General features: G+C 44.1%; 2 protein-coding genes across 7 annotated transcripts in view; both read left to right on the forward strand.

The window, feature by feature from the left end:
- Window positions 1-33,661: 33,661 nt before the first annotated feature.
- Window positions 33,662-156,848, forward strand: UBE4B (ubiquitination factor E4B). Of its 2 annotated transcripts, XM_044237125.1 has the most exons (28): window positions 33,662-34,394; window positions 72,301-72,487; window positions 90,852-90,987; window positions 97,373-97,460; window positions 98,476-98,620; window positions 100,447-100,675; window positions 101,140-101,553; window positions 109,083-109,224; window positions 110,093-110,193; window positions 111,362-111,476; window positions 115,403-115,486; window positions 118,785-118,841; window positions 119,413-119,529; window positions 119,629-119,727; window positions 120,303-120,416; window positions 122,067-122,265; window positions 124,890-125,028; window positions 129,099-129,198; window positions 130,427-130,554; window positions 131,418-131,516; window positions 132,427-132,662; window positions 140,765-140,891; window positions 142,618-142,762; window positions 146,609-146,743; window positions 148,329-148,520; window positions 154,262-154,436; window positions 154,988-155,134; window positions 155,462-156,848. In XM_044237125.1, exons 1-28 carry the CDS (start codon window positions 34,371-34,373, stop codon window positions 155,521-155,523), a joined length of 3,936 nt encoding a protein of 1,311 aa, XP_044093060.1. In that variant the 5' UTR covers window positions 33,662-34,370; the 3' UTR covers window positions 155,524-156,848. The 2 variants fall into 2 exon arrangements, with proteins under 2 accessions (XP_044093060.1, XP_044093059.1); XM_044237124.1 differs by lacking the exon at window positions 101,140-101,553.
- A 24,223-nt stretch (window positions 156,849-181,071) lies between these two features.
- KIF1B (kinesin family member 1B) overlaps window positions 181,072-287,751 on the forward strand; it is a 145,957-nt gene continuing 39,277 nt past the window's right edge. Inside the window, exons 1-27 of one of the 5 annotated variants that reach the window (XM_044237126.1) lie at window positions 181,077-181,347; window positions 197,566-197,758; window positions 222,015-222,091; window positions 222,837-223,016; window positions 225,976-226,041; window positions 230,853-231,031; window positions 231,582-231,693; window positions 233,952-234,029; window positions 234,733-234,798; window positions 235,485-235,502; window positions 239,479-239,554; window positions 240,234-240,312; window positions 241,368-241,510; window positions 242,437-242,478; window positions 245,274-245,485; window positions 252,483-252,562; window positions 253,843-253,918; window positions 257,385-257,464; window positions 257,968-258,074; window positions 258,856-258,939; window positions 259,617-259,797; window positions 259,924-259,996; window positions 280,443-280,536; window positions 281,561-281,709; window positions 283,554-283,732; window positions 284,401-284,538; window positions 285,696-285,944. In XM_044237126.1, the coding sequence (XP_044093061.1) occupies window positions 197,653-197,758; window positions 222,015-222,091; window positions 222,837-223,016; window positions 225,976-226,041; window positions 230,853-231,031; window positions 231,582-231,693; window positions 233,952-234,029; window positions 234,733-234,798; window positions 235,485-235,502; window positions 239,479-239,554; window positions 240,234-240,312; window positions 241,368-241,510; window positions 242,437-242,478; window positions 245,274-245,485; window positions 252,483-252,562; window positions 253,843-253,918; window positions 257,385-257,464; window positions 257,968-258,074; window positions 258,856-258,939; window positions 259,617-259,797; window positions 259,924-259,996; window positions 280,443-280,536; window positions 281,561-281,709; window positions 283,554-283,732; window positions 284,401-284,538; window positions 285,696-285,944 (2,924 nt within the window). In that variant the 5' untranslated portion in view covers window positions 181,077-181,347; window positions 197,566-197,652. Of the gene's footprint in view, window positions 181,348-197,565; window positions 197,759-222,014; window positions 222,092-222,836; window positions 223,017-225,975; window positions 226,042-230,852; window positions 231,032-231,581; window positions 231,694-233,951; window positions 234,030-234,732; window positions 234,799-235,484; window positions 235,503-239,478; window positions 239,555-240,233; window positions 240,313-241,367; window positions 241,511-242,436; window positions 242,479-245,273; window positions 245,486-252,482; window positions 252,563-253,842; window positions 253,919-257,384; window positions 257,465-257,967; window positions 258,075-258,855; window positions 258,940-259,616; window positions 259,798-259,923; window positions 259,997-265,549; window positions 270,907-280,442; window positions 280,537-281,560; window positions 281,710-283,553; window positions 283,733-284,400; window positions 284,539-285,695; window positions 285,945-287,751 lie in introns of those variants that run through there. The other 4 variants (XM_044237128.1, XM_044237129.1, XM_044237130.1 and 1 more) reach the window with 4 other exon arrangements.

Genomic DNA, 287,751 nt, shown 5'->3' on the forward strand with positions numbered 1-287,751 from the left:
TGTTCATTTGCATAAAATATGCCAGTGAGTTCATAGGAACCATAACCCGTCGCCAGGGTGGCAAAACCAAGCAGGCTGATGCCCGTTGTCAATTCAGAGCATTACCGCTAAGCACAGGGTAAAAAAACTTGAAATGCCCTGAAATCTTAGTTCATCTCTGAAGCTTCATAGAGATATCCACAAATTTCAAACAGTCCTAAAAATGTATGTCCTTACCAATAATGAAGGGCTATTTATTTATTTATTTTCGTTTATTTTAAAAAGATGTTTGTTTTGAGAGACAGAGCATGAACAGGGGGAGGGGGAGCGAGAGAGGGGGAAGCAGTCTCCCCACTGAGCAGGGATTCCTGATGTGGGGCTCAATCCCAGGACCCCGGGATCATGACCTGAGCCCAAGGCAGATGCTTAACCCTCTGAGCCACCCAGGTGCCCCATTTTTTGTTTTTTTAAGTAATCTCTACACCCAATGTGGGGATTGAACTTACCACCCTGAGATCAAGAGTCACACACCATACCGACTGAGCCAGCCAAACGCCCCACCAATAGTGAGTTTTGGAGCTAAAAGATGCTTTCTGGAAGCTATCAGTAATAACAAATAAGTTTTGCTCAACCATGCTAGCAGAAAGATTTTGGAACCTAAAAATTATCTTATGAAATTGTCATGTGGAGAGGCAAAACTGCAGAAAGAATTATTATAGAGGCAGACAAACCATAAAAGACCCAATCTCAAAAAACAGACTGAGGGTTGCTGGGGGGAGGGGGTGAGGGAGAGGGGGTGGGGATATGGACACTGGGGAGGGTATGTACTATGGTGAGTGCTGTGAAGTGTGTAAACCTGGCGATTCACAGACCTGTACCCCTGGGGATAAAAATATATGTTTATTAAAAAATTTTTAAAATTAATAAAAAATTTTTTAAAAAAGAATTATTATAGAGGCAGTTATGGGACATCTGGATGACTCGGTCGTTAAAGTGTCTCCCTCTGCCACTCCCCCTGCTTGTGTTCCCTCTCTCACTGTGTCTCTCTCTGTCAAATAAACAAATAAAATCTTTTAAAAATTTATTATAGGGGTGCCTGGGTGGCTCAGTGGGTTAAAGGCTCTGCCTTCAGCTCAGGTCATGATCCCAGGGTCCTGGGATCGAGCCCCACATCAGGCTCTCTGCTCAGCAGGGAGCCTGCTTCCCCCTCTCTCTCTGCCTGCCTCTCTGCCTGCTTGTGATCTCTGTCTGTCAAATAAATAAATAATAAAATCTTTAAAAAATTATTATAGAGGCAGTTAATAAAATTGTCCTTCTGAATTTTTAAGTTTATTTTTTCATTCTAAATATTCATATTTGAAACTAATCTTGTGCTCATTTTTAAAAGATTTTATTTATATACGTGTGTGTGTGTGTATGTGTGTGTATTTTTTTTTTATTGATTTGACAGAGAGAGAGCACAAGTAGGCAGAGAGGCAGGTAGAGAGAGAAGGAGAAGCAAGCTCCCTGCTGAGCAGGCAACCTGATGTGGGGCTTGATCCCAGGACCCTGGAATCATGACCCGAGCCAAAGGCATATCCTTAACCAACAGAGCCACCCAGGCACCCCTTGTATTCATTTTCTTAAAGGAAACTGCTACTCCCAATTCATGCCTTAGATGCTACAAAACCCAGGTCCATCCCTGTACTGGTACCATCTAAAATAGCATCTTACTAACACTATTTGTTTAGCAACTTATTTCTCAGGCAAAGCTGTCTAGAAACCACTGAGGCGGATGATGGGACTTTCTTCTGGTAGGAAGGTATGTACTTGGTTCTGCTGAAGTTAACTCTACCTGAGCTCCAGATGTGAAATCTGTGACATGTGACCAAGACTAAGTCCCATGGTGCTTCTTGTTGTTGTCACAAGTGGTCCAAGGTGATCTAATCTGAGTGGATTTTAGGATTCCAGCTGGGAATGATGGGAAAAGATGATTGCTCTTCCTTGCAAGGCTTGAATATGTCCTGGCCTGGGGGCCATTTGAACACCCTGAAGGAAGCCAGCCAGGAGAAGCAACAGATATGGCAGAAAACAGAAAGAGGGAACCAAGGAGAAACTTCGATCCACTGTTCAGCTTCCAGAGCAAACCCAACCTGAAAGTCTACTTCTGGATTCGAGTTCCGTAAATCAGTAAGAGTCACTTATTGTTGAAGGCAGTTAGAGGTATGCTTTCTTTTCTTTTTAAGATTGTATTTATTTAGATACAATCTAAATAAATTTAGAGATTTATTTAGAGAAAGAGAGAGACAGAGAAGTGTGCACACAGGCCAGGGGAAGAGCAGAATGGGAGGGAGAAGGAGCATCTCAAGAAGACTCTGTGCTGAGTACGGAGCCCAACAGGGGCTCAACCCCACACTCTGAGATCATGACCTGAGCCAAAACCAACAGTCAGATGCTCAACTGACTGAGCCACCCAGGTGCCCCATAGGTGTGCTTTCCTTTTCCTTGCACAGAAGGTGTCCTAAAAATGAAACACAGTGTGGTTACAGAGAAGCACCTGGAAATTCCTAAGCATTATTGAATATAAATGGTGAGAAATAGGCAGGAACTGATTCTTGTTTTTCCCAGCCTCTTTGTATGACCCAGATATTGATAGGGGTAATGATCATGATAAAAATACAGATATGTTCTCAATACTGGAACTTGAACATCCTTCAAGCCAGAGTTTCCACTCTGCATGTCATGCTTTGTTTGTTGGACTGGTAGATACCTGGGAGTTGGTCCATATTCTTTTTTTTTTAAGATTTTATTTATTTATTTGACAGACAGAGATCACAAGTAGGCAGAGAGACAGGCAGAGAGAGAGAGGAGGAAGCAGGCTCCCTGCTGAGCAGAGAGCCTGATGCCGGATTCGATCCCAGGACCCTGAGATCATGACCTGAGCCGAAGGCAGCGGCTTAACCCGCTGAGCCATCCAGGCACTCCAGTTGGTCCATATTCTTTGCACATTTTTGTTTATCTAAACTATTTCATAAGTAACTAGAATATATTTTGGTTTAAACAATTATGTTTGGCCAATGGGAGGAGACTCAAAATCCTGTGAAGTGTTCATGGGAAGTGTTAACCCTGTTTTACAGATGAGGGACACTGAGTCACAGAAAGGGTAAGTGGTTTCCTAGGAGGGTCACAAAGTGGGTTAGTGACAGAGCTGAGAGCAGAATTATAGGCTTTAACTTCTGTACTAAACAGGCCCTGGACTGGCTTAATGTTCTCATCATGGCAGTCGGTATTAATGTCCTTTGCTGTAGATCATCAGATCTTTCCACTGTAGATAGTAGGAATCTGCAAGATTGGATAAGAGTCAGGCATGACTTACATTCAGAAGTGAGCATCTCAGCTACGTACACATATCTTTGGTAGTGAAGGGTGGGTCTAAGTGGGGAAGGGTATGGCGTACAAAGAAAGGCTAAAAAGTTGAAAAAGTAGGCAATGACAATAAAACACTTCTATAATGGGTGCTTATGATGGGTCTAGCAGTTTTCAAGGAACTTTACAGAGATCAACTCATTTAATTTTCACAATATATGAAATAGTTACTATTCTTTTTTTTTTTAAGATTTTATTTATTTATTTGACAGACAGAGATCAGAAGTAGGCAGAGAGGCAGGCAGAGAGAGAGGAGGAAGCAGGCTCCCTGCCGAGCAGAGAGCCCGATGCGGGACTCGATCCCAGGATCCCGGGATCATGACCTGAGCCGAAGGCAGGGGCTTTAACCCACTGAGCCACCCAGGCGCCCCGAAATAGTTACTATTCTTACTCTCATCTTATAGATAAGCAATTGAGACCTTGGGTATTATGATTTATAAGAAATATATATCCGGTCACTCAGATGACCAAAATAGATTTATTGTATGTACTTTGTCTTCATTCACAGTTCTGATGCATAGCTCCCCAAACCCTTGGAACTTCCTAAGTGTTGAGTGTGATGAATGTGTCTTTTGTAGCATTAATGAAGGTGATGTTTGGATCTCACCTAAGGTTGGGGACTGGTTACCAGGGTGACCAACCAAGTGATAGGAGGGTTGGAAATTTCAGTCCTGCGTCCCAACCTCCAAGGAGGGAAGAGAGACTGGAGGTTGAATGGGTCAATTAGTCAATCCCGACTTTGCAATGAAGCCTCCATAAAAACCCCAAAGGACTGGGTTTGGAGAGCTCCTGGGTTGGTGAACACATGGAGAGTGGAAAGAAGGGTGCTTCTGGAGGGGGCATGGAAGCTCTGTGCCCTTTCCCCAGATGTCACCCTGTGCGTCTCTTTGTCTGGCTGTTGATTCGTATCCTTTAATAAACAGGTAAACATGTTTCCCTGAGTTCTGTGAGCTGCTCTGGTAAATTAAAAGAATCCAAGGAAGGGATTGTTAGAATGTCCTATCTGTAGCTGGTTGAGTCAGAGGCACAGGCAACAGCCTGAGGCTCACATCTGGCATCTGAAGAGTTGGGGCAAGGGTGTGGGGTGGGTCGGGGGGAGTCTTGAAGGACTGAGCCCTTAACCTGTGGAATCTGATGCTTTCTCTGGCGAATGGTGTAAAAATGGTCTTGAGTTGTCAGACACCCTACTGGTATCTGAGAGTACCTTGGATTGTATGCATGGGAACACTCCTCTTACCTCAGAATTGAGTCCAGGACCCAAAAAAGGACACAGATTTTCTTATGTTAAGTAACTTGTCCAGGGCACCTGGGTGGCTCAGTGGGTTAAGCCGCTGCCTTCGGCTCAGGTCATGATCTCAGGGTCCTGGGATCGAGTCCCGCATCGGGCTTTCTGCTCAGCAGGGAGCCTGCTTCCCTCTCTCTCTCTCTCTCTGCCTGCCTCTCTGTCTACTGTGATCTCTCTCTGTCAAATAAATAAATAAATAAAAATCTTAAAAAAAAAAAAAAAGGTAACTTGTCCAAGGTCCCAGTTAGTAAAATGGGGAAGTCAGTTTGAAATCAGGTAATCTGGCTCTGGAGTATGCATTTATAGTCCTTTGCTGAACATGAATCATGAATCATGTACATGTCATGAATCATTTCATCTTCGGTCAACACTGGTGCTTCATAAAATGTTGCATCTTTGTTCCTCATAGATGTTTCTCTTCTGCTATTTGGGCCACCAGAACACCAGAAAACCATTTCTTTTTTTTTTTTTTTTTTAAGATTTTATTTATTTATTTGATAGAGATCACAAGCAGGCAGAGAAAGAGGAGGAAGCAGGCTCGCTGCTGAGCAGAGAACCTGATGTGGGGCTCGATCCCAGGACCCTGGGACCACCACCTGAGCCGAAAGCAGAGGCTTTAACCCACTGAGCCACCCAGGCGCCCCCAGGAAACCATTTCTATGGAGGAAACTTTTCTCTTTCTCTCTTTCTTTCCTTCTTTCTTTCTTTATTTCTTTCGTAGGTTCCATGCCCAGCGTGGGGCTTGAACTCACCACTGTGACATCAAGAGTTGCGTGCTCTACCGACTGACCCAGCCGGGTGCCCTAAGAAAACCTTTCAATTATTAATTTCTTCATTCCTTCAGTAGAGCCTGTCTACTATGTGCTCAGGTGTGCTGTTTGGAGCCTAGGGACACTGAACGTTTCTAGGGAGTTATGCTTTGCAAATTCCAAAGCTCCCTGACTATGGCAATCTCATCCGCCTATTCCAGGTCACTGCTCCCAAATTCAGAGGCGGTGGTTCTGACTATAGAAGTGATGTAAGGAAAGAACTTGACAGCAAGGAAGTTGAAAGCACAACTCCCCATCTTCGGATACCGTGAGTTCCACGTTCTTTCTCGAGGCTTCACGTGGTAGCTTCACCCCATCATCTCCCAGACTAGGGCCTGACAGATGTACCAGAATCTGGTTGGTTGGTTGAAGATTTATTTATTTTTTTGAGAAAGAGAGTGTGTGTGAGGACAAGTGCGGGGGAGGAGCAGAGGGAGGGACAGAATCCACAAGCAGATTCCCCACTGAGAGTGTATCTTCATCAGGGGTCCATCTCATGACCCTGAGAGCATGACCTGAGCCAAAACCAAGAGTGGGCTGCTTAACTGACTGAACCATCACCACGCCCCCAGATTCTGGTTTTGATCTGCCAACCACACAGGTCAAATCAATAACATGATTAAAGTTACTGTTACAGAGGTCCCTTATCCCTCAGTAAGGTTGAAGTTAAAAAAAAAAAAAGCCCATCCCCCAAAATAGCCCTGGTTCAGAAATGTACAAGCTCGGTGCTTCTGCTGTTCGTAAAGAAGCTTCACAGACTTTGACCCTGTCTAGGTCTCTCGTGTTTTGGCTCCGAAAAGCACTGATGAAAGATCTTCCTACAAAATCACTACCAGATGTTGGCCCCTTCAGAAAACTAGCTGGATAGGCTCATCTTTAGCAAAGGAATGTCTCCATTATCTATCCCTTCCGAATGCACTTAAAAGAAAAACAAACAAACAAAAATTAAAAACAAAAGAAAGAGTAGAAGATGGGTAGAAGGAGGAAAAACAGCATTTAATTTTGCTGGTAATAAAAATGTAATTTCTTGGAATGTGACTCTTGTGTTTCTGAACATTTTAACAGCCTTATTGAATTATAATTTACATACCATAAAATCCACCCATTATAATTTGATAATTCTTAGTAAATTTATACAGATGTGCAACCATCCCCACATACCCTGACATTCCAGAGAACGTCCATCATTCCAGAAAGTTCCTTCCAGCTTGTTTGCCGACTATTTTTATTTTATAACCTCTTTGTTTGGAGTCTCAGACAGTGAACTCAGTGAATATACTTATAATGAATGCTTTTTATATTCATTTTGTTTCTGCCCAGGGCAAGAATCCCTACTTTATTTCCCCTGAGATCTGTTGTAGGATACTATTTCCCCTAATTTTCTTACCCTGCCTTCCTTTGAAAGGTTCTTAGTTCTCCACAGATGACAGCTTTACTTGCAGTATTTACTCCTTGTGCTCATTAGCATTTCATTATATCTTTGGGATCCAACATTTTGGGCCTTTTTCAGAATAGTCTTCTAATTGGTAACAACAAACCAGCTTTTGGTTGTGTGTTTAAAGAATAGATACATTCCTAGTCCTCTTCACGCTATGAAAATGTTTTCTGCAAATATAAGAATCACCAGTCATGAAACCACAGGATAACCCTTTTCCCCCCATGAGGACATGTACATTTATCTTACCACTTTAAAAAGTCCTTTAATATTGAGACTAGCATGGCAGAGTGGGTGTTGGCAGCTCCTAGAACAATGAGTGCTGACAGAGCGCATGGAGCCCCAAGCCTTAGACTGAGCCCTCCCTCTTGTTATTCCTGAACCTGGTGAGTGGACATTGTGATTGCCTCCCTAATATCCATTTTGCCCTTTTCCCATTATGTCGCAGCCACAGGCTTAGAACGGGATTGGCCACCTAGGTCTGAGAGAGGGCCGCGCTTGGTTTGATTGTGGTTGCCATTTTCCACGTCCCTAGTGATTGGTTCAGGGTTGGGTAACGGGAGCACAGTTGACCCATTCAAAGTGAAAGATGTTTATTTATTGATGGTAGGAAGAAATTTCATTCTCCCTCTACGCCCCATTCCCTGCTTTCCACTCTTTCTTCAAGACAGGTGGGTCAATGAAGTCCTTTGGTATCTAACGTGGTTTGGGTTGGACTTGCTACTTGCATTGTAAGGAGACCTTGTGGACCTGCCTTACAATAACAGTGTAAGTATTAGTATCCAAATTTCATAGATTAAAACACTGAAGATTGGTGAAACTTAATTTGCCTAAAATTTGCTTTAAAAATTGACGTGATTCTAGAGCCCACATTATTTACCACTGTGCTTTAGTAGTTCTCCCGACCTGTTTAAGTGCTGCTGTTTTCTGCACATTGAATGATGCTGGATACCATCCCCAGATCGAACAAATAAGATATATCTATTTCATATATTAAATATGTAACTTGGAGTGCAAGCACATGAACATAAATAAATAAAGAAACTTCCTATCCAAGCACATGAATATAAAAAAAACTAAGAAATACATGAGAAATTGCCAGGAAAAAAAATCATTCCATTATAATGAAGAGACTGTTGTTTTCAAGTCAAGAAAAAAGGGATGCATATGCTCAGGTGTGCCAGGATACAAAACCAAAAATATTCATAGCAACATTGTTTATAATTGCCAAAATCTGGAAATGATAAAACGGTTCTTTTCCACTTGGCTGCCTAAGGATAGATAGCCTGCCATCACCAATGATGCAGTCGATATCCAGATGGAAGTTCATGACCATCCACTATTTCAGTAGAAACAATCCGTCATCAACATCCCTCATCCTGCAAAAGTGACAGTACCTAAAAGAGAAATTCAGGGGAAGCCAGCCAAAACGTACAAGACCAGATGTCATCTTTGTACTGGGACTCAGCACCCATTTTGGTGAGTTGCAGGGACAGCTGGCTTCAGCATGATTTACAATTTCTTGGACTAGGTGAAACATAACATGAACCTAACCCTGATTTGCAAGACTTGGGCTTCATGAGAAGGAAAAGATATCAAGAAAATTGTGGATTTTTACACTAAAACAGAAGGAAGAAAGTCAAGGGCACTACAAAGGCCAATGTTGGTGCTTGCAACAAGCAGGGACAATTCTGCAATGACTGTGCCGTGTTTCACGGAGCAGATTAACAAGCTAAGAAAATGTAAAAAGGGTGAATAAGTGAATAAATTGTGGCGTACTATTCGTGCCATAGACTACTTAATAGCAATAAACGTGAATGGACTACGCAGGCCAAATAAAATAACATGGATGGATTTTATAATGTTGAACAACAAAGAGATTATAGAAAAGTACTATAGTATAATTTCATTTATGGACACTTCAAAAATGGGCAAAACATATAGTTTATTGTTTGGGGATGCACACATCAATGGTAAAATTATGAAGAAAAGCAAGGAAATAATCACTGTGGAAGTTAGGATGGTGACCCTCTAGACTCAAGGGACAGGGTTGTGAAGGTGAGTGGATTACTGTGGTCTGGCAATGTTATTTCTTTGATCAAGGTGGTGAATACACAGGTTTTACTTTATGATCACTTTTGTGCCATATCTGTATGTGTTTTGTATTTCACTAGGAAAGGTTTTTTTCAAAGTGAGAAAAGATATCCTTAGAGAAATAGGCAAGAAATAGGCAAGAGTGCCCCTGTGAGGGCACCTGGGTGGCTCAGTCAGTTATTTAAGCATCTGCCATTGGCTCAGGTCATGATCTCAGTGTCCCAGGATCGAGCCCCACGCTGAGCCCCTGCTCAGCTGGGAGCCTGCTTCTCCCTCTTCTCCCCACATGTGCTCTCTCTCACTATCTCTGTCTCTCTCTCTCTCAAATAAATAAATAAATAAAGTATTTTTAAAAATCTTCCTGTGATTATTTGCTCTGCTATTTTACTGTTGGTATAATTTTTCAGAAACAAGGACATATCTCTGTGATGAAGTTCAGTTGAACAGAAATGTACCAGAATATCATTTGGAAATACATTTCTCAGAATAGTGCAGACTAGAACTGCATTCTGGAACCTTATTTTAAATATGTTGTCAATGTCAGCTGTACTCAAATTTAAAAAAAAAGGAAAAAAAACATGTCAGCTAGAGATAAAAGAAGACAGGTACTAAATATAGCAATGGTTAGCGATGTTCAAATAACATAGGTTAATTTTTAAGTTTTTTTAATGGCTCTTTATACATATATAAAACATTGATAAAAACTTGGGATTTTTTTTATTGGGGGGGAGGGGCAGAAGGAGAGGGTTAAAATCTCAAGAAGACTCTGTGCTGAGCGTGGAGCCTGATGTGGACCCCAATCTCACAACCCTGAGATCATGACCTGAGCTGAAACCAAGACTTGGATGCTTAACCAAATGAGACACCCAGGTACCCCAAGAAAGAGATAATTTTTTAAAAAAGATTTTTATTTATTTGTTTGTTTGACAGACAGAGATCACAAGTAGGCAGAGAGGCAGGCAGAGAGAGAGGGGGAAGCAGACTACCTGCTGAGCAGAAAGCCCAAATCAGGGCTCAATCCCAGGACCCTGGGATCATGACCTGAGCTGAAGGCAGAGGCTTTAACCGACTGAGCCACCCAGGCTCCCAGAGAGAGAGAATCTTAAGCTGGCTTTACACCCAGCATGGAGCCCGACAAGGGCTCAATCTCACAACCCTGAGATCATGACCCAAGCCCAAATCAAGAATTAGATGCTCAACCAACTGAGCCACCCAGGTGCTCCAAAACTTGCGATTTCTATGTGGTTGCATAAAATAGAAGAGTACCTTAAGTTTTGGAGTTTACATGATTGACTCACTGTCTTCTAAACCATTGTATCACCTCTCCAGTTCTTTTTTTTTTTCCAGTTATTCTCATACACACACACACACACACACACACACACACAATGCTGAAAGCTGGGGGTGCCAGGAATATGCTCTTTGTCCTTTTGCTCACATCCAACTTATAACCTTCTAAAATGAAACAAGACCCCTTTCTTTCTCCAGACCCCTCGAATCTGATGTAATGGATTTACTTCCACGTGAGGGGGTGACCTTCCTCCGTGTCCCTTTCTTATGCTAGCCGACACATTTATCATTTTTAAGCGAAAAGAGAAAGGAAGGTAGGTGACCCATGAAAATATAGCAAGAGGTCGAGTTTCCTTCAGGTAACATTTTCTTTTCAGTTAATCAGGAAATAAATATAACAAGTTGGTGAGTGGGTTCACCTGATTAAAAACATTCAATCTTATTTTTATTAAATTGCAACTACTCATTAGGTTTTTAAAAATCAACAAAACTCTTCTAATATTAAATTTTAAATATAATATTAATGGGAAGATGTTATCAGAAAGAGGTGGAATCAGTCCATTTGGCTGTAAAATGAAAGTGAGGTGGGGGGCAGCTGGGTGGTTCATTCGGTTTAAGCGTCTACTTCAGCTCAAGTCATGAACCCACGGTCCTGGGATCAAGGCCCACATTGGGCTCTCTGCTCAGCGGGGATCCTGCTTTTTCCTTTCCCCCTGCTCCTTCTCCAGCTCGTGTTCTCTCTCTCTCCCTGTCTCTCTCTCAAATAAATAAAATCTTTTAAAAAATGAATCATCATGTTTTAAAATGTGGGTACATATCAATACAAGTTGAGATCATTGTAAGGAGGGCCAATGGGTAGGTTTCCTTCAGAATCCCAGCCTGCTTCAGTGAGTCAGAGCTCCATCCTCCAAACCAGAAGGAATAATCTCTCCTTTCTTTTGTACTTTTAGTGCTTCCCTTAAATGTCTTTTATGGCGCTTACCACGTTCTACAGTATGTTATGGTTCTGTATGTATTTTCTCTGACTCCCTGACTGTAAGTATCTAATGGGCCGGGTAAGACCCAGGGTAACCTGATTCTCCAGTCCGTCTTTGTGTCTGGCACAATGCTTTGCCCAGTTAGTGGTTACTGGACAGGAGAATAGATGAGAGACTGAGTCAGTGGCGTTTTCCCCCCTGGCTTTGGCGACCACATCTGCTGAGTGTATCTAACAACCCCAGACAAGAGGCATGGCTGAGTAATCCCATGGAGATCAAATCCTGTGCCAAGTAAGAGGAAATCTGAATCCGAAACCCAAGTGAGAGTCAGAATAGACAGATTTAGAATAGTTAACTTCTAGACGCATTCAGCCAGTCATAGGCACTCCTATGTGATTATAGCCAGAAAGGACAGAGAGCTGCCAACGAACAGGAAGAAAAAAAGACACGCTGCAGCATTTTATGCAAGAAGAAAGTTAGACACCCAGAAAATTGCTAACATCAAGTCAGCAGCAATAGCAAACAAGATCTAGTACTTAAAGGCTTTGTATTAAAAAAATTGCTACTATTTTCCTTTTAAGAGGAAATAGCCTTTTCCAATTTATAAGGTAAGGATATGCTTCTTCAGAGGTAAAGAATTCAAAGACACCAATAATGCACAGAATCTAGCAGTGCTCCGTTTTCTCTCTACTTTTTCCTAAATCTTCATATTTTTCCCCTCTCTACTAATAATTCTTGATAACATACAAGATATGTTATTATTTCTCCCAATCTTAAAAACAAAATACCTTTACCCACTTCCTTCTAATGTCTCATGTTTTTGTTTTGTTTGCCCAAATCTTCTTGAGAGAGTGGTCTATCCTTGTTGTTGTTATTATTATTATATTATTATTATTTTTAGGTAGGCTCTATACCCAACATGGGGCTTGAACTCACAACCCTGAGATCAAGAGTCACATGTTCTACCAACTAAGCCAGACAGGTGCCTCCCTATCACATTCTTTCTTCCTTTTTTTATTTTTTAAATTTTACTTAAATTCAATTAATCAACATACAGCATATTATTAGCTTCAGAGGCAATGTTTAATGATTCATCAGCTGCATATAATACCCAGTTCTCATTACATCATGTGCCCTCCTTAAGGGCCCATCACCCAGTTACCTCATGCCCCCTCCTCACCAGCAACACTATTTGTTTCCTATAGATAAGACTCTCTTGTGGTTTGCCTCCCTCTCTGATTTTGTCTTATTTTATTTTCCCTCCCTTCCCTGAAGATCCTCTGTTTTGTTTCTTAAATTCCACATACAAGTGAAATTGACTGATTGACTTATTTGCTTAGCGTTAATAATACCCTCTAGTTGGGACAGCTGGATGGCTCAGTCAGCTAAGAATTTTGCCTTCAGCTCAGGTCATGATCCCAGGGTTCTGGGATCAGGCCTGTATTGGGGTCCTTGCTCAGCAGAAAGCCTGGTTCTCCCTCTGCCTGCTGCTCCCCCTGCTTCTGCTCTCTCTCTCTTTCTCTCTCTGACAAATAAATAAATAAAATCCTAAAAACAAAACAAAACAAAACAAAACAAAAAACCCTCTAGTTCCATCCACCTTGGTGCAAGTGGTAAGATTTCTTCTTCTCCTCCTCCCCCTCCTTCCTTTTTTGATGGCTGAGTAATATTCTATTGTATATACAGGACCACATCTTCTTTATCCATTCATCTGTTGATGGACATCTGGGCTCTTTCCATAGTTTGGCTATTGTGGACATTGCTGCTATAAACATTGGAATGCAAGAGTCCCTTTGGGTCACTGCATTTGTATCTCTGTGTGCAATTGCTGGGTCACAGAGTAGCTCTTTTTTAAAAAAAAACTTTTTGACGTATTTTCATACTGTTTTCCAGAGTGGCTGTACCAGCTTGCATTCCCATCAGCAATGTAAGAGGGTTCTCCTTTCTCCGAATCTTCACCAACATTTGTTGTTTCCTGACTTGTTAATTTTAGCCATTCTGACTGGTGTGAGGTGTTATCTCACTTGGTTTGACCTGTATTTCCCTGATGCCGAGTGATGTGAAGCACATTTTCATGTGTCTTTTGACCATCTGGATGTCTTCTTTGGAGAAATGTCTGTTCATGTTTTCTGTCCATTTCTTGACTGGATTATTTGTTTTTTGGGTGTTGAGTTTGATAAGTTCTTTGTAGATCTTGGATACTAACCCTTTATCTGATAAGACATTGGCAAATATATTCTCTCCTTCTCTCAGTTGTCTTTTGGTTTTGTTGACTGTTTCCTTTGCTGTGCAAAAGCTTTTTGATCTTGATGAAGTCCCTATAGTTCATTTTTGCTTTTGTTTCCCTTGCCTCTGGCGACATGTCTAACAAAAAGTTGTTGCCACACAGGTCACAGAGATTGCTGTCTATGTTCTCCTCTAGGATTTTGATGGAGTCCTGTCTTACATTTAGGTCTTTAATCCATTTCTTTTTTTTTTTAATTTTTAATTTTTTTATTGACGTATAATGTATTATTAGCCCCAGGGGTACAGGTCTGTGAATCGCCAGGTTTACATACTTCACAGCACTCACCAAAGCACATACCTTTCCCAATTTCCATAACCCAACCACCCTCCTCCTACCCCCCTACCCCTGGCCACCCTCAGTTTGTTTTGTGAGATTAAGAGTCAGTTATGGTTTGTCTCCCTCCCGATCTCATCTTGTTTCATTTATTCCTTTCCTACCCCCCAAACCCTCCACGTTGCCTCTCAACTTCCTCATATCAGGGAGATCATATGATAACTGTCTTTCTCTGATTGACTTATTTCGCTCAGCATAATACCCTCTAGTTCCATCTACGTTGTCACAAATGGCAAGATTTCATTTCTTTTGATGGCTGCGTAGTATTCCATTTATGTGTATACCACATCTTCTTTATTCATTCTTCTGTTGATGGACATCTAGGTTCTTTCCATAGTTTGGCTATTGTGGCCTTTGCTGCTATAAACATTCGGGTGCACGAAACATTCGGGTGCACGTGCCCCTTCGGATCGCTACATTTGTATCTTTAGGGTAAATACCCAGTAGTGCAATTCCTGGGTCGTAGGGTAGCTCTATTTTCAACTTTTGGAGGAACATTTGGGTCTTTCATCCATTTCAAGTTTATTTTTGTGTGTGGTGTAAGGAAATGGTCCAGTTTCATTTTTCTGCGTGTGGCTGTCCAATTGTCCCAACACCATTTGTTGAAGAGACTGTCTTTTTTCCATTGGACATTTTTTCCCGCTTTATTGAAGATTAGTCGACCATAGAGTTGAGGGTCCATTTCTGGGCTCTCTATTCTGTTCCACTGATCTATGTGTCCATTTTTGTGCCAGTACCACACTGTCTTGATGATCACAGCTTTGTAATAGAGCTTGAAGTCTGGAATTGTGATGCCTCCAGCTTTGGTTTTCTTTTTTAGCTTTCCTCTGGCTATAAGAGTTTTTCTGGTTCCATACAAATTTTAGGATTCTTTGTTCCAGCTCTGTGAAAAATGTTGATGGCATTTTGATAGGGATTGCACTGATGTGTAGATTGCTCTAGGTAGCATAGACATTTAAACAATATTTGTTCCTCCAATCCATGAGCATGGAATGTCTCTCCAATTCTTTGTGTCTTCCTCAATATCTTTCATAAGTGTTCCATAGTTTTCAGAGTACAGATCCTTTACTTCTTTGGTTGGGCTTATTCCTAGGTATCTTATGGTTTCTGGTGCAATTGCAAATGGGATCAATTCCAATTTCTCTTTCCTCTGTCTCATTGTTAGTGTACAGAAATGCAACTGATTTCTGTGTATCCTCACATTCTTTCTTGAGCGCACTCCAATTCAGGTTCCTGCCCATCATTCCACCAACCTGCACTGTAGGTCACCAAAGAACTGCTTGTTGCTAAATTCAGTAGACAGTCTCTGTCTTCATCTCACGGGATCAGCAGCATTTGAAACACTCCTTCTTTCTTTAAATCTTTGCTCACTGAACTTAACAATGCAGTCCCCTGGTTTTCCTCCTAGTCAAGGCCAGTCCTTCGCAGTCTCCTTTGCTGCACGCTTAACCTTGGCTTCTTTAATGTTGAAGGTCCCAGGGCTCAGGTCAGACTTCCTCTCTTGCTGTAATCACCCCTGTGGTGACTGAATCCCATTTCATGACTTTAAATTTATGCACCAAGACAAACAACTGATGTCCCTGGTGCGGACCCCACCTCCCCCAAAATTCCACGTCTGTTACACCCAGCTACTTACCTGACACCCTTGCTTCACATTTTCATACATAGTCTAGATTTAGTACAGCCAAAACTGCGCCCATTATCTTCTCAATTCTACTCTACCCACAGTCCTCCCGATCTCAATGAATGGCAACATCATCCCATAGTTGTGGGCATCCTTGACCTCTCTCTCTTCTATTTCATTCTCACATCCACTCCCAAATTCTGTTGGCCCTTCCTTCATAATATATCCAGAACCCAACCACCTCTCCCCACCTTCATTGCTGCCACCTTGGTTTGAGCCCCAGCATCTCTTCCTTGGACCATTGCTCTCACCTGGATCATTGCGCCTTTTGTATAACTGGTCTCTGTGCTCTTTCTCTTGCTCCTCTCCTGTCTATTTTCCACCTGGCAGAGTGGTCCTTCTAAAACCTAAGGGGATCATGGGGCACCTGGGTGGCTCAGTGGGTTAAGCTTTTGCCTTCTGCTCAGGTTGTGATCTCAGGGTCCTGGGATCGAGCCCCGCACTGGGCTCTCTGCTCAGCAGGAAACCTGCTTCCCTCACCCCCTCTGCCTGCCTCTCTGCCTCACTTGTGATCTCTCTCTCTCTCTCTCTGAGTCAAATAAATAAATAAATTCTTAAAAAAAAAACAAAACCAAAAACCTAAGGGGATCAGTTCACTCCTCTATTCAAAGCTCTCCAGCAGCTCCCATTTTAAGAGTCAAAAGCCCCAGATATCATCTTCTACTTGCCCTAACACTCATTCTGCTTTGGCCATACTGGCCCTGCCAAGCTTATTCCTGACTCAGGGCCTTCCGTTCCCTCTGCTCTGAATGCTCTCCCACCGGTACCCACTTGGCTCACTTCTTCACTCCCTTCAAGTCCTTCAAATGTTACTTGCTCTAACCATGCTACTTAAAACGGAAACACCCAGCTCCAGAATTATCCCCCCTTTCGCATCTATTTTAACCTAGGACACGTATCACCTTTTAAGAGACTGTGCAATTTTAAAAAATATACTATACAATTTATTTACTTACCGTCTGTCTCGCCACTATAGGATGTTAGCTCCACATGGGCAGGAATGTTTTGTTTTGTTTTGTTTTCCCACGGACATACCTCTGTACCTCATCAGTGATCAATGAACACTTGTTGAAGAGTCATGTACTTCTCTAGGTACTGGAATTTTAGCAATAAACAAGGCAGGCCAGGTCTCTGACCTCCAAGGATTTTCATTCTCTTGGTGGAAGGTAGTGTGGGGAGGAGGGAAGGCTATAAATAAGTAAGCAAGCAAATGAAATGTTTTTCAGATTTTGATTAAGTGCCATGAAAGAACTAAGTGGGATATAGTAAAGGCCTGAGGGAGAAAAGAAGCGGACTGAGGAGTGGCTGGTCGGGAGGGCTCACTCATTCATCCTTAGACCGTAAGCCCCATAAATAGTCCCACCTTGCCTGTCTCGTTTAGAGTGGTGATGGGATTTTCCAGGATGGGTGGAGCTTCTCAATTTGGACCCTGATGAAATATAGGACCTAGGTGTTGGAAAAGTAGAGATTTTTAAAATCATCTTTAAAAAAAAAAAAAAACATTTATTTATTTGACAGACCGAGATCACAAGTAGGCAGAGAGGCAGACAGAGAGAGAGAGGGAAGCAGGCTCCCGGCTGAGCAGAGCCCGATGCGGGGCTTGATCCCAGGAAACTGGGACTATGAGCCGAAGGCAGAGGCTTTAACCCATTGAGCCACCCAGGCGCCCCTAAAATCATCTTTATCAGGAGCCATGGTGGCTCAGTCAGTTATGCATCTGACTCTTGATTTCATTTCAGGACTTGATCTCCAGGTGGTGACTTCAAGCCCCGCATTGGGCTCCATGCCGAGTCTGGAGCCTACTTAAAAAAAAAAAAATCATTATTACTAATAAGATAAGGTAAAACTTTACCTCTAAATAAGAAACGCTAATGTTAAATGAGTCAGTGGCGCACCTGGCCAACCACAGGCGTCCCTAGAGGGACAGCGCCTGCCCCAGTGTGCTTATCTCCTGACGGAGAGCAGACCAGCATTTCCACTCCAGGCAGGCAGGCGAGCACTAGGGTATTGGAGCAAGAGCCACGTGGCACTGAGTCTAGCATCTGCAGTTGTCACTCCAAATTCAACAAGCAGCTGACTTCTTCCTGCCCTGGGCAAGAGGGACTTGAGACGATGGAGTGCAGCTGGAAAGGGCACTCACATTCTGTCTTCCATGGAAACGCGTTTCCTGCTAGCATGCTGTGGCAACAGGGAAACTCAGATTCCCTGCTGAGGGGAGGGAAGTGGAACAGAGGACTCCAGCTGTTGCCCTCTGGATTCACAGCCCTGTTTGTGAGAGGCCAAGCTTCCCAGGACTCCTCCCACCTGCGGGGGGGGGCAATGCTCCTTCAGGCCCATTCCTGCAAGAGGTGGGGTTTTTCCAACGGACAACTTTGGCCCGTCAGCTTGGCCAAATTCTCTCAAAACTGCTCTGCAGAGTGAGCCTTTCTACTCTACTTGATGCTATTTCCTTTCTGATGAGGGAGCAGAAGGCTAGCTGAAGACAAAGCACACGCTGAACCCCTGCCACCTCCCCCATCCCCCCACTCCTGGGAGGGACACGTGTGACATTCTTCCAGGGATGTCCCAACTACATGTTACCAGCCTTAACTTGACAATGCCAAGACCTCTGGTATCATTTTTTTTAAATTATTATTTTTTTATTTTTTAATGTTTTTAAAAGATTTTTATTTATTTATTTGACAGAGAGATCACAAGTAGGCAGAGAGGCAGGCAGAGACAGAGGAGGAAGCAGGCTCCCTGCTGAACAGAGAGCCCAATGCAGGGCTCCATCCCAGGACCCTGAGATCAGGGCCTGAGCCAAAGGCAGAGGCTTAACCCACTGAGCCACCCAGGTGCCCCAGAAGACCTCTGATATCTTGTAGTATCTTGTAGGTCGGTCCTCTTTAGCATATGAAAATTCTTTGGAAACCTCCCTTTTCTTTACTCCCCCCTCCCCCCCAGTATATAATCAGCATCCTCAAGACCTCGGTGCAGCAGCTACTTCTGCCCACGGTTCCTGTCCCTGTGCTTTAATAAACCACTATTTTGCACCAAAGACATCTAAAGAATTCTTTCTTGGTCATGGGCTCCGGACCTCAGCCCACTGAACCTCACCTATATTCCCAAACCTCATCCCTCTCCTCTCCCCTTTCCACTGCAGCGGACCCGTATGCAGTCTGAAAGCTCTCCTCACCTCCTTTACCCCTACCCCGTACCTGCACTTCCCCAAATAAACCTCTTACACATCTCATTCTATCCAGGGGTCTGCTTCTCAGAAGATCCACACAAACATGCATGGTGTATGTACGATGCAAGGTGCTCAGTAAATATTTGTTAAATGAATTAATGCATAAATGAGATGACCTTTGAGCTAAGACCCGAAGAATGAGAAGGAACCAGCCATGCAGGGGAGGAGTTTTTCAGGCAAACAAGATGCGGAGTACAAAGTCCTCTAGGAAAGAAAGAGCTCATCTTAGTGAAGAGCAAAAGCCAGTGGGGTTGAAAAAAAAGGGAAAAGTGGGGGCGCCTGGGTGGCTCAGTGGGTTAAGCCTCTGCCTTCGGCTCAGGTCATGATCCCAGGGTCCTGGAATCGAGCCCCACGTCGGGCTCTCTGCTCAGCAGGGAGCCTGCTTCCCTTCCTCTCTCTCTCTGCCTGCCTCTCTGCCTACTTGTGATCTCTGTCAAAAAAATAAAATCTTAAAAAAAAAAAAAAAAAGGGGAAAGGGAATGTGGTATAAGATGAGGCAAGCAAAGCAGAGGTGACCAAATGCTGTAGGACCTTACAGGTCATGACAAGGAGCTTGGGTTTCATTCAATGAACAATGGGAATCGCTGAAGGATTTTGAGTGAGTTAAAGGACAGGATCTAGGACTTAAGAAGGTCATACTGCTTTCTGACGTGCAGGTTGAAAAGGGACATGAGCAAAATAGGACCAGTGAAATCGCCAGACAAGACATGATGGTAGCTTGGGTTCTAGAGTCACAGGGGAGTTGGAGAGAAGAGAACGGTTAAGTTCCCGAGCCTCTGGAGTACGACCAACTCGAATCTGCTGACACACTGTGTGAGGAAAAGGAGTCAAGGATGATGCCAAGGTTTTGGGCTCGGGGCTCTGGATGGCTAATGATGACATTTGTTCTGGGGAAAGAGGAGAGGACAGGTCTGTGGAGACCATCTACTAGGCAGCCCAATACGAATATCAATATGCAGCTGGACATGGACCTGGGATTCGGGGAAGAGGTTTTGGCTATAGGTGTATACTTGGTACTTAGCATTGGTACATGCTCTTTAGAGCCGTGGCCCTGAGACTTAGGGAAGGGGCGTCAACAGAGAGGAGGGGGCTCAGCACTACACCTTATGGCCCTACAACATCTATTTATTTATTTTCCTAGTTTTCCTATTTATTTATTTATTTATATTTTTATTTATTTATTTTTGTGCCTTTGTGGGTTGTTTTGTTTTTAGATTTTAAGCAATCTCTAGACCCATGTGGGCCTCAAACTTACAACCCCAAGATTAAGAGTCATACGCTCTACTGACTGAGCCAGCCAGGTGATCCTCTCTAGTATTTAAAAGTCTGGGGAGACGAGGCAGCAAATGAACCTGAGGAAGAGCTTCTGGGGGAAAACCAGAGTGTGTGGCTCTGTGTGTTGAGCAAACCAAGTGCTCACCTGTGTTGGGAAGGCCAGTGAGTATCAGACATAGAAATGGAACTAGTTTTGGCCTCATGGAGGTCGTTGGTGCTTCTGACAAGAGAATTTTCTCAGAACGGTATAGGAGTAAGGGAGGCAGTGGGAGTAATAAAGGATATCTTTTTTGAGATGTTTTATTGTCAAGGAGGCAAAGAAAGAAGGCATAGTTCCAAGGAGGCGTAGAGCCAAGGTAGGTTTTTTTGTTTGTCTATTTGTGTGTGAGAGAGAGAGAGTGTATGTGTGTGTGTGTCGCTCTCACCATCAAGAACGACCCGGGGGCACACAGGGTGGCAAGCTTCTTTATTGCGCTCTCCTGCGCCGCGATCTGGGGGCAGCCCTGTCCCTGGGATGCCCCGCTGGAAGCAGCCCCGTCCGGGGCCCCGGGGGTCTCCGCCAGGCGCACCACGCCGCAGCGCCGGGAACCCGTGCTGGTCCACCGCTCCTGGGGCCCCGCAGCTCCTCCCCTACACGGAAGTTCATGCACATATATACGGTTTGTAATAGCCAATGAGCAGCCCTATCATGCAGCGCACGCATGATCATTCCCTTCCACCACCTAAGGGTCCCGCAGTGTTCATTCACCTCTTACATAAGCTGTCAGCCAATCACATCTTGTTCCTCAAAAGCGCATGCGCCATTTTGCTCTTAATCTGCCAGCGTGGCTCCCGACAGCTCCCCCTTTTTTATTTTATTTATATGTGATGGCTGAGACCGTGCCTGTCTTAGGTTGCCGATCCTCACTACCCATGCTTACCCGTCATCGGGTACTCCTCCTGGTCGAGGGGCCCCTGTCTTAGGTTGCTATGGTGTGGGATCAGTCTTACCCGTCTTTGACTACCGGTCTAGCATGCCTAGCCATACTTGGGGGGAGGTACCAGCCTCGAGAGCCATCATGGCCTGGGCCATGAGTTGTTGCTGTCGACGTTGTCGACGACGGAGGCTACAAAACCAGCGTATCATAAATACATTGGCTATCACTAGCAGGATGGCCAAGGCTCCCAGGTCGGCCCATTGTTTGAGGAACGAGACTGATTGCTGCAGCATGTTAAGCCAATCTTGGACTGAGGCAATGGGCCCCTTAGTGGCATTTAGGGTGACAATTTGGGCTCTCAACTGTCGGGTTAAATTCTGGAACTTGAGATTCCAGGTACCATAAGTTACTGGGGTAACACAGAGTCCTGGCATGTTCCTTATGCATCCAATAGCCAATAATGACCCCAGGATATCAACCTGTTCTTGTACTAGATCTACTCTCTGATTTACAATGAGAATCCCTGCATGTAAATGTCCATTGATTTGGTCTTGTGTTGCGAGAGCCTCGGCCACCAGTCCTGTGACGTTGTTGAGAGTTGCAGCAGTTTGTACTGATGTTGTTAGCGCCATTGCTGCGGCGGCCGTAGATGCTGCAATGGCTGCAATTACGGCTGCGGTGATCCCAAAGTCTCGTTTGTGGCGAAGCAACACCGGCAACTTGTTCGAGTCCACTTGTAGAATATCTGATTCATTTGTCAGGGGCAGTGGGAACGGCCACGCTTTCACGAGAGCCCACAGCTGAACTGGCTCCGCCGTTGTCTTGGTGTTGGGATGTAGATTTATCATCATCGTCATCCACAGGGTCCACAGGCTCCATGACCACCATCCTCGTGAGCCTCTCTGGCACCCAGATTGGAGTTGGTGCATCCTGAGGAAAAACACAGAGAGATCCTCGGTGCCATCGGAGCACCGGGTCCGGGCCTCTCCAGAGGCCTGTAAGTATATCTTTCCATTTGACCATCATTTGCATCTTTTTTTGCTGGCCCCAATGTCGCTCTGCAGCGGAAAGGCCATCTTTGTCCAGGGTTAGAAAATTTAAAATGAAGGTTACTAGGTTAGTGAGATCCTTAGGTGTGTTGTAGTCCTCCCCTATTCCCCCTTTTTTAATTTTTTGTAGGGTTGTTTTAAATGTTAGGTGGGCTCTCTCCACCACTCCTTGACCTTGTGGATTATATGGTATTCCAGTGCTATGTTGAATATTGTAGCATGCTAAAAAACTCTTAAGAGTTTTGGAGGTGTAAGCAGGTGCGTTATCTGTTTTTAGGTTTTTAGGTACTCCCCAGCATGCAAAACTGCGCAAGCAATGGGTCATCACATTCTTTGCATTTTCACCCCTTAGGGGGGTTGCACTGATTATTCCAGAGCAGGTGTCAACACTTAAGTGTAAATATTGTTGCTGACCAAAGGATGGTATGTGAGTTACATCCATCTGCCAAAGATGATTAGGCAACAAGCCTTTTGGGTTTACTCCTAAGGAGGGTGTAGGAAGGTGCACAGTGCAATTACCACATCCTTTCACTATATCACGTGCATCTGCTCTTGAAATATTAAATCGTGTTTTTAGGGTTAGGGAGTTCACATGCCATTTTTTATGATATTCTCTAGCCTCTTCTATTGTCCCACAGAAATCAAATTTTGCATTAGCATCGGCTATTTTATTTCCTTCTGCCATAGACCCTGGCATTTCTGAATGAGCTCTAATATGTCCAATGTAGAAGGGTGCGTGCCTAGCCAACACTGCCTCCTGTAAACTTGTCAGCAAAGAAGAGATAGGTGATTGATTGGTGGAGATAATGGCTGTTTCTATCAGCCGAGTGGCGGCAACTGCATATTTACTGTCTGAGATTATATTGATGGGTTGATCACCAAATCTTTGTAAGACTATGATGACCATTAGCAATTCAGTTCGTTGGGCTGAGTTTGCAGGCACCACCACAGATGTAACTTGTCCATTAATGACGTAAGCACCCGTTCCTTGCTTACTGCCGTCAGTGAATATTGTGGTGGCACCAGCTAAGGGTTCTAGCCTGCATGTCTTTGGCCAAATGAGTTGGGTATCCTTACAGAAATCAATTAATGGGTGTGATGGGTAATGGTTATCAAATATGACAGGATAGGAGGTTGTTACAATGGCCCAATCATCGACAGTGTTTGTAAGAATGTCTAGCTGGTTCTTGTCATAAGGGACTACACATATGTCAGGCAGCCTTCCGAGAATTCGTATGCTTGCCTTAAGGACTTTGTTAGCTACAGTAGCCACCGCAGTGGTGTAAGGGGTAATGACCCGGGTAAGGTTATGTGGTAAATAAATCCACTGTAGGGGTCCTCCTTGCCATAGCACTCCCGTAGGTGATCCCAAGGATGGGATGACTATGGCATATACAGGTTTTTCTAGATCACATCTGTCTGCTGTCGTTAGGGCTAACCTATTTTCAACTAACTGTAAAGCTTTGATGGCATTCGGGGTGAGTGCTCTTGGAGAATCCAATTTAGGGTCCCCAGGCAGGATTTCAAATAATGGCTTCAATTCTGATGTAGTTATTTTTAAGTATGGTTGTATCCAGTTAATATCTCCTAGAAGTTTTTGAAAATCATTTAATGTTTTGAGCTGGTCTTTACGGATATGCATTCTCTGTGGTGTTACTATAGAATTGGAGACTTCTAAGCCTAGGTATTCCTTTAAATTTCCCATTTGAATTTTTTCTGGGGAGATTGTTAACCCCCATATAGCCAATTGTTGCTGTAAATAGGTCAGCGCAGCTGGGAGAGTCTGCGCATCATTGCCACAAATTAGAATATCATCCATATAGTGATAACAGTAAACATTTGGGAACGCATTTCGGAATGGCTTTAGAGCCCTGCTGACATATATCTGACACATGGTCGGACTATTGGCCATACCTTGAGGGAGCACTGTCCACTCATATCTGCGATCAGGCTCAGTATGATTGATGGCCGGCAAGGTAAAAGCAAATCTTTTTGTGTCATCTTGATGTAGGGGTATGGAAAAGAAACAATCCTTAATATCAATTACTATAGAAGGCCAATCTTTAGGCAAGGCAGTGACAACTGGGAGACCTAGTTGGATGGGTCCCATTATTTGCATCTGGCTATTTATTCGTCTTAAATCATGTAATAATCTCCATTTTCCTGATTTTTTCTTTATAACAAATATGGGGGTATTCCAGGGAGATATTGATTCACGTAAGTGCCCAGCTTTAAGCTGTTCCTCAACCAAATGTTCTGCAGCTGTTAATTTTTCTCTTGTCAATGGCCACTGAGGCACCCATCGCGGTGTGTCATCCTTCCATTCAATCTTTATTGCCTCAGTGGCCACTGGGAAAAACCCTGGCCTCCCATGGGTGTTGGTTCAGGAGTCCCTTGCCCTTTTGGGCCCAGGCCGTGACCAGGTTTATAGCCCATGGCTTTCATCATATTTCTAGCATTGTCACTATAAATTCTTTCTGTGGTTAATACAACATCCATTTGTCCAAGTACATCTCGTCCCCAGAGGGTTATTGGGAGAGAACATACATAGGGCTGAAAAACTCCCTTATGGCCTTCCTCATCCTCCCAATCTAGTGAGGAGGCACTGATATCTGGGCTGGTAGCTACTCCTAACCCTCTCAGAGTTTGGTTGGCCTTAACGAGTGCCCATTGTTTTGGCCAATCTGCTAGATTTATTATACTCTTATCTGCTCCTGTATCCAATAGTCCCCAGAATTGTTTTCCTCTTATTTTTAGAAATGTCATAGGCCTATCTTTCATGTCCATTGTTAAACAGGCTAGAGAAGTCCCTGTTGATCCGAACCCTCCACTCCTTTGCCTGCCTGTAGATTCATAATTGTCATGTTTACTAGGCAGTATCAAAAGTTGAGCAATTCTATCCCCTGGATGGATAACTGAGATGCCCTTTGGGGATGACACTAGGATTTTTACCTCCCCTGTAAAATCTGGATCGATCACCCCAGGGTGGACAATAAGGCCTCGCAGGGTGGAAGAGCTTCTGCCTAGAAGTAGTCCTACTGTGCCCTCCGGTGGGCCCCCGTGAAAGTCGGAGGGCAGTGCCTGCACTCCCATTTCTGGGGTTAAGACCAATCTGGTGGCGGCACAGATGTCAAGTCCTGCTGAGCCTGAGGTGGCTCTTCTGGGCCTGTCGGTGGGTACAATTGTCTCGGCACTTGTGGCAGCGTCATAACCGCCCCGTACATTTGATTCGGGCCCCGGGGGGACGGGCCCTGCTTCCCGTTTTTTGCATTTCCCCAATTATTTGTGGGAAGGATGTTTCCTTCAATATCAGCCACAGAGCGACATTCGCTAGCCCAGTGATTTCCTTTTCTGCACCTCGGGCAAAGTTGCGGTTTAGGGCCTCCCTGCAATTTAGCCAAGGGTGCTCCTTCTGGCCTTACAAACTTAACTGGCTGCGGCTGTTTCTGTCCCCCCGCTTGGGTCCCTCGTTTTGGGCAATCCCTTTTCAGATGGCCTTCCTGGCCACACAGGAAGCACCCTTTGGGACGAGTCCCCCCAGCGCCTTGTAAGGCCTGTGCGAAGGCGGCGGCCATAACTTGACCTTGGACCATTGGTCCCGAGATGTCTCTGCAGACTTTAATATACGCTGACGAATCCTTCGCCCTCCAAGGCCTAATGGCTTCCCTGCACCATTTATTAGCATTCTCAAAGGCTAGCTGCTTGACCAATGGCATAGCTGCGTCCGCGTCCCCGAACATTCTGCCTGCTGTTTGCATTAATCTGTCCACAAAGTCTGCATAAGGTTCATTTGGTCCTTGTATCACCTTGGACAGTTGCCCCTGTAAGTCTCCTGCCCCCCGCAGAGTCTTCCAAGCCCTTAAAGCTGCAGTTGCTACCTGCTGATACACTCCAGGTGGATAATTGCTCTGTGCATGGGATCCGAGGTATTGTCCTGTGCCTGTTAACATGTCTATGTTCCATTGAGGATTATCTGCGGCTGTATTTCTCCGCGCTGTGTCCTGACAGTTATCCTGATTTTGGATCTTCCACTCCAAATATTGACCTCCGGTCAAAACCGCTTTAGCTAGGTTGCCCCAGTCCTCAGGAGTGAGGAAAAGGCTCCCTATAGTTTCTACCAGGGACACAGTAAAGGCAGCCTGGGGCCCATAAGACATGACTGCCTCCTTTAATTGCTTTACTAGTTTAAAGTCCAGAGGTTGGTGATATCTCTGTTGATTCTGATCCTCCATAACGGGGAAAAACCCCCTTTCTGGACCAAGAACCTCCCTCCAGTTTTGAGCAATGCAAGTTGGACAATGGCAAGTTCTGGAACAGCTAGATCTATAAGGTGGAGGCCACTCATAAGGTGGAGCGGTTGGGCCGGGATGCGGAAGAGTAGGGTCCACCATCGCTGTAGCTTCCACTTTTAATTTTAACTGTGCCACAGCTTTCTCTTGCAATTTTAACTCCGCCATGGCCTTCCTTAGTGCTTCCTCTTTTTTCTCAAGCTGTTTTTTAAGCTCCTCTAAGGCCTGTAGACCTTGTGATTCCTCCCTTCTATTTTCCTCCCTTTCTCCTATGTCATTTAGCTCACTCTCTGAGAGCCCTTCTGAGCTTTCACTTTCGGAATCGGAGTCTCGTGAGGACCCTTTACGGGACTCCTCCTTCACCTGCTCAAAAACTTCCTCTCCCTGTTGCACTGCTTGCCTTAAGGGCTCTCGTGTAGATTGTAAGCAGACCCTCACCAAAGACCACACGGCAAGAATTCCAGGTGCGATATTTGGACTGCGCCTGAGATCTTCCCCTAAATGCTCCCATTGCGGAATATTCAGCAGCCCCTCCTCTAGGAACCAGGGAGCTACCTCCTCCACCTCTCTTAAAAATGAGCGGGCTGTTTTTGCTTTTAAGGGTGTGCCATTTGCCTTAAGAAGGTCCCTTAACGGCTCCTCCATTCTATACCTAGCCATCTCGTTTCCCATTCCGGAAACCTTTACTCTTCTCGTCCCTAAGGAACTTCCCTGTCACAAGACAGAAATGGGTGCACTCTTACCTTATCATTGCCTAGCTCCCGTGTGTCCTCCCGCCACGTAAGCGTTCCCGGGTTTCGGCACCACGTGTCGCTCTCACCATCAAGAACGACCCGGGGGCACACAGGGTGGCAAGCTTCTTTATTGCGCTCTCCTGCGCCGCGATCTGGGGGCAGCCCTGTCCCTGGGATGCCCCGCTGGAAGCAGCCCCGTCCGGGGCCCCGGGGGTCTCCGCCAGGCGCACCACGCCGCAGCGCCGGGAACCCGTGCTGGTCCACCGCTCCCGGGGCCCCGCAGCTCCTCCCCTACACGGAAGTTCATGCACATATATACGGTTTGTAATAGCCAATGAGCAGCCCTATCATGCAGCGCGCGCATGATCATTCCCTTCCACCACCTAAGGGTCCCGCAGTGTTCATTCACCTCTTACATAAGCTGTCAGCCAATCACATCTTGTTCCTCAAAAGCTCATGCGCCATTTTGCTCTTAATCTGCCAGCGTGGCTCCCGACATGTGTGTGTGTGTGTGTATAATGGGAAGGGGTAGAAGGAGGCAGAGAGAAAATCCCAAGCAGGCTCCTGCAACCGAAGTGGAACTCGATCTCACTCCCCTGAGATCATGACCTGAGCTGAAATCAAGAGCCCGTCGCTCAACAGACTGAGCACCCAGGTTCCCCAATTCTGGTTTATTTAAAGTTCATCTTCCTATGGCAGATAATGTGTCCAGCAGAGAGGGAGAAAGTGATGGTGCAGAACAAAGGGAATAAATCCTGGACCAAAGTCCTTAAGAAGGTGGAAGGGGAAGGAATCCAGAGTCCAGGTGAAGGGGTTGGTCTTTGATGGCAGCAGGGAAAGTGGAATACACTGACAGACGTAGGTAGCTTTGCAGATACAAAGGGAGATCACCTTGGAGCATATCTAGCTTTGCAGATCATTAGGGAGCTACGTTTTGATCCAGAGAATAGTCTATGTCCTGGCATTTGAATAAATGCTCACTAAAAGATTATAAGTTCCAGGAAAAGTAAAATAAAACCCTTACACAAACCCTCTCCCTTTACAAAATAACAAAATCTGCCCACAGTATACCTTTATTCTGTTTCATGTTTCAGTATGTCCTACGGTCTCTTCCTTTATCTGTTACTGGCATTAAAAAGTATTTTTGCGGGGCGTCTGGGTGGCTCAGTTGGTTAGGTATTGGACTTGATCTCAGCTTAGGTCTTGATCTCAGGGTTGTGAGTTCAAGCCCCACACTGTGCTCCACATTGGGCATGGAGTCTATTTAAAAACAACAAGTATTAGGGCGCCTGGGTGGCTCAGTGGGTTAAAGCCTCTGCCTTTGGCTCAGGTCATGATCCCACAGTCCTGGGATCGAGTCCCACATCGGGCTCTCTGCTCAATGGGGAGCCTGCTTCCCCCTCTCTCTCTGCCTGCCTCTCTGCCTACTTGTGATCTCTCTCTCTATGTGAAATAAATAAAAAATCTTAACAACAACAACAAAAAACCAAACAACAGGTATTTTTGCTTACTTCCAGGTAATTCTAAGAACTAATTTGTCTTGGGCCTGATGCTTGGTAGTTCCCAAGGGAGGGAGACATTATTTTGCCTGATCCAAAGGGGCTGATGTAATCCTCAAATGAAAGACACTGAAAAGGGGACGCCTGGGTGGCTCAGTTGGTTGGACGACTGCCTTCGGCTCAGGGTGTGATCCTGGAGTCCCGGGATCGAGTCCCACATCGGGCTCCCAGCTCCATGGGGAGTCTGCTTCGCTCTCTGACCTTCTCCTCACTCATGCTCTCTCTCACTGTCTCTCTCTCTCAAATAAATAAATAAAATCTTTAAAAAAAAAAAAAAAGACACTGAAAAAAACAATGAAAATATGGGGTAAGTATCAGGGACACCTCTGGGACCCTGTCATTTATGCTACAGTGGGAAAGCGAGGCGCCCCTACTGTAGTCTTATGATAAAGTGAGCTAGAGAAATGAGGTTATTAAGAAAATCATAAGGAAGAGAAAATACACTTAACAGTGCTTTCATTGAAAAAAATCTCCGTAAAAGGGGACCGGCACAGTTTGAACACTTGTTCAAAGGTCAGATGTACTTCTGGGAGGTAATTCGCATTAGATAAGGTCATAAAGGTGAAGCATTCATGAATGAGGTTAGTGCCCTCATAAGAGTCACTAGAGAACTTGTTCCCTCTTTCTGCTCTCAGTCACATGAGGACACCATAAGTCAGCAGCCTACACCAGACCCGATCATGCTGGCACCCTGACCTTGGATTTCCAGCCTCCAGAACTGAGAAAGACATTTCTGTTGTTTCTAAAGCCACCCAGTCTGTGGTGTCCCATTACAGCAGCCCATACTGGCTAAGACAACATTAAATGATTAAACATGCCTTGTAAAAGTGAATGTTATATCAAAAGTGAAAACAAGAGAAAAAAACAGATAAACTGGACTACATCAAAATAAAAACTTTTGTGCTGCAAATGACACCAGCAAGAAAGTGAAAAGACCACCCACAGAATGGGAAAACATGTTTGCAAATTGCAATCAGACCTGTAGGTAGGGCAAGGGGGATGAGGGGATGGGCCAAGTGGATGAAGGGGAGTTGGAGATACAGGCCTTCAGCTATGGAGTGAGTCACAGCAACAAAACGTACAGCATTGGGAATACAGTCAGTCCTGTAATGGCATTGCACGGTGACAGGCAGCAGTCACACGGGTGAGCACAGCATCACGTTCCGAGCAGTCGAATCGCTGCACTGTATACCTGAAATCAAGTACCACTGTGTCAGCTGTACTCAAAAAAGATTTGCAAATTGCACATCTGATAAGGGACTGGGATCTAGAATATGTAAAGCACTCTTGACAACTGAAAACAGGAAAAACACAAGTGACTCAATGAAAAGTGAGCTCTGTTTAGCCAAAGAACTTAGACGAATGCTTACTCAACACACAAAAAGAGGCTCAAGTTCATCAGCCCTTAGAGAGCTGAAAAGCAGAACCACAATGAGACACCAGTTCACACCTACAAGCGTGGTTGTAATAAAAAGACAGACAGTAACAAGTGCTGGAGAGGAGGTTGATAAATGCGATGTTCATACATCGCTGGTAGAAATGCAAAATGGGGGGCACCTGGGTGGCTCAGTGGGTTAAGCGGCTGCCTTCAGCTCAGGTCATGATCCCAGGGTCCTGGGATTGAGTCCCACATCGGGCTCCCTGCTCAGAGGGGAGCCTACTTCTTCCTTTCCCTCTGCCTGCCTCTCCTCTTGCTTGTGCTCTCTCTGTCAAATAACTAAATAAAATCTAGAAGAGAAATCAAAACAGAAAGCAGATTGCTGGTTCCCCACAGGGAGGAGAGGAGACCTTAGGGAGTGACTGCTAATAGGTATGTAGTCTTTTTGGCGGTAGGGGCAGTGATAAAATTGTTCTAGAATTAGTGATGGCCGAACAACTGTGAATGTACTGATCTTTGTATACTTTAAATGAGCGAATTGCATGATATGTGAATTATATTACAATAAGGATGTTTAAAAAAAGAAGTGAGACATGAACGTATTAACATCAATGTCACTGGGAGTTCAAATTCTGGCTTACATAGAATTCCTTTCCTGGAGAGCAGATAATATGCAAAGCCAGCAGTGGTCTCATTTTACTCACAAATTCCTTGCATATCTAGCTGTCAGGTTACTATTCTAAGCAAGTACCAAAGGGGGTAAAAAAAAAAAAATCATTTAATTCTATAATACAATCGTTAAGATTACGGTTTAGTAAATCCAATATAGTATATTCTTCAGGATGTGGCAAAATCTAGAATTTCATGATACTGCTATGCGGACCGCTCAGTTTAGACTTTTATATTACAAAATATTTGTATTCTTCAGAGAACAGATTGGTGATTGTCAGAGAGGGGTAGAGGTGGGCCAAATGGGTAGGGGGTCAAAAGGTACAAATTTCCAGTTATAAATCCTGGGGATGTTATGTTCTGCGTGGGGACTATAGTTAACAATATTGTATCACTGGGGCGCTTTGGTAGCCAATCTTTAGGCACGTGCCTTTGTCTCAGGTCATGATCCCAGGGATCGAGCCCTGCATCAGGCTCCCTGCTCAGGGGGAAGCCTGCTTCTCCTTCTCCCACTCCCCCAGCTTGTGTTCCCCTCTTGCTGTGTCTCTGTCAAATAAATAAATAAAATCTTTAAAAAAAACCTGTATCGGGACGCCTGGGTGGCTCAGCTGGTTAAGCGGCTGCCTTCGGCTCGGGTCATGATCCCAGCGTCCTGGGATCGAGTCCCACTACGGGCTCCTTGCTCGGCGGGGAGCCTGCTTCTCCCTCTGCCTCTGCCTATCACTCTGTCTGCTTGTGCTCACTCTCGCTCCTCTCTCTCTCTGACAAATAAATAAATAAAAATAAAATCTTTAAAAAAAATAATAAAAAAACCTGTATCATAGATTTGCTATATGTATACAATATTGCATTGTATATTGTATTGAAAATTGCTAAGACAATATTTAAAAGTTCTCATCACAAGGAAAAACATGGTAATTATATATGGTGACAGATGTTAACTAAACAATTTTGGTAATCATTTTGCAATATATGGATACACGTGCCAAATCATTGCGTTGTAATGCAAATCGAAACTACAATGCGGTTGGTATCATCTCATACCTGTCAGAACAGCTAAAATCTACAACACAAAGAAACAACAGGTGTGGGTGAGGATGCGGACAAAGGGGAAGGAACCCTCTTGCACTGTCGGGAATGCAAACTGGTGCAGCCACCCGAAAATAGCATGGAGGTTCCACAAAAGGTTAAAAATAGGACTACCCTAGGATCCAGCACTTGCACTAACGGTGTTTACCCAAGAATACGAAATACTAACTCAAAGGGATACCTGATGTTTATAGCAGCACTATTTACAATGGCCAAATTATGGAAACAGCCCAAGAATCCATCTACTGATGAACTGATAAAGAGATGGTATATAGGGACGCTCGGGTGGCTCAGTGAGTTAAAGCCTCTGCCTTAGGCTCAGGTCATGATCTCAGGATCCTGGGATCATCAGGCTCTCTGCTCAGCAGGAAGCCTGCTTCCTTTCCTCTCTCTCTGCCTGCTTGTGATCTCTGTCTGTCAAATAAATAAATAAAATCTTTTTTAAAAAGTTAAAAAAAAAAAAGAGATGGTATATCTTTACACACACACACACACACACAGGACTAGTACTCAGCCATAAAAAAGAATGTTATGGGGCGCCCTGCTGTCTCAGTGGGTTAAAGCCTCTGCCTTCTGGTCCAGGATCCTGGGATCCCATCCCTTGCATCAGGCTCTCTGCTCAGCGGGGAGCCTGCTTCCTCCTCTCTCTCTGCCTACTTGTGATCTCTGTCTGTCAAATAAATAAATAAAATCTTAAAAAAAAATGTTATCTTGCCATTTGCAACAACATGGAGCTAGAGAGTATTATATTAAGTGAAGTAAGTGGGTTAGAGAAACAAATATCATACAATTTCACTCATGTGTTGAATTTTAGATAAAAAACCAGATGAGCAAAGTTTAAAAAAAAAAAGAGAGAGAAAGGCAAAGATAGAACCAGACTTTTTTTTTTTTTGCCAGACTCTTACCTCCATGGTTATCAGAGGAGACGTGGGTTGGGGGGGATGGGCGCATGGGTGATGGGGATGGAGTGCGCCCCCGACTGGGTGTTACATGGAAGTGTTGAATCACTATATTGTACACCCGAAACTAACATTACACTGTATATCAAGTAACTGGGATTTATTTATTTATTTTTACTAACTGGAATTTAAATACTTAAAAAAACAAAAGAAAGAAAAAAATCCCAAACCTCACGAATCATTATGCTGTACATCTAAAATGAACAGGAAGTTCCATGTCAATTATATCTCAATTAGAAACTTGAGCAGGTAAGGATGGTTTCTCTCCATTGGCTCGAAAAGCCTTTCTTGTACGTGCGCAGATACGCCAACATTTTTTAGGTCTCCCGGTCATTTGCGCTTTCAAATTTCACCATCATTCTGGAACACGTTTAAAAAAGAAAAAAAAAAAAGGCAGCCAAAGCAGGATCTCTCGAAAAGCCGAAAGGCAAATAAAATGAAGTTGTACCCGTCTTAGTTTTCTTCCAAACGGGCTTTCTCTGCGGACGTGGACAAGTGTCCAAGGGTTTCTCAGGCCGTGAGCGGACAACGTCAGAGAACCTTGGCTCCGGAAGCAAGACGTCCTCCCTTTTCCTTTACTGGGTCTGCATCGTGGAGTCGCCAAAAAGCAAGCTCCCGAGAACAACGGAGGCGCTGCGGGGTCCCCTCGTCGCCCAGCTTCCCGCCCCGCCAGGCTCTCCCGGGAGCCTACCTGGACCCGCCTGCCGCGCCCGCCACCCCCGGGCCGTCGCCATGGCACCGCGCCGCCCCGCCCCCCCGCCCGCCCGCAGCCGCGCTCGCCCCTCCCCCGCGCGGCGCTGCTGCGGGGGAGGGGGTGGGGCGGGGGCGGGAGGAGACGCAGGCGAGAGGAAATCGGCGGCGCGACGCCCGCGGCCCATTGGCTGCTTCGTCCTGGGGCCAGGAGCCCCGCCTCTGTGGCGGGGTCACGTGATCCCTTTCAAAGATGGCCGCCCTGTTGTTTTGATGAATAATACTTGGTGGGGCGAGGGGGTAAGAGTAGGGGTGGAGGGGTAGGAGGATTTACTCTTCCATCCAGAGCATCGCGAGTCCCGTCCTCCCCCTCCCCCCTGCCCGGGCTCCGGCGTGGAGGCGGGGCGTGGCCGGCCTGCTTTGGGAGGGGAGGGGCTTCCCTCTTCAGTGCTGGGCTCTGCCTTGGCGGTTCTGGGGTCGCCTTACCTCGGGGCATCCACTCTGCAGTCGAACAGTTCCCGCCTGGGGCAAAGGGTAGGAAGGAGAGCAGGATCTGCTGGAGGAAGCGCACCTGCCGCGTCACCACCACGAAGACACAGCAGGCTCAGGGCACGAGACGTGCTGGAGACCCGAGTCCCTGGTCTGGGTAACCTGGGAAGCAGAGGGCAAGAGTGGCGCCTTAAGATAACCCTGTAGAGCAGCAGCGGTGGTGGCCAAAGGAGGCTCCCCGGGGCACAAGCAGCTGTAGGAGTCTGTGGGGCGATTGGAGTGACCGACGCCAAGGCGGTTCAGTGCCTCTCGTGTTCTTATTTTTTAACCTCTGACTATGCAATTCTGAAACCTCCCCCATTCGGGGGACCAGACAGCCCGATAGACACCTTCCACTCTCCTCCCGCCCTGGTCTCAAGAACAGAAGGATCTCTCCCTAACGCCTTTCACCATTAAGAGGAAAGCGATGGAGGAGCTGAGCGCTGATGAGGTGAGGAGGTTGGGGGACACCTTGGGAGATTAGTTGGCAACTCTTTGGCGCTTTGGACAGGGATGGTATTGCGCCAGTGGTGCCTGGCCTTTGGGTTTGGGGAAAGAATGGAGATGACATTTTCCAAGAAAAAAATGAGCCCCCGAGCTGGTCTCCAGTTGTATTCTCCTGTATTACCTTGCCTTCTTTCTTCGTTTTGAACTCCATTTGCTTCTTTTCGAGTCTTTTAGGGTCTGAAGAAGAGGAGAGCATATTGAGGCGTTCATTCTTTTCCTCAGGATGTTTAAGCAAGAAGGGCTAGATTTACATCAAGTTAAGTGTGTGTGTGCGTGCACGCGCGCCTTACTGCAGAGATTTAAAGAATAATTTTGGGTGGGATTACAGTGTGTGGGTGTATGTTTTAAAAGGTAGTTTTTGAAATCCCCAGTATGTGTGGCTGTTGCCTTGTGTAAGTTGATTAAACATATGTGTTTGGGGGTGGCCTACAGACAGATTCTTTGATATGTAACAAAATATATTTTTTCCCAAAAGCCTAGTGAATTCCATTTAAAATCTGTAACATAACAAGAACTGATGACCCCTGGCATACTTCTCTTTCATTCAGCCTTTTTTCTAGTTTTTGGCCCTTTCAAACTTGTCTTTTGCTGTAGCAGACACTGAACAGGAAGCAAATGGTAGCAAATGACTTTGTAAACTTCCCCTGTTATCATTTCTGAAAGGAGTTTTACAGATCTCTTTCTTGATATTTTAAAGATTGTTTATTAAGGTTGTCATGAAAACAGTGGCAATTAGGGTACAAGGAATTGATTCTGTGATTCTACTCACTTTTCCCTTCCTTTTTCCAGATGAGGAGCTTCCCTTTCAGGACCCCTGCTGGCTTCCCTCTCTTCAATCTACCTCCTCATTTCTTTCACTAGTTCTTAAAAAACTTCCCTAGAGTACTGAGAAAGTAGCCATCCATCAGGTCGGCTAAACTGCAAGACTTACATGCTTCAGATTTAGCTAGAGTAGTTAAATATATTTACTTAGGGACTAAATACATCCAGATATGGGACTTGCAAGTGGTGAGTTCAGATATAACGTGGGAGGGGAAACAAATAATTTTGTGGGTTGTGATGCTTGGCTATTTGGAGAGTCAGGAGTGCTCATTCTGTGTTATGGACTTTGTTTTCTCAAATACATCAGGAATATAATCTAACTAAAATTAGAAGAATATTGAACAGTTTCTTTCATTCCGGTAGGAATTCTCAAGAGATCTCCTTAAAGGCACTTTGTTTTAGGTAATTTTTAAAAATCTGCTCTCCCCTTCTTCAGTAGTAATTCTAATGGGTAAATTAAGGCAAAGAGCTTCTGTTTTTTAGTAGCCCTTTGCTTCCAGAAACTATTTATTTTTCTCAACGTGCTGCTGGTTCAGAGGTTTCTCATACCAAGAAATCGTCAGACAAACAAAGCGTAGAGACCAGTTAAAGATACTGCATAGTCTACACTGTGGCACTTCACTTTAACCAGTCTTGGAGTTGTAACTTTTTTGTGACTGTATAGGAACAAATGTAATCATTGTGGAGGAGATTTTCAAGGCCAACGGAATAGTGAAATCAATGTGAAAAATTAAATTCACTAGTATTAGATCAACATAAAATTACTTTCAACTATTACGTGGCCTGAACAAAGAGGAACAGTTCAATAATTGGTAATTCAGCCTCAGCTGAACCTAGAACAAATTGTTTGTTTTTGCTTTTGTTTTTAAGTCATTTCCTTAATTCTGGAATTGAGTGAACGGTTCTCAACAAAGACATTTCCAGAGGTTTTGCCTTTGTATTGTGCATCTCTTGGTGGAAACTGTGTCACAGATATGGTAGGTGGCATTCATTTGGTTAGAAAATAAGACATTTCTCTTGCTGGAAATTCAAAAATACATCTCAGGATGAAAACAGGTAAGACAGTGATCTTCGATCTAAATTAGGCAATTAGGTAAGGGAGAGTTTTATATTCAAACAAAATGAAAATGTCTGCAGATACACTCCCTGCAAAACAGAGATGGGTCCAAACCAGACTGGTAGCTTTAGAGGATTTTAGATTATGGGCCTCTCATAGATCACCTGAAATTCTTACACTTCTCTAATCTTGTGTAGAGTAGTTCTTTAAGTTCCTTGGTGCTTGTTATTTATGTGGCACTTTACAGTGAATTCATTGCTCTGGGGAGCAGATCCATGACTAAGTTCATTCTCTTCAGGAACCCACATTCCAAGGCTTCATTATGTACATGACATTCCGTCTGTGGCCTACTCATGTGTTCTCCCTACCGAAATGATGCCATGAGGAGGGCAGGACAGGTATTTTAAACTGTTTTTCAGCTGTGGTGATGAAATTGCATGGAAATGATTTGCTTTTTCCTCTTTCCTCTTCTTTCTTTCTTTTTCCCTTTTTTTATTTTTTGGGCTAAATCTTCTTTATGACCTAGTTCATCTTCAAGATGGCTGGCTGGGATAGTTAGGGTGTGGTCAAGGTTTTAGAAGAGTGGTAAGTCTTCCTTCCCAAGTGCAGAATATGTGACCTTGCACTTTTTAGCTGTGTTCTTTAAGTGGAATAGGAGCGGCATTTCTTAACAGCCTCAGAAACCTGCTCAGGGCCAGCCACTCTACAATCATTGTCTCATTCCATACAACAGTGTGACCAAGAAGATCTTTGAATTTTCCTTGTTTTGTAGATGAGGCAAGTGAGATTTAGGTTAACTGACTTGTCCATAGTGATTTGGCATAGAAGTGGTTGAGTTGGAATTCAAACCTCATCTAAAAATTAGATCTTGTGCCTGATCTAAAAACTCTTTTTGCTACATTTTATTGCTTAACAACTGCCAGTAAATTCACTGCAGCTTCCATGTACATGTCCTACTAACGTGCTTGATCTACATAGTTTTTCTGTAGGAGTGTTGTTTCTTGTGAATACATTCATGATGTGATCGAGTTTATAGTCTTTTCGGTATTAACCCTTCACCAGCCCCCCTCCAAAATTGTTCACTCAACAAACTTTTTTTTTTTCCTAAGGATGTTGTGTATCCCCAGTGATGTGTTAGGTAGGTGAGGAGAAAGTCCTTTTTCTTTTTTTCTTTTTTCTTTTTTTTTAATTTTTATTATTTATTTATTTGACAGACAGAGATCACAAGTAGACAGAGAGGCAGGCAGAGAGAGAGGGGAAGCAGGCTCCCCGCCTAGCAGAGAACCCAATGTGGGACTCGATCCCAGGACCCTGGGATCGTGACCTGAGCTGAAGGCAGAGGCTTAACCCACGGAGCCACCCAGGCGCCCGAAAGTCCTTTTTCTTACGGAAATTGTAGTTTAACCAGGAGGTGTGGTAGAGGTCGAGATAGGTAGGAAGTCCACCAGTTACGTTGTAGGGTACTAAGTGCTTTTGTGGAGGGATGCACAAGACAGTAAGAAAAACAGGAAGAGACCCCTGGTGGGGCAGTGCTGGCTGTAGTGGAAACTTTCAAGAAAAAGTAATGCTGAGCAGTCGCCAGGCCAGGCGACAGGTTCTTGGAAGTGGCTGTGAGAGGGGGCAGCCCAGGAAAACGAATGAGAGCCTGGAGGCAGGATTTTGCTAGGGGAGTGGCTGCAGGTAGGCAGGCACCAGATCTCAGAGGGTCTCAGAAGTACTTAGGAGTTTGCACTTTGTCAGTAGGACTGTAAGAAGCCTCTGAGGAATGTGAAGGGGTTAGAAAGGTGACTAGCAAGGTGTAAACGTGGGTCGTGGGTCGGAAGAAGGTTGGAAGAAAGCGGCTGCAGGCCGGGAGACAGATGAGGGGCTTGTGTTGTCCTCTAAAGTGAGCAGTAGAGTCAAAGGAAGGCATTGGCGGTGGGGATGGAGGAAGGCAGACAGCAGAAATGCTGAGGATCTGAGTTAACCCACTTCTTGATGAAAAGGAGGTGGGGCTGGGGGAGGAGGGAAAAAGATGATTCCTTGGTTTCTAGCTTGAGAGAAGAACGGATGGAGGGAGAATGAGGAAATCCAGACAAAGAACAAGCAGATTTTTAGAACATTGAAAGAGGAGCCAACATAGAGACCCCCACCCCTGGCCTTTCCACTCTGACCTCTCCATCTCTGAGACCTTTTCTTTTTTTGTAACAGGCCTCAGAACCTAAGCTCACTTTTTTCGCAGTAGGTAATTGCTGCCACTCTGTAACTAGGTTTCTTCCCATAGCCTGGTAGGAAAGTGGGATGTAGCCCCCACGTCCATTCTTCACCCTTTCTGTCTGCCTTAGCCAAGAGACAGAGAATGATTATGATACCAGCTAACATTCACTGAGCGTTCAATATGTGCTAAGCATTTAACTTGCTCAGCAGGGTTGGTAATATCACCCCCATTTTACAGATAAGAAAATTAAGGCTGGTAGAAATTAACTAACTTGCTAAAAGATGCACAACTAGGAAGTGGATTGTGGATTCTAATCCAGAGTTTGATTCCAGAGTTTTCTTTCTTTTTTTTTTTTTCATCAATTTATTTGAGAGAAAGCAAGAGCAAGAGGGATCACAGAGGGAGAGGGAGGAGCAGACTCCCTGCTGAGCGGGGAGCCGATAGGGGACTCGATCCCAGGACCCTGAGATCATGACCTGAGCTGAAGGCAGATGCTTAGCCGACTGAGCTGCCCGGGCACCTTTGATTCCAGATTTCTTAATCCCTTCACTAAACTACCTGAAAACAAATAATCTAAGCAAGTTTATGATGTTTATAGTATTTTAACTGTTCCTTTTGAGATGGGAAGTGGAAGCCCCAGTTATTGCTAAAAACGGAGCTCATCATATGGCCTCCTATCTTGTAGGGGAAGAAGACGGAAAGACTTGTGACGAGAGGCCCTTGGGTCTCAGACCTTTGCTTGGTGCAGACTGTGTTTGTTCACATGGTGTTTAGACTACGTGTAAGTGGACGTGTCTTCCCATAAGCAGCTCATTGAACTGCATTTGCTGTTTACTTGCTGCGTGTCAGCTGCTGCAGGAGCCTGTTCACATGGCGCTTCGTTTCGGTGGGAGGAAACATAAACAAACATGTACCCTTAGAATGTCATGTGGCGGTAAGACTACCAAGAAAAACCAGATTAGCAAAAGGGGTGGAGAGTAATGCGGACGTGAAGCACGTACAGTTTGAGGAGGTGGCTTTTTTTTTTTTTTCAAGGTTGTATTTATATATTGGAGAGAGAGAGGGGGAGAGGGAACATGAGCAGGGGGAGGGGCAAAGGGAGGGAGAGAATCCCAAGCAGATTCTGAGCGTGGAACCCAGCGCAGGGCTCCATCCCAGGATGGGATCATGACCTGAGCTGAAATCAAGAGTCAGATGCTGAACCAACTGAGCCACCCAGGTGCCCCAGGAGGTGGCTTTTGAATAGCAAATGCAGGGATAACAGGGAGCCATCTGAGGGGAGGAGTGTTCCCAGGTACAAGGAACAGCAGGAGACCTGGCGCATCCTTGGTCTGCTCAGGGAACAGCAAGGAGGCACGGTGTGCTTGGAGGCCGCTGAGCCAGGACACAGGAGCAGGAGGAGTCAGTCAGTCATTCATTGGGCAAAAATCAGAGTTCTTCTAACTGGGGTTCAGTTGTGAGATGCCCTTCCCCACCCCTTTTTTTCCTTCGCGTTTTAACACCTGTTGACATCGGGGTGCTTGTTACAATGGTATCATCACTGTTGGCCAGGCGGCAGGTCTGACACACTTGTCATTTCCTGTTTGTGTTCACACCTGGTTCTACCTGTTTATACTACTGCCCCTTCAGTCCAGTGGCGGTGCCGGGGGTGTTAAACTTAGTTGCCATTGCAATTGCCTTCCCCCAGATCACACCTTGATCAGCAGTAATGAAAAAGCAAATGTTACTTTGTATGCAGGAGGATCGTTGGCCGCAGTGCGTTGTCAGTATGATACTAGTAAAGAAAATGTTTGTGATTGGAGGAATGACCATGATTCCATCTTTTATTGCAAAGCACGAACGAAATGTATTAGGGAGCTTTAGAAAGGCAGCAGTCTGTACCTTTATGAAGCTGGGCGACATTTTGAAATTGAACATACAGCTGGAAGGATTGCCTTTCCTACCTCGGCACCGCGGCTCAAGATCACAGACACTCCACGTTCCTCAGAGAGAAATCTCAGAGCAACCGGAGACTGGTGTAGCTGTTTACAACTCTGTCCTGATCTGTTGCTAGGCCATTTCGTTGTGGTTTAATGGGCAGCACTTTTTTTCCTTGGCAGTGCAAAAAATAACAGTGCAGCTTATTATAATCACTGACATCTTTTTTTTTTTTTTTAAGATTTTATTTATTTATTTGACAGAGAGAGAGATCACAAGTAGGCAGAGAAGCAGGCAGAGATGAGGAAGCAGGCTCCCTGCCTAGCAGAGAGCCCGATTCAGGGCTCGATCCCAGGACCTTGGGATCATGACCTGAGCCGAAGGCAGAGGCTTAACCCACTGAGCCACCCAGGCGCCCCAAACACTGACATCTTAAATTTGGTGAAATATATGTCCAGTCTTATTCTAGACTGTGAGGGTACCAATGAAAAGTTCAGGCAGAAACCCTGCCTTCATGAGTCTTAAGTTCTGATTGATGTTTTTTTTTTACTGTATTTATTTAAATTTTTAAAACTAAATCCCTATGTCCAGTGTGGGGCTTGAATTCCAGACCATAAGATCAAGAGTCATATGCTCCACTGACTGTTCTAGCCCGGCGCCCCATTCTGATTTATGTTTTAAAAGGATCATATGTTGTGCAGTGCGTAGACAAAAGGGGAAAGAGTGAAAGCAGAAAGGAGGCGGTCCCAGGGCAGGGTTCTCGTGAAGAAGTAACAAAGGGTCAGAGAACGGCTGGTCAGGTAGTGGCGGGAACCCGTCGCACCGGGGGATGGTGGGGGACGTGGCATGTAAGAGTGGAGGGGAGAATGGCAATAGCAGTAGTCGGGATGTCACTGGGCGGGCCTGCAGTCGCGGCTGCTTATGCCAGATCGAGGTTTATTTCTCCCTAAATAGGAGGCTGGGGCTGCTGAGGCCGCTTTGTGTTCATTAGGGGCCCAGGTGCCTTCTGTCTCATTGTTCCAACTTGCCTAACATAGGGCTTCCATCTTTTGGGCTATCCATGTCCTCATTCTAGCAGGAGGGAAGAGAGGAGAGGGGAAGGAGACATCATATTCCTTCGCTTGAATGGCACAACTTGGAAGCTCCATGATCATTTCTGCTCGCCACCCATTGGCTAATGAAAAATACAGGCAGAACCCAAGGCATGTGGCCATAGCTCCTTGCTGAGACGCTGAAAAGTACAGGTTCTCCTGGGTAGCCATATGTTCACCAAAAAGTTCTTTTATGTTAGAAAGGGAGGACAGTCTAGGCCTTTCTTTCCAGACCTTTCTTCCCAAATCTAGAACACACTGTGCACCTTTCCAAAGGAGACAGCTTCAGAGCCCGGAATCTCTGGCTGATTGATACACAGCCTAGGAAGCTTTAGACTGAAATACAAGGTACCTACTGGTTCCCCCTGACACTGCCCCCTGCCTCCTGTACTGTGATTCGGTAGGAAAGGATAATGGAACTAGAACTCTGGTTTGGGCTAGGGAAGAATGGGGAGGACAGACCCTTCACTGGTCCTTAGTCACCATTAGCTCCTGCCAGGCCATGTTGTGGGGACTTCCTGCCTTGGCAGTGGTAGGAATTCCTGACTGCTCATTTAGCAGTCCTTGGTCTGCTGCTCTCTTGGAGGAACTCCCTTGGCCCCTGCCCTTTGTGGTGGTTTTTCAGTATGTTTTCCTCTGGGGACGTGTCATTGGAGAATATCCCCTTCCGGGGATGAACAGTTTTGCTAGCTTCTTTCTTGCTGGATATGGAAGGAGTTGGCTTTATCAACCCTTTTTAGCCCCCAAATTTTCAGATTCTGAGTTGGTTTGGACTGTAGGCAATGGACATGCCTTAGGCAGACCTGTATTCCCTTTTATCTCTGCATGCAAATCGGCAGGTTGTAGCTTGAATCTGTCTCACTCTCATGGGACTTCTTGCTTCAAAAAGTGGCAGGAAGCCAGTTAGCTCCCAAATTCTGAATTGTTCAACCAGTTCCCCTAGAATTACAGGCCATGTTGGCATGCAGCCAATTTTGGAAGATGTCACGGGTTTTACCAAATATTTTGTTGTGGCCTAACGAGGGTCACCAACCTTCTGTCCTGCAATATCTGTGCCCATGCTGACCCCCACGCCATTGCCACATAATTGTAGTCTATTTAGGTTGTCTACTTCCAGATTCCAAATTCTGTGCATTTGTTAAGATACGGGCTCGGCTGCTGCAGCCTAGGGATCCAACACAGTAATGGCTCAAACAAGGTAGAAGCTTATTTTTCTTTCAAGTAAAAATCTGAGTAGGTGGTTGAGAGTTGGTTTAGTAATTTCACGATTCCTAGGGAGCCAGACTCATTCCGTTTTGTGCTCTCATCCCCAGTGTGAGGTGTGTAGCTTGTAGTCCAACATGGCAGCTCCAGCACCTGCTCACGCATCTGTGTTCCAGTATTCGGGGACTAAAGGGGAGGGGAGGACATGTTCCTGTCCCTTAAGGACATGATCAGAAAGTGTCACACATCATTGCTTACACCTTCTTGGCCAGAACTTAGTCACATGGCCCCAACCAAATGGTGGCTGACTAGGTAACAAGGAGGCAACTGGCAGGCTCTACCACAGTCATATCAAGAGTTTAAGCCTACACAGCTTGAAGAATGGAGTTGTCACCTACTGCAGTGAGGAATATTGAAAGAAGACTGGAAGAAGAAACTAAGTTATGTTTCAGTCGTATGATGACTAGATTGCTTAGCAGTTCTCCGCATGGAGATGTTAAGTAGGTTGTTGATAGGTGTTGGGTTTGCAGCTCAAGGAGGAGGTTGGGGCTGGGATACCGATCGGGATGTGTCAGTATATGTAAAATCATGAGAATGGGGGCATCTGGGTGGGGTAGTCGGTTAAGTTGCTGACTCTTGGTTTCGTCTCAGGTCATGATCTCGGGGTCGTGAGATGGAGCCCCACATTGGGCTCCACACTGGGCAGGGAGATCTCTCTTAGATTAGATTCTCTCTCCCTTTCCTTCTTCCTCTTCTGCTTGTACTCTCTCTCTCCCAAATACAGAAATAAATCTTCAAAAAAAATTTTAAAAAATCAGGAGAATGGTCCGATTGCATAGGAAGTGAGCGTAAAGAGCGAAGAGAGGAAGTAAGATGACTGAGTCTTGAGCCGCGGCAGCGGTGAGAGGTGGGGGGAGATACACCGGACCCAGAGGAGGACTGCTGACGGACAGCCACTAAGGTAGGAGGAAGGTCAAGAGTTCATGGAGTCTGGGCATCTAGAAGAAAGTGTTTCCTGCCAGAGGGGAATGTTCAACTCTGTTTAATGGTCAGTGAAATAAGTTAGAGGAGGACTAGGCCTTGATGCTAGGGCTTGGTGATGGCGGAGGTGCTTGATGACGTCGACAAGGCCAGTTGCACGGCTGACCAGCAGTGGTTAAGGGAGAATGGGAGGGGGATAGGAACCGAGGAGCGAGGGACAGGCTCCAGGCAGAGGCCGAGGAATCCTCAGAAAATGGTAGAAGCATGGATTTAAGAAGTGGGGAGGGGGCGTCTGGGTGGCTCAGTGGGTTGAGCCACTGCCTTTGGCTCAGGTCATGGTCTTGAGGTCCTGGGATCGAGTCCCATGTCGGGCTTTCTGCTAGGCAGGGAGCCTGCTTCCCTCTCTCTCTCTCTCTCTGCCTGTCTCTCTGCCTACTTGTGATCTCTCTCTCTGTCAAATAAATAAAATAAAATCTTAAAAAAAAATAAAAGAAGTGGGGAGAGAGTACTTGGTGAGCACAGCACATCTTTCAAAATTTGCCTTTTACCATTCTCTGTTACAATCACCAGTGCCTTTCCTCAGTCAGTAGATACTTACTCAGTGTTTCCCCTGCTCCCTTCTTCCTGAAGTAGGACGGAAAGGCATAAAGATACATTTTGTATATTGTTCCTAGCAGGGTGTTTGGGGCCTGAAGAATGTTGCAAAGAAATTTTGAACTATAATCAGAAGAACACTAGATCATATTATAGTTAATTTTAAAAAACTTTAATAAAAAAAGAAGTGGTAAATATGTAGATGGCAGATATTACCAATTCTGTTTACTTTGAACAAGTATAGGTAGGATGTGTACTCTGTGCTGGGTACTGAGGGGCACACAGCTGGAGATACCATCCCTACTACGAGTAAGACCTGGGGGCGCCTGGGTGGCTCAGTGGGTTAAAGCCTCTGCCTTCAGCTCAGGTCATGATCCTGGGGTCCTGGGATCGAACCCCGCATCGGGCTCTCTGCTCAGTGGGGAGCCTGCTTCCCCCTCTCTCTCTGCCTGCCTCTCTGCTTACTTGTGATTTCTGACTGTCAAATAAATGGGTAAAATCTTAAAAAAGAAAAAAAAAAAAGACCTGGTCTTTGCCTTCAGTGAACTCATAGTCCAGTGGAGAGACCAGGCACAGGCAGCTGGAGTGCAGGTGCTGCCCCAGATGGTTAAGTAAAGGGACTTAGTTCTGGGGGGGGGGGGCAGGTCATGCTGACTGTTTCCTCCAGGAGGATTGAGTTAGTCCTTAAAGATGCTCAGGAGTTTGGACATTGAGAAAAGTCTGTGGTGAGGGTCAGTGTTTCAGTTATCTCTTACTCTGAGCAAACTCAGTTAACATTCATTCTTTTGAAGTTAATTGTGGAAATTACTGGAACCACTGAGGAAAAATTGGAGATGGTGAAAAAATCTGATAGGGTCAGTATTTGCTGATCTCAGAGGTTTTAGGGTGTATCAGGCCCAGACAGAGAGGTCCCCTAAACCACCACAGTATGGGCGGAAGCTGAAAGATGGGTGGCTGGGGAGAAGTAGAGAAAATGCAAAAGGTGTTTCGTTAAATGGCCTCTCCTGTCCTGATGCCAGTCACTCTGCACTGGAATTGTCTGTGCGTGTAATGTACCAGCTGGTATGACATAAGCTCCTGACCGTCCTCCTTCACTGTTTCTTACCCAGCTTGTAACACAGGGCTTGGTGCATAGTGGCCCCAGTAAGTATTTGTTGAGGGGCTCCTGGGTGGCTCAGTCGGTTAAGTGTCTGACTTCGGCTCCTGGGTCAGGTCTGGATCTCAGGATCCTGGGATCCAAGCCTGGCATCGGGTTCCCTGCTCAGCGGGGGGAAGTCTGCTTTTTCTCTCCCCCTGCCCCTCCTCCTGCTCATGCGTGCTCTCTGTCTCTCTCTCTCAAATAAATAAGTAAAATCTTTAAATAGAAAATATTTGCTGAATGCATGAATTGAATACAGGGTGCCTTTTTGAGAGTCCCAGTTCTTGTGTTGTAGGGGTTTTTTTGTTTTGTTTTAAGATTTATTTATTTATTTTGAGAGAGAGAGCGCGTGCGAGCATGAGCTGGAGAGGCAGAGAGAAAGGGAGAGAGAATCCCACACAGAGCAGGGAGCTTGGCCTGGGGCTCGATCTCACGACCCTGAGATGATGACTTGAGCCAAAACCAATAGTTGGCTGCTTAACCAACTGAGAGACCCAGGCGAGATTGTTTTTTGTTGTTAGTACATTAAGGGATATCATTTAGGTAAAGGTAGGCAATTGTAACTAGAGTCAGATAAATGTGAGTTTTAAGCAAACCAGCCATTTGGAGGACCCCCGAGCAAAGTACTTTCTGAGCCTCAGTTTCTTCAGCTTGTAAAACTGGGGGTAGGAACACCTGTCTCGTGACATTGTTCTTCAGAACACTTGCAGCGACATGTAAATTTCCCAGCACAGTGCCCTGGCAGGCTGGATTCCTGGGACATACGTAAGTTTGAATTGTACAAAATTAGAATTTTAGTGGCTGCCCGTACAATATCTAGAAACTTCCTTGCATGCACAGCACACCTTGGAGATAATGCAGTTTTTATTCCAGACTACTGCAGTGTAAGCGATACTGAACAGAGCGCGTTATCAGAATAAAGCCAGTCAAACAGATTTGTTTCCCAGTGCATGTAAAAGCGTGTATACGCTACACTGTAGTCCGTTAAGTGTGCAGTAGCATTAAAAGTATGTGTATTTTTATAAAAATATGTATATCTATAGGCATATAAATATAGCATAAAATATATATACCTTAATTTAAAACTATTGCTAAAACACGCAAACCATCATTTGAGCTTTCAATGAGTCGTAATCCCTGGTCACAGATCACCATAGCAAATATAATAACGATGAGAAAGTTTGAACTATTGTACGAACTACCAGAATGTGACGCAGAGACACAAAGTGAGCAAATGCTGTTGGAAAAACGGCGCCAGTAGACTTGTTCGATGGACGGTTGCCACAGACGCTCAATTTGAAAAACATAGTATCTACAGAGTGCAGGAAAGCAGGGTGCAGTAAAATGAGGTTTGCCTATAATAATGCCAAGAGTGTAAAAGGCCGAATCTTCCAGGTTACGGTAACGAACAGGCCCTGGCTTGTATGGAAGGCTGATTCGGAATTTTCGCTCTCCATTCCTTAAACTTCTCTTCTCACTCAGTATTAAGCCATACTGGGCTCTCCCCCCACTTTTTAAATAGATTATTTATTTATTTGACAGAGAGGGGGCACAAGCAGGCAGAGTGGCAGCAGAGGGAGAGGGAGAAGCAGGCTCCCCACTGAGCAGAGAGCCTGATGTGGGGCTCAGTCCTAGGACCCCGGGATCATGACCTGAGATGAAGGCAGACGCTTAACTGACTGAGCCACCCAGGCACGCCGCCTCCCCTCTGCCTTTTTCTAAAATCAGGAGCGATCAGGTGGCCTAAAGGAACTAGGGAGTAAGAATGGAGCCAGGAGGTTTGAAAGCGGGGAGAGCCGTGCAGACAGGACCTGAGGAGTCCCAGAAGCGATGTCACATATCGGACCTAAAAAATAATACCCAGAGTGACCCAGTCTCCCTAAACCAGAGGACTTACTGAGTCTTCTGAAGGGCCTGCTGGTCCTGCAGTGCCGGGAAGGGGGGTGTGGATCTCTGCACTGGAGGTCGTGGGGTTAACTGCTCACCAGCCGCTCCATCCTGAGCATCTTGTCCTGTTCTTTGAAGACAAGAATCCGGCTGGGATGAGAGGTATCTTTTGGGGGTGTAGTATTAAGAAGTGCTGGGCCTTGACTTAATTAGCTTTCTAATTAAACATTGTGAAATGTATTTAGTGCACACTGTTTCTTTGTTCCCTGTCAGTGTTTGGTATAAACTCTAGATGTGTACTAGTGTTGTAATTTAATTAGTCCAATTTTCTGAGCAGATAAAGTAGTACTTTGCTTTTATGGGTCTTTTGGGGAGCTGAGTTCCTGGCTTCCAAGCAGAGCACAGTGAACACCTGTCACCTACCAGGCGTTCTTCTAGAAGCATATCAGGTCAGGGTCTTCTGTTAGACCCGTGTCTATACTTGTCACCAGGGCTGGTGTTCCAGGCATGTGACCTGCAGTCGGATGGTTTAATGCACACGTGGTTCAGTACCCTGTTGTTGATGTCTTGGAATTCTTAATAAATCTTTAGCAGGAGACCCTGCATTTTCATCTGGTGCTAGGTCCCGCCAGTTCTGTAGCCGGGCCTGCTTTGTCTCTTGACTTTCTCTGTGCAGGTGGATAAACGTCAGAGAAGAGTTTGCCCAGATTCCAAGATTATAGGAAACCATACGAAAATTGACCGAAGAGAGATGTTCATGTTCTTATGCAGAAAATGTTAGTGTATGTCTGACTGTGATGTCATGTCATTAATAGAGTTTCTTGAGATCTTTAAAAATTTTCTACTTCTGTGTGATACGGCATCTTTGGATAACTTATTTCACTTCAACCAGTGGATTCATTTTTTTTTTTTAATGAGGGTTTTTGACACAGAGGCATTTACTTTCGTGTTATCTTTTTCATGTTCTACATTTTATCTCTCTAATCTCAGTAGGACTTCTTTTGTATTTTACCCAGTGCAGTATGTATCTTGATCATGCTTTCACAGTAAAACACTTCCTTCTTTTTGTGAAATATGGATTGTTGGATTTATTTATTTATTTATTTTTGATTGTTGTATTTAAAGCTATTACTCATGTGGGGTACCTGGCTGGCTCAGTCAGAAAAGCGTGGGCCTCTTGGTCTCAGGGTCGTGAGTTCAAGCCCCATATTTCCTGTGGAGCCTACTTAAAGAGAAAAGGAAAAAAAGTAAAACTGTCACTCCTATTGGTTTTAACATTTAAAAAATTTTTAAATTAAAAAATGTCCTCCAAAGACTGGTTTTTTAAAGTATTAGTGTTTCTCTGTAAATATTTATCTGTGTTGGCCGATCAGGTATTAAGACTGACCAAAAATAATCATGTACTGGTGCCCAGTTTTCAAAAGGAATGAAGTACATTTAATATTCAAGCTGTACAATTTTGTATATATGTATGTCCTAGTAGGGGAAACTTATTTCTAAGAAAGAAATTAGAATTAATGGAAAATTTAAAAGTACCTGGCAACCTTTATAATTTACTCAGTAGAACTTTCTGTTTATGATTTGATTTACTCATTAAATTATCATGTTTAGGGTATTGAGAGATATGAAAAACCAGAAAAAAAATAAATTTTTTTGAGGTGAGATCAAGGGAAAATATGCTAAAAACAAAAACAAAAACAAAAACACCCCAACTGCTTATTCCATATTGTATATCTGCCAGAGGAATTTAACACTTTGGTTTTGACAGTCATTATTTCGTGGGCCAGTTAAAAAAATTGTAGCCCTGTTGCATTTCAGAGGCCAATTATGTCAAGTAGATGTTCTGTTGTTTTCCGTGTGTTGTTTTAGGGTGCCGGCAGTTGACAGCACACATTCCTTTGTGTTTGATGAATATTAATGAATGAATGAACCTTTTACTTTTGTATTAGTTCATCTTCTACTTAGGATAGGTACAGACCTGATACCATTTCTGTGGAGTTTCATTGGAAGAAGGGCCCCATTTTTTTTCCCTCAAGGACAGTTTGGGGCAGTGGAGGTAGTCATCTGCGAGGGCTGTGCTTGTTCATTCATGTTTACTTTGTTCAGACGTCCTCACGCTCAAGTTTGTGGATTTACGGCTTAGGGAAATGGGAGTAAAGCAGTCTTTTGCCTTGAGATGGTGTGACTATAATGGCTTGTGAGTGGGAGAACTTTAGTGAATGCCGAGTGGAAGAAGTGCTTGTGGAGTGTGCCCAGTGGACACCTCTTCATCCTTTCCTCTGTTATCGCCTACGGTAAGCACATTCACCCATCCTGGAATGAGATGGTTGTGTAAAAATGTGGCCATTGCTGATTTTATTTACTTATGTAAAAACATTTTAAAAACATCTTTTTAAAGATTATTTTTTTAAAGATTAGAATGAGAGAGTGTGTGCAGTTGCAGAGGAGAGGGGCACAGGGAGAGGGAGAAGCAGACTCCCCACTGAGCAGGGAGCCCTACGTGGGGCTCAATCCCAGGACCCTGGGATCATGACCTGAGCCGAAAGCAGACGCTTAACCGACTGAGCCACCCAGGTGCCCCTAAAAAAAATTTTTTTAAGTAGGCTCTGCACCCAATGTAGGGCTTGAACTCATGACCCTGAGATTAAGAGTTGCATGTTCCAGACTGAGCCAGCCAGGCGCCCGCCATTTCTGATTTTTAGAAGGGCCTGTTGGCATTGGCCGAGTGATGATGCAGAACCTGCAGGAGGAAGTTAACCTTGACAGTTCACACTAGGAAGGAAACCTGTATTCACACCAAGAACTTGATGGGCACGCGGCGCCCAGAGGGGAATTCTCTCTCCCTGAAAGAGCGCACTGCACACTGTTGACTAGATCTGCTAGAATATTGGCTTTGAGTGTTCAGACTAGGTGGGAATGCAGAGCTTTGGTGTAGTGATCACAGGAAATGAGTGAACCTTCCTGCAGAAGAGTGTACCCTTGGGTCTCAGCAATAATTATTTTGTGGGTGGATTTAAGACACTTTCCATATACCTGGGTTTAAAAAAATTCTTTAGAAATATTTAATGCTGTCAGTTCCACTTGGTTCCTTTTAAGTGACCAGAATCCATTTTATGGAATGTGCCAGAAGTAGCCGCTACTTGGGCTTATTATCTTGTCTCTTTAACCAGTTGGGATCAAAGATGAGAATGGGGTTACCCACATCATCTCTACCACTTGGGATATTTTTGGTGAGGACATAAAATTGTAGTTGCAAGAATCATTTTTTCAAAAACCGGGTATAATGAAAATAGTTCTCCTTTCAGGATGCATCTCTGCGGACTTAGGATGTTGGCGGACTTGGGTTCCTGCTTCTAGTAGTTTCTCCTGCCAGTTTCGTAGTCAGTCAACAGGTCCGATGCTAATTTTTAGTGGCTGTGCTCCATATTCCTACTGCTTGGATGAGACAGAGCCCTGAGCCTAAGGAAAACAATGTCTGGGCTTAAAGACAGAAAAGAGCAAAAGAATGAGAAAACATGTAGGCTGAAGTTACGAAGAAAAGTAATGACTATTTATTGTGTGTCAGGTAGACATTTAACCATTTGTCCAACAAATATTTACTGTGGCCGTCTGCACTGGGCATCGTATTAGTTAATGGGGAGATAACTAAGTTATAACTAAGTGGGGAGATGGCCATGAATGTAGTACATCAGGCCTCTGACCTCTTGGAGCTTACATTGTGCTTGGGGAGACAGACTGTAGGCAGATAAAAATTCAGGTAGTAGGTTCTGTTCCCTTTATCTCTGACGACTCTTGCTAGATAAGGGATGTTTATGCCATCGCCTTCCAAATGGGGAAGGCTCAGAGAGGTAACACAGCGAGAAAGGGGTACAGCTGGGGTTGTGACCCGAGCTGGCCCCATGAGAGCGTGTCGTGTAGAAGACTTTGTGAAGATGGTGCCACGCGGTGACAATTCACGCGTCCGCTGCTTGGCCCCTGGTCTCACCTGTAATCAGAATGCTTTTTTAAAAAAGGTTGCTCTAATGGCAGATGTTGATGAAGAGTCTAGAATAAGTATTCTTATAAGCTATTTATTATTCTAATTTGAACTAATTAGAATAACTAAGCATTACAGGTGACTCAAGAAAGCACCTTTGGTGACTAGGCGGGTTATGCCTTTGGTTCTTCGCCATTGCCCACCGGCAGAGTGTGGTTGGACCCACTTAACGTTTTCCATGTTACTGATGAGGCAGAAAGTATTGGGGTGAGTAATTGTTGCAGTTTATAAAACTCCTTGTAATGGAAAAAATAGAATCACTGGATTACATGGGGGAATTCTAAGGACCACAGCCTTGTTGGCTCTCTAAGAAAATAGCAGTTCACAGTCTTGTTTCTGATGACAATAGAACCATTTCTTCGGTTCTGTTGCAGCCAAGGCAGTAGGAGTTCAAAAGATGACAAGTTTGAAAGTTGTGTAGTTGGCTAGTAATTGCTAGAACTTGGCCTTTGTAAGAATTTTTTATTTTATTTTTGAGAGATTTAGTCAACTAGAATAGGGCTTGTGGAGGAAGTAAGGTAACCTCTCCTTTCTCAGGGAAGGGAAGCATGGCCAGCAGCTGAGGGCATGGGGATAGAGAGAGGTACTGGAGGAGAGGGGGACTAACAGATGGATATAGGGTGACCGTGAAATGGTCACATCCAAACTAGAACTCTTCTGAGAGGGAGAATGAGACAGGAGCCTCCGGAGCCCCCCTGTCTTCTGTGACATTTTGGGGGTGATGGGAAGCGTTTGGGTCAAAGCATTAGTTGCTTTATAAATGTTGTGACTTGGGGGTCAGGCCTGGACATGGTCATAATATCCTTTGGAGAAGAAATCAGGCTCTTTGTCACTTCGAGTCAGCGTTGTTTTGAGCTGGGTGAGTAATCTGGAAAGGGAGGCAGATGATTGGAAAATGAGGGTTGCAGAGGGGACAGTGCTCCTGTGTTCTTCTCTTTCCACTGTGTCCTGATGTGCCCCGTGGCAGTTCTCAGCTGACTGGAGGGCTTGGTCCTTCATTTGTCAGTGAGGGCAAGGGGGTCGAGGCTGTGGGATTCATGTGTGTCAACACTCACAGTGCACGGTTACGCGATGACAACCAGTAGCCGGTTCTTCTGTTCTGATGTCTCCCTTTCATGCCGGTGGAGGTAGGGTTAGAGTACTCTGCATTCTACCAGGAAATGTCCTTTAGGTTCATCGTATTAGGAGGCAAAATTAAAAAGGAAAATAGGAAGCAGAAGGTAAAAAGAAAATCTTTGTTCCAAATCACACTTTCCAAGAATACCAGTTCTTTTTCTAGGTTAGGATTTCTTTTTTTCCAAGCTAAATCTTCTAACGTCCTTTCTTACTCTTAGAATCATGGAGTTTTAGAACTTGAAAAGATTTTAGAAATCTTTGTAGCCTACCTTCTTCATTCAGATTGATTTTTTTTATTACAAATTTGGTAACATAGATACACTGAATTCTATATGATTCTTCATAAGAAGATTTCCAAATCAAGAATTAAGGCAAATCCTTGTTATCCAGAGATAATCATTGTTAGTTTTTTTAGGCTTTTATTTTTTGGCGTTCCATTATTTTGTCTGTGTTGTTAAAAAACAAAATTCAGTGGAGTAAGTTTAAAGATAGGTTGGCATTATTCAATGAATCATGAATGGGACAGCGTGCCGTCTAGCAAATGGAAAGGAGTTCCTAAGAGCCAAACAAAGTGGCAAACTTTTATGGGCAGAAGGGGTTTAGGAACAAGGAAAGAATAGAGCACCTCATCCTTTTGTGGGGGCCAGAAAGGGTCTGTCAGGCAGGTCACCTCCCTAGTGCTGTCAGGAAATTCCAGATTGACTGGTTTGAGTTACGCTCCCAGCAGAGGTTGAAACTGTTAGGTGAGGTGGTAAGTCTTGGTTTGCTGATACGGGGCTTAGCACAAGTGACTCCAAAAGTAGGGGCCTCTTGTCTCTCTTTTGTCCCTGTGTATATATGAGGTACCCTACTCTTCCTTACTCCTGTATCTCTGCTCTTCCTGAAGCCCTCCCTCCCTGAGCATGACAAGCCCGCCCTCTTGTAAGACTCAGCTGCCTTGTCACCTTCCCCTGGAGCCTTTCCCTCAACACCCCACATTCCTGCAGACCCCCACTCTGGTTTGGCTTCTGCTCTTACCATATTGCATTAGAGCAGTCTGCTTTTGTGTCTGTTTCCCCTGCTAGATTGACAGCACAGAACAAGTCACATTCATTTTTAATTTTCAAAGCCCATTTATTTCTGCCGGAAACACTGGGACTTGGTGAAAGTTTGTGGAATCAATGAATAAATCATAGGAATCATATTATATATGGCTATGTATATTGCATTTTAACTTAACCTCGTGTTACAAGCATTTCCTTGCATCCTTACGAATTAAAACACCAATTTTAATGGCTACAGGTTTTTCCATCACTAAGTGTAGTGATTAAGCTTTTCCCCAAATGTAGGAAATTCAGGTAGTTGTCAGGACTGGCTGGCTTTCTTTCTTTCTTTCAAGATTTTATTTGGGGCACCTGAGTGGCTCAGTCAATTAAGCGTCTGCCTTTGGCTCAGGTTATGATCCCAGGGGTGTGGGATCGAGTCCCACATCGGGCAGGCTCCCTGCTCAGCGGGGAACCTGCTTCTCCCCCTCTCCCTCCCTCTGCCCCTGCTCCTGCACGATCTCTCTCTCTCTCGTGTTCTCTCTAATAAATGAAAGAGAGCGTACAAGAGAGCATGAGCGGGGAGGAGAGGGGCAGAGGGAGAGGGTAGAAGCAGGTTCCCCAGTGAGCAGGAGGCCCTACTCGGGGCTCAATCCCATGGCCCTGGGATCATGACCTGAGCTGAAGGGAGATGCTTAACCAACTGAACCACCCACGTGCCCCAGTTTTTTCCTTTTTAATATATATATGTTTTTAAATGTTATTTCTTTAGTTTTGAATTTTTTAAAAAATTATTTTTATTTTTTAAAGTAAACTCTACTCCCAGCGTGGAGCTCAAACTCACCACCCTGAGATCGGAGTTACTTGCTCTACCAGCTGAGCCAGCCAGAGCCCCCCTTTTTAAATATATCTGACGGTGATGAAGCTTTGTGTATGAGTCTTTGTCTGACTTTTTTTCTTTTTTAAGTCTATTTATTCTTAGAGAAGGTGCCCACGTGCGAGAGCGCGCGTTGTGGGGAGAGGCGGGGGCGAGGGAGAGAATCTCAAGCAGCCTCCCCGCTGAGCGTGCGGGGCTCCGTCCCAGGACCCTGATCATGACCTGAGCCAAAACCAGGAGTCCGCTGCTCAGCGGATGGAGCCCCCCAGCTGCCTCTGATTTTCTGATAAGTTCCCTAAGGTTTCTAGAATCCCTAAGTCTAGAAACCCTAAGGTTTCTGGATCAGAGGGTGGGGTCATCTTTAAGGATTTTCTAGAATGTAGCCAGATTACCTTCTAGAAGATCAGTAGGGCTACTACGTCAGTGTCAAGAGGGATCCAGCGTCCTTTTCTGAAGCTGCCGCGACGTGGGCCTCGTGCCGCACGTGAGGGGGCTCCGTCTGAGTCTCGGTCAGGGTTAGGGTAAGAAATAGCTGTGAGGACATGTGAAGAAAAATAACGGGAAGGGAAGTGTAGCGTCAGTGGGCACAGGTGTCAGTGGGCTACTTTTCTTTGTACGGTAATTGCAGAATGACAGACTTTGCTCTGTCACTTGTTTTCTTTTTCCTTCTTTTAAACCATTTTACTAATCTTTTCTAATCAAACACTTACTATAACAAATTACCTTTTTCTTTTCTTGGTCTTTTCTTGAAAAACATGTTTTGGCTTTTTTGGCATGCCAGAAATGATGATAATGACCGCAGTAATAGCTGAGGTGTCCAGCACTTCGGATGTGCTAAACACTTCACATGGGTGACAACTGTGTGACCCCAGGAAGGGACGGTATGGTCAGGGTTCTCACTTTATATGTGCACAGGGAGGGCAATGCTCAGTCACAGGCCCAGGGCCGGTGAGCTCTCCCTGCCTGCCCAATGTCCAGAAAACAGGGGTCTTGCTTGAGCAAAACGCAGTCCTAAGCAGCCAGAGTTACCTAGGAAGACACAAGGGATGTGTCTTTGCCCTTCCACTGCCCTCCAGACTGGTCTACTGCCCTCCAGAAGTATTAAAAATACCCACCTCCCCCGTCCCCCACTTTGCTGAAGGGACAGCCCCTCCACATTCCCACTAGGTGACATTGTCTTCTGCTTTCCAAAGAAATCGTAGTAGTCAGGCACTTTTCCCTGTTCCTTTTACCTCCCTCCTTCATTCCCACTAACTTCTTTCCATGCTCAGGTCATGAAACCTGCCTCTTACTGATAAAAATAATAACTGTGGTAGTGGTAAAGGGGAAGTATTTATGGGGTGCCAACCCCTGTTCTAAGTGCTGGATTTTTTTTCAAAAGATTTTATTTATTTGACACAGAGAAATCACAAGTAGGCAGGCAGAGAGAGAAAGGGGGAAGCAGGCTCCCCGATGAGCAGAGAGCCTGATGAGGGGCTCGATCCTAGGACTCTGAGATCATGACCTGAGCCGAAGGCAGAGGCTTGACCCACTGAGCCATCCAGGCACCCCTGAGTGCTGGATTTTTGTGTTTTCTGTGTAGCACAGCGTCTTCATCGGTGTTCTTTTCTGTCCTGTTTTGCCGTGTGCCTGGCTTTCTGGGTAATCATTCAGTCTTCTGTCTTCCTGCTCTATCCCTTTTGATTCAGAAGCTCTCCAGCTCGCACTGGTGGTAAAAACAGCAGGATGCCCCGTCTGGTCCTGTCCTCTTCTCTCACTATTGCTTTATCCCTGTCCTCCCCTTTCACAGATCAGACCCTTACAGGAGTGGGTCTCCCAGCCCCCCTCATTTTCCAGAGCCTTTCCTCCATGTGCTTGTTTGCACAGTTTCCCCTTCATTGCTACATCCATACTGCCCTCGCTAAGATTGCCAGACCCTGGGCACTTCTCAAAACATATCCTTTAACCTCACTTTGGCCTGGTGATCTCTTTGACCCTGGTGATCATGTTTTTTTGGCAAGCATCTTCTGGATGCCATGGGTATATGGCTTTCTTACTTTCCTGTGTCCATTGCAGACTGCTCTTTCCCAGTACACCCTAAAGGATGTTTCTCAGGACTCTGTTCTTGGTTCTCCTTTTGTTTCCTACCTTCCAGGTGCATTTGTTGAATGAATGAATGAATGAATGACTATCCTGTTTGGGGGCATTCGTTTTATTTATTCTCTGGGCTCTGTGGTCCATGCTTAGTTTTGAGTGTTCAGGAGGTAGCCAAGTTCTGCCCTCTTGGTACCTAGAGTTTCTGCCAGTACCTACTGTACTGAGTACCTGCTGAGTACTTACTGATGACCCTCCGGTCCCCTTGCCGGTCCTGTCCCCTGCTTGAGATGTGCACACAGATCTCTAGCTTCCCCAGCGTGGTGGACAGAACATGGCTTTTCAGCCTGCCGTGCTTCCTTGCATGGCTCTTCTTGCGGGGTGGGGGGTGGGGTCACTGGAAAGCCACTAAACCTCCCCGCGGCTCAGTGCTTATGGAGAGTAATGCTGGGGGCATGTTTTAACAGTGGATTGAATGAAGACTATGCAGCCCATGCACGCCCTGAGAGAGTAGTTTTTAATCTTTTCTAGAAAGGGACTCCTTTGAAAAGCTAATGAAAACCGGAGGCCCTCCTGACCCTCCGGTTTTGAACCTGCCCTTGGTACTCTATCTTAAAATCAGTCCACAGCAGCAAGGGTGATGTGTGGGTCTCCTCATGGGGCCCCCTCTAAAATTGCTTTCTCTGAATTGTCCTGCGGCAGGAAGCCTCTGCGGGTATGTGGTTTGTGTTGTCAGTCACACACTGTGTTGATACATGCGTGTAACGTGCACGAATCTCTCTCTGGCTTAGTGTTATTTTTTGTGTCCTCATTTTACTTCTGACCTAATGTCCTTGTCTGTTTGATTTTAAGATAAGTTGAAAATATGTCTTATGTGTTGTTAATCCTGAATCTAGTTGCTGGAACAAGGAAACGGAAACCATATCCATACCCATCACCGTCTGTCCATCCTTACATACCTGTGTCAGCTGCCCGTAGGGCAGTATTCTGTCTGGGCGTTTTTCCAGGCACCTCAGCGCAGAGTGCAGTCAGAACTCACCTTCTCTTCTCAAAATGTCCTTTTGTAGTCTCAGTTTTAGGGAATGGTACCATCTGTTAAGGCCTGAAATCTAGACTCTCATTCTTCCTCACATGTCACTTGCAAATAATGACCAAGTTCTGCTGATTGAACACATGAAACATCCCTGGAACTGTCCCTTCCACGGTCCCCATCACCCAGGCTTGCTTTGTCCCACTCCAATCCGTTCTCCACGTAGTAGACAGTGTGATGTGTTTTTAAAAGACAAATCTGACCCAGTTACTCCCCTGCTTGAATCCATCAACATCTCTTCCTCGCCTTTGTGGAAGAGTCAGTCTGAGGATAGCATCAGACCTCACCGCGGGCTTGTCTCAGCCTGCCTTGTATCGTGACGTGGCCGCACACACTCACCCCTAAACAGCTCAGGATTCCCAGAAACGCCGTGTGTTCTCATCGAGCCTCAGCCTTCGACAGTGCTCCTCTGTCAGTGCTCCTCTGTCCCGTCACCTGACCAGCTCCTCCGACCTGTCTTGAAACTCCAGTCCGGTGACGTGCTGCATAGCGTGCGAGTTCGTATGTTGCTCGATTTTCCGAATTACTGCCTCGGATGATGGGCCATGCTGTTAACATACAGTCGGTGTAACTGAATTTGAATCCTGAAAACCCACTCGGGAGAAAAGCGAGGTGATGCTCCCCGCAGAGGCGGATGATGGAGAGCACCCCGGGGAGCTGAAGTAGTCACACGCGTACGCGCAGGAAGTCACAGAATGACTCATTTGATTTATGAGATTTATTTTAAGGGTGCGGGGGTCTTCTTTCTGAGCCCAAGCACAGAAGGACGGCTGGGCCACGGGAAGAGACCGGAACCTGGAATCCAGGTGCCGCCTTTGCCTTGGCTTCTGCTTGATGATACTCAGTGCCTCGTGTACACGGTCTGTGACCTTCCCCGTCCTCACTCAGCAGCCCGGGAGACTCCGGCCCGCGCCTGCTCTCTGCAGCTGAGCCCCAGCTAGAGAAAGCACGAGCCGTGCTGGTGGATCTCATTTTCTTCTCAGCTTCTTACTCCCGGAATTTTCAGATCCGCAGAAAGGTTGACCGAGTCACCCAGATGCATCAGTTTTTGGTGTTGCCTTTTTGCCATGTTCACTTCAGTGCTGTCAGTACGAACATGTGTGCACACACCCGGACCTGTCTATGTGTGTTCATGTGTATGTATGTACGTACACATACCAGTTGGTTTTGGTTGGACTGTTTGAAAGCGTGGAGAACCATAAAGCGGAGATAGGAGGTGGTAAGGGAAGGACTCACTGGGAAGTAGCATTTGAGCCAAGAGCTGAAGAGGGGATGCTGGGCAGTTACTTGGGGGGCGTGTGCGGTAAGTGACCCGTAACGTCACATATGCGGTGAATTAAAAAGACTCTACTATACCAGACGGTGTTCTTGTTGGGATATTCACTGCCCCTTCCTGGGAGAGGGCTCTCTGTCTCCACCCAGCTGCCTTAAGTGCCCCTGTGACTTGTTCTGGCCAATGAAATGTGAGCAGAAGTGACCGGGTCCCTTCTGGCCAGTCCAGCCTGTGGCCCGTGGAGGCTCCGCTGTCATCCTGGCTGTCGGAGCGAGGGTGATCTGGAGCAGAGCTGCACTTCCACCGGAATGTTTTCCAGTTTTATAGGCATGGCAGGAAATAATGATGATTTCATTTTCTTCTTCAGAAATTGTGGGAAAGGAGAAGAGGGGAAAAAATAGAAACTTATTATGTATCCTTGCCATTTTCGTTTATGTGTAATTTGCACTTAATAATAATATCCATTGTGATGTAAATATGCCCAAATGGAATTATTGTGTGTGTCCTTTTGCAACCTGCGTTTCCAACTTAATTTTAAAAAGTACTGTGGTAAAACAGCATATAAAAATAGTTCCCCTTGGTCGCCTGGCTGGCTCAGTGGGTGGAGCCTGCGATTTTTGATCTCGGGATGTGAGTTTGAGCCTCACATTGGGTGTGGAGATTGCTTAAAAATAAAATCTTTAAAAAAGAAAATCCTCCTTTTAAGAGCAGGAGATCGTGAAGTAAATAGAAAACACGTTGGGGGTGCCCGGGCGGTTCCGTTGGTTGAGCATCTGCCTTTGACTTGGGTCATGATCTTGGGGTCCTGGGATCCATTCCCTGCATTGGGTTCCCTGCAGGGAGTGCAGGGTGGAGTCTGCTTCTCCCTCTCCCTCAGCCTGCCGCTCCCTGTTTGTGCTCACTATAAATAAAATCTTTAAAAAAAGAAAACATTGTTTTCTTTTAAAGATACAGCATTATTGAGCTCCCCTTACATACATTTGTATGTATGCATGTGCGTGTGCATGCATATGTACGTGGGTATGCACGTGTGTATGTATGCACTGTGTGTGTGCACATGTGTGTGTACGTATCTGTAACGTCCCCATGAAGTGATAACAGATACCCCAGCTTGAGCTGGGGTCTGAGTTGCCCTCCTTTGTGTCTTTTCTACTCTCATTGGGTCTCGTGCAGACCTTACCGTGCTGTATCCCAGTTGATGGTTTTTGTCCATGTCTTTTCCCGCGTGGATCTGGAAATCCTTGAGGGTGGGGCTTACTCCTCGGGCGTGGTCCGCTCTTGAGCACCTGATACAGTGACTTCAGAGCGCCTAATCAGCCAATAAGGGACTGAATCTGGGAGGAGCAAGATTATGTTCACAAAGTGTCATTTTTGTTTGTTTTATTTGCTGGTAATCTGTATACTTTGGACCAGAAAATAGAAATGTTCTTTATTTCAGTGTGGGCGCTTATCAAAGAGGGAGCTTACAAATAGTCCAGTGTTCATAGAGTTGGATACAGTATCTGAAATAGTAACGTTAATGTATACGCTCATTAACTCATAACTGATAATGAACAAGTACTGGGTCTTCAGTGGAATGAGGCCGCCTCTGTGTGCAGGTCCCTGCAACTTCAGAAGGGATTTTTTGCTGTAAAGCTCAGTGGGGTGTGGTTCATATGGGGCACTCCAGAGTTAGACTGTCCCAGCTCTTTTTTTTTTTTTAAAGATTTTATTTGTTTATTTGACAGAGATCACAAGTAGACAGAGAAGCAGGCAGAGAGAGAGAGGGAGAAGCAGGCTCCCTGCTGAGCAGAGAGCCCGATGCGGGGCTTGATTCCAGGACCCTGAGATCATGATCTGAGCCAAAGGCAGAGGCTTAACCCACTGAGCCACCCAGCCCCCCCCCCCCCCCCCCCCCCCCCCCCCCGCCTCCGCCAACTGTCCCGGCTCTTATCTCCTTTTTCATTTTCTAGCTATGTCACCTTGAGCAAGTCACCTTATCTCTTTGAGGTTAGTTTCCTCATCTGTAAAATGGAAAGATAAATAAATGGACTGATCTCTTTGGGTTATTAACTAGGTTTATCAACTGTGAAGCCCTTAGAATAGCATCTGGTGCATGGTTTAAGGGCCGAGTAAGTGTTAGTCATATTATTAAAAATTACTGTTTTGTCTTTGAGTTTCCAGCACCCTTCTGGAAGTTGTTGTCAGTGACTAACCTTGAAAACTTTATTATCTGAGTGCTCAGTTAGCTTCCTGTCCTCAGGAGAGCTGATGGGATTGTATTGAGAAATAAGAAGAGATTTACTTGTGTTCATTTGAAATCTTTGAAGGAGAATTTAAGTCACTTCTTGCCAAGTGTTAAGATTGAAGCAAAAAGAATTTTTGCAGGGGTGCCTGGCTGGTTCAGTCTTGTAGAGCATGGGACCCCTTAATCTCAGGGTCCTGAATTCAAGATCCACATGGGGTATGGAGCCTATTTAAAAAGAAAGGATTTTTCTGTATTTTTGGCCTAATGTATATAGGGTGACAGCAGATTGAACTTGATATATTTTTTCAAATGGAGGGAGGGATTTAGATGGCAAGAGTCTTGGAGCTTTTGAGTGAAGATTAATTTAAAATAGTGAATTTTTAAAAGGCAGCTGGTGAATTTTGGGTCACAGAGGTTGTGATGTTCACTTTTTTTTTTTTTTAAAGATTTTAAATTTTTATTTATTTATTTGACAGAGAGACAGTGAGAGAGGGAACATAAGCAGGGGAAGTGGGAGAGGGAGAAGCAGGCTCCCTGCTGAGGAGTTTGATCCTGATGCTGGGCTCGATCCCAGAAACCTGGGATTATGACCTGAGCCGAAGGCAGATGCTTAATGACTGAGCCACCCAGGCGCCCCTGATGTTGAGATTTGAATGCATTTACTTTGAGATACAAAATCAGCAATAATCAAAATAAGTGGTATCTCCAGGACACCATTCTAAGGAGTAAATATTCAAATGTGTTTATGTTGGAATTTAATTTTTTAAGAGTATTAAAAGATGCTTCTGTGGAATGACTGTTTACTAAATTTAAAGCAATGTTTTTTGGATTCACACCCCCCCCCAAAGAAGACCCCACTAAAAATGAGAGGAAGAATTGGGCCATCCTCTCAGAGCCTCTGCCCCATGTCACTGCAGAGGCCCTTCCTAGTTTGAACAGTAGCTGTTTTGAATCTATTTTTAGTTGATCAGGAACATGAGAGTAGGAAATGCATCAGAATCGAACAATTCTGGGGAAAGCCCTATTTTAATGCCACTTGTGAAATGAGAACTCACATGGTCAAGACCAGAAAAACTCTAGAAATGAGATTTCATGATCTGTATGTTTGGGTTTGAATTGTGGCTCAGGACGTAGGTTGCAGAATTGAAGCTCCTTTTTTATGCGTTTGCTGTTTTCTCTTTGTGACATCTGGGAAAACTGAATTCTTGTTTGAGAGAGGTTATACCAATCTTACATGCTTAGTTTGCTAAAAAGTAGACTAAGCAAGGAGAAAAAAGTTCAATAATATTTTGATGTGCCGAGCTATTTTTAGTTTGTGTCTCACATGTTGTGATGTTCTGTTTGTGATAAAAGTGAGGTCACATCTCTTAATAGTCAAATTAATGAGATGAGCCCTCATACCTTCAGATGCTCACAGCCATCTTCTAGCAGTCTCCTGTCTAGATATTCCCTGGTCTTCCGGCTGCTAAACCAGTTCATGGCCAGCCCTGTCTTAGAAAGTGGTCCGTCTCCCGAAGGGCATGGTCCTCCGTGGAGTACGGTGCAGGCAGCCCAGAGCGCTGGCCCTTCTGTGGCTCCTTCTCCTCTTCCCAGTAGGTCTTTAAGAAGGGGGTGGGTGAGGACAGGTTTTATCAGTCATCTCCGACCTGTTCGTGTCATGCACGGACCTGCCTATATGTCCCTCACTGCCCTCCTCTGTCTCTGTTAATAGTCCACACTGTATTTCGCAAAGTCCTGATGCTTCACTCTCCTTTTTCTCTCTCTCTCTCTTTCTTTCTGACCTGTGTTTTGCAGAGTGCTGGGGATAGGGTTTGGGGAATGCCAGCGCAGTGGAAATCTTTCTTGGAAAACTTCCTTCCTTCAAGCTCGTATATTGCCATGAGCCAGGACATTTATTCTCTGTTCATCCTGAAGAACCATTTAAATATAACATCTCAGGGACGCCTGGGTGGCTCAGTTGGTTAAGCAGCTGCCTTCGGCTCAGGTCATGATCCCAGCGTCCTGGGATCGAGTCCCACATCGGGCTCCTTGCTCGGCAGGGAGCCTGCTTCTCCCTCTGCCTCTGCCTGCCTCTCTGTCTGCCTGTGCTCGCTCTCTCAACCTCTCTCTCTGACAAATAAATAAATAAAATCTTTTAAAAAATAAATAAATAAATAAATAAATAAATAAATAAATATAACATCTCAGGCTGAACTTGACACCAGATTGAAAAATATATATATATATATTTTTTTTTTCTAAAACACCATGTATGCTTTTTCAAAGTAATGAAAATATTAATTCCTGAACATTAAATTTTATGTGCAAGACATTTTCTAGCACTTTTTATCTATTCTTTCATTAATTCAGCAGCTGCTCAGAGAGCATCTTCTGTGTACCCGGTACTCTTCTAGGCACTGGTAAGGTATCAGAGAGGAAACTGAGAGAAGTCCTTGCTTCGAGAAGCCTAGAATCGGGGAACAGTGAATAAGCAGTGCATAAAGAACATCACGTGTGTAGAAGGTCAGATACAAGCCATAGAGATAAGTAAAGTAGGGCGCAGGGCTTGGATGCTGGTTTTCCCACTACTCTGTGGAGGCTACAGTTTTTACCCCCATTGTACAGACGTGGACACTGAAGCCCAGAGAGGGTTAAGTGACTTATCTTGATTCTACCTAGGTAGTAAGTGGTAAAAGTTGAACTTGAATTTGAAATCAAGCATGGGCTCCTAAGTTAGCTGCCTTTAAGGTACTGAAACTCAGCTTCAGGCAGATCTGCCCAAATGCTGGTTTCTGTGAAACTTTTAGTCTCCCTTCATCAGGCCTTCCGTTGTATGGGTGTGTATAGATAAGCACATTTTAAAGATTTTATTTGTTTTGGAGAGAGAGAGCAGGAGGAGGAGCAGAGGGGGAGGGAGGGGAAAAGAATTCCAAGCAGACTGTGCACTGAGTGGGGAGCCTCACGTGGGATTCAGTCCCATGACCCCGAGATCTTGACCCGAGTCGAAACCAAGTCAGACACTTGAACCAACTGATCCACCCAGGGGCCCCTAGATAAACACATTTTAAAAATTAAAGTACTGGGTGCCTAGGTGGCTCAGTTGGTTGGGTGACTGCCTTCAGCTCAGGTCATGATGCTGGAGTCCTTGATCGAGTCCTGCATCCGGCTCCCTGCTTGGTGGGGAGTCTGCTTCTCCCTCTGATCCTTCTTCTCATGCTCACTCTCTCTCAAATAAAATCTTAAAAAAAAAAAAAAAAGTTAAAAAAATTAAAGTACTACTTTGAGTATCAGATAGGTAAGATATTTTAATTATTATTTATTTATTCTTTTATGCTAAATGAAAAAAATATAGGATCCACACACAAAAAAGTAGCACTTGTAGGCCGTGAAGGACAAGTACGATTAATTTTTTAAAAAATTGAACCACATTTGGGACACCTGGGTGGCTCATCCAGTTAAGCATCTGCCTTTGGTTCAGGGCATGAGCCTGGGGTCCTGGGATCGAGCCCCACATGAGGCTTCCTGCTCCGCGGGGAGCCTGCTTCTCCCTCGGTGTGCCCTTCCCCTTGCTTGTACTCTCTCTCTCTCTCTGACAAATAAATAAATAAAATCTTTAAAAACAATTGTATCATGTTTGAGGGGCACTAGGGTGGCTCAGTCAGTTAAGCGTCTACCTTCGGCTCAGGTCTTGGTCTCCGGGTCCTGGGATTGAGCCCCACATCGGGCTCCCTGCTCAGAGGGGAGCCCGTTTCTCCCTCTGCCCCGCCTCCGTCTCTCTCGCTTGCTCTGTCTCTTCTCTAGTAAATAAATAAAATCTTTTTAAACATTATTTATTTGTTTATTTTTGAAGATGTTATTTGTTTATTTGTGAGAGAGGGAGAGCACAGAGGGAGAAGCAGACTCTCTGCTGAGCAGGGAGCCCAACATGAGCTTCGGTCTCAGGACCCCAAGATCATTCCCTGAGCCAAAGGTAGACTTCTCACCGACTGAGTTGCCCAGGCGCCCCAATAAATAATGTCTTTAAAAAAAGGAAATTACGTCACGGTCAAAACATAGAGAAGACTCCATTCCACGTTGAGGTGGTGAGGAACCAGGTACATACCTGGCAGCCACGGCCCACACGGCAGGCTTGCGGCCCAGGGCATTGCCCCCCGCGCGCACCTGCGAAACTGGCGTCACTTACAGAACCAGACCGACGGCGGCAGCCTGGGCGCCTGCCCACGCCTCCTCTCTGTCGGTGAACCTGATACGGATGGAATCACGCGCTCTGTGCTGGTTTACCTCCAGCTGCTTCTGCTCCATACTGTCGCGCGCGGCACCCGGACGGCCGTGTGGACCCGAGCTCCCTCACCGGCTCGCCCCCGGGTTCCAGAGTGGGACACACCGCCCTGACTTTGTCCTCACCTGGGGTTGTCAGGGCGCTTCTACAAACACACGCCACCCCGTCTAATCCTGACAGCTGCCTGGGCACGCTCTGTAGGGGGACTTTATTATCCCCGCTTCCCCTCTGGGAAGGAGTTAAGTATGTTACCCAACACGACAGCGAGCACGGCCAGTCTGGGGGGACACCGGCACGCAGGCGTCCTGCCGGATTGCCGGTTCCCGTCCCTCCGCCGCAGCCACCTTTCCTGTCGTGTCGTGTATGTGACACCACTGGGGTCTGCATCCACCTGTGTTCAGACACTTGCATCTTTCCTGCTCTCCTCAGCAGGGTGCACTCACTCCCCGCCCCTACCCACGTTTGCTCTTCTGTTTGTTTTTGTTTTTGTTTTTTTTTTCTTACGGTAGAAGGTCTCCAAAATCGGTGCTCGCAGTCTCCCAGGCTTGGTTGGAGCTGCTGCAGTCAAGCTTTCCACCCCTGCATTCCTCCAAACAGGCCTTGACAAGGCCTTCAGCTCCCACCTCTTTGCCAGTTCCGACCTCACCTGTCCATCTTCGTGTGGCTCGCCTGTCCACGGCATGACGTTACTCGCCATGGCAAGTCTCTGACTGGCTTCTAGGAAGGCAGGGTCAGTCCTCCCGGTGAACCTCGAGGCCTCCCGACACCATTCTCAGTCTCCTCTTTGGTGTCACCTCCCCTCCCTTCCCCCACGCCAGTTGTTGGTGTGTTGGCGGGCTCTGTCCTCGGACTCCTGAATTACTGCCTGCACGCGCTGCCTCGGTGACCTCATCCCTGCTCACGGCTCTCCGTGCTGTCTGGAAGCCAGCAGCTCTACAAGGGGCGTCCTAACCTGCCTTCTGTCCCGCACATCGGATCCTGTTTTCATTTTAATTGCTGTTTATTTAATCACTATTTAGTTCTTTATTTTTAAAAGATTGTATTTCTTTGAGAGAGAGAGTGCACAAGCAGGGGAGAGGCAGAGGGAGCAGGAGAACCAGGGACTTGATCCCAGGACCCTGTGATCATGACCTGAGCTGATGGCAGACGCCTCACCGGCCGGGGGCCACCCAGCCACCCCCTAATTACTATCTTATACTCAATTAAAAGTCATAGAATTCACATGAAGATAACGTCATCTGCGTGTTTAATAATCATGTGTCTAAAATAACTTTTATCTCCTCCCTCCCTCCATGTTTCCTACCATCGTCTTTGTCTCCGTAAACCGATTTGGTGAGTTGCTCAGGCCCAAGACATCGGTGTCAGCCTTATTACCTCCGTTGGTTCTGTCCCGCTTCCACCCGGTCCATCCGCAAATCCCATGAGCTTGTGCTCTGCCTTCAAAGCGTATCGCAGCTGATCACCCACCACGGTCCTCACGGCCACCCATCCAAGTTCAGGGTGTCGGCGTCCTCCTAAGTGCCCTCACTGCCTATTCCCTTTCTCCCCTAGCAGCCACAATAATACTTCAAAATGTAATTATGTCACTCTTTTATTCTCCATAGCAGCCAAAATAATAATTCAGAAATTTATGTTGAATTATGTCACTTTTCTGGTCAAAACCCCCTGGCGGCTTCCCAGTGTTTTCGCCACGGCCTACGAGGCCCCTTCATGCCCCTGATCTCATCATCTGCTCTTTCTCTCTTACTCATCTTGCTCCAGCCACACAAGGCTTGCTGACCTTGAACATGAGGCCCCCCCCCATACTTCCCAGGTACCCACCTGGTTGCCTTCCTCTATTCCTTCGTGTTTGCTGATGCCCCCATTAGCAGAGATGCCTTTCCGTCCACCTTACGTAAAAATCGCAGCACCCTCTCCTTAGGTGCCCTGCTGTCCCTCCCGCCCCTACTTTATTTCTCTCTGGTGGTGTTCATAACCCGCTGGCATTCTTTTCGTCCGTTTGGCTCTGGTCCTTTTGGCCTCTGCTAAAATCTGAGCGCCACGAGAGCAGAAACTCTTAGTTTACTCTCCCGTACTTGATGAGTGTTCTATTTGTTGAATGAGCGGCTGTCTGAAGAGGAGTCACTGTCAGATGTCGGAAACTCTGTCTGAGCTTTGACTGTTCAGTTAAACATTCTTCTGTGTGGCTTGAATACTTCGTCTGTCTTGATTCGATGTATTCCTTTTTCCATTGTTTAGTACGTGCAGACCTGTTACGTGCCTGGCACTACACTCAGTGCTGAAGATAACACCCATGAAAACAACACAGACGTGCTTTTCTCTTGGCGCTTCCATTCTAATAGGGAAACAGATAGTAAGCAAGACAGTAAGAGATAGATAATGTAATGAAGGGGCCCCTCGATGGCTCGGTTGTTAAGCATCCAGCTCGGTTTCAGTTCAGGTCATGATCTCAGGGTCGTGGGATCAAGCCCCACATGGGGCTTCACGCTCAGCATGGAGTCTGCTTGTCCCTCTCCCTCTGCCCCCCACCGCAGGTGCATGGGCATGCATGCCCTCCCTCTCAAATAAATAAATCTTAGAAAAACCAAAAGAAATCGATAATGTAATTAATAGACCTTGCAGAGTGCTTGGAGCATGTGATCAGAGGCTACAGCATTAGTGCTTGTGGAGGGAAGGATCATGCTAGGTAAGTGATCAGGGAAGTCCTCTAGGAGGAGGTGATACTTAAGCTGAGAATAGCAGGAAGAGAAAGAACCAGCCATGCCAAGAATTAGAAAATTGTGTCTAGGCTTAAGGAATTGCAAGTGGCTGAAGGGAAACGAGGGCTAACGATGGGGCCGGTGTGGCTGGCGCCTCGTGTGGTTTACCGTGAGCCTGGAGAGACCTCCAGGGGCTCCACAGGACACGGTGACGACTTGGTTTTTATTCCAAGTGCAGTGGGAAGCCGTTGAATGGTTTGAGCAGGGGTGGGTGGTGTGTGTTTTTAAAGAATTACTGTGATGGCTGCGTGGAGAAGAGATTGTAGGGAAAAGTTGGAGGACATGCTTTCTTATCACTTAGGATTTTATTCTATACTTAGATTTTGAAAATCGCCCCAGCCCTTGGCAACCGCTATTTTACTTTGTCTCTGGATTTGACTACTCTGGGTACCGTGTCAGTGGAATCATACCGTGTTTGCCTTTTCGTCACTAGCCGGTCCCACATAGCCTCATGTCCTCCAGGTGCATCCGTGTTGCCGCACGTGTCGGAACATCCGTTTTAAGGCTGAGCACTGTCCGTGGTCCCCGTGTGCCACATTTGTTGACCCGCGGAGGGACACTGCGGTGCTCTTACTGACAGTGCTGCTGTGAACGTGGGGGACTAGCTCCTTGTTTGAGTCCCTGCTTTTAGTTTCCTTGGGTACTTCCTAGGAGTGGAATTACCGGCTCCTATGGTAATTCTGGCTTCATTTTTTGAAGACCCACCCAACTGTTTAAAAAGTGGCTGCACCACTTGACATTCCCGCCACTGGTGCACGAGGGCTCCCGTTTCTTCACGTCCTCATGAACACTTGTTATTTTCTGGTTTTTTCCATGGCAGCCGTCTTCATGGGTATGAGGTGTTGTTATCTTCATTGTGGTTTGATTTGCATTCATTTCCGAAATCTGAAACTTTGAAAGTCTTTAAAGAAAGGAATGTGGAGCCTTTGCTTTGACCAGGCCAGAGCGGACACGGATTCCTTGGGCCCTTTGGCAGAGGGCCTGGTGAGAAAGGGGGTGACCTAGGTAGGGTGGTGGCCGAGGAGCTGAGGGGAGACCGTGGACCCAGGTCGAAGGAGCAGAGCTTGGTGACAGACTGGGTGTTTGAGGAGACGAAGGGAAGCGAGGAAGCAATGAACACAAATCCTGGGTCTGTGGCTTGAGTAATTGCATCGGAAATTTCTAGGCCATGTCCCCACCCTCTACCCCAGGTAAGTGTTCATGAGAGAAACACTCCAGGAATTTCTTTCATCTGTGAATAGAGCAGGTGTGGGGCTTGACAGTAGGGAGATAAGGATGAAGACTAGAGGGCCTCCTAATTCTCAGAGATTTGGTCTCAGGACTCCTTTACACTTCAGGAAACCGTGAAGATCTCAAGGAGCTTTTGTTCAGGCGGGTTCTATCCATTGAATTTGCCATAATAGAAATAAAAAGTGAGAAACCTAAAAAATAATAATAAAAACATTGTATGTTAATGTAAATAATGTATCTCTAATGAAAAGACCACATTTTCCAAAACAAGCATATTATTTTTAAATGATTTTATTTATTTATTTGAGAGAGAGAGAGAGAGCATGAGAGGGGAGAAGGTCAGAGGGAGAAGCAGACTCCCCACGGAGCTGGGAGCCCGATGTGGGACTCGGTCTGGGGACTCCAGGATCATGACCTGAGCTGAAGCCAGTCACTTAGCCAACTGAGCCACCCAGGCACCCCCAAACGAACATACCTAGTGAGAAAAGTTGATGTTATCCTCACTTCTGCAAGTCTTTTAAATGTCCCATTTACTAGAATTCAGCTGAATTCTCATATTAAATTCCGTATTTAAGTTGTTGCAACATGACATGTCACATGGTCTCTGGAAAACTCCACTGGACCATTAAGAAGGAGAGCAAAAGAGGCAGATGTCTTAGTGATATTATAAAAATAGCTTTGGCTTCACCATGCCCTCTTGTAAGGGTCTCGGAGATCCCCAGAGATCCCCAGACTGTTGGAGTAGTGGTGAGGGCATAGGCTGTGCAGCCAGATGGTGTGGGCTCACGTTCCAGCTCTGCCGCTTACTAATTAAGCAAGGATGTAACCTCTGTGCCTCAGTTTGCCCATATGTAAAATGGGCGTAAGTGCACACAAAAGCTCATTATAAGGATTAATGAGTTTGGATTTATAAAGTGTTGAGAACATTGCCAGAAGACAAAGTGCTGCATCAGTGTTTATTTTAATTTTATTTTTTCAGTTTATTTTTAATTTTTTATTAATTTTTCTTAAAGATTTTATTTATTTAATTGACAGAGAGAGAGGTCACAAGTAAGCAGAGAGGCAGACAGAGAAAGTGGGGGAAGCAGGCTCCCCGCAGAGCAGAGGGGATGTGGGGCTCAATCCCAGGACCCTGAGACCATGACCTGAGCCGAAGGCAGAGGCTTAACCCACTGAGCCACCCAGATGGCCTGATTATTTATTTATTTTTTTGATTTGTAATCTCTGCCCCCAGCATGGGGCTTGAACTCCCAACTCTGAGATCGAGTCGCATGCCTAACCAGCGGAGCCATCCGGGTGCCCCTCAGTGTTTATTTTTAAGCAGTAAGACCCAATCTTTCCTTCAGGGTATTTAATCTAGTGAAGTAGATAGATGAACAACCAGACAACTTCAGGATTTTGTGGAAGTTCGTTGATAGGTGTATTTGCAGCTGAGGCATAGGAATGGGCTCCTCAACTTTGGGGTCAAGAATCAGAACGTCTGGGGCGCCTGGGTGGCTCAGCAGGTTAAGCCTCTGCCTTCAGCTCAGGTCATGATCTCAGGGTCCTGGGATTGAGCCCCGCATTGGGCTGTCTGCTCAGCAGGGAACCTGCTTCCCCCTCTCTCTCTGCCTGCCTCTCTGCCTACTTGTGCTGTCTGTCAAATAAATAAATAAAATCTAAAAAAAAAAAAAAAAAAAGAATCAGGATGTCCTTGGTTGTCTGAACAAAAGAAGGAACAGGTTGTCTGCAGTGTCAGGATGACAGATGCTTAGTTCAGATGCGGTCCGTCCCGGTCAGCACTGTCGTGGGTTGACTTTTTCATCTTCCTTATTAGTGATGAAATGAGTGTAGCAGCCTAGTTGGTTTGCTTCTTGAATGGCTGTGTAGAGCCAGAAGCTTATCACAGTGGTTAGATGTCCTCACTGCATGGGACAGCAGGTGGTCAGTGAGTTGATTGTCTGGTTGTAAATTAATGATTATCAAAATGTGAGGGAAGCATTTTCGGAATCCACTGGGATTTTGTGGCAGATATTTTAATCGCTGGATAACTCTGGGGTATTATTATAGGGAAGAAGTAGCGGATTATATTTTTATTGCAATTAAGTAAGAAAAATTGAATTGTTTTGCTCCTGAAAGTGAGGACAAAATTTGTGTCTTAGTGTAATGTTTGTTACTTTTGCTTTAGTAAATTAAATTGGGTATTTATGAGGCGCCTGGGTGGTTCAGTCATTGAAGCGTCTGCCTTTGGATCAGGGCCTGCTTCCATAGTCCAGGGATCGAGCCCCGCATTGGGCTCCCTGCTCCGCGGGAAGCCTGCTTCTTCCTCTCCTGGTTCCCCTGCTTCTGTTCCCTCTGTCACTGTGTCTCTCTCTCTCAAAAAAAAAAATAATAATAATAATACATAAATTGGGTATTTGTTTAAAAATCTCACCTGTTTAGGGGAGCCTGGGTGGCTCAGTTGGTTGAGTATCTGACACTTGACTTCTCAGGTCATGATCTCAAGGGCCATGAAATCGAGCCCTGCATTGGCCTCTGCATTGGTGTGGCACTTTTTTAGAATTCTGTCTCCTTCTCCCTTTGCCCTATCCCCCTCCCCCTTCTCTTTCTCTCCCTCTCTTAAAAAACAAAAAAACAAAACAAAAACAAACCCAAAAAACTTCCCCCAAAACAACTGACCTATTTTGAAATAACTGAGTTACATGGTTTTATTAAAATAACAAGCTCCGGTGTGTTTAAAAGTGTAGCGTGCTTGTGGTAGATTCACGCTATCACTTAAGAAAGTGTGATAAACAGGGATCATAAGGCAATGAGATGCAGTTTTTAAAAAGCGAGGTGGTAGTCCGTGAAGGTGCTGGTATGCCAAGTTATTACATGTTTTGAATGAGCCCTTTTTTCTCAAGACCTGTTTGGCCATTAAGCGCCAGTGTGGTTTTCGATGCTTACTGACAACCTTAACGTTGTTCTTGGGCAGAATCACATTTCTGCGGTTGAGTTACAGAATGTCTTTTTCCCTCTTGTAGATCCGACGGAGGCGCCTTGCACGACTTGCCGGTGGACAGACCTCCCAGCCGACCACCCCGCTCACCTCGCCCCAGAGGGAGAACCCTCTGGGGCCTCCCGTAGCAGCATCAGCCCCAGGCCCCTCCCAGAGCCTTGGTCTCAGTGTCCACAGCATGACCCCAGCTACCTCCCCAATAGGTGCATCAGGTAAGCCTTCCTCTCATACCTGGGCCACGTTTCTAATCGCCGTCATAGCTTTCTAGGAAGCTCGCGATGGTGACATTTTCACAGCAGGGTGAAATGAATTGAGGACGACAACTTTTTCATATCCTTCAAGCAAAAAAGCAAAACAAAACAAAAATTCTGCAAGGAGTAGTTTAAAAGATTAAGATCATCATATCGTGTTTCATTCATCTCTGTTCATTTTGATGGTCATCTGTTAAAAGGAATTGTTTCCCTTTCCATAACTTGGTCATTTGTTTCATACAGGCGGCTCAGGTCTTAATCTCTGATGGCAAAGCCAGTAAGGCTTAATTTGGCTCAGCTGATTTTATGAGTTTGGATGGTGCTTTTCTTTTATGATAAAATCATCTGAAAATGCAAGATTAGAATAATGGCCAAAATAACAACCTCAAAATATTAATTTCCTTATTTACTTTGTCTTCATTTTACATTTCATTACTTTGGCTCCATTTTACATTGTCTTATAACTTTCTCTGAACTTTAGGTATAAAAGTTTACATGACGGGATGTTTTAGAGCTATCTCATTGACAGTTAATTAATGTGAAAACTTCTTTCTTTATAATTAATGGGCTCACAGTTGATATCCACGACTGCCTTTGTTGGAAAACAGTGATATTGATGCATACTGTATATTTGAAAATATCTGTCTTTTATCAAGTGAACTTTTCTACTGAGCCTAAGAATTATTACCATTATAATGAGTATTATAATTGGGATTCTAATTTTGAAAAAGCAGGTGCGTTCAGATCTGCATTCATCACCATGTCATTGAATAATTTAATATGATTGTTCGTTCTTACAGTCCTGTAATGCTCTCCCTTCGTTGCCTTTCACATAATCTGTCTTTCTGAACCGGGTAACTCGTCAGTTAAAAGCGTTTGCCGAGTTTCTGTTGCCATAGCTCTTGTTAGGCTTCACTGTGGACCGTTCTGCCATGTAAATATAAATGCTTATACATCCTTCTGTTGATTGTAAAAGTGAGAGATGCTTAGGCCACATCATCAGTTAGTAATTAAAAAATGCCTTTGCCTGAAGGGTCTTCCTGTCCACCTCTGAGAAGCTGTGATGGTCTTCTGGGATGGGCTCGAGATTCCGCTTGGGTTTTTACCTTTTCCTTAGAAACAGCGCTTCCAACAGTGTCGTTTGTCTCACCATGGCCAGGTCCCCCCTGGAATGCTGGGGATTGTTGGGGGAGACCTAGTGGGATGGGGAGGGGCCTAGATCGCACTGCATCAGTGCTGGGCAGACCGGAGAGCCCAGCTCGAGTGTGTCTTGCTCACTGCATCTGCTCACAGCACCGTGCCCCTTTGGGACTATCAGGAATCATCACGGCCTGTGCCCTGTCCTGCTTGTCAGCCATCAAGACTCCCAGGTCCTCAGCCCGTACTTCTCGGTCTCTCCTTTCTGTATGGCTTGCTATATACACCTGTCTTCCCCCACCTCCAGCTCTGAAATGCTCACGGTCAGTCCCTGGCAGGTTCCTTCTCTGTGGACAGTCCTTCCCCTTGGGGCTCTCCTGAATTTATACCCCTCCTCTGTTGCTTTCTCGTTTCTTCTTCTAGACCAGTCTTCCTCCCACTCTAAGAACGCACTGATTTGAACCTTGTGTCGTCACACTGTCGCCCCCACTCCTGTCCTGTTGCAGCTGCCCCCGGACCCCACTCTCCCTACCTGTGTGGTCCATGCTTTCCTCAGCATTGCCTGTGACGTGGTTCCTGGTGACTTTAGTAGCCATGTGGATGACCTTCCAGGACTCTGCCCTCTCACTTTTTTGCACTGCTTTCCCTTAGTGACATTGTTTTCCATCTGACACCAGCCACGTACGGCCATGATCGTGCTCTAGACCTTCCATCTCAGCGACTTCCTGAGCACCACCTTCAGCTTTTTGGCTCCCCCCTCTATGCCACTTTTTTCACTTCTTCCTCCCCTGGGGTCCCCACTTCCCTCCTTGCCCCATTTAAATTCCACGGTCACTCATTGTCACTCCTCTCTCTTGCCCCCCTCTCGGTTTGTCTTATTTCCCTGGTTAAACCATGCTCCTACTTGGTTGGTTTGCTCTGTAAAGATTTTATTCATTAATTCATCCATTTATTTATAAGATTTATTTATTTATTTGAGAGAGAGACTGCAGGTGCATACATAGGCAGAGGGAGGGGTGGCGGGAGAGAGAGAGAGAATCCCAAGTAGATTCCTCGTTGAGTGCGGAGCCCAATGCAGGGCTCCACCTCACGACCTTGAGACCATGACCTGAGCTGAAATCAAGAATCAGATGCTCAACTGACTGAGGAACCCAGGTGCCTGTAAAGATACTATTTTTAATCAAACTCTGTACCCAGTGTGGGGCTTGAACTCACAACCCTGAGATCAAGAGTTCCATGCTCCACTGACTGAGCCAGCCAGGCGCCCCGGTCTGTGCTCCTGGTTTCAGATCCCATTTCCTGGCTTCTTGCTGTCTCATGCTGTGGAACAAGATTAGAGAAAAATCCAGAACCGTGCTGTTTGTCTCATTTCAGATTTGTGGTCAGGCTCTCTCACAGGGAGTTAGAGTGTATTTCCAGTTTACTCTCCCCCTCCCAGGTCTGTTTCAAAGCTCCTTCTTTGGTGGGCAGCACCTCGTTCTCTGTGCAGCTCTGGGCTCAGGGCCTGCCTTCCTGTTTCATGGAGAAACAGACACAGGCGAACGGGAATCTCCGTAAGGTCCCCATCGTCGCATCCTCCTGCCTGCCTGTATGTGTGGCCAGTTCTTGTTAAGCTTGAACTGTCCCCCCCCTTACTGAATTCTGTCCCCAGCTCCCACCTCCCCTGTCCTACTCAGAGCCGTTGCCCCAGCACTTCCCATCTTCCCTGCTTCGTCAGGTTTTCTACCTCAAGTGGAAAACTTTTATTTTATTTTATTTTTTTTAGCAGTCATTATACATGCTGTTCCTTTTCCCATCATGGGAATACATAAAAAGGAACTCTTCCTCATTTCCCCGCCAGCTTCCACCCCACTGGCTCTGCATCACAACAGAACTTCCGGAGCGACTTGTCTAGCCTCTCTCTCCTTCGTCTGTCCTTGTCTGGCCTGGCACCCACCGCTGATTCCAGTCCAGCCGAGTGAGGCCTCCCGCGGGCTGCTCCCGCGGGCTGCTCTGAGTCAGCGTCTCAGCCTCAGTGGATGGGGCTTTGGCCCTCTTCTTTTTTTTTTTTTTTAAAGATTTTATTTATTTATTTGACAGAGAGATCACAAGTAGGCAGAGAGGCAGGCAGAGAGAGAGAGAGAGGGAAGCAGGCTCCCTGCTGAGCAGAGAGCCTGATGTGGGACTCGATCCCAGGACCCTGGGATCATGACCTGAGCCGAAGGCAGCGGCTTAACCCACTGAGCCACCCAGGCGCCCCTTTGGCCCTCTTCTTGAAACACTTTCTTCTCTTGGCTTCCAGAGCTCTGCATTCTCATGGCTTTCATCCTGGCTCTGTTTCTTCTTGCTGCTCGTTAAGGTTCTGTTTCATTTCTCTGACGTGTAAGTGTCAGGGGTCTAGGGCTCAGTATTTCACGCTGTTGCCCCCTCCATCTGTGTTAATTCCCTTACTGATTTTATCTGGTTTCCCAGCTTTAATTACTGTCTCTATGCTGCTGGTTCCACGGTTGATTTCTCCAGCCCAGAACCATTCCTTGAGCCTCAGACTCCTGCATCGTCTGAGAAGCATCTCACAGTACCACGTCCGAAATTGAGCATCTGGTATTTTCTCTCATCTGATCTCCTAGAATCCCATCTCGATAAATGGCACATCATTTCATTCTAGTTGCTTAAGCCTACAACAGTACCTCTTTTGATCTCATCTTCCAGATCAGGGGTCAGTAAATGTTCTGTAAAGGGCCGGGTAGTAAATATTTCTGGTTTTGCAGGCCGTATAGTCTCTGTCAACAACTCTTCATTTCAGCCCCTGTAGCACAAAAGCAGCCGTAGACAATATATAATGAGCATGGCTGTGTTTCAATAAAACTTTATTTGCAAAAACAGAGGGCCAAATGCGGGGCCCAGGGCACCAACACAGCTCACCTGGATTATTGAAATGGCCTCCTGACTGTTGTCTCCGTGTCTACCCTCGCTTCACTTCAGTCTCTTAGGGCAGCACCAGACTGGGACCCCTGAAGTGCAAGTACAACGTTGTGTTCCAGCAGGGTTGTTTGTCACAGCGAGTTCATGATGTTGCCGGAAGACTTAGACAGCTCCAGATGGGTAGTTCCGGCAGCGCACCTCTGTGCTGTGAAGTCCTCGTGTTTCTCACATAATCACCATTATTCATAATCACAGTGAGGTAGATATGCTTAGCTGTGTGCCTGGCAGGTTGGATAAACAAATTTTTACGAATTTATTAAAGAAACAGTTTAAATGAAACCAAAAACAAGCACCTCATAAGGTAGGCCACATCTGTCTTTTGTTGGCTCCCTCAGTTGGCTGCCTGCCTCATCAAGGATGAAAGTCACGGTCCTCACACTGACTGGGGCTCTGTGTGACATGGCCATGTTTTGTCTCTGACCTCCTTTCCCATTGCGAGCCTCCTCCTTGTTGCCTTGGCTCCAGCCATACTGGCTTCCTTGCTCTTTCTGGAACATTCCAGCCATGAGACCTGTTGGAACCTGCCTTTTTGCTATCTCTGCCTGGAAGGCCCGGACCCTAAAAATCCACATGGCTTTTTCGTTCAACTCTTCAGATGTTTATGCAAGGGGCACCTTCTTTGGCCACGGTCTGTGAAGGTGCCACCTTTGTCTGACGTGGATGCTACTACTTTGAGCTCTGTCACCAGCAGATGCAGGACCTACACGACTTGTAGATCCCTTCTTCTCCACTTGCCCTTAACATGTGTGAGCCACAGGGCAGGGACTTGGATCCATTTTACCAACTGCTGTATCCCTGTGCCTTTAACAGTGCCGGGCATGTTAAATCTGTGCATCTAGTGAATTAGTAAGTGACTCACAAGAGAAAATGTCAAAACAACATAAGCATACATAACTTAAAAGAAAATCTCAAGAAGACTTAATAGCTTTCCATTAAAAAAAATGCAAAGTGGGGTGCCTGGATGGCTCAGTGGGTTAAGCCTCTGCCTTTGGCTCCAGTCATGATCTCAGGGTCCTGGGATCGAGCCCCACATCGGGCTCTCTGCTCAGTGAGGAGCCTGGTCCCCCTCCCGCACCTGCCTCTCTGGCTACTTATGATCTCTCTCTCTTTGTCAAATAAATAAGTGAAATCTTTTAAGGGCCACCTGGGTGGCTTGGTCATTGAGCATCTGTCTTCAGCTCAGGTCATGATCCTGGGGCCCTGGGATTGAGCCCCGTATCGGGCTCCCTGCTCAGTGGGAAGCCGCTTCTTCTTCTCCCACTCCCCCTGCCTGTGTTCCCTCTTTTACTGTCTCTCTCTCTCAAATAAACAAATAAAATCTTAAAAAAAAAAAAATGCAAGAAGTTGCCATGAAGATGAAGGCTAGTGCTTGTTTTCTGTGGTCCTTGCTGGTAGATGGAGGGCCAGTGGGTAGATTTATTGTCTGCTGAATATGAAGGAGAGACTTCTGTTCCAGAATCAAGAAGTGCTTTCCGCAGACACAAATCCTGGGTAGACTGGCACCATGTTGAGGAGTTCTGGCCCAGGAGTGATGTGGCGGCCCCCTCCTTAGTTAAGCTGCTTGACGCTACAAGTAACTGGAGCAAGGGTTAGGGAGCAGCAGCGTGTTCTTCTAGTTGCTTCTCCCATCGGGCTGTCCCAGCTTCTTGCAACAGCCCCTTTCCTAGGGCCACCATAGCAAAGTATTGCAGACCTGGAGGCTTGGAACAAGAATTGTATTCTCTCACAATTCCGGGGGGTCGAAGTCCAAAGTCAAGGTGTAGGCAGGGCTGTGCTTCTTCCGAAGGCTTCAGTGAAAACTCCTTGCCTCGTTCTGTTGGTTGCAGGCTGTCCTTCTTGTTTTCTGGCTTGTGGCCACACCACTCCTATGTCCTCTCTCTTTTTATGGCCTTCCCTCTGTGTGTGTCTGTGCTCAAGTTTCCCTCTTCTTGCTAGGACACCGGTTCCTGGACTAGGCACCACTCTAAGCTAGCGTGACCCCATGTTAACTTCATGACGTCTGCAAAGACCCTGCTTCCCAGTGGAAATATCATTTATGGAATCCTCCCCCCCCCCCAATCACCATCCCTTCCTCCCTTTAAAACATAAGGTCAGAACAGGGACCTCATCAGTGCTGTTCATTCCCTTATCCCCAGAACCATGCTGGTAGGTAGTAGGTACTAGTTAATGCCACTAGTTAAACGACTGAATGGGTGAAAAAATATTTTGTGTCGGGAATGTCAGATGCAAAATAAAACTCCAGTTCTATTGGTTGATTGATTGGTTTACTTTTAGCTAATCTCTGTACCCAATGTGAGGCTCGAACTTAAAACCCCGAAATCAAGAGGGGAATGCTTCTTTGACAGAGCCAGTGTGGCGCCCCTTGAGTTCTAGAGAACATTTACTATAACATTACTCTTTCACCATAACCAGCTCTAGCTGTCTCTTTGCTTCTCCTGGCACCCTGAGTAAAATTTTAAAAATCCCTAAGCCTATTTTTTTTACTAAAATTTTACCAAGAAGTTTTTATAGAACATTCTGGACATACATGATCGATAACATCCACAAGACATAGTATCACCTGTGAACCCCTATAGGATCTCTGGCTCTCTACACCTCTTTTCCATACCAGCAGGCCATCGCTGTTCTGAATTTTGCATTTATTATCCTCAGATATTTCTTAATTTTTTTTTTTTTTTGGTGCACTGTTAATATGACGTTGCTTTTGCCTGCCTGAAAACGTTGTAAGTATGAGTAATTTCCTCCAGCTGATTGCCTCTTTTTTAACAGTCGTCATTGATTACGTTGCTTTTAAGTGTCAGTTCAGCCTGTGTTTATTTAGGGCCTGTGGCAGGCTGGGCCCAGTGCTAGGTCATGGAAATGCAAAGACGAGCGAGTGAGGCTCAGTTTCTTTCTTGGAAGAGCTTACCATCCAGTACTGGAGAAGGTGTTCTTCCATTTTCTTTTAAGAATCTCTGCTCATTTAATTCCCGGGAGGACAAACGAGTTTTTAGTTCCTTCCCACGCCCCGCCCCCCCCCCAACCTTAGATTGGTTCATGATTGCCCAGCCTTCGGAAATTCTTAACCCCCTTGGATGATTTTTATTTTACAGTCTTCTTTTGAAATTATACTTCTCTTCCTTCTGTTCCCTTTGATGTCCACCCCTCTGACAGCGTGCATATAGCCTTCCTGGATGTCCTGACCTCTTCAAAGATGTGGCCAATCTTGCACAAGAGTTCTTCAGTGAATCCTTTATCAGCTGGTTTTATCTTAACAGAGTTCTTAGATCTAGTGGAGGGAGTTCTTTGGATGCCTTTTTTACCCTCTGGAGCTGGCGTTCCCATTTTTTTTTTTTTTTTAAGATTTTTATTTATTTATTTGACAGAGAGAGCAGGAGCACACAAGCAGGGGAAGTGGCAGACAGAGAGGGAGAAGCAGGCTTCCTGCTGAGCAGGGAGCCTGATGCAGGGCTTGATCCCAAGATCCTGGGATCATGACCTGAGCCGAAGGCAGATGCTTAACTATCTGAGCCACTCAGGCGCCCTCGAGCTGGAGTTCTTAAGACTGTTGTCTTTTGTTTTTCTTTTTTTAAATTAATGTATAATTGTTTGTTTCAGGGGTGCAGGGCTGTGACTCATCAGTCTTACACAATTCACAGCACTCAGCATAGCATGTAGCCTCCGCAGTGTCCATCACCAGCCCTCCCGCCTCCCCTCCAGCAAACCTCAGTTTATTCCCTGAGATTAAAAGTCTCTTACGCTTTGTCTCCCTCCCTGGTCTTTTCATGAGCTCTTCTGGCAAACCGGTGAAGCCTTGGGTCGGCACCTCAAAGTATATTTTTAAATGCAGATAATAAAACACAAGATTACAGAGGAAACTAGTTATATAGAAATATAGTGATCACAATATTTTTAAAGATTGTGACATAGTAATTTATGTGCTTCTGTGTTAAATGCTTTAAATAAAAGATCTAGCAGCTAATCAAACAGCTACTATAATTTTGACCCCCTGAATTCTGTTTCCATCTGCTGTGACGAGCCTCTGCTCTGGGAGCAGAAGTGAACGGAGGGGCCTGTGGAATGAGACAGAAGCCAAATGATATGTTTGGCCTCTGGGCTGGTTCCAGGGTTTGGATTAGAAACACAGAGGCCATTTCCTCCGTCTGCCTGCTAGTCTTTAATATACTTAATAATAATTTAACCTAATTCTTGTGTTTGAAAATGGTCTTTGTCCTGCTTCCATTTATGCATTTGGACACTTGTTTAATGCCTTCTGTGTGCTAGGCACTGGGTTAGGAGCCAGGACTGCCAGCCAAGATGGGGACGTGTCAGAGGGCCCCTCGTCCGACAGGAGGGGATGTCCTCACGGAGGCTCGCACACCACCCCTGACACTGCCCGCCCTCAGTCATCTCTGTCTGCCCCAGACTCCCGCCTGTGGTGGTCAACTCTTTGGGAGAATTTTCCCCCAAGGATTTATCTGATTGAAAATTCTGCCTTAAAAACAACAACACCAACACAGGATTATTACTTCTGAAAGTAGGGAACTTCCTTCCATATCCCATTACAATTATTATTCTAACCCCCCCAGATTGGTTCGAGGTGCTTTATGATCTGTTTTACATTTCGTTTTTTATCAGTTGTTATCAGTGATCTACTGAACCTGTAAATTCATGCAGCCTTCATTTACTACCTGTTTATTTAAACCCTCTCATGTGTCTGTTTGGTTCTGTGCTAGGTCACATCGCTTCTGGTCTAGTGAGAGAAGACAGACGATTTTTAAGAACTATAAAATCTGTCAGGTGGTGAGAATTATTGTGGAGAAACTAGAGAGTTATGTTGCCAAGGGAGGAAGGCGTTGCTATTTTCAGTTAGAGAGTTGACGGTAGGCCTCATTAAGAAGATGACATTCGAAAGAAGCCTGAATGAAGCTGGGGAGCAGACCAAGTGGTTATCTATTGAGCGTTCTTTCCCGACAGAAGGAACAACAAATGCAAAGGTCCTGGGGCAGAAATGGGCTTGGTGGTGATTGATGTAAGGCTTGGGATGGCACAGTCATCTTCAGTTCCTTTCAACTTCCTCCTCCAGTTCTGATACAGAACATATTATTAAATAACAGTACATTGGTAGAAATTCCAACAAAATCACACTTTTATAGTTAATTGTCTTTGGCAAAGAATGCTGTTAGCAATGATAGAACCTTTCATCCTATCCTTGATTGTCAGTCTGGTATTTAAATCGTTTTTTTTTTCTCCTTCTTCAGAAAGAAGCTCTATTGTTTCTGTTCAGTCTGCAGCTTGGAGAGGGCAGGGAAGAGGGCTTGAGGGTGAGTCAGAAGCAAACTGGAGGCAGAGGCTCAGGCAGAAGTTCAAGGCCAGTAGGCTGCCGTGAGACCCCTGCAGACTGCCTGGCTCAGGAGGCTCCTGGTGGTGGTTGAAATCCTTTTCGCTTTTGTTGTAACAGGTATATCCTTTACTGGCATGGATAGCTCATCTCACTGGAGCGACTTTTTGGTCACCCAAGGGGGGATATTTTAGATGTAATTTGGCCACTGATGGGGGCAGAATGTTCTCTGCATTGGGCTGGCTTTGTTATTATAATGGGCTGCATTATGTAGCATTATTCCTAGGGTCGTGATCCTTACTTTGTGAATCTGGAAAAAGTGCTGCCAGCTTGTCAGTGAGAGATAACGTAGCACTGGGAAACAACTTCCTGTTTCAGCCTGGGATCGGTTCCTCTCTTCTCCTTCTCTGTCCCCATTTAGGCTAACCTGGTCCTTGAACTTCTGTTGCATCAGACTCCAAACTACCCACTAGCCCTCCGCCCACACGGTGGGACACGAACATTATGGCACTCCTGCTTTCCCTGCTTAAGTCAGGTTTGCAAGTCTAGGGAGGGCACAGAGGTCAATCGTGTGAGAGTGGGTTCCATAAAATGTGCTTCCTGTCTCGGGGAATTTCTGGCCTAGTTGGAGAGATCAGACACGTCACCTGCTCAGAAGTCTTGTCTCCATGTTTGCAACTACAGTGTAGTCCAGGAGCTTTCAGGGTCCTCTGTGATCAAGCCCCCCTTCATTTAACTCCATGTTCTGTTTTCAGAGCATTGCTGCTCCTATTCTCGTCATCATCACAGTGGAGACACGGAGAACCCTTAGGAATTATGCTGCACAAGCCATTCTTAGTTTCATGTGCATTTATCTTGTTTTCCTGACTAGATGGAGCTGTCTTCTATTTTCCCTTCTCTCTGTTGAGCTCATAGTAGGTATGTGTCCAGGAAGTCATTCTCTGGTTTTGGTTTGGGAATATGCTGGCACTTTTTCTCACCATCTGTCTCCAGTCCCCCAACTGGAGTCTGAGGGAGCGTGTTTAAGAAAAATTAATGTTTTGACATACACCCTTCTAAGACTGAACCATGAAAAAAATAGAAAATCTGAATAGACTGATTACTAGAGATTGAATCATTAATCAAAAATCTCCAACAAACAGAAGTCCAGAACCAGACGGCTTCACTGGTGAATTCAAAGAATTAATACTGATCCATCTCAAAGTCTCCCCCAAGCACAAAAAAAAGAGGGGCACCTGGGTGGCTCAGTCGGTTAAGCCTTCGGCTCAGGTCATGATCCCAGGGTGCTGGGATCGAGTCCTGCATCAGGCTCCTTGCTCCTTGCCTGCTTCTCTTTCTGCCTCTGCCTGCCATTCTGCATACTTGTGCGTTCTCGCTCTCTCTCTCTGACAAATAAAGAAATAAATAAAATCTTTAATTTAAAAAAAAAAAAAAGGAGGAGGGAACATTTCCAAACTCAGTTTTATGAAGCCAGTCACTACCCTGGTTCCAAAATCAGAAAAGGACACCACAGGAAAAGAAAATTGTAGACCATGCACCTGGGTGGCTCAGTAGGTTAAGATACTGCTGCCTTCGGTTCAGGTCATGATCCTGGAGTCCCGGGATCGAGTCCCAAATTGGGCTCCCAGCTCCGCAGGGAGTCTGCTTCTCCCGCTGACCTTCTCTTTTGTGCTCTCTCGCACTCTCTCTCCCTCTCAAATAAATAAAATCTTTAATAAAAGAAAAGAAAATTTTAGACCAGTATCCCCAGTGAATATAGGTGCAAAAATCCTTGACAAAATATTAGCTGACCAAAATCAACGGTACATTAAAGGAACATGCGTACTCTGCCATCACGTGGGGGTTTATTTCAGGGAACCAGTGAAGGCTCACTGTCGGCACACCAGTCAGCGTGATGGACCACTTAGCAAAACGAAGGATAAAAATCATGAGCTTTTAGAATAAGTGCTCAATGTCCATGTATGAGAAAAACTCCCAACGGAAGTGGGTATAGAGGAAATGGACTTCAATATAATAAAAGCTGTGTACAGTAAGTCCACGGCTAATGTTCCATCCACTGGTGAAAAGCCAAAAGCTTCTTCTCCAAGATTATGAACAAAAGAAGGTCCCCACTGTTGCTGCTTTTATTCAGTATAGTTTTGGAAGTCTGTCCTACAAGAGCAATTAGGCACCAAAAAAAAAAAAAATCCAAATTGGAAAGAAAGAAGTAGAACTGTCACTATTTTCAGATTTGAAGATGACTTGATACTGTATGTATAAAACCCTAATGACTCCACTAAAATACTGTTAAAACTGATAAATGAATTCAGGAAGGTTGTAGGATATAAAATTAATATACAAAAATTTCTTGATTTGGGGGTGCCTCGCTGGCTTAGTGGGTTAAGCCTCTGCTTCTGGCTCAGGTCATGATCTCAGGGTCCTGGGATTGAGCCTTGCATTGGGCTCTCTGCTCAGGGAGCCTGCTTCCCCCTGCCCCCCCACCGCTTGCCTCGCTGCCTACTTGTAATCTCTTTTTCTATCAAATAAATAAAATCTTTAAAAAAAATTCTTGTTTTGGTTTTTTTTTTTGAGATTTTATTTATTTGTTTTTGAGAAAGAGCACACAAGCAGGGGGGAGGGGCAAAAGGAGAGGGAGAAGTAGCCCTGCTAAGCGGGGAGCCCAACATGGGGATTGATTCCAGAACCCCGGGATCATGACCTGAGCTGAAGGCAGATGCTTAACGGAGTGAGCCACCCAGGCGCTCCAACAAAAATCTCTTGTGTTTCTATACAGTTATAACAAACTGTGGGAAAAAGGAATAAAATAATCCCATTTACAGTTGTATCAAAAAGAAGAAAATACCGAGGAATAAATTTAACCAAGGAGGTGGGAGATATGTACACGGAAAACTACAAGATATTGATGAAAGAATTTAAAGAAGACATAAATAAATGGGACGATCTGTGGTCATGGATTAGAAGAATCAATACTGATAAAATATCCATATTAAGCTAAAGCAATCTAGATTCAATGCAGTCCCTGTGAAAATTTCAATGTCATTTTTCACAGGACAAAGAATCCTAAAATTTGTAGGGAATCACAGAAGGCCAGAACAATCCTGAGGAGGAAGAACAAAGCTGGAGGCATCACATTCCCTGGTTTCAAACTCTTATAAAGCCATAGTTATCAAAGTCATATGGCCTGGCATAAGGACATTCACATAGATCAGTGGAACAGAACAGAGAGCCCAGAAATAGACCTGTCTGTATATGGTCAGTTAATCTACAGTAAAGGAGCCAAGAATGTACAATGGGGAAAGGACTGTCTCTTCAGTAAACCGTGCTGGGAAAACCGGACACCCACATGTGAAAGAATGAGACTGAACTATCTTACACCATACATGAAAACGCAAAATGGATAAAGACTTGACTGTAAGATGAGAAACCGTGAAACTCCAAGCAGAAAACATAGGCGTTAAGTTTGTTGATGTCAGTCCTGGTGATGGTTTTTTGGATTTGACTCCAAAAACAAGCAACAAAGGCAAAAAATGAACACGTGGGACCACATCAAAGTAAAAAGCTTTTGCAGAGCAAAGGAAATCATTAACAAAATGAAAAGACAGCCTAGAGAATGAGAGAAAATATTTGTGAATTATGTATCTCATAAGCAGTTAATATTTAAAATATATGAAGAATTAGACCTAACTGTGAGACCTGAAACCATAAAAATCTTTGGGGTTTGGGGCGCCTGGGTGGCTCAGTTGTTAAGTGGCTGCCTTCAGCTCAAGTCATGATCCCAGGGTTCTGGGATCGAGCCCTGAATCGGGCTCCCTGCTCAGCAGGAAGCCTGCTTCTCCTCCTTCTCCCACTCCCTCTGCTGTGTTCCTCTCTCGCTGTGTCTCCCTCTGTCAAATAAATAAATAAAATCATTTAAAAAAAAAATCATTGGGGTACTTCTGTTAACTAAAGAGGCGCCTCCTTTGGTGTCTGACAGTTTGTTAGTCTTTCCGTGCTTTTCATTATTTTGACAACTTTGAAGAGCTTCATAGAATTTTCTCTTAATTTGGCTTTGTCTGATGTTTTTCTCATGATTAGACTGGGGTTTGGGGTTTTGAGGGAGAAAAATCACACATGCCAAGGGCCCTCTCATCACTTCCTCTCTGCGTGCCCACTGTCCATACCGCACCCCTGGTGGTGGTCACCTTTACCACCCGGTTAAGCTGGTGATTTTGAGGTCTCTCCGCCGTGAAGTTAATGACTTTTTTTCCCTTTCCAGACTCAATTCTTTGAAATCGAGTTCTTTTTTTTTTTTTTTAATTTTATTTATTTATTTGACAGAGAGAAATCACAAGTAGATGGAGAGGCAGGCAGAGAGAGAGAGGGAAGCAGGCTCCCTGCTGAGCAGAGAGCCCGATGCGGGACTCGATCCCAGGACCCTGAGATCACGACCTGAGCCAAAGGCAGCGGCTTAACCCACTGAGCCACCCAGGCGCCCCTGAAATCAAGTTCTTAAATCCAACCCACCCCACTCAGGCAGTAAGAATTAAGCTTTACCTTTTGGAATGGGGAATGTCTACATGGAGATGTGTTAGGTGGAATTCTTCTGTAAGAGACATCTGTCTCTTCTCCTTACTGACAGCAGTAAGAACTCATGTGTGTTTATTTTGTATTTTGAGTTTTAATTCAAATTTCCGTATTTTCTTTTTGCATTATTATTTTACACAAATTGTTCTAGTATTGGCCATTGGGAGCTCTTTTGGGTTGACTCCTCTGTCTGACATACTTCTCTTTTCATTTTTTTAAGTTTTTTTAAGTTTTTTGAGTTTTTTTTAAGTTTTTTTGAAAACTTATCTTTTCATTTCTTCAGCGCTGTAAGATGCTACAGGCTCTACCTGTTTTTTCTTGCACTAGCCCTCCACTCAACCAGTTCTCTAAGGAGCGGTCAAGGTCTTTTGATTCTTTGCATGATTCTTTGCATGATTCACCCTTTTGATATGAAGGAAGGGAGACTGTCTCATAAATAAGAAGATTAGGGGCACCTGGGTGGCTCAGTGGGTTAAAGCCTCTGCTTTCGGCTCAGGTCATGATCCCAGGGTCCTGGGATCGAGCCCCGAATTGGGCTCTCCGCGGAGCAGAGAGCCTGCTTCCTCCTCTCTCCCTGCCTCTCTTGCCTACTTGTGACCTCTGTCTATCAAATAAATAAATAAAATATTTTAAAAAAATAAGATTAAATCATTTTTCTAATTTGTGTCATTGGTTTTCTTCTCTTAATATTTTAGGTACCACTGTATTTCTTTGCAGGTTTGAAATGTTCTTCTATTTGTGTTAATTCACAAGAACAAAATGTGTTCACTAGGAAGTGAGCTGCTGACTGAATGTATCCGTCGGCTTTATGGAGTAGGATATGCTCATTAGAAGCACTTCTGAGGGCTCACGTTTGGTATTGGCCAGATAAACTACGAGCGTACTTTGTGTTTTCTGGGAATGTTAGTTAACCCTTCAGCTTAGTTCGTTGTCAAGATCTGTGTAAATTAGCCTTACAATTTTAATTAGTAGTAGAAAGATGGGTCTTTTTATAACACTAATATCTTTTTAAGGTTTTGCTTTTATAATTGTAGAATACATGAGACATATAGCTTTGGTGTAAAATAGCTGTGATCACAGAAGTGTTGTTCCGCAGTTTGGGATGGCGGAAATAGCAGCATTTTCTTTGGAGGCAAGAGACATGTATTTTAATCTTGCCTCTGTTTTTAACTTGCTAATAAGGGAAATTCTTAGATTTCATAGATCTCAGTATTCTCATTTGTAAAGGAGAAGAGAATTGACCAAGACCTTTAAAGTCACCCCCCACCACACACATAACTTTTTAACAGCTTTATTGGGGTTTTAAGGTTCCATTTGGCAATTCTGTTTCTTTTTATACTAGAATTTAGCAAGCTACTTGTGTGTGTGTGTGTAAAATACTGGACTAGATCTAGTGTTACAGCTTAAATAGGCATTTGGTTTGGTTTATACCTGAAAGGGAATAGCATTCAGGAAAATACTGTGGTACTGGGAGGAAAATCTTAGAGATTTCAAACCCTCCTTATTATTTCCTTTAAAATTACGGCCTTCCCACACAGAATGTATAATTTTCCTTTAACAAGCTCTTATTAGTGATAAAAGTTTGGACAGCGGCCATCTTTAAAGTTCGTCTTCTATTAAGCAGACGTGGCTTTCTCCATTCTTTGTTACATACACCCTCACTTTTTGAAGACTTGTTTTTATTTTATCTTTTTTAGATTTTATTTATTTATTTATTTGACAGAGAGAAACAGCAAGAGAGGGAACACAAGCAGGGGGAGTGGGAGAGGGAGAAGCAGGGCTCTGCTGAGCAGGGAGCCCAACGCAGGGCTCGATCCCAGAACCCTGGGATCATGATCTGAGCCAAAGGCAGGCACTTAATGACTGAGCCACCCAGGCACCCCGAAGACTCATTTTTAAATTGGTAATGTACAGCATTTCTCTCATCTTGTAAAGGGGGATTGGAGGAGATTATGTCTGTTTTAATTCTTTAATACCTGCCTTTATGGAGATGATGTGGGAGAAAATCTCTGTTCCTTGAAATTTGGCTTCTTGACAACAGTCTCCCAAGTTAGGAGCTGGAGAGAGGGTGCACTTTGGAAACAGTGATATTTTATGCTGTTGCTTTGATTAGGTTTTAGCCACAATATTTAATTTTTATTGATTCTAAATAAACTCAAAGACACTATCCATTTTTTTAAGTTTAAGAAAGCAGAGGGGTCACTCCAGATTCTAGATGGGATTGAGGAAGGCTGTGATACATACTAAATTCCAGGGAGAATTGCCCCACTAAAGATCACATGGAGGGTTCAGGAAAAAAAGAATTTGGATGATATCCTTGATGTTTTATTAAAATATTACAAACACAGGGGCGCCTGAGTGGCTCAGTGGGTTAAAGCCTCTGCCTTCGGCTCAGGTCATGATCCCAGGGTCCTGGGATCTAGCCCTGCATCCGGCCCTCTGCTCAGCAGGGAGCCTACTTCCTCCTCTCTCTGCCTGTCTCTCTGCCTACTTGTGATCTCTGTCTGTCAAATAAATAAATAAATAATCTTTTTAAAAAATATTACAACCACAGTATTCTGTACTGTCTGGTGTACTCTGGGATTGTATTACTGCAGGACCATTGTATTTGTAGTGTAGTTTAGTATGCTGTGTTACAAATACAGGTTTTTTTAAACAACTTACTCTAATTTTAAAACTGGTTTTACAAGGTAGAAGTTTTAAAGTTGCTTAATTGCTATTCCATAAAAATTGTTGAACTTTATTATTATTGACTAATTTTATTTACAGCTGGGTGGGACTCAGTTGGTTAAGCGTCCAATCCTTGGTTTCAGGTCAGGTTATGAGCTCAAGGTTGTGAGATGGAGTCCCACGTTGGGTTCAGTGTGGAGTCAACTTGAGCTTCTCTCTCTCTTTCTCCCTCTGCCCCCTCACCCCCCACCCCTGCTCACGCTCGCTCACTCATGTGCACACTCTCTCTCTGTAAAGGAATAAATTCTTTAAAAAAACTGTTAGACCTTTCATCGTACTAGGTAAAATAATATTCTCCTAAGGACCTTACTGAGGCTGTATTATTTATTCCTTCAGTAAATAGTTATTGAGAACTTACTTTGGGTTACATTCTTGAATTTGGGAATTGAAAGTTTTTCTGTCTTCTCCAGGTTTATTTCTGAGTTTCTGCCACGTTAGGTACTTTCTGTATTCTCCTTGAATCTATTTCAGAATAGAGGATATAGTTTCTCTTTTCTCGCATGAGTCCTGCAGAGGCTTTAACAAACAGAAACATGTTAAAACTCACTATCAGGAATGGATGAGTGTTTTCTGATACTCTTCAATGAGAGACGGAAAAGGGCGGCAAGTCTACTTTCTTGTAATTCTGGGAGTGTTCAAGTTTATCCGCTGGGTTCTTGTTTCAGCTACAAATGGTAATTCAAGTTGCTGTTGTTGTGTTTTTGTTTTTGTTTTTAATGTCTCATTTTAAAATTTAAATTCAGTTAATTAACATATAATGTGTTATTAGTGTCAATCTCATTTTCTTTTCCGCAACGTAAGTATATATTTTTTAAAGTACTTAACAAGTGCCTGGGTAAAACATTGTTTTTTCGTGGAAAGGTATTTGTGGAGTTGGAGTATTTTTTTAATTCTATGAGAAAAACATTGTTTCAAAGACATGGGTAAGAAATAATCTGCCCTGTACTCACGGCTGTTATTCTCTATACTCTAGGCTCTGCGAAGGCAAGGACAGTGTCAGGGCTTTTATTTTCCCCAAACCATCATCTGATGAGATGTTCAGTCAACAAATGAGTTGATCTGTATTTAAGGACATTGCTTAGATTGGCTCTGTTGGCATATTTTCAACATTTTGTTGTAAAAATCTTAAGCCTAAACCAAAGGTGAAAGAATTTTGCAATGAATACCTGTATATACACCAGAGATCCTACCATGAACATTTTGGTGTATTTGCTGTGGCACACATCTATCCATCTGTGTATTTCTACAGCCATTTATTAATTTTCCTTATTTTTGGTGCATCTCAAGGATTTTTCTGGACCGTCACAGAAGCTAATTTGTATCAGGGGCCGTGTTTGAATTGGTGAAAGAGAAAGTGATGAGCAGTCGGGTTTGGCTCTCAGATGTAGCTGTGTCACTGACCTCGTATGACATGCATGGATAAAACTGTGATTTCTTGCTAATGTTTCCGTGATTTTAATATTAAACATTGAGCATGATCTCCCGATGGAGATTCCTTATCTGCTGACCGTCGTGATGGTAGGCGTGCTGATTGTGTTTGTTTACTGGCGCCATTACAGATGGCTCTAATGTTACTTCGCGGGAAACTTAACTTTTCTTGTCTTTTCCGGCCAGGAGTAGCGCATCGAAGCCAGAGCAGTGAAGGAGTCAGTTCTCTCAGCAGCTCGCCCTCCAATAGCCTTGAAACCCAGTCTCAGTCTCTCTCACGTTCCCAGAGCATGGATATCGATGGCGTCTCTTGTGAAAAAAGGTAAAGTAAGCCATTTTCCAATAAGCTGTTGGGTTGACGGAATGGGAGAGATTCAGTCACTTTGGTCTCTAGTCCGCTAGTCCCAAGTGCCAGCCCAGAGATTCTGCCAGTCCTCAGCAAATTAGTGCGAGATCTGTGAGGTTTATAGGTCTTTGTATTATTCTGAAATAGTCTGTAGGGAAGTGTTTCTGGTTTTGGCATTGAAATGTCTTTTATGAAATAATGGTATAAGTGGTAAAAAAAAATTATTTTAAATTTTTTCTAATGTCCATATTTTGTACACACTGTGTTGGCAGGCGTATGTCAGTCTCTAAAAATTTCTTCAAAGTTTACTGACTAGTGAAATTTTTAAGTTTCGAAGGGTACAGACAGGTAAGCCACATGCCTTAGGAGCTCCATAAGGGTCAGGATGTCCTAGAATAGGGTCTGTCTCTGCTGTCACAGTGCCACGAGTGGGTGACAGAGTGGCTGGGTACTGAGTCCTTTATTGCTCGGGAAGGCCAGAGCCCCCCACCTCCCACCCCAGGACCCAGCTCCTCTGCCCTGAAGCAGCTGCCACAGTTCATGTCAGTGGACCCACAAATACTGTTTACTATGTGTGTTATGACGTGAAAAAGGTTAAGAAGCAGTGGCATAGAGCTTTGGCACTTGGTAAGCTTGAGTTGAGGAACCAAATCAGAGACCATCTTACATTAGGTAAGAATTCAGAAAGGACTGCATTCCCAGGAAAAAGATCAAGTAGGAAAAAATCCAAACCCACAGAGTAAAAACAATTGTGTTCTTATTACCGTAGCTCTGAGTTGATAAATTGTTAAAAAGCCGAGTCATCTCTGCAGTTTCATGGCCAGTGGGTGACTTCACTGGGTTGAGCACCTAGATTTATGCTCTTGCTATAGTCTGAAAAGCCTCAAGCTGAGAACTACTGTCATATACAGTGGAGCCAGGCCTATGCTGTCTGAAAGGCACCTAGCAGAAGCAAACATAAATCATCCATGTCTTCAGAGAATTTCCTTAGAAAAATTGCCAAGAAGTGTGAGCTCATGGTCAGAAATCACAGAATGCGCCAGATAAAAGCCAGCATGAGTAAGGGACCCAGAGCAGAAATGACAGAAGTATTCACCTGGAGATTTGGGGGGTTTGGAATTACTAGGTGTGGAATACAAAACACACATGTTTAAATAAATTACAGAGGGAATTGAAAACATGAATAAGGGGAAAGCAACCATAAAAACAACCAAGCACAGCTGAAAAAGAATCATGTCGAATCTCTAGAAATGAAAAGATCACTCAGATTGAAAACCTGATGCAAGAGTTAGACATAGCTAGATTAGACATAGCTAGAGAATTAATGTACCGACTGGTAGAGCTGAAGAAATTACCCAGAGTGTGCCACAAAGAGAAAATGATGAAACCTGTGCAGTGTATTTAGAGACATAATGGACACACAGCCAAGATAGACCTCATGGAAATTCAGAAGGAGAGAGTAGGGAGACTTAGAGCAGCTCCCCACACCCCGCTTTATTCGATGCTTGTTTCCCTCTCTGGGTTGGGAAGCCATTTTCAAAAAGATAAATGGCTACGAATTTTTCTAGAGTTGATAAATGATATGACTTCTCTGATTCAAAAAGCCCAGAAACTCCCATGCTGATTAAACCAAGGGAAGCTCATATCTGAACATTTTGTAGTAAAATTTTCCAAACATTGAAGACAAAAGAGCTTTAAAGCAGTCAGAGCAAAGAGTTGAGCGACCAAGGAATGATAGATGTCTGAACGACGGAGGTCACATGGAGGCATAATAGTGTCCAAATGCTGAAAAGTCAATCAGCTGCCCGCTGGGACTTGTCTTGCACCTGTCTTTCAGGCGCAAGGGTGAAATAAGACATTTATCGATTCCAAATAAAAACAAGTGCACAAACAAAAACAACCTGATAGTCTGCCCCCAGAAGAGCCCAGCTTTTAGCAGGTGTAGCTGAAGAGGAAGGAGAGTGGTCCCTGGTCTGATGTCTGCGATGCAAGCTGGAATGACAAATGAGGAAAATAAATGTGAATCTAAACAAAGACTGGCGGCGTAGAACAGCAGTCACAGTGCAGAGAACAACACTGGGGGAGAGAAGGACAACGGTGAGTTAGATGGAACTTGCTGCACAGCATAGCTGGGAAGCCACCAGGAGCGGGGTGGTTAGAACAAGCTGTGAGGTCCCCGGGCACTTAGGAGAGGGGTGAAGATACTTGGCCAACTTTTACATTTGATGAAAGGATACTTGGTAAAACTTCAAGGGTAGCCACTAAAAGAATGGGAATGGAGTGGTTCTTCCAAACCAGTCAAGGGAAAATATGGAATGGAGTTGGGAGCTCGGGAGAATTTAAGTCAATTCAAAAGGACACAAGTTTTAAAAACACAAGTTTTTAAAAAGGGACAAATAGGGCGCCTGGGTGGCTCAGTGGGTTAAGCCGCTGCCTTCGGCTCAGGTCATGATCTCAGGGTCCTGGGATCGAGTCTCACATCGGGCTCTCTGCTCAGCAGGGAGCCTGCTTCCTCCTCTCTCTCTCTGTCTGCCTGCTTATGATCTCTCTCTGTCAAATAAATAAATAAAATTTTTAAAAAAAATAAAAATAAAAAAATAAATAAAAAGGGACAAATAAATAGAAGATCGAAAGAAATGAAAATTGGTCAGTCATCATAATGCATCACAGTGAAAAGGCTTAGATTGGGGTAAAAACAAAACAGAACTCAGCTGTATCCTTGTTTACAGAAGGCACACTTGAAACATTAGGTTAGATCTTCAACCTTTCACTGAAAGGGAAAGAAAGGGAAAAGCCAATCCCACACAGATACTAAACAAGAGAAGACTGGGGTAAACATACTCATAGATTATATTTTAAGGCACAAAGTATATTAGAAATAAGCACTGTGTACTGTTTAACAGTTTCCAAAATATATGCACTTGGTAAGAGGACAGCCACAGCAGTAAAGCACACAACAGTAAAACTAGGAGAAAGCAACACATAATCATAATGGGAGATGTTAACATTCCTTTCATCCATCAATAAATCAGAAAGAATGAGCATCAGTAAGCATATGAACAAATTAAACCGCACAGCTAAAAGCTTGATGTAATTGACAGATACAGAACTTGGCACTGTACAGTTGAGAACACACATTCTTCCCTAATCCCCAACGACTGGAGAGTTTCTGTGGGATGCGTCACATAGATCATGTTTTCTGACGAGGACATTAAATTAGGTAATTAATAGAAGGAAAAATCCTAAAAATTTCCTCATACAGTTGGCAGTTTTTAAAACAGAGCATGCTTCTAAATTCAGATCAAAGAAGAAATCATAATGGGAATTTGAAAGGATCTAGAACTGAACAGGAAGAGATATTCCGTGTTATGGACTGTATGTCGCAGCTAACGTCCTCGGAAGAAAATAGAAAGCTGTAATATATTATAAATGAAACGGAGAAAAAGAGAATATAAGTAAGTCTCAGAAATAAAAACCCTTTTCTGGGAAGACTCTTTCCTTGCATATGTGCATGGCCGAGCCCTCTCTGGTCTGTATTCATGCGGCATTTCTCCGGGAGGCTCACCCCATTTAAAATGGAAAGGCCTGCACCCTCAGTTGCCCTTTCCTTAATTTTTCCATAGCAGTTATCGTTGTACGATATGTTTCACTTATTATGTTCATTGGTGTCTTTCTTCCTCTAACTAGAAGGTAAGCTCCATGACACAGGGGTCATTTTGTCCCTTTTGTTGGTCCCTCGACCTCTCTGACAGCTAGAACAATGCCTGCATAGAAGGGGGATCTCGGTCATGTTCGTTATTAAAAAAAGAGAATTCTGTGAAAAAAATAGTAATGTGCAACATGCAAATAAACATGAAAATCTGGATGAAAATCAAATTCCTGGAAAAATGTTCTCCTAAAATTGACTCAAGAGGAAAGAGAAAACCTGAATGATCAAAAACCAATGAAATAAATTGAATCAGTATTTTTAAATTTTCCAAAGTAAGCCCCTTGCTCCTATAATTTTATGGTCAGATTCTGCCATTCTAGTTATACACAAAATTTTCCTGATAATCTTTAAAAATAGGGAATAGTTACCAACCCAATTTACAAAGCTTGTAGGACCTTAATATCAAAACCAGACAAGGATAATATACAAGAAAAAATATCATGCTAATCATGTTCATGAACGTACTTGCAAAAATCTTGAAATACTGACAAATCAAATATTACAACACATAAATAGCAGACAAAGCTTCTGTGGGGCTGGATGCCAGGATAGCGGTTACTGTGGGCTTACTTGGTTGTGGAAGGGTCATCGGGTGCTCTTGGAGTGCTGGTAATGCTCTGTTTCTTGATGCGGGTGCTGATTACATCAGTATGTTTCTTTTGCCAAGCTTTATTCAGCCAAACACGCAATGTCATCTATGGTTAGGTCCGTACGGATATTTCAGTTATAAGTTTAAAGTAATAATAATAATAATAATGAGCAGCTTGGGTTTATCTCAAGCATGCAGGGGTATAGCATTAGTGAATCTATGAATATCATTCTGCATGTTGTATATGGAAGAGAAAAGCCGTATAATCTTGGTAGTTGGAAAAGTTTTATAAAAGCCTCAGTCCGTGATAAGAATCTTCGCAAACAGGAAACAGAAAGGTGCCTCCTGAATTAGCTATATGGCGGAGACAGAGTTCAGCGAGTAGACGGGGACCAAGTGACTAGTTTTGTCCGGTAGACTGGGAGTGGAAGTGACATGTGTCACTTTCAGGTGAAGGCAGTTGAGCCGATTCCTCCTCCATCCCTCTCTTCTCTTGCTCCAGTGACCTTGGAGGCTGTGTATTGCAGATGGCATAGATTAAAGATGGAGTAAGGATGCTTCACTCTCACCAGACTTTGCGTAAGCAAGAAACAACCATTATAGTGTTAAGCCTCTAAGATTTCCAAGTGTGTGTGTGTAACCACAGCATAGCCTACCGTATTCTGACTAATACAAAGGACGTCTCTCAAGAAACTACAGCAACTCTCATAGTCTGGGGTGAGAAATTAGAAACACTCCCTTTAAAATCAGGAAAAAGAACAAAGGTGGCTGCTCGCTCTTTTTATGTCTGATCAACACGGGGATCCTACCCAGTGCGATCAAATAAGGGTTAGAGTGGAAGAAACAAAGTAGTTACTATTTGGAGAAGAAATGGTTTTCTACCTAGTAAATCCTACGTGTAAGTAAATAAGTTGTTTCTCAGAGGCCTCAGAGTTGTATTACTATGGACTAGCAACAAGAAATTAGAAAACTTAATTTTTAAGAGGTACCATTCCCAATTTCATTTAAAAACATATGGTACCTAGGTATAAATTTAGCAAAAGAAGTGAAAGACTTGGAGAGAAAACAGTGAAAGTTTATTGAAAGACCAGGGGTGCCTGGGTGGCTCAGTCAGTTGAATGGCTGGCTCTTGATCTCTGCTCCGGTCTTGATCTGAGCGTTGTGAGTTCAAGCCCTGCACTGGGCTCCGTGCTAGGTGTGGACCCTGCTTAAGAGAAAAGATTTATTGAAAGACCTTGAAGAAGATCTAAAAACTTGGAGAGAGATGCTTATTATGGACTCAAAAATGTAATGAAATCCTTTCTCCCAGTTTGATCTCAAGAGTCCGTAAAATTCTAGCGAAAATACCAACAGGATTTTTAAGAAATCTGTAAAGCTGATTCTTAAGTATGTGGGGATGAGCCAGAGGCCAAAAATGGCTTAGACGCTCCTGAAGTAGGAGAGTAAGGTGGAGACATTGACCCAGCAGATAGCAAGATTGACTGTGAAGTATTAGAAGTAAGATAGAGTAGTTTTTGTTCGGGGACAGGCAGATTATCTAATGGAACAGAAATGAATATCCAGAAAAAGACCCGTACTTGTCTACATGGCTACTGGACCTGTGAGAGGTGATTTCATATTAGCATAAAAAGGATGCTCTTTTCAATAAATGGTGCTGGGAAAATTATTTATTTAATGTGGGAAAAATTAATATATATGCTTGACCAGATTTTTGTGATCAGGCTCTGATTGTATATGTGCCATTTCAAAATGATATGTACAGAAAATAACCTCTAATTTGCTTTCGAAAGTGAGCCTCAGAAAATGCCAACCTAGGAAAAATATCTCCAGCAAGTGTAAAGACAGAATGTTTACATCTTAGTATATGAAGAGCTCTTAAAAGTCAATCAGAGAAAATATTTATTATTATTTTGCCTTCTTGACTGATTTGACTTCTTTGCTTTATTATTTTTGTCTTCTTGACTAATTTTGACTGATAGTTAAGAACTTCTCCTCAACCAGGAGCTATGACATTGGGTGGATTTATAAAAGGTAAAAGCCTTATTTGTCTTTTATACTTAAAGCATGTCCCAGGTGGATGTGGATTCAGGAATTGAAAATATGGAGGTTGATGAAAACGATCGAAGAGAAAAGAGGAGCCTCAGCGATAAGGTTGGTAAGAAATGAAGCCCTTGCTTCTGTTTGTAGAACAGGTAATATAAATGCCCTTTGGTTCTCCCATCTGCACGGTTGATCCGAGTGAGCTGCCCCAGGTCAGCAAATTCTGTTGAGGTGACTTTTTTTTTTCTTTTTGGGAGGAGAAATGGGTAGCTAAGATTGCTCTAATGGAAGGAGAGCTCACTTCTTTCATCCGGGCAGATCCTGCAGTTAACTTGGTTTCAGATCCATATTTTTGTCAGTAGATGGAGTTGGTAATGAGAAGGAATTTAGTGCTAATTTGAACTTTTTCTGTTGGTCTTTTGCTTATGCAAGTAGGTCATCAGATCTTCCGTAGTATTCAGAGGAAAATGACTGGGAATTGAAGCAAGAATACGTGAAGTCCAGTAGCACTTAGAAGCTCATGTAAAATACGAGGTCTTTATATTTTGTTACCATCTGAGCTTAGTTCCCTATAGTTAGCCAAAAAGACCTGTTCTGTTTTGGCGGGTGTCCTGGGGGTAGACCTGGCAGAGACCGTTGCGTCACTTCCGGTGTGGTGATCAGGAGTGTTCCGCAGCACGGGGTGGTCACCTGTTGGGCTGTGGCCTTCTAGTGGCGCGATGCTTTATTTTGTAGAGCAACGTGTTTCCAGAATTCTTTTATATACATGATATTTTATCTGTGACAGAAACCAGTGAGTAACATTAAATTCTGCAAAAGTTTTTGGATGAAAATGAGTTCTGTGCTGATGTTATCCTGGTTCTTTGGCGTTCGGGAAAGGAAACAAACAGGATGTATATGCATCCTTTATCTAATTCCTCCCTTGGTGATTGCAGTAATGTCCCTGCTCCTTTGTCCACCCCTGTAGATAGTTGTAAGCGGATGAAACCTCCATGTGGTGCTGAAGTCAGAGTAACAAGCTTATTTTCCCCTTAGTCAGTGGGTGAACAGTCGTATGCATTTCTAAAATATCCCGATTAATAAATGAGTGACTTGAACTTAACCCGCAAATCTTCTCCCTCACAAGGAGCCTTCCTCGGGTTCAGAAGTGTCCGAAGAGCAGGCCTTGCAGCTGGTCTGTAAGATCTTCCGCGTCTCCTGGAAGGACCGGGACAGAGATGTCATCTTTCTTTCTTCTCTTTCTGCACAATTTAAGCAGAACCCAAAAGAAGGTAGGAATCTAGCGTCACTGTTAAGAGAAAACAAGAGTGTTATATCTTAGCCCTTCTGTTACCCACACTCACTTTCTCTTGCTTTGGGGTTAAATGTTTTGACTACAGATAGAGTTCTTGATGAGGACACTGCTGTTTGGCCACTGTCCACGGATCTTACTGATAAACCATTTTTTTTTCAACTTTCATGATTTCTCTAGCAGAAAACTATATAAATAAGTTAACGTTCTCCATTATTTCAGAGTTGAAGTTAATGTCTCTAATAAATAGGAGTCCACTGGACGGTCTCCAGGGGTGCCGGGAGAGGTGCTCGGATGACCTGTGCTTGCTTGAAGTGCCGATCAGGTCATGTGCAGACCGTGGAGTAAATCTCGATCAAATTGCTTAGCAGGCTAAAACATTGATATTTTGCTGTGTTTCCCGGATTCTATTTTAAGAGGCTACCCTAAACCGCACTTCTATAACAAAGCAGTAAAACTTCTAGCAAGATCGCAGCATTTTGGGCACTGACACTCTTCTTTTTACAGAAGTCATTTGGAATGCGCAAGAGACGGGGTGGTGTGCTGTGTGTTCCTTTCATGTCACTCGACCATGACCCTGCTCCCTGATGTATTCCTGGTGCCTAGAAGTGTGCCTTGCACTTAATAATCCCTCTATAGAGGTACTTTAAATGAGTGAAATGCAAAGAAGATTGTCTTCCCCTTTTTTGTGCTGCCCGTGTTCCCTGGCACGAAAAGTCCCCCTTGTTCCTGGCAGATGGGTAGTTCCCTTCTGATTTTACTGGGATCTTATTGTTATTATGGTTAAAGATGTGAGCCTGGCACCTGTGTGTTTCAAAAGCCTGCCACCACTTCTTCTTCGTCATCTTTTTTTTTTTTTTTTTTTAAGTAATAGCTACTTTTTAACGAAATGTTTAGTACAGAGAGAGAAAGAGAGGGAGCAAGAGGGACGGAGGGAGAGCAAGACTCTGTACCAGACTCCCCGCTGAGCCAGGAGCCTGACGATCTCACAACCCTGAGATCATGACCTGAGCCAAATTCAAGAGCGGGTGCTTAGCCGGCTGAGCCACCCAGGCACCCCCTTGTTATTTTTCTTATTGTAAACCTTAGAATTCTTAAATCCGTCCTTTACATATATAAGTGACTATTTTTAATAGCCAGATCAGATAAGGTTTACAGTGTTACAGCTCTCGTGTATTTAGTGATATTTAAAATGTATCTGAAGACCTGCGGTAAAGCATTTGGGAGCTTCGAAGAATAAGGAAGGAGTTAGAAAATAGAATTTGTTCCAGAAGGCCAGATGGTGACTAAATATTAGAACCTTTGTTAAAGATTTTGAACCTGGCATTTAGTGGTTTTACTGTGCATACTACATTGGTAGGTGAAGAAATGTGAACCCAGCTTTGTTTCTAGTATGATAAACAAATCTCTGTAGTTACACAGATAATGTATATGAGCAGTGATTCTCTTTGGGTGCGCTCCAATTTTCTTTTCTTTTCTTTTTTTAAGTATGTTTTGTATTTCGGCATGGTTTTTGGATTTGCAGAAGAGTTTTGGAGATCGCGGCAGCAGTTCCCACACACCATTCACCCAGTTTCCCTAATGTTTCCATCTTCTGTAACCGTAGTCTGTTTGTCAGAACTAAGTAATTACTGTTATCTGAACTCAGACTTCGTTTGGATTTCACCGGTTTTCCCGCAGTGTCCTCTTACTGTTCCAGAATCCAGTCCGGACGCCACACTGACCCTCTGGTTCCCTTTGGCTGATTCAAGGACTGTGTATATGAAGAAGCATTGTAACCTCTTCTTTATTCTGCCTTTCCAACAGTGTTCTCTGATTTTAAGGACTTGATTGGCCAGATTTTAATGGAAGTGCTAATGATGTCTGCTCAGACCAGAGATGAAAATCCTTTTGCCAGTCTGACGGCCACGTCACAGCCAATTGCAGCGGCAGCTCGGTCACCAGACAGAAATCTCATGCTCGCTACCGGCTCCAACCCAGGAACTAGCCCCATGTTCTGCGGCGTGGGTTCCTTCGGTGCCAGCTCTTTCTCTAGGTCAGTGCGGCTCCTTGTGCAGAGCGAGCTCGGTAGTAGAACAGCCAGGAAGTGTGTGAGGGCAGGGACCGCTCCCTCCAGGGCCTTTGCCAGTCAGAGGCCGGCATGTGTTGTATTCGGGTGGGGGCACTCCGCCGTGGCTGGAGAGCTTGCCTTTTCCAGATAGGGTTGTCTGGCTTCCCGTGGTGAGGCTGTCGGTAAAGTTTAGAAGCAAATGGCTGGATATAGTACATTATTCTCTGGAAAGGAGGCTTTAGCTACTGTAAATGTAGCCTCAAGATGGGCACGGTAGTCGGATTATAACCATTTAGATGAGTATCCGAGAGATTCGTACACCTGAATGTTTAGAGAGACGAAGTGTCATCATACTGTTCTTTAAAAGCGTGAATGGCTTCCGTCTTAGTGATTTACCTCAAGTGTGTCTTCAATTTTCTCTTCTTTCCTCTCTTTCTCAACTGATTCAGCCTCTATGAAACTAGCCCGGCTCCCAGTTCAAGTTTCTGGAGCTCGGCGCCAGTGACGAGTCCGTCCTTTGCCTCCTCCCCTGCCCGGGCAGCCGGCCCGATGGCCGGGCCTGCCACTTCCCTCAGCCCGCACGCCGCGGCTCCTGGCTCTGCCGCAGGAAGCCAGCCCTCATCTCCACGGTATCGCCCCTACACCGTCACCCACCCGTGGGGGTCTTCAACTTCTCCTACCCCACGGTCCCCGGGCATCTCCATTCTGTCCAGCTCGCCCAGCCTCCCCGCCCTCGCTAGTAGCCTTCAAGCGGTGCCCGCCAGCTCTCCCAGACAGAGACCCAGCAGCCTAGGGCCACCTTCCCTGGCCGCCTCGCCCAGTGCCGCAAGCAGACGTCCCTCAGCCCTAAGGATCTCTCCTAGGTATTTATTCAGCAGGAGAGCTGGGTGCGTGTTTGCAGGGCAGGGAGAGGCGATCAACTCGCTTTGGAAGGACTGGTGTGTGACGCTGACCTCAGTTACGTGTGTCCCTGTTTGGGGTTATTAACCTGTGTGTGTAACCAGTCTGGTGGGCTCGCGCCCACGCCCGTGCTTCTGCCAGGCTTTGATAACCGTAGAAGTTGTGGGTGTCCATTGTGCGTCCCGTAGTCTGTTCTTACCCCTCACTCTCCCTCCTTCCTGTCCCAAAAAAAAAAAAAAAAAAAAAGGAGTCACTTTCCGTTTTTTGAAATCCAGTTCATGTGTCATTGCTCTTTACAGATGAGGTCCAGAGGCTGTGGGCAGTTCGACTTGAGAGTTGGGGCTCACAGAGCACTTTTTAGCCGTCCGTACTGTGGTCGATCATAGTTGGAATACAGTTAGCCCCCGGGGTGGCGGGAGCAAGTCTGGGCCTGTGTCCCTTACCTCTGACCACTGGTCTGGGCCCGTGCTTGTGCCTTGACCCTTTGATTTGAGCCCGTTGGAAAGGAGCCCTAACAGAATGCCACTAATCCAATGTGCCCGTCCCCCCACCATGTACTGCGTGTTTCTGTCATTGAGATGAATTGTTTTTCTGCATGTCCGTAACCAGAACTTTTAGCATAACATTTAATTAAAAAGCGATAGTAGTTACAAAAGATTTCCACTTCTTGTTTTTTCCTTTGTTCCCTGATGACCTTTTTTGCTTCTGTTGTGGTAGTATATACGGCAGTCCTCTCTCCTTCCTCTTCCTCGCGCTTTCTGGCGACAGTAGTGATGAAGATGAAGAAGAAGATGGTGATGGTGATGATGAAGGTGGTGGTGGTGGTGATGAGTTTTCTTGTGTCCAGTTTGGGTCCAGGTATCGGAGGGATGGAGTCTCACCCCTGCATGTGCACAGGTGCTTAGGAACTAACTGTTATAAGCCCTCACTAGGGGCGTGCTTCGAATCTTAAACAGGGCAGGTCAAATGAGACAGCCTGGAGAGGCAGGATGTGGGAGCTTGCATGGAGTGAGGCGTTAGGACCTTATCCTGGGGTAAAGTGGCACCTAGGAAAGTCTTCCTCGTTGTTGCCTGGTAAGTTTGGAGGAAAACTTACATGTAATCATTTATCAGAGACACAAACAGCAGATTAAAGACGAGTCATCAAGCCTGAGGTCTGAAATGAGGGACCCTTCGTTCATCTATGGCGGGTTTTCTTTTAAGCTGCCAGATGTGAGCAAACCGTACACAGTGGGGGCATGTTTCCTTACGTGCGGTTGCATGGGCGCGGCTACTTAGGAATGGCAACGGGGCTGTGTGTGTGTGTGTGTGTGTGTGTGTTTCCCCCTCTCCTGCCCCAGCCCGGTGTGGCAATGTGTTTAAGAGTGTGTGGGGCCATCCCGTCTGGTATAACTGATTCTGCTTCCACTTCTAACCTTAAATTTCACTGATCACCTCCTTGACTGCAGTGAAGCTAGACCCTTGTTTAGACAGCCTCTGGAATGACAGTCAAGGCTGACACTTAGTTCGCGATGCTGCTGAATGATCCCCACACCCCTGGAAGCCGTGTGAAAAAAGACTGCTTGGGTTCTCTAGGTGACTTTGGGCAAGAAAATATAATAGCACCTTCCTTCTGAACCTCTGACTCATTGTCTTACGATTTTGCTCTTAAATTGAAGTTTCCACTGGACTGATTTGGTATTTGTGCTCAGCACTATTCAAAAATAACTCCGGGTTATAAATAGAGCCAGCACTAGGCCTTAGGTACACTTCATTCAATTTGACAGCGTTCAGAAGACTCGTTAGAGAGAGTACATAAAGAGAGAAAGGAATGCCGGTGCAGGCTGGGATGTCGATGCAGGAAGGTTGATATTTGTATTGGGTTGAACGTTGTGTTACTGTTGCTCAGGTAAATTTCCCGAAGGTGGAAGTGTCTTGATTTTTCACATGGATAAAATCCTGCTGCGTGATTACAGTGATGCATCCTTTTTAGGAGTCTGTTTCCGTACATGATGGAAGTGCTTTGTTAATCGGTTTTACTGTAAATGGTGAGAGAAATGCTCGCTCTCCCTGGCCTATTTATCTCCAGCTTGCGCTCATGAAGGTACCAGATTGTGTGCTGCTTTCACTAGCTCTGGGCTCCTAGCATCCCAGCCTCGTCTCTGATCTAGATTCGGCAGCTACAACGGGAGATAACCGTGTAATGAGGGCTCTGAAAACAGCATCGCGGGCCAGACCCCGTGCCAGCTCTCTGCACACATCATCCCTCTGTCCTCACAGCGGCCCTCCCAGCTACCATAAGGAACCCGGGGGACAGGGAGGTCAGTCGCGTAACTAAATACGCGGCAAGGCCCGAGCCCAGAGCTCAGCTGCCGCACACCACGCTGTGCTCGCGGTAACGCGTGCGGTTCTCGTCCCGCACTGGCTGCCTCGCTCCTGAGTGTTTATGCTTTTACTCCGTTCTTGGCAAGGAAGTGCCAGCCTTTTACTCGGTAATTACAAAATTCCATTCAGTTGGCAGGTCCTTTGCTGGCTGTTAAAATGGAATCTGATCTCTCCAGATTTTGGCAACTTCTTAACTTTCTGAATCGCTTTCAAGCAGAATGTGAGAGGATGTAGAAAAATACATAACTGATTAAGCAAATAGGCACTCAAGAGTGCACGTAGGGCCAAAACCAAGAGGAGGTCACAAAAAACCTTGTTAATTTGAGTGATCGGGAAGTACCAGGTATTTTCTTGCCAGGCCATCTTCCCCGAATTTCATTTACATTCAGGTGAGCCGTTTCTGCACCTGCGCCGTGCCCGGTGAGATGAGGGTTGTAGAAGGAGCAACAGGGGCCACGTCTGTCCCCCTCCGGCCCCCCGTCCTGCTCGCCTGGTGGCGCTGACAGGTTACAGGTGTTTTGGGAAGTAGTTGGGACACACGTTCCAGTGTTAATTATCTATGGTGGGGACGAGGAGGATTAACTTAAGAAAGGCAGAGCATGGCTCCCGGGACGTCCTGTAGCCCTCTGTGAGAGGAACTTTCTGAATTCTGAGGATTGACCTGCTGCAGCAGCGGAACAAGCAGAGTGGGAGAAGCGTCTTGTGCTGAAGATACCGTCGCCTTTGCTCTGAGGAAAGTTTTTCCAAGTGTTTGCTGGGAAAGAAATCTATTTGTTACTGCTCTGATATTTCAGCGGAGGAGGCAGAATCTTCAGGGTCGGGAACCGGTGTGAATAGAGAAAGGGACAATTAGCAAATGGTAAAAGATGGTCACTTTACCCTCTCGTTTCTGCTGCCCGTCACTGCTTGGAGATGAAACATGGACACACTCCCACCATGTGTGTCTCCAAACCCTCCAGTGACGTCCCTGCTCACACAGAGTAAAATGTAGAGCCTTGCCCTGACCCACGAGACCCTTGGTCTCACGTACACACATGTGCACACGCCACACTCACGTGTGCATTCCCCCTTTCCGACCTCACGTGCCTCCCCTTGCCTACACCTTCTGCTGCTTGCCACCCTGTTCTTTTTTTTTTTTTTTTAAAGATCTTATTTATTTATTAGAGAGAGTGAGAGAGAGAGCATGAGAGGGGAGAAGGTCAGAGGGAGAAGCAGACTCCCCACGGAGCTGGGAGCCCGATGTGGGACTCAGTCCTGGGATTCTGGGATAGTGACCTGAGCCAAAGGCAGTTGCCCAACCAACTGAGCCACCCAGGTGCCCCTTGCCACCCTGTTCTTGACCTCACTTGGCGTCGTCACTGATGCCTTAGGCTTTCGCGCTTACTTCCTCTCTTTCGACAGCTGTCCCCAAGATGGCTGCATGGCTTTGGCCCTGACGCCCTCAGGTCCCCGTCTACAGACCACCTTCCCAGAGGGTCAGAGTACACGTGATATAAAGCACACACGCATACTCACTGCCCGTCTCTGTCACCATGCTCCGCTTTCGTTGTTCTTCATAGCATTCCTGTATTGTTTTGGACTGTCCCCCGCTCTAGAGTGTAATCGCCGTACCAGCAGGCTCTGTTCCATTCCATGTGCTGCCCCCAGAGCCTACAACAGCGCCTGGGATACATGGCACGCTGTGAACATTTGTTAAGTGAATTCACACTGTTCGAACCCCACTGCTCTGACTTTGCCTTGCACTGAGAAAACACAGCATTTTCAAGTCTGCATTCAAAAAACTGGTTTACATAGGAGAGAGATTATTCATGCCATTATAGAAGAAATTACCAAGGAACATGTTTTCTCGGTGCATTTCAAATGGGATTCGGCTTGCACAGATCTCATGCACATTGGCTCCCCAGAAGGATTCGGGTCTATTTCTGTTATGGGAAGTAATCACTTTGTTAAATTGGACTGTTGATGTAGTTACCAGAAAATGGCTCACACATTCTCCCAGAAGGAGGTATAAGTTTGTAGATACTCACAGGACTGGAATGTGACATATTTCCAATGTGGTATTCCATGTGTCACAGTTGTTAAAAGTGTCATGACTTTCAGAATAACTTGTTTAGGGGAAAATGAAATGTTATTTTAAAACTCTAAAGATGTTTATTGCTAGCATGAACACATGCACACAAACACTACACCACTGCCTCCTTCAGTGGCATTCAAAATTGGAGTCCGGTGCTCTCACCCTGAACCTGAAGATTGTTGTGCGTTTTGATCATTGAGACCTGTGTGAAGCATTGTTGAGACCGGCCACTGTTCATGCTAGGGGATCGTGGTTTACTTCCCCACCTTTAGGGCCAATCTTAAAATCCGTAATCTACGGACAAATGCTGGAGTTTATTCTGCATTTCCTATTTGGTTAAATTTTATTTCATTTTTTTAGTCGTCTTCTGTTCTTGAGAGTTAGCTGAAGTGTTTTTTGGTGTCTGACAGATGATCACCAAAATATACCAACTTCTTTTAGCTATGAAGATTCTCTAATATATTCTGGGTGCCTTTCATTGCATTGCCTGGCACGAGACAATCTTCTACATACATTGTCACTTTTCATGTCTCAGTGAAACAGCTGTGAAGATACCTCAGTTGGCTTTGAGGTGTTTTAAGTTAAAATTCAGTGGAATGTGTCAGCTGAGGATGGACCCTAGTTTTGGTGGCCACTGCGTAAGCCCACTGACTTCACGCAGGTGTTTGCATGCTGGCTGTGGGTACTGACCCCTTGCAGCTGGCAAGGACTTACCGGCATCAGATGTAAGATGCTTTTCATCAGAAGTGTAAAAATGTGAAAAATTTGGGTCTTATTATCAAGGAGATGTATAGTTGAAATTTTCATTTTAAACATGAGGCAGATCGGTTTTCATTGTTTTCTTCGAGAGGCACTCAAAGGAAAATTAACCTTAGTTGGGTCTGGGGAAAGCCTGTGTTGGTCAAGTTCATCTTTGGAAGTGCAGTGAATAATGGGATGACATCAGACAGAAGAGGAAAGAATCACAGAGAGCTTGAAACTGAGATGTTGCAGTAAGAAAATATCTCCCTTTCCCACCTCCCTTTCCCCTTTCTACTTTTGGGGATTCACCACACTTCTCATATTTGTAGGTGAGTTTTGCTGTTTCTTTCTGATGGTTGCTTTTTGTCCTCCCCCCGCTCCCCGCGACAGTGCTTTCTTCTCTCTTCTGTTCTGTCAGACCTGTAGAGCAGATTGTAGGAATTCAGATTTACTAGACTCTGGCCTGAAGGCCTTGGATTTAAAACTGGCATTGTTTTCATCTTTGTAATTTTAATACCATACTTTCATTCCAAGGTCAAACCTCTGAGCACCAGGGGTTTGAGCTGCACAGATCCACATATATGTGGATTTTTTTTTCCAATAAATATGGTGCAGTACTGTAAATGTATTTTCTCGCCTTTATGGTTTTCTTTTTTTTTTTTTAAGATTTTTTATTTTATTTATTTGACAGAGAGAGATCACAAGCAGGCAGAGAGGCAGGCAGAGAGAGAGGGGGAAGGAGGCTCCTCATGGAGCAGAGAACCTAACGTGGGGCTTGATCCCAGGACCCCAGGATCATGACCTGAGCCAAAGGCAGAGGCTTTAACTCCCTGAGCCTCCCAGGCGTCCCTCCTTTATGGTTTTCTTAACAGTATTTTGTTTTTTTTAGCTTAAGAATAATATTTAAGAATATACTGTAAGAATACAGTATATAATACATATACAAAATACATGGTAATCGACTGTTATGTTATTAGTAAAACAAAGTAGGCTGTTAGTCATTAAGTTTTTGGGGAATCATAAGTTAAATGCAATTTTCAGTTGCATGGAGTTGGCACTCCTAAACCCTGTGTTGTTCAAGGGTCCGCTGTATTTTTCTAAAATTCTGAGGTCAGTTAATGCATATATTCCAGAATTAGTCATGTATATCTATGCATCTACCTGCATAATGTGTTGTTAATACCTCAATCCCTATTAGTCCTGTCAGTTTCTAGCCTTTAATTGTCTGTCCCAGTCGAAGTAGGCATGGGTGGGTCTTTCAGGGTCATGCTGTTCTTCCCATCCTTTGTCATCTTTCATAGGTAATTTTTTTGCTAAGTTTATGCTTTCTCATTTCCTTTTCATTTCAAAATTCCTAGCCTCTCTGGTGCCATGATTACTCTTTTTGTATCTTTCGTGTGTATCGAATAAATTTGTGAGCTAAACATCAGATTTGGTCTGTGACTTGTTGATGGCTGATCTCCACTTTAATTTCCTCACACCTAGCCCTTGAGAGAACGTTTGGATTTGGTCTCGGTGAATAGTTAATTGCTAATCATAACAGTGCATCGTGCTGTGTCCTGCTTCTGTTTTACAAAGCACTTCGGTTTGGTTTCCTTTAAGCCTCACGGCAGAGGAGAAGAGAAGATTCTAGGGTCAGGTGACAGGCAAGCAGCACAGCCGGAATAGAACCCGAGTTGGGATAACCCTACACAGGATTTTTGTTTTGTGTTTACTGTACAACTTTGACTTTTTCATGGAAAGTTTTGGAAATTTTTACGTTAATACAAGTAGGTTTATGTTTCTTTCTGTAACTGGACAGTTCTCCTCCTCTGGTCCTATTGCCAAAGGCTGGCTGAAGGCTTTTGAGGTTATGCCAGAAGTCGTGAGAAGGGGTCTTCTTGTTCGCCTTCGTTACTTTACTCGTGCTGAGTTCAGTGACGGCAGTAGCGTCGTCTGGTCTCCGCCTCCGAGTCAGCTTGAGTGAAGCTGGCCGGTTTGATTTAAATCCATGTGCTAGCCCTTCTAATGCGCAGCCCAGTAACAGTTCCTAGTCCTCCTGGCTTTGTCAGCGGCCATTCCCAGTAAGATAAGGTGTTGGGTCTCTGATCCAACTCTCTTCTTAGGTCAGCACGGTGTTCAGCAGGAGTTCCTGTTGCTGGACTTGGAGCAGGCGCAGTGAGCATCCGCTCCGGCCTCAGCTGCATGGGTGTCTGTGCTTTGTCATGGGTGCAGGGATCCTAACGGGCTTTCTGCTGCAGAAATGCAAACTCTGTCAAAATGATTCGTTGAGCAGAGGTAAGAATCACCAATTTTCTGTTCTCTTCTCCGAAGTTTGGGAGCCTCTGGTGGGGCAAGTACCTGGGATTCCTACAGTGACCATTTCACCATTGAGACCTGCAAGGAGACAGACATGCTGAACTACCTCATCGAGTGTTTTGACCGAGTTGGAATAGAGGAAAAAAAAGCACCAAAGGTAATACGAAACAGATCCAGTTAAAAAACCCATCAGAACCTGGTTATTTTTATGATAAATCATCATTTGCCCCCTTGGGGAACATTTCTTCCCTTATTCAGTGAGGAAAGTGGTTCTCCGGCATGTGTTATGTGCCAGGCGCCGTGCTGGGAGCTCAGGGCGTTAGCAGTGAGTGAAACACACAAAGAACTCACAGAATGCACGTCCTCGTGGCAGGAAGAAGTGATGGTGCCAAGTGCCATTGCCACCAGGGTCTTCCATGGCCTTCACAGTTTCCGATAGACTGTGACAAGTGCGGTAAAACCGCTCACGGAGGGACCACCAGCCCTGGGCTCCGTCTGTAGGAGCTCAGATCTCACGGTTGTTCTGTTGACCTAGTGTAGGCAGAACTGTTTTTACTGTACGCAGAGGCAAATGCACCTCAGAGACACTGAGTGATTGTCTACAATCACATAAAAGTCATAAAAACGGGATTTAAACTCCAGAAGCTGTGCTTTTTCTCCTGTTTCATGCCAACTTTATTATTTCATTCCGTATTCGTTGTCCACTTCTAGTTTCCCAGACTAGTCCACTTGTCCACCTGTTAGTTACATATTTGTGACGGGCCTCTCCGGGGTTTGTCGCACTGAACCTTAGCGGAAGCAGAACATGGGCGCCTCACTCTCCCGCTCTCTCTGCTCTGACTGTGGAGTTGGGCGGAGGCAGCACACGGGGACGATGTAGTTACTCGAGTTTGTTTGTCACGAGTCAAGCAAGAGAAAAGTGTGCCGTGTCCTGGGGATAGACGTCTCCTGATTCTTGTCCATTTTCAACAGCGCAAGCGTATTCTGTTGGTTTTTGCGGTCCTGACCTTGGCCTTCTCTTTCAGACGTGCAGCCAGCCGGCAGTCAGCCAGCTTCTGAGCAACATCCGCTCGCAGTGCATATCCCATACTGCGCTAGTCCTGCAGGGTTCCCTCACGCAGCCAAGGTAGGAGGAACCGGGTGCGCCCGGGGTAGCAGGGAGAGGACTCTGTCTGTCAGCAGACGTCGGGCTGTCCGGCCAACTTGCCTCACCGTGGATAACGCACTTTCTCACCTGCAAGATGAAAGGGGTTGACTGGATGACCCAGGAGGTCCCGTTCCTTCTCTGTAACACTAGGAAAATGAAACACTCTCTGTCCGCTTTACTTCTAGACCGCTGTTGACCTAGGTCAGCGTCAAGGCTCCTTGAAATCAGGGGAGAGCTTTGAAAAAAATGTGCAGGTTCTCACTTTCCATGTATCCTACAGTCAGTTTCTGTTACTCGGTGATAAATAATAGCGGGAGAGCAGTTCGTTCGGGAATCCCCCTGAAGTACAGACTACGTTATTGATTGTTTCGGAGGGTCCCATCAAGGTTTCGAGTTCAATGAAAAGAGTATTTATGTATTTCACTTCTTTTACTTAAATATCTGAAGGAATAGAAGGAAGGAAAAGTGATGCGAAAACACCTAAGGAAGAAATGGCAAAGTCTCAACATTTATTTGTTCTGGTTCTCTTCTGTTACTCTCCGTTCCAGAACCATCTGGGTTTGAAACTTGTCAAAAAGAAGGAAAAGGTGGGGGCACCTGGCTGGCTCAGTCAGGGGAGCGGGGAACTCTTGATCTCCCCAGGTCATGAGTTTGAGTCCCACATTGGGTATAGAGATTACATAAATAAATAAACCTTAAAAAGGAAAAAAAAGAAGAAGAAGAAGAAAGAAAGGATAAACATGGATCAAAACCTCAGGAAATATTCTGTGGTTAAAATTAACAAGAGTTTTATTTAAGAGTCCTCATCCATCGCTGATCTTTTTCCTTTCAGTTGGCTGCGTCATAAACAAATAAGTAAAAGAGACCTATAATGCTTCATTTTGGGGGTAATGCTTTATTTTTTAAGGGCTTGACTGTAGGAAAAGATGGCTTCTTTGAAACTTTCTATAGTCTCTTCATTCAAAAGACCAAAAAGCGATGATGAACAATTTAAGAAGGTTGGTCTTTTGCCAAAATTGTTGTGTAAAATTTTTGAGAGATTTAGAGTTTGACGTTTGGACACTTCTGCCGGCGTGACAGCCCGTGCGCCGTATTGTCGCACACTGATGAGCCGAGCCGTCGCGGTTTGCCTCTTGTGGGTTCACAGGTCCATGCAGCAGCCGTCCTTCCTGGTGCCGTATATGCTGTGCAGGAATCTCCCGTATGGCTTCATGCAGGAGCTGGTGCGGACCACTCACCAGGATGAAGAAGTGTTCAAGCAGGTGAGGCTTTGTGAATTTGCCGCCGGCACGTTCAGCCTAGGAGCTTCTGGGCCAAGGCTGATTTCTCAAGACACCCTCTACTGAAAACTTCGGTTTCAGAATTTGAACACACTTGTGTTCATTGCTCAGAGAGATCTACCTGAGATTTCTCTCTCGAGATAACCAGATTGACAGCCGCATGGGTCAGATCGTTTGTCCATTTCGAGCCGTCAGGCAGCGAGTGTTGCAAGCAGTGCTGAGTGCCTTGAGAGGTAAGAAGTCACTTGAGGCTCTGTCCCTGATGTCAAGGTGCTTTCAACACAGGCATACTAAGAGATGGCACACGACATGACGTGCATTGGCCAGTTGAGTCATGTCGAAAATTCGTTCTCCAAGTTTGCAAAAAGGAGATTAGTAAACCAGCGACCAAATTAGCCCAGTGCAGTCTGCGTACCCCACAGGATCTTTTGTCTTCTCGCCACTCAGCTGGGAACGATGTCTCCTATCTTGCTAATTACTTCTTTCATTAAGTATTCATGCGGTTTTTATATCTCACTGTGTGAAGTCAAGTGAAAATGCAGATTTGGGATATTTAGGAATAAAGCTATTTATTTAGTCAGAAAGGTTTCTTCTGAGGTGAAACTTTGGCATCATGCTTGCTCGCTGTGTTTGGCCTGTGTCGTGACATGAACACTTTGCCACGGCAGCTCTCACACGAGCCGTTTCTGGTGGTGGAAGGATTTTTATGACACTTTCCTATAATTTACCATATGATTGTTCTTTCTACACAGAACAGAAGCAATAGCTCTAAGTGATATGATTAATTTTTTATACCTAATATTATTTGTAACTATTAATTTGAAATCTCAGGAATTGTGTTTTTAGCAGTTTCTAAAATGTTAGTCAAAGAAGAATCCAGAATCAAAACTCCTAGTTAAGTGTCGTGACTATGTTAGGAATTCATCGACTACGTTTCTTAGATGATGGTCTTCTTGACTTGCAGGAATACTCAAGGCAGCATAGTGAGTTTTTCCTCTCTGGAGAAAGAAAAATGAATTCTGATGAAAATAAACAACTGTTAGGCTCCTGAGTGGCTTAGTCCCAGTTAAGCGTCTGACTCAGTCTAACTCAGGTCTTGCTCTCAGAGTTATGGGATCAAGCCCCAGTCTGGCTTCACTCTGGCATGGAGCCTGCTTTTAAAAAAAAAGAAAAGAAAACAGAATAGGGGCGCCTGGGTGGCTCAGTGGGTTAAGCCTCTGCCTTCAGCTCAGGTCATGATCTCAGGGTCCTGGGATTGAGCCCCACATCGGGCTCTCTGCTCAGTGGGGAGCCTGCTTCCTCCTCTTTCTCAGCCTGCCTCTCTGCCTACTTGTGATCTCTCTCTCTCTGTCAAATAAATAAATAAAATCTTTTAAAAAAAAAGAAAAAGAAAAGAAAACAGAATAAATAACCATCTTGGAAGGTTTAAAGGGAGCCATCTGTTGTGTATGTGATATGCATTAATTAGAGTACTTTTCTGCGGCACCCGGCTGGCTCAGTCAGTGGAGTGTACAACTCTTGATCTTTGGTTGTGAGTTCGACCCCCACATTGGGTGGGAAATAACTTAAAAAATAATCCTTAAAAAAAAAAAATGAGAACACTCTCCCTGTTGTACAAGACATCATTTGAGGAACCCAGAGTAGCTTTAGCTGTCTAAAACTGGCCCAGTGATCAGCTGAAAGGGCTGTGTTATGCTTATCTTTTTCATAAAGAAATTTACACAAACGTTGTGAAGTGACTGCTTTTTTTTCAATTGAGATGAAATGCACATAACATAAAACGAAACCAATCCAGTGGCTTTTAGTGCATTCACAGTGTTGTGTACCGTTTGTTTTTATTTTCCTCCGGGGGCTGGGGCAGACGGGGGTCAGGGCAAAGAGAATCTTAAGCAGGCCCCACGGGGAGTGTGGAGCCGGGTGTGGGGCTTGATCGCACAACCCTGAGATCGTGCCCTGAGCCAAAATCGATGAGTCGGACGCTTAACCAACTGAGCCACCCAGGTGCCCCCCACTGTTTCTTCTTAATCATAGCATTCTGATGCCTCTTCTGCCACTCCGTCCTGAACACTCCTTGTCTGTCTTTGCATTATCATGTGCTTTTTTCTTAGAGAGAAATGATGAGTGAGTGGAAAACAGCACTTCGCTTTTTTGTCTGAAGAGTTTGGCAAATTTGAACTATTAAATCTTTGAAACTTCGGTCTCCTTTTAATGTTTGAGATGTTCACAGATAAATAAACAGTAGTTAGAATTTAGGATTGGAGATGAATACTTGTATTTTTTTGTCATTGCTCGAAGGTGTTTATTTGAAAACAAGAGAATTGTTTAAAATACATAAGTCAGGGGTGTCTGGGTGGCTCAGGTGGTTAAGCATCTGCCTTCAGCTCATGTCATGATCTTGGGGTCCTGGGATCAAGCCCCACATCAGGCTCTCTGCTCAGCGGGGAGTCTGCTTCTTCCTCTCCTTCTGCCCCTTCCTCTGCTCGTGTTCTGTCTCAAATAAATAAAAATCTTTAAAAAAAATTAAGTCACATAAATATTATAAATTAGCTTGACTGTTTGAAAAATATTACAGCTAGTCTTGTCTATTATAAATTAAATCCTACCTGCAAAAGAGGGTAAGTCTACTAGAAAACACTAAGATGTTTTCTTTATAGCATTCTGGAAAAAAGTTTTGACATTTTTCTAGGTGACCAATTGTGAAATTTATTTTGGTGATTTGGGAACTTCAGTTTTGTGTTTCTTATTATAATATTGTCACCCACCCATCACCACACCTAAGCTTTACCTGTCCATTTTTAGTCAGCTTCTGACAGCATATTACTTCTATCCTGATGGTTTTGAGTTGCAAAAACTGGGATGATCTCTTCCAGAGCTATCTTTTTATCTCAAGACACTCCACAGACACTTTGTAATCCAGGGAACCTTTTTTTTTTTTTAATCCTGGACTCCTTAAATGACCAGGCTACACAGTACAATGGGATGAAATTAGTAGGAAAGGGAATTTTTCAGATTTCCTAGGGGCTTTATAGAGCACTCCCATGTCAACTTGTTGACATTTGGGGTTTCAGCTGCTGTTTGTACCATCTTCTCCTTAATGTTACTGGTCTGGAATCCCAACCAACTCCCTAAGTGAGGCGGTCAGTGAGTGCATGGTGACATTTGTAGATGAGCTGTGCTGAGCAAATTGTGCATGGTGACAGCGTGCTCTAGTGTTGATGGTAAACTTGGGAAAATAAATCCGGGTGCCCTCGAGCTCTGGCTTCATGCCCGTGCATGCATTTTACAAACAGAGGTAAGTCATTCTAGTCAAGTTTTCTTTTGCATACTCCACATTTACCAGCTACCTCTTTGCTCTGTGTAATTAAAGTTAACGAAATGATGATAATATCCATTACTGGCGTGTTTTTCTTGTTCTCTTCAAAATAGGGAACGATGGAAAGAATCAGAAGGAAGTGGGAGAGTATTTTTAAATACTGATAGAGTTGAGAAGATACTGGAACATTTAGTCCAGTTTCTTTATAGATTTTAGGTGCTTGGTTATCAGAAACATAGTCATTGTCGAGATGTGGAGAATTTAGTAGACTAGAGTGAGGACCCTTGGGGACTTCTATAGCAGCCTCAAAAGTTGTGAGTTTCTGTTGAGTCACTCGGAGTCCTGCCAGAGAATTGGGGCTCGCCAGATCCTGTTACCTCCGGAAAATTTAGCTATATATATTACTTTATGGTTAGCCTCGTGGAAGGACAGAGCCACACTCCGTGGCTGGATTCCAGACTCCTTTCTAAACAAAACAGCTTTTCCTTGGGGAAGGTGGAAATGCTTAGACATTCAGACTCAGCACTTTATTTTAGCACGCCTCCTGTTCTTACGTTTTCCTAAACTTACATTTCTGATTTTTTTTTCCTTACAGATCTTTATCCCCATTTTACAAGGCCTGGCCCTCGCTGCCAAAGAGTGCTCCCTCGACAGTGACTACTTCAAGTACCCCCTCATGGTAAACCTTTGTTCTTTTTCTTTAAGCCGTTCAGTAAACGCTTTCTCCCAGATGATTTTAACATGCACTTTTCCTTCAAGTTATCAGCCTTGTTTTCACACTTAAAACCATAAAGCACTGTGCTGGCCGCACAGTATTTGGTGTGCAGGGATGCGTCAGTGAAGACGGGGAGGTAGCAGCCCACGACATATTCCGCGCATGCGAGCCTTAGGCAGGAGTCAATGACGCAAGCGCCGGAATGCTCTTGGCCTGATGTTGTAGCTTAGGAAAAAGACGATTCTTGCTGGATCCTTCTGCTCCTCCTGGCAACCGGCATAACGTAATCAGGATGAAATTTTGTTATTTAGAACAAAAACAAAAAAAAACCTATTACAAATACAAGGAGAAGGACAGAGTCATACTAGGAAGAGTAACCCAGCTTTATGAAGTAACTTTCTTTTTTTTTATCTTTTTTTAAAATATCCAGTCTTCCTTTCTTCTTTTATTTTTTTATTTTTTTAAAGATTTGACAGAGAGATCACAAGTAGGCATGGCAGGGAGGGGGGGAAATCAGGCTCCCCGCTGAGCAGAGATCCCGATGTGGGGCTCGATCCCAGGACCCTGGGATCACGACCTGAGCTGAAGGCAGAGGCTTTAACCCACTGAGCCACGCAGGCACCCCATGAAGTGACTTTCTATAGAAAAATCTGAGTAGTTTTCTTGTTTGCCTTCCCAATTTCCTTCAGGCTTCCTGTGGGAAACTGCTTAGCTCATTCACGTACCTACAGCAAGCGTAAATTGTGGACAGACCTTTCCCTTTAGACTCTCATGGAGGGCCTTGACTGCTGTGAATACAGTGGAACCAGAAAGAAAAGAAAAGGCCCCTTTCTTTCTGAATTGGCTCCTTGGAAATTTGGAGAGAAAAATACTCGGACATATGACTAAATATTTTTCAGTCTAAGATGTGAAGGAAAAAAATAACAAAATACGAAATTGGCTAACTCAGTAAATGAATACAATCTTGTATAAATTGAGGCCCTGATTAAATCGATCTTTTTACTGACTTGATTCCGTCTTACATTAAGTCAGAGCTCACTGAGGACCTCTTCTGTGCAGGTACTTGGGCTAATTAGACAAGGCACCTCTCTACTAATTGCCCCTGACCCACTGCAGAACTCAAGTCCACAGCAGTGCAGATGACCACACCGTGATAAATGCTAACACGGGTGAACATGAAGGCGGCCTGTCTCTCTTTTAATCAATCAAAATGGAGCTAAGAGGCGAAGATCGTATCGGGAAATTAGAAAGCGAAATGGGATTCCTTTAAAAAAACAGCTTTGAATGGGTTTATGTCAGGGCTCTTTCTGCTGCCCCTGCCGTTCGGGTTTCTAATAAAATTCTCTTAATCCTTCGGCGCATTATTCTGTCTGTGCCAGATAAGAGGAAGTGAAACCATCTGATTGTTTGAGTCCAGTGATGAAATATTCGAGTGCACATTCGTTCTCAACGAATGATGTAAATGTTCCTTCGCGGTACTGTCAGCTTTTCTGTTGCGGTCTGAACGGCTCGATGTTTCAGTAAGGAGCTTTCAGTGTCAGATATCAACAGAATGTTCTCCTCGGTCAAAAGACAAAGACCTCCATTATGGCAGACAATAGCTTTATTTTATACCATCACTGGTGCTTGTCCAGCGGAGAGAGTGCAGTGCGAGGAAAGATCGTGGGGGCAGGAAGAGGAAGACCAACCAGAAACAGTCGTGATCGTTCTCTGGCCCAGTGCCTCCCCACGTTGCCATACCCTCGAATCACCTGGGGATCTTTAAAATTAAACACCTGTGCCTGCCTCCCACGCACTGTGGTTCCACTGGTCGAGGGTATGGTGAGGATGGGGCCTGGAATTGGGTTTTTCCAGCTCCCCCAGTGATCCTGGTGTGCAGCACTGGTTGGGAACCCCTGCGCTGTGCGGTGAGAACTTTTCCTTCTCGGTGCACCCCAGAGACCTGTCGGGGCCTCCCTGCATGACTCACAAGCAGCTTCCGCTGGCTGGCTCGGGAACTCGGGTAGCTATGTTCAAATCACAGAAAACGGAGCTCACTGTTCAAACAGTGTTTGATTGGAACACGGCGGCTGTGTTAAACTGTGTTTATGTCCCTAAAACCTACTTTTCCTGATTCTCTAATATGAGAATGATTGCAGCTCCAAAGGAGAAAACCCTGGAGTTCTCAGAAATATCCAAGATCTTGAAGCCAAGTAAGGCTTTTAAATACGTTCTGAATGTGGTAGCTTACTAGATTGCAATGATACATAGTCCTGTTTCAGCACTGGCAAGATGAGCCGTCCCAAGTTTATGAAACATATCTTTTTTGACATGGAAAGATGTTAAGTGAAAAAAGCACTTTTTGTAAAACTAAACACATTTCTTTCAGTGTGGATCGGCACAAAAATATGGCTGGAAAGCTGTTAACTAAAAGCAGAGGTCATCTCTTCGGGTGAAGTTTATGAGTGTTTCTTAGTTTCATTTTATATTTCTGTTTCATCTGAGTTTTTTTTACAACATGCAGGTACATCCGAAGAATAGTGAGGCTCTTAGTGTTTTGGAAGGAATGCACGTATACTTACGGCAGCATCAGAGCTTCTTCTTGGCATTACATGTGGCAGTCAGTTCAAGATGGAATACATTTAGGGGCGCCTGGGGGGCTCATTGGGTTAAAACCTCTGCCTTGGGCTCAGGTCATGGTCTCAGGGTCCTGGAATCGGGCCCCACGTTGGTCTCTCTGCTCAGCAGGGAGCCTGCTTCCCCCTCTCTCTCTGCCTGCCTCTCTGCCTACTTGTGATCTTTGTCAAATGAATAAATAAAGTCTTAAAAAAAAAAAAAAACAGATGGAATACATTTAAATGCCACTTTCTGCAGGGTGCCTGGGGGGCTCAGTTGGTGAAGCATCTGCCTTCGGCTCAGGTCATGATCCCAGGGTCCTGGGATCGAGCCCTGTATCAGGCTTCTTGCTCAGCGAGGGGTCTGCTTCTCCCTCTCCCTCTGCCCCTGTCTCAAATAAATAAATAAAATCTTTTTTTAAAAATGTCACTTTTCGGGGCACCTGGATGGCTCAGTCCGTTGGGCGGCCACCTTCAGCTCAGGTCATGATCCCCGAGTCCTGGGATTGAACCCAGCATTGACTCCCTGCTCGGCGGAGAGCCTGCTTCTCCCTCTCCCTCCGCTGGCCTCTCTCTGTACCTGTGCTTTCTTTGTATCTTTCTGTCAGATAAATAAATAAAATATTTAAAAATAAATTAAAAATGACACTTTCTGATCTTATTGCTAGGCTTTAGGTGAGCTTTGTGAAACCAAGTTTGGGAAGACCCACCCCGTGTGCAATTTGGTGAGTGACTCCCTGATGTACTCGCACCCGTTCTAGGGATGTGTAACTCCCAAGATACCCCTTAAGTAACATTGTGTGAAAAAAACATCTCCTAGAGGACATTTAGGTTAGATGCAGGTAGCACGTCTGGGTGACTCTCAGTAGTGAAATTGCTTAACCCTACCCGTGATTGCCTGGGATGAACTTGTTACGTCCTTCCATGATCTTTGTATAAATACTGTGCAAGGAGGAAAACAAGTCCCGTGGGAAAATGTACTTGAGTCCTTTGACAGGGTAAAAATGGTTGGTCCGAGTGCTATCAAAGAGCTTCTCGAAACATAAAAAATCAAAAGACCGTCCTGTGAAAACGTAGAGGAGTCCGGAGGGTTTTCCGCCTCCATCCGAGATAAGAAAAGGCAACAGGGGTCCTTATATGTTCGTGAGCTTTGGGGTTTTGTGTGTGAACTGTCTGCCCAGTCCTGGGGGCTGAGACCCCGCTGAGAACAGGTTGGCTGTCCAGAACTCTGCTCATCACGCATCCCCCCACTTGCCGGCATAGCAGCCTGACCTACCTCTGCCGTTTCTTGCCCAGGTGGCTTCTTTGCCATTGTGGTTGCCTAAATCCTTAAGCCCCGGCTCTGGGCGGGAGCTGCAGAGACTGTCCTACCTGGGGGCTTTCTTCAGCTTCTCGGTCTTCGCGGAAGACGATGTAAGTACAGTGGCCATTTGTACTTCGCTGCTCTGACATTCAGATTCCTTCCTTAAATGTACATTGTATATCGATGGAATTTTCCCCTTCTCTTCCCAGGCTAAGGTAGTTGAAAAATATTTCTCAGGGCCCGCCATTACCCTGGAGAACACTCGCGTGGTCAGCCAGTCACTGCAGCATTACCTGGAGCTGGGAAGGGTAGGTGTTTGGGGAGTGAGCTCAGAGGACGCGTAGTGGAGAGGCTGGGTATGAGTAACCGGTGTCTTGAGTAACAGCTGCCGTAACAGTAGTATGTGGCCTCCCTGAGAACTGGTTCTGCCTGGAAGCTACTGTTCCAGCCCACTCGTAGGCCTTTAAAACCTGAGAGTGAGCGAGCGCCGTTCATTTGCACATACTCCTCGGTCACTCTTGCCTCTCAAGGGTGGATTGGTATGCCCTCCCTTCTGAGGCTTCTCGGGAGCAAAATTAGAGGCTAATGGTAGCATAATGAAGGTAATTTTGATCCTGTCCCAAAAAGGGAATAGAAAAGGTTATCTTATTAAAACTGTAGTAACTGCTTGCCTCCCCCACCCCTGCCATCTGCTTGTGTGCAAATGGTCTTGACACAGTTGAATGTGGACACCCCTGTTCCTCTGGTAGTCGGGCTCTCTTCACACAAGTGGAAGGAGGAGAGTAGAGGAAGGGAGAAAAAGCCCTGTTCTTGAAGTCAAAAGGAATCATTTTTAAAGTCAAGTCTTAATTTTTTTCTTCTCCCTTTCTAAAATCAATTCCAGCAAGAGCTTTTCAAGATTCTGCACAGTATTCTGTTGAACGGCGAGACCCGTGAGGCTGCTCTCAGTTACATGGCAGCCGTCGTCAACGCCAACATGAAGAAAGCACAGATGCAGGTAGGGTTCGAGAAGCCTGCGTCACGGATTGGCTAAAGTTACTCATCTGGCTTGTCTTCACTCGGCACCTGCCAGGCATTGTTCTAGGAAATGGAGACATGGTGTTGAGCAGGAGAGAATCTTCTACCGCTTTGCAGCTATGTTCCACAGGCTAGATGAATCAGCATTTAAGTACATTACTACAGGCGCTGGTAGCATCTGTGACGCAAATAAAGCACGTAGAGGACCTGGAAGTAGCCGTGGAGGTACCCAGAGGAGGGAATGGGAGTGAGTTTCGATCACGTGGTGGGGAAGACACCTTTAAGGAGGTGACGTTTGATCAGAGACCGGACTGATGTGAAAGTCAGCCATGACAAGGCTGGGAAAAGAATTTTCTAGATTCTTGTAAGGCCCCAAAGTGGGAATGATCTAGCTTTGGAACAAGCCCCATGTGCAGAGTTCAGTGGTTCGAAAATAGTGTGCAGAAGGAGGATGGCGGGTTGGGGACTCCCATCAGGCTACGGCTGACATGGTGAGAACTAGAATGGGATGCCCCTGGGGGGGTTGCAGCTAGGAAACCGCCAGATGTGCTGTGTGGAAAAAAAATGTGATGTGGGCTAAGTTGGGAGGAGCGACAGAAGCAGACCCGAGGAGATCTGGTGGGGAGCCTGGTGGCCTGGACTACCTTGCAAGGGAAGAGAAGTTAAAAGGGCATCTTTCCTATATTACTAATAAGTAATGAATGAATGATGTGATCTTTCTATTGAGAAGAAGAAAAGTGTGTAGGGAAAAGTGTGGCCCTGCATCCGACTGCCTGGGTTTCCTTCTCTGGTCCCACCATTTACTAACAGTGCGACCTTTGCTGTTTATTTCTTTGTGCCTCAGTTTCCTAAGTGCTAAATGGGGGTAATAATATGTAACTATGGGGTTACTATCCATAAAGCTATTAGAGCAGTGCCTGGTGCGGTGCGGACACACAATTGATGTGAACTACCGTTATTATAATTGTTATGTCATTAACACAGGACTTCCGTAGTGATGTCAGCCAGAGAAACTTAGTCAGGGGCGCCTGGGTGGCTCATTCGGTAAAGTGTCTGCCTTAGGCTCAGGTCGTGATCCCAGGGTCCTGGGATCGAGTCCCACATCGGGCTCTCTGCTCAGCGGGGAGCCTGCTTCTCCCTCTGCCTGCCGCTCCCCCTGCTTGTGCTCGCTCGCTCTCTCACTCTCGTCCTCTCTCTGACAAATAAATAAACAAAATCTTTTTAAAAAAATGGCTGATAGTCAAACAGTGCTGAGTGAAACTAGGGTTTGATGCTCTTGAGGGGAAATAAAGAAGAGAAAGGAAGCAACATTAATTGTGTTTCTACTTAATTCATTTTGAGGATCTTAGGCAAGTCGTTTAGCTCTCTGAGCCTCAGTTTCCCCCTTTGTAAAAAGCGAATAGCAGTATCACTGACTTCCAAGGGCTCTTCTGAAGATTCCGGGAATGTATAAAATGCTTCACATAGGATTAAGACTCCGTAAAGAGCCGCCTCTGATAGAATGACAATGGGGATGATATATTTCCTCTCGTTGACTCTGGGGTGAATGTCTGTAAGCCTTTCTTACACAGTTGTGCCAAAATTTCTTTTTGAATCATTATTTTAAATACCTTTTTTCCGTATTCCACAGACAGATGATAGATTGGTATCTACAGATGGATTCATGCTGAATTTCCTCTGGGTGCTGCAGCAGCTAAGTACAAAGATCAAGTTAGAGACGGTGGACCCCACGTATATATTCCACCCGAGGTGTCGGCTTATCCTCCCTAATGATGAGACGAGAGTGAACGCGACGATGGAGGACGTGAACGACCGGCTGGCTGAGCTGTGTGAGTGATGTGGCTCCTTGCGAGAGCATTAAAACGCTGCCCTTCTATTTAAACACGTCTCATAGATTTATTTTATTTGGATGCTAGTGATTGTTCACAAATTGTTGTTTTCTCTCCAGAAAATTAGTTTAAGAGCCAGAGATACACACAAAAAATTAACGCATTAAAAACTTCTTATTTGGGCGCCTGGGTGGCTCAGTGGGTTGAGCCTCTGCGTTCAGCTCAGGTCATGATCCCAGGGTCCTGGAACTGAGCCCAGCGTCGGGCTCTCTGCTCAGCAGGGAGCCTGCTTCACCCCCTCTGCCTCTGCCTGCCTCTCTGCCTACTTGTGCTCTCTTTCTTGCTGTCAAATAAATAAATAAAATCTTTAAAAAACAAGCAAACAAACAAAAAAAACTTCTTACTTGGCTTAGCCAAAGTCAAATAGATATATAGAACAAGTGGAAGGAAATACACTATTCAGACTAAAACAAAAAAAAAAAGAGAGAAGAAGAAGAAGAAAAGAAAAAGAAAGTAATAGGGATGCGTGGGTGTCTCAATTGGTTAAGCAGCTGCCTTCGGCTCGGGTCATGATCCCAGGGTCCTGGGATGAGTCCTACTTTGAGCTCCTTGCTCAGCAGAGAACCTGCTTCTTCCTCTCCCTCTGCCTGCTGCTTCCCTGCTTGAGCTCTCTCTCTCTCTGTCAAATAAATAAATAAATCTTTAAAATATATATATATAATAAAAATGGTAACAGAGACTTAATTATGATATAGATTTTATATATACCAATTGAAGTTCTCTTGAAATATTTCATAGATCTTGATGCATTGATGGTATTAAAATACGAATATTTTAAAGGTATTACGTTTTTTATCTTTTTCCTTTCTATGTGATAAGACATATTAATGACGCATATCAGAGCCCTATGGTATTTAATTTTTAAATATTATAAAATCATTCACAGAATAGGATAGGGGTTCCCTGCCTACCTGGCAGCATTGTGATCAGATGGGTGCACGCGTTCTAGAGAAACATGGAAACTATAATAAAAACTAGTATCTGATGAGCAATAAAGTTCGTGTTTGATTAGTATCACTTGGATGAGTAGTAACTAGTATCATCTTGGAATCATATCGTGGACTAGTAAATTCCAGAAGAATCAAGAGGTTAAACATTTAAAAATATATACATATATGTATTTATATTCTTTATATATATCTTTTATTTTTTTTATTTTTATATTTTATATGTATAATATAAAAATAAAACATGAAAAAACTGAACAGAGGATTTGACCCAGCCTTGAAGGAAACAAATTTATAATGATTTAATAAATGAAACATATCATCAGAGACGATATGTATATACAGTATCTTAGATAAATATGCTTTTTGTAGAGTGAGATAAAATGAGTATGCAGAATTAAAGAATGGAGCAAAATATGTCTTATGTTTGATAGAATCATGCCTTTCAAAATGTAAACCTGTTATAAATATATAAGGCCCAAACTGAATTCTACCAAGAGATAGTTTTATTTTGGGGGACAAAAATGTAAGCAGTATATATCATAGAAAATAAAAGATACTTGCTGGAAAAAATTTACTAATAGGAATTAGATACAAATTGAAAGAAATTCAGGTTATTGTTGTATATCTGTAAATTATTAAAAAACAGGGGCGTCTGGCTGGCTCAGTCGGTGAAGCTTGGGGCTCTTGATCTCAGAGTTGAGAATTGGAGCCCCTACATTGTTGAGTGTAGAGATTACTTAAAAATAAAGTCTTTAAAAATAAATAGCTAGAGGGGCGCCTGGGTGGCTCAGTGGGTTAAGCATCTGCCTTCAGCTCAGGTCATGGTCTCAAGGTCCTGGGATCGAGCCCCGCAACAGGCTCTCTGCTTGGTAGGGAGCCTGCTTCTCTCTCTCTCTCCCTGCCTCTCTGCCTACTTGTGATCTCTCTCTCTGTCAAATAAATAAAATCTTTAAAAAAAAAAAGAATAGGATGAAAAAAAATCTTAATTTAAAAAAAAAATAAATAGCTAGATAGATAATCCACAAACAAAGTGATAAGATAGAATGTAAGTTTGTGAAGAAGTAGATGGAATTTAATCAATTTATTTAATGAATTCTAATTTATACCAAAAATTTTAACACTGTCATTCTCAATAATTTTACGTTTTAGAATATACTCCCAGTTCTGGGAGTGGGGTGAAGGAGGGATTTTTCATACAGATCTTCCAAACACTATTTATAATAGAGAAGAATTAGAAGCGGCAGACGTGCCCACGGTACAGAAATGGCTTTGGAATCTGTAGATTAACATAGTCTATCAGTATTTTGAGATTCAAGGTGATGTTTCATGGCCTGTGTTGAATTATAGGAATGGTTATATGAAATACATCAGGAAGACTTGTAACGACAGATTGTTGATGTACGTCTATGCAAACATTTAATCAGATGAGGCAAAATACCTAATCATTCAATGGAGCTCGTAGGAATTCTGTGCTGCTTATAACTTAGTCTATATTTTTTAAAAAGCATCCTTAAGCTTCTTGAAAATTCAAGTGTAATTTTGTCTTAATTGTGCTTTTCGCCTGATTTAATCTTGTTAAAGCCTTTATTTAGGGAATCATGTTATTTTTCCTAGATGGAGATCAGCCTCCATTTTCTGAGCCGAAATTCCCTACAGAATGCTTTTTTCTTACCCTGCACGCCCACCACCTCTCCATTCTGCCAAGCTGCCGTCGCTACATCCGCAGACTCCGGGCCATCCGGGAGCTCAATAGGTACGTACATGACCCCATGTCCTGGGATTGCCTGAGATAGGAAGAAAGCAGTTCTGTTGTGACCAGTAGATTTGAATGCCAGGAGTGAATATGTTGCAGTGAACCATCTGCTTCTGGTTCCCTGTCCATAGTCCTCAGTCCACCAGAGTTCTTTATGTGGCAGAGTGACCCAGCCTTGGTTTCAGAGAGATCTCAATACTCAGTATGTGGTTTCAGACTTCCCTTAACTTTTTTTACTGAGTGTGGTGTTGACCAGGAGGCCCTTTAAAGGATCTCCTGGGTTCCAGTCATTCTCCTCCTTCTCTGGACTCTGAAACAGTAACTCTAGTTTCTCTTGATAAAAAAGTTCATTGATTCCTGCCATCATGGAATTCCCTTTTTAGCATGTTGGCCTATGGCATAAGGAACCCAGAATGGCCAGGTAGTAGCCATCAGTTTGCCATTCATTAGCACCATTGCTGTGTTTCTTGACCTAAACATTTTTCCCCATGTGCCAATGCCTCCAAATAAACAAATCACAGAAATAAGAACCAAACACGTTTCAAACAGGTCCTCTGGAATAATAATAGTGTGGCCACTGCATTTGGTCCAGGACCTATGTACATGTCTGGCTATGAGAAAAAGTATGTTATATCTCCATCTGTAACTCTGTATCTCTGTGTATCTATCTTGCTAATCACCTGTTAATGCTCATGGTTACTCTGTAGATGCTTTAAGATTTTCTTTCTACACTTGTTTGTGTCGTTGGTAAATGGTATCAGTTTTCTTCCCTACACTTTTTTTTCTGTGTCTTAGCATACTGGCTATAATTTCTAACAAAATCTTGACTAGAGGCAACTTTCTTCAAATTTTTCTATTCTAATTCAAGAGGGAAGAGGGTTTCTTTGTATGTCCTCTGTTATCAGATGAAGTACATTTCCCATTATTTCTAGTATTTTAAAAGTTTTTTATTCCTAACAGAAGTTGAATTTTACTAAATGCTTTTTCCAAAGTTATTGAAGAGAAGAGATCAGAAATTTTTTTCTCCTCTATTCGGTTAATGTGGTTGAATTATATCAACTAGTTTTCTGATGCTAAACTAGTCTTTCATTCCTGGAATAAACTCAGTTTTTATATTATTGCTTTTATAACTCATTGGATATTCAGTTTGTTAATACTCTGTTTAGGATTTTTGAGTCTATGTTCAAAAGAAAGATGGGCCTACCATTTTCATTTCTTGGTACGTCTTCCTCAGGTTTTGGTATCATGCTTGCCAATATTGAGTTGGGAGTATTCTTTCTCTTTATGTTCTTTGGAAGAGTTTATTAGGGGCACCTGAGTGGCTCAGTTGTTAAGCATCTGCCTTCTGCTCAGGTCATGATCCCAGGGTCCTGGGATGGAGCCCTGTGTTGGGCTCCCTTCCACCCCCCCTGCTTGTCTTTCTTTCTCTCTCAAACAGATAAAATCTTAAAAAAAGAGTTTATAAGTTATTTCTTTCTTAAATATTTGGAAGCATTCATTGATAAAGCTATCTGGGCTTAGAGTTTACTTTATGGGAAAGTTTTTGATTATGTGTTTTATTCTGTTATTAGATATATGACTATTTACACTTTTATTTCATCTTGTGTCAGTATTTCTGTGACATCTAAAGCTTCAAAATTTCTAGGCTTGAAGTTGTTCATAACATCTTTTTATCGTTTTAATGTCTGCAGGTTCTTCATTATTTCCTTCTATATACTTTTAGTTTAAATTTGCTTTTTGTTGATATTTCTGTTGCCTCTTAAGATTGGTACGTATATCATCCATTTTCAGCCCTTATACGTGTATTTAAGGCTGTTCCTTTCCCTCCAAGCCTGGTTCTAGCTGCGGTTCTCAGTTTTGGTATGTCACATTTTACTGATCAGTTCAAAATTTCTAATTTTTATTATTTCTAGTTCTAATTTTTATTATTTCTTATTTGACCAGTGGGTTATTGAAAAATACATTGTTGAAATTCCAGATTCTTGGGGGATTTGTCTGTTTATCATTTGTTATTGATTCCTAGTTCAATTTCACGGTGGTCAGAGGACATGCTCTTATTTGTGTCCTTCGAACTTCATTGAAATTTGCTTTATAGCCCAACAGGACATGAGTAAATGCTCCGTGGAGACCTGAAAAAAATGTGCTTTCTGTGTCGCTTATTGCACGGTGCATTTGTTGGTTAGGTCAGGCTTGTTCATCTTTTATTCAAATTTTCCTCCTATCTGCTGATTTTATCAGCTTATAATATCAGTTATTGGGAAAGGCTTATGCAGTTGCAAGCTGTGATTGTGGATTTGTCTGTTTCTTCATCTTGGAGCCCTGGGATCCCATCTCTTTTACTGACTTTGGTTGATCCATTTCAATGGTACCATCGACTGCGTTCATGCCCAGGCGACTGTGGATGGTCACTCTTGTGTTCAAAGATGTTCCCCTCACCTGTGTGCTTTCCAACACTGTGATAGGAGAGATGTCCTCTAGGATATGGGGGGAGAGAGAGGCAGGTTTGGGAGGAGGGGTTGTCTGAGCCAGTCATCCGTGGTGTATCTATCTGAATATTCTCAGCTTCTTAAACTTTAGATTCCTTCCTCTGAATTCTGTCAAGGGATACCAGCTAGCCCAGCTTCACTCAGCATAGGTCCCTGTCAATGCCAAGTTTGAGTCCACTAGCTGGGTGCACATTTCAGACCCCTCCCAGCTACTCACGACCATCTTGAATCCAGGGTCTCTGGTGGATGTAATGGTGTCCGTGAATTTAGTCCTACACAGAAGGGTGTTCGCATGGTTCACTCTTGTGGATCAGGCAACTCCAGGATCCGTTCCACACATACTCCCGCGTTCTCTCCCCACAAATGTGGTAGGTAGAACAACGGTGTCCCAGAGATGTTCACGTCCCAGCCCGTTAAACCTGTAGATCTGTCACCTTCCATGGTAAGGAGCCAAGGGTACGAAAGGGGAGTATTAAGTCCAAGTGCTTTGAAATCTATAGTGGCTTGTTTGAAAAAACAGATTTGTCTCCACAGTGGTTGTCATTACCACCCTCTTGGAAGCTAAACAAGGCTTCCTTGCACTTTTCACAAGCCTGTCCCGTGCGGCTCCCTAGAGGCGGGCTGCCAGGCCAGTCAGCCATCCCACGGGGCTTCTGAGCGTCTTCCAGCCCCACCTCCCTCACCCCAAGCTGCAGAGATGGCTGCCATGTGGCAGTTTCCGTGACTGCAGTAGGTCTGTCAGATCGTCATCAGTTCTGGGGAGGGCTCAGGTATGTACCCAGAGTTCGCCTTCGAACCTGACCTGGCAGGAAGCTGCTCCACGGTTCATCCTGACCGTAGAGCCTCTGTCACTGCCTCAGGCAGAACTCCACCACTGTGCTTCCAGAAACGCTGTGTGGCTGCCACCCTCAACATGCTCTTCTGCCTCCAAGCGAGGGGTCACTTCTCGATGGAAGCTTAGGTCGTGGGCAGATTCACTGGCAGCAAGGGAGTCGGGGAAGGTGTAGTTCCAAAAAAATTTGCCAACCTCCAGTTTTCTATAATTGTCTTGACAGAGAGGGGTTGATAGAGCATTAGGTGAGCCAGTCTCTAAAATATGCCGCATATGGCCTGACCGGCAGCTGGTATTTGGGCGGGCACAGGAAGGAGTAAAGGAGCGTGCCGCAAAGATCATCTCAGAGAAGAGCATTCCGCGTGGAGGGAACGGTCGCAGAAGAGGGAAGGGCACTGGCATTGTCGAGCCAGCCTTTGGTTTGGGGTAACTGGCCAAGGCCTAGTAACCGTGAACCTTCAGGCGGGACTTCTTTTTCTCCCTCCTAGGAAAATAGGGAATGATGTAAATAATGTATTTCTTTCCAAAAGAAATGACTAAATGTCATTAAATGTAAAGTAGCACCAATTTTAAGACATTCGTTAGATCAGGAACCCTAAGAAAGGTTCTGCCAAAGAATGACAGGAAATACTCTGACTTTCAAGGTGCTGAAGGGGGGAGGAGACGTCTGACGGTCCTCGACAGGGTCGGAACAAGTAAATAAGAAGGATCCGCGTGTCTTCTTGGGTTTGACCTTTAGTCCTTGGTTTCAGAACCGTGGAAGATCTGAAAAACAATGAAAGCCAATGGAAAGATTCCCCGCTGGCAACTAGACACCGCGAGATGCTGAAGCGCTGCAAAACTCAGCTTAAGGTTTGTACGGCTGATCGGAATCGTCATAGCCCAGCCGCGAGGCAGCTGTTGTCCTACCAGAATGTGTGCCTGGGCTGAGCCACGTAGTGTCCTTTTGCCTCTGTCGTTCTTTCCCCTGAAGATAAAACACAGGACTTTCAAACCAGTTGATGATCTCACCCCGGTCTCCCTGCAGGATTTAAATCAGGACAGAATCTGCAGGTGCTTTGCCAGTGGCAGTGTGAATTCTTCCTGGTTTTATCGTCCTCGGTTGGCCTTCACCTGCCTCACTTAACCCTTCTGCGAGGTTCTCCCCCTCCACTGCCCCCCAGCTCTGTGACCCAGTGTGCCAGCCATGCATTTTCACAGTGTGTAACCGAGTGGATTTGTGGCCGTGGGAAGACCCCCCCCCACCTTGTCCCTCCTTCATTTGTCATTAAAAACGATCCACTGCACAGAACCTAACTGTGGACAGGAAGATTTCTGCTGGTGAGACGGATGCTGAGCAAAGGCTGTACAAGGGAGTGTAGACCGCTTACTTACGCATTTATCTTGTGTTTTTGTTCAAATTCTAGAACTGAGTATTAGCGGATTCTGGTTTCTGTTGATTAGTAGGAAGGTATATGGACATTTTAACTTCGATTTCTGGTGCAAGTTAAGTAGATTTTGCTTTATTTACTAATAGACAATACCTGCTGAGGTGCAGAATACACCAGGAGCCCTTTTCTGGTGTCTGTAGACCCCCGTGAGCTCCCCACAGACCTGTCAGAAGGAGCCTGGAAACTGTTCAGATGGACACGCCGATGCGCATGCGTGCCCGGGTTTCCTTCTCACAACTGTCTTCTGAGGCAGGTGCGGGACCATCAGTGGACAAGCATTTTGTGCAAGGGCAGAAGTGGTGACCTGGAACTCAGATGCAGATCTGTCTGGCTTCTGTCCACTCACCGTCTCTGTCTGACGCCCATCAACCCTGTCCTCCAGTCAAGCTATTTCAATTTGACGGGAAGAACTCCTTTTTGAACCCGAACTATGTGCTCAGCCTTCCGTCCAGTGGTTTGCATGGTGTACTTCCGTATCTCTCAGAACAAGGAAAGCTTTGGGGACGTGACCAGCATATTGTAGTTAGTTAGAGATGAAGCTCGCGAAAACCCTAAAACCTCGAATCTCCTGGCCTGGTCCCTGGCCAGTCGAACCTGCCGGCACTTGGCCACCGACTAATCTCTGGGTGGGGGCGTACCTCCTTCCGCAGAAACTGGTACGGTGCAAGGCCTGTGCTGACGCTGGTTTACTTGATGAGAGCTTTCTGAGAAGATGTTTGAATTTTTATGGCCTTCTCATCCAGCTGCTGCTCCGCATCCTGGACCCCGCCTATCCCGAGTGAGTGTGCCCCTCCCTCCTCCCCTCTGCCCTCCTTGTCTTGGCTGTGTTGTCTTCACTGTCCCTCAGTCGTTAGCTGAAACCCAAACCCTTACTTTATCAAGAATCTGTTCTTCAGTTTCTAGGTTGTACCTGTACAGACTACAAAATCCGTAATATTAATAAGTGTTTTCCCAGTGATTACAGTTAAGAAGGGAATGTCAGCACCTCCTGGTTTAATTCTGACCTGGTCCTTTTTTTACAAATCGGCTAGATTGATAGAAAAGGAAATCTATACGTTGGAAACTAAAACCTGGAGATAACAGAGTATTAGGTCCTTTCAGGGACTGGGCGCAGGAAGATACCCAGCCAGTTTTACTAGTTTATTGTTTTACTAGTTTATTATATGAAGTCTCTGGATCTACTGATGTTGTTAAGTTTGGCCCAGCGCCCTCTGCAGGAGCCGAAAATGTTGTGCAGCTCAGTTGTCTCAAAACAGATTGAATCACATAAAATGACCAAATATGACCCTTCTGTTTCCTTCCTATTTTACTATATTAACCTTAACGGAAAATCAGTAAGAGGAGAAACGTCTCCTGCACACCCTAATCCGTCCACTGTCTTCATGCTTCCCTGTTCATTTCAGGCTCTGGTCTCCTGGCTTGTGTACCTTCTCCGTATTTGTGTTCTAGGAGGCTTTTCCCCCCTTTAAAATATTTAACTTGTAATGGCCATGTCATAGTCCTTAGGGTTTCAGGTGCCAGGATTTTGTGTTTTTTGGTTGGTCGGTTGGTTAGTTGGGGTTTTCTGCGGGGGGGGTTAGGGGGTGGTTTCCAGGTGCCATGGTTTTGTTCTGTAACTTGTGATTTTATTCTCTTTGACAGTATAACACTGCCTTTAAACTCAGATGTCCCCAAGGTATTTGCAGCATTGCCTGAGTTTTATGTAGAAGATGTTGCTGAATTTTTATTTTTTATTGTACAGTAAGTACCTTTGACATACTACATGGTTCTAATTTGTTTTTGTATGTGGCGTGTACATTGTATTACGAACTACATTGCAGCCCTCCATTTTATGCCTGAAATTTTGTGTAACTGCTGTAAGCGAATGCTGCCTGGAGACTGGAAAAATAAATCCAACTCTGGCACTAAGCCAGTTCCAATAATATCTTCAAGACAGAAGCAGGATTAACAATGCCGATAAGAATGTACTCTCTGAAAATTGAGTTGAATTTCTAATAATTGAGTATGTGTTTCTGAGAAACAGAAGGAGCAAATAGTTTATAAATATCTAAGTGAACATTCAGAAGCCAGAAATACCCACATCTATATTTTGTACTGAAATTTTTCTCAATTATAACACTGGAGAAAGCTTACAAGGAAATGGCTTGAGTTTATAACTGGCATTTCAAGTTTGTTTGTTTGTTTGTTTGCTTGCTTAATTAAAACAACTGCCAGAAAAAATTTTAGGGGCCCTTGGCAAGCGCAGTCAGTGGAGCGTGCGATCTTGATCTCAAGGTCGTGAGTCTGAGCTCCACACTGAGTATAGAGAGTACTTAAAAATAAAATCTTTTTTTAAAAATTTTTTTAAAGTTTTTTTTGTTGTTGTTAAAAAAAACTCTTTTATGAACCTTACCCCATAATTTAATCATGGTGGCTTTGGTTTATTTCCGAAAATAATGTAAGTTACTGTAACATGCTTTAGCCAGTAGACACAGTAGATTTAAAGTCTGTCTAGTTGTAAAGTCAATAGTCATTTGAAACTCAGTAAGGTCAAGGGAATTCAGCGTCTTGGCTTGTAGACCTTTTGGCCCTTCCCTGCTCGATGACCCCAGCGTCCACACAGCTAGAGCTTCTGGGAGCTTCATTTCTTACTTTTTTTGCCTTTCTCCAGATACTCTCCTCAGGTGCTTTATGAACCCTGTACTCAGGACATTGTGACGTTCCTTGTTGTGATGTTGTGTAACCAGAACTACATCCGAAATCCGTATCTGGTGGCCAAACTGGTAGAAGTCATGTTTATGACCAACCCTGCTGTTCAGCCACGAACCCAGAAGTTTTTTGAAATGATCGAAAACCATCCTCTCTCCACCAAATTGTTGGTCCCTTCACTGATGAAGTTTTATACAGGTAGGTTCCGGGTATTTGGGTAGGCAAGTGGATGGGAGTTGCTCTAAATCTGGTAGCTAATATCCTGATGGCCTCTTCCAACTGTAACCTGCTTAACCCCGCCACTGGCAAAGCAAGTTCCTGTTGCTTAGTTTAGATCAGTGGACGTATCCATGGACCATTCTACGAGCTGGTCCCTGATGATGGGGCAGGATCCACTGTAAGTCAGATGCACTTGCAGCTACTTTTAGAAATCTGTCGTATAACTCAGAGTTTCTAGAGCATGAGTAAAACGAGAAGCTTGTTAAAAATGTTTATTTTTGAGCCCCACTCAGATCTGTGGAATCAGGATATCAGGGAGTCTTCCCTCGTTCACTAAATCTATGAAGGTTTATTGAGCACCTGCTGCCTGCCAGGCACTGGGTCCCACTGGCGAGCAGACAGAGCACGCATCAGACTCTCTGCAGGGAGATCCTCCACTGCCGGATGAATTGGATTCCGAGTTGTTATGTTCATTTGGCTTTTGAACTAACAGTGTGTTTTCATCAAGCTGATGACCTCGAGACTCCTTAATCTGTCTGCCAGCAGAGGCATAGGATCGTACGAATGGCACATTTTCCTTCCAGCTGGTACATGTTGCAGGAAAGGAAGTGCATCTTGTCTGTCCTCTGTCGAACCTAGCACATTCTGGGCACTCGGTGTCTTCAGCATTTAGTAGAGTGTACTTGCTGCACTCGGGAGAAGCACTGGCTGTCCGTGAGTGCGGTTGCTTGCTGTCCCTGCAGCCGCAGAAGTTTGAGGATTCCACTGTGTCGTGACAGCCCTCAGTGGTAACCATCCTTTCCCTGTTGACCAAGACCTGCTCCTGCTCCTTTGGAGCTGGTGCCATCCCCTCTCTCTGCGCTACTGAGGGTTCCAGCGGTCCATCTGCCTCCTTTGTCCGTTTGTCACCACTGCTTTGTAACATCTAGTAAGAGTTCGGCTGGCTGGCTGGCTCCATTGGGAGATCGTGTGACCCTTAATCTGTAGGTTCTGAGTTCAGGCCCCACGTTCAGTATAGAAATTACTTAAAAAAATGAAAAAAAAAAGGTTTTTTTTCTTCCCAACCTACTGATTCCTCTTAAAGCTAAAAAGCAAGTAGACAAGCTCTTGAAGTTTCGTTAACATCCTTGCTTTGGCAACAGCAGGGGACACTCCGGGGTAAAAAACCTCTTCTTCGCTCCCCTTAGTCCTGGTAGGGAGGCCCTCCCTCCCTGGTAGAGAGGGCCATTCAGGTACAAATGATGAGTCATGTATGTATGGGACACGACCTCATTCAGTGTCTTGCACATATCAGGCTTAGTCGAAGATAATTCTGCATTTCTTTAAATAACAGTAAGGTATCTCTTTTTACCCATTTCTTTCTTTCTTTTTTAAGATTTTATTTATTTATTTGTCAGGGGGAGAGAAGAGCGCACAAGCAGGTGGAGTGCCAGGCAGAGGCAAAGAGAAAGAAGCAGGCTCCCCGCCAAGCAAGGAGCCTGATGCGGGGTTCGATCCCAGGACCCTGGGATCATGACCTGAGCCGAAGGCAGCGGCTTAACCGACTGAGCCACCCAGGCGTCCTGTGTCTTTCTTTTTAAACTTATGATGAGAATACCTTATAACATAGTTGTAGCAAACTACACTAACCTACAAATACTGTTTCATCTCCCCATTAGCTGGTTTGCAGAATTAGCGCTATGAAATTCTCTGAGAATGTAAATTGGTAAAACTTTTTTTTTTAAAGGCTTTATTTATTATTTGACAGACAAAGACAGGAAGAAAGGGAACACAAGCAGGGGGAGTGGGAGAGGGAGAAGCAGGCCTCCCACCTAGCAGGGAGCCTCGATCCCAGGACCCTGGGATCACCTGAGCTGAAGGCTGATGCCCAACAACTGAACCACCCAGGCGTCCGGTAAAACCCTTGCGAAGGGCAGTTTGGCAGTCCACACCAAAAGCCCTGAAAATATATATATCCTATGTATCAATCAAGGTCCAGTAAGGAAAATAGACAGTTGACCCTTGAGCAACGTAGGAGTTAGAGACCCCTCCCCCCCACCATGCAGCCAAAAATCCACTTTCACCTTTTAACTCCCCCAGATTTAATAACAGCCTGCTCTTGACCAGAATGTTAGATTTACTGTGTAGCACCTTATCGGTAACATCAGCCGTCAGTTAACACATCCCTTGTACATTATGTGTATTACACGCTATATTCTTAAAGTAAGCTAGAGGAAGGAAAACGTTATGAAGAAAATCTTAAGAGGGACACCTGGGTGGCTCAGTCAGTTAAGCATCTGCCTTCAGCTCAGGTCATGATTCCAGGGTCTTGGGATCAAGCCCCACATCAGGCTCTCTGCTCAGCGGGGGACCTGCTTCTCTCTCTCCCTCTGCCCCTACTCATGCTCACTCGCTCGCTCTCAAATAAATAAAAATAAAATCATAAAAAAAAAATAAGGAAGAGTAAATACATTTATGGTCCCGTGTATATATTTATTGAAAAAAAATGTGTGAGTGGCCCCGTGGAGTTCAAGCCTGTGTTGTTCAGGGAGCAGCCGTATAAAGAACTAGTCAAGTAGATATTGGAGGACAGAAAGGCAAATGAGAGCTTTGGCATAAGGCAGGTTACGAGTTCAGGAAGCAGCCATCATCTGTCTCCAGAGCTGTGGGAACCCAAGGAAGAGGCTGGAGTGAGTAAACTAGCTCGAATGAGGACCAGGACAGAATGGGGACCTAGGTCTCCGTGGAAGGGCGCTGGCCAGCTGGTGTCTCCGAGGAGCGCAGGCTTACTAGTTCTGCCACGGTGGACCTGAGCTGGAAACTGGAAGCCGCTGGTGCAGGTGGAAGAACCAGTGTTGCTGACAGGAGCAGCCAGCCTGTGGCCAGGGACCAGGTCCCTGCTCGCCTGCAGCGCCCCCTATTGGCGAACCCAACGGAGGGCCAGCTGGCAAGGGGAAGCCTGCAGAGCCCCAGCCCCAGCCTGGGGAAGCCGAGTATAAAGGGCGGATTGGGGGCCCAGTGACAGCAGCTAAATAAATAGCTCACCCTTTTGCATGCAAACTTAATTTCTAGTCATCTGTTCCGTGGGGGTAATTACGAATGTGTGTGCATGTTTACAGTGATACTGCAGCATCGTTTATAATGCAGTGCAGGGAAAATGCTAAAAACAGCCTAAATTTCTTCCAGCTGTGGATGAATTAAGTAAATTACAGTTTATCCATAAAGTGGGTCTATATGAGCTGTGAAGAATAATGTTATTTACATTAAATGGTTAAGTCATCAGAAGTAAAGAAAATGCCAAGTAATGAGGCAGTATATACAGTAGGAGCTCGTGTTGGTAGACATCTGTACGATAGAACGTATACCACAGTAGTAACAGAGGGATGGTTCATTTTGAATGGTAGAACTGTGAATGGGTTTATTTCTTTTCCTTTTTAAAAAATTATCTAACTGGGGCACCTGGGTGGCTCAGTCAGTTGAGTGTCTGTCTCTGGCTCAGGTCACAATCCCAGGGTCCTGGGATGAGTCCCGTCTCAGAGGACTGGGGAGCCTGCTTTTCCCTCTGTCTCTGTCTCTCATGAATAAATAACTAAAAGCTAAAAAAAAAAAAAAAAAAAAAAAAAAAATTATCTGAACTTACTCTGCAGTAAACATGTATTGTTAGTACTAAAACTAAAAAGTGTTTAGTTAAATGTGTTTTTTTTTAAGTTTTTATTTATTTATTTATCAGACAGAGATCACAAGTAGGCAAAGAGGCTGGTGGCGGGTGGGGGAGAAACAGGCTTCCTGCTGAGCGGAGAACCCAATGTGGGGCTCAATCCCACGACCCTGGGATCATGACCTGAGCTGAAAGCAGAGGCTTTAACCCACTGAGCCACCAGGCGCCCCTAGTTAAATGTATTTTATACTCAGTAAGTGCCCTGGGCCTGTCACTGTGGCTTTCGAATAAAGCAGGGAGGTCAGGGGGGTGGGCCTCTTTTGGGAGATGCGTGCTGGGTCTGGCAGAGCTCCCCTAGTAAGATCCAAGAAGCTCCTTTTCCCTTTTGCCACTAAGCAGTGTACCTTCTGGCCCTGGACCACGTCTGCAGTCCTAGAGAGATGATACCCTTACTAATAATAGCCAGCACTTATTGAATCCTCACTAATCCTTTCACTTAATCGGCACAGCCATCATCAAGATGGGTGCTATAAATATCTCCCGTTTTCCAAATGAGGAGCCTGAAGCTTAGAAAGGTCCAGAAGCTTGCTGAAGGTCAACAGCTAGTGCATGGCAGCAACTTCAGCAGGTGGGCCTTAGCACAGGTGCTCCTGACTGACGCACTGTTACTACTGTGGTAGCAGGGGACCAGTCCCCAGAGAACCCTCCAGTGGGACACCACAGACAGCCCCCCATTCATGCATCAACCCCATAATAAGTCCTGCTGAGGGGCGCCTGGATGGCTCGGTTAAGCCTCTGACTTCGGCTCCAGTCATGATCTCATGGTCCTGGGATGGAGCCCCACGTCAGGCTCTCCGCTCAGAAGGGAGCCTGCTTCCCCCTCTCTGCCTCTCTCTCTGCCTGCTTGTGATCTCTGTCAAATAAATAAATAAAATCTTAAAAAAAAAAAAAATCCTTCTGATTGAGGTCCAGAGTCTCAGACGTGAACTAGAGATGGGCATATGGACCGGGCTCCTCTTTTCTACCCCCAGAGAATATCCTAGCTTTGGAAATACTTAAGATCCAATTTTTGTTTCGAAAATAAAATTAAGTTCCAAAATCAGAGTACTTTATTTATACCAGCAGTCAGTTCCTTAAGGAACAGCTTTCCCAACCTGGCTACTCAGAACTTAGAAGAACACTGAGCTCTGAATCAACAAAGCCAGCATTAACCCAAGTCGATTGAGTCTCTGACTCTGCAAATACTTACTACGCTCCTACTGTGTGTCAGCCCTGGTTTTGATGCTAAGGTGGTGCAGATGGCTGGTGAGCCCCGTGTTCTCGTTGAGAAATAGACATGGAACCAATAAATAAGATACATTCAGACGGTGGGTGTGGGAGGGGCCCGATGCTGCTTTAAGGAGCGCAGTCGGGGAAGGTCTCTGAGACGGTGACTCTGGATTAACCTGAGACGGAAGAGTGAACCATATGCAGATCTGAGTCACGGCGCGGGGACAGCAAGTGTAAAGGCCTTGAGGCGTGGGCAGCTTAGCGAGATGGAACGAGAAGACCTACAGGATGGAGCACGGCGAGGAGCAGAGCACAGGGCCCCCAGGATCTAGTTCATTTCAGGCCTCCTGGAACTCAGACTTGGGAAGCCGAACTTGGGCTGCCACAGTTTCGAGGGAGCATGAGGAGTGAAGTTTTTTTTTTGTTTTTTTGTTTTGTTTTGTTTTTGTTTTTGTTTTTTTTTAAGAGTGAAGTTTTTTAAATATTGGCAGTACTTGGCTTCTGCTGTGCCCAGGAAGTGGTAGAGGTATTATGGGCGATATTGAGGGCACGAGAGGCTCCGTATCAGCCCCCCAGCGTCTTTCTCAAGTCGACTCCGTTTGCATCGGCTCTCCACACTTCAGTTCACACTATTTTTAATTAAAGATTGATTTATTTGAGAGAGTGAAAGAGCACATCCGAGCAGGGAGAGAATCTTCAAGCAGACTCCCCACTGAGCGCAGAGCCTGATGAAGGGCTCAGTCTCGCCACCCGTGAGACCACGACCTGAGCCGAAACCGAGAGTCAGACGCTGAACTGACTGGGCCTCCCAGACGCCCCAGTTCACGCTTTTTCCTGCAGTTTAACAAAATGACACTTAGTTCATTGTAAAGAAAGCTTGACCTAATGAATATGCATGTGTGCTTTTAGGTCTTTGTATGATAGGTGTTAATTATCTTATGCCTCTCATTTTTAAATAACCTTTCTTTTCACAAAAAAATATGTTCATTGCAAAATACAGAAAATAACAAGAAGAAAAAAGAAGTTATTGATAGTCTCTGCACTCAGAATCTCTGTTAACATTTTGGTCTGTGTTTTTTCCAGCCAGTATGTATGTGTAGGTATGTATGTATATGGGGTGTGTGTGTGTGTGTGTCGTTTTAAATATGATTGGCCCCATTCAGTAACCTGTGTTTTTTACTTCCTGTATGACAAATACTTTTTCATGTTCTCCATTGGACATTTGGATTTGTTTTTTCTCTAATACAAATAGTAGTGTAGAGATTATCCTGGGAGATCAGTCTTCGAACCTGCCTGCATGTGTTTTCTGGAATAGAATTGGTGGGTCAGAGAGACGGGCTCTTTGGTGGTTTGTGATCCAAATTGTCACATTGCCTTCAAGAGGTTGTGTCCATGTTCATTCTCATGAGCAGTCAGAAGGTACCTCTCACCCAGATTCTCACAGGCAGTTTGGTCATTTTTGTAATACCTGCGAAGTAAAAATGGTATCTTATTTTAATTTACATTTTTATCTTTTTCTTTTTTAAAGATTTATTTTATTTATTTGACAGAGAGAAATCACAAGTAGATGGAGAGGCAGGCAGAGAGTGAGAGAGGGAAGCAGGCTCCCTGCTGAGCAGAGAGCCCGATGCGGGACTCGATCCCAGGACCCTGAGATCATGACCTGAGCCGAAGGCAGCGGCTTAACCCACTGAGCCACCCAGGCGCCCATTTTTATCTTTTTCTTGAGCCTTATTGTCTTTATTTGACAACTTTCTCCCTTTTTATTTTTAATTTTTTATATTTTTTTAAAGATCTTATTTGACAGAGAGAGATCACAAGTAGGCAGAGAGGCAGGCAGAGAGAGAGGAAGGGAAGCACGATGCGGGGCTCAATCCCAGAACCCTGAGACTATGACCTGGGCTGAAGGCAGAGGCTTTAACCCACTGTGCCGCCCAGGCGCCCCTCCCTCTTTTTAAAACTTGTCATAAACTCAGGAACTTCTCGCACTTCAGCCCTTTGTCTTTCGGATACCTAAGCCTAGCCTTTGTTCCATTTTAATTAGCAGGACATGAATGTCGGTGATCGGTAAATTAGTGATGAACACATGGGATTTTACTGAGCTTGTCTCTATTTTGGTACATGTTCAGAAATGTTAATTAAACAAAAGTATTTAAAATAATACAGGCATATTTCAGAGATATTGCAGATGCAGACCCAGACCTCTATAATAAAGCAAATATAAGAATAAAGGAAGTCAGATGGATTCTTCTCTTTCCCAGTGCGTATGAAAGTGACACTTACACTGCACTGTGGTCTGTTAAGCGTACATTATCATTCTGTCCAAAATAACGATGTATATATATCTTATTTTGAAAGTATTTTATTGGGACACCTGGGTGGCTCAGTCAGTTAAGCATCTGCCCTCGGCTCAGGTCATGTCCCATGGTCCCGGGATGGAGCCCCTCGTCAGGCTCCCCGCTCCACAGGGAGGCTGCTTCTCCCTCTCCCTCTGCCCCTCCCGTTGCTCATGCTCGCTCACTTGCTCACTCTCAAATAAATAAAATCTTTTAAATAAGTATTTTATTGCTGCATCATCTGAGCTTTTAGCGAGTCATCATCACTGATCACCGATCACCGTAACAGATACAGTGATAATGAGCAAGTTTGAGATCTTGCGGGGATTACCAAGATGTGACCCAGAGACACGAAGTGAGCAAGCGCTGTTGGAAAAATGGGGCAAATAGACTTGCTTGAAGCAAGGTTGCCACAAACCTTCAATTCGTTAAAAAAAAAAAAAGAAAGAAAAAACAACTTACAAAACTGCAGTAAAATGAGGTAGGCCGGTAGTCACATTTAATAGGTATGTGACCCTTAAGAAAATTCCACTCGGTTTTGTTTTGTTTCTTTCCTGGTCATTGATGAGTGGACGCTGTGCCAGGGGTGTAAGCCGCTTCGTGAACCCAATTCATTTGGTGTCGTGTCATTGCCAGACCTTCACTGTGAAGCCTGTTTCTCCAGAACTGCCGCCTCGTTTCTGTCCTGCCTTACGTGTGAGAGATAGGGGCACAGTCTTGTCACATCCTGTATTTACAGATTTGCATGCACTCGGTAACATCCTGGGCACAGCGACTGCTTTTAGAAAGGTAGATGGTCCCCATGCCTCTCCCCATGTCTCTGTCTCTCTCTTCTCTAGACGTTGAGCACACCGGAGCCACCAGTGAGTTCTACGACAAGTTCACCATCCGCTATCACATCAGCACCATTTTTAAAAGCCTTTGGCAAAACATAGCTCACCATGGCACCTTCATGGAAGAGTTCAAGTGAGTATTGGGCGCCCGATGTCCCCACTTGTGGCTTGCAAATCACGGGTAGGGTGACCGCTTAAATCTTTCCGAGCTGGTTCTTCTGGACCGTTGGCTTGGTCTCAGCCTCCTTTAAGTTTTCTAGATCATTCTGCTGCATGTGAGCGGGGTTAACTAAATGTCTGTGCTTGCAAGATATTGCCAAACTTTAGAGCTGTCAAGACACTTTGGGGATGGTACGTATACATAAAGAATCTATAAATATTCTGAGATGGTCCATGAAGTGTTTTTTGGTGTTTCTGCGATTACAGTGTTAAGTGAAGTTGTCAGAGGACTGGAATGAGATTGTAGAGTGTTCTAGAATATGAAGTCAAGTTTTAGATGTGAAATGTTAGGAAGACTTTAGATTCGGAAAGAAGGTTGGGGTTATTTCAAATGTCATTCTTTGTAATAAGGCCCTAAACCTTGATTAAGGATTTTTTATTTCCTACCTGAAATTTTAGTGGCTCCTTAAATCTGGACATGAGTCATTTCATCTAAGTCACCGTAAAAAGAAAGATGCTTTTAAAAAGAAGGGAGATGAAAATGTTGAACTCTTGAATTGTTCTTCAGGAGAAGTTTTATCCTGTCTGGTTGGATCTTTTGCAGTCCCTGCTAGATGAGTGAGCAAGTCTCCCTGTCACTTGTTAGCTGAGTTACTAGTCAGTATGATTTCCTATTACCAGGGGAGAACCATTTGTTAGGTAGGTTTCTGTAAAGTAAGCCCTTCAAGCTAATTCTCTTTCTGAGAATTTCTCTTATGGTCAGAATTACGTTCCCACAAACCCTGGCACCAGCTTAGACCACACAGGCCCATGGCTCAGTCTGCGTGGTGCCGAGTGGGAATGCTTGCCCTGAACTTTGCTTGTTCCTGAAACCCAAGCTTCCCACCCTTGTTCGCAGGAACTTCTCCTCCCCAGGCACGGACTGCCCCCCCCCCCACCGATTACACAGCAGTAGATCCTAAAGTGTATGGAGCTCCTGTTTGCTCTACTAATCTTACAGTTACAAAGCCTCATGGTGCGCCAGTATCTGAGTGTGCCAGCGAGCCCTCCACTGTGACAGGAGATGCAGGACAGTTTTATAGGCTGGAAGCTTCAAGTTCTAGAAAGTGAGTTAATATTCTCCTGTATCAATATTGCAGCTTCTAGCTTTCTTCACTGCGACTTTATAATAAGGAATCACTGTATTGGTAATTCTCTTGTCTCTTATATGTAGGTAATTGTGCTTTCTTGGTGAGTTTAAACCTATTTTCTAGTCTGGAGGAGTGTCTTTTCTACTTAAAGTCATTGAGACAATGAGCCAGGGACGTGCTGGTAAACCTGCTCTCTGAAGAAGGGGGAGAAATTCAGCATTTGCTGGCTTTCCAGGCTATACATACTCACACTGGTGCCAGATCTAAACTCTCATGGGAATCTGCTCACAGAATCGTGCAGTACTAGCAACTGGCTCTCTTGACCAGGCCGGGTCCCCCCCAGTGCACCGCTGCAGTGAGCGTCTCACAATTAGCTAAAAGGGGTAACAAATCCAAGGAGAGACTTAACAGACCTTGGCCTCCACCGTACTGGAGTGGTGCCAGGGCAGTGGGCAAGCTTCCGGGGCCATGTGATCGGTATGTTCGGCGGGGCCCATTTTCTTTGGGGTCTGCCGCCGCCTTTGGCCTCAGGGCGCTGTATGACCGTGTCCACCATAATTGCCTTTTCAGTTCGGGGAAGCAGTTTGTCCGCTACATAAACATGCTGATAAATGACACGACGTTTCTGCTCGATGAAAGTCTGGAGTCTCTGAAGCGAATCCACGAGGTGCAGGAAGAGATGAAGAACAAAGACCAGTGGGACCAGCTGCCCCGGGTGAGGACGCGGGGGACTGCTGTGGCCGGGGAGCTGCCTCAGGCCCCGGGCAGAGCTCTGCTCCGGGCTGCACTCGTGAGGCCCTGGTGACATGGATCTGACCTGTCGCTACCTGTCCCCTCCCACCTGTGGGCTTCCGAGAGGTTCCCTCCGAGGGTTGCGGGGCGGGGGTGGGGGTTAATGTAGACACCTGGTCTAAAGCCAAGAAATGAGCTGAGAAGGCTTGTCAAATGCGCGCTGAAAACTTTCTTGCCTCCTTGATTTCAAAGGGCTTATTTGGAGAAGCGCTTTTGTTGTCCGAATGTGTCGATGTCAATTTCTAAAAGTAGGAAGTGAATCCCTAGGATGCAGTGCTGACCAGGCACTTGATCTGCTGGTGTGATTTCCTTTGGACAACGGTGTGCCTCCCGTGGGAGGTTTTTCCTTCCAGTTGATCTTGGTTTTTGTGTTCAGTTATTAATGGAAGAGAGGGTCGTCTTGCCAGGTTGCATGAGAAACTCCTGCCGCACCGGTGATGGCACGCTGACACGCTTTTCTGACATTTACTGCAGCCATGTAGACGATCTGTTCTGTGCCTGGGGTTCTCGGGCTCAGGATCAGAACTGCTTTCCAGAAAGAGTTCTCTTGGAAAAGTAGGGAGGACTGTTTTCTTCTTGACTAGCAATAGCATCCTCAAAACAAAAATGCTGTCTAGCTTCTAATGCTTAAGATAAGGTAAGCACGTATGAAAGCACATTTCGGAAAGGTTTTCATTCCCAGTATTCCTGCAGCTTTGATGGGAAGTATACATCTTGCTGTAGCTCACATCCTACACCATAGACTGAAACCTCCCGGGGACTTTGCCCAGGGGCCGTGAGTGCTGGATTCCCCGAGTCCAGGCTTCCATGCTGCTGGAACCCGTCTCATCACATTCTTGAGACAACGTGGTCGTTGTCCTCTCTGTCCTCTGTACTGCCCTGGCACCTGCCCGAGTCCGGCTTACCCTCTACCCTCGTATTTATGTCTAAACACCCATTAAATTGTTGTGCCACTGTGCCTCCAGAACCTCCCCCCTGTGCCTCCCCATGTCCCACCGGCAGGAGGCAGCCCAGCTCGATGCTCCGTGGCCCCCCTACATACAGTAGCTCTAAGAGAGCCTTCCAAGCTTACCTCACATTCTGGTCCGTTGGATCCTGCCTAGACTGGTCCCCAGGCCCTTGCAGAACCGTCTGGGAAACAGATGAGGCCAGCTGAAAGAGCTCCAGATTTGGAGTCCAGGCTACCCGGGTTTGAAAACAGACACTGCCATGCCCTCAGAGTTCTGGATCCTTGTCTGTGAACCAGAGACGGAGACGATCCCTGCTTTGCAGAAGAGCAGTGAGGAGGATTGCTGAAGGGCACCACGTAGTTCGGGACTGTGCAGTCCCTGTTTTTCTGTGTGCCTTGAGACACTCCTGTCCACAATTCTCTACTCTCCATTTTTCTGTATTGAAATCCTGCCCATTCTTTGAGTAAGGTCTAGACTTGATGGTCCCTCAGGGTTGGACTACCCCAGTCGGTGCGGCTGAGGGCCTCACCTTTCTCGGTACCTCTGTACCCTCTTTATGTTAGTCGTGATGCTCGGCTCAGACCGGCTCATGCCAGAGACAGTGGAAGACAGGTCTGTGGCTCGATACCTTACCCACAGTCCGTGCGCGCTAGCATTTGCTCATGAGACAACCGAACAATTCCTGTTGACTTGGTGTTCGTGGATGAGAGACGTCATAAATAATCCTGAATGAGTGCTGTTCCCAAAGTCAAGTAGACCTTGAAGTCCCTTTATGCCATCCGCCTCCCTGCTTGCCTGCTCCTCACCGCCCTGTCCTCCGAACACTGGAGCATTCCGCTGTTTGGCCCTCCGGTGCCCCCTCCCCTCCCCATGCTCACTGCTGAGGTTGGGGGCTCTCGGCGAGGGTGCTGCTTGGGAATCGGCGGTGGCAGGCGTTCTTTATCCTGAGACACTGCACCATCCGTGGCAGGACATTTGACATCTTTGGCCAATGAGGTTCTCTCCTCCCAAGGATCATCAGGCAGCCCGAAACACTCCCATACACCTGATGCCCCCGGCTCAAAGTCACTGCGAGGGGATCTCCTCTGTTTAACGGTCTGTGTCTGAAAGCTTCCAGAATGTCTCCTCAGTTCCTATCTCTCCTGACTCCAGACCTGCCGCACCTACCCGCCATTGACCTGCCCCTCTGCCCGGTGGTCCAGTAGTGTCCCTTGATGGCGTCCTTCACATCTCCTTGGGTCTGCCTGCCTCACTGAGGGACAGCCACACTCTGTTAGATGCTTGGACTCGACACTTTGGAGTCTTCCTGATTCTTCTCCCTCAACAAATGCCTCAAGACTCGACCTTCAGATACCCGTGTCTGACCTCTCGTCCCACAGCCCTCTCTCATCTGGCCTGCTGTAGCCTCTCCGACTGGCCCCGCGGCCTCCACTGCTGTCCGGGTCCATACCGCAGGGACGCTGTTAAAACTTGTCTGTTCATTATCACCACTTGATTCAGAACTTGGCCACGCATCCCTTCTCATTCAGAGTCCGGTCCCGAATTAGAGCGGCCCCCCGGCCCACCATTTTCCCTGTCCCTCTCCCAAACCACATGGGCCTCCTTGCCTTTCTGCTGACCCGCGTACTCGTCCCTTGGCGGGGAGCACTGTTGTCCCAGATTTCTGCGGGGTCTCCTCCTTCAGACCATCCACCTGCATGTCACCTCCTCGGAGGCTGTCCCTGGCCACTCTTTCTCTCTTCTTTACCTGCTTTCTTTTTCTCCGTCGCTGTCAGACTTGTCATGTGTCCGTGTGGGTGTTTGTTGATGGCTTCTCTCTTTGCCTGCGATCCAGGCTCCATGAGGCCCACGAGCTCACTGGTCACATTCCACGCTCCGGCGTCTGAAGGGGGGCCTGGCCCGGACCGGGGCCGGGAGACCGTGTGCGGAGGAATGCGTGGGACACGCAGACACGCACCGCACTAGTTCTCACCTTGTTCTTGCGTCTTCCTGCTTCGACATGTGTTCTGTAGGCGCATTCTGGGCCAACGGGGCAGTGGGCAGGTGACCCGGCATCGCCGCACCACCTCCCCCACGCAGCCACCCAGACGGCCCTACCCTAGGGTCCCCATGCAGGGTGTCAGCTGCTCTAGTTACTTTCTGAGCCCGGATATAAGAATTTCCGTCTTTACGGCTGTTTCTGGGGATTTTCTCCATCTCGGAGCCTTCAGTGCTCCACCTGGCTTTCCCCACAAGTCAAACACACCTTATTACCTTGTTTCCCAGCCCAGGGCAGAATTGGAAGAGGAGGACGGTGCCAGAGGCAAGCATGCTGACGGCTGTGGGGGGAGACAGCCTTGAGAGCGGGGCGAGATGAAGCTCAAAACCTTAGCACTCTGTAGGCACCTGGTGTAGAGGCAGAACCTCTGGGCCCCGGTGTCCTAGCATAGCACAACTCACGTTTTTAAAATAATAGTGACTACATGTTGTTACTCAGGGAGAGACTATCCTTGATAAGCAACCGTGTGTATCGGGCAGAGGGAAGGTCCACTTACTTCATCCCACACGGAAGCTGAAGGTGACTTCTTTTATCACTGGGGAAACCCGGGCTCATGTAAGTGAAACAATGTGCCAGGGTCACCTTACCCAGAGTCCCGAGAGTTCTCATGCTGAAAAGAATAAACCTCAGTTACCTGGAAAATTCTCTGGTTTGGGTTCTTCTCATTCCCTCAGCATGTGGGTTTTGCTGTGCACTTGTCCCGTTTTCCTTCACACTTGGCGTGCCGGTGAGCTCCCGGCCGGGGCTGACCTTGGCCTGGCCGCTGCTCCGTGTGTCCTAGGATCAGCAGCAAGCCCGTCAGTCCCAGCTGGCTCAGGACGAGCGTGTGTCCCGCTCCTATCTTGCCCTGGCAACAGAAACCGTGGACATGTTCCATATCCTCACGAAGCAGGTCCAGAAGCCGTTCCTCAGGCCGGTGAGTAGAAACTTCGAGGTGTTTATTTTGGGTATCAGATTCCATGGTCAGGTTCTGGCCTCTGTCACGAAAAGTAGTCGTTGAGAGCCTGGACCTTTCAGCTCCAAGTTGCTAAGTGGAAGCTCGATGCTGATTTTGTTCCCAGTTCTGAGTGCTCTGGTGCTCTGGGGAGAGACCAAGCTCTGCTAACACTTTCTTCCAAGATAATGTGATTCGCTTTCTGCCTACGTAGCGCATGGGATTATTAATGCCGAAGCTGTGACATGTTTTTATCATTATTGATGCCTGTATTTTATTTGTAGGAAAAGTAGAAAGTAGCATCCGTTGGAAATTAGAGTATAGTAAGTAGAAATCATTGATAAGGGGTAAGAGCTTTAGTTCTCCTGGTTGTAGCTTTGTTACGCTCAAGAAGCCAGAGGGTAGTGAGAGCCATGATTAGGGTTTCTGACAGATTGAAGGTAGTCAGGATATTTGGCCTTGTGCTGTTCGTGAGACCTGGGTCCTGCTTCTGAAATAGAAACCGAGCGTCCTAACTGAAGACCGCTGCTTTGCATTGGCCCCCTGCTCTCCCAGTGCCGCCCAGTATGGATGCTTTATGGTGTGGCCAGGACAAGGGTGGGGAGGAAGGCCAGGAAGGGGCCAGGGAGCTGGTTGTTAATTGCCTGGAGATACGGAGACAGGTTTGCAATGGAACGTCTTTTTATTTCTCATTTCCTCCAGTGTCCACGTTCAGCATTCTGCCCCCCAATTCTCACCACACCCTGGCCTGGGTGCCTCTCAGCGATGCGTCTCTCCTCTGTCTATTTTCCATTTCACAGCTCTTCGTGAAAGAGCAGTGGAACGTGAAACACAGCCGAGCTCACTGCTGAAAGCATGCAAACACCGCAACTAATTTAAACAAGACAGTTCAGACCCTTGCTTCCCTGGGCTCGCAAGTGGAATTTCTTTAAACTTTTCCTACAAAGCCCCGATAGTAAACACTTGGGCGTTACGGGCCACACGGTCTGGCACGGCTCCTTAACTTGGCTGTTGTAGCATGAAGGCGGCTACAGACAATGTATATAAACAACTACGTGTGGCTTTTTCAATAAAACTTTATAAAACCAAGCATCGGGCCAGGTTCGGCCTGCAGGTAACAGATGGCCAGTCCCTGCACTAAAAACCTATCTTATTTTCTGTTCAGGAATTCCTAATTCAGTGAGGCTTTGATTATTAGGAAACTATAATAAATTATGTTTATGGAATTGTGAGTGATTTTCCCTCTTACCTGCTTCTCGGTGAATTTGGAGTGATGCTTGTTTTTCTCATTGAAAGCATGAATTTAAAGAAAAGGTTGCCTTCTGCTCATATTTATAGATATTCCGCCAACCTGTGACATTATTAAGTGTTAGAATTACTGGATTAGAGATGGAGAATAAAGAAAACTTTGAATATAAATGTCCTTCAGCTTTATGACTCACAGAACTTCTCAGGGATTCTTTAAAGATTAATCCAGCCAATTCCTGCCTCCACTGAAATGGGAGTTTTGGTCCTTCTCACTTGTCTCAACAGCATGAAATGTCCTCTTACCCTGTTGATTCCCTAGGAACTTGGACCCCGATTGGCCGCAATGCTGAACTTTAATCTTCAGCAACTCTGCGGCCCCAAGTGCCGTGACCTGAAAGTTGAAAACCCTGAGAAGTACGGCTTTGAACCAAAGAAGCTGTTGGACCAACTGACGGATATTTACCTGCAGCTGGACTGTGCCCGGTTTGCCAAAGCCATTGCCGACGACCAGGTCAGTGCCCGGGCGAGCAGGCCGTTTCGGGGGGAGCCTGGGCCTCCGCTGCCAACCCGGCTGGCAGAGCTCATGTCTCTCTGGACTTCCCGGCAGACCCATCTGTCCCAGGGTTTCCCCCACTTGGAGTCAGGGAAGGCGATACTTTCCAGCTTGCGATTTGGGAAGTTTTTAGTACATAAATGGAAATAATCACTGCGTGGGCCGGGGGAACTGGTCTGGTATAAATGAAGCTGAATCAGCTCTTTTCCTTTGGGTGTAAAAAGGCCAGTTTGGCTCCCAGATCTGTCTGCAGCGGGGTCCTAGCCTGTCCTGCCACGGGTCTCAGGCAAGAGATCCATGCCCTTCCCACCAGGGTCCAGCCTTCGCAGGGGACCAGGTCTGCTTCCCAAGCGCCCCGCGTCAGTGCTGCTGTTACTGTGACTCCGGGTTTCAAACCTCACGTGGTCTTCCCAGGCTTCTCTCTGCTCTGTTCCTCATGTCCGCTGTGATGACACCCATTCTTTGTCATTTCCACAGCTAGTCCAAGCACCTCCCCACCCCTGACTTCCAGCGGTCTCATAAAGGGCTCCCCCACCCGCCATGTGCTTCTGGCCTGCATCACGGTGGTGTCCTCAGAGCTGACGCTTATCCGTTGAATACCAAGTTTTAGCCACTTGGCTTGTTTTCGTTGACTTAATCCTCACAAAATCCTCTGGTATAGGTTCTGTTAGGTTCCTCATTTTCACATGAGGAAACTGAGGCACAGAGAGTTGAAGCAACTTGCTCCAGGCGGCACAGGGAGTACGGGATGGAGGCGGGGTTCATACCCGGGCCGTCTGGCCCGGAGTAGGTACTCCCCCAGCCTCTCTGCCCTCTACTGAAAATACCCAAAAAGTCCCATGCTCATCTGTCTCTCCATCTTTGTTCACCCTATCTGTCCAGATATCTCTCACGTTTCAGGTTAACCAGCAGTAGGGGTTCCAGAAGGTTCTTTACCCATCTCTCATCCAAAGGAATGATAGTAAAGTAGAGGAGTTTTAAGTACTATTTTTTTAATAATAGTTTTACTGAGATATAATTCACATATGTGGTACTTCTGGATGTAAGCAAGAGAGTCGGTCCTGGCAGAGTGCCTACAAGGGGAGACACCACATAGGTCTAAAGTGGGTTTTCCGTAAAAAGTGGTGGTATAGGAGGGGGTTAGGAGTTTGCAGTTACCGTGGGGGGTTGCAAAGATGTTTTTCTAGACTGCAGCTCCGTAATACTGCACATCCTGACCTGTGGACTGTAAGTGGCAGTCTGTAGTCGACGGAGAAGGGCGAAGGTGCGCCGTCTCCGATGGGCGTGTCTGTCTGGATGGCAGGCCGGCGGCAGCCAGGCTGCAGTAGCCCAGCCGGAGGTTGGGGTGTGAGAAGTCCCCAGAGACATCCACTCTTTACCAGAAAAGGCTTGGAAGAGTCGAGTCGTAGGCTGTTGCCGGGAGGCCTTGCTGTGGCTGCCGGCTCGGGCGTGGGGAACAGGACCGTCCTGCAGTGTGGAGAAACACAGCACGGCCATGAGATGGTGAAGACCCAGTGGGTGATAGCGCCCGGTGATGCCCGTGGGGTGTGGTGGGGCCTATGCGGGCACCAGACTTGAGTCGTAGACCGCAGCTTCTGCACCGTGGCCCGTAGCTTTTCTTGAATTTCTAAAGAGCCCCGCTCGGCCAGACTCGGAAAGCAAACACGCAGGTGCCACTGTACCGTGGACAGGAAAACGTATTAAGTGTGACGTTTGTTCTGATTGTTGGGCATTTCCCATCTATAGTGGCTGTAAGCTGATTCGGGCCCTGATGATCGTCTTGGAAGGGTTTGGGGGGCTGGGGAAGGAAGGTTGGAAGTCCAGAGAGCTCCAGAGAACAGTAGTGGAATTTTGTTTTCTCCTTTGGGAGCAGTGGTCTTGGTTTCATCTGGGATGTCCAGGAAGACCGAAGAAGAAGAAAACGGCGGCCCAGCAGGGAAAGAAACTCAGAAGCTTCTCTCCCGGTCAGCCAAGAGCAGGCTAAAGACAAGGGTCTGGAAAAGGGGACAGGGGGACCGGCGTGAAGAGCCGCTGAGCCTTATGCTCACAGACTGGAGGAAAGAGCCCGTCACCAGAGCAGGACCGGAGGGCAGCTGTCCTGGAGCTGAGGGAGCCCGGGACGGGGGGGTCATAGGGAGACCGTGCGCCACACTGACGGCCACGCAGGACAGGCTTTCACCGACAGACTCCGTGCGGACTGCTACTGCCGTCCATGAGCACTGGGGTCTGTTCAAAAATAAAGAATAAAGAGGGGCATGTGGGTGTCTCCGTCAGTGAGCGCGTGACTCTTGAACCGGCTCAAGTCACGATCTCCCAGTCGTGAGACGGAGCCCCGTTTGGGTTCCACATGTGGGGCGGAGTCTCCTGAAGATTCTCTGCCTTCCGGGGCGCCTGGGTGGCTCAGTGGGTTAAAGCCTCTGCCTTCGGCTCAGGTCATGATCTCAGGGTCCTGGGATCGAGCCCCGCATCGGGCTCTCTGCTCAGCGGGGAGCCTGCTTCCTCCTCTCTCTCTGCCTGCCTCTCTGCCTCCTTGTGATCTCTGTCTGTCAAATAAATAAATAAAATCTTTAAAAAAAAAAAAAGATTCTCTCCCTTCCCCCTCCACACCTCCCTATGCTCACACGCGAGGGCCCTCGCTCTAAAATAAATGAAAATAAAGGATAAAAAGCCCACTGAAGTCACACTTCTGTCCATCTTTCCTTTTTGTTTTTTTGTTTTTTGTTTTTCTTTCTTTTTTTTTTTTAAAGATTTTATTTATTTATTTATTTGACAGAGAGAGATCACAGGTAGGCAGAGAGGCAGGCAGAGAGAGAGGAGGAAGCAGGCTCCCCGCTGAGCAGAGAGCCCGATGCGGGACTCGATCCCAGGACCCTGAGATCATGACCTGAGCCGAATGCAGCGGCTTAACCCACTGAGCCACCCAGGCGCCCTTGTTTTTCTTTTTTAATTGAGGTGAAATTCACGTAACGTTGAAGCGTGCAGTTCAGTGGCAATTAGTGCATTCCCAGTGTTATGCAACCTCCACCTCTTTCCAGTTCTAGCAGCTTATCCAAATAGCACCCCCAGACGAAGCAGGCATCGTCCATCCCCCGCCCCCCATCACCCCAGTCCTGGGCAGCCACCGATCTGCTTGGTCTCTTCACTTTACCTAATTCGGGATTTACCTGTTTGCCTCTTCTGGGTATTTCCTGTAAACGGGATAATACAATACGTTACCTTGTGTGTCTAGCTTCTTTCATTTAGCATAATGTTTTGAGGTTCATCAGTGTACCGTACGTCGATCCTTTCTTACGGCTGGATGGTCTCTCATTACGTGGAGCTCCCCTGAGGGGTTTCTCTCTTCATCCATCGGTGGTCCTTTGAGTCGTTCCCACCTTTTGGCTGTTAGAAATGGTGCTTCACTGAATATGGGTGACCAAGTATTTGTATACCTGTGTTTGATTCTTTGGGCTATCCACTCAGGGGTAGAATTGCTGAATCCTAGCAGTAATATGTTGAACTTTTTAAGGACCTGCCCCACGGTCTACCATAGTGGCCGCACCATTTTCCATTCGCACCAGCAGTGGACAAGGGGGCTCATTTCAATTTCTTCACATCCTCACCAACACTTGTTATTATTATTTTTTTTTAACAGCCACCGTAGTGGGAACGAAGTGTTACTTCACTGTGGTTCTGATTCACATTTTCATAACAACAAATTTTGTGTGCTTCTTGGCCATCTGTATGTCTTTTTTGGAGAAATGGCTGTTCACGTCCTTCACCATTTTTTAAATGGGTCGTTTGTATTTTGTTGTTGAATTGTAGGAGCTCTTTATATATTCTGGATACAAGACCTTTATCAGATACATGATTGTAGATATTTCCGTGTTTAATTTTAGAATGATTCTGTAAGATCCTTGAGGACAAGAACAGTATCTTTGCTGTACCTCTGACCCAACCCACATCAGACTCAAGCAGCAGCTCAGTAATGTGCCTTTGCTCCATGCATTGATGCCATTGCTCCAGGAGGCTGAATGCCATGTCCCCTTATCACGGGTTGCCTTTGATTTCTGATAATGCCCACTACACTCCTCCTAGAAGTTGACTTAGAAGTAAGCACAAGTCAGTTGGTGAAAAACTCATCGTTGTCATTTGCGAAATAGGGTAGGTGATGTTTCATGAGGATAGCAAGTGGCCTCTTTTCACAAAGAGAAGTTCAAGGTGAAGTTGTCTCAGTTGCAGTGCCCAATCCACAATACACCCCTGTGCACAGTGTTTTAATTTTGGCCTCCCAACATCTTCCTATAATCTTTTGGCCACTTGTCCCCTGTGCCCCTCCCCAAAGGGATGGATGGAGACTGTGGCTTCCTGGCTTATAAGAAGGAGAGATGTCAAGTAAGGTATTTGCTGAATCCATGTAGTAATTTAGTTTCAGAAAACTATGCTGGAGGCTCTCTGAACTTTTCAGGATTGGACAGGATGGCTTTTAGGATTTCTGCCAGGCCGAGGCTAGCGTGTGCCCTTTCCTCTCTCTGCGCGTGGGTGCGTACAGAGAGAAAGTGAGCATGTACGCTTACTTAGAAACTGAAGTTAAAGAAGAAGGGTTGAGGAATTTCAACCCCGTGCTGTAAGAGAATACGGGTACTGACATGAATTCACCCCATAGACGTTCGTCTGAATCCTTGGATGGGAAGCGCCGCTCAGGGCTGACCAGGCCTTCGTTCGGAGTCTTAGGCTCGATCCATCTCCTCTTCTGTTTGCATCACTGTCACTGAATTGACAAGTGACCAGTGTTTTTGCTATAAATGCAAATTAGGATATGCTGTGATATTTCCGAACGGCAGTGATGTATCTGAATCAGGCACGTGTGAGGTGGGTGTTACACCCCCGTTCTATGACGGAGGAAACCGGGACCCAGAGGAGTTTACCTGAGACCGCCCAGTGGGTAGACAGTGGAGCCAGAATTCAAGTCCCCGTTCATCTGGGTCTTCATGGGCACTTGTCCTCCACCAGCCCCCACGCTCCTCTCCGCGGAGCACCTGACATTTAGCAGTGTGGAGCTGAGAGCTCTGGAAGAAAGACGGACCACGAACAGGATAAAGCTCCTTTTGATTACGAGCCGTGTTGGGTTGTTTTCCCCATGTTGACCTTTAGGGAAAAGAGCTGACACTTGTCGCAGGCCACAGTGCCTTTCAAAGCCTCAAACAGACGCGATTTTCACTCTCTTTTTAATATTTAGATTTTAGGGGTGCCTGGGTGGCTCAGTCAGTTCAGTGTCTGACTCTCGATTTCAGTGCATCATAATTTCAGGGCCCTGAGTTGGGGTTCTGGGTGGGGCTTTGTGCTCGGCAGGGAGTCTGCTTCTCCCTCTCCCTCTGCCCCTCCCCTGCCTATTCATTCTCTCTCTCCCTGTCTCATAAAGAAATCTCAATTTTAAAAGACTACATGTTTGCTGTAAAAGTAATTCCAGAATTTAAAAATTCCCCTCCTTTGCCTCAACCCTAAAGTCCTCTGCAGCAGTAATGACCTTGTGGGGTCTGGTGCGGCTTTTTCTGGTTTGTATTGTATGTGTTTGTAGCCACGTGAGAGTGTTGAGATACCTGGTATCTTCTCAGGGCTTTTTTAGAAAGACACAAATGGATCGTACTCTGGGCATTTTCTGCAGCTTTTTTCCTACTTAAAATACACTGATGGCTCGCATTGTCTTTCCTCGTTGGCAGAGATCCTACAGCAAAGAGTTGTTTGAAGAAGTGATCTCGAAGATGCGGAAGGCCGGGATCAAATCGACCATAGCGATCGAGAAGTTTAAGCTCCTGGCCGAGAAGGTGGAGGAGATAGTGGCCAAGAACGCGCGCGCGGAAATCGACTACAGTGACGCCCCCGACGAGTTCCGAGGCAAGTGGGCCGCTCTCCTCCTGCTGGAGGAGACGCGTAACATGCAGAGACCGCGGTCTGTGCTTTTCACTTTTGGATGGTGTGCTAGAGTTCCTCCTGGAGATGCAGTGTCTGAAATTACGTTTGCCTCCTTTTAGTTCCGTTATAAATTAAGAGGGGCGGGTTCTTATCTTGATATCAAACCAAGTCACGAGCACGAACGTGCCAAGATCAGCCTTGCCTTTGCGAGAGGGGATTTGCATTTCCAAAGGAGCATCCTGGAGGTTCTGAGATGAGGGGCTCCGGCCCGCTGTCTCTCCTGCAGAGCCCTGGTCCTTTTCCTCTGTTCCTCCCCGTCCCAGCTCTAGCTGGCCAAGGGTGCGTCCCTCCCCCGGAGGCACTGTGGGTGTCTTTATCTTGTGCCAACGTCTGGCTGCCCTTGGGGGCCTGGTCGGGCCAGGCGATTGTTGGTCTGTGGATCTAGACCTTTCCCCGACAGGAGGGGCTTTGTCTCATTGTCACCTTCAGTTCTGGGCGCTGAGATGACAGTTCACTCTGCTCTGTCTCCGCAGACCCTCTGATGGACACCCTGATGACCGACCCCGTGCGGCTGCCGTCCGGCACCGTCATGGACCGCTCCGTCATCCTGCGGCACTTGCTCAACTCCCCCACGGACCCCTTCAACCGGCAGACGCTGACCGAGAGCATGCTGGAACCAGGTAGGGGAGGGGGCAGCCTCGGGCCCCAGGCCCGTATGCGGGCCCAGCCGTGGCGCCCGCCCGAGTCCCCTGTCAGAGAGCCATCAGAAGGGGCCGATGTACCAAATCCAGAAGCTTCCATAGCTTACGGCACTTCATGGAAAAGACACAAAGCATTCTTGGCTCTGATTCACTGTGGGAGGCTGGTCCTTATGTCCCGCTTCTTCCTCGGCCTTCCTGTCAGGGGGAGTGAATGGCCTTTTCTCTCCGTTTGTATAGAACCGGGCTCCATCTCCTAGCCGGAGCCCTCCAGCCCGGGGCCATTAATCCTCTCCTTTTCTTTCCCAGTGCCAGAATTGAAAGAACAGATTCACGCCTGGATGAGAGAGAAACAAAACAGTGATCACTAAACCGTCCCCCGTGCCCACCCTCCGCGAGACACAGCCCAGGCGGGCCAGGCCGGCGGGAGCGGTGTCGGCGGTGGAGACGCCCTTCCGATGCCTTTCAGCCCCGCCGGGCAGGAGACGCTGAGAGCCCCACCCCCACCCCCGGAGTGACCAGACGGTGGAGACCCGGGAGGACGTGGATGGCAAGAGGAACCCCATTCCTGTACATATATTTAAGTGACACACATGGTCAAAAGCTTGAGGGACACACTTTACGATTGCTTGTGTAATAAAGCTCGTCTTCCTATGTCACCATTTGGGGCTTTTGCAACGGAAGTCTTTTAGCGATTGATGACCAGTGGGTCTGGGCAGCATCCCAAGTTCATCTCCCCCACCCCCACCCCCAAACCCAATATCCGTTGATTTGATTGTGATTAGAGAACCTTGGACATTTTGCTGCTAAAGAATCCTTCCCCCTCCTCCTCCCTCGACCCGACTTGCACTGCTGTGGATTTTTTTAAGAGAAGCAAAAACAAAAATATACTCCTTCCCCCTGCCCCGGCCCTCCAGACATATACTCTGTGAGAGAACCGTGCCTGCAACAAAGTGTTAATCCTGGGATCGTATTTTTATATCATATTCACATATTTGTTTTTTTAATTGGTGTTAGATGACATGATTAATAAAAAAGGCAAGATATTTTCAGAATTCGAATTTCAGTTTTTATTTTTTTTTTCTTTTGAAATGTCCCTTTCAAGTTTTTTTATTCTAAACAAAATGAAGAGAACCTGTTGCTCTGGTCCTTGGCGGAGGCCTCTCGTAGGAGCCCGAGGAGCAGCTGCAGGGCAGGGAAAATATTCACGTATATCAGGATTTTTACAGGACTTACGGTTTTGGGGGGAGGCGCACGTGGGGCGGGGGGCGGCAATTCAAAACCGTTCCAGTTCTCCTAGGAGGGAAAAGAAATTCCTCAACTCCACAGTCTGTGAGTTCGAGGCAGGGGGTCATCTATAAGACGTATCCTTTGGGGCTTGCCCTGACCAAAGCAAAAATGGGGCACAGGAAACGGGGACGCGTGTCTCCCTGTAAACACACACACACACAGACACACACACACACACACACAGAACCGTAAGACTTTTTGTATTACTACTCCCGACTCCAACATACTTGAATTCTCGCATTTCCTGTGGGGTAAAAAAAGGATCTGAAACCATAAAGTGTTTTGAGGAAATGAAGCTCCGAGAACAGACTTTCTTTTTTCCTTTTTCCTCCCCCTCCACAGACAATGTCCTCTGTTCGATTCCTAACGCAAACTACAATAAATGGCGAAACGCATTCAGAAGGAACCTTCTTTGAGTCTCTTCTTTTTGTGGAAAGCAGAGGGGTGGGTGAGGCACCAGAGCCAAGCGAGTCTGCCCATGGTGGATGCCGTCTGCAGCCGATTCAGAGTCCCTATGTTTAAAATAAAACTTCCTCCCGTTTGTGTCAGTCTCGGTCCTCATTTCGCCGATTGCGTGTGCGAGGGGCTGAGCTGTGTCGTGTTCGGTCTCCGCGGTCCCCAGCGTGGTCCCCGTCGCCAGGACCTTTCCCCTGACTTCTCCAGTCCTCCCTCAAGGCCAGCCCGTGGCCTGTGCTGTGCAGAAAGTGGGCACCTGCGGAGCTTCCTTCTCCACGCAGACGCTTCTACCCACGTATGGCTTCGCCCTCTAAGAAGGCGATTCTCTTGGGGCGCCTGGGTGGCTCCGAGGCTTGAGCCGCTGACTCTCGATTTTGGCTCAGCTTATGACCACAGGGTCCTGGGATCAAGCCCCAAGCTCCGTGGGGAAGTCTCCTTGAGGAGTTTCTCCCTCTCTCTCTGCCCCTCCCCTGCTCGCACTCATGCTGTCTCTAAAATAAATCTTCAAAAAATAAGACGAAACTGGGGCGCCTGGTGGCTCAGTGGGTTAAGCCGCTGCCTTCGGCTCAGGTCGTGATCTCAGGGTCCTGGGATCGAGTCCCGCATCGGGCTCTCTGCTCAGCGGGGAGCCTGCTTCCCTCTCTCTCTCTCTGCCTGCCCCTCCATCTACTTGTGATTTCTCTCTGTCAAATAAATAAATAAAATATTTAAAAAAAAAAAAAAAGACGAAACTATTGTCTTGGGTGGTTTTTAAACGCATCAGGGTGTGAGGTGCAGAGAGGTTAGGTAACTGGCTCAAGGTCACCTGGTCAGTTAGTGGAAGATTAAACGTCCAGGCTTCAAAGTCCGTGCCCCCAGCCCCGTCTGACTTCTCTTGAGCAGACGGATAGTAAATCAAAAATACATAATGCATTCATTATCCCTCCATGCAGATACTTCCACTAATATAGTTCACTTTTTACTAAACTTACATATGTATATGTCTATAAAGCTGGGCTTTGGGGCACCTGGGTGGCTCAGTGGGTTAAAGCCTCTGCCTTCGGCTCAGGTCATGGTCCCAGGGTCCTGGGATCGAGCCCCACATCGGGCTTTCTGCTCAGTGGGGAGCCTGCTTCCCCCCCTCTCTCTGCCTGCCTTTCTGTCTACTTGTGATCTCTGTCTGCCAAATAAATAAAATCTTTTTTAAAAAGTGCTATATTTGGGGGCTTCTATGCCTAATCGTTTATCCATCTTACGAATATGTATTATCTCCTCTCTAAACAGATTTATAAAGTCTTCACAGCACAGTTTCTGTCATCTGCATGTCCCAGTGAATGTGATAAGACGCTGCCGTATCTTTCCATGTACCCTCAGCATTTTGAATACTCAGAATTCAGAGGTTTCAAGGATATTCCGCTGGGTAGGACATATCTTCTGTCTCTACCATCTCTAGGGGCAAGATAATTCATGTTTCTATTTTTCAGAGTCACAAGGTTACTATTTTATAGAAACTTGTGTTTCTATCCTATCAATTCTATTCTATTCTATCAAACACAACTTTGATGCAATCGGTTAATTACGGATACTAAGATAAATTCCGAAATATTTTAAAAGCAGGCCTTGGCTACAAGAAAGATGGTCAGATACAAAGGAAGATCTGAGTATCCGACGAGCTGAAGAGAAATAATCCTTGACAGATGATTAAAATAACTTCTTACTCGTTTTGTGACTCACTCTTGTGTGGGATTTTAAAAAGCGTTGATGAAATACCTTTTGAAAAAGATAGCCGAGCACGTTATTTTGTGCACGTTTTGCAGCCTTTGGATTTGATGCAGAAAGAAGTGAGTTTCACCGTGTTTTGGTCGGCGTGGAAAGGAGACATAAAGAGGCCTGGTCTGACAAGGTTAAGTTTTCAATAGAAGGAGGAGGGCTCCGCAGTGGCCTGTGAACTTGGCTTTGATATCCACTGGTGTTGGGCCGAAGGAGACCACGTTGGTTGTAGATAACTTGTCTTTTGTGAGCATATTCTAGGCACAAGGCCGTCTTTCATGTAATAATTCACTGAATCCTCAACAACTGTCCGGTGGAGAGGGTGTCCGTGAGACAGGCACGGGACACTAAGTCATGTGGCTTCAGAGACTGATCCCTCCAATGCCCCGCGGTGTGGCAGTATCCCAGAATGGCCCAGCCTCAGAATGCCCAAGGACCTGCGGAGAAGCAGCATGCCCTTCTGGAAGGGGCTTTGGCCTTGGGGTCAGCTCCAGACCCAACGCTATGGGAGCTGGCGAAGGAAACATCAGTCCCAGTGCTTGGCTCGCCAGCCCCTCACCGCTGAGCCCCAGTTTGTGTCTCCAGCCCAGGCCTCTCTCCCGTGCTGCAGACACCAGTCATCTGTGATGCCTTCTGAGTTCTGAATTAAGTTCCTGTTTCTCCCCCAACCCCCCCCCCTCTGTCTCCCCATCATGTTAAATGGCAGCTCCATCCTTCTCCATCACTTGGACCAAAACCTTGGGAGTCATCCTTGATTCCTCTCCCGCGCTCTTCTCCTACCCATTCTGCCCACGGATTTCTCACTCTACCTGCGGAACGGACCCAGAGTTCAGCTACGCTTCACGGGCCCACGGGTGTGACTGGTCTGAGGCATTAGCGGTGACCTGGCTTGCTGCGCTCGCCTGCTGACTGCTCTCCTGTCCCCCACCCCTTGTTCTCCTCTCTCGGAACGGCAGCCGGAGAGGTCTTGTTAAAACGTGCCTAAGAGCGGGGGCACCTGGCTGGCTCAGCTCGTGGGGCATGCAACTCTTGATCTCCGGGTCAGGAGTTCAAGCCCCACATTGGGCATGGAGATTACTAAAACCAAGAAGCAAACAAACAAAAGCCACTTGACTAAGTTTCCACGCTCAAACCTTCCATGGCTTCCCAGTCCTCTAGAAATAAAAAGAATTTTACAGTAACCTAGAAGGTTACATCATCTCTCTGAACATACATCCTACAGCTCCTCCTTCCTCCAGCTGCCAAGCCTCCTGGCCTCCTGCCCTCCTTCACTGGCAGGCATGTTCCCCACACTGCGAGCGCCCTTGTATTTGCTCCCTCTGCAAGGAATCCTCTGCCCATGGATATCCACCTAGAACACAAACCCCTTATGGCTTTAGGGCTTTGCACAACTATCACCTCTGTGAGTCCTTCCTTGTCCTGCCTGTTTAAAACTGCACTATTTGGGGCACCTGGATGGCTCAGTGGGTTAAAGCCTCTGCCTTTGGCTCAGGTCCTGATCCCAGGGTCCTGGGATCGAGCCCCAAATCAGGTTCTCTGCTCAGCAGGGAGCCTGCTTCCCCTCGCCCTGCCTGTCTCTCTGCCTACTTGTGATCTCTGTCTGTCCAATAAATAAATAAAATCTTTAAAAATAAAATAAAATTGCACTATTTGCTGTCCCTTGCTATTCCCTTTCTTTGCATTTTCACCTTAACGTTTATCATTCACTGAATTAAGATATGACTTCTTTACAATCTATTTCCTCCCACTTCCATGTGTGCCCCAGGAGGACAGGATTCTAGTACCTGGAAGGACGCCTGATGCACAGGGTCAGTGCTCAGTCTGTGTGTTGCATGAATGATCTCTTCACGTACTTGTCATTCTAGTTGTATCATTTATTTGTTGCTGCAGAACCAGATCACCCCAAATTTAGTAGTGTGATGTGGTTACAGTGATTTTATCTCCATTGGTTCTGGTGGTTCCAGGAACAAGCTTTCAAGAGGACCCGACAGGAGCTGTGACACCTTTTACAATGGAGTCTTGGAAGTCACACAGTGTGACTTCTGCCTTAGTCGTAAGCCGGCCTGGATGTAAAGGGAAGGAATGTAGAAGCTACTACGTGACAGGAAGGTTGCTAGCCTCACACTGTAAGAACAGCTTCTGAGAAGGGAGATACTGTTCTGGTCACCTTGCAAAATGAGATGGACCACATTTCCCTCCCCCCGACAATTTACAGTCTCCATATATGCAAAATACATCCATCTCTTCCCCCCAAAGATCCCAGACTTCATCCCATTACGGCATCATCTTGATGTCCAACGTCTCATCATCCAGAACAAGTCCAAGGGCAGGGGAGTCTCTCTGATGTGATTCTTTAGGTCCAGTCCCTGGAGGGCTACTCCTCTTGATTTAAAGTTCTGTGAACTAAAGATACAAGTTATCTACACACATGCGCGCGCGCACACACACACACGCACACGCACACCACACAATAATGGGACAGATATGGAAAAATCATTATAGATGCTCCTATTCCAAACGTTGGAAAATGGGAACCCCAGAGTCACTGGTCTGTTGTAATTCTGAAATCCTGCTGGCACCTGTCGCAGTTCCTTAGAGAGGAATCCGTCCTACAACCTACTAATTGTTCACCGAGCCTCTCAGCTCCGCCCTCTGGGCTCTTGGGTTTTGCCCATGAACCTCTCCTCCTCTGTCCATAACAAAACAAAATTGCGACGAAGTATGCAGTACACGTGTCAGTCTGCTTCCTGTCCCCAAAAAGAGGTTGGGTTCAGAAGTCTCTTTCTACATCACGCTTTCTCTGCCGCCCTCCCTCTAAGTCAGAGGTACATTCTCCAAACCAATTCCCTTAGGATTGGGTGGGTTTGCTATGAATCTCCCTGGGGTTGAGCCTATTAAAAGCTACACCCACAGACCTCTTCCGGATCAACTCTCTCCTATTTCAGATTTCTCGTGAAGTCCTTAAAACTTGCTGAGATGTTAAAGGGGTTTGTAGTCACGTTCTTGTCCTTGTATGTGATGGTTTCTAAAGATCTAAGTGGCTTCTGGAGGCAAGAAGAAGAAGCCAAGCGACACTTTCAGGGTTTTGCCTGGCAATCTCCTGACCCGATCATTGAGTTCCCTCCCCCACATACACTCTTCCTCTGGCGTGGACGAGTGTCCTTTTGGCGTTGCCAAAATTTCCACCATTGCATGAGAAGGGGCCTCCTTCCTTTGGCTTCCAATAACTTTTACTCACTTGCCTTTAAAGCCTCTTTGATGTTCTTTAGGCCAACTACCAGCAGCCTCAAGGCACCCCTGTCTTCTGTCCACCGTTCAGTCTCAAAGCCAAGGCCACAGGTGTTCAGCTTTGTTTCACCCGCTTCCAGGACCTAATTCCTGCTGCTAAATGGATCACCCAAATTTAATGGCTTAAAACACCCACTACTAATTCAAGATCATCTGTCATGGTTCTGGGGTAAATTACGCTCAGCGGCCAGTTCTCGCTCCGGGACTCCATACTGAGTCACCTGAAACGCTTCCTTCCATCTGGCCCTCGGCTGGAACGTCTACAAGGGGACTCTCTGGGCTCTTTGGCTTCCAGATGCGGCCTGGTGTCCAGGTTCTAAGAGCGAGAGGGCCAGGCAGAAACTGGTCTTGACAGCCCAGGGCAGACACTGGCCCGCGCAAGTTCTAGGGGAGGGAGCGGAGACCCCAGCGCTCCCAGAGGAAACGTCAGTGTCAGGTTTCAAGAGCAGCAAGTGGATGAGAGAACCCGTTGCAGCGTCTTAGAAAACAGGCATCAGCCACACGGTTTCTCCCTCCCTTCTGTAAATGGGCAATTCTTACCTTTTTTGTTTTCCTGCCCCTTGTCTTGCTGTTTTACAGGCATTCTTGTGTATTTTTCTAGAACTTACTCCCTAGTCCATTTTAGATGTTGGGAATATCCTCTTGCCATCTGTTCTCTCTCAGATAGCTTTGTTGTGATCTCTTTTTTGCTTTTTGGTTTATTTATTTCTTTATTTGACAGACAGAGTTCACAAGCAGGCACAGAGTCAGGCAGAGAGAGAGGAGGAAGCAGGCTCCCCGCTGAGCAGAGAGCCTGATGCAGGGCTCGACCCCAGGACCCTGAGATCATGACCTGAGCCGAAGGCAGATGTTTAACAACTGAGCCACCCAGGTGCCCTAATTTAATATTTTGGGGTGAATAAGAAACAGGTACACATAGTTCAAGATGAAAAAAAAAAAAACCCGAAACCTAAAGAAGACCAAGGGAAAGGACTGCCTCCTCTTTTCTATCCCACCCCACCCCTACCCCCTCCCATGCCCTTGCCCTGTTCCTGGTTTCCTTTCTCAGGGGACATGGCAGTCCCACGCCAGGCTGCACCTTGCTTTTTTTCACGTAAAATACCCCTCAGGATCCACTCTCCCAGCAGTACCTCTGCCCTCTTATTACCAAGCCATTTACTGATAGGCCATCGGCTGATTGCCGCAGGGACGGCCTCCGGCCGCTCCACCGCCAGCAAAGTCGTGAACACATACATCATCTCCGCGCACCTGCAAACATACGTGAAGATAAATCCGCAGCCGTGGATTTGGAGGACCCAAGAGTATACACGCGTCTATACTTGTATTTCAGTCCATTTGAGTAGTAGTTGCCGGGTTACGGCGCCACGCTCTGAGGACAATTGTCCAGGTGGTGTTGCTCCTTGGGAATCTATCCGGCATGTGATTAAGTTTTGTGACCCTCGTAGCTCAGTGTGTCTCCTCTGTTGATGAGGTATAGAATTTTACTTGTATTTATTATTTACAGCTTATTGATTGTATTACTGAAATCCCCTCTCTTTTTGCTTACTCCTTTGTCTGGCTTCGGCTTGATCCGTTTATTTCAAGACTCCGTGACAAATGTCGATCCCAGCTGTTCACTTTCGTCCTTCTCCCTGTGGTTTTGTCACTAATGGCTTTGTGTCTTCTAAACTGATGTGATAAAGGAGATACACTCGTGATTATATTTTCTTTTTTTTTTTTAAGATTTTTAAAATGTATTTATTTGACAGAGATCACAAGTAGGCAGAGAGACAGGCAGAGAGAGGAAGGGAAGCAGATCCCCGCTGAGCAGAGAGCCCAATGCGGGGCTCGATCCCAGGACCCTGAGAGAGACCATGACCTAAGCCCAAGGCAGAGGCTTAATCCACTGAGCCACCCAGGCGCCCGTAATTATATTTTCTTGATTATCTTTCCTTTTGCCATCTCTCTGTCTGTGATGAAGTTTTTCGTATTAAAATTGCTACTTTGGGGGCACCTGGGTGGTTCAGTGATCCCGGGGTCCTGGGATTGAGCCCCGCATCGGGCTTTTTGCTCAGCAGGGAGCCTGCTTCCCCTTCTCTCTCTCTTCCTACTTGTGATCTCTGTCAAATAAATAAATAAATAAAATCTTTTAAAAAAATAAAATAAAATAAAATTGCTACTTTGGTGTTACTTTGGTTGATATTTGCCTAGTATATATTTCTTTGTCCATGTTTCCCCCCTGTCTGTTTATTATGAAATATTACACCTATTTAGAAAATGCATCAAACATAGACATACAAATTTATTAATTACTATAAAGCTTATATTGGTGTAATACCACTTAGGCAAAGAAACAGAACATTTCTTTATCCCAGATGCCCATTTACTGTTCTTCCCACGCCCAGCCCCATCCACAGGTAAGCATTACCCTGATTTTTATGGTAACCAGAAGCTTTCTGTATGGTTTTGTCACTTAGGTATATATTCCTAAACACCATAGTTTAATTTTGCCTTTTTTGAAATGTTACATTAATATATTTAAAGGTACAGCACAGGATGCCTGGGTGGCTCAGTGGGTTAAGCCTCTGCCCTTGGCTCAGGTTGTGATCCCAGGGTGCTGGGATAGAGCCCAGCATCAGGCTCTCTGCTCAGCAGGGAGCCTGCTTCCTCCTCTATCTCTCTCTCTGCCTGCCTCTCTGCCTACTTGTGATCTCTGTCAACTAAATAAATAAATAAATCTTTAAAAAAAATAAATAAACAAAGGTATGGCACTTTGCTGGCTCAGTTGGAAGGGTGTGCAACTCTTGATCTTGGGGTTGTGAGTTCAAGGCCAACATTGTGGAGATTATTTAAATAAAAACTTTAAAAATATATATACGTATTTAAAGGTAATATATATACATTTTTAAAGATTTTATTTATTTATTTGACAGACAGAGAGAGATCACAAGTAGGCAGAAAAGCAGGCAGAGAGAGAGAGGGAGAGGGAGAAGCAGGCTCCTTGCTGAGCAGAGAGCCTGATTCGGGGCTTGATCCCAGGACCCTGAGAACATGGCCTGAGCCGAAGGCAGAGGCTTAAACCACTGAGCCACCCAGGCACCCCCTCTAAATGTAATATATTTAAATCTGGCTTTTCTTGAAATAACCAGTATTCCTGCATTACTTGTGTGTGAGTCTTTCAGTTTCATTGCTAGATAGACTTCATTGTTTGAATATACCAGAATATCGTGTAGCCCTTTCACGGTGGAGGGACATTGGGTTGTTACCAGCTTGGGATTATCACAGCTAACGTGGCTGTGAACATTCTTGAATATGTTTCAGGGTCCATCTGATGTTGGATTTTGGATTTTTGTCAAATGCATTTTCTGCATCTGTTGAAATGGTAATATGGTTTTTAAATTTTAGGCTACTATGGTGAAGTAACAGCAATTAATTTTTGAAAGTTAAACAAACCTTGCAATCCTGGGAGACATCCCACTAGAATGTCATATATTATTCTATTTCTATATTGTTGGAATCAATTTGCTAAAATTAAAAATATATTTATTTATTTGAGAGAGAGAGATTGAGAGGACAAGTCGGGGAGAGGCAGAGGAAGAAGGAAACTCCCCATGGAGCAGGGAGCCGAACGTGGGACTCGATCCCAGGACCCCAGGATCACAACCTGAGCTCAAGACAGAAGCTCGACTGATTGAGCCACCCAGGTGCCCTCAATTTGCTAAAATTTTTGGAAGAATTTTTGCATGTCTATACAGACTACCATTTGTGCCCTATGGAATATTGGTTTATAGTTTTCTTTTCTTGTAGTATCTCTTTCTGGTTTTAGTAGCTTCCCCATTTACTTATCTCACATGGAAGATGCCAATTTTCAGATCCCCACGTTGCATAACACAGTGACTCAGCATTATAACCTGTGATGCCATTTCCACACATGTGTTAAGGGTTCCCTTCCTGGTGTCTTCTGATGGAGTTTCTCGATCTGGTTTTCTAGGTCACGAATTCCTTCTTCGTATGCATTTTCCTCTTGAACCTTCTCTCTTTCCAATTAGCTGTTTGGGTTTTTTTAATAACTGCTTATTTCCTGACTTGTTACCAATAGCCTATCTCTTTGATTTTTTTTTTTTTGTTTGTTTAAGTAGGTTCCATGCCCAATGTGGAGCCCAGTGCAGGGCTTGAACTCACGACCGTGATCTTGAGACCTGCGCCGAGATCAGGTGTTGGACACTTACCTGGCTGCCTCTCAGGCCACCTCTTTGAAGATATCTGAAGTTCTTATTGAATCTTCCCCATTAATTCTGCTTCCTCAGCTATTAGTTTTTCCATTTATTTCTCTGATTTAGAATAAGGCCATTTTCCTCCTTAGATGTGCAATTATTTTCACACGAGCTCATATTCCTTTGGGGGGTCAAAAACTACCTGGATGGTAGTGGTAATATGTAGTAAGCAAGGCTAAAGCTCAGGCCCCAGTGTCTGCCCCCTGGGGGGGGGGGCTGTCAGAGGGTAGAGTTGGTGGCATTAAATTATAGGTCTCATAAGTCCCCACAGGCCTTCTCTACAGGTCACCGTGCCCTTCAAGAAACCTTCCTGTGTCTCTTTCAAGCAGTTGTTTGGTTTGCCTTGGTTTGGTTTGGTTTGGTTTGATGTAGACTCCATGCCCAACATGGGGCTTGAACTCACGATCCTGAGATTAAGACACTCTCTTAATGCTCTACCGACAGAGCCAGCCTGATGTCCCAACGAGCAGTTCTTTTTTAGAGGCCTCTTTGCTTGGATGTCGTCACCTGGTCCTGAGAGACTGGGGGAGAAGGGAACGGCGGCGTGTGGCAGTCCTCCGGCATGAGCGACCTGCTCCATCCCACAGCAGGCGCGCCTGCCTCCTGCAAACAGCTCCTGCACCCAAGCAGGGCCAGGAGAGACAAACGGGGAGAAAAGGGAACACAACAGCCCTTGCCCAGCCTCGCCTCTCCCCGGAGCCGACACCCCGATCTGCTCCCTCCTGCCATCACCACCCAACGCCTCCTCCAGCCCAACCACCATCTCTTGCATTTCTCCATTTCTAGTTCCGCAGGCTCACCTGCCTCCCTCTCGACTCTGGCCGCTCCATGGGTGGGTTCCGTGCTGTACATGACAGCCTCATGCCATCGCCCAAGAACCCTCGTGGAAGATCCTATTACCCATGTCTTTCTCCAGACTGGAACTGAAACGCAGGCGGGTTACAGTATTTGCCTGCAAGTACACAGCTGTTAAGTCAAAATCTGGGGCTCATCGCTTCCTCTCCGCCTGGCAAGGCTAGAACCCGCTCTTCGGAGTTGTTTGTCCCCCCAGATAAAGGGTGGATGAGAGCTTTGCTTCAGCTGTTTCAAACCCCGTGGGATCTTGGGACGGACAAAGGAAAGGGGTTGTTGCTGATCTCCAGGAGATAGTCCCCTTTAAGTCCTTCACCCTTCGGTCTCATGTATCACTTTTTATGGAGGTTTTAAATTATTTATACTGTTTTGTTGAAAGCTAAGCACGTCGGGTAAATTGCTCATTGGAGGGTAGAAAGTGGACAGGCAGACTGGATTGTCATTTAGGGAAAAAAACAAAACATGGTATCTCTGACCCTGGAACCCTGAAGTTCTTTCGGTGCAGGCTGTGTGTGTGTGTGTGTGTGTGTGTGTGTGTGTGTCCATGTGAGAGAAAGAGAGGAAAAAAGTGAGCATGTTACCTGTCAACATTATATGCCTGGAAGGAAATTGCTGATGTAATGGATTTTTTCTTAAAGAAAAAAAATCAAGCTCTACAAAGAAAAGCGCATTATAAATAAATAGGGTTAATTTCTAGCCAAAACCACAGAGTCAGCTGTTTATATAAATATTATAGATTTAAATGCTTAGCTTCTTCTGTGGAGGCTGACTCCTTGTCTTAGAAGGCTGCTTTATTGTCCTTTCAAACCACAGCCTACTGGGGCCATCAGTGATGTGAAAACATTTTTCTTTTCCAGTCGATTTCTTTAGGGTGATTGAGAAATACTACGGCAGCCGAGGGGTCCCATTCTCCGTTCTCCGGCCACTTACTGCCTTATGCCCTTACATTTGGGAGGAGAATGTTGAATTTAAGAGCATTGCCCGCCAACCCATCATGGCCACTCATTTTCAAATATTCATTTAAATGGCCAAAGGGGCAGGGGGAGTGGATTAAATGAATGAAGTTGGTGGACTGCTGACTATCACAGGCTCAGGGTATAAACTAGAAGGTTTAATGAGTGTTAAGAGTATGAACAAAAAGTCCCGTTCCTACAGAGAAAAATGTGGGCTCATTTGCAGATTAGGATGAAATTCAAACCCCAAATCCCAGCTTTCCCATGAGATGCTTTGCCTGGGAACGCAAATAGTCAGGAAGGTAGCAAGTGAGGGGAATAAAAATCAAGTTCTTAGCTCTTACTCACTTCCCTTTTGAGAAAATGGAAGACAGGAGTCCCAATTGAAAGGGAAAAAAAGGAAACAAACCCTTTGAAAAGATAAGCGGCTTCTGCTGCTCTGATTGCCCGGAGGGGACTGCGTTTCAAATTGCTGCCAAGTAAACCGGTTCAGCTATAAACGAAGTATATCATCTTTTCTCTTTTCACAAAGTGTATCTTCTCGTGGAAGTGCACACATTCTTGGCCGGGACGCAGGTATGACCTAATTTTGATGTCAAGTGTGTGGGAGAGTCAGCTTTCAAAGCCGGGCTTCCGAAGCTGAGCTGTTTGCAGCTGCGAGGATGAATCTGGTTGAACCCACCGCTCAGAATGCTGCCTGGCCGTCAAGAGAATTCCAGTGCTTTTTATTTCTTGTGTGTGTGTGTGTGTTAATTCTTAGTCCACTTTCTGTTTGTTTTAGGTGTTCTAAGGGGCCCAGAGTCCTGTGCTGAAGAACATGGCCTTTGGAGCCAGATGTTCATGGATTTGAATCCTGACGCCACCCCAACTTAATAGCTGTGACCTTGAATGAATTACTTCATCTCCGTGTGAGTTTCCTGGGGCTACTGTAAAATAAACCAGGTCACTTACAGGGTACCTGGGGGGCTCAGTCCACGAAGTCGCCGACCCTTGATTTCAACTCAGGTCATGATCTCAGGGTCCTGTGTTGGAGCCCCGGGTCAGGCTCCGCGCTCAGTGGGGAATCTGCTTGGGATGTTCTCTCTCTTTCTCCCTCTTTCTCTGCCCCTTCCCCAGCTCGCGTGTGCGATCTCTTTTTCTCTCTCTAAAATAAACAAATCTTAAAAAAATAATAATAAGGGGCGCCTGGGTGTCTCAGTGGGTTAAGCCTCCGCCTTCAGCTCAGGTCATGATCTCAGGGTCCTGGGATCGAGCCCCGCATTGGGCTCTCTGCTCGGCAGGGAGCCTGCTTCCCCCTCTCTCTCTGCCTGCCTCTCTGCCAGCTTGTGATCTCTGTTGAATAAATAAAGAGAAATCTTAATAATAATAATAATAATAATAATAAACCAGGTGACTTAGAACAACAGAAATTTCATATTCTTTCTCATGTCTAGAGGCCAGAAATCGATAATCGGTATCATGGGGGCCACTGGGCTATCTGACCTTCCAGAGGCTCCAGGGGAATATGTGTTTCTTCCCTCTTCCAGCGTCTGGAGGCTGCTGGTGTTCCTAGACTCCAGGCTGCATCCCTCCAGGCTCTGCCTCCTGTGGTCACACTGCCATGGTCACGTGTGTGCACGTGTGTGTGTGCACGCCATCAAATCTCCCTCTACCTCCCTTTTATAAGGATACGTAGGATTGCAGTGAGGGCCAATCGGGTTAGTTCAGGATAATCCCCATATCTTAAAATCCTTAACGCATCTACAAAAACCCTGTTTCCTTATAGGTAACATTGACAGTTTCCAGGGATAAGGACCTGGTATCACCGGGCAGCCATTTTTCAGCCCCCAACAACCTAAGTTTTCTCATATGGGAGCAATAAAAGTGCCTCTTTTACAGGATCAGGGCAAGGATTAAATGAGGCAATGAACATGGAATGTTTCCCGTAGTTCTTGGTTTAGCTGCATTCTCGGTAAATATCAGCTGCCATCATCCCTACCCCTACCATCATCATCTACTCGGTTTCTTCCCCTCTCCTGGAGAGGATAAAAAAGTCCAATAAGCACAGAATGCTGAGATGAGAGAGTGGAACCTGGACACACTTTAGAATTCAACTACTCTGACATATGGGTTAAAAACTGAAGTCTAGAGATATTGACTTGCCCAGGATCCCTCACTAGAATGAAGCAGATTTATTGGATTGCAGCATTTTATTTATTTATTCACTCATTCATTTAAAGTAGGCTGCACACCCAGCCTGAAGCCCAGTGTGTGTCTTGAGCTCATGACCCTGAGGTCAAGACCTGAACTGAGACCAAGAGCTGGATGCCCAATCAACTGAGCCACCCAAGTGCCCCTCATTGTAACATTTTATATTTTTTATTTTTTTAAAGAATTTACTTACTTGAGAGAGAAAAAGAGAGAGAGACAGCACAAGCGGGGGGGGGGGAGCCAAGGGAGAGGGAGAAGCAGACTCCCCACTGAGTGGGGAGCCCACTGGGGGGCTCGATCCCAGGACCCTCAGATCATGACCTGAGCCGAAGGCAGACGCTTATCTGACATCCTAATCGCAGGTGCCCCTCACTGTAACATTTCAGTTCCTCTGACTCTGTAATCAGTAGATAGGGAAACCAAAGGAAAGGGATGACAGGGATCACTTGGGGAGAGAGAAGGAGAGTGAGAATAAAGATTGAACGTGAAGCGTGAACTAGGTAGTATCCTCATTCCCACTGTAGACATGAGGACACCGCAGGGGTGGGGGCGGGTTAGGTGCTCAAGGCACACAGCGAGTGATGGAATCAGAATCCGGACAGTTGGACTGTAAAGACCAGGTGCTCCTACCCCTCTGTACTCCCTCTTCCCAGCAGATGCTTTCTCAGCCTGAGTTATGGGTTCATCGCGAGTGGTTACCCTGAAAGCGGGAGTGAGAAAATACAATTTCCCTGAGACACTGGCTGAGAGCTGGAGCTTTGGAGACGGCTATGTCTTCAGGACCGTCTCCTTGGACTGGGGATTTGGGAATGGTGGAAATGGCGGGGTCATTTGAGATACCCTGACCCTCCTGAGCACTGGTCGGCTGCGGGCACTGTGCTCCCAGTTCTCCGTTTTACCCAGATCCTCCCTAGTCTCGTGTCCCAGGCATCGCTCCTGGCGACTGGACTCTGTGCAGCCGTAGGAAGCCCATTTCAGGCACCATGTTCTGCCCATGTGTTCCGGGGCCATCTGTCACTGCAATTCCCAGAAACAACAATTTGGTTTCTTTAATCATGGCTTGAAGACCAAAGTTAATTGATACAAGGTTGTTCCTAATTAGTAAAAAATGCCTGTTACAGAAAAATGATATATACATAAACTGCAATTCAGAAGAGGGGAACCCATGCGGAGTATTCTTATCTGGCTGAAATGATAGGTCCCCAGCCATGACCAGGGGAAACAGCCAGACAGGCTAATTATAGCTGACTGTGTTTGCAAAGAGCCAACAGCTGATTAAAACAAAACCTTGCACTAATCGCTGGGAACGAAGGGAAGGCACAAAATTAAAGTTTCTCATTTTCTTAGTCTTTACAAAAATATCAAACATCAGTGTTTGGTTCTCGATTCATTCCTTCTGCATGTTACCTTGTTTGATATTCTCCACAGCGACCTCAGCAATTTTTTTCTATTGCATGGTGATGTATATATTCCTTATAAACTGATACTCAGTTCAGTATAATTGAACATAGAAGGCAAAGAAAAAAAAAAGTGACACCCATTGATTTTGCTACTGGCTTTAGGGACTTCAGAAAATGTGATCCAGGCCGAAACTTTTTTTTTTCTTCTTCAAGACTTCCCGAGAAGACTAGAAACTCCTTTTGAAAAGTGTAAGTTTTGTCCTACTCCATTTTTGAAATAACCTTTCCAGATTTGCGGTTCTATCCTGCAGACTCTTCTGGGCGGTCTCAGGATTCACCTTTTGTATTCATCTGGCTTTGGGAGATAGCCAGAAAAAGTTTCGGCCTGGATCACATTTTCTGAAGTCCCTAAAGCCAGTAGCAAAATCAATGGGTGTCACTTTTTTTTTTCTTTGCCTTCTATGTTCAATTATACTGAACTGAGTATCAGTTTATAAGGAATATATACATCACCATGCAATAGAAAAAAATTGCTGAGGTCGCTGTGGATAATATCAAACAAGGTAACATGTCAGATGGCTATGTTTTCTGAGATCCTACACACGTTTTTTAACTTTTTAATCTCGGTTGGAATAAGGCTCGCTTCTCCCAGCAGCTCATTCCCCTACTTTCCCCTTCCTTATTTGTGCCGATCAATCTCATTAGCAAAGAATTCAGGCTTGTTTGAATTCGTGGTGAAAAGGAATGAGACAGGCTTGAGGAACGTTTCAAATGAGTAAGAAGCATGAGTTTTATGACAACTCTTTTGGCTGATTTTCCTTTCTTCCCTTCTGGATTCTGGGTCGTTGAAGCCACCAAATTAAAAAAATCAGTCGTCAGCGAACTGGAGACTTTGCTGTGCTCATCAGTTTCCTGACCCGGAGGACGAACCGGTGCTAAAGTATCTTCCCCTTTTGATTCTCCGATTCCACGTAACCTCAGCAGAAGTCGTGTCACTGTAATTAATATTAATGAGTTAGGTCAGATTGCCTCCTAAGCATTTGCTGAAAAAAAAACAAAACAACCCAGAGCCTTTATTGATTTGTCTCCAGCTCCGCGTTGTTGTTACTTAATACAGTGTTCAATACAACCTGGACACACACACACTTCTATCAAAGAGACATTAATTAATATTTACAAGGACTTTGTATTAAAAAACAGATACTTTCCAGCTTCGGCACAGTAGCCTCCCAGGTCCAAACATATAAGCAATTCCTATTTTTAAATGCGACACATGAGCCAAGACTGAAGTACATGTGCTACCCGACCTGGGTGAAAATACCCGGCAGATAATTCTCTTTATGGGCACCGACAGTCCTGCGGGGGACTGTGGTCTTCATTCTCGCTACATTTTCATCAGCGCAAGTGGCGGGCGGCATGTGGCAGTTTTAAAGGAATATGGCCTGAGTCAACCGGCCAAGAGGCAGTGACCTTTCGCAGGGCAGGCTGTGGGACGAGGGCGTCTTTTAAAACCAGGTCAGAGAGAGGATTATGGCTTATGGCCTCCCACTCACTCAGCCCCTCCGGCGGGCCCAGCTGCCACAGGCGAGTCCTGGCCCCTCGGATCCAGCTTCCGACCCCGCCCCGCAGAGGATTACTGGTAGGAGCACAGCTGGGATGCCTTTGGACCATTTTTAAATGATGAAATATTTTCTAACAGGCCTTCTAGAGACTAACATCACGGGCACCCACCGATGCACTCATCCCACTGCTCCCTCCCCTTTCTCTGACCATTTCCATCCAGTGTCTCCCCCCAGCTCCAAATAAAATATTACAGAGACCGTTGAAGCTTTCTGTGTCTTGCTTGCTGCTTCCTTTCTTTCCCATCTCCTAGGATAATCTCTATCTTGAATTTGTTGATGATCATTGTCCGTGCAGGTTTTCCTACTTGACTCTGCAGGGTTGTGGTCCTGGGTGCTGCACTGTTCCTCTGCACATGTTTTCAAACTTTATGCACAAATTATTCTGCAACTCTTACCTTTTTTTTTTTTTTTTTTGCCCAGCTTTACGTTTTTGAGATTTAGTCATTGCGCTAGCTGTTTGCTTACTCTTCCTCGGCTCTGTGCCCCTCCCCCCCTTTGATCTTGTTTTATTCCTCAAGCTCCTTTACCAGTCAGTTTCCCTTTGGCTTCTTCCAGTAGGAGGCGTGGAAAGGAGGAGGGAAGTCTTAGTTTTCCTTTCTCTTGCTCTTTCCCTTCTTCTGGTGCTTTTTTTTTTTTTTTAAGATTTTATCCATTTATATATTTGTCAGAGAGAGAAAGCACAAGCAGGCAGAGTGGCAGGCAGAGGCAGAGAGAGAAGCAGGCTCCTCACCAAGCAAGGAGCCCAATGTGGGACTTGATCCCAGGACCCTGGGGCCATGACTTGAGCCAAAGGCAGTAGCCCAACCAACTGAGCCACCCAGGTGTCCCATCTTCTGGTGCTTTTTCCTAATACTGCCCCCTCTCCTCCCTGCTCCAAGCCCCTCACTCCCCCCACCCCGCCCACCCCCACCCCAAGCCTCCCAGCTCCAATCCTGGCCCCTCCCCCAGTCTCCTCCCTTCCAGAACACTCCATCCTCATTTTTTCTCCCAGTGCTAGGAGCCTAGCACCTTCCTGCAGTTTCTAGTCTCCGAATTATCATCCCTTCTTCCTTTTTTATTTTTTTCTCTCCAAGCTTGGAACATCTGCATAACCAATTCCTCCATTAAACCTGTGTTTGTCATGACTACTGTGGTTTCTAACTGGGCCCTGGCTGCTGCATTAATTTTAGTTGCTGCCCAGTATTCCCTCCTCTAACCCTCTCACAACTGATTCATCCGTTCTTTCGTCCATGGGCGTTTTGATTTTTCCCTATCGCAAACAACGGAAAGATCGCATTCTTGGAACTGCTTCCTCACTCACCTGTGCAAGAGTTTCCCTAGAGTATGTACTGGCATCCTGGCTTACAGAGCTGTCCTCGTCTTCCGTTTTCCTGGCTGTTAACAGATTTTCCAAAATCGCTGTTCCATTGCCTTCTCTTCCACCACCGGGTACTGTCATGCTTGCCGTTGCTGGCAATTTGAAGGATTTGGCTCAGTCTCTCATTTCCATGATTTAAGTGTCTTTCCATTCTTTCCTCTTTGAATTTGCCTACTCATAGTCTTTTGAGCCCTGTTTTTCATTAGGTTGCTTGTATTTTTCATATTAGTTTATATTACTGTAAATTGATTGGATTTCTTTATATATTCTGAACACTGGTTATATGTGTTGTAAATATATTTGTCTAACCTATGGCTTATTGTTTGCTTTGTTTCATGGGATGTTTTATTGTATAGAAGTGCGTGTGTGCATGTTTAATTATAGTCAAGTTCATCAGTCTTTTTTGTTTAGTGGTTTTTGTTTCTTCTTTAAAATATTTTTCTTTGGGGCACCTGGGTGGCTCAGTGGGTTAAGGCCTCTGCCTTGGCTCAGGTCAGGATCCCAGGGTCCTGGGATTGGGCCCCACGTTGGGCTCTCTGCTCGGCGGGGAGCCTGCTTCCCCCTCCCTCTCTGCTTGCCTCTCTGCCTACTCGTGATCTCTGTCTGTCAAATAAATAAATAAAATCTTTAGAAAAAAATATTTTTCTTCATTGGGGCCACCTAGCTGGCTCAGTTGGTGGAGCATGTGACTTTTGATCTTGAGGTCGTGATTTTGAGGCCCATGATGGTGTAGAGTTTACTTAAGACAATAGAGTAAATTCATAAAACTTTTATTTTTATTTAATTTTTAATTTTTATTTATTTATTTGACAGAGAGAGAGAGAGAGAGAGATCACAGGTAGGCAGAGAGGCAGGCAGAGAGAGAGGACAAAGCAGGCTCCCTGCTAAGCAGAGAGCCCAACTCAGGGCTTGATCCCAGGACCCTAGGATCATGACCTGAGCCCAGGGCAGAGGCTTTAACCCACTGAACCACCCAGAGCTGCCCCTCAATAAAACTTTTAAAAAATGTGTTTCTTTATCTCAACATCATAAAATATTTTATATCTTCTACTAAAATATTTAAAGCTTTGTTTTTCTGATTCAGGTTTGTATTCCACCTGAAATTTATTTTTTATATGGTATAAGGAGCACATTTTTAACCATATAGTTAAATAATTATTCCAGCATCATTTATTATCATGTATAGTTTACCATTTTCCCACTGAACAGACATTTGTAATGCCAATGCTGTCATATGTTGTGTTACCATATGCGTGTGGTCTGGACTTTATTCTGTTCCATTTCTGGACTTGTATATTCTTGTGCCAATGCAAGAGAATTCTAATTAGAATGATGTTACAGAAAATCTTGCTAACTTATGGGCAAGTCCCCACATCTCGTTCTTAAACATTGTCATGGATAATCCTGGCTTCATTCTAGCATACGAATTTTTTTAAATGGACATGGAATAGACTTATTATTTAGTTTTAACATCACCTTGTCAAATTCCATGAAAAGTCCTGTTGCAGTATTCATTGAAATTACATTAAATTTATAGATTAAACCTGGAGAGGATTGATAGCTTCATAATATTTTCTTCCTGTCCAAAAATAAGGACTATCTCTGCCTTGACTTTCTGGTGATGAAATGAATTTTTATTTTAATTAATTTATTTTTTTAAAGATTTATTTATTTATTTGTTTGTTTGTGAGAGAGAGAGAGAAATCACAAGGTGGGGGAGGGGCAGAGGGAAAGGGAGAGGCAGGCTCCCCGCTGAGCAAGGAGCCCAATGTGGGACAGGATCCCAGGCCCCGGGGATCATGACCCAAGCGGAAGGCAGCCATCCAGGTGCCCTGATTTTATTTTATTTTTATTTCATTTTATTTGAATTCCAGTATAATTAACATACACTGTTACATTTGCTTCAAGTATACAATGTAGTGATTCAACAATTCTATACATTACTCAGTATTTCTCGCAGGAAGTGCACTATGAATCTCCTTCCCCTCTGTCCCGCATCCCTCCCCTCCCCTCCCCTCTGGTAACTATCAATTTGTTCTCTGCAGTTAAGAGTCTTTTCTTTTTCTTCCTTCTTTTCTTTCCTTTTTCTTCCTTCCTTTCTTTTTTCTTTCTTTCTTGTAAACTCTACCCCCAACCTAGGGTGTGAACTCATGACCCCAAGATCAAGAGCTACATGCCCTGCTGACTGAACCAGCCAGCTGCCACTGTTGGTTTTGTTTCTTAAATTCTGCATGTGAGTGAAATCATGTGGGATTTGTCTTTCTCTGACTGAGTTCTGTCACTTTGCATTATATTCTCTAGATCTGGCCATGTTGTTGTAAATGGCAAGATTTGACTCTTTTTTATGGCTGAGTAATGTTTCATTGTGTGTATACATGTATGTGTAGGTACATATATGTACACACATGTATATACACACGTGCACCACCGTTTCTTTATTCATCCGTCAGTTGACAGACACGTGGGCTGCTTCCATAATTCGGCTGTTATAAAGAATGCTGCAATAAACATAGGGGTACATACATCCTTTTGAATTAGTGTTTGTGTATTCTTTGGGTAAATACCCAGTAGTGGGATAACTAGATCCTATGGTAATTCTATTTTTATTTATTTATTTTTAAAAGATTTTATTTATTTATTTGATAGACAGAGATCACAAGCAGGCAGAGAGGCAGGCAGAGAGATAGGAGGAAGCAGGCTCCCCGCTGAGCAGAGAGCCCGATGCGGGGCTCGATCCCAGGACCCTGGGATCATGACCTGAGCCGAAAGCAGAGGCTTTAACCCACTGAGCCACCCAGGCACCCCGGTAATTCTATTTTTAATTTTGGGGTGAAACTCCATACTGTCTTCCACAGTGGCTGGACCAGTTTGTTTTCCACCCATATCACATGAAGGTACATTTTTCCCTACAACCTTGCCAGTACTTTTTGTTTCTTGTGTTTTTTTTTTTAAATTTTAACCATCCTGACAAGTGTGAGATAATATCTCATTGTAGTTCTTTTTTTTTCTTTTTTAAGGTTTTATTTATTTATTTGAGAGAGAGAGTGAGAAGGGAGAAGGTCAGAGGGAGAAGCAGACTCCCCGTGGAGCTGGGAGCCGGATGTGGCACTCAATCCTGGGACTCCGGGATCATGACCTGAGCCGAAGGCAGTTGCTCAACCAATTGAGCCACCCGAGTGGCCCCTATCTCACTGTAGTTCTTAGTTGCATTTCCCTGATGATGAGTGATGTTGAACATCTTCTCATGTGTCTGTGGCCATCTGGATGTCTTCTTTTTATAAAAAATTTTTTAGAGATTTTATTTTTAAGCAATCTCCTCCATATGCAGCATGGGGCTTGAGATCACAGTCTTGAGATCAAGAGTCAAAAGCTCTACTAACTGAGCCAGCCAGGTGCCCCTGTTTATGTCTTTTTGGGAGAAATGTCTGTTCATGGCTTCTGCCCATTTTGTTTAAGTTCTTAATGTATTTTGGACACTAACTCCTTATCAGGTATATCTCTTCCATTCAGAGGTTGTCTTTCAGTTTTGTTGATTGTTTTCTTTACTATGAAGAAGCTTTTTTATTTTTATGTTGTCCTGATAGTTTATTTTTACTTTTGTTTACCCTGTCTCAGGAGATCTAGGATAATGTTGCTATGATATGTAGGTATTCTTGAAGTGTTTCACCAATACAGCTATAAAATTTTTTCCATAAGGGTCTTGCTCATTTTTTGTCAACTGAACCTTCCATATTTTATAATTTTATTGCCAAATTTAATGATTTTCTGGGCTCTTTTAAAATCACATTTTCTAATTTGCTATTCTTATTGACTTTGGATTTTTGTATATTGATCTTGTATCCAGAAACCTTATTAGTTGTAGTAGCGTGGGCATGTGCATCACATTAATAGATCTTTTGATGTTGTTATTTTCTTGCGTTCCAGGGATAACCTAATAGGGCCATGGCTAAATTCAATTTTCAAGAACTTGACAGCTCTTAAAAGGTGCCTTTGTACAAAATCTGTCATTTCTTTTTTTTTTTTTTTTTAAGATTTTATTTGTTTATTTGACAGAGAGAGATCACAAGTAGAGGCAGGCAGAGAGAGAGCGGGAAGCAGGCTCCCTGCTGAGCAGAGAGCCCGATGTGGGACTCGATCCCAGGATCCTGGGATCATGACCTGAGCCGAAGGCAGTGGCTTAACCCACTGAGCCACCCAGGCGCCCCCAAAATCTGTCATTTCTATTACAGAGAAATTGAATGACCCCGCAGAGTAACTTCATCTATCAAAGGGTCATAAGGCTTATGCAGAGCTGGCTATTTGGGCCTTCAAACCTAGAACAGTCTTTACCTGCCTCTACTGACCCTTCTCGGTATGCTTTTGCTTGATTTCAGTGAGGATTACCACCACATTCCCTTCACTCAGTTTTAGATTCTTTTTAGACTGAGCTCTGAGAGCTCAAACAATACTACCTACCCTCCAGGTTTTTGTAACTCTCCATGGTGCTTATCATAGTGCTTATACAAAGAGTTCCAACCTAGGAACAACTTGGTATCTACTGATGACTTGATGAGCTTCTCTTCATTAACCCATTGGAATTTCGTTTTTGTTCTGGATTTCAGGGAGCTGGGAGCTGAGTTTTGTGCTCGGTGGTAGCACATTCCCTGACTCTGTTTTTTGTTTTTTGTTTTTTTAATTTTTTAATTTATTTAACAGACAGAGATCACAAGTAGGCAGAGAGGCAGGCAGAGAGAGAGGGGGAAGCAGGCTCTCTGCTCAGCAGAGAGCCCGATGTGGGGCTCGATCCCAGGACCCTGAGACCACGACCCCAGCCGAAGGCAGAGGCTTAACCCACTGACTACCCAGGCGCCCCAACTGACTCTGGTTTTTAATATTAGTTTTCTTTCTATGCACTGGACTTATTCATATAAGAATTATTCATTCTTGGGACGCCTGGGTGGCGCAGTTGGTTAAACGACTGCCTCCGGCTCAGGGCGTGATCCTGGAGTCCAGGGATCGAGTCCCACATCAGGCTCCCAGCTCCATGGGGAGTCTGCTTCGCTCTCTGACCTTCTCCTCGCTCATTCTCTCTCTCACTGTCTCTCTCTCTCAAATAAATAAAATAAAATCTTAAAAAAAAAAAGAATTATTCATTCTCCCACAATATAGCCTCTTATTATTTTTTTTTTTTTGGTTGTTGTTGTTGTTTTTTAGTATTAATCTTACTTCTATGTTAATGCTATACAATTTTATTCCGCGTATGCTTCCATGGAAGTTATGTCAAATCCTTTTGTGGGTGGGTGGAGTTTAAATTCTAAATAAAATGAGAAATGTTCGATAAATGTTGACTGGGTGGAGCATAAGAGGACTTTAGTGGGGATGCAGATTTTCCAAAATCATTAGTGTCAGAAATTAATTTTGATGTTTTGGTATCTGCTTATAAGTAAAACACCCAAGCTGTATTGCATTCAGGGCGGGGGGGGGATCCAAGTTTACTGTTAGGAAATAAAAAAGCATCTCACATTTGGCATTTGGCAAAAGTAACGGCAGTTGGCATTGATAATTGCACATATATGCCGTTGAGTATTTTATTTCATTAGGTACTGAACTGGACCGCTCATGAACAGTCGTGGGCTTTTCCTTCTGAGCTGAATCTAAATCTAAATCGGAAAATCGCTGCTAGAGCGCTGGTGTTGCTCGGGTTGCTGAATCCCAACAACCCTCCTTCAAGGGCATCTCCCGAAGGGGGAGCTCGGGTCATTAGCTCAGGGACGATACAAAGCGTTTTGTTCTTTTACTCACGGTCCTTACCCGGTCTCCCAAGGAGACGAGTTGAATGCCCACTAAGTCACGCTTTTCCATTACTCATTCCGCCTTTTCTCCCAAGGTGGCGTGTGGGAGGTGTTGTGATCGGGCTCGGTAAGAATAGGCAGGGACGCTTGCTGCGGGATAATACACTCATCCCCTTGCGTGTTTCAGTCCTGACTGCGCCGTGTTTGGCGGCTTCACGGAGCGAGCAGCTTTCCAAACGCACAATGACTGCACACCCGGCCGCCTCCCATACCCCTCGCAGCCCCTCCGCAGGCGCCTGGCCCCCCAGTCCCGCCCCGCCCCACTTGGCCAAGCTTTGTTCTCCCGCAAGGCGGATCATCAGGTGGGCCGAGCGCGACCGCTGCCGAATCACGTCCTTCGCGGGTCACCCCGGAGGGGACTCTGGGCGCCGGTCTCCCCAACCCCGCTGCCCCGCAGCCCCGCACCCCCGCAGCTGAGCGGGCGTCCGGGCCACCAGGAGGCGCCCCGGCATCTCCGCAGCTCCTCGCCCCGTCCCCTCTCTGTCTCATCCTGCGATTGGCCGGCCGCCCCGATCTCTAAGCTCCGATTGGTCGCCTCCCGCGTCAATCACCGGCGACGGGGCGGGCCGAGGTGACGAGCGGCGGCCGGGCTCGGGGCGGTGTCCGGCGCGGGCGGCTGCGGGCGGAGCTTCGCGAGGACCGACGCGGGGCAGTCAGACGGCGGCAGCCTTGGGAGGCGCCAGCGCAAGTCCGAGTCGTTCCTCGTCCGCCGCAGCTGCCACCGCCGGGTCGTCTTCGCGCCCCGGCCTCCCGCGCTCCCGCCCTCCCCGCGCCGCGGCCCTCGATGCGGGGCCGGGCCGCTGCGTGATGGGGCTGCGGAGCGGCGCCCTGCGGCTCGCGGCTGCCGCTGCTCGCGCTGAGGAGCGTCGGTGTCGGGCCCCCCGCGCCCCCGCGTGCCGCGGCGCCTGCTGACCCGGCCCGTCCGTCCGCCCGTCGGTCCGCAGCGCGGCTGAGGTAAGGCGGGGACGGTGGGGGCCGGGGGGGGCGGCGGTTGGCGCCGCGGGGGCTGGGGAGGGGGTTCCCGGGGGGAGGGGAGGCCGGGCCGGGGCCGGGCGGGGTCCGAGCGGAGGAAGCGCCGGGCCGGGCGGGAGTCGCGCCGCCCCACCGGGGCGCGGGGCGGGGCGGGGGAGCCTCCCGGGCGGGCGAGCCCCGGCCTCGGGTGCCGCGGCCTGCTGGGTCGCCCGCAGTGCCCCGCGCCAGCCCTCGGCTTCCCTGAGCCTCCGGACTCGGGCCGCGGCCGGCGGGCGGGCGGGCGGGCGCCGGGTGCGCACTCTGCAGCTCCGGGCGGCGGGCGCCGCGGCGCTTTGAAGCCCCGGGTTCCCGGGCCCCCCACCCCCTCGCCCCCGCTGTGGTCGGCGTCGGAGCCGGGCCTGGGAACGGGGTTGTGCCCTTTTGCCAGATGAAGGTAGGCAGGGGCTTGGCGGGGCGGAGGGGAAGCCGACGGCGCGAGGACCGGGGAGGGGGGCGCGATGCGAAGGGAGGGGGCGTGTGGGATGCCGGCCCGCCGCGGGGAAGGCTGCCGTGGTCTCGGCGTTGAGCAGCCCGGGATTACTCCGGCAGCCATATTGGGAGGATGAGCTGACAAATCCTTTAGTAGCCAAGTCCGGTTGCTGGAAGGCACCGAGTGACAGCCCTGGCAGCTTTCAGGGTGACTGGCCGCGCCAGAAGCCAAGCTGTGGGGGTTGGGAGCCTGCTCGAGCAAGCCAGTCATTGTTCATACAACACAACACAGTCCGGCCCTAAAACCAGGATTGAACTCCCGAATCACTTTTTGTCCTTGGTCAGTTGCTAAATGAGCTTCTGTGCTCAAGTGCCTTCAAGATCCCGTTCCTGTTGGGGTGAAATCCGGTGTTTCTCTGTTCATCTTGTGTGGCCAGGGCGCTGGACGTGGAGGCCTGATGGTGATCCCTTACAAGTACACAGGCCGACCCGAGGGTTGCTAAGGCCGGTTTACCACGACGGAGGCTTTGAGTTAGTGTATTGCGTTGGATGGGTGGATTTTCAGAGTAGCTCACCATGCGGGGTTTAGTAGCCTGGCATATTCTGACAGTGGGAGAGGCACGCAGCAGTGTTTCTGAGGGTGCAGGTTGTCATCCTTGTGGAATCTGGAGGTTGCTGAAATTAGATTGTCAACAGATCCCTTGCTCACATATCTCTCACTGCTCTAGGCAGCTGTTCTGCCGACACTGAATATGCTGCTTTGTGTCATAGATGGGTCTGTCGGAGCCCCATGAAAGTGTGGCGATTGGATTTGAATAGCTCTTAAGTGATATCATGGTGGATATTTTACATAAAGGCTGGCATTTTGTCAGCTTAGCTTAGTCATAATAAAATCTTAGCTTGTGTTCTCTTGAGCAAGGTGGTGCTTTCTCATTAACTTGGTATGGCTGTTGGATTATGGGGCAGGTGGAGTTAAATGTACTGTGTGGGGACGGAGTATGAGGATTACACACACCTTGCGATTGTAAAGCAGATCTGGAGATGATCAATAACTGAATTCAGTGTGAGCCTGTGAATCAGGCTTCTCCTACATGCTTGATGTGGACAGGGCCTGGAAGGTGGCATTCCTGTCTTTGTGCCCTTTGCTTTCAAACTCTATTTCTTAATGAAAAAAAATTCCTGTAACTTCTCAAGTTGAGCTATCTGAAAATTTTCAGTTAGGGTTCTCTAAGAGAAGTCTTACTACTTTATTTTTGTATTTTTATCGTCAAGCTTTCCTTTTAAAACTTAGTTGATCAAAAATGGTGTCAGTGGAAACTGGTGCTTTTTGTATTACTTTGACATAAGGGAAATACAGAATGTCTGTTTTAAAACTCCATGGCCTGATTAAGAACTATTTCTAAGTTTTAAATATGTGCAGTTACTTTATTTGCAAAAAAAGATCTGAAGAATTGTGGTTAAATATAATTTCAGCATTTGATAAAATCAAACCTGGTTGTGAACATGATTTGTTGGCAGAATTTTATGAATCTGTGCAGCTCTGCTCTATCAAATGTTTTTCCAAAATTTATCCATTAAGTACAGCTTTGAAGGCTTTAAACAGACCCCATTTTTCCTTCCAAGACCAGATATGAATGCAGCTTTCCTTTTTTCTCTTTCCCATTTTGAATTTGTTCAGGGAATAAACTCTCAAGAAGAGTGCCAGTGGTCTCTCCCAGCCCAGAGCTCTTGAGCTTACTTCCCTGCCATGGTCTTGGTCTGGGTACAAAGTAAAGGACAACAGTGGGCCCCTGCCTTGTAGTTTGTAAACCCCTTCCTGGGCTGCTCATCACAGCAGGTCTTTCCCAGGAGTGAAGCGTATCCTTTTGATCTTGTAAACTGATACGATATAATTTTCCCAAGCTCTGATTTGAAACGTATAGCCTGTCTACTTCATGTTGTTCTCTTTGAAAGATGGCCTTGTTGGAACAAACTGATGAATTCTGGAGTTATGAAAGTGTGGGTAAATACACACACTTTCAGAACTTTTCTTTGTGCAGCTCATTAGAATAGAAGATAAATGAAGCAGAGGTGACTGTCCTGGGACTTCTCTTTGAGGTGGACTTTTTTGGTTAATGGCCCAGTGATTCATTGATGCTTACTTTTATGATGTTCATTACCAGTTTATTGACAGTGCATGTAGAGATTTAGTTCTCTTTATACTTTACCATTTGTATACAGACATGGTAAGATAAAGTTAACTCTAGGTCTTTAAAGCTTTAGTACTACTTAGTGGTTTATTACAATTTAGTCCATATCGTGGTAGCTTCTATGGTTTTTATAGTCAGAGCCTTTCCCCTTCTCTATTGCCATGTAATATTTACCTAGTGCTCAGTCGGTACTTTCATGATTGCTTTGTGGTTGTTCATATATGTGTTTGAAGTCAACGAGATTGTAAATGTATGATGAATTAAAGAAATTTTTTTTATATTTAGTATCACTGATGTAATATCACGCTTATTCCAAAGCATATCAATCAGCTATACCATCCTCCACCATTGTTCTGTGTGATGTCTTTGATACTTGGCTTAGTTCCCCCTCTGTCTGAATTTCTGACATCATCCTGGCAGATGTCAATGACTGTATAAACAATAACAACAACAATAATGACAACATAGCTCACTCAGACTGAGCCCTTTCTATGTGCTAGGCTCTTTTCCAAGCACTTTACATTGTTCAGTAATTTAATCCTTGTAACAACCTTATGAAATAGATACTGTTACCCCCTATTTTACAGATGAAGAAACAGAGGCTAAATGACTTCCTCTAGAAATTTCTTACTAGAAATAAGTGCATAACCACTGTACTGAACTTCTTTTGTAATTACCTTTAACCATAAAATTCCTTGGCTTCAGCTCCAGCAAACATGAGCTTCTTGCCGTTCCAGGAACAGTATTGTGGTGCTGCCTTCTACTTTGTCATCATCTTCGGATCTTTTTTTTTTGGTTTTTTGTTTTTTGTGTTATTTGACAGACAGAGACAGCAAGAGAAGGGAACACAAGCAGGGGAGTGAGAGAGGGAGAAGCAGGCGTCCGGCAGAGCAGGGAGCCTGATATGGGACACGATCCCAGGATCATAACCTGAGCTGAAGGCAGATGCCTAACAACTGAGCCAGGCGCCCCCTCAGATCTGTCTTAATGTCAGATTGTGCCTCAGATCTGAAGCTCTGATCATTGAAGACTTGCTGTTGTAGTCTACTTCCAAGTGCTCTTCCACATCGTCTCCTGGGCCATCAGCCTCTTCCAGATTTTACTTTTTTGTCTCCCTTTAGTACACTTGACTTCTGGGGTGCACTGCTTCAGCTCTTTTCTTACCAGCACTGCAGTCTTTAATCCTTTATTATCCCACAAGACCCATTATGCAGATGCCAGCCTTGCATCCTTCCTACCTGCCATATCTTCTATTTTAAGTCTGCCTTGGAGAAATCTCACACAGTGCTGGGGTTTAGTGCCACAATTAATGTGTAACCTTAGGTCTCCTCTGAATCCATCTTTGGTTCTTTGGTGTCTGTTGAAGTAGTTCTCTTATTCCTTCCCTTGTTCTGCACAGTGACTTCTAAGTGAGACTTTGACTGCTTTACTCAAGCCTCTCCACTGTCCCATGCTTGGCTTAAAACCTTACCTACCACCTCATAGGGGAAAAAGGCATGAACTTCCCCCCTCCTCTTTCTCTACTTAAAGAATTCTCTGCCTTCTTTCTTACCTTCTTTTCTCCAGTCTTAGAGAAAAGGTTACTCTTCCAGATTTCAGCTAATAATCCCTTGGCCTGTGTTCTGGATGTCCTCGGTTTGGAGTCTTCAGGGACTTGCTGTATTGGTTACTCTCTCCCCTTTCGCTGTTTCCCTGCAGTACCACCTTAGGGCCTTTGCTCTGGCTCTTCTACCCTGAACGGTCTTCCTCGGAAAGCAGCTTGGCTCACTCCTTCGCCTCCTTCAAGTCTTCCCTTAAACTTCACCACCTCAGAAGGCCTGTCCCGACCTCCTTAATGCACGTGCACCGCGTCCGCACCATACTCCTGAACCACAAGCTTTGCTGCACTTTCTCTCCTTGGTAGTGCTTGTCTTCACGCAGCATTCTGTAGAAATGATTATTTTCATGTCCCCACTTCCCGAACTAGAATTGGAACGTAAGCTCCTCTGGGGCGGGGATGTTTATCTGTTTCATTCATCGATTTATCCCAGACTCCATGGTAGGCACCTAATAAATAGCTGTTGAATAAAGTGTGGAGATATGCTTGTCTCTCCTAATAAAAACGGGGAAGCAGGGGAAAAATCCTCCCTTCATTCCTGTTGCCTCGTAGCTCTCACTCTCCTGCTCCCCACAGCCAAGTTCTGGAAGCGAGGAGGACACTTGTATTTCCATTTCCTAGCCTCCTAGCTACTCTCCAGCCCACCCTAGATTGGCTTCAGTGGCCCTTGCTTCCTGACCCCTGCCTGGTGGCTGGTTTCCAGCCTGTTATTGCTAAAACCAGGGGACACACTTCATGCCTTCGCTGCACTGGAAGTCCCTACTTCACACTCCCTCCTTCACTGAACTTTTGTCTGCTTCTGTTTGGTGGATCTGGTTTCAGATCTTGGCCGGCCTTTCTGGCCACTCACAGTTACCAAATTAATTCAACAAAAATTTTTATATAATTCTTAAAATCTTTTGTTTTTAGAAGCTAGATTTTGACATATTTCTGATGTTAAATAGCAGAATAGGTTTATTACAGGAACTTTTTTTTTGTTTGTGGTTTTTACCACTTACCACTTCTAAAAAGGTTTTAAGTAGCCTGCCACAAATATATAAATATAAGGGGGGCTGTTAAAGTATAGATAAGAAAGAAAACTCTGTGTAACAGGAGGAAAAACGAAATAAATAGATTACAGCAATTTGTGTAATGTGGTTATTATAATTTAGTTTTGGAACTTTCAGAAGTCAAGGTAAAAAGGGAAAGAAAAAAATATATATGGTTTCATCAACTTTTTTTTGGTAATAAATTCTAAAACTAAGAGAAAAGTGTTATAGACATCCTGACATAAGGATGTACTCACTAAGTGTATTCAACAGGTCTTTGAGAAAAAGGAAAAAATGTTCTAACGGTAATCCACCTGCTTTCCAAACTGAAAATACAACATTAAACCATAACCAAAGTCTTTTTTATGCAGGATATGACTGATATGGTTCAGATATGTAACTTTATATAAAGATACACCTGAATTTACCAGCAGAATATTATAAGATTCTGCTTAACTGATTGAGCCACCCAGGCACCCCTGTTAGCCTTTTTTTTTTTTTTTTCTTTAAAGATTTTATTTATTTGACAGAGATCACGGGTAGGCAGAGAGGCAAGCTGGGGGGTGGGGCGGGGGAAGCAGGCTCCCTGCTGAGCAGAGACCACCCCACCCCCATGCGGGGCTCCATTCCAGGACCCTGGGATCATGACCCAAGCCGAAGGCAGAGAGCTCAATCCACTGAGCCACCCAGGCACCCCATTAGCTTTTTTCATTAGGAAGGAATTTGAAATTAATTTTATCTTTTTTTCCTTTTGGTCGGATGACTTGTCTATTTTGGAACAATTAGCAGTGTTTATTCATGCCATTCAGGCATCAGCCTGTTGCCTGTTGACACAATAACCAGGAATTCAACCAAAATATTTTAGCTCCCATATTCAAGACTTTGTATCTGGGGGCTTAGAAACATGACTAAAATTAAGCTTTTTGTCCCCAGGGAACTTAAAATATATAATAGAGATAAGAAAAGTAAGTAATTTCCTTGGCCTCGGTAAGGTTGGTGAGTTGAGTTGTAATAAATGGAGAAGCATTAGGGAAATTACACGTAGGGGCACCGAGTGGCTCAGTGAGGTAAGCATCTCCCTTGTGAGAGTCTGGAATACTTTGTATTGTCACCTAAATGAAAACATACCTATTAAACTTTCTGTATCTTTTTTTTTTTTTTTAAAGATTTTATTTATTTATTTGTCATAGAGAGAGAAGCGAGAGCAAGCACAGGCAGACAGAGTGGCAGGCAGAGGCAGAGGGAGAAGCAGGCTCCCTGCCAAGCAAGGAGCCCGATGCGGGACTCGATCCCAGGACGCTGGGATCATGACCTGAGCCGAAGGCAGCCGCTTAACCAACTGAGCCACCCAGGCGTCCCAAACTTTCTGTATCTTTTTATCATGTGGCAAGATTGACATGTTGTTAACACATGGAAAAGTCTGACCTGAATTCTTGCCCAGATAGTGAGCTACGTCCCAGGCTGGTAGCTGCAGAGGTGTGGTCATGGGGAGGTTTCAGAAGGAGGGAACCTTGGCTCATACCACTTTGTTCATTCGTTCCTTCTTTCTTGCTTGCTTATTGTTTCTTTAAGGGCAGGGACTCAACCCCTACCAAATTTGAATTAGCCTCTGATTTAAACTTACCATTTCTACACTATAGCCGAGCTGAGTTCATTTTAGCCTGGAGGTGTTGTCTGTCATCCATTTTGACAATAAATTTTTTTTTTTTCGATTTTTTTATTTATTTGACAGAGAGAGATCACAAGCAGGCCCCCGGGTGAGCAAAGAGCCCGATGCGGGGCTCGATCCCAGGACCCTGGGATCATGACCCGAGCCAAAGGCAGCGGCTCAACCCACTGAGCCACCCAGGCGCCCCCCCCCTTTTTTTTTAAATTTTTTTTTTTTTTAGATTTTTTTACTTATTTGACAGAGAGACCACTTTGACAATAGAAGAGTGTCAGTGGAATGTGGGATTTGAGTGCCAGAATTCCCAGCAGATCTGCTACAATAAAATCATGAGACATAGCTTTGGATATTAGAACAGAATGGACTTACTAGATAAAGTATTAACTACCCAGATTTTGGAAGGAAAAAGAAAAAAAATCACTTTCATTTAGAATAGTTGATTTTATGCCATAGGAGCTGTTTCTCCTTTTAATTATTATTTTTTTTAAGCTCTGTGCCCAGTGAGGGGTTCAAACACATGATCCTGAGATCGAGAGTGACATGCTGGACAAGCTGAGCCAGCCAGGTGCGCCTCAGAGCTGTTATCTTTCTTTCTTTCTCTCTTTCTTTTTCTTTTTTTAAAGATTTTATTTATTTATTTGACAGATAGAGATCACAAGTAGGCAGAGCAGCAGGCAGAGAGAAGAGGGAGGGAAGCAGGATCCCTGCCGAGCAGAGAGCCTGATGCAGGACTCGATCCCAGGACTCTGAAACCATGATCCAAGCCGAAGACAGAGACTTAACCCACTGAGCCACTCAGGCACCGGGCTGTTATCTCTTGATGTACCTCTTGGTTTATGAGTAAAATCACATTACCGGTGAAAAGGAGGATCCTTTATTTATTTATTTTTATTTTTTATTTTTTTATTTTTTTAAGATTTTATTTATCTGACAGAGACAGATCACAAGCAGAGAAAGAGAGGAGGAAGCAGGCTCCCTGTCGAGCAGAGAGCCCGATGCGGGACTCGATCCCAGAACCTTGAGATCATGACCTGAACTGAAGGCAGAGGCTTAACCCACTGAGCCACCCAGGCACCCAGATCCTTGATTTATTAATTGCAGTGACAGGAAGATATGTGTCTGATAAATTCAAAACCGTATTTTAAAACTTATTTTAGATAATGGTGAAGAGAAAACAGTTGGAGAGTCTGGGTGAGCTAGTTTAACCCCATTTGAGATTGAAGATCTGAGCTGTCAGGAGGCTCTGTGCAGTCTGATTTTTGGCATTGGGTTAGAATGCAGAAAAAAAGCTTTTCCAACATGTGATTCATTTTGAGCTTTCACAGCTTGGCTCGTGGCTGGCTTTTATTCATTGAGTCAAAGACCAAGAATAGACAGGTAATTCATACACATAGAAAAATAAATTCTTACCTTTGAGGGGGGCATTTTAGCAGTATAGCCATGGCCAGTGAAACAGTATTGGGTCCTAAAGTCTGCTTGGTCCTCGTGGAAATTATTTGCCTGAGAGATGCAAAATTTATAATAACAAAGTTTTTATAGCATCTCAGAAAGGGCTCACTAGCTCCAGAGACTTTTGGGAACCCATTCATTTTTTAAGATATAATTCATTTTTTAAGCCATAATTCATTGGAAAAGATGATCTTTTAAGTAGACTGCTTGTTGCTATTATAAATTTGCTGCTGTATAGCAAATTGTGTGAATATTGAACGTAAAAGACTGAATTTTTTGGTTAAATTTTATTTTCACTTGTGACAAACATGTACTGAATACTTAACAGTGCATGAGAGTTAAGTGAACTACTGACTACAACACAGGGCAGGTGGAAGAAACAGGAACATGAAGAATCAACACAGCAGGGGCTCCTGGGTGGCTCAGTGGGTTAAGCCTCTGTCTTCGGCTCAGGTCATGATCTCAGGATCCTGGGATCGAGTCCCACATTGGGCTCTCTGCTCAGTAGGGAGCCTGCTTCCCCCCTTCTCTCTCTCTGCCTGCCTCTTTGCCTACTTGTGATCTCTCTCGGTCAAATAAATAAATAAAATCTTAAAAAAAAAACAAAAAACAACACAACATTTTTAAGGAGCAAAGGGAAGGTATCAGTTTTGGCTCAGAAAGGAGCCGGAATGTGTGACTTTACACTTCCTGCTTCATGGTGGCATTTGACCTTGTTCTTAAAAGATGTGAACTTCTGATAGGTTGAGAAGGAAGCTTGAGCTTCCAGGAGCCGCGTGTTTGGTGCAGTAAGAGGGTGCTTGGTGGAGAAGAAGGCTTGAAGCTGGTCAGTGAAAATGGACGCTGGGGAAGGAGGTTGGATTGTGGAGGCCCTTGAATTTTTAGGTTATGTTCTGAGGACGCAGAAACCAATGGACAGTTTTTAAGTAGAGGAAATGACATGAACTGACTTCTGTTTTAGGAATATAATCCTGGCTGTTTTCTATAGAAAAGGAATATAAAAACAAGCCAACCAGAAACTAGTATTATTTCACTCCTGTTTATTCACTTTGCTGAAAGGTCAGTTTGAGAATTAATGTTCTCCTTAGGTTCCTAACAGTCCAGGGAACCTCTGAGGGCAAGTTCAGTTGCACAAGGTCAAAGTTAAGCAATTGGACAAAAATTCAGAAAAATTCAAATAAATTTGGCCTGTTTTATTATCCCTTCATTGTTAGTGAATGCTTTGGAATTTTTGCTCCATTCCGCTTTCCTGATGCTTCTAATTGTGTGTCATAGGAAGGAAAACCAGTCAGAGGAACAGTCTAGAACTGAGGCTGTGTAAGTGATTTGGACTATGTGTGATTGTGTTTCCTACCTGCCTTTCTTCCTTTGACTGCTTGAAGCTTGGAGAGTAATTTTTATGCTAATTAGAAGAAGTATTGTTTTCCTGTAACTCCCGGAAAGTATTCTGTAACTACTGGTTCCAGCTGGAATTTTAGCTCGATTTCAGGCTTATATAATTTGTAATTTTTCTTAAAGAGTCAGGGGATTTTGAAGCTGTAATTCTTTGGTCTAATTCTGTTATAAAGAGATACTGTTTATAGTAGTAGAGAAGTTGCAAAGTAACACTTTCTGTAGTTCATTTAACTGTAGCTTCCTATTACTGTGTAAAAGATTTTTTTAAAGATTTTGTTTATTTGAGAGAGAAAGAGGGAGGAGGTGTAAACATGAGCAGAGGGGGAGGATCAGAGGGAGAAGCTGACTCCCCGTAGAGCAGGAAGCCTGATGTGATGCTGGGCTCCATCCCAGGACCCCAGGATCAGAACCTGAGCTGAAGGCAGACGCTTAACTGACTGAGCCACCCAGGCGCCCGACTGTGTAAAATTTTAACTCGCTTGTGAAGATGGTTGCAGGTTGGTTTTTGTTTGTTTGTTTGTTTATTTAAGATTTTATTTATTTGACAGAGACAGAGCACAAGGAGGCAGAGGGGCAGGCAGAGGGAGAGGTGGGCGTAGGCTCTGCACTGATCAGAGGGCCCAATGTGGGACTCGATGCTAGGACCCTGGAGTCATGACCTGAGCTGAAGGCAGACACTTAACTGAATGAGCCACCCAGGCACCCCAAGATGGTTGCAGTTTTAACTTAAGACAGTTAAATTAAAAAAAAAAGAAAATTATATTTAGGTTTAAATTGTTTGAGAAAAGTAATTTTATTTGTTTGGGGGGAAAGTAATTTTAAAATGTGCTTACCACTTCCAAAAAAGAATTACTGTTAGCTTTTTTTTTTTTTTTTTAAAGATTTATTATTTATTTGACAGATCACAAGTAGGCAGAGAGGCAGGCAGAGAGAGAGGAGGAAGCAGGTTCCCTGCTGAGCAGAGAGCCCGATGTGGGGCTCGATCCCAGGACCCTGGGATCATGACCTGAGCCTAAGGCAGAGGCTTTAACCCACTGAGCCACCCAGGCGCCCCTCCCCTTTTTAAAGATTTTATTTATTTATTTGACAGAGAGCGAGCACAAGTAGGCAGAGCAGCAGGCAGAGGGAGAGGAGGAAGCAGGCTCCCCACTGAGCAGGGATCCTCATGAGGGGCTTGATCCCAGGACGCTGGGACCCTGACCTGAGCCAAAGGCAGCTGCTTAACTGATTGAGCCACCCAGCCTCCCCTGTTAGCTTTTATAGTTAGGAAAAAATTTGAAATTAATTTTATCCTTTTTTATTTTGATCGGATGACTTGTCTATTTTGGAACAACTTACGGGGTTTATTCATGCCATTCAGGCATCAGCCTGTTGACACAATAACCAGGAATTCAACCAAAATATTTTAGCTCCCATATTCTAGACCTTGTATCTAGGGGCTTAGAAACACGACTAAAATTAAGTTTTTGTCTACAAGGAACTTAAAATATATAGTAGAGATAAGAAAAGTAAATAACTTCCTTGGCCTCACTAAGGTCGGTGAGTTGAGTCGTAATAACTGGAGAAGCATTAGAATTTAGTGTGGGAGATGGGGAGATTCTGTGAGGGCTATGGACACAGGTGGCGTCCAAGAAGATCTTAGAAAAGTAAGTTGGATTTTGAGAAGAATGGTAGAGGAAGAAGGGCACAGTGTTCCTTCTGGCGCATTGGAGCAAAGGCACAGAAAAGCACGATAAACTTTCAGGAAGCACTCTGGTGGGTGGTTGTTAGGGAATGTGGACGGAAGGCAGTGTTTTGTGGGCTTGTCAAAATAGGTGGTTTATGTTAAAAGGACACATTGAATGCCAGTGTGGGAAGTGCAGTCATTGCCTGGGAGAGAGGAGACGAACTTGGAGGATTTGTAGGTGGACACAGACATGAACAGACCTGTGCTTCAGGAAGACCAGTTTGGCAGTACTGCGTGGTGTGGACGGAGCAAATGAACATGGAGTTTGGGCAGTAGGGCTGGGGTGGAAGAAAGCAAGAGGAAGCAGTGAGGTTAACAGTCTTGGGTAAGAAATACTGCAGATCTGCCATCAAAGGGATGGCAGGGGTAGAAAAGGAAAGAAATTTTATATGTAGAAGCTATTTGTCAGTAGATTAGATGGATAGAAGAAGCAAGCAGGTGTTAGAGATGTTGGTGTTTTGGTTCCCAGTTAAGAATGCGTGATTCTTTGTATCTAAATTCCTGCAAGGGCGTTTCAGTCTTTGTTGTCTGTCTGTAAATCAGTCAGCAGCATTCAACACTTTGGCAGGCTTTGAATAGAATACAAAAGAAGAAGGGTTTGTTTTTGTTTTTGTTTTAAGTCACTTTTTAAAAAAGATTTTATTTATTCATGAGAGAGAGAGAGAGAGAGAGAGGGAGGCAGGTAGGCAGAGGGTGAAGTAGGCTCCCCAACAAGCAGGAAGCCTGATACAGGACTCCATCCCAGGATTTTGGAATCATGACCGAGCGGAAGGCAGGTCCTTAACCATCTGAGCCAACCAGGCACTGGAAGGTTTTGTTTTTTTAACTTAAATATCTACAGTGTTCAATGATTATCATTTTGGCAAACTTACTTCTTCTCTCTTCCCCTAACAAATTTCCTGACATTATCTGATACCCAGTCTGTGTTCAGATTAATCTGATACCTAAGGAAAAAAAATTTTTTTTGGTGGGATTTCTTGATTAAAAAAATCATGCATTTGGTTGGTAACTAATACAAGTCTCTTTTATTATACCCCCTCTCCCCCATGCTATTTATTTTAAGAAACTGGGTGTATTGACCTGTAGATTTTTCTGTATTCTGGGTTTGGCTGATTGTATCTTTCAAGTGTCATTTAAATTTTTCATTTGCTCCCCTATGTATCCTGTAACTGGTAGTCTGAGCTGAAGCTTAGGCTCTTTTTTTTTTTTTTTTTAAGAGGGTAGGATAAGAATGCTTCCTAGGTGGTGCTATGTGTTTCCCATAGCAGTACACATGCAAGCACAGACCACCTACGTGTCCCACTTTTAGCGATGTTAAGATTATTTGGCTCAGTTACTGTCAACCTAATCCAAGCAATAAAATGTTCCCACATCAACCAACCATTCATCATCCAAGCCCCCCCCCCCCCCCCGGTTCTTGGCAGCTAGTGACGATTGTTGCAGAGAGCTTTTCTATCAGTAGGATTGGAAAATGGTGACATTTCTAATTGTTATCTCTTCTGAAATTATTAGCCAGTCTGTGTGTGTGTGTGAGAAGAACTTGCCCTCATTGACTGTCCAGCTATTTGGCTATCCTGCAGTATAGTTTATTCAGAATATACAGATTGAGTGTATGCTTATCTCTTTTATTTGTCAGTTTCCAGAATAATGAGGCTTTTTAAAAGTATGATAAACCTGTGAATTTATATATATGATGTTCTCCATCCATTTGTGGTTTATATGAATGTATTCACTCTTCTGCTCTGATTATTCCATGTTTGGGAGCCCTTTAAGTTGGCACTTACGTCCTTTTGCCATGACTATTCATCTTTGATAGATTTCTTGCTTGTGATCAAATAAAATGTCCCAGGATCATTTTGAAATTTCTTGCCCAGCCTTGGAATTAGCCATTTTTTCAAGGAGCCCAAGTTCAAAGATTTTTTTCAAGGCAATAAGAATTTCACTTTGGGAAGCTATAACAAGTACAAGATAGACTGTAGTCACATGAAATAATAGCAGGGTTCTCATCGTGTGTTTGGGGCTATACGTGCTGTAGGAAATACCAGTGATTCCTGGAGTATTTGGGTAGTCATTTAGGAAGAGCTAAGACTACAGCTGGCCCATCAAATAGGAGCAAAATGAAAATTCCCATACCCATTGTTAGGGAGAAATTATTAGAAAATGTGAAAGAGCATGTGTGGGGGATGGTCAAGGAGCCTGATTAGAACACAGAGTGCCTTGACTTTGGTCTTAGTGTTGTAATCATGGGGAGTAAGAGAAGATTCTTGAGTTTGGAAGTGAAATTGAAAGTCATGCTTTAGAAAGGTTAGTGTTTGTAGCAAGGTTAAGAGATTGGCAGCATAATTTTCAGGGAATGAAAAACTAGAATTCTTGTTTCAGAACTGTTAAATACCAGGCTTATTTGCTTTTCACAAGACCCCTGTGTGGTTGTTTTGTGCAGCCCTGTGTAAGGACTGTTGAATTCAAATGAAAAGCTCAAAGATCAGTTCCACTATTGCAAGTATGCTAGGCAGAGGACCAGGTTAGGCGGTGGCAGTGGGTTAGGGTAATGCCAATGGGGATGGGAATGAGAGGAAGGAATTGATAGAAATATGCAAATTTGTGTTTTAAAAGTTTTGATATGGCATGTCAATGATGTAATACTAATAAAAGGATTCAAAGAAGAAAAAACCACGCCTGACTGCAAGGTTTATGGTGTGAGGTTAGATAGAAATGGGAAGATTGACAGAGATTGTTAGTTTGGGGGAGAAGATAATGGAGCGTGTTAAGTGTTCGGTTGTGGCTGTATATCACAGTGAACCCTGCGGCGGGGGGATTGAGGTGGGTTCTGTGTTGCTTTTTCAGAATACTGTTCACTCATGGCAGAGTGCTCAGCTAGTGACTATGGGTGATGCCCTATTGACTGGGAGAGTTAATAACTCCAAGCTTCATTTGATAAATGTGATTATAATAAATGTTTGATATATTAAACAAGAACCATCTGTTTAATGCTAAATAAAATGGGAAACAGACTGGAAAAACATTACAGCAAATATCAAAAAGATTAATACCAATAAATATTACAATTATTTGAAACAAAACCAAAAAATGTCAGCAAACCAGGCAAAGGACTTGAACAGATACTTCTCAAACTGGGAAATACGCAGTTAACCCTTGAACAACTTAGGGGTTAGGGGTGCCTTTCCCCTCCTCCCATGAAGGGGAAAATCCATATATAACTTGTGACTCCCCCAAATTTAACTGCTAACAACCCACTGTTAGCATAGTATCAGCCTTATTGATAACATAATGAGTTGAATAACAGACATTTTGTATGGTATACATGTGTTACATACCATTTTCTTACAAAAACGAGAAAAGAAAATGTTAAGAAAATTATAACAAAGAGAAAATATATTTGTCAAAAAAATCCATGTGCAAATGGACCTGTGCTTTTGGAGCCCATATTGTTCAGCGGTCAGCTGCGGTGCATTCATTCACTCCTTCAGCAGACATCTCCTGAGCCCTTTCTTCGGGCTCTCATCTGAGTGGTAGCAAACAAGAACTCTGAGCATCTGGGTGGAGGTGTGAGAGATGGACAAGAGGCATGTCCCAGAAAACAAGAATTTTAAATAGTGCCCTTAAGAAAATAAGGGTAATGAGGTAGGGAGTGGCTTTTGGTTTTTACTTTGTTTTGTTTTGGTTGATTTTTGCCTTTTCTTACTGGAAAAGCATTAGTAGCTGTGCAGCTGTGGTTTAGGATTGCAGGTCTCTATTTCATTATGTGGGAAAAATGAAATTGAAGTTTTATTGGGGTTCCCTGACAATTGGACTTATGTGTGGTTTTCTTTTTCAATTTTTTCTTTCGTTTGGTTCCTCTTGAAAACGTTTATATAATGGATAGAGTGCAGATGGAGATCTGTCGTTTCTGGTGGAGATTACGTAGACGGGCTCTTTTCGTCAAATAGTGTTTGTTTTGTTCTGTTGGGAAGGAAACCGTTCCTCTGAAAAATGTTCACATTTCTTCCTGTGGCTTCATTCAGTAGCGAAACGTAGTGATTTGATTTTGCCATGGGTCAGTGGCACATCTGAGGGTAGAACCTTCTCTGGAAACTTCTCCGCTCATTGTAAAGGATGGTTGTGAGGGTCACATGAGGTACATGTGGAAATTCAAGGAACCCCTGGGTACTTAGAAGTGGAAGGAGCTGCTTAAACTTATCTGTGTCCTTTGCTGTTTAATTATATATCATGTAACTGAATGTTTCAAACTGCAGTTGAAGTATAGGAAATTCAGAGCATTTCTTTAAAGGACACTAATAAGGGGCTTTGCAGTTGGGAAGTTAACAGATAAACATATGGTGTTTTTCATATATTACTGAAGATTGATCCAGAAAAAACAGAGAACAAGAAAGATGCCTGCTACTTTGCAGTTATATTTATTATTGTTGTTATTATTATTTTATTATTAAGTTTAGGTACTTTTTAGGTGTGGGAAAGAGATAATAGAATAGGAAAATAACTTTCAGTCTTTGATTTTCTATTTGGAAACTTTGAGAATGTAAGATCTATGAGAAGAGTAGGGATTAGGTTTTTCGAAATGAAAATAGAAATAGTCCTGAGGCAAGAGAGTAGCCTTAATGCTCATGGTAGCCCATGCTTTCTTTAATTCTGACTACCTGTGTGGGATTGCTTTCTTTTTAAAGGAAACTTGAACGTAACTTCAAAAGAAGATTTGATTCTTTCTTTCTGGACTGCATATATATACATATATATATAGCAAGACCGTCAGAATGTCGGGAGCCTCAGTGAAGGTGGCTGTGCGGGTTCGGCCCTTCAATTCTCGGGAGACCAGCAAAGAGTCCAAATGCATCATTCAGATGCAAGGCAACTCAACCAGTGAGTACATGTTATTTTCTGTCAGTTATATCTCATCTTCCTGTCCTTTCTCTTTTCCCTTACTGTGAGCAGAATAAATAAACATTTGGATAGTCAAATTTTGAACTTTGCTACTCTGAAGGATCCACTAAATGCTTCCCCCTGTGATATTTGCTGTAGCATATTGAAATATGGACTGTTTGTTTTGTTCTTTACAAGTGAGAAATCTCTGGAGAACTGCAGTAATTTACCTAGAATTATTATGTTGAATCTTAAGGATAATAAAGGTGTAAGCAGGCTTTTCTTTTTTTACTTAATCATGATATGAAATGTATCTATTGAGGCTCTTAGATTATTTTCCTTTCTTGATTTTAGATGGTACTTGGGCTTGCCAAGACGGTTTTAACTTACTCTCTTCCCTTACGATGGTTCTTCGAGTTGAACAGCAGAAATAGCTATAATTGATAATAAACTTATAAATTTATTACTAAAAGTATAAGTAATAATTTGCTTATATATTTTTTACAAATAAGATGATTTATTATTGAAATTAAGTCATTGGTTTCTAGCTTCTTTCTTCATATATAATTGCTTAGGTGAAAATGACTTAAGCTGGTTTATTATTTTTAATTTTTTTTTCAAGATTTTATTTATTTGACAGAGACACAGCAAGAGAGGGAACACGAACAGGGGGAGTGGGAGAGGGAGAAGCAGGCTTCCTTCTGAGCAGGGAGCCCAATGCAGGGCTCGATCCCAGGACCCTGGGATCATGACCTGAGCAGAAGGCAGATGCTTAACGACTGAGTCACCCAGGCGCCCCAACCTGGTTTATTTTGTATTTGCATTAGTAATGCCTTGATATGGATCTGTAGTCAAATTATAATTATTTTTTTAAAAGATTTTATTTATTTACTGAGGGAGAGAGTGAGCAAAAGGGAGAGAGAGAAAGCACACAAGCCAGGGGAGGGGCAGAGAAACGGGACTCCCCGCTGACCATCTCCATCTCAGGACTCCGAGATCATGACCTGAGCCAAAGGCAGACATTTAACCACCTGAGCCACCCAGGTGCCCTCTGTAGGCAAATTATTAGAGTAGTGGTATTATTAAATTATTACATTATTAAAGTAATGTAGGCAAATTATTAAAGTAGTATTATCTTGAGACCTACAACTTTATGATAAAGCAGAATCCTTGCTCTTCCAGATACACAAGTTAATTCTGAGTTGTTGGAGAAATCATTCTGATTTTATCTATTTGTGGGCCATTTGCCAGTGTTCTCTGTAGAGGATTCTGTCAGTGGGGAATAAAATTGTATATATTTAAGATGTACAGTGTGATGTTCTGATGTACAATGTGTATATATACATTGCAAAATGATTACTACAGTCCATACTAATTAATGTATCTGTCGTCTCTCATAGTTACCCTTTTTTTGTGTGTGTGTGGTGAAAACACTGGACATCTGGGTCAGTTAAGTGTCTGCCTTTGGCTCAGGTCATGATCCCGGGGTCCTGGGATCAAGTCCTGCATTGGGCTCCTTGCTCAGCGGGGAGCCTGCTTCTTCCTATGCCTGCTGCTCCCCATGCTTGTGCTTTCTCTCTCTCTGACTAAAAAATAAATAAATAAGATCTTAAAAAAACACACTGGAGATCTATTTCTTAGTAGATTTTAAGAACACAATACTTATTATTAACTGTAGTCACTATGCTGTACATCAGGTCTCCAGAACTTACTCATCTCCGGTCTGTAAGTTTGTATCCTTCGATCAGTATCTCCCTATTGCCCCCATCCCTACCCTCTGGTAACCAGAGTTCTGTTCTCTGTTACTATGAGTTTACTTCTTTATTAGAGCTTTTTTTTTTTTTTAATAAAAATATGAATCCATGAATTATATCCTATGAGTAATTGTAAAAGAAAAAGATGAAACATTTAGTATTGAATTGTATGCTTCAAATGGGTGAAAGGTGAACTTTATAGGGTATGAAAATTGTAAGTTTTTTGGGGCGCCTGGTTGGCTCAGAGGGTTAAAGCCTCTGCCTTCCGCTCACGTCATGATTGCAGGGTCCTGGGATCGAGCCCCGCATCAGGCTCTCTGCTCAAGGGAGAGTGTGCTCCTCCCCCCCAACCCCCTACCGCCTGCCTCTCTGTCTACTTCTGATCTCTGTCAAATGAATGAATAAAATCTTTAAAAAAAAAAAAAAAGAGGAAAAAAAATTGTGTTTTAAGAATGGTCAATATTGATCATTTACTCCTTAAAGTTTGAGCTACATTTGTAATTGAACTAGAGAACAAATGTTTGTTTGTTTATAAACAGTTTTATTTATTTGAAAGAGAGCAGGAATGGGGGGTGGGTGTGGGAAGGAGCAGAGAGACAAGCAGACTCCCCACTGGAGTCCCCAAGATCATGACCTGAGCTGAAGTTAGATGCTGAACACGCTTAACCAACTGAGCCACCCAGGTGCCCTGAGAACAAATGTTTACGCTCTTAAATGTCACTCATTTCAACTATGTTATTATTGTGCTTCATTTTAAGGGTTACATTTTACAGAGTATGTAACTAAATCTTTGCACAGGGGCCATGCTAATTTGTGGCCTTCCAATTTTAGTATATGTGCTGCTGAAGTGAACCCCGTAAATCCTGATTATTGAGCTCTTGTTTCTCTCTGCAAAATGTGTTTAATCATAACTTAGTTTAGAGGCGTTTTGGCTATTGACATTGCCTCTAAAAATGCTGGTATATATCACAAGTTATTTTAAAAGGTAGACTTTAGAAAATCCTGGATCAGGAGTCAGAATTAATCCTAAAAAGAACTACTTTTCTCAGTGATACGTTTTGCATACTGAACTACCCAGGAAAAATCCCCAGTGCGAAGGTATCTGTTGCAACTTTTCCTTATAGGGTTGCATATCTTACTAAAAACTTGTAAGAAGAAAATAAGTATTAAAAGGCCACATTCATTAAATGCAAAAATCAATTTATTATGTAACAAAAACAAATGGAAAAGTTTTGTTACTATAAATAATGGTACAGGGCACCTGGGTGACTCAGTGGGTTAAGCCTCTGCCTTCGGCTCAGGTCCTGATCCCAGGGTCCTGGTATCAAGCCCCACATCGGGCTCCCTGCTGAGGAAAGGAACGGGTTGATCTCTGCCTCTCTCTGCCTGCCTCTCTGCCTACTTATGATATCTCTCTCTCTCTCTGTCAAATAAATAAAAAATATCTTTAAAATATACACATATATCTAATGATACTAGTTTTTTTCCGTTGATGACAAATCATTTTAGATTTTATAAAGGCAGACACCCACATCTTAAATTGGCTATAAGTTTAAATTCATTGTCAAAGTCAAATAGCATTATGTTCATTTCCCCCCCAGTTTTTTTTTTTTTAAGATTTTATTTATTTATTTGACAGAGAGAGACCACAGTAGACAGAGAGGCAGGCAGAGAGAGAGAGAGGGAAGCAGAGCAGAGAGCCCGATGCGGGACTTGATCCCAGGACCCGGAGATCATGACCTGAGCCGAAGGCAGCGGCTTAACCCACTGAGCCACCCAAGTGCCCCTGTTTTGTTTTGTTTTAAAAATTTTTATTTATTTGACAGACAGAGATCACAAGTAGGCAGAGAGGCAGGCAGAGAGAGAGGAGGAAGCACGCTCCCTGCTGAACAGAGAGCCCGATGCGGGGCTCGATCCCAGGACCCCGAGATCATGACCTGAGCCGAAGGCAGAGGCTTAACCCATTGAGCCACCCAGGTGCCCCTGTTTTTTTTTTTTTTATTTTTTAAGATTTTATTTATTTATGTGACAGACAATGAGAGAGGGCAAATACAAGCAGGGGGAGTGGGAGAAGGAGAAGCAGGCTTCCCACTGAGCAGGGAGCCAGACTCGGGGCTGGATCCCAGGATCCTGGGAGCTTGACCTGAGCTGAAGGCAGACACTGAAGGACTGAGCCACCCAGGTGCCCCGCTACAGTTTTTGTTTTTGTGATTAAGTGGAACCTTCATTCACATGGTATAAAATTCAAAAGTTGCAAAAAATACACAGTTAAAACACTTCTCACCTATCATGTAACCAACCCGTTCCTTTCCTCAGAAGCATCTTGTGTTTCATTTCCCTCCAGAGACCGTGTAAGCAGCAACATCTTTTTCTAAGATAGTTTTTTACCATTTTAATTAGTGGTTAAGTTATAATATTAGCTTATTTTTCAGTCTTGACTGATTTGTATGTTTTATTTATTTTCTTATCCCTTTCCTCAGCAGTGTATGTTTTACCTGAATAATATAGTTCATGTTTATAATTTGTAATAGTTGTTTCCTTTGAGATTTTAACATGAAAGAATATATGTGTAAGTTAATTATGTCTACTATATATATAATGATATGCTGAGTACTAAATAGAACATTAAAAAAAATAACTGACCATCTAGAAGAAGAAAACTATTATAGTATATAGTAAAACTGGAAGTTTTCCTTTAGTTCTGGATAGTTTGAAAAATGGATCTGAGTCTGCTAGATTTTCTGACTTTGCTATTTTTTTGATCATACAGATTAGAAACTCACTAAGAAGTTATTAATGTATTACAAAAAAGATGTTAGAGCTCATTCTTTCTAAGACATATAGATTTCTTTTTGACCCTGTTGTTTTGATTATAGAGAAAATACTGTCGATTTACGGGAAAAAAGTAAAATTATCCAAATACGATATTCACTCTGGATGAAGAATGTCAGATTTTTCCATTGATAGTAGGTAGCAAACCAGTTGTATACCTTTTGAGGATAGGGCTATGAATTTCATAGTTTGTGAAGATGTAAGTTCTTTTCACCAATCTTATCTCCCACAAAAATCTCTCCAGAATTATTGGATGTATTGAGTTATCTTTTTATGAAATATTAATGAAGAAATGCCTAGTTTTTATTAAAAGTAGTAATTTGGTTACACTAGACCTGGGGATATTGTACTGATCATATGACCACCAGTCTTTGGATCATGTGAAGCACGGTGCTCACCTACCAAATGTTTTTTCTATCATATTTTGTTCAAAACTGTTGTAGACAATGGGCTGGGTAGTTCTGCTCTGCCTTACCCTTTTCCTTTCTTTTTCGAGAGTTTGCTCTATTGTTAGTCTGTAGGAATCACAGAGTTGTATATACTACAGGATCCTGCCTTTAAGGAGTTTTAAAAGTGTGTGGAAGAAGACAGAAGATATACTGAAATAAACCCAGTACGAAGGAAAAGTGATCAAAGTGATAATTGCCAAAAACGAGGGTTTTTTTAAAAGTGCAGGTGTGATTTTGGCAAAGGACACATATAAGATGTGTAGATGATAGGGCGTTTCAGCTGGACCTTGTGGAGTAGGAGGATTTAAAGTAAATATCTAGTATATTTTGGAAAATTTCTGACTTGCAACTTTTTAGAACTTGCTAGTATTATGACTAGATACGGTATTCCTGACCATCTGGCTCTACCACATTGCCTCTCTGCACATACACATTTAGGAGAAATTTGTGGCATTTATTTATTTATTTATTTACTTGTTTAATTTTTAATTCTTTTAAAAGATTTTTTTATTTGACAGAGAGATCACAAGTAGGTAGAGAGGTAGACCGAGAGAGAGGGTGAAGCAGGCTCCCCACTGAGCAGAGAATCCAATGTGGGGCTCTGTCCCAGTACCCTGAGATCACAACCTGAGCCAAATTATTTATTTGACAGAGAGAGAGACAGTGAGAGAGGATCCTAGGCTCGATCCTAGGACCCTGGGATCATGACCTGAGTCAAAGGCAGCTGCTTAATGACTGAGCCACCCAGGCTCCCCAACACTTGTTTTTTTTTTTCTATTTAATTGATTTATTAACATTTTTTGAAAGCGGACTCCACCCCCAGTGTGGGGCTTGAACTCATGATCCCAAGACCAAGAGTTGCATGCTCTACCAACTAAGTCAGCCAGGCACCCCCAGAATTTTGTGACTTAAATTAACATTAGTGTACTGAAAGAAAAATCCTCATTTGATGAATTAGCTTTGGAAAAAGTAGGGTTGGTTTCTTAGCTAACTACTTTATTATGGCTCAGAAACTTTGTGGTAATTTTGGTTCCTTTGAAAGGTATTGTTCTTGGAAAACTAATTAATTGTATGAGAGACTTTTTCCTCTAGATTTTTTGGTGGTTTCAGTTTTCTACTAATGTTTTCTTTTTCTCTTTTCAATTTTATATGGTGATTTCTTAGTAATTTGACTAAAATATAATCCAAATAATTTTATATAAGAGACTTTAAACAAACTGCTTTGTTAGAAAGTATTAATGGCTTACTAAAAAAAGTTGGGCTCAAGATTGGGAGAAAGCGTGCATTTTGTTGCAAAAAATGAAATGAATTTGCTGTAGCCACATGTGTTAGCTGCATTAAAAGACTGCTGTGCCGGCAAGCTGGCCTGGACGGTTGCTCACAGGGGTTATAACTGATTGCACATGGAATGCAGTGGAATGTTCTTGCCATAAGGTCTCTTACAAAAAAGTAGAAGAGGGTGAAGAGTACTTTAGGGAACGTGCCAGATCTGAAAACCGAGTAGTAGCAGTTTTATTTAAGTACTTTCTGGTTTCAGAGAGAATATTTTCCATGGCACAGATAAATGTTACTGCCTTGACATTTTGGAGACCCACGTGCATACATATATCTTCGTTTAAAAATATCCCATTATGGGGCGCCTGGGTGGCTCAGTGGGTTGAAGCCTCTGCCTTCAGCTCACGTCATGATCCCAGGGTCCTGGGATTGAGCCCCGCATCAGGCTCTCTGCTCAGCAGGGAGTCTGCTTCCCTTCATCTCTCTCTGCCTGCCTCTCTGCCTACTTGTGATCTCTGTCTGTTAAATAAAATAAATTAAAAAAAAAATCCCGTTATATTCCAAGTTTCTCCCACTTTGGAAGCATTTTTTTAATTGTCTAATTACTCTTAAAAAGGAAAATGGGGCAGAATTAATGGTTGAACTGCTCACATTAGTGGTAAATGTGGAGACTTTGAAACCGCATGAGTTCCCCTCAGAAAAACAGGTGGGTAGGTAAAGCTGGCTCCCACATGGTCCTTTGGGTGATTAAACTGTGTTTGCTTTGCCTTTAACCACAGGAATGTGTCTCTAGCTGGCCTTTTGCTAAGTCTCCTTCATGTATTTATCAGTCTTCTCTTGTCCAAGGTCTTTTGTTGTTTTAGTGCCCCAAACTTAGTGGAATAGAAGGGGCCCAGATTTTCCCCCCTGTTAATTACTAACATGGTACGATTTTAAAGGCTTTTTTATTCATGCATGTACATTTCTAAATGAAATGCTGCACATCATAACTGATGCAAAGAATGACTTCATGTCCATTAATGAAAATTTGGAATGGAGGAAGGAACAAAGTGGAGGTTTGGAAAGAAAGACTTTTGAAAGGAATTCTTTTAAATCGGAATGTGTTTTCTAACCAATAATCAGAATGAGGTCTTCTTAAGTCTCTTCTGGGATAAGCCATAATTAGTTCGATCAGACTGAGGTGTAAACTTCATAAAACAGCATCCAGAGTGCTTTCGTGTGGCTGGAGATGTAGGATAAGGCCAGATCTTCAGCAGGACTTCTCTACCTCCACACCATGTGCTCTAACTGTAGAGGTGGACTGCTCAGTAGTTGTTAACCTGCATTTTCTCAGGATGCATTCTGGGAGCTGCATATCTGACTCCCGCCCAGTCATGTGTCTCTATAACCTGCCACCATTTCACTGAGTCACTAAAACTGCGGATGAAGATTTAGGCAGTTAGACTTTTTTTTTTTGTAAGTAGGATCCATGCCTGGCATGGAGCACAGTATGGGCCTTGAACTCATGACTCGGGAGATCAAGACCCGAGCTGAGATCAAGAGTCAGATGCTTAACTGACTGAGCTACCCACGCACCAAATACCCAGACATTTAAAGTCTTAGCAGCATGATTTTTTTCTTATTCTTTCTTTTTTAAAATTTTTATTTACTTTATTTTTTACTTTTTTTAAGAGATTTTATTTATCTGACAGAGAGGGACACAGCGAGAGAGGGAACACAAGCAGGGGGAGTGGGAGAGGAGGAAGCAGGCTTCCCGCTGAGCAGGGAGCCCAGTATGGGGCTTGATCCAAAGACCCTGAGATCATGACCAAGCCGAAGGCAGACGCCCAGTGATTGAGCCACCAAGCGCCCTGCATGATTTTTTCTTAGAGCAAAAAACTGGAAACAACCCCAGTATCCATCAACAGGGGAGTGGATAAATAAATCATGGTAGATTTACATAAAATAGAATACAGTAGAGAAGAATTACTATGTGCACACACACAAATTATAAACAAATTGTAGCTGTATAAGCAACTCAAAAAAGAAACCAGTGTATTTATATAAATTTGAAAGCATGCAAAGCTGTTCTCTGTATTCTTTATGCTGTACAAACACACGGGTAAAACCATGAGGAAAAGTAAGGCAGTAATGACGAAATTCCGCATGCTTCAGAGGTCAGCCGGCAGACAGGGAGATCTGGGAGGGTCGGCTAGGGGAGCTGCCGAGGTGAGAATCCTGTTCCGTAACTGTCTGGTGGGTACCTGGGGTTTTGTCTTCTCGTCACAGCTGGTGCATTTTATTAAATAACTATATATTAAGATTTATTTATTTATTTTTAGAGAGTGTGCATGTGCACGAGTCGGGGATGGAGGTTGAGGGGGAGAAGGGAGCGTCCCAAGCAGACTCCCCGCTAAGCATAGACCCCCAACCTGGGACTTGATCTCATGACCTGAGCCGAAACCACGGGTCAGACCCTCAACCAATTGAGCCACCCAGGTGCCCCTATAAATTATAAACTTTATGAATCTATCTAGTATTTGTATACTAAGTATTAATTTGAAAAGTATACAAACAAAGGGAGAAAACGAAGTTTTCACCCGGCAAATAGAGCTACCATGTACGATGCCTGTTTATATCAGTGACCAGGGCTTCTCGTGTGATGGGGACAAGCCCATGAAATTTTTCTCCTGCCCTCTCTTTCTGAATCCTTCTAGATACTTTTCAGTCCTTTTTCCAAAGAGAGGCATGTTTACTCTTTAAGTGGCATGTACATATTGATTAAATGACACTCATTTGGTCATTGGCATGGAAGAAGAAAAGCAGCGAGAGGCTTCTTGTGGCCCTGGAGGAACTCAAAAATCTACTGAAATCCACGTGGATACCAGTGGCATTAAACTTTTAAAAAAAATTTGAGATGAAACACTTTTGCTCTAATCAAGACTTGGAGTTACAGCAGTGAGGGTTGTGTGTATGTGTGTGGTGGGGGGGATTAAGGTTGGGGAATAGAGGGGCCCCAGAAATGATACTGCATTTACTCAGTTGGAGTTGACTGAAGTTGAGTTTGTCCTTTAGAATGACCTTTGGATGGTCTTTGAGGCTGGCCTTCTCAGTTTAGCACCGTCTGCTGGCCCCTGACTTTTCTGAGTACCTTTTTACATCCTGACCAACTGTCCCCTGTCAGCCTTCAGAGCAGCTTTTGCCTCCTTTTCCTCGGGCCCAAAACAGACTTTGTATTTTCTTCTACATCTGACACGATGGTGTCTCACATGGCAGCCTTCTAAGCTGATCTCTTGGAATGTATCCCTGAATGTACCCTCTTTTAGATGAGATAAATTATCATTAACTTATTGAGCACATCTTTTTTTTAAAGATTTTATTTGACAGAGACGGTGAGAGAAGGCACGCTAGCAGGGGACGTGGGAGAGGGAGCAGCAGGTTACCCACTGAGCAGGGAGCCTGATGTGGGGCTCCATCCCAGAACCCTGGGATCCTCACCTGAGCCAAACACAGACATCTAATGACTGAGCCACCCAGGCGCCCCTAGCACATCTTTTCTTAAGTATTCTTCAAGGACGTGATTGTCATGGATATATAGTGTTCTGATATATTAATAAAGCATAATTTGTCTAATCCCCTATTATCAAATGATTGAGCTTTAAAACTGTTACTTAGGCCTGCTGTAAAGAAGACTGTAAGCCCACACAGGAAGGCAAGGAATTGTTTCTAGAAGGCAGTTTATATGCAGCTGTCTACTTGGCATCTCTGTCTGCTGATAAACATGTCGAACTCAGCGTGTGCAAAAACTTAGTTCCTGATATGTCCTCTTCCGTCTCCGCCCAAGCTCTCCCTCACCTCAGTGGAAATTCTGTTTTTGTGGTTGCTCAGGGCAAAAATCATATAATCGCCCTTGACTTCTCTCCTTTCTTGCCTCCCTCAGAAAGGCCTGTGAGCTCTGCCTCAGAAGATACTCAGAATCTGACACACTTTCCTCCGCTGCCACTACCCACAGTCACCTCCTAGCAAGTCTTCCGGGCTTCACCCCTTATTTTCTGGGACTCCCTCTCAACAGAGCAGCTAGAGCAATCCTTTTAGAATGGAAATCAGATTGTTTTTTGTTTGTTTTCTCCCCACAAACTCCAAGATGGTTCCCATTTCTTTCAGAATAAAAGTTAGAGTTTGTTCTTTGACCCCTCCTCTCCCTTTGTAAAGCCTCCAGCCTTTTACTAAATGGTGTATCGGTACATTCCTCCATGTATTCTTTAAGAATGTGATATTAGAGGCTACATGGTCCTCTGTTATATTTACGGAGCGTGCGTTTTTTAGCTCCTCTTCTGTGATCAGACATTTGACCTTAAGTCTTTTGTTTATTCAGTAGAAATGTTGCTAGTGCCTGCCTAGCCCATACCCCAGGGTTGCTAGTGAGCATCAAATAGAATCAGGTGTACTGCAGAGGATGGTATTTGAAAAGTTGGTCAACATTTTTTTTCGTGGTGAGTTTTGGTATTTAAATTGTTATTTTCAATGGGAATGTAAATTTAAAGGCAGAAACAATTATACCTCTTCCCAAGTTGGAGGAGACCCTTGGTATTGTGTATTTACAACTGCTTTCTATTACATTTTATAGTTTAAACTTCTTCAAATACCTAAAAAACCTGCCATCTAGATTCTGAAACAGAGAAGAAGCCCAGCTAAAATCTCGTAGGAAACCTAGTCCTCTCTCTGTGCTGATTTGCATCATATTGTTCTAGTCTTTTGAGGTTGTCTGGATTAAATTCAAACTGTACTTCAAGGGGGTTTTATAGATGCGGGTTTTTTGTTTTTGTTTTCCCGAAGGGAAAGCAACCACCCCCAGGCTTTTCTTTCTTCCTTTCCTTTCCTTGAGACGTATTGGAGTTGATTTTTAAAAGTCCATGCTGATTGCTCTTGGTAGTTGCCTAGTGAAGTGGGAAGTGCTGTAACCGAGCTAGCAGAGTCGGAGAGCTGTTAGTGAGACCAGAAAAGGGCCTGCAGCATCTGGTTATATGGTAGGCAAGGTACGTAATTAGATTTCATTCTTGGTAGTGTATTAACAATTGCTTATTTTGTCAAAATCATTTCCAGTGAGCTAAAAATTCTTAGTTGCATTGCTTAGGGATGAATGCTCTGTACATACAGATGGTGCGAATAAGAAATAGGAAATCAGGTTTGTTTGTTTTTTTAAAAAGATTTATTTATTTATTTATTTGGCAGAGAGAGAGAGAGAGAGAGAGAGAGAGAGAGAGAACAAGTGGGCAGATAGGCAGGCAGAGAGAGAGGAGGAAGCAGGCTCCCCGAGGAGCAGAGAGCCCGATGCGGGGCTCGATCCCAGGACCTTGGGATCATGACCTGAGCCGAAGGCAGAGGCTTTAACCCACTGAGCCACCCAAGCACCCCTGAAATCAGGGTTTTGAGAGCATCTATAAGAAATTAGATTTTTGTTATTCAGCAGACATAAGCTGGGAGGCCTCTAGGCTCGGAGAGCCTTAGAGAGAAAGAATCACAGCAGTGTGGTGACTCATGAAATCATCTAGGAGAGACATCTGAAGGATTGAGGGATAGGGCCAGGAAAGGTAGGGGAATGTCTGGGGAGCGTTTTTGCTTTGGCAGAATAAAAAACCATGTGGCCAGAATTAGCAGAAGCTCTGTGTGAATGACTGACTATCATATTTACTGTTTCCTTATGACGTTCTGCTATGATACCAAGAGTTCATTTTGTAACTCTGAATAAACTTGAGGAGGCAGAATGGATGAAGGAAGAAACAAAAGCAGCTTTTTAAATGCCTGTTAATAGGGGGAAAACCAAACCATGATTAGTAATTAACAACAACAAAAACAGTAATAAACACTTAAGCTCTGCCAGCCACATTCAGGCACTTACAGATTTTAACTCACTTAGTCCTCACAATAATCCTAGGGTGGATACTCCTATTTTCCCCATTTCACAGATGACTTGTCTGGGGTCACAGGTTTAGGAGAACTAGAAAATGAACTTGGGCTGGCTGACTCCGGAACCTCTCTCTTAATACCTGTCCAGTATGTCTTGCCTCTCAAAATAGTCAGTTTTACTCTTCTGTGTAGAAGTACTCTCTGTGTGTAATTTGAACTTAACTGTTAGGTTGAAATTTATTTTGATGACGCTTCTTGATGCAGGGTAATTATGAATAACAAGGGCATTATTACTAGTTCCAGCATCTTTGTGCCACCAGACTGAGGGGAGAGCGAGGTCTTCCAGAGCATCTCCCTTCCCAGTCACTCAGCATCTGCTTAGGAATAGTTATTAGCTGGGCTTTGTTCAGTGTTTGTTATAGCTTGGGGCACCTGCCTGGCTCGGTAGAGTCTATGACTCTTGATCTTAGGGTTGTAAGTTCGAGCCCAATGTTGTGTGTAGAGATTACTAAAGAAAATGAAATCTTTAAAACAAAATGCTTGTTATAGCTATTATATTAATTTTATACCCAGTTGATGCATTGTGGCATTATAGAGTTAGTAGGGTTTTTTTCCCCCCAGTGTGTATATTTATTTTTAATACTTTGGGATTGAGTATATAGTGAAACATATAGTACATTTATATTGTTTATAGGATTTGGAATGTAATTTTGTTATTCTAAATGATGAAGAAACTTATGGTTATAGTTCTTCTGCTCGGTTATACTTCATGGCAATATGCTTTTATATCATTTTAATATGTTTCTAGAAATACGTTATTCTGAGTAGGGGAAGGAACTGCTTATGGATTTTGGTTTTATGGTTTGGAATAGGTGTACAGAATGGCTTTAGTGTGTGCAATTTAAAAAAAATTTTTGGGTATAGAAGCTTTTGGAAGAGGAATTCATATTGAAGATGTCACTGGGATTTTTAACAAGCTGCAAACATTGCTCTTAGAAAAGTTAATATAAAGTTACAGTGTTGCACCATGATAAGTTAATTGTAGTTGCGGGCAAAATCTTTCATAGTTTGCCAACAGCAGTGTAATTGCTACATAGAGACTTTGAGAAATTAGATAAACAAATTCATTCTGGAGAATAAAACGTTTTTAAGTATAAATCTTGTTTAGACTGCCTTGTTTTCTGGGGCTTAATAATTAAAACATTATTTCTGCATCTTTATGCTGAAGTAATAAAGTTGGGAAGAAGGCAAAGAAAAAAGGTGGTAAAATTGGGGCACTTAACAGACTTGTAAGTCCAATTTTGACTAGAAGGGTCTCTAAGAAAGAGAAGATGGTCTTATGGTTCATCAGTAAACTAACAGCTGTGAAACATTTTGTGATAATCATTTTAAAGGCATTTCCATTTATCTTGGATAAGGGTCTTCAGGTAAGCCCTCGCGTGAAAGCGACTGTCCTGTTCCTCACTGTTCTGCTCTTTGAAGGTAATGAGTGTCAGCTACAGCACGAGGAATAAAACCTTTAAGACAAAGGGGAAAAGACGTGTAGGGCATAGGAAGAGAGAAACCAAGATCCTCTTCCCTGTGGACTGGGGAAAAAGTCTGGTCAGACTTTCAGTGCTGAAGCTGCCTTTCTGACATAAGAAAACAGCCTTGAAGCTAGATGAGATTTGAATGGTGATGGGAGCCAAGGCTTGGGAGGTGAGGGGAACAGAGTTGTTTGCCCGGAAATCAGGAGATCCCTAGAACAAAGGCTTATTCCTCCAGGGGGCCAGAGAAGCTTGTGGTAATCAGTATTGTCATAATAATATGTAGCAAAGCTTGACTTCCTCCATGAAACATTTCTGTCTCCTGTCTTGGCTGTCCAGTCCCTGCGCTCTCCCTCACAGGCCATTCTCCCTCCCTCACAGCCCATTCTCCCTCCATTGGTCCTCACCTCCTACGATAAAAATGCACCAGGATTTGGCCTCTTTTCTTCCATCTCTCCTCTGTCTCCAGAGAAGACAGACCCCCTAGGTTATTTCATTCAGACTCAAGGCTTAAAGGGTCATGACTTTAAGTGGCAATGATTCCCAGATTAATTCTCCAGCCTGGCCTGACCTCTTTGTAGATCTCTAGAACTGTCCACCCAGCTGCTAACCTAACACTACTTGAAAGCCTAAGAAGTATCTTAAACTTAACATGTCCTCAGTAGAACTGTTGTTTTCTCCTCCCTGGGCACCTAAAATGGCCTGTCCTTCATTCTCCCCCATTCTTTTTAGTTTCTCAGACCAAATACTGGAGTCACTCTGGTCGTCTTTCTCTCTTATAGGACAGTCCATCAGTAAGGCCGGTTCCCCTCTGCCTTCATAGTATGTCCTGACTCCAGTTGCTTTTTACCATTTCTGCTCTAGCCTGAGTCAGTGCTCAGTCACTTTTGTCTTTCTGCTTCTGCCTCTGTTCCTATACAGCAGCAGAGTCCTATTTGGAAAGGTAAATCAGATTATTGTCACCTCGGTGCTTCAAATCCTCTGTGACTAGTGTCACTGAATAAATAAAAAAACCCACACCTTGGGCGCAGGGCCCCACAGAATTTGGTCTGTGATTAATTAGCTGATTGACAGCTCATTTTTTTTTTTTAAGATTTTATTTATTTATTAGAGCAGGAGAGCAGGGTGAGGGGCAGAGGGAGAAGCAGGCAGCTTGATATGGGATTTGATCCCGGGTCTCTGACCTGAGCCAAAGGCAGATACTTAACCTGGCTAAGCCACCCAGGGATCTTACATCTCATCATTTTCTTTTTTTTTTTCTGGCTACAGTTGTGGTCTTGCTTTTCTTTAAAGGTTACTAAGGTCTGTGCTTGAATTACCCTCTCAGTTAACAGTAAGCCCACCTTAAAGAAAGAAAAAGAAAAGGATTTATTTATTTATTTTAGGTGGGGAAGGCGCCGAGGTGGGGAGAGAGAGAGAATCCGAAGCCAACTCCACACTGAGTGTGGATTTCTAAGTGGGGCTGGATCTGATCTCACAACCCTGGGCACATGATCCAAGGGAAAACCGAGTCAGATGCTTAACCACCTGCACCACCCAGGAGCCCTTGAGGTGGCAGTCTGCTTACTTTCAAAAGCCTAAGTGGCTCAGTGGTTAGACGTCGGCCTTTGGCTCAGGTTGTGATTCCAGAGTCCTGGGATCGAGCCCCATGTCTGGCTCCCTGCTTGGTGGGAGGCCTGCTTTTCCCTCTCCCACTCCCCCTGCTTATGTTCCCTCTCTCACTGTCCCTGTCAAATAAATACATAAAATCTTTAAAAAAAAAAAATGAAGGCCACCCCTGCCACCTCCACTGTCATCTTATATCTCCTAACTCTCCTTTATCTGTCTTCCCCAGGCGATACTATCTGTATTAGTTAATTATCTGACTTCCAGATGAGAACGTAACCTCCTTGAAGATAAGAGACTGTTTTTCACTAGATACTTCAGGTCTGGGGCAATGGTAGACACTCAAATAATTTGTTGTTGCCGTTAAAGATTGTATTTATTTATTTGACAGAGACAGACACAGCGAGAGAGGGAACACAAGCAGGGGGAGTGGGAGAGGGAGAAGCAGGCTTCCCACTGAGCAGGAAGCCAGATTCGGGGCTCTATCCCAGGACCGTGGGATCATGACCTGAGCCAAAGGCAGACACCCAAGGACTGAGCCAACGGGCGCCCCATCAGATACTTGTTAAGTAAAAGAATATTTTGAACATTTGCTTTGTGTTAGAATTCTTGACGCGGACTAGTCATTAATTCCCATAATAGTTCTATAAAATTAGGTAGTAATATTATTGTACCTATTTTACAGATAAGAAAATTGAGGCTTGTTATATGCTCAAGTTATAGATGGATGCTAAGGTAATAGTGGATACTTAAGGGGCGGTTAGATTAAAGCCTCTGTAGTATTCTGTTTCCTTCATTGCTAAAGTCCTTGAAAATGTCTTCTACAAGTATTTTCTATTTCTAGGTCAACTTGTATTTTGACCATTGAATACTGAGTCACACTTTAAGACAAAATTCAGTTTTGGATCAAGAGACACAATGTTTTTGTTATAGGAATGGGCCTTTCTCTCTCCCTGCCCCCACGAATGCTACATAGTGGAACTCATGGATTTCTAATTGCCAAATCCAGTTGTCATGGGAGTCCTTCTAGAAATGGCAAGCAAAATTTCCCAAACATCCTGCAGTGGTTGCTGTGTTCTATATAATTGGTCTCTATACTTCCACTCAAGCCTTCTTCCAATCCGCTCTCCGTACTGTAGTCTATAAATAGAATCAAGTCATTCCAGTGGCTTCTCATTGCCCAAGGGTTCACTAACTCCTTAAGGTCTCTCTGTGATTTGACTCTGAGATTTTAGTGATTTTCCTTGTTTTCCCTTGTACTTGAGGCACACCTGCCAGACCAGTATCTGGATGCCACATGTGTCTTTTTGCCCCAGGGCTCCCTTCCTGGCTTGGGATGCACACTGCCCAGTGGTTTGGAGCGTTGGAGCCCCATGTTCCAAACTTTAGTCCAACCTCTCGCCTTGGGCAGGTGCGTTCTTCTGTGGTGCCTCAAATGTAAAATGGAGATGATAATAGTACCTACCTCATGAGGTTATTATAAGGACTAAGTGAGTGAATACATGTAATGCTTTAACTCTATGCTTGGAACATAGTAGGCATTTAATAAGTGTTAGCTGTGGTTATCTCCACTTTCCCTAGCTGTCTCCTATTTATCCTCAGCCAGCCTTTTCTGTTTTATCAAATCAGAGTTTACTGACTCAAAAATCTTCTCTCTTCAAAGTTTCTTTTTATACATACTGTTTCTGTGTTCTTCTAGAACTCCATGCTTATCTAGCATGGCTCTTATCACAATTTGAAAGTGTTTACTTATTTTGTGTGATTATATGTCTGTCTCCTCCATTGGCTATTAGCTCTAGAAGGGCAGAAATAACTTGTTTGCTTGCCATTGTATTCCCAGCACATTGCTGGCACATAGTTTGTGCTTAATAAATGTGCCCAATGAATGAAAGTGCTGTTTAACTTTTACTTTCTTAAAATAGGATCTTGGGATCTTTTGCAGTAGTGCTGCTGCTGCTGCTTTTTTGCAGGGGATGGAGGGAGCAGAGGTGGAGAGAATCTTAAGCAGACTCCATGCCCACAGTGGAGCCCACTGTGGGGCTTGATCTCATGACGATAAAATCATGACCTGAACCAAAATCAGGAGTTGGATGCTTAACTGACTGAGCCACCCAGGTGCCCCAGGAATGCTTCTTTTGAGAAAGATGAATGCTAGCATGGAAACTAGTATTATTTCCAACTTGGGAAGCTTGGAAAGCTGAGCACAATGAGTAAAGATACAGAATGAGTAAAGATCCAGTGAGTAAAGCACAATGAGTAAAGATACAGAGGGCAGAGGGTCAGGGACCACTGGAAGACCGGCAGAAAGATCAGGAAGATGGACTGTTCTTTAAAAAAAAAAAAAAAAGAATCCTTATGCAGGTCAAGCTTGTTATATCTAGAATACTGGAGAAAACCTCACAGCAATAAATTTGAGTGGTAAAGTGGTAGGTGTGTCTGATCCGAGATTCCATATTTCCTGTGAAATGTATACAGTAAGAGATAGTTCTAAACACCTGGGGAAGAAGAGGGATTTCCAAGCGCTATCCCACTCTTCTGCCTCCCATTATATTTTCCTTTGTCCTTATCTTCTCTGGTGACCCCCATCAGAACATCTACCGATTTAAAACCTGGTCATCTTTCCTTATGTCCCCTGTTTACCCATTACTGCTGTTTCCTAGAAGTTGTATTTCTACCACTGAAATAGAAATTTAGACTGCTCCTCTCCCAGAGATGAACTCTCTTGGCCAGAAGTTGAGTGAGTTGGCTGCTCAGGGAGAAAAGACTCAAGAGGCAGGTTGTGCAGGGAGATCTAAGTGCCGGTCCGCAAATCAGCACCACCTACTTATGAAGTCAGCACTGTGAGTGCTGCAGAAAGAGGAGTCATGGTTTCCAGCTACAAAGAAGTAACAATCTGTAAGGAAAGAGAAAACTAATATAGTCATTGGTTCTTTGGGTATGCATTGAGTATCTACCATGTGGCAGGTGCTCTCCTTGGAGCTGGGATATAGCAGTAGATGAAACAGAAGTTCTCATATCATGGAACTACATTCCATTGACGCACAGAATTAGTCAGGTGGTCCGGAGTGCAGTACAGAAAAAGCAGGGTAACCAGATGGAGAGTGAAGGCATACTGTTTAAGTAAGATGGTCAGAACAGGACCATCTGCTCCCTCTGGTTATGCTTGAGAAGAGACCTGTGTGAGGTTAGGGAGTGGGCTGTTCAGATGGGACAGGAGCATTCCTGGTAGGGCCAGAGTGCAAAGGCCCCGAAATGAGAGTATGTATCTGCAGTGAGAAGGGCAGGGGGCTGGAGTAAATCACTCCAGTAATCACTCCAGTAACTAGGCAGGAGGTCAGAGAGGGACTAGAGTTGTCTTCAGTGTATGTTGGGAACCTTTTGGAATGTTCACTGGAGGCATGACGTGGATACGATCTGGGTTATTGTGAGAAGAGGACCGCGGTTCGCAGTGCCATCTTCCAGGTGAGAGAGGTGGAGGCTTGGACTAGGGCGGTAATGGTGGTGAGGGTGAAGAAGTCACGGGATTCTAGATTCATTTCAAAAGTAGAGTTGACAGGATACGTCAGATGTGGGGTGTGAGAGAAGAAAGTCAGAGATGACTCTTAAGATCATCTGTTAAAAGTTGCTTGTGGAGATGGTCTAGGTCTGTAGTATACTGTGTGTCCAGAGGAGTCTCAGTAGGAGGGGGGAGGCCTTAGGTCTGGAAGATGCTTAAAAGGAGCTTTAAAAAGTGGCATGAAGGGTGATTTTTTTTTTTTTTAAGATTTTTATTTATTTGTCAGAGAGAGTGAGGGAGCACAGGCAGACAGAGTGGCAAGCAGAGGGAGAAGCAGGCTCCCCGCCGAGCAAGGAGCCCGACGCGGGACTCGATCCCAGGCCGCTGGGATCATGACCTGAGCCGAGGGCAGCCGCTCAACCAACTGAGCCACCCAGGCGTCCCATGAAGGGTGATTTTATAGGAAATAAAGCAATATGAGGGGTAGAACATTTAAAACAGAGTTATGTTCTGACTCCAATCCTCAAAATATGCCTGGAGTCCATTCATGGCAGAAAAAGTGGTGATTTTTTTTTTTTTTTTAAGATTTATTTATTTATTTTTTATTTATTTATCAGAGAGAGAGAGAGGGAGAGAGAGTGAGCACAGGCAGACAGAATGGCAGGCAGAGGCAGAGGGAGAAGCAGGCTCCCTGCCGAGCAAGGAGCCCGATGCGGGACTTGATCCCAGGACGCTGGGATCATGACCTGAGCTGAAGGCAGCCGCTTAACCAACTGAGCCACCCAGGCGTCCCAAAAGTGGTGATTTATCCTAAACAAAGCCTGCACACTGATGACACGTGGTCCTGGGAGGCATGCTGCATTTGTAGCAGCGTTTATGTTGGTGAAAATAGTTTATATGTTGAAGATATTCATTAATTACTGTTATTTCGTTCTTAAGTGCTTTCTTCGTTCAGTTGACTGTGATACAGAGAACCGTCATATTAAATATTGCCACATCTTATGGTAATACAATTCTTTCTACATTCTTTCTCTGAAAGTTGATGAAAGGAACTGTTATTTTATGTGTACATTGCATAGGTATGCAGTGTTTTCATTTTTCTTTTTATGCTCCTGTAAATGGTACAGGATTTAATGATATTAGAATTATACATGACAAAAGAAGGACATGCATCTGAGTGCCTGTTTGGTGTAGGGCATTGTAGAGGGATCCCCAAGACATGGTCCCTATACTGAAGGGATTTATAATGTGGTAGGAACCTCAGAGATTGGGTGACGCAGCTATAGGACCTCAATGCAGCACTTTGATTCTTGCCAAGAAATAGAGTTTTTTGGTTTTTTTTTTAAGATTTTGTTTATTTATTTGACAGACAGAGATCACAAGTAGGCAGAGGGGCAGGCAGAGAGCGGGGGGAAGCAGGCTCGCCGCAGAGCAGAGAGCCCGATGCGGGGCTTGATCCCAGGACCCTGGGATCATGACCTGAGCCGAAGGCAGAGGCTTTAACCCACTGAGCCACCCAGGCGCCCCAAGAAATAGAATTCTTATTTTACCAGTTAGTGGATGAACTTCCCTCACTTTGGTTTAAGGATCATGGAATAGGGTTAACATATCCACCAAAACACCAAAACAAAAAATACCTGTTTTTGAAAATTAGCATTTGTGTAGTGCTTTACTCATCTAATCCTGTGAGCTAGGTATTATCTCAGTTTTAGGGAGGACTCAGTGCAGTCTTACCCCAGGTGACAAAAAATTCTGAATATATTTACTAAGTGTTCATCATCCGTTTAGAATATTAACATATTCTGTATGGTCCTTTGATCCCAATCCCATTTCCTTCCCCTTACATGTACTGTGTCCCCCCCACCCGCCCCCCGCTGCGTTTTAGTCATAGTTGGAAACATCCTGTTTCTTAGTTAGGTTAAAGGAAGTAAATTAGATCTCAACTGTTATTAATTCAGAAGGAGAAAACCTTTGGCACATTAGAAAATATTAGTTCGTTGTCCTTGGAAGTAATGGTAGAGATCATGGGCTTCTGATGAGGTGAAGGGCTGTTGCTGATATTTTTATAACAGTGCTTTTGTTTGCAGAGTTGGAAAGTTTCAAGTTTTTTTATTAGGAAACATTTCGTATATTCAAGATAATACGAGACATATATAAATGTAAAGAATTATATAAAGCAAACTATCCTATTAAATACTCTTCAGCTAACATTTAGAAATTATCCATGCCAGGGCGCCTGGGTGGCTCAGTGGGTTAAAGCCTCCGCCTTTGGCTCCGGTCATGGGATCGAGCCCCACATCCGGCTCTCTGCTCAGCAGAGAGTCTGCTCCCCCCCCCCCCCCCCCCCGCTTGCTTCTCTGCCTACTTGTGATCTCTGTCTGTCAAATAAATAAATAAAATCTTCAAAAAAAAATTATGCATGTCTTCCGGGGCTTACACTACCCCCTCAAACAGGTAACAACAGTACTGAGTTGAGTTTTACATTGTTCTAAGGTGTTTTCTGTAAAATATCCTTCATATAAGAATTAAAATTTTTTAAATGTGGGTAAATTTCATCTTGTTTGACATAACTGTTATGAAAGTAGCTCTTCAGAATTATATTTTGATTCACTTATTTATGTTAAAATAAAAAGTTTTGTCTACATGCAGGCAGTTACTTAGAAGGCAGCTTGAGTTCAAATCTGTACATTAGGAGACTTAGGTTCGGAAGCTGCAAAGATCTGAAAGGAGGGAATCTTGAGGAAGGGGAAAAGGATTTCCCGTGGATCAAGAAAATTGCTTGCTGGTGTAGTGTTTCTGCTGCTTAGTCCTAGGGAAAAGGGAACAAAGAGGTGAACTGGAAACTATCTTAAGGTGTTCTTGGCAGAATTGGTACCAGCAGTGAGTAGCTAAAAGATGGAGTCAAGTGGCTTAAAGGTCTTATAACAGCAAATTTCCTAGAGGTTCTAGAGTGTTTATGTTAACCATGTTTTTGAGCAGTGAAGACTACTTGAGGGTCATGTCCAGCGTCTTGTCCTGGTCTCTGTCGCTGCGCTGCTGAAGCCTGAATCTGGTGCACATAGTTTGACACTAAGTTCCATTTGCTTGGTAGAGTTTGTGGGTAGTCTTCCATCTTTTAGGAACTGTGATCCTCCTAGTTCTTAGTTTTCAATGGGTAAGGAGGTTTGTTTGTTTGTTTTAAAGATTTCATCATATTTATTTGACAGAGATCACAAGTGGGCAGAGAGGCAGGCAGAGAGAGAGAGAAGGGGAAACAGGCTCCCCGAGGAGCAGAGAGCCCAACGTGGGGCTCGATCCCAGGGCCCTGGGATCATGACCTGAGCTGAAGGCAGAGGCTTAACCCACTGAGCCACCCAGGCGCCCCTGGGTAAGAAGGTTTTAAACAATGCCCATGATGTAATTTTAGGGGGTGGTCGTAGACATGTGCATACATGCACACATATGTATACATACGCATAAAATGCCTTACTGTGTTTGCCCTGGCAGTCGCTACATAGAGGCAAAGAGTAAGCCTGTAAACGGGTACCTTCGCTACGAGTGGGGGCTCTGGAGCTGAGCCGTCGGAGTCCGCGTCCTGGGTTGCCACTAGCTAGCTCTGTAGCCTTGCTGACGTTGCTGAACCTCTTTGTGATGTCTCTGTACAGTAACGGTGACACAACCTCTGTCTGCCTTAGGGGCAGGAGGGCAGGTCCGCAGGATGTTCCCAGAGCTCAGGGCTTACTGTGCTTTTTTTTTAAAAAAAAATTTTTTTTTTTAAGATTTTTATTTATTCATTTGATAGAGAGAGATCACAAGTAGGCAGAGAGGCAGGCAGAGAGAGAGGGGGAAGCAGGCTCCCCGCTAAGCAGAGAGCCCGATGCGGTGCTCGATCCCAGGACCCTGAGATCATGACCCGAGCCGAAGGCAGAGGCCTAAACCACTGAGCCACCCAGGCACTGCGCGAGGTTGGCCGTTATGTAAATCTCGTCCCTAGAGCCTTTTGGTTCGTTGCTTAGGTTGCCGTTTGTGTGTGGGGAGATGTTCTTTCTAGAACCATGTCTCCTCGTCACATGATTCTGTGCAGTATGAGCCTGTTCACACTCTGCAGCAGCTGAGGTTTGAGCAGAGAAGTGTGTGGCCCGGCCGAGGAGCCCAGCGGGAGGGGGAACTGAGCGCCGTAGCAACTGTTGCTGTTTGTGCCCCGGGCAGCAGCTGCCCTGGACGGTTATTTTTTCATCGTGATCTCACCGATAGCCTGGGACGTGGCCGTGCCTTAGGGAAGTGGATTGGCTGAGACGTCTGGTCTTTGAAGAGATTTCATGACCCCGTGTCGTGAAGATTCTCTTCCATGTGCAGTCGGAGGCGCTAAGGCTTTCCGTGTGTGAGGAAGCAAGGGAGACTAAGCCTTGGGTTCAGACGGTCCCTGAAGTGTGGTGCGCCTGGGTTTGTCACACCTGAAATACTTTCAGTCGGGGCAGTAAGGCTTGGTGCTTTTCTGTCAAAAAGTAATTTTGCTGTCTGAGGGCACCTGGGTGCCTCAGGTCATGATCCCAGGGTCCTGGGATCGAGCCCAAGTCAGACTCCCTGCTCCCTTTCTCTCTGCCCCTCCTCCCTGCTTGTACGCATGGGTGCTCTCTCTCATATAAATGAATAAATAAAATCCTTAAACCAATTTTGTTGCCTACAACATTCGGCAGATGATTTGTGGTCTGTGATTCCACTGTAGACATACACAGTGCACGTGTGTGTGTGTGTATTATGTTATTATCGAATGTGGATTTCAGAAATAAGATTGTCTTTCCAATGAATACTTAATTATCAAATGCTTTTCTAAAGTAGATAATAAGATCTTTAAAAAGGATTTATTTCAGGTAGTTGTATCCAGGAATTTTCTAATTTTTATTTATTTATTTATTTTTAGAAGATTTTATTTATTTGTTTGACAGAGAGAGGGGGGGCACAAGCAGGAGGAGTGGCAGGCAGAGGGAGAAGGAGAAGCAGGGGGAGCCAGATGTGGGACTCGATCCCAGGACCCTGGGGTCATGACCTGAACTGAAGGCAGTTGCTTAACCAACTAAGCCACTTAGGGGCCCCTGATTTTTATTTCTAATGTATTGAAATATTTATGCAAATAATTATGTGGCCCATTTCTGAATTTTGGGTTCTTATTTACCATGGTTCAGCCATAAAATATTTACTGAGCACCTGCTCTGTACCAGGCTGTGTTCTGAATCCTGGTGGCACCCAGTGGATGTTGATGGTCTGATTCTTCTAAATTCTATGTACAGATCCTGCCTGTTAAAAATGTGATAATTTTTGTTTTTCGATTGCCTTCCTCAGATTCAGTGGTATGAATTTACTGATTTGGATGTTTTGAACTTAAAACAACATCATGTTGAACTAAAGAACATGTAACTGAGTGACTTAAAAAACCAAATCCTTTCCATTTTCTAGGTATTATTAACCCAAAGAACCCAAAGGAAGCTCCAAAGTCCTTTAGTTTCGACTACTCCTACTGGTCTCACACCTCGGTGAGTATGCTTACGGTGCAGTGTAATAATAGAACAGTGCTGGTTGTGAACAGTTTTGAAAGAGCTTGAAGGTCCAGAAAGAGTACAGAGATGACTAACACCTAGGAAAATGGAAAGAGTGGGGCCCTTTGCAGTACTCTTCTTATTAGTAAAGGACCCAAATCTTGCCGGCTTCTAGGGATTTTTTGTGAAGTACAGCTTGGATTTGTTTCTCATTACATTTTTTTTTTTCTATTTTGTGCTGGAGTAGGAGAGGTTTTAAACTACTGACAGAACCTGATGACCAACAGAAAGACCTGTGAAAGGGGTTGGACATTTGTCACTAAAAGCTAGGTTTATTGAGAAATAGCCATACTACCTAGAGTGAGTGCTGGGAAGTATTTTTATATGTGGACTTGACCTTTGAACTTTTAGTACCATTTTCCATTTAAGAAAATGTTCTTTTACCTTTCTGTGGATGGAAGAGTGATACTTTTAAGGTTATGGAAAGTGATGTGTAATTGAGTGAGATAATTTCATGCAGATATTTTTATGTTTGGCTGAGCTGGATGACTGTGTGTGTGTGTATGTGTGTGAAATAAGAGAAGAATAAGCTGTGTGTAGAAAGGATTTAAAAATTTTATAATATATTTTAATAGGTGACTGTTGAGATTCCAAACATTTAAATTTATTATAGCAGTAATCAAATAAGCCTAGGAAAGAATACGAATAAAATGCCATTTATTTCTCCTTTTAATCTCTACAGCCTGAAGATCCCTGTTTTGCATCTCAAAACCGTGTGTACAATGACATTGGAAAGGAAATGCTCTTACATGCCTTTGAGGGATATAATGTCTGTATTTTTGCCTATGGGCAGACTGGTGCTGGGAAATCTTATACAATGATGGGTAAACAAGAAGAAAGCCAGGCTGGCATAATTCCACAGGTAAAAAAACAAAAAACAACAAAAGACCTCTGTTTAATATTACTTTTAGTTTTCACTTGCTGTAACAATATTTTTCTTTTATTTAGCAAACATTTATACCGGGACTATCCTATGCAAGGGACAAAAATAAAATAAATCACTTGTTCCTTTCTTCAAAGGATCTAGTGGTCTAATGGAAAAGACCAACATGTAGACGTGTCTGTCTTTAAATGTGGGGAGTTGGCATTCTGTAAAAGTTTTGCTGCATACCCCTGTCTGGGTATTTTATCTTTTGAACAGTGCTACCAGCTTCTTTAAAAAATGGTAGCGTGTGCCAGGCTTTGTTCTGAATCCTGGGACACCTGGTCGGTGTTGTTGATCAGATTGTTTCCCAAACCCCATAATATAGATCACCTTTTAAACATATGATTATTTTTTAGTTTTTTAATTGCCTTATCAGAGATCTTTCCCTTTTATCTTATTAATTTAATATTATCATAGTAAGCTTGAATAGTCTGAGAATTCTTAAGAGCAGTGTCTTTTGACCTTGTATGTTTGGAATGGAGAGGAGTTGGGACATAGAAACTTAGGAATTTAGAAGGAACTTCTCTGATTAATGACAGAAGTGTGGTTTGCTTTTATTGATGATATTTGGAATTAATTTTATTTCTTTTTTTTTTTTACTATAGGCCTAGTGTAACCTCTGTATTCTGAGAATAAGATACATAAGAGAGCAACAGCTACTTTTTCTAATGGATTATTGGACTATAATTTTAAATTCAGCTGTATAATTGAAATGCTTAACTATCAGTAAAGACTAAGAATTTTTCAGAAAAAAACAACATACTAACGTATTTTCTTCTGTTAAAAATATTTGTCAATATTAAAACATCTATTAGGAATTGTCCTTCTTTGTGTATAGGAGTAGCAAAAATTACAATAATAATTAGAGAAAATACTGTGTAGCACTCATGATGTGCGAGCACTGGTCCAAGTGTTTCACAGATACTCCCTCAGCTCATCCTCCTAGTTTGACCCTAAGAAGTAGATGCAGTTGTTGCCTTTATTTTATTTCCCTCATTTTAAAGACGAGGAAACTGAAGCATAGGGAGGTCATGTCACTTGCCCAAGGGAGTGGCAGAGTTAGAATCCCAATGCAGGCACGGTGGTTCTGGAGGCCTTACTTCTACTTTATACTTCTTTATACTTCTTTAGCAATGAAATAATATTTTGTAGATTATAGCAAATTATACTAAACAGTCTGTTTACTCCATCATCACACATAGTTTCTCCATCCTTCTCCTTTAATCTTTTTTTAAAAAAGATTTTATTTATTTCTTTTGACAGAGATAAACAGTGAGAGAGGGAACATAAGCAGGGGGAGTGGGAGAGGGAGAAGCATATTTCCCGCTGAGCAGGGAGCCCGATGCAGGGCTCGATCCCAGGACCCTGGGATCATGACCTAAGCCGAAAGCAGACACTTAATGACTGAGCCACCCAGGTGCCCCTAATCTGTTTTTATGTAATTACATATATATCTCTTGTAGAATTTTGAAATATTTAATTTTAATGCAAAAGCATTAATTTTTAAAAACAAGATTATCATTTAGAGACTGCCATTTATCATAAATTTTAAATTCTGTTTAGACTTCTAAAGAATCACAAACATAGAGTTCATTTTCCAAATCTGTACTGATTGCCTAAACATTAAATGTATAGCAGATGAACATTTAATGGAATTTTATTAAGTATCCCCATTAAAATATCACATTTTGAATAAATTCAAAGGATGGGGAGAGTGAAATTTTGTGTTTTTCCTGATCTAGAAAGGTTAATGTTTTCTGTTGGAAATGTCACTGTGAGGTAGAATAGCCTCTTATAAAGGGCTTGGAATCTTAAGACAAAGGTAAAGGGGAAAATTTTATACAGACAGAATTATTCTTTTATTTATTTATTTGAAGTAATCTTTACACCAAGCGTAGGGCTTGAACTCACAACCCTGGGATCAAGAGTTGCATGTTCCACTGACTGAGCCAGTCAGGCACCTCTGTACTATCAAAATTAACTCTTTTTTTTTTTTTTTTAAAGATTTTATTTATTTATTTGACAGACAGAGATCACAAGTAGGCAGAGACGCAGGCAGAGAGGGAGGGAGAAGCAGGCTCCCTGCTGAGCAGAGAGCCCGATGCGGGGCTCAATCCCAGGACCCTGGGATCATGACCCGAGCCGAAGGCAGAGGCTTTAACCCACTGAGCCACCCAGGTGCCCCTCAAAATTAATTCTTAAATACCTTCATTTACTCCCTTGAAATAGTATGCATTCTCTCTTTATACATACATATGTATGATTTGTAATGTGTATGGTAACTGACAATATAAAATAAAATTTATATAGCATGATAAAATGTGTACAAAATGTAGGGTTTTTTGTTTGTTTTGTTTTCATCAGAGAGAGAGAAAGCATATGTGAACAGAAGCAGGGGGAGTGGCAGGCAGAGGGAGAAGCAGGCTCCCCCTAAGCAAGGACCCAATGTGGGACTCGATCCCAGGCCTCTGGGATCATGACCTGAGCTGAAGGCAGATGCTTAATTGACTGAGCCACTCAGGCATCCCCAAAATGTAGTTTAATAGTAGTTTGACTGCTACATAATAGTAGTAGATTCACTGTTACTCTAGGATAGTGTGAAGAATTGGATTCTACATAAATTTAATGTGCTAGGGACCTAACACAAGAAGACACAGAACTTTTCCCCTAAGTGTGGCTTGCTTTCTAAGGAAACATTTCTGAGATCCTGTCATCAAGGGAGAATAAAAATTCACAACTGTCCTTTTATTTCATTCAATGCATTCTCCTTTGATGTTGTTACCATTAATATTTTGAGAAGGAGAAAAGGGATCTCGCTAATTCATTTAGCACTCATGGGTATCTTTATACTTCCCTCGTTTACGCTGTTCACACCTCTCTCCTTCTGCCTCTGTAGTTATGTGAAGAACTATTTGAGAAAATCAATGACAACTGTAATGAAGAAATGTCTTATTCTGTAGAGGTGAGTACAGCCATGGGTTAAATAAAGCCACAGGCCTCTGGACTCCGTCGCCTCCATTCCAGTGGGCCCAGGTGATGACTGTGGGTCATTTAACCACTCTTCCAGTTTTGTATTCTTAGGCTACTTCTGAGTTTTGGTCATCATGAATAATGTTGCGATTAAATCCTTGTTCATAAGTCAGAAGCTTGTTCATAAGTTTTATTTTTAGTTAATTCCCTTACGTATCCGGTTGTCAAACAATACATGTGAATTGCCAAATAGCTTTTTAGAAAGAAACACTGTACCAATTTCCAGTCCCATCAGGAGGGTGTAAGTACCCATTGTGTCATTGCCAACTTGTAGTATTTTTGTTTTTGTAAATTATACATCTGCCTATTTACATTTTGAGATTGCAGTGTTTATCTTAATCATTTGTGTGAATTCTTTCCCCCTTTCATATTTATTAATAGTGATTTGTGACAGGCATTGGTGTTTGTTTTTGAAGATTTTATTTATTTATTTATTTATTTAATTTATTTATTGTGCCAGTGAGAGAGGGAGCACAAGCAGGGGGAGTGGGAGAGGGAAAAGCAGGCTTCTCGCCTAGCAGGGAGCCCGATGCAGGCCTCGATTCCAGGATCTCGGGATCATGACCTGAGCCGAAGGCAGAGGCTTAACGACTGAGCCACCTAGGCGCCCCCCGGACATTAGTTTTTAAATTCTGTATAATCAGATCTCCCCTTCCCTCTTTTTGATTGCCTACAATCTTAGAGAGTTATTCTTTTTTTGTTGTTTTTTTTTTTAAGATTTTATTTATTTATTTGACAGAGAGAGATCACAAGTAGGCAGAGAGGCAGGCAGGGAGAGAGGAGGAAGCAGGCTCCCTGCTGAGCAGAGAGCCCGATGCGGGACTCGATCCCAGGACCTTGAGATCATGACCTGAGCCCAAGGCAGCGGCTTAACCCACTGAGCCACCCAGGCGCCCCATTAGAGAGTTATTCTTACCCAGTGTATACTCCAGCTCTTTGAAGAAGAGGTCTGTAGAATTACATTGTATACATACATTCATTTATTTGATTAACATTTCTACTCATTGATATGTGCTTTTTGAAGCTGTTTCACTTACCTCCTGCCTTGCTACTCAGTTCTTTAGTAACTGAAATTAAGTGTTCTGTTAACATGAGCCTGTTGTTTTGAGACATGAAGCTGTTGTTAAGCAAACTTTTCTTTTTTTTAATGTATGTGTTGTGATGTTCTATAGGACTTACACAATTCCAAGTTGACCCACATAGCTGGTCAACTTTTCTTTACCTATAAAGTGTTGCCTAAATCTATAAATTTTAGAGAATTCTGCCTTAATGACTATCATACACCAAAATGGGAATGTGCTGCTCTAAAAATATTTTTGTTAAAATTAAGTCTCTAAATAACTTGTCTCATCCTGTATTCTTTTTGACAACTAAATGTATAACAAATGAAAATTCAGTAGATTTTATTCTTATTAAAATATCACATATTTTAAATAAATTCAAAGGATAGACAGAGTGATAGAATGTGACAATTTTTTGAGCTTGTAGATAATAAGAGAAGATGCCATGTCCTTTCATATTGGAGTTCACAGTTTGCTTGGAGTGTGGTGTAGTTGATACTGTACTTCCTTGCATTGGGACCTCTCCCCTCTCTCCTGCTTCTCTCCTTTATTTGCTCCAGCCACACTGGCTTTTTGGCCGTTTCTGGAACAACAGGAACTTTTCCTTCATCAGAGCCTTTACATTTACTTTTTTTTCTGCCTGAAATTTTCTCCCTTTGTATATCTTTTTGTCTAAGTATTTCAGCTCCTTCAAGTCATTTGCTCAAGGCTTACCCTCTCAACGAAACTTACTTTGACCACGTTGTTTAACCCTGCAGCCGGCCCTCCAGCCCAGCACTCTGGTCTCTCTCCTGTTCTCCCTCCCCCTCCACCCCACGCCAGTTCTCTTCATGTTCTAACCTACTTTAGAATTCTGCTTACTTAAGTATTTGTCACTTATTTTTATTTAGAATCATAAACTCGCTGGGGCAGGGATTTTTGTCTGTTTTATTTACTGATGTGTGCCAAGTGCCTAGAAAATGCCTGGAAGATGCTTCTGCTCGGTGAATTGAATTTGCCGCGTGGGGGCTGTAGTGGCTGGCTCGGAAGTAAAGGAACTGGTGCTGGCTTTAGGTGGGTTTGCGTGTTAGAGAATAAATAGCAGAGCACAGCAGCCCTTACCTAGGTTACTTGGGTCCTCATACTCCCATACCTGCGTGAAAAGGGACAGCAAATCATTCAAAAAGAAGTAGTATCTTTCTGGGACTCCGGAGTGTATGTCCAAGTTTAAATACTACCCAGGAATGTTAAAGTGCCATTTCACTTCATAGGAAGACCTGCTTTAAGAAGGTGTACTTGTTGTCCTGTTGTTTTAATCTCATATGGGATCAGTTACTCAAGGGTTCTCCATATTTAAAAAAACTGATTCTAAAATACAGTATAGATATACAGTCAGTGGGACACCTAGGTGGCTCAGTTGTTAAGCCTCTGCCTTTGGCTCAGGTCATGATCCCAGGGTCCTGGGATAGAGTCTTGCATCAGGCTCCCTGCTCAGTGGGAAGCCTGCTTCTCCGTCTCCCACTCGCCCTGCTTGTATTTCCTCTCTTGCTCTGTCTTTGTCAAATAAATAAATAAAATCTTTTTTTTTTTTTAAAGATTTTATTTATTTATTTGACAGAGGTCACAAGTAGGCAGAGAGGCAGGCAGAGAGAGGGAGGGGGGAAGCAGGCTCCCCGCTGAGCAGAGAGCCTGACATTGGGGCTCGATCCCAGGACCCCGGGATCATGACCTGAGCCGAAGGCAGAGGCTTTAACCCACTGAGCCACCCAGGTGCCCCAATAAATAAAATCTTTTTAAAAAAAATAAAAATAAAGTATACAGTCAGATCTGAGACTGAGTGAAAGAAAAAAGCAATAGAAATAGCGTTTCTATTGTTTCAGACACTTGGAAATGTGTCTATAGAAATTTAAAGTATACAAGTGCCAGATTTTATTGTGTGCTTGGATAGCTCAGGATACACAAGAGAAGAGCATAATGAGTCTTCCTGTGGGGAATTTCCCCCTCCAGAGCCTTATTTGCCTAGAAGTCTGATCTTACAGATAAATCAGGACCAGAAGCAACCTTCAAAGCCAGACTCTTGAGTGAAGCTCATTTGACTTATGTTATGAAACCACTACTTTTATTTGTTACTTTCCCTTTTATTTGTTATTCTTCCCTAGACCAGAACATTAAACATTAGCAAGCCTGGTATATTATCTTACCTTCCTGTGGACAGACTTCTGTTGGAACCCTGCTGGTTCTTTAGTGAGCATGGAGTTTGAGAGGGAGGAGTTTCCTAGATGAGTGAGATGTTGGCTTGCTTCAGGTAAAGAAAGGATAGTCTGAGACCTTCAGCTCCACGATAGGAACGGTCCTGCTTGTGGGGCGAGAGTTCCGCAGCGGACTAGCGGAGGCTTCCTCTTCCCTCACCAGTCGTGGGCAGGTCTCGCCATGCCGTCAGACCCCATGCTGACCAGTCCTCACTCCTTGTGGTAGATCCATGGTTTGTGTGGTTAGTGTTACCGTACTGGGGTTGCTGGTCTCTTTTTTGTCTTCCCTGCTCTGGAACATTGGTAGTATTTCTTCGTGTTAACACTAATAGAATTTTTATTTCCAAGCTTTTAGAGTCACCTCACTGTAGCCCTCAATTATTGACAACAGCGTATATTTTTAGAAGTGTATTAGTAACTGGTAAGTTGCTACTAAAAATGGTATTTTTTCTGACTTAGGTAGTGGCTGCTGACTGCCGAGGTAGCCTTCTTAGCTCCTTTTCTTTCCTGAGTCCGTCAGAAGGCTGGTTCTAAGCTAGACAGTGATGTCTGTGCGACTGTTAATAGAATGAAATGGACTAGACCTAAGACATTTACCTTTGTAAAGATTGTTGATCTCTCGTTGTAGAGCTGGTTTTTGTTTTTTTTTTTAAGATTTTATTTATTTATTTGACAGGCAGAGATCACAAGTAGGCAGAGAGGCAGGCAGAGAGAGAGGGGGAAGCAGGCTCCCTGCTGAGCAGAGAGCCCGATGTGGGGCTCGATCCAAGGACCCTGGGATCACGACCTGAGCCGAAGGCAGAGGCTTTAACCCACTGAGCCACCCGGGTGCCCCTGTAGAGCTATTTTTTACAAGTAATCTCTGTGCCTAGTGTGGGTCTTGAACTCACGACCCCAAGATCAAGAGTTGTGTGTTCCACTGGCTGAGCAGCCAGGCACACCTAATTGTAGAGTTGGGGTTTTTTGTTTTGTTTTGTTTTTAATATATTTTTTAAAGATTTTATTTATTTATTTGACAGACAGAGATCACAAGTAGGCAGAGAGGGAGGGAGAGAGAGAGAGGAGGAAGCAGGCTCCCTGCTGAGCATGAGAGCCTGATGCGGGGCTCGATCCCAGGACCCTGAGATCATGACCTGAGCCGAAGGCAGAGGCTTTAACCCACTGAGACACCCAGGCGCCCCTTAATATTTTATTTTTTGACAGAGACAGAGTACACAAGCAGGGGAGCTACAGAGGGAGAGAGAGAAGTAGGCCTCCCACTGAGCAGGGAGCCTGATTTGGGATTCGATCCTAGTACCCTGGGATCATGACCTGAGCTGAAGGCAGATGCTTAACTGACTGAGCCACCCATGCGCCCCCAACTGTAGAGCTTTGAATAAAAGTATAAAAAGAATTTTTAATATATAGGATTTTTTTCCCCAAGTCCTCCAGTTCACTTAATAATTTATTCTTAGGTGAGCTACATGGAAATTTACTGTGAAAGAGTACGAGACCTGCTGAATCCAAAAAACAAGGGTCATTTGCGTGTGCGCGAACACCCACTTCTTGGCCCATATGTGGAGGATCTGTCCAAGCTGGCAGTCACTTCCTACACAGACATTGCTGACCTCATGGATGCTGGGAACAAAGCCAGGTATGGTAGAAATAGACTAATGACAAGGCTTTGGCACCTTTTCAGGTCCTTTGTTCCCAGTTAAGGATTTGAGACCACCTTTATATTTATGAAAGTTGCTTTAATTGTAGATCCTCTGATCCCTTGGCTGTGCTGGGGTAAAAAGAAAGGGCTTCAGCATATTCAGCATCTTCTCATCAAAAATAATGCAGTGCTGAAACATGGCAGAACATTGGTTAAGTTAAAATATCAGGTTTTGATTAGGTTGTGGTAAAATGTTGGATAATTATATGCCTATGGAATTAATTGTGGAATAAAAAAATACAAATTAAATGCCCTGGTGGTTTCGAAAGGGACAACTGAGGTATAAAAAATGATTCTGATGGGAGACCTTTGGATTTGGGGATGACTTGATAAGCTCACAAATAAGGTGTATTGAGAACAATTTGTGTAAGTGACAATCTCGTGATCTATGAATAAAGCTATTGTTTCTGATTGTTACAGTTATGCTATCCATTTTAACTTTCATCTAAGAATTCCATCGTCACATGTCACCTTTATGTTTGTTTAGGACGGTGGCGGCTACCAACATGAATGAAACAAGTAGCCGTTCCCATGCTGTGTTTACCATTGTTTTCACCCAGAAGAAACATGATACTGAGACCAACCTTTCCACTGAGAAGGTAGGACAGTGTCAGTGAACGGGCTTGAGTTGTATGGAACGGGGGTTTTCAGAAGTCCCTCTTGCTACTCTCTGCAGCTTATGGAGCAGAGAAAGTTACCCTTTTATCTTAAGAGAATATTTTGTGTCTTTTGCTTGTCATTTTTATTCCCATCCAAAAGCAATTTTGAGTGAAATTTTTTGGGTTTTTGAGTGAAATTGCAAGATAGAAAATAGGGTTAAGAGAAAACAGAGACTTTGGGTCTCAGAAATACTTTGTTCAGAAGAATTAAGCAGTTCTGTGGGGAGAAAATCTTTTTTATTTCTTAACTAGAATCTCTTAATTACTTGTTTGGTATGTAGATTTTTGTTTGTTTGTGTGTTTGTTTTGAGTCCTGATAATGTTATTGGGGCGTTAAATATTTAAGCAACAATTAAGCAGACAAGGTGTGTTTTTCCTTGGAAAGCAAAGGACTGCGCAGCGCCTGTGATGCTCTTCGAATACCTTGCTTGTTACTGTCTCCTTTTCTGCAGTAGTTAAATGTAGTAGACTTTGGAGTTAAATTGCTTTCTTTGGATCATGCCTCTGCCACTTTACAGCACTGTTACCTTGGGCAAGTTACTTAGCTCTTTGTGCCTCAGTTTTCCCAAGCTCATGGGATTGTTAAGATGATTAAATACTGATACAGGTTAGTGCATGTAACAGTGCCTGACTCAGAGTAACCTTTCAGTAAATGTGAATTTATTGTGTAATAAATTTATGTTGAATTCTTCTCTGCCTGTGTATCTAAGTAGCATGCCTCTGGATTTTTAAACCTGAAGTTAGATTTATTCTACTGGTAGTGATGAAAGATCCTTTGCCTTATGAACTATGTAATTTGTGATACATCACTAAAAACTAGGATCACCTTTTACTTGGTGACTTGTTTTTAGCTGAAAATTATTTTATTTTTAAAAAAGTTTTTATTTAAATTCAATTTAGTTAACATATACCATGTTATTAGTTTTAGATGTAGAATTTAGTGATTCATAAGTTATGTAGAACACCCAGTGCTCATTCCATCAAGGGCCCTCCTTAGTGCCCGTCCTCCAGGTACCCATCCCCACACCCACCTCCCCTCCAGCAGCCCTGTTTGTTTCCAAGAGTTAAGGCTCTTATGGTTTGCTCCCTAGCTGAAAATTATTTAAAAAAAAAAAACACCCTTCATATAGGTGATCAGATAACTTGACATTGCTTAGCTAGTTACAATATTAATGCTATTTACATCTTGAGTGAAAACATTTTTTCCTTTCTTCTATGATGTCCCGTCCACAAAAATAATTTTAGATACTTTTATCTAACTTTCCCAAAGCTTTTTTTTAAACAACTTTTATTGATTTGTTGAAGTACAATAGACCACACATAAAGTATAAAATCAGATTAGTGTGTATGCACCTGTAAAACCAGTATCATAGTCCAAGTCGTAGCCGCATCCATTCCCCTGAGAAGCTGCCTCATGCCACCTTATAATAGCTGTGTCACTCCTGCCACCCTCGTACTTATTAGGCAGTTCTGATCTGCTTTTTGTCACTACAGATTAGTTTACACTTTCCAGAATTTTATAAGAATGGAATTAATAGTATGTACTGTTTTCTTGCCTTGCTTCTTTCTTAGCATAATTCTGAAGTTCACCTGTGTTATTTTGTGCAACAGTAGTTCACTTGTTTTCGTTGCTGATTAGTATTCCTTGTGTAGCTACATCACAGTGCATTAACTCGCCTGTTGGGGGGCATTTAAATTGTTGACAGTTTTTGAGCATGATAATGAAAAAGCCATGAACATTTGTGTACAAGTCTGTGTGGCTGTTTGCTCTTGTTTCTCTTGGTAAATACCTGGGAGTGGAGTGGTTGAGGCTTATGGTAGCATATGTTGAGCTCTGTAGGTCTACAACTCTGCTGAACTGCCTTCCAGAGTGATTGCATCCTTTTACATTCCCACCAGCAGTGTGTGAGGGTTCCAGTTGCTGGAGGCTTCATATTTAATGTACCATTTATTGGGTTAATGAGTTTTATGACACACTATTATAAAATATGTCCTGTGTATCTTAAAATGACTTATTTTGAACCAAGGTAATTGCTGTGAACTTTTGTGCATGCTGTGTCTCCCTGTGCCATATGTAAGAGCTCTAACAAGTATTTGTTGTCTTTTGCATGCCTGATTTTTAATTTCCTGCCTCTTGGTGTTTTCTGGTTCTACCTGGCTTATTTTTGAATTGCCCCAATGTTCTTGTTCTTGACCAGGTCAGTAAAATCAGCTTGGTGGATCTAGCGGGAAGTGAACGAGCTGATTCAACTGGTGCCAAAGGGACTCGATTAAAGGTACTTATTTTATCAAACAGTTGACCTAGTCAATAAATGTTCAGTAACATAGGTCAGCAAACTGTGGCCAGTAGGTCAAATCTGACCCACACCTGTTGCTGTGAATAAAATTTTACTGGGACACAGTCCCAGTAAATTTGTTCGTGTGTTGTCTAACAGTGAGGCTGAGAGCTTGTGACAGAGAACACGTGGCCTGCAAAACCTTTACAGAAACATTTTGCTGACGCCTGATCTATAAATTCAATGAAAGATAAGTAACGTAAAGTGATAGTTAAGGAGGACTTGATGGTCAAGGTGAGAGCTGAAAGGTGTTCTGAGGAACAGGCTAGATGGAAGCATCACTGTTGGGACAGGGACACACAAGATCCAAATGTGAGAGCACACACAGCCCTCTCCAGAGGGATGGTTACTTAACAAGAGCAGAAATCGCATGTTGGTGAGTTGGGGGAAGAAGGCAGCATCCGTAAGTTTTTGGGGCAAGCCATCTTGCCCATACTCAGGACTGTGAGTTAGGTGTGTGGTCCTGGCGTGGCATTAATGTGAACAGGGGAGACTGTGGGCTAAAAGAGGTTTTTAGAATTTGTGGTCGTAAGTCAGCAAAGAGTGCTAGCATAAGGCTCAGTTGTATCCTGTGCATTATAGATGATGTGGCCGTAGAAGATACTCTTCATCATAATTCTTTCATGTTTGGTATTGATTTCAGGAAGGAGCGAATATTAATAAGTCTCTCACAACTCTGGGCAAAGTCATTTCAGCCTTGGCAGAGGTGGTAAGTATTATATACTTGATTACATGGGAAAATTTGACTGTTCAGCAAATGTACTTGATGATATTTTATGTGTTTAGGAAGACTGACCTTTTTTGGCCCTTTTGTGTAATCTTGCTTTCTCCTTTTAGAGCTTTTCAGATAAGATACTAGGTATAACACACTTTGACTTTCTACCGAACACAAAAGAGATCAAGGAGAGTGAAAGTAAACATAGATCTGTAGAGGCCAGACTGAAGACTATTTACGAAGACCTAGGGTTTGGTTGATTTTTGAGCCTGACTTCAGATCTCTCATCAAAACCAAGGATTTTGTTGCATAATCGTTTCCTGTACAATCTTTTTAAAGCAGGTTACAGTACCTTTTGGAGTTTTTTTAAGCATTTGCCTTGGTGAATGCTGTTGATTTGGGAGCCAATAATGTATTTTTTTAAATTGTGTTATTCTTTCCTATTCTTTAACAGTGGGATACTGTAACTGCAACAGTTTTGTATCACAGGCTTCATTTTTTAGATTAAAGGCTAAGGAGGTACTAGTCATTGTATACTCTAGTACATCATTTGAATCCCTATAAAGAATTAAATGTTTTCTTGCTTGTTTCTGAAAAGTCATACTCAATTTATTACTTTAAAGTACTTTCTTTTTGAAGGCTTAATCCTGTGTTCTTTCTTTCAAATGCTTCATCTGTAGGATAACTGCACCAGCAAGGTACGGAGGGGTTTGGTAGGAATGAACTAGCTGTAGAATCAATTGTGATGATTGTAAATCCTCAGCAGGATGTATGGAGGCATAAGTAGGAATGGAGCCTTGAAAAATAACTTTTTGTTACTTGCTTTCTGGCTCTGGAATTTTGAATTGCTGTTCAGAGTGACCAGGAATCATGAGACTGTACACCAAACCTAATTTAGGGAACATGATTTGCTTTGGAGAGGGAATTCAGAATAAAGGAACAAGAGGGAAAATGAGGAAGCGTCTGCATTGTGTTTTTTTAATGTTTCTCCTAGTGATCTGTGGGACTGTCACTTGAAGAAGTCACCTTTAAAGCTCTTGAAAGGGCAATGAAGATATTTCTTATGGGTACTCTTCTAAAACATAACTGCCTTCTTGAAAGTATTAGGATATTTTTCTTAAACCTCTTTGTATAATCTTGTTTCCTATCATGAAAAGTCATGGATTTTTATTTTATTTATTTTTTATAAACATATAATATATTTTTATCCCCAGGGGTACAGGTCTGTGAATCGCCAGGTTTACATACTTCACAGCACTCACCAAAGCACATACCCTCGCCAATGTCCATAACCCCACCCCCCTTCTCACAACCCCCCTCCCCCCAGCAACCCTCAGTTTGTTTTGTGAGATTAAGAGTCACTTATGGTTTGTCTCCCTCCCAATCCCATCTTGTCTCATTTATTCTTCTCATGGATTATTTAAATTGTTAAAAAAATTTTTTTTTCCCTACTCTTTGGTTATATAGAAAGTGAAGGCTGTAGAATCAAGTTAAACTCCCTCTCTAGAACACATGCTCTTTGGGGCACCTGGGTGGCTCAGCATTTAAGTGTCTGCTTTTGGCTCAGGTCATGATCCCAGCTTCTGGGATCCCTGCTCAACGGGGAGCCTGCTCCTCTCATTCCCCAGATCCCCGTGCTTGTGTTCCGCCTCTTGCTATATTTCTGTCATAAATAAATAAAATCCTTTTTCTTTAAGATTTTATTTATTTGACAGAGAGAGACAACAGCGATAGAGGGAACACAAGCAAGGGGAGTGGGAGAGGGAGAAGCAGGCTTCCCACGGAGCAGGGGGCCCAGTATGGGGCTCTATCCCAGAACGCTGGGATCATGACCTGAGCTAGAGGCAGCCGCTTAATGGCTAAGCCACCCAGGGGTCCCAAATAAATAAAATCTTTAAGAAAAAAAGTTCTTTTGCATCCTTTTAATCCAAATACAAGATACTTTTCCTTATATTTCTAAAAAAATACTCTAGAATTTCTTAGTACTATTTTGCATTAATAATAGAGCACTCAACAGTTTTCAATCACATGAATAACATTGGAGATAAAGGGAGTATCTGCAATGAATTATTTTATTTTTAAAAAGATGTTACTTAATATTTGAGAGTGAGAGAGACAGAGCATGAGCAGCCGGAAGGAGAGAGGCAGAGGGAATGGGGTAAGCAGACCCCCTGTTGAATAGGGAGCCGGACTCGGGGTTTGATCCCAGGACCCTGAGATCATGACGGGAGCCGAAGGCAGACACTTAACTGCCTGAGCCACCCAGGTGCCCCTGCAATGAAATATTTTATACTCGTATTTTAAAATATATAGGTTTGTTCTCTACTTGTACACAAATTACTTAATAGAAAGTAATGTTTTGTTTCTTTTGGTTTATTGGAAAAGCTTCCTTAGATTTAAAAAGTCTTTTGTTTGATTTTATGTATGTGTGGATATTCTTCAGATACTTAATCTGAGTCCCCAGACATGAAAACTGTTAAAATTTAGTGGTTTTTCTAACTTGTCCATTTGCTCATTTTTAACATTCATTATCAACCACAGGATAAGTTTACAAAGTATTTACCTGCATATTTCCCATATTACTCTGTGTTGCAGTCATTTGCAAATGGTTTTTTTAGGATTTGTTTTGGAAAATCCAGTTTAGAACTTTGCATTTATGCCATAACTGTAATAGATCAAAGACAAATTTTGGTTTTTATGTAATAAGTATAATTTTGGGTGAATTAAAATATACTGTTATTTCTACTGGGGAGGGAAACAGGATTACTTCTTTTTAGAGAGGCCAGTGATGTCAGTAAGTAAACATTTTTAGGTAATTACTGAGGCCCTTATTTGTGAGAATAGATGAGATTAATAATGTAAGAGAGCAAATAGAAAAGAAGTAGCTAAAATTCTGAGATATTTTCAAATGGAAAAGGTAGAAGTTCTGTTAATGGTTCTTTATTTAGCTACTCCTTCTTAATTTAGTCTAATTGACCAAAATGAAAATAGAACATTGTTTGCCAAAGAGACACTGCTTATTTTTATAGTACTGCTTGCCGTCCTTGAAACTGATAAATTAGTTCTTGCAGCATTTTCAGTACTACCTGTAGGCAAAGTGGAGTGTTTAGGTGTGGTGAGGGGCTAGAGAAGGAAGAATTGAGGTCTCAGGCCTCAGGAAGTTTGCAGTGCACTGATTCTCCAACTGAGCTGTGGAAGACAGAGGGGTAATTCTCCCTACAGGTCTGTGTCATTTAGAAATAGATCCTACTCTGGGAAATGACTTTCTCATTGGTGGAAAGTGTGTCTGTGGGTGGACTAGGATGAATTGGAGGGGATGTTTTTGATAAGAGATGGAATTAAAGTGCTCCTTGCCTGCTTCCTTTCCTCCTCAACAGACCAGAGGTCAGCTACTTAGTACTCGTTTTCTGAATACCCATGCTTTCGCAAGAACTAGATCATCCTTACTTTAACCTTTAACCTCAGATTATACCAGGACTGGGGACAGATGTTTTATCAGTGAACCCTGGCTTCCTTTAGTGGCTTCTTAAATTGTCACGACTTAGTCGTCAGCCAGAACAAACTGCAGTAGCTATTATCTGCAAAAGATTTGCATTAATTTTTACTTTCAAGGGATATAATTCCATTTTAATACTGGCTTTGTATTGGTGCCTTTTGCTCTATCTCATGATAATGCGAAGGGTCACAGCTGTATAAGGAAATGCTTGATACGTATATGCAGATAATTCATCTTGCAGCCTTTACAGATCTTCAGATTAGCAAATCACATCATTGTCTTAGACCTTTTCACTTTGAGTCCTAGCTCTTTCGGTTGGATTTATTTGGGGTATAATTTCCTTCTAAAGAAACCAAATGTATATTACTTTTACAAGAGTTGTTAGAGATGCAGCAGTCCACTTGATGATTTGGTGGTTGGCCAAGTACATTCGTTAACTAAATGACTTGGCTCCTACACATCTAACCTGCAATGCCCAGGATTCATATTTGCCCCTCTGCAAAAGTAAAATACCATTGTTTGAGGCTTAGAAATGAGATCGATGTTAAGGAATTATTGTTAATTTTGTTATGTGTGATATGGTCTTACAGTTCTGCTTAAAAGAAAAAGGTTCTTCTCTGTTGGAAATATGTATCTAAAATATTGATTTATAGGTGAAATATTGGATTTGCTTGAAAACACTAACAGCTATAAAAGATATGATATAGACACGATATTAGATACTAGTATATTGATGTTAAATTTCCTGAATTCCGTCATTAAAATGTGACTGTAATAAGTAAGAGAATGTCCTTATCTGCTGAAATATTTAGGGATTAAAAGGCATGGTGCCTGCAATTTATTCAAAATGGTTCAGGAAGAAAAAGTGTAAAGTGTTTGAGGGATAATAGAAACATGATTGCAAAGTATTGATAATGGTTGGAGTTGCATGATGGTAGGTCATTATGCTACTCTGTAAACTGTTGTGTATGTTCTAAATTTTTCAAAATAAAATATAAAAGGAAAAAAATTATTTTATTGCATGAACTTTGGGTATTGTGAAGAATTGAAGCCATGAATGTTAAATTTCTACAGTGATGGGGTTCTACTGTAGTTTACTTAGGAATTTAGACTGGTTTGCCTTTCATGTGACTTTTGCCTCCCTAACAATGCTAAGACCATTTCTTTCTGTTTAATAGAGTAAGAAGAAGAAGAAGACTGATTTTATTCCTTACAGGGATTCTGTACTTACTTGGCTCCTTCGAGAAAATCTAGGTATGTTGATCACTGTTGTGTAGTTATCTGTTTAACGCTGTTTACTGATTATCTTTTGTGGTCATTTGTCTTTTGTGTTTGTTTTGGAGAAAATTTATCTCCAGATACCCACATTACTCTTAAAGTTGGTTGGATTTGCTCACTTTTTAATCAGGGTTCTCTCCCGCATCGTGTTGACCTCAGAACAGGGACTGGTGTGGTTGTCTTCCTAACCACATCTGCTTCAAAACTATCGCTCCTTCTTCAAATCTCTTTTGGAAACTCCGTGTTACCTTTTTGCTGATGATTTTTTGACCTCCAGGTCATTCTCTTTATTCTCTGTTCTGTTAGCCTCTTTCTCTCCTTACGAGAAGGGAGTGATTAGCTATGTCAGATGTCGCTGATAGGAGGAAGAGGCTGAGAATGGCCTGCTGGCCTGTCCACGTCACTGTGACTTGGACTCACTAAAGACATTTTGGTGGAGTGGCTGAGGTCTTCACTGGGGTGGGAGAGGGAAACTGTCACAGTAGATCCGAACACCATGATTAACGGTATAACAGTGCCCGACATGCAAGACGTTTGTTGACTCTTGATTAAATCTTAGGATCCGAGATGGTGTTGTCTAATTGGACATAAATTTAATAAAATTCTTCTTTCTAAAATGTGTATGATTTTCGATAACCATGATTCATCTTCTTAGGTGGCAATTCTCGAACTGCAATGGTTGCTGCTCTGAGCCCAGCAGATATCAACTATGATGAAACTTTGAGCACTCTGAGGTACTCCCAATTGATCTTGATAGCTAAATAGATTACTGTGCCACCATAAGTCATTTTGTTACACCGTTGGTTTTCTTGTGCTATCTGGGTAATTTTTTATGTAAGTAATGATCCATCCCTCTCATAACAGGGAAAACATGGGTTGGGGGAGATTTTCATTTTTATTTATTTTATTTTTTGGGGTGGGGGAGATTTTTATTGTAATAGAATTGACCTGTTTATGGTTTTCAATTTCATCTTCAGTTTGTTACAGTTTTCATTTCTGTAAAAAGAAGTTCCCTTGTGGTGTAATTACAGACTGTTCACTAATAGAATATAGTTGGCTGTTGAACAACACAGTGGTTAGGGATACCAAACCTCTGCGCAGTTGGAAAACCGCATATAACTTGACTCCCCAAAAACTCAATTACTAACATCCTGCTGTTGACCAGAAGCCTTACTCATAACATAAACAGTTGACTAAGCCATATTTTGTATGTTGTATGTTGTATTATATACATATACATATACCTACATAGGTAGGTATATGTATATAATGCCATATTGTATTCTTAGAATAAAGTGAGTTACAGGAGAGAACATGTTATTAAGAAAACCGTAAGGAAGAGACAACACATTTACAGTATTGGACTATATTTATCGAAAAAAAAATCTGATTATAAGTGGACCCATGTAGCTCTAACCCATGTCATTCAAGGGTCAGCTGTATTTCTATATATGAATAGTTTTCATTACTTTAATCTAGAACTTTCTGCTCTTCTCCTGGTGATAGAAAGATGGAAAGAACCCTGTACAGTCTGACAAATGCATTTTAGGTCCTCTTTCTGGTGTTTATTTCTTTTATGATTTGGGGTAAATCACTAAAATTCATCTGAGCCTTTTTCCTCGACTCAATAAGATACTATAAAACTTTCTGATGCACCTACTGTTAGTAAGGCTCATGAAGTGTGCAAATGCTCAAGCCATTTGATTTAGAGATAGAAGTAATGGTTCATTACTTAGGAGAAGTAGAGTATCTGAGGAATGGCAAAAATGAATGTTCTTTCTGGATATAGATATGCAGACCGTGCAAAACAAATTAAGTGCAACGCTGTTATCAATGAGGACCCCAACGCCAAACTTGTCCGCGAATTGAAGGAGGAGGTGACGCGGCTGAAGGACCTTCTCCGTGCTCAGGGCCTGGGAGATATTATTGATAGTAAGTGAATTAAGGATCAGCACGAACTCTGATCTGTTCCTCTTCAGGGTGCTTCTTTTTAAACTTAGATTCAAAGCACATGATGAAGTCAGATGGTGGAAAATGTTTTTTGTTTTTGTTTTTAATTTTTAAAAAAATCCAGTGAAAATGGTCTCAGAATTTTCCTTTATGTAATATGTACTAGTCTATCCAGCTGAACCCATGAAATTCGTTTTTAAAATGTAAATATGTTATTGCTTATATTTTTTATTAGATCTTCATTTTAGATGAGCTTATTCTCACTGAGAAATTAATCACTTCGTAAAATCGTTACTTGAAATTTTTGTTTTTGTATTAGGGGCTTCTCTGGATTAATGCAGTGGTGGTAATACATGTGTAGCAAACCTACCATTCCAGTCCCCTTCCGGATTAAGATTTACCTTGGAGTGGTATCTTTCCCCTCCTGCAAAATGGTTGAGGACCACTCCCCACCCGGCTCCCTATGAACACATGAAGGGAAAAATATCCATTTCCTGTCAAATTCAAGAATTAGACTTCCAGAGAATATTATTTTACAGTGTTGTCTTAAAAGGAATATTTTTTTTAACCTCCGTGATCTGCCTGCATAATGTCTAATCAGAGGTTAACTGGGTGATTCAGGTAAAATAGTATACGGGGTTTATTTGACAAAGCATATTTTTATTTTTTGAGTGAAAAATTAATATTGTTTGAAATTCTAGTAAGATTTTTAAAGTCTCTTCTAGTTTAGTTCTTCTTACTGACTAGCACCTGAATTTAAGTGAATACAGTGTGCAAAATGATAACGTATTCTAAGTGTTAGTTTTTTTCATCTTCCCCAATGCCAAATGCTGCTCTGATCCCTCTCTGTGTCACTTCTGAACCTGAACTTTGACCCTTCTTGTATTTTCCCTCCTGCTTACCTTCAGTTGATCCATTGATCGATGATTACTCTGGAAGCGGAGGCAAATGTGTGTATTCCATGTATTGGTTATTTCCAGTACTCTGATTTGCTAATCTGCCTCTGCTGGATCAGCCTTAAAATGAGCTTTGCATGCCAGCAACCCTAACAGGGAAATCCCAGACAGAGCATACCGTAGATTTGGAAACAATCCTGTTTTTGCCCTTCTCCATTTAGCGAACACTGCTGAATTTCAGTTTGTGGGTTAAGTAGTTTAGAGGCTTAAGAGTCTCTTGCTGCTTCTGCTGTTCAGTTTTTCCACTTACATGATTAAACTGAATCCAAAGTCATAAGGGATGGTGATTGTGAAGACAGCAGCTCACATTTCCTGAGTGTTTATAGTGTGCTGGGCCCCATTCCAGGGACCTTGAGTGTATTATCTCATTTAATCCTGTCCCTGATTCTGGAAAAGATTCCATTATGCCTATTTTACCCCTTGAGGACACTGCTTGCCTGGGGTGCTTAATTTGCTACTGAGAGCCCATGGTTCCTGTGTAGTAGATTGGATAGTGTAACCTCAGAACCTTGGTTTTTAAAGTCATTACTATACCTTTTTGGCCTCTTGAGATCCTTCAAGGGTCTGATCATTTAACAGAAAAATCCTTTTAAATTAGCTTTGTAATTCTGAGCCTTGGTGAATGTACAGTTAAAAACAGTCACTTCCAGTTGGCTGACCTGTCCGTGGCTGACTAGCTCGGAGTGTTGGGTTAGCACTCACCTGGGCTGATGCTAAGTTAGTTTCCTCCATATTTTGGGCCTCAGCTTACATGGTGGTTAGGAAGCCTTTTATTTCCCTCCTTTTCTGGAATTACAGATTAGATTTTAAGAACTTGGGTGTCTAAAATATGTGTTCAAAATGACATTTTCATGGAGGATCACATCTCGTTCTCTCCATAGATACCATTAAGTTGGTGAGGACATGATTTCCTACCCTGTTAAGATAATTCATGAGGGAATTTTTATCTTAGAAGAAATGAAGAATCTTGACTTTGTGGTGGCTGAGTTTTAGATTTTAGTTGATTTGCTTCTTCGTTTAATGAGGCATGTAATAGGGCTTGAAGGGAGGACATCCACAGGAGAAAGCAAGCGTAGCCCTGGCTGCCATGATGAGCCCAGGCCTTGAAGACACAGTGACACTCCCATACAGAGTGACTGTTGGACTGGAACAGCTCTGTCTGAGATTTCCAAAGCTGACTGATACTGATGTGAGAAAGAGATCATCTTGTTCTTGCGTTTGTGCCCCAGGTGGTGCTGCCATCAGCTTGTTGCCTCGCTCTTTTCTGAGCACTTGCGGCATCTCCCAAAAAGCTATGCATGACTAAGTTTTAATTTTGTCTCCAAGCAGGAAAGCAGCCCTGACTACTTCTGAATTTCCATTTCAATCTACTACTCTTAAGTGCTTTTAGGGCTTGCATGTGTCCATTGGACCTTCTGAACTGCACCCGTCCTACTCTTTCCTACCTTGCTGCCGTCACCTAGTTGCGGATTTTTTGCTCCAGTTCCTACCCCCCTTTAGAAAATTGCTTGTTTTCCTATGTTCTGCACTTGCAGATGGTGGTTTTCAAACTGTCTTGAAGCAACCACTGGTTTTAAGGGGTTTCAAGAACTGGCTTTGATTCAGTAGAGATGAGTAGACCACAGATAGAGCAAATACTAATGTTTTCCGACTCTGCATTGACTTGTATCATTTAAAGAAAACTTAGTTTTGGTATGAATTTTAAGCAATGTAGGTATTCTCAAATTTCCAAACATGAGCTAATTGTAAAATAGGAATCCATCAATACCTATGGTTTTTCCCTAGTGTCTATTTGACAAGAATGACGAATGAAGGAAATAACAACAGCAAATTAATGAGTTTTGTTGTTTGTGGGTCTTTTTGTCAAAACTAAATTTGAAAATAAAACTTATAGTTCTGTTAAAGACCTTAGTAAGTGAAAGTGTGTCCCTGAACCGTGAATTTCATAGTAGGAACTCGGCTTACCAGGGACTCATGGTAGTACTGTTCGGCAGAGTAAGAGCCTCACTTTGAGTAATTAGCAAATAATCAGCCTTGATTTTTGCTTGCTCTAATAGATGAATGTAAACTCTCCCAATTTCATTAATTTGCTAATTGTTCTCCCCTGTTGAGGTAATTGGCCCTGAGTTCTCAACCAGAACTTAGACAAAATTCTTGAGATTTCTACATTTACCTCTCCTTTTTTTAAAAAAAAAAGCATATTTTGAAGGTGCTTCTTATTAGCATGTTGAAATGTTGCTATACAAAGGACACTACAGATTTTTGTTTTAACTGTAGTATCTTCTTGAGACTTTTTGCTGAATGCTATAAAATACTGGGCCAGGTTGATATCACTGATAAATAAATGTTCATCTTTTTTCCTGTACCCTTATAAACTGCTGGGATTTAAGAGTAGTGGAAATCTAAAACATTGCAGATTTGGAGCTGTAGAGGGGAGAGAAGGAATGTAGCACGTCTTGTTTATGGAGAGTGCCTGAGCATTATCTTTCGAGGCTCTGGTTACCCCCTACCAAACACAATTTTAACCCACTCTGGAATTTTTTAGATTCTAAATTTTTTAGTTTTAGAAGTGGTTCTTAACCTCAAAGATACCAGTATTAAAGACAGACATGTTTTAGAACTGCCATCTAGAAGAACAATTATAACTTGTCTTTGTTTTATAATGTGTCTTTGTCTTGGCGCTTTAATGCTAGCCTTTCTTACACTGGTGTTCCTTCCTGTCTTTTTTCTCCCTCTGCTCCTTGCCCTCTTTTCTACTTTTTCTGCCTTTCTTTCTTTCTGTCTCCCAGATCTGAAAGATTTTCAGAACAATAAGCATAGGTACTTGCTAGCCTCTGAGAATCAACGCCCTGGCAATTTTTCCACAGCATCCATGGGGTCTCTCACTTCATCTCCATCTTCCTGCTCACTCAATAGTCAGGTGGGCTTACCATCTGTCACCAGTATTCAGGAGAGGATCATGTCTACACCTGGAGGAGAGGAAGCCATTGAACGTCTAAAGGTAAGCAATAATTCAGACTGAACGAAGGGTGGTCTATGTAGCTTCACAAAGCAGAGTTGGTCTTAAAAATCACTGAGATTTTTGTTCAGGATAGGGAAGAACTTTTTAACTCTTAGGGGTTTCCTGAACGTGGAATGTGCTGCTTTATAAGATAATTAATTTCTTTTTACCAGAATGCTTGAGTCATGACTTGGCCTGGCAGTGATTTGAGAGATGTTTGGCTAGATCATTGGTTGGCCATGAAAATAACACATAAATAGATAATGTCCTTTAATTCTGAGGTGTTTATAAGTCACAGGGAAATTGTTTAGTTCGAAATTTAGTAGGAGACTAATTAGTTAGAAGCACTTGGACCCTTCTGAAGATGGAATTCTGTATAGAGCCATGCTTGTGTTATTAAAATCAATGGACAACCAAAAGAAGGTTTGAGCGTATGAGTAGCTCTACCAAGGTTTTTTCAGAGACATGTGAGATGACAACTTGTGGAAGCTCATAGAAGTCTTGGAACCCTATCACTGCTGTGGGAGGGCTGCCTCCTCGTGTGCTGGGGCCCGTGGAATCAGGGGCCTCCGCGCCGGGCGGCAGGCACGCTTGTACCCTGCGTGTGCGGGTCCACCCGCCATGGCACCCGGCCTCGCTTTCCCAGTCTGCGGTTGGCTCTGTTGGGAACATTCTGGTCTCTCTCGTGAGTATGAAAGTGAGCGGAGGCAGCACCTGCTGACTTCTGGCTTCTTCCTCCCGCTCAGTGACTGCAGGGAAAACAGACGCTGCCATCCATCAGATCACGGGACAGTATCGTAGATGCAGATGCCTTTTCTTTCCCTGCTGATTGCCTCCAGGGTGATCGTTGGAGCCACACTTTGGGTCTTTGTATGCCCCATGCAGGGCGGGAAAACAAGGAGGGCAGCGAGAGTGTCGTCAGGAACTGTGGCCCTGCTTGCCGCCCGCAGGCCTCTTCGTGTTGCCCCCGGTGCTCTCCGCAACGGCTCCTTGCTCGGCACTGCTGAGCTGTGACCCGCTTTGGCGAATGAGTGATGGGAAGGGTTTGCGGAGCGTTTCACTGCTAAAAGGGAATGAAGCTTGATAATCGAAGATGGCAGATGCTTTCATTTCAGTTTTTAGGTGAGGCCAAGAAAGATTTCATATGAAATCTCTGCTTCTTAATCATTGGCATTTTTTACTCACTTCTAACCTAAGGTGCTTCAGCAACGAAAGTAATGATCTTGTTCCTTCCTTCAGAACATGTTTGTAGGAGGTGGGTAGGTTTCTGATACACCTAGCAAAGGGAGAAGGATAAGAAATCTTTTCATTTCATTAGTTGTTACGGATCAAAGGGCAATTCCTGCTTTTGTAAAATTGCCTTTGAAATTGTAAGAAAGATATTAGTGAAGCCTGTGCAGGACGGCTTCATGTGTGTGTTTTTTCACGATGGACATTGGTGACAAAGTTGCTGTGTGGGGTTCAGTTGGGCCAGTGGGGGAAATGCGGGGGTTCCGTGAGTAGGAAGTGAAGTCTCCTACTTACTATTTAATATAAAATGTTCCTTTTCTTTGGGGATTTTGAATCTTAACTAAATCATCTATTAAAGCCTTGGTGTACAAATAAGATCATAATTTCTGTTAACTTACGTCTTGGTGTAAAAGAAAAAAAATTTCCTAACTGCCATGTGGTACCATTTGAAAATAACGTTGAATGTTAGGAGTCAAGACATTAACCAGACCCTTTAAGAATTAGGTCACCCAGTGTCTTCCAGATAGTTTCTGGGGAATAACACTGCCATTATTCAGGGAACCCTCCCCCCAACCTTCCTCCTTCCCACCAAAACCAAAACAAAACTGTCTGACTTCCATGAGAAAAGAAATTTCTGTTTTAATTTTCCTTTAAGTCAACGTAAGTGAAATCTTCCATTTCCCCTACCTTTAGAAAATTGCTTCTTGCTGGTTTTCATTGGATCCTGAGTTTTAAATGCAGCACGACAGTCCTGTGAGGCATAAGTGCCTTCGTTTTGCTCCTGTTTTGTGAATGGTGAGAATTCAGCCCAGCAGACCTGCATTCTAATGCCTCGGGCAGATAGCATTGTGCATGCACAGTGCAAGGCAGTGGTTACACAACAGAAGTGCTTGAGAATTCTTCCTTTTTGGACTACTTCATTGTTGAGTGTTTCGGAGCTGCGTTCCTAAGGCATGATACTGCAGGAGAAAAATACTGTCATGGAAAACTTTTTAAAAATATGATCAGTTTGCAAACTATTTTTTGCATAACGTATTGCTACTGCTTCATTTTTTGAATAGCTTCTTTCCATAAGGAAGAGACCCATGTTACCCTATCATGAAAGATCTCAACCCCTCCACAAACCTCTCTGGCAAAAGAGAGTGAAATGTAATTGCTCTCATGTTTTAATCCCAACTCAGACTGAGTTGGGATGTCTGTATCCTTGATTTGGATTCTTACAGACTAAGGTTTTAAACATGTGACAGTAGCTACTGTGTGGTAGCTCTGGTGTGTATTAGTTCCGCATCAGAGCTAGTACTACCAGTGCCATCGCCTAGGCCGGAGCTGTAAATATCCACAGTATCCGTTACAGACGCCTGCAAGGGCAGATGCTGTGGGCGGCCGGAGGGCCCCGCACTTGGAACACACGGAGCATACTGTGTTCAGTACAGTAAAACCTTGGCTATCTGATGGCTTTAGGGAATGTTCTGTGTAGTAAGCATTGAACCTTTTAAATATCACAGTTCAAACTAACTCTTTTTTATGGAAGTATTTCTGATTTGTTCTGCGGATTTCTCTGCCACCTTAACCAAATCATGACAAAGAAATTAAGTTGTGTTTGGTAGTATGGACATAATTATAACAAGTGCTACATAGATAGACATTCGTCACGTGATACCAAAGTTGAATGGTGCCTGGGCCCAGCATTTCTGAGAGCTTTAAGACAAGGTTCCTCATGTCACTGCTTTTTGGAATTTTTTTGTGTGTACTACCTCTGAGAAGGAAGGACCCTTGAAGATTGTCAGGACTCCTTTCTGAAGCATGCGTCCCAATTTCCTTTTTTTTTTTGAAGATTTTATTTATTTATTTGACAGACAGAGATCACAAGTAGGCAGAGAGAGAGTGTGGAGGAAGCAGGCTCCCTGCTGAGCAGAGATCCTGATACGGGGCTCAATCCCAGGACCCTGGGATCCTGACCTGAGCCCAAGGCGAAAGCTTTAACCCACTGAGCCACCCAAGTACCCCGATGCATCCCAATTTCAATTTAATCTTATAAATTGGGTTTCTAGAGTGGGTTATGGGCAGCACTGGGTACTGGTGTACCAGGCTTGCCTGCAGAGTAAGTTGACAGCTCAGAGATCGGAAGTTACGTCCTGATCGCATCTCAGGTTTATTTATGCCAAGTTCGCTATTCAGGCTTGAAGAAATAATATCCTTCACTCTTTCTTGATTGATGGTGAGCTGTTTTATAGAATATTTTCTTTAAAAGCCTCATGGTTCTGCCTTAACTGAAGAAAGCATCAAGAGTCAGGAAACCGCACTCTAGGGTTTAGTGGCTCAGATGTAATGTGGCCTCAGATTAGTCTCTTAGCTTCTCTGGTCCTCAGTTTTTTTTTATTTCTAGAATGGTTCTGAAATAAATGGCTCTTTCTAGCACTGAACTTTTGCTTAGTATCATTTTCTTTAACCTTTCTTCTTCAGAGTTTTAAAAAGAATAGCTTTTTCTTTTTTTTTTTTTTAAGATTTTATTTATTTGAGGAAGAGAGAGCAAGGGTGGGAGGGCAGGGGAGGAGCAGAGGGAGGAGAAGCAGAGTCCCCAAATGCCAGCTCCATCCCAGGACCTGGGGATCATGAGCTGAGTTAAAAGTAGAGGCTTAACCGACTGAGCCACCCAGTGCCCCTAAAAAATAGCTTTTTAGACAACAAAAAAATTGCAACATGAAGCTGTAGTGAAAAATAAAAGTAGCACCATATTCAGCTAACTCATTAAATCTCACTTTTTAAAAAGATTTTATTTATTTATTTGACAGAGAGAGATCACAAGTAGGCAGAGAGGCAGGCAGAGAGAGAGGGGGAAGCAGGCTCCCCGCTGAGCAGAGAGCCCGATGCGGGGCTCTATCCCAGGACCCTGAGATCATGACCCGAGCCGAAGGCAGAGCTTAACCCACTGAGCCACCCAGCACCCCAAATCTCTTTTTTACAAAGAGATTATGTCCTGATTCATCCTCCAGGTGGGAAGCAGAATTAGAGCGTTCGCATTAGGATCGGCAGCAGAGTGGAGACGGGGTCCCTAGACAGGGATTTTTCTACCTGCGGTGAGTTTACGGTTGCCCCAAAACAGAACAGCTTTCATACAGCCAATGAATCTCATACAGACGTGATCTTCTCCTGAAAATAACCAACCAGGAGAAAACAAATATTTCAGTTTCTCGTGGGTCAGTGTATACTCCGTCACTGGCACGCGTGGCTTGCGGGCCGTCCTCTGTGTGGTGAGCACTAGTCTGGGTGCTCTGTTTGGGCGGCTTGTCGTCCTAGTCCTTTCTTTTCAAAGTTACAGTTTCGAGATTGTAAGGTTTCTACCCAGCTGTCTTTGCCAAGCCTTACTCTCATGTGCCAGCTTCGTGCTCGGCACACTCGCTTCCCCGCCATCTCCCTCCTTGCTGAGCCTGTATGGGTGTGTTTGGTTGCTGGCCCTGTAGTCTGGCCCGTTGTTTCCTTTCTCAGCTCAGAGGGGTGCGTGCACCGCATGCAGATCTGTCCTCTTGGAGGCTGCTGGACAGAGCGTTCAGGTCGCCGTTTCAGTCTTTCAGTCTTTCAGCCTCTGTGGGTGTTTGGAGGGTGGGTCCGTGGTGGTCAGTTGAGGTGGTTTTGGCTTGTCCTGCCCTCCCCACCCTCCTGCAGACTTGTTCTGGCATCTCCCTCTTTGTCACTGACCCTTTTCTGAATGAGTAGCTTATCGATGGCCCCTTTCTGTGGAGGCACTGATGCCGGTGCTGTTTCTCCCTCTTGTAGCCCGCTCGTCAGTTTGCTCTCTGCCCTGCTTGGCCCGTCGTTCTTGGCCGCCATCATCAGGATGCTCTCCTGTTTCTCCCGACTCCTGTACTCCTTTGCCTTTGCAGCTGCCGCCTCTAGCTCTCACTCGTGGCTCTCTTACATGCTCCTGTGCTTCCTTCCGGAGAGCCGAATCGCAGACACCTTTGGATTGGTTGTGTTACATGCTCACTGTTTCTTTCTATGTAGATCATTATGTTTTCAGATCCCAGAGGCTTCTCACAGCAGCCTGTTAAATGAATCAGTGAGCTATTTTGTGAGCAGTGCAGGGTTTTCATCCTGAATCACTAGCGCCGCCGCCATCAGAGCTGTCATCTCCTCACCTGTCATCCTCCTGGGCGTCATCGTTTGACTTTCTAATTTTGTCTCCATGACTAGTTTTTCTTCTGCTTTTTGCATGTGCTTGGCCCCCTTTCAGGATGTCCGCCTCCCTCCATTTTTCACCAAGTTGATTCCTACTTGTCCTTTATTCATCAGTCTGAGCTCACCCATTCTCCAGCGACCTGTGAACACCTCAGTTCTAGCATGTGGCACCATGTCCTGTTGTTTCTCCTCCCCTACCCGTTCACAGTCTGCAAGCTCGCTGCCCTGGCCACGCTGTGGACCCTGGAAAATGCCCGGCGTTTCTCACCTCTTCCCTCACGTGTGCGTGTGGTGGCTCCTGCTCGTGGTCTCTGCTCACACAGAAACTTACCAGCGAGCCCTGTTCTGAAAGCCCCGTTCCAAACTGTTCCCTCATTTACCCCTTTCCCTTTCTTGCTTTTTCGCCAAGGCACTTGCCACGATCTGATGTACTATCTATTTGAATGATTGATTAAAATTTCAGTCTCTTTACTAGAATGTAAGTTTCATGAAATCAAGGATGTTGTTCCCTTCCACATCCCTAGCTGCCCAAAGAGGGTTTGGTATAAAATGTAGCACATGAGTCGTCAGTTACTTCTCTCTCCCTAGTATATAGTAAATTTCTTGAGAGCCGGAAACCCATTTTAGATCTTGTATTTCTGGCATTCATAAAGACTCAGCAGGAGACCAGGAAACTGGCACTTCAGTGGCTGTGTGCCTTCCGCTGAGATTAATACTAACCCTTTCTGTATCAGGTATTGGGATGTGTTCAGAAGGGCATTGTATTGTAGAGGAACGAAAATACTCATTTACCCTTCAGGGTTTTGGCTGGGGTCTCTACAAACAAAAGACAGATATTAATGAAAGAAAAGCACACAAAGAAGTTTTATATGACTTGGGAGCCTTCATAAGGAAATAAAGACCCAAAGAAGTATTAAACCTGAGCATTTTTTGCTAGGTTTAATAAAGAAGGAAGAGTCCTGGGAAGCTATGAGGGACCTGGGGGGATGCATCAGGGCCTGTTCGTTCAGAGGCTCTGAGTGCTCCTCGTCTTCGGAGACGAGGGTGCCCCCTCCTCCAGGCGCAGCGAGGCTCCTCTTGTGCTTGAGAGGTTCCGAGCCCTCCTGCAGATGCCATCGCTCAGTTTACTTCAGCCTAAAATCATCAGTATGCCAAGATGCCACATTTCAGAGGAGCCGGTTCTGAGCCCCCATCAGTGCTCTGGGGAAATTACAGTGAAATGAAAGCAATAAAGGTCTTTGGTGGCTTTTGTAGGAGTGGCTATCAGAAATAGTGTCTTGCATTTTGGGGATGTTATTGTTACTTCTCTTTCTACACACGCACACACTCACTCTTTCTCTCTCTCTCTCTCTCTCATTCCTAGGTATTTTTGTTAGACTTAGGAGAATTTATGGATCTAGGGCTGATTTAATGTTAGACTTAGTCTCCATGAATTTTATTGCACTTAATATTAAGAAAGGGGAAAAAAATCTCATTGTATTAGATTCTGCCTCCTACAAGGGAGGCATCGTGTGCCTCTTGCTGTCTGTCCTAGACATAGCATGTTACATCATAAGGCTCTTCTCCACTTTAACTGTGGCCTTTGTCTTAGGAATCGGAGAAGATCATTGCTGAGCTGAATGAGACCTGGGAAGAGAAGCTGCGTAAAACAGAAGCCATCAGAATGGAGAGGTCAGCAAGTTAAGCTCTCGGGTCAGCAAGTTAAGCTATCTGCACATTTTCAGGGGAACTGGAATTCCTTTTATGGATGGAGAAGTTGAGCTGGAAGTGAAAATGAAGGGCCCCTTTGCCAACCGCAGAAGAGAACAGAACTCAGTCTGCTCGGGCCTTTCCCCAGCAGAGCTTACGTAGTCAGACGTTCCCTAGAGAGTCCTGTGCTCATTACCATACTGCATGGTGTTCAGGGTCCACGTGAAATGGAAGATATCCAGGGATAGAGGTGTTGTTTTTTTTTTTTTTTTCTGGTTTTATTTTTTTTGTTTTTTGGGTAAATATTTTATTATTTTAGAGTGCGGGAGGGGCAGACGGAGAGAGAAACCCAAGCAGGCTCCACACCCAGCATCATGCCCAATGTGGGGCTCGATCCCATGACCCCAAGATATGACCTGAGTTGAAATTGAGAGTCAAGGGTTGGACACTGAACCAGCTGAGCCACCCAGGTACCCTGGGATAGAGTTTCACTTTGTGAAACAACTGCCTTGGACAGAGGCCTGAATAATGAAGCTCTCTGATGATTGTCTGTGAGTTGTGTTTTATAGAACCTCTTCGGTAAGAGGTGAAATAGTTTGAGTTACAGACTTTTAAAATCTCTTTTTTACTTTTAACCTCTCAGTTCTCTACCCTGAAGGTGATTGTAACCCGAAATAATACTTCTCTTATTGTGATGAATATACATTAAAAAAAGATCAGACCTGTCTTCCCCCTTCATGGAAGATGAGGTAGAAGTGAGTGCATGTATCGATGCAATGGATGTATCAAACGGTTAAAATATTCTTACTGTAGGGATCTTAACCTAGAATTCTAGAATCAATGTGATGTTGGGCGGGAGCATCACATTTGAGAAAAATACATTTATAGACAACCTTCACATATCCAAGCTACTTTCTGATTGCTTTCTTAGATTTTGAAGAAAGGGTTCTTTGAGTTAGATGTCTTCCTTCTTGTATATTAATGGACATATTATTTATGAATTTCTGTCTGCCTCCAAAGTCTGGTGAGACAAAGTTCTTACTTGAGTGAACACAACTTTACCTAACATGGGAACAGAACTTATTTTGAATGTGCTGTTTCCCTTAAATTCTCATGAATGATGGGATAGACAGATATTTCACATTTGAATTATTAACACAGACAGTAAATAGTGTTTGCTCTGCATGCTTTACTTTCCAGTTCATAAGGTTTATTTAATGACATTTTGGTATTGGTATCTGATGTGCTTGTTGTGTTTCCAGGGAGGCCTTGTTGGCTGAGATGGGCGTGGCCATTCGGGAGGATGGAGGAACACTGGGAGTTTTTTCACCGAAGAAGGTAGGAAACTTGTGAAACTCAACCCCGCAGAAGCCCTTCCTATTTGTCTTGGTCACTGAGGCACTTCCGGTCTTTCAGGGCTGACCCCTCCTCCCTTCATTTTATCTTGAGATTGGGCTTACTTTCTGATTTCATACTGCAGTACAGGGGCAGCCTGTTTCTCAAATGCCTGTCATGTTTGCTGTTTACAAAATAAAACCCAAGGCAGTAAATCTAACTTTTGGTCATGATTCAGTATGTTTACTCATCTGCATTGTTGCTTTCTCTTAAATTCCTGGCCTCTCACCTAGCATACCTGGCTTCAGTTTGGCTACTCTTTCTATGCAAATTTTCCCACAGATGCCAGCAGCCCTGATTTATAACTCTTTGGAAGCAATTTCAGCTATTCAGGTTTGTGTAGAAAAATACCACACAAGTTTGTTTCTGTAGTTGTGTTGCAGACGACCATTCTACAGCGTAAAGCAGTTCCTGTCCTCACCCTTCTAGCCTCCTCTGCTCCTTTCTTAGCTTTTGTTTTAAAAAAATGACTCCAGTAGTTACCCTCTCACTTATATAATCTTAGTTGTTAGGTAGTAGATACCTCGTTGTTAGGTAGTAGCTAATTAGAATAGTAAAGTCGGTTTTGTTTTCGGGGGTTTTATTGTTGTTTTTGTTTCATTTTGTTTTACTGAGTTGCTTCCTAGTTATTTGTAGATATTGGAAAGCTATCATCAAATCATTATTTCTATTGATTTACAAAGTATATATATTCATGCCAGTAAAAAATGGTTCCTCATTTCAGATGACCCCAGCTTGGCTATCAGGGACTTACACATGTTCTGTGAGGTCTGATGATGATCTCTCTAGGTTGGCATTGAATGGGCAGGGGTGTTTCCATTTTTGTTTTTATGTGATAGGAAATATTCCTGGTTTTTGCTAGGATTCTTTAGGTTTGGTTTTTCTGTCAAGGTCACATAACTTTTTTAAGGAATTCCATTGCTTATTTTCAACAAATAAGAGTGTTTTAAAGACATTTTCAGTACGTATTTTGAAACTGGAATAATAGTAATGGTAATTTGTGTGTCTGTACTGCCAACGGTTTGTGATTTTAAGTTTAATAGTGTTTCCTTCCGTAAGACATTATTGATTGAGATACCATTTTTAGGATTGTAGAGGTTTTAGCAGTTACAGGTTTGATCAGGTTTGTGCCTTGTGTATATTAAGGAGATCTTACATCTTTGAGAGTTAAAGAACTATATAGAAAGTTTTTGTAACAACTTGTAAAACTATGGCATTTAACATAAGTCATAAATAATTTAAGTGTTGTGACATAAGCAGCATGGAATTCCACACTGAGATCTCTGTTTCCAAAGTTGTTCTTACTTTAATTTTATGCATCTTGTTTTAACATTCTACACTTCCTCAGGAAAGGAAGGGATACACCTCTGGCTACATCCAAATTTTGTTTTAGAACCTGTTTCTAATGTGTTAACTTGATTGTGGTAATCGTTGCATGATGTGTATATATACTAAATTGACACGTTCGACACCTTTAAAAAAATCATGTTGTACAACCTAAATGTATACAATTTTTATTTGTCGGTCGTACCTCTGTAAAACTGGGTCGGGGGGAAATAACTTTAAAGGCAAGGGGAAGCAAAAGGATTCCCTTTTTCTGAGGCCAGTGCCCTGATGGGCTTTAAAGAACCCTGTCCACAGGGCCTTGACTTTCTCAAACCAGCAGAGGTCTTGAACTACAGAGGCAGATGGTGATGTAGAGCTTTTTCTAATTTCTGTTTAATCATTTTTCTCATTCTCTGTTCTTAACCCTCTCATCTGATTCTTCTTTCATTTTTCCACATTCGCTGGCACTGTCTTGAGTAGATTTTGACCCCAAGACCATGTGACTTATTTTTGGATTCCAGTGGGGTATTTTCACCAAAGAAGGTTGGTTTTTCAAAAATTTTAGAAATATTAGAGTTCGATGAAGAAGATTTTTACAAGATATGTGTATTGTTGAATGTCAGTAATTTTAATTTCTTCTTTAAGGTAAAGACTAATCAACTAAAGACAGTAACTGGGACCATGGAAGAAGTGATGAAAATTATAGAGGGAAATGCCAGGAGATGTGGGAACACTTTTTTTTTTTTTTTTTTAAAGATTTACTTATTTTTAGGGGAAGAAGGGGCAGAGAGAGAAACTAAGAATCTTAAGCAGACTCCATCCTGAGCGCAGAGCCTGATGCAGGGCTTGATCCCACAACCCTGAAATCATGACCTGAGCCAAAACCAAGAGTCAGATGCTCAACTGACTGTGCCACCCAGTCACCCCTTTTTTAAAAGCACTTTTATAGGGGCCCCTGGGTGGTTCAGTGGGTTAACCGTCTGCTTCGGCTCAGGTCATGATCTCAGGATCCTGGGATGGAGCCCCGCATTGGACTTCCTGCTTCCCAAGGAGTCTGCTTCTCCCTCTCCCTCTGCCTCTCACCCTGCTTGTGCTTTCTGTCACTCTCTCTTGTGGACGTCACTCTCTCGCTCATGAACAAATAAAGACTTGAAAAAAAATTAAAGCACTTTTATAAAGTAAATGAAAAGCTAACAATTTTTGGAGATTGTAGGAAAGGAAAATAATTTTCCCTCTACCCTTTTGAGTTCTTGGCGGAGAGCCCTGTCATAAAAGATTAATAAGAGAAAAACAAAAATAAGCTTATTAACGTGTTTGCCTCATGTATGTGTGGGAGCTATCCAAGAGAAAGTGAGTGACTCCCCAAGATGGCTTAGAATTCAGACTTAAATGCTGTCCTAGTCCTAGTAGGGTAAGGGGAGTGGGGATTTGGTGTCTCAGGAGGGAATAAATGATTTTCAGGAAAGATGAAGGGGCTCTTGGGAGAATAGATGGGTGGTGTGATCCTTTGTGACAAAGTCTGAGTGCAGTGTCAACTACTGGTCTCCTTTCCTGGGATACAACCTCCTCCCTGGTTGATGGACTCCCAAGGGGACATGACAGCTGAGGGCATTTAGGAGGACCTGTCTTGAGATGAGAGAGGGGGTTCTCAAAGAAAGCTTCTCCCTGCATTTGCTGTTTTTCAGGGGACTTCAGCTCAAAATAATATGTCAAAGTGGCATATTTTGTTACCCTTCAAGATTTTTGTCCAGATAGTTAAAAATTATGATTAACCCATCCAGAGAATTGTCCTGTCCTTATTTTCTTTTGTATTCTTCATGCTTTGACCTTATTAAGAATTGGCTCTTGTGCTTTATTCCTGAACTCATTTTTTAAATAGAATGTATTAGTGCAGTTTGAAAAGGCCTGAAGAGAAGTGTTTTCTTTTTGTAGTGGAATTGCAGCTAGGAACTAAGAATAAAAGACATCCCTCTTCTAGGGACTGTGGATAATCTGGGAAACCATTGCCCTCCTAGGTCACTGTTACTATCACCGCCTGCCCAATGGTACTTGCTCCAAATTGATCATCTGTACCTTTTTTCAGACCCCACATCTTGTTAACCTCAATGAGGACCCACTAATGTCCGAATGCCTGCTTTATTACATCAAAGATGGAATTACAAGGTATATTTGTTTCTTTTGGTCACTTACTATTTTCTTTTCTCTTAATTGATGGAATAACTAAAGGGAAGTTACTTGTTGAAAAATTTGTTGGAATGATTTGCTGTTTTTCGTGTCTAAAATAGTTACAAACTCTCTTGGCTTCCCAAATGATATAAGTGCTTTAGCCATCTGAACCAGCTAACTTGTAGTTTTCCCTAAAAACCCTAAGTAAAAATTTTTTTCCGTAACTTCTTATATGAATTCATTAGGGAGATTAGTTCACGCTTGTCTTTTAATAAAGCTGAGTGAGTTACATTGATGTATCCTTGCTCCTTGGTTTCTTATTCTAATGTAGGGAGGTTGATCATATGTGAAAATAAAATTTGCAGTTGAAAGCCTCTGATAAAAAGAAGCGATACCTTTTTTGTACATACCAAAGAATATTCTTTGGGAGAAAGGGGTTCATTGTTTTCGGTGCTTTTTGTGTCTGAATTTCCCTGGGAAACACTTTCCCTTGTGTTCAGGGTTGGCCAAGCAGATGCTGAGCGGCGCCAGGACATCGTGCTGAGTGGGGCTCACATTCAGGAAGAGCATTGTGTCTTCCGGAGCGAGAGAAACAACAGTGGGGATGGTGAGAATTCCTGGCGTAGCTTTTCCAACAATCTTTTCATTCTATATAACTAGAAATCCCCAGGGCTTGCTATTCCTGTCTCTCTCAGTGATACTTTCTTGTACAATCTAATATTTGAAAATGGAGAAACCTGGCCTGCTTACAGATTCAGGGAGGGACGTAGCTATTTTACATGAAAATAGCCTGGGCTAAAGGAGCCCTTTTGTAACTGCCAAGAACTGAGGGGGACATAGGCAATTAGGCTTGGTCTTGAATGTTAATTATTTAATACCCAAGTAAGAAAGGAACAAATATCCTGGGTAGTGGGAGATTTGAAGGGCCTCTGATCTTAACCCAGAACTTATTTTTATCTAAAAGGGAAGAAAAAGTCAATCTTGATTTTTGTCTGGGTTACTAACAAAATAATAATCTAATAGTATTTTTTTACTATATGACTCATTCCTTTAATCAGAATGTTAGCTGCTTTTGATTTTACATTTCTGGTTAGTACCTATATCTTAGACTTAAGATTCCTGATGGTTTTCAGTTTTATGGACTGAACTGTCAGATATCACCAAGACTAGCATTTCCCATCTTCTTCTGAGGTTTGTCAAATTCATTTAAATGTTTCTCTTAGCCACGCCCCTGGTTTTGATATCCTAAAATGAACTACTGTGTAGATGCTCTGCCACTTGGTTGGTTGCACAAATGTATTCCCAGGACCCTGAATCTTCATAGTCATCTTCTTTCCGCTGCTTTATTCCACTGGCTTGTGATGCTAATACTGGTTTGTTCTTTTTAGTTATTGTGACCCTAGAGCCCTGTGAACGCTCAGAAACCTATGTCAATGGCAAGAGGGTGGCCCAGCCCGTTCAGCTACGCTCAGGTGAGACTGGGAAGGTTGTTTCATTTTTTTTTTAAAGTGCTTTGCTTTCTCCTCTTCTTTTTTTAAAGATTTTATTCATTTGTTTGAGAGAGAGTGCACACAAGTGTGGGGAGGGGCAGAGGGAGAGGGAGAATGTGGACTCCCTGCTGAGCAGGGAGCCCCCCACATGGGGCTCCATCTTTGGGCCCTGAGATCATGACCTGAGCCGAAATGAAGAGTTGGACACTTTGACCAACTGAGCCACCCAGGCACCCCTGAGACCAGGAAACATTTGAAGTCTGTGTGAGCAACTCTTGAATTTTTAACCCTTTGTTTAAAGACTCAAGTATAATAGCATTAGGATTTCTGTTCTTATAAAACTCCAGAGGCTGTCTTGTTGCCTTAGGGAAAGGGAGGGAGAGTGAGGTTATTAACTTAGATGGGTCTACATTTAAAAAATGGCTTCTTTTTTTTTTAAAGATTTTATTTATTTATTTGACAGAGAGAAATCACAAGTAGGCAGAGAGGCAGAGAGAGATAGAGGAGGAAGCAGGCTCCCTGCCGAGCAGAGGGCCCGATGCGGGACTCGATCCCAGGACCCCGAGATCATGACCTGAGCCCAAGGCAGCGGCTTAACCCACTGAGCCACCCAGGTGCCCAAAAAATGGCTTCTTAACTCTGTTTCTGTTCTGTGGTAGGAAACCGTATCATCATGGGTAAAAACCATGTGTTTCGTTTCAACCACCCGGAGCAAGCACGGGCAGAGCGGGAGAAGACTCCTTCTGCTGAGACCCCCTCTGAGCCTGTGGACTGGACGTTTGCCCAGAGAGAACTTCTGGAAAAACAAGGGATTGATATGAAGCAGGAGATGGAGAAAAGGTAATGCAAAATATGATGTGGCCCCATGACTGTCACCTCTTTAGAACGTACAGTGTATAGCCCTCATCGAACAGGCCAGTGATTTCACAATTTATTCCTTCCTCTCTTGCTTTTTTTTCCTTCTAGACTACAGGAGATGGAGATCCTATACAAAAAGGAGAAAGAAGAAGCAGATCTTCTCTTGGAACAGCAGAGACTGGTAGGAGTCCATCCCGAATCCTCTGTTAGGAAGAGGGCAGCTTGCTGTCATCCCTTCCCTGTTCCACAGATGAGCACCCGCCCAGCTGCTTGTCTTCTCTCACTGATGCCATGTGCTGCTCTCTCATTTCCTTAATGGAGAATGAACTTACATCTCCTGGTAGCCATAGTCTGAAAAAGTGTCCATAGAGGTACAGTTTCGTGCCTTTTATGTCTTCAAGTTAAATCTTTAGTTCTAGCAAAACCAAGTGCTTTCTGCGGAATTAGTGGGAGCTTCTCTGGTAGGCTCTGCCTCTTGATCGTGGTTTCCGAGTATGCGTCAGTGGCAATTCTTTTAATGATGGTTATATTGAATATTGAATTTGGCGGGTGTTTGCCTTGGTTTTGTTTCTGATCACCTGATAGTACTAATTCTCTGCTCTTGGGCTGACTTGGGGATTGTTCTTGTGCTGGGCAGACTTTTTTTTTTCTTTTTCTTTTTTTAGTTAAACTGTGTCTAAAAGTGTTGCTGCACAGTTGCATGTGTTAATCCTTTTCTGTTCCCCTGCATGGAGTCTGAATTCTCAATAAGGGTCTCCGTGGCGTGTGGGATGACAGGAGAGACAGGGACTACACAGTCAACTCAGTTAGGAGAAGGAAGCCTGGTTTCTCCAGGCTGAGAGAGATTTGGGTAAGCAGCTGAAAAGTTGGTTTAAGGTTGCAGCTTATAATGCTAATAGGTTTATTTAGCATTTTATGATCTGCATTGCTTCTCCAAGTTTGATAGAAACTGAATCTCATGAATAAATAAGTTGACCCACTAGTTAGATTATCATTTTTAAAGCTATCCAGCTTTGGTTAACAAAGCCCTGGTCATAAAAAGCTTCTTCTTGGCATTCATTTGATAGGTAAGAGAAAGATACGATAAACCTTTGGGTACTATGGATACAATTTAGGATTTTTTAAGATTCACAGACTTCTTCTAAGATGAAGAGAAAGCTGGGATATCGGTTTCTTCCCTTAACATAAAACATAGCATCTAAAATACTGTGTGTAAACTGCAGCCTTCTGGTCATGCTCTGCTTTGGGGAAAAGAAGCTGGTGCTAAATAGGCCAGAAATACCAAGGGCTCGAGCAAAAGCAGGCTTTTCCAAGCCCACTCATTTCTTAGGCCTGGCAGTGTGTTAAAGTTAGTTTGTTATCTTGGAAACTATAGTGAAGTCCAAGAAAGAATAAATCAGGTCTGGGGGGCAAGATAGTAGCAGTGTTCAGATCCCTTTATGAGATCTAGTTGACATTCAGTTTTTAATGAAAACAGAAGGATTTGACTGTAGTGTGGTAGGAACTTGAAAGGTTTGTGACACATGAGGAGCCTTTTATCTTAATAATGTAAAATCTAATAACATGCCTCTGATGGTCTGTGAGAGATTACATGAGGACAGGTATCATTAAACTGTATGTATCATTAACAGTAGTGCCTTGTATTTGTATAGTGCTTTATAATTTACAGAAAGCTTTAACATCCAGCATTTTTGGGGGGGTTCCCCAAAATAGCCCTCCTTGATAGGTGTATGTATAAATAAAATGAGTAATATTACCTCCAATTAATAGTTGAGGAAACCAAGGAAGAAACATGGTGTCTTGCTCACTCTTAAAACACCTGTTAAGTCATGGGGTCTGAAGCTTAATCTTGGGGCTTCTGAATTGCTTCCATGTTCCTTCTGTCCAGTAAGAGCAGTGCTTCTTCACCAGCGGGAGGCCTATTAAAATGCATATGCTGAGTCAGTAGGTCTGGGGTGGGACCTGAGAGTCGTGGTTGCTCACAAGCTCCCAGGTGATACCAATGCTGCTGATCCAAGACCACCCTTCGAGTTCACCAGGTGAGATAGAATGATGGCGGCTGGTGCTCTCCATAAGCAAGCACTGATGATCACTCTTTGCTCTGAAATAAAGATGATGACCATCAAATAAAGAGAAAGTAAATGTCTCTAAGACATACTTAGTTTCCAGGGGACACACTTAGTCTGCAACTGATCAGGTTGGGGCTGTCCTGTGTTCTGTGTATCTAAAGAGCAAGCTAGGATTTCAAGAGTAGTTACTTAAAGCAAGGAGGTTGCTTTCCTCCTGAGTCCTACTGTCTATTCCACTCAGATTTCTTGTCCTCCAGAATTGATCTCTAACGCCTTAGCCTGAGGAATATCTAGCAGTAACAATACTGACTGGGAAATGTATTTTTATGACCCTTTATTGGTCAACCAACAGATACATTTTGAATGCACCCTATGAATAAGCACTGAGAGGATACAAGAATAATCATTCAGTAAATACATATTTAATATTATATGTAATCATTTTTGCATAATGACAACATTAAATAATAGAATTTGTTTTTTGAGTTTTCTATTATGGCAGTTCCCCAAATGCGTCATATCATCGCACTGCTGAACGTTCTCTTCTAGTTACTGCTCTGTTACACACTTGGTCTTCTCTGTGCTTGCTTTCTCACTTACCTTTTTTTTTTTTTTAAGATTTTATTTATTTATTTCACAGACAGAGATCACAAGTAGGCAGAGAGGCAGGCAGAGAGAGAGGAGGAAGCAGGCTCCCTGCTGAGCAGAGAGCCCGATGCGGGACTCCATCCCAGGGTCCTGGGATCATGACCTGCGCCGAAGGCAGAGGCTTTAACCCACTGAGCCATCCCGGCGCCTCACCTATCTTTTAGGTCTCTTCTTTCTTCTTTCTGCACAAGCTTCCTATAGAGTCTCTTCAGGAGGCCTTTGCATTGGGATTTCATGAAAGTGGAAGCATCATTTAGTGACACGAATTGGCCAGACCGGAGTAGTTTTTCCAGCCTTGTAATAAGTGAATCTAAATATCTTTAGATCTTTTTTGACATGAGAGAGGTGTACATCTTGGCACATAAACTTTGTATACAGAATTTTTAGTATCATGGCCAGTGTGTGATATGGGGCCATAAGGAGAACATATTCTACAAAGACAATATGGTAGTATTTTATTTTGTCGTATTTATTGGGAGGGGTTTGGGGAGAGACAGAGGGAAAAAGAGAGAATCTTAAGCAGGCTCCACGCCCAGCACAGAGCCCGATGTGGGGCTTGATCTCACAGTCCTGAGATCACAGCCTGAGCCAAAATCAAGAGTTGGATGCTTATCTGACTGAGCCACCCAGTCGCCCCCATGTGACAGTATGTTTAAAAGAATGACAGTTACGGCCATTGAATTTGAGTTCTTTTGGATTTATGTAGACTTTCCTATTTATTTATGTTTTATTTTAGAGTTTAAGGACCTAATCTCTGTCTCCCAAGTGTGATATGAAAGGAGTGATTAGAGTATTTGTTATTTTTTAGATTAAGTAGGATTCATTTTATCCTTGAGCAGTCTTGAAAGTAAAAGAAAAGAAGTGGGGCGGGAATAGAGTGAGACTTGTCAGCTACGTGGGAAGAGTCGTATGTTATGTTCTGTAAAACTCTGTCTGCGCATACTGGTGAGAAGAGCTTTGGTGGGAGTCAGGCACATTGTTTTCTCTAATGTTTATTAATGTCCTCTTTTATCACTTCAGATTAGACATTCTGAGGTTTAAACTAAAAATGAAAAGAAAATAGTGTAAAGTCTAAATTTAACTCTATCTGCTATTTGTTAAATTTTCAGCTAGAAAGGGCTATTTAATGGGTTTAGTACCTATTTACAGACCAATAGAAATAATACAGATCAGCACCTCCAAATTCAGGGACCAGATTATTGTCCTTACTGTTAAACGTTATTTTTTGGGAAATAATTGTACATAGAAAATAACTGTACATAGGACTCTTTGGCCTAGAAAGCAAGATACTATTTTACTAGAGATAATTTTGGTAATCACAGCCAAGTAAAAGAGACTATTAAGATTTTTTTTCTAACTAGACTATCCTGAACTACTCTTCTAAGGGAATAGTTTCTTTTCCAAGGAACTTTTATTTCCTGAATTGAAATTCTTCCTTAAGCCTTCCTTAATTCCGTAGGAAATTCTAAATCTAACATTGTTTTTATGTAGCTCCAGCATTGCTTTCATGTTATAAAGATGTGCTTGTATTATTTAAGAACAATTGATTATTATCCAGATAGCCCTTAAAGACCAGTTAGTTGGGCAGTCAGGTGCTGTTTTGCTTCTTAGTTTGTTTTTAAGATTTTATGTACTTCTGAGACAGAGACCGAGAGAGTGCGGCAGAGAGAGAGGAGAAAGCAGGCTGCCTGCCAAGCAGGGATCCTGACTCAGGGCTCAATCCCAGAAGGCAGACGCTTAATCACCTGAGCCACCCAGACACTCCTGGGCTGAGGTTTTACTTGGGCCTATAACAAAAGTAAAAAAAAAAAAAAGGCAGCCTGACCGCCCAACTAACATTTTTGAAGAAGAGGTTAAGTGCAAACATAGCCAGAAAGACAGAATTAGAGACAGCATTTTAAAGTGGATCTGAGTTTTATGTGCTGATAGAGAGAGTTGTCACTTAAAGTGATACTCCTCAAATTGCTAGAAATGCCATGGGTTTTCATAAATAAAAAAACATATTTATTAGGTCATATTTATCAAAATATTTCTTGGGGAATTTTAAATGAATGTTTAAAAAAAGTGTATTTGCCTAGCTTTATTTATGTTCTGGAAACTTCTTAAAATTTTGGAAGTGAAGTGTGTATTGGTTTAAGTGTGTGAAATTAAAACAGCAGACCCACCGTAAGGACCCTTTTTTTATGTTTCCTTGTTCTCTAGATAACAAACATTACTTGTATCAATGTAGCACATTGATTTAAGGTGACAAGAGAATAGTAAATCCAGTATATGCTCATGGAAGGATTAGTTTCAAAACTCACTTGTCTTCTAGAAAACAGTTTGGTTGATAAGAACCCCGTGTGGTCTGCTAATAGGGATTCATTTTTAACATCATCCCTGTTGACTGCTTCTTTTTCTACTTTCTCCTCTTCTAACTTTTCTAGGGCTGCTCTTTTTAGTAAAGCTAAACAAAACGTGGCATCCTACAGCCTTACTAACCTTTGTTAATCCGCCTGCTCGTCACATCTTGTATGGCATCTGTGCTCACTCATGGGGGAGAGAGTTTCTGGAAGAAGCAACAGCAATAACCAAGGCAAATGTGGGGACTTGGCTGCATGGGGTGTTAGCATGTGTGGGACGTAGGTTTTACTGCATTTCCGCAGGTGTTACTTCACAGCATTTTGTTAATAACGTCACGTGACCTTAGAGGGAAATGTCACTGTATCAATCCTCCTAAGAAATTGGATTGCACTTTTCATCACTTAAGCCAGAAAGTGAGAATTTGCATTAGTGTTACTAAACGAGCAAATCTTAATATTAATGACCTATATATACATAAGCCTTAATAAACTTGCACACCACTTAGGGGGTTTTTTATTTTATCTTTTTTTTTTAATTGATTTATTTATTTTTTGGTTTTGGTTTTAAATTTGGTTAAGGATTTTTTTGCTTGTCTTTTCTTCAGTTTGATTTTCCTTTTTTACATTTTAATTTTGGTTATTTCGGGGCCATTTTTTGATTTTGTTTTTCCAAAGGACGCGGATTCTGATAGCGGGGACGATTCTGACAAGAGGTCCTGTGAAGAGAGCTGGAAACTGATTACTTCTCTGAGAGAAAAGCTACCTCCCAGCAAGTTGCAAACCATTGTTAAAAAATGTGGCCTCCCTAGCAGTGGGAAGAAACGAGAGCCAATTAAAATGTATCAAATCCCCCAAAGGAGGCGCCTGAGTAAAGATTCCAAGTGGGTCACCATCTCAGATCTTAAGATTCAGGCCGTAAAAGAGATATGCTATGAGGTTGCGCTCAATGATTTTAGGCACAGTCGGCAGGAGATTGAAGCCTTGGCCATTGTTAAGATGAAAGAGCTTTGTGCCATGTATGGGAAGAAAGATCCCAATGAGCGGGACTCCTGGAGGGCAGTGGCCAGGGATGTCTGGGACACTGTCGGTGTAGGGGATGAGAAGATCGAAGACGTGATGGCCAGCGGTAAAGGCGGAACTGACGTAGATGACCTCAAGGTTCATATTGACAAGCTGGAAGATATTTTGCAAGAAGTAAAAAAGCAAAATAACATGAAAGATGAGGAAATAAAAGTCCTAAGAAACAAAATGCTCAAAATGGAGAAAGTCTTGCCACTGATTGGATCTCAGGAACAAAAAAGCCAAGGAAACCACAGAGCAAAGGAACCTATTGGTGCTGGTGTCAGTGGCAAGTCTGAAAGTGACGGAAGCAGAGGGGACAGTGGAGAACTTGGGAAAGAAGAGCGCGTGTCCCAGCTGATGAATGGGGATCCAGCTTTCAGACGCGGACGTCTGCGTTGGATGAGGCAAGAGCAAATCCGCTTTAAGAATCTGCAACAGCAGGAGATAGCAAAGCAGCTGCGTAGGCAGAATGTACCTCACAGGTTCATCCCTCCTGAGAACCGCAAGCCCCGATTCCCCTTTAAGAGCAACCCCAAGCACAGAAACTCTTGGAGCCCTGGGACGCATATCATCATAACAGAAGATGAGGTCATAGAGCTTAGAATCCCAAAAGAGGAAGACGGAAGGAAAGGAAGTAAAGAGGAGAGCCAAGAAAAGGGGAGTAGAGCAACTTCTAAGGATCCCCAGTTACCGTGGGGCTCTCAGGGCGCGCGAAGTCAAGATCACATCCAAGTTAGCAAGCAGCATATTAATACTCAGCAACAGCCACCTCAGTTACGCTGGAGAAGCAATTCTCTCAATAACGGCCAACCGAAAAGTACACGCTGCCAGGCATCTGCCTCCTCGGAATCGTTAAATTCCCACAGTGGTCACCCTGCTGCCGATCTGCAGACTTTCCAGGCGAAGCGCCATATTCACCAGCACCGTCAGTCTTACTGTAATTATAGCACTGGAGGTCAGTTAGAGGGCAATGCAGCCAGTTCCTTCCAGAAGCAGACGGACAAGCCCAGCCACTGTAGCCAGTTTGTGACACCTCCAAGGATGAGGCGCCAGTTTTCGGCACCCAATCTCAAAGCTGGTCGAGAAACCACAGTGTAAATGACTGGACAAACTTGGAATCTTGGGGGAGGAAGCAGGCAACGTTAGCTCATGATTTGAGTTGGTTCTAGCCTTGGCCTTGAGTTCCTGCTCTTTACGTTATGGTTTTCATGTTGCGTTCCTACAAATCCTAACTGATTTTAATATTGTTAAAACATAAAACACTGGTAGACATTTCAACACCTCCCTTTTGTTTGTACATGCCATAAATGGGCAGTTTCTGGAATTTTGGACAAAACACTGAGACCTCCCTTCTTTTTCTGAGACTTTCCTTCATTCTTGGTGCCTAGATAATACGCTTACTTACACAGACTGGTCTTGTTTTGGTGTAAGTTTGTTATGTTTTTATAATGTCTGTAAACTGATCTGATATCCAGAAGGCCCTGCCTCTTGGTTTATGCAGACATTCAAAAGGGGAATTTGATACTCAGAATTAAGTATCTGTTATTTCCCCATAAATGTTAGATATTAGTTGAATAACACTCAACCAATGTGGACACAGCTTTGGATTTCTCATCCATGTCTGTTCCTGTCTTTAAATATAATTGGAATTTTCATAAGCCAAACTGAATGTCTTCGGACATAGTTTATAGTATACAACTTTGCATCCTTCCGTAGAACTTCCCCCTCTTCTTCATATTTTACATAGAACTGATGCTGTAGGTTTGTTTGTGTTTTTCTTTTGAATGTATCAGTATGTGTATGAAATTTGTGTATGAAATCCTTACAATGGCACCATTTCTGGATTTGTTTGTAGTTTGCTTTTTGAACTTTAACATATCATTTCTCATATACGCAGACACGCATGCACGCACACACACACACACACACATACACACTCACACTCTGAACCATTCACCAAATCATGCCAACAGAAATGCCAACAAAACACTTGTATGGCGCTTTGAGCAGCGTGTTTAAGTTCACAGGGAGGTTATTTGGTGGAGAGGGAAGAGGTGGGCCGTGGGGAGAAGCCACAGCGTGTGGCTCTGTGCTGTTTATTGTCAGTAGATGAGGAGATCATGAAATAAGTTAACTTTGGTTGGATTGACAATAAAGGAGATGATGTATAATAAACCATTCTTTGCGTAACAGTAGTAATGCTCACAGATGCTCAAGCAAGGAAAGAAGTCCTAATGAACTTCTTATTGTATCAATACCTCATTTTACTGTGTCGTGGTCTCAGTTTGCCTCACTGGAGAATCCACTAAAAAAGATGGATATTGATGGGAAGAAAAGAATGGTTTTCTACATCCTTCCTCATCTCTTGAACTTATCAGCAACTTAATTTTAAGAGGCAGTGCAAAGAGCCAGAGATGTCTGTGCTACTGCCCGACTTTGTGGTGACGACTCCTCTAAGTCACGGAGTCCCCTGCCCAGCCCTTGCCTTCCAGACGATGTGGAATTGCATTCAACAGAGCGAGCAGCATTCAAGGAAGCCTTCAAGATTGTGACGATACGGTTTTCTTTTCCTTTGCGTTTGGGCTCTGTGCCTTATTAGAACACAGTATTTTTAATCATAGTATTTTTTTTTTTTTTATTTTTTGGTTTTTTGCTTCTAAGAAAATGCTTTCTTAATGCACAGAAAGTTGCTTCTTATTAACTTTGGGGATACTTTTGCTTCCATAGCTGGAACGGTTCTAGTCTTCAGCTGAGGTTTTATGGCAGATTAGACAGAATAGGCAGATGGGGAATGATGTTTGTAGTGCGTGGACTTAATTGAGACAATCTCCTGTACCGTGTGGTCTGAATGACCTCACTAGGCTACTTCAGATCGGTCACTTCAGTGCATCTTGTATAAGCCCCAGTTGCTCTTTATGATTCCTAGAAACATATATTACTTGTTCGTTTCTTGCAAAAAATTCATTTTCCATGACAGGTTTCCCCTGCTATCTGAAAGTAGAGTGTTTCTGTGAAACCTCTCATGAGCTGAACATGGTATAAAGTGAAGAAGCCATTGCCATTAATTTAAATGGAAAACATTTTTGAGCATTCCCAGACTCAAAAAAATAAGCTCTCTTGGGCTTTTCTGATGCCTTATGACACATTTTGCTGGCTGGTGCGCAAAATGAATGGCGAGAAAGCACAGATGCTCACAGACACATTTCAGAGCTCTGGTGCCTGGACGTGAGCTCCGGTGTGTGTTTCCCTGGAAGAGAGCTCGGTGCGGCCACTAGCTGCTTGGGATGTGCGTTGCTACCTCTAAACTAGCTCGTGCAAAACAAACACACTAAATGCAGTTTTTCGTAAAAGCGAAACTCCTCTTTGAGTTTCCTTCAGTTAGCAAAAACAGGTACTAACATAGGTCTCTCATAGAAGCGGAGTGGCCTAACACACACTTTCAAAATGCAGGTTATACCTGTTTTAATATTAGTAATAATTGCCTCAGCTTTCACCTCTGTACCAAAGGTGGGCTCTCATTTCCCTAACTTGAAATACCATAGGATGGGTCCATACATTTTCGTTTTTATGGTGGCCTTTTAATCTTATTATGAGCTGGTGCCTCCCTTTCCTGCTAAACAGCGGGAGTACATTTCTACTGGAGATCAGGTAACATTACAGAATGAAGAGTAATACAGCATTTTCATTTACAAACGTGGGTTGTGGTCAGCTCTGTGCCCACATTGATAGCTGTGTTTGTGCTTCATCTGCTGATCTAGGTGCCCTCGAATTGCTGAAATGTTTAGATCTCTAAAAGAGCCCTTAATTTCAGATGACCAGAAGGGAAAGAACCAAGGTTGGATTGATTACCACATATGTGCCCTCCTGCATTTCAGACCAGATGCTTGTCTTAGAAAGTAACTTTGAGTGAATAAAATGACTTCATTGGCTTTTTTACTAAATAAGCTACTAGTGCCGTGCTTTCTTGAGACACTGGCATAGCTTATATTGCTTTGTTTTTAAATTTGACAGGATCTCTCCCTAAGCCTAAATGCTACATGGCCAAAGAGAAAAGGTCATCAGTAAACCGTTACTGTATTATTGAAATATTCATAGCTATTATCATAGAAAAAATGGGGAAAGTGTGCTACTGAAATTACCTAGTGGTCTGAAAATTATGGAAATGTGAAGGAGTGCTAATTACTTAGTATATACTATTTGTACACCACGATGGTATTCCCTGAAGAGTTGGAGACATTCTGTTCATCCAGTAAGTCTAAACCGGAGGGCTTTTCCTTCCTTTTTGCCTCTAATTCTTTCTAGCCCTTCAGATTGTTTTCTCCGTTCACTGGGTATGCAATGAATGGGGATCGTTTATTCCATTGAAGTGACTTGAAGTGACCTCTTGTGCTTTAGGTGCAGGTTGATGCCGAAACTAAACACAACACAGCCCAGAGTTTGCCACACTGATGTCTGCATTAAAGGCTGTCAGACTACAGGAAGTTACATAGTTTTGCTCTGGTCAGCTCCTGTGCTCCTGTGCCTGACTGGCTCTTTGTAGACTTGCCTTAATGCTTGTTCAAAAGCCTGGAAGGATGGGAAGCTGCCGTGTCCTGGGGTGAAATGTCCCGTAGTGAAGACACCTTCTCGGGTGCAGTGTAGAGCCAGCTTTTGTCCTAAACTGTTAGAGCCCGAGTCTGCATTCTGAGCAGTTTTCGTAATTGTCCAGTTTGTCATCTTTCCAAGATTTCAAAATCTGCTTTAGCTACTTCGTTTGAACCACTCTAGGTTGTGAAATGTATTGGTTTCCTGCCATCATTACTGTAAAAAGAAGTTGTGAGTCTTGTTAATGAACTATGGATTTCTCCCCCATTTCTAAAACGAAATGCTTGAAGATTGTCTTTGAGTGTAAGATCTACCTTTTCAGAAAGGGAGAGTTAGTTTGTAATGTTAGAAAATAAAGTCCTCGTTCAATAAAAGTTGAAACCATCTTTTAAGAGTGTGATTTCTCTCTGAGGTGGGAAGAAGGAAAAGTGGAAGAGGCTGGTGCTAATTAAGTCTGATCTTGACTTTTGGAAGATGGTTGCAAACCACATCTTTTTAAAAATGTATTTCTGCATGAATTTGATTGATTTAAAGATTTTGCTTCTGTTCCCTTTTCTTTTTATCGAAATTCTATCTTAAATGGTATCTTTGACCCCTACTTTTTGCCACATTTTATTTAAATAAAAACTTGTCTAGTGTAAATTCAGTTTACCTTAACTGTGTTTTCAGTCTTTTTACCATAAAACCTGAAAGTTTTTACAATGAAATAGTATAGTTTCCTTCATATGGATAGAAACTGAATTTCTACAGAGCTTTTAGCTACTCCGTTTAGCTTCTCTTTCTCCCCTTAATTGCTGCTCTTCTCCACCCAGAGTATTCGTGGTGGGCTAGAGGTGATGTGGGATAAAGCAGAAGAGTTTTCTGGAGTGAGCCATCAGCCTTAACGATCATTTGGACATGACATTTTTTATATTGAAAAATGACATAGTCATGTATTACAGAGTAAAATACGAAATCTACATGAGTCTCTTTTTTTCCCCTGTGAGTTTAGGATATGAAATTTGGAACTTGAGAAAAATGACTTGGATTGGTCTGCTGCAGGCCTCGTACTCTGTCCCTCAGGGTACTTTGTATTTCTCTGCTTTTGGAGAAAGTGGTGGAAAAGTTGCCAAGACCTGACGGACCATTTCTAGGGTGACACACATGCTGCCAGTGTAGTATAAGGTGTACAGTGATGGTCATGTACACAGGGGGAGAGCTGGGAAACGTGTGTGAAGGGGGAGGCCCTGAGCCCAGAGCAGAGTCCCAGAGCTCAACTGGGAATTTATCCAAGTGACGAATGGTGGGCTGAGAGGGGAAGCACGTCAGGTACGGCGAACCGTGAGTGCCTGCCAGTAACCCAAGGTGGTCAGAGCAGCCGCTGTGTGCCAGCGAGAGGTAACAGATGAGGAGGACCAGGGGTGCCAGGGCCGCATCATGGCATGCTAAGGAGTTGGGATTTTATCCTGAGTGTGTTCGGAAAATAACAGATGATTTTATACAGGGGGATTGCACAATTCGAGTCGCCTTTTATAAATGGTTAAAGTTTCAGTTGGAAGGAGGCAAAGTCAGAGCCCAGTGACCCAGTTGAGAAATTGCTGTTGGGACTAAATGAGCGATAATACTTTCTGAAGCAGGGACAAAGGAGAGAAGGAAAGACTCTGATCAGAGGTAGAATCAAAAAGTCAGCTTGTGGGTGGGATGAAAACGTGTGTATGACCTGAAAAGTGACGAATGTTCTCATGTGGATCATGGTTGGAAAATAAGTGAGACCAAGATGGCGCTAGGGGACTGGGAGAGAAGAGGAGGCGCTCCCATGTAAGAATAGGTGTGGAGGGGGGCGCCTGGGTGGCTCAGTGGGTTAAGCCTCTGCCTTCGGCTCAGGTCGTGATCTTGGGGTCCTTGGATCGAGCCCCACATCAGGCTCTCTGCACGGCAGGGAGCCTGCTTCCCCCTCTCTCTCTGCCTGCTTCTCTGCCTACTTGTGATCTCTCTCTCGCTCTGTTGAATAAAATTTAAAAAAAAAAATCTTTAAAGAATAGGTGCGGTGGGATCCCCAGAGGGAGAGGTCTGAGGCCGCATCCTCATGGTGCCGGTGCCGCAGGTGGGGAGCAAAGTTAGGGGTTGACAAGAACCGGGCGTGGATACCTCCCTTCCGGCTATTCCTTGCTAATTATAATCTGCCATTAAAAGAGGAAGGCAGTGTTAGCAAAAGGAGCCAAGTCTCTAATGTCAAAAACAGACCTAACCAGAAACCCCGGAATGATGACATTGATTTTGCCTTAAGTGCCGCCTCCTGGGACATGCTCCTGCGTGCCACTGGCATCTTCCTGAGATCTCTTCTCCCCTTCTTTCGCTTCCATCCTGGACCCTAAGCCGCTGTCCTCACAGCAGCCAGTACCATCTTGTGAAAACAAAAATCAGATCCTATCAGTGGCCTATGGTGGCTTCCCATTGTGGTTTAAACTCTAACCTTCTTACCGAAGCCTACAGAGTGTTCCATGTTCTGGCTGCTTGCCTGCCTCTCTGACTTCATCTCTTAGCAGTCCCATACTGCAAGCACTTTGGACTTTTTGTTCCTTGAACATACGCCAAGTGTGTCCCCACCTCTGGGCTTTTGCACTTCCCCAGCACTGGGGTCGTTCTTCGCCATGTGTGACTCCTCTCCAGACCTGCACTCCCAGGCACTGCTGCTGCCCCAGCCCACCCCAGGCCAGCTCTCACAGGTTAATAATGACAGCCTGTCACAGTCTCCGTGCTCGTCTGGTTCTTCCATGGGAACACAGACCCACTGAGAACAAATGCCTCACCTGTTTTAGTAGCTCTGCGGTTCCCCTGTACACGTTACCCAGAAGAATGCTTCTGACCCTGATGCTCATCAGGATTCCCTGGGGGCCCCTGAGAACAGAGAGTGCTGGGCCCACCTCCAGAGTGTCTGATTCAGGAGGTCTGGGGTAGGGCCTGATAATTTGCGTTTCTTTTTCTTTCCTAGAGAAGGGGGAGGTCAGGGCCAGAGGGGGAGCGGGAAGGAGAATCCTAAGCAGGCTCTGCGCTAGACCCGAGCTGAAATCAAGAGTCACACGCTTAACTGACAGAGCCACCCAGGTACCTCATAATTTGCATTTCTCATAAGTTCCTGGGTGATACTGATACTGCGGGACCAGCAGCCACCTCTGAGAGCCACTGATCTAGAACGGGGATTGGCAAGCCTTTTAGGTAAAGGACCAGATAGTGAATATTTTAGGCTCTGTGGGTCCCATGGGCTCTATTGCAACTGCTTAGCCCCACGGGCTCTATTGCAACTGCTTAGCCCCACGGTTACAGCTGAAGAGCAGCCGTATGCGAAGAGTGGGGGTGGCCACGTTCCAGTAAGCGTTTTATCTCCACCAAGTAGGCAGGGGCTGGATTTGTCCAGAGGCGGCTGTTTGCCAACCCTGATCTAGAAGCTAGTCACTTTTTAAAAGATTTTACTTATTTATTTGACAGAGACAGACACAACAAGAGAGAGAACATAAGTAAGGGGAGCTTAAGGGGGAGAAGGAGGCTTCTCATCCAGCAGGGAGCCCGATGCGGGGCTCCATCCCAGGACCCTGGGATCATGACCTGAGCTGAAGGCAGAGGCTTAACCCACTGAGCCACCCAGGAGCCCCTCTTAACCCCATTCTTGCTGAACTCACTCCAGTGAGACTCTCGTTCTGCGCCACCACACTGAAGCCACTCTTCTCAGGGCCACCAAAGGTCTCCACAGTGACAAACCCGGTGGTGTTTCTCAGTCGTCTGCTCTGACCTCAAGACGCCAGCACACAACTATGACCTGACAGCCGTATAGCTGACCGGCAGCCAGCTCAGGCAGACATCCAAGAGCCACCCTGAGTTTCCCCCCCTTTTTTTCACAGCCCCGGCCACATCAGCAGTAAGCTGTGGTTCCTCTATCTGTAAAGCACACCCCAGCTCCATCCTCTGTTCACCTCCTTTCCTGCTGACACCTCGGGTCACCTGCCGCCATCTCCCTCTGCACCGCTGTGCAGAGTCATGACTGCTGTCCCCACGCTTTCTTCCACAGAGGGTGATGTTTTTAAAACATATACTAGACTCATATTACTTGCTGGCTGTAAACTGCCCAGTGGCTTCCCTTAGAATGAAATCCACGGTCTTTACCATGTCCCATAAGGCTGTCCGTAACCCAATCCATCTGCCTCCTTCACAACTGCATCTCTGAGCCTTCTTCCTCACTCCACCATACGCGTTTTCTTGCTTTTTCTTAAAACACACCGGGCTCCTTTCCCTCTCAAGACCATCGTACTTGCTGTCAGCTCTGCTTTGATTGGAATCGTCACCACTGCCACCACTCCCCCTGGAGATCTCTTAGCATGCCTGCTTAGATCTTTGATTAAATGTCCTCTCAAGGGGCACCTGGGGGGCTCAGTGGGTTAAGCCTCTGGCTTCAGCTCAGGTCATGATCTCAGGATCCTGGGGTCGAGCCCCGCATCAGGCTCTTTGCTCAGCGGGGAGCCTGCTTCTCCCTCTCTCTCTGTCTGCCTCTCTGCCTACTTGTGATCACTCTCGCTATCAAATAAATAAGTAAAAATAAGTTTAAAAAAATTTTTTAATTTAAAAAAAAAAGTCCTCTCTGCAGACAGACCTTCCCTGAGCACTTAATCTCAAAATTCCTCCTGTTCCTCTCACCTCCCTATCAGCCCCCATACCTACTAACCTTTTTTTCCTTCATACTATTTCTCGGTGCTGAAATTGTGGTTTATCTTGTGTCTTTCTACTATTGATCGTCTCTTTTTCCCTCACCAGGGAGACTTTTGTCTTACTTAGCACTGCGCCCCCAGCATCTGCATGGAGGAAGAGTGGTAGTGGTTGAGACACCGGGCCTGGAGTCCAGCCGCCGGAGTTCTGATCCCTATATCCATGCTTACGAACTCTGATCTTGCCAAATTTACTGAATTTCTTTAAGCCTTTTTTTCTTTAACATGAGGGTAACAGTAGTACCGTCTTCCTAGGGTTATTGGGAAGATTCAGATAATCTATACAAAACATGAAGTGCAGTTCCGGGCACAAAATAAGCTTAAAAGCAAGGATGGGTAGGAGAAAGAAAGTTCTAGAAGTGGGAGCAGCCACTGTAGTACCCTTATAAACGTGGGGATATATCTATGCAGTTGGGACTTCTTACAAACACAATAGACTACTGATAAACGTATTATTATTTGGTGTGCTTTCCATATCCTAGTTTCCACCAAGAAATCAACAGAACAACAAGTCTGTTTACCCATTTGTTGAAGGAAAATCCAATACTTAGAGTTTTTGTTTTTTTTTTTATATTTTATTTATTTATTTGACAGAGAGAGATCACAGGTAAGCAGAGAGGCTGGCAGAGAGAGAGAGAGAGAGAGAGGGAAGCAGGCTCCCTGCTGAGCAGAGAGCCCGATGTGGGACTCGATCCCAGGACCCTGAGATCATGACCTGAGCCGAAGGCAGCGGCTTAACCCACTGAGCCACCCAGGCGCCCCAATACTTAGAGTTTTTCTGATGACGTACAAAATGTCCTTGTTGGAAGCTCACATATAGCCTAGTTTGGAGAAGAGGAGGGCCAGTTCAGGGTCTAATGTTGATATTTGGATTGTTGACTGCTGACAGAAATTTTCCCAAGTCAACTGCAGTTAAAATTCTAGCTCCATAGTGTTACAGGAAATCTTTTTATGTCCTCTTTGCTGCCACTAAAGCATAACCAGAGCTTTTAATGGGAAGGTCATCTTCATACCTTAACTGTCAGAATCAGAGGATTTTGTTTTTATTGGTAGTTTGACCAGGTTGTAAACTGATTCTTGAAGAAAGCCTCAAAAATAAGTTAGTCCTAAAAAGCTAAAGTTCGGGTGCCGGGGTGGCTCAGTCGGTTAAGCATCTGTCTTCGGCTCAGGTCATGATCCCAGGGTTCTAGGATTGAGCCCCATGTTGGCTCTTGGCTCAGCAGGGAGCCTGCTTCTCCCTTTCCCTCTGCCCCCGCTCATCTTTTTCTTTCTCAAATAAATGAAATCTTTAAAAAGCTAAAATTATGTGACTCCGCTTATATGGGACACTAACAGTAGTTAAAATCCTAGAAAATAGACTGGTAGTTGCTGGGGGACGGGGAAAGGGAAAATGGGGAGTTAGTGTTCAGCGGTTATGGATTCTGCAAGATGGGAAGAATTTTGGAGGTGGTTGGTTGGTCGTGACGGTTGCCCAACAGTGTGAATGCATTTCACACCACTGAACTGTGCACTTGAAAATGGTTCAGATGGTAAATTTTAAGTTTCATGCATTTTACTAAAATAAAAAATTGGGGGGAAGCCTGAGTGGCTCAGTGGGTTAAGCCTCTGCCTTTGGCTCAGGTCATGATCTCAGAGTCCTGGGGTTGAGCCCCAAGTTGCTTCTCTGCTCAGCAGGAAGCCTGCTTCCTCCTCTCTGTCTCTACCTTGCTCTCTGCCTTCTTATGGTCTCTATCAAGTAAATAAATAAAATCCTTAAAAAAAAAAATTGGGGGCAAATGAAAAACGAAAAAACCTTAAAGCTAAAATATTAGCTCTTTTCCAACCAGAGGGCTTTTAGGTTCCCACCAGAGAACTTTTAGATAAACAGTCATCTTTCTCTTTTGAAAGGATCCCATAGAACATACAGGTTTTTCTAAGGGAAAAAAAAGTGCCCCTTCCCCCGCATTTTATTTTGAAATACTGCAAACATACCAAGAAGCTGAAAACATAGTATAATGAACCTTCATATACCTGTAATTATGTATTTTTTCTGATTCATTTGGAAGTTGCAAGCATCACACATCTTACCTCCAATACTGCCTTGTGTATCTTCTAAAACCAGTGGTATTCTCTTAATATCATTAACCTCTCCAAGAAACTTAGTACTGATTCAGTATTATGTAACACAGGGTCCGTTTTCCAGTTTTCCTCATTGTCTGAAAAGTACAACGGTGAGAAGCGCGTGTGGTTTAGTCCCAGTCTCAAGCACAGTTCATGTATTACAGTTGGTCGTGATGTCTCTTTTCTCTTTGGTTGCATAAGTATTTTTGAATAGGCTACATTTTGATTAGTCTAATTATTTCTCAAGATTAGATTTAGGTCAAGCGTGTGTGATAAGAAAGCTGTCAAGGTGACACTGTGTACTTCCCTCGTGTCCCGTGAGCGGACAGAATGTTCAGTTGTGCTCTCACCAGTGATGCTAACGTTTATAGATGTCCTGTGACCTTTCCCAGCTCTTCCTTTGTCTTATTCACAGGCGTCCAGGCGCCGCTCGGGATCGGGTGGCTCTTCTGTTCTGCATCCAGCTTTCCCCCAGTTGCTCGAGCTTGTGTGGCTGATTCTTGCCAGATTCAGTCGTGCTGTCCGGGGTTGCAGGGTAGTTTTTCTAATTGCCGTTCCTCTGCATTTACTTCGTAGCTGGCTTCTGCAGGGGAGCAGAAAAGAGCTTCTCCGTTTCCCCCCTTCTTTTAGCAGCACTGTGGACTCCTGGATTCCTTTTAATACCCAGCATGCTGTACCATGGGTTTTTTTTTTTTTTTTTAAGATTTTATTTATTTATTTGACAGAGAAAGACACAGCGAGAGGTGGAACAGGGGGAGTGGGAGAGGCAGAGGCAGGCTTCCCACCGAGCAGGGAGCCCGATGCAGGGCTCAGTGCAGGGCTCTATCCCACCTGAGCTGAAGGCAGATGCTTGACGACTGAGCCACCCAAGCCCCCCTTATGTTTCTGCTACTGTTCTTTACTGGCTGCTGGGCTTCGGTGCCCTTTGGAAATGGCCCCAAAGAGTTTGAACACTTCTTTGCTTTTTGGCGCAAGATATTCTCAGCTCACCTTGTACTTTCCTTGCTTCAAACCTGGAATCAGTTGTTTTCCCAAGAAGCCTTGGTTCCTTTTAGTGGAGAATAGTATTTAGAAACCAAGATCTGTGTGCTGGGTATACTTACAAAATAAACTTATTTATTTATTTATTTTTAAGATTTTTATTTATTTGAGAGAGGGAGAGCATGAGAGCATGAATGGAGGGAGAGGGAGAGGGAAAAGCAGACTCCGCAGCTGAGCACGGAGCCCCGTGTGGGGCGGGGTCCCAGAACCCCAAGATCATGACCTGAAGTCAGATGCCTAACCGACTGAGCCACACAGGACCCCAGAAAATAAACTTTTTAAAACACGGCCTGTCACTTTGATAGTGTGTATTACAATTAAGACTTTCACATGCTTTTTTTTTTTTTTTTTTTTTTAGATTTTATTTATTTATTTGACAGAGATCACAAGTAGGCAGAGAGGCAGGCAGAGGGGTTTGGGGAAGCAGGCTTCCTGCTGAACAGAGAGTCCGATGCGGGGCTCGGTCCCGGGACCCTGGGATCATCACCTGAGCCGAAGGCAGATGCTTTAACCCACTGAGCCACCCAGGCACCCTCACATGCATTTTTAAATGGTTCATCATTTGGTTTTTCCTTCAGTCTTGTGTGGGGGGCAGGTCATATACTAAAATGTCCATTTTAAAGATGACAAAAATTAAGTGTAGAGAGGATTTAACTTTCCCAGAATTGTAAGACTAGTAAGAGCAGGTGCCAGGAGCAAAACTTTTAATTTAATTAATTTATTTATTTATTTTTGCCACAGTGCATTGTCTCCCAAAAAGTGTGTTTCAGTAGCTAATAAAGCTGTGTGGCTGGCTTCTCTTCAGAGCCGGCTCCACGAAAGAGAGAAAGCTTCCTCTGTGAGACTAAGTGATAAATGATGAGCCTCGGGAGTATTTGCATCCTTCTCAGTTAGCGTCGCCATTGGGAGTCTTTCCGTAATAGAGTTTGCTAGGAGGCTTTCAGTGGTCCTTTTGTAATGAAAAGAATATTTGACTTATGACTCGGGGAGAACTCTGTTTGAAAACAGAACATGGCCATACCCAATCCCTCTGTCCAGGACAGTCTATAATTAGGTCACTCCAAGGAAGCAGGACACCCAGGCAGTGTATCTTAAACTACTGTGCTTATGCTGTGATTTGGTATTTTATTATGGGAAGGTCTCTTTTCTTAACCTTTACTTGATTTATTCTCAAATAATGCAAGCTTTTTAAAATGACTGCTCCAAGGAAACTTTTTAGACATTTTTTCCTTAATCTTTCCCCACCATGAAATTTTAATACCTCAGATGTGTAGTACATCTCTTTATATACTGTATATATATATTTGTGCTTTCTGCATAGAAAGAGTAAGATTTTTGTATCCTTCAAGAACCATATTTTTACCCTCTTCAAGGTGACACCACCCCCACTGAGGCATCGAGTGAGTAGATGGAGAATTGAAGGGTACATCTGATTTGTATTACAATAATACATTTTGAATTATAATAGTATATTTTAAAATATCTCTCTTGAATAGCTAAATACAGTCTATACATTATTTTGGCCCGAATAGCACCGTGATCTTTTGGTTACCTGAAGGCTGTATCCTGCGTCCTCCAACTGCAGGAATAGCAGTGTTCCACCCGCAGAGTTCAGAGTCCGTGGTTCCCATCCAACAGCTAATCAGAACTATTGGCGATACTGGTGAATTTTCCAGTATTGTTTTTTTCTGGAATTCCTTGATGTGTGAAGGTTCTACGTAAATACTACTAGGAAATAAATTTAAGGGATCCACGTGTTTTCCTGCTCAAAGTACCCCCTGGCTGGACCTCAACCCCAAATAAAGAACTCTTGAGTCCGAGGGAGTAGAAAGAGATGGCAGTTCGCTTTCTTCAGCGTTGACCCCTATCTTGTGTACTTTGTGGGGTTTTCCTAAGTATTTCTCTGTATGTCTTTTTATTGTTTCCTGCCTCTGTCTTCCCTTTTTGATCTTTTGCTCTCTGTGCTTTCCTCAACTCTGCTGTCATCCTTCCTCCCCTCTGCCCACTTCCTCCCTCTCCTACATGCCCTCTCCTCTCTTTTCATCCAGGACTATGAGAGTAAGTTGCAGGCCTTGCAGAAGCAGGTTGAGACCCGTTCCCTCGCTGCAGAGACAACAGAAGAGGAGGAAGAAGAGGAAGAAGGTGAACTCCAGAGATGAAAATTTCCCTCTGTAGCTTTTGGATCTGTGCCGTCAGACTAGCCCTTCATCTGTGATCAAAGCTGGATTTGATCATAGATGACCCTACCACTTACTGATGTTTTACCGAGCCAGGTTAGAGGGGATTCAGAAGATCCTCAATGCTGAGAACACAGACCGCGCTCTCTGAGGTGGGAGAAGGGCCGACCGTGTCCGTCGGACACAAGGTTCTTAGCGCGGTCCTTAGAGGAGTCTCTTAGGCAGTTTACGTATATTGTCTCAAATTACTGTACATGTGAAGCTCATGTGTATGTTATGGATAAATATAGGGCCTTATCTTTGGTAAGATATTCTTTTATTTACTGACATATGGTTTACGCCCAGGATTACCCAGAGAGGACTTTGAACTCTATTAATGTATATTAAAGCCACCTCTGGCAGATTTCTAATCCTATTGCTTAGTCATGCCTACCTGCTGTAAATTTTTCAGAATTTCTTAGCTGAATTGGGGCGTTAATGGTTTGTTATTTCCTTGTGGTGCAGTATGAATTCTCCCCCCGGCTTGTTTCTCCACCCAACCTTCCAGTAATCTCAAGGCTGCAGATTAACTTTGGAGAAACTCTAATTTATGTACTAAATTCTTTACCTTTTAATATTGAAGTAAAATATGACCTTTTTATTTCTTGTACTAGCAAGAAAAATACATAGCATATGAAGTTGTATAGTATACCGTAGGGTTCTTCTTCATTATAAGTCACGTATTATATGACATTTTTTAAAAGGAAGAGAAGTCTGTATCTTTCATGTACTGTTTTAAATAGAATTTTTTTTTAGGTTTTCTAAAATGTATATACTGCCTTCATAATATCAACAGAATTTCGTAAGCTTTACTGAAAAGCAGAAAACAAAAGCAGCTGAATGGAGAACTATGGGCCCATAACTTGATAAGAGAGATGAGGTAGAGGAGACATGTAATTTCTCTGTAGTGACGAGATCACCATTTGTTACGCTTCGTTTGCTCTTTTCAGCTGCTTGGACACAGCATGAATTTGAGCTGGCCCAGTGGGCCTTCCGGAAGTGGAAGTCTCACCAGTTTACTTCATTAAGGGACTTACTCTGGGGCAATGCTGTTTACCTGAAGGAGGCCAACGCCATCAGCGTGGAACTGAAGAAGAAGGTATGAAGGGCGGAGCCCGTGGGTCATCTGGAAGCGCACATGTCCCTCAGGGGATTGTGGCTCTCATCTTGAACTAGCCTTTCCCCTGGGTGAACTCAGCTGCTGCTCTTGGCTGTGAAACAGGGTTATATATGCCTTTATTCACCGTATGTGCCTGGAACATAGTAGGTACTCATTAAATATTTATTACACGACTTTTTTTTTTTTTTTTTTTTTTAAGATTTTCAGAGAGAGAGAGAGAGAGCCCAAGCGGGGGGGTGGGCAGCAGAGGGAGAGGGAGAAGCAGGTTACCTGTGAGCAGGTAGCCCAATACGGGACTCAATCCCAGGACCCTGGAATCATGACCAAAGCCAAAAGGCAGACACTTAACTGACTGAGCCACCCAGGCATCCCAGTTACATGACATTTTTAAAACAACTTGTTTTCCATCTTATTTACAAATGAGATTGTATTCCAACAAGAACTAGCAAAACTTTTTTTTTTTAAAGATTTTATTTATTTGAGAGACAGTGAGTGAGAGAGAGCACACAAGCAGAGACAGAGGCAGAAGGAGAGGGAAAAAAGCAGGCTCCCCTGCTGAGCCTGATGTGGGGCTCGATCCCAGGACTCTGGGATCATGACCTGAGCCGAAGGCAGATGCTCAACCAACTGAGCCACCCCAGTTCCCCAAGAGCTAGAGGAACGTATTAATAGGAGAATGCTATCCTTGGGTTTTTAAAAATCTCAATTTTCTTTGAGTTTTCAATCATGACATTTGCACCTATAAGTCCTAAGTGCCCTTCCTGGTCTAGGCCAGTTTACACAGGGGACAGGTCCTCTGCACTCAAACAGCCAGGCTCCAGTTCAGTTTTTGTATTGACCCCAACGGCCCTGTGCCTCCATTCCCTCATTCCCTCAAGAGGAACTTTGCAGCGGCCCCTGCCACCTAGGGTTTTGTGAGGCCTGAAAGAAGGAGTAGATGTAAAGAGTTGAAATAGCTCTTAGACTTGAAAAGGCAATAAATGTTACTGCTTTTCCTTATTACCAGAAGGTCACACCACATCTTAGATTTGCTTCTTCTCCGTGTCCCGCTGTTGAACAGAGGCTACTAGGATGAGAGCGGGGTCAGTGGGCAGTGTCACGTGGCAGGAAAGAGCACAGAGGGCTCAGCCTTGGGAGATTCATTCTCTTCCCCAGGGTTGTATTCTAGTGCTGTACAACAGGGGAGGCTATCTTCCTCATTCAGTCTTGCCAGCCCATTTTATTTTGTAAGTATTTACCCCTCCAAGCAGACGAAGTACAGGCAGGGGACTCTCTTTCCTTCTTGCTGGTGTATCTGGCATTTACGTGATACTCGTAGGTGAAAATACAGGGTGGTAGCAAGACATAAATGACCCGGTGCACGCAAAGCACTTTCCATGTAGTAAGCACTTCTAAGAGTAGCACGTCTGCTTCTTGAGTTCAGGATGGAACAGCAGCTGTGACATTGCTGCAGGCTCCCCCTCCCCCCAGCCCCACCCCCCCACGACTCCGTGAGAAGCTAGAGATATCCTCGTGGGTCCAGCTTTTGTTCTCTTAAGTGAGTTCCATCAGCCAAAATATAGTGACTGAGATGTTAGTTTGTGTAAAAACACTGTGCTGGGCTAGGAGAGCAAAGTCTGTAAATAGCTTAATTTGAAATTAGGATGGTTCTCTACAGCTGATACACACGTGGCCATTTTCCCCCAGTTAATCACAGGCTGTTCACTGAGCACATACTACACGTTTGACCTCTTTCCCGTGGGGTATGATTGTGTTGCCTCGTTTCCGAGGCCGACTTGCTGAGAACATTAAGGCCATTGGGACGGCTTCTGCTCTCCACATAGGTGCAGTTCCAGTTTGTCCTGCTGACGGACACGCTGTACTCCCCTTTGCCTCCGGAATTACTTCCAACTGAGATGGAGAAAACTCACGAAGACAGGCCTTTCCCTCGTACTGTTGTGGCCGTAGAGGTCCAGGATCTGAAGAATGGAGCGACGCATTATTGGTCTTTGGAGAAACTCAAGTATGAAAAATTCCTCGTAAAATCAGTTGTGTTTTATTCAGGAAATAATAAATTGCTCGGGTGGGCTCGCTCAGACTCTCCGCTGTGTGATGGCGCTGTTGCTTCCTTTTCCGTGGAGCTGAATGCTGTTGTCAGCGGGGCTGTCACCGTCCGTCCGCCTTCTGCTAAATCAATGAATCCCGCCCTGTTGTCGCTTGTAGATCGGATTTAGATCTGCCCCCGTAGACCCTCGTACATTTTAAATGTATTCAATATCCAATATCTCCAAAGTTCTGCCTTGGGTCTAGTAATTATTTATCTTTTCTGTTCTGGATCTGGTGATCAGTAATAAACAGGAAAGTTATAATATGGTTTCCTTTGCCTTTAGCATGGTGAGATATTTTCCACTGATCATTATATTTGAGATGTCATAAATCAGTGAACTGCGTTGCTCTTAATGTTCAGTGGCGGTTAGGTGGCCATCTTTTACTTTGGTGGCTTGTCTCTAGACTCAGACACTGTGAATTCTAAGCGTTTTGAGTTTCTCTACTTTGGGTCTTCATTCTTTTCTAATATCATTAAATGATGGGAACAGCTTTTTTGTTTTTAATCTTACATGGAAGATACTTCCAGAGTGAAATTTTGTTGCAATCTCATGATATGAAGCAGAGCACTTTGTGTTTACACAGGCAAAGGCTGGATTTGATGCGCGAGATGTATGACAGGGCGGGTGAGGTGGCCTCCGGCAGCCAGGATGAAAGCGAAGCCACCGTGACCGGCAGTGATCCCTTTTATGATCGGTTCCATTGGTTCAAACTGGTAGGAAGGTACGTGATGATTTCATCAGTGTCTTCTTTTTAAATAGTGAGTGATTTGTTTAAAACCTCAGCAGCTATTACAAAAAGTTAAAAGAAAAAGTGTGCACAAATGCTCCACGGATAATCTTATCCATCCAGACCCAGCCACCGGGTCATGCGGTAAACTTGCATACGCTTTCTTCAGTGTGCGGCTTCAGTCTCGTCTTTGATCCGGACTAATTGACAGCCTTCCCTGCCTCTTACAGTTGAAGAGCAGAGATTTGCAAGAAAAAGAAAACCTGTATCTGTATCCTGCACAGTTTAAAATCAGTATGACTTACAACTTACCAGCTGGCAACTAACTTCTTGATTCAACGTGTCCTCTGTTTTTTTTTTTTTAAGGCAATTTATCTCATGTTAGTCTTTGCCACGGGTGAGCCAACTGCATATCTTGGTCATCTGCCTGAGCCTCTTTTGTGTACACATAAATTTCAATATGTAATGAAAACAAGTAGTGCCCTTGTGAGTCCAGGTTCTTAGAGGTTTAAAATTTAAAAAGCAGAAATGTAATGTAATATGTTTTGAGCTTAATGATTTCAGAAATTGAATTTTCAACTGCGAAAATTTTTTACAGGAACTAGGCCAAAAGAAGGAGCTGAAGTCCTAGTATTTTGTAGAAATGAAGTTAAATCTGTTCCATTCCACTCTGTTAGTAGAGTGTTTCTGAAGAGTTGAATTGGCCAAACATGTCTTATCCAAGCAAGGTCCGTACTTGCTTTGCCGTACACCCCTCCATCCATTTTGTTTTCGGCTCCGAGATGACGTGGGAGTTGGAATAAAGATCTGTACTTTTTTTATTTGACCAAATGTTGAGTGGCTCCGTTGAGGCTTGGCTGCTGATCTTTTGTGTGAACTGGAAAATACAAGCATTTTTGCAGCACACATTTTACCTGGGATCTTCTACTCATGTATTTCCTTTGCTTTTCTTATTCTAAGGACCAGTCCTTGTTCCCTTTCACCTGAACCAGATGATTTATGCTCATTTTATCCTTTTGCTTTTCCACTTGCTTTTGTTGTGTTGATTCCCCAGTGGGTTCTGTCCTGTGGACACCTATAGCTTCCTGTTTAACCAACTGTTCCTCTCTCCTTCCTTGGCTGTGTCCCCTGGCGTCTTCCCTGGTGTCTAGCTCCCCCATTTTCCACGGCTGTGTGAATGAGCGCCTTGCTGACCGCACGCCCTCCCCCACTTTTTCCACGGCCGATTCCGACATCACTGAGCTGGCTGACGAACAGCAAGACGAAATGGAGGATTTTGATGATGAGGCATTCGTGGATGACGCCGGCTCTGACGCAGGGACGGAGGAGGGATCAGATCTCTTCAGTGACGGGCATGACCCGTTTTACGACCGGTCCCCATGGTTCATTTTAGTGGGAAGGTTGGTGAGGTTACTGTGAGAAGGGCAAAAAGGGACCAGCTCTTGGTTTAAAGAGGCTCCTTGTGCAATTCGGATTGACATTCCTTAGCAGATCCCATTTGTGCCATGCCGATCTGGCGAGGGAGAGCCCTCAGGCCGTGTCTGTGGGGTAGTCAGTATTTGCTCGGTACAGCCTACGGCAGTGTGTGAAGGCTCTCCGTGGAGGACCCCTTGTCTGAAACTCCCCACTCACTTCCCTCTGAAGGGGAGAACCCCAGAGGAGAAAGTAATTGGAGCTGAGTCTAGTGATGATACAGGGTCAAAGAATGTTCCTGTGTTGTGATGCTTCCTTTTCGTAGGAATGTGAGTGAAGAAGCAGAGGGGGTGACATGAGAAGGAAAGCAGAGCAAGGCCAAGGTCGAAACAAAGGATGTATAACACCGGCAGGAATCAAGAGAATAAAAGTGGAATCAGGAGTAGTGTTGGGTCACTTAAAAATAAAATCTAAATAAATAAATAAGTAGGTAGGGGGCGCCTGGCTGGCTCATTCAGTATAGTGTGCAACTCTTGATCTCAGGGTTGTGAGTTTGAGCCCCACGCTGGATGTAGAGATTACTTAATCTTAAAAAGTAAATCAATAGGAATGTGTTGGGTTTATTTTTTACTTACTTTGAGTCATAAAAAGAATCAGGAGCATGAAGTTTCCTTTTGTCTGAAATGGATGCCTTTCTTTAGCCAGTTTCAGTGAACCTATCTGTAGATCTTTGGCTTCTGCCAAAATCTTACCTATAGGTTTTATAATGATGAAGCTCATGAAATTATCTGTTGACACCACCAACAATGGATATTTGTTCAGCACTGCATGAAACTGCTCTGTGTTAAGTTCGGTTTTCCAAACTGAGGCCTTGTCTCAGATTCCCTCTGTCCGTGACGCAGAGCTCTCCTCATATGCCCCTCGTACTGAGGTCTTTGTCTACACCCAGTCTTTGTGCTGAAGTAATTTTATTACAAACTCAGCAGTGCAGCACTCGCTGGATTCACAAAACCTGTGCAGGTTTTAAGGTATGAAATTGAATCTTAACAGTTCATTAGGGCCACATGTTGCTAAATGCTTTAAAAATAGGGAGTTATGCCGGTTCTCTAAAAATTAAAGCGCGGCACGTGTCCTGAGCCAGTAGGGAGGTGATTCTCACACTGAGCTCATGGTGTGATGTCGGTTGCCTGGCAAGGACTAAATATAACTACTGGGGTGTACGGTCACTGAACTGGACGGGGCAGGACGAGCTTGCTGGTAGACAAGAAAGCCTCAGCTGTGACCAGGGCTTGTAATGTAATATTAGACAGCCTTGGGAGTTTCTGTTAGCGGAGCGACATCTATTCGGTTTTTCCATGCGTAAGCATTAAGGGATTGTGCAGCCGTGAATATTGTTTTCTGCTGGTGTATTGCCAGAAATAGATGCCTAGAATTTCAGAGAAGCTGATTTATATTAAAACGGAGAGCAGTGGTTCTGTGTACCAATAATGGGACCATAGCGCTTTTTCTTATTTTATGGCTTTGTGTGTTCTAAAAGGGTTGGGAGTTAGAACTGAATTTCTGTCCCTAAACTGCTTGTCCTGGTGCCAGCTGCGCAGCTGCTCATTGTGCAGCGTCACACAGGGAGGAACGTGGAGCTTCGTCTCACATGGCACATCGCGAAGAACCCTGACCCTAGGAGATGTTTGAGGCCGCACGTCGGCTTCACTGAAACCGAGGCCTGTCGGGTTCTCAAGTACAAATGAGGAGTTAGGTAGGAAAACGGAGAGCCTTAAAGATCTTTATCTTTTCGAT

This window comes from Neovison vison, chromosome 2 (assembly GCF_020171115.1).
Source record: "Neovison vison isolate M4711 chromosome 2, ASM_NN_V1, whole genome shotgun sequence".
NCBI classification, from domain to species: Eukaryota; Metazoa; Chordata; class Mammalia; order Carnivora; family Mustelidae; genus Neogale; species Neogale vison.

Bases quoted from the DNA above. Each gene is read 5' to 3' on its own strand.
- UBE4B (XM_044237125.1), top strand. From the start codon at position 34,371: ATGGAGGAGCTGAGCGCTGATGAG. The intron at 101,554-109,082 runs GTATTTATTCAG...TCTTCTCCGAAG, and splicing joins GCCCTAAGGATCTCTCCTAG to TTTGGGAGCCTCTGGTGGGG. The intron at 142,763-146,608 runs GTGAGGACGCGG...CGTGTGTCCTAG, and splicing joins AGTGGGACCAGCTGCCCCGG to GATCAGCAGCAAGCCCGTCA.